This window comes from Brienomyrus brachyistius, chromosome 20, assembly GCF_023856365.1.
Source record: "Brienomyrus brachyistius isolate T26 chromosome 20, BBRACH_0.4, whole genome shotgun sequence".
Taxonomy (NCBI): domain Eukaryota; kingdom Metazoa; phylum Chordata; class Actinopteri; order Osteoglossiformes; family Mormyridae; genus Brienomyrus; species Brienomyrus brachyistius.
In genome coordinates, this window is record NC_064552.1 from 19656182 (window position 1) to 19935796 (window position 279615).

Genomic DNA, 279615 nt, shown 5'->3' on the forward strand with positions numbered 1-279615 from the left:
AAAGGAAATTAAAAACAAAAAAATCACAGCCGGAGTCCTCCGTATGCCAACTTTAACATGGCTTCCAGTGCGCAATACGCGTGCGCCGTAGTCGCATTTTTTCCAAAGGGAGAATGATAGGAATGGGATGATGACCCCGGCTGGGATGGGCGAGGGAAAGGGGGGGCAAGGACACTGGAATGCGGTCTGTTATCGCTGTCAGGATAGTGGGGGACATCAGAGCTGGACATCACGGCGGACTATCCGAGGCTCCTTCATGCAGCAGGGATATCTGATGAAGAAGGGTTAGGGCTAGGGTTATGGTTAGACAAACTAGTAGCCGACTTTGCAAAGGGCTTTTATCTTGCCTGTTTTGATCTTCCCTCTTCCTGCCACGCGGAAGACCGGCTTCGCACAAATGGTGTAATAAGACATTTTAAAGCAGAACTCACCAGAAATACTTATGATGCTACACTGTTTAGAGTAGGAGTTTTTTTTAAACAGACGAGTCCTTTGTGTGAGTCCGCAGTTAATGGTGTACTAATAAAAGATTATCTCCATGTTTACGCTTTCTCAGCCTCTCGTCCTGCCCTGCTGAGCACCTGGAAAAATGCTTTTCAAATTATGAAATCAACACTAAGCTCTATCACATGAACATCTATGGAGGGGAGAGTCTGTAATTATATCGAAGTAAACTGGGCTGCCCTTGTAGTTGAACCGGCACTTTTATACACGTGAACTTTATATGAATGGCTTTTTATAGGACTGAGAATAACAAGCTTGTCCCTCGAATCCCCATTCTGGGGCAGTTAAAATTTACAGCCAAATCTCTAATCTGCTGCCTTCCTAAACTAATAGTTAAATACTGAGAGCAAAGTCCAGTCTTTATGTAAACCAAACGCAATGGCTTCCAGACCTTTTCAGCAAACAGAGACATGTCTCCCTGCCAAATAAATGTGCGTTTCAGTGGGACGTATACGTTCTGCCTGATATTTAACAAAGGGCTGCATGTTTGAGTTCAATCTATAAAAACATACATGAATTCTTCAGCTTTCTTTGATTTGCCAAATTAAATTGTAAATGTGAAAGTATTTCAAAGTGTTTTTAAGCTTAAAGTGCCCTGCACAGTTTTTGAGTCGCGTAGCTGTGTTAATGAACAGATTCACTTCCTGTGCAGATACACATCTTATAAATCAAGTAACGATCTGGAAAATTCAAACTGACTTTTAATTGTCATGTACATATACAAAACATCTGTAACTGCTAAACGTTATAAATGCCTATCAGAAAAAAGTATAAGTGGGGCAACAGAAACAGAGAATGAATGAGTGATTTAAGTGTGTAGTACTGTTTTTAAGTTATTTATGTGTTACACTGGTAAATTTGACTAATAAAAATATAATAAAGAGGAAGTATTTTACATTTTTTGTTATGTAACTCTTTAAAAGTCAGTGTGGGAAGTGTGATTCATGCATGCACACCTGATGCTAGGAAGCCAGGGACTGATTCCCTTAGATAACCCAACAGACAGTGGCTGCTTGTTCCGAAATGTAAACACAGAGAAACTACATGGAACTGAATCTGGGGGGCAAGGTGTAGATTTGGGTGTGGATGGTAGAGACATCCACCCATCCATCCATTTTCCAAACCGCTTATCCTAATGGGTCGCGGGGGGTCTATCCCGGAAGCAATGGGCTCGAGGCAGGGAACAACCCAGGATGGGGGGCCAGCCCATCGCAGGGCACACTCACACACCATTCACTCTTACATGCACACCTACTGGCAATTTAGCAAGTCCAATTAGCCTCAGCATATTTTTGGACTGTGGGGGGAAACCAGAGTTGGTAGAGACATGTCCCTGCTCATATTGCAGGTGTACTGTGTGTGTTTAGGGGGTGGGGGGTTTGGGGCTGATTTGGTCCCTCCGCTGTCAGAAAAAAGGAGACCAATTTGTACCTTTGTCACTGGGGCGTCACCCTCAAGGGTCTGCCGATTGTTCCCATAGCTGGAGGTAATTGTGTCTTTTAAGGTACGGAATGGACTTTGAGGGACATCCCTAAGGTAGAAATAACATTAATATACCATCAGTGGTATAAAAACATTCCTCAGAGTCCATTTCTGTACAAGCAAAGGTACAAATTTGTCCCTATTTTCTGACAGTGTGCTGTGTGTGTTTAGGGGGGGTGAGGATTCGGGGCTGATTTGTTCCCTACGGATGTTGGAACCAAACACCCTTGCTGTTGAAGACTGGGATAAACGTGAATTGTATACTGTAGTGTCACACCAGCAGTTTAAGGCATTGTGGCGATGTAGAGGCCATTTCAGTGTTTCAAGTGTAAACAATACATAGAGTTTGCTGACATAGGGGCATTTAACCCATTATTGCGCATGTAGGCTTTGTTTGTTGCTTTGTCTGGGCAAGCTGGGAGCTCCCCCCCCCCCCCCCCCAACAACAAACGATTACATAGTACATTCCAATTACAAATATGTTTTATTTGTGTATTCTGTTTTTCACAAAAGTGAAAATGAAGGTCTTGTGTTTATTAAATTCTCTTTGTTGATATTGTTAATTCACACTTCACAGTGAAATAAAGGTAATAAAACCAGGGGAGGGGGGGTTTGAGGGCCCCCAGAGTCCCTAGAATTGCCGCTGGGTGTTATATTCCTTTTTTTTTCCATTTATTGCTATGGTGTTTTGTCTCATGTTCGTTTGTCATTATGATTCACCAAAAGCACACCAGCAAGAATCGAAATGTTCTGTCTGCATATCACCATGCAAAACCTTGAACATGTCTTGCGCTTTTACACTTTAATAGGCATTAATACAAAACTTGGCACAGGTATAGACTTACAATACCCAAATTAGTCTGAGAACAACATTCCTGCATCCTTTTTTTGCAGTAAATGCTAAATAATTGGTATGATTCCACCCTGCAGTATTGGAAACAAACTCATTTCATGTCTTGTTACCTGCAGATCATAAGCTCATAGTTTGGCCCCGGGAAATGGCGAGAATTTAGAGCTCTTTGTAAAAGCATGAACTGAAAAACAATATGTTTGCATAGGCACGTTGTGTAAACTACAGTGAATATTACTGTAGATGAATTCACAACACCCCCTTCTTAACCCAAACTACCCGTTAGCGTGTCATCCCGCAGCCCTTGTTGACAGTCTTCCAGATTGTCACACGCACGCTGCCGCTGGCAGGTCCCTGCGAGGGAGCTGTGGTTAGCAGCCAAATGCCTGCAGAGGACTCGCAATGGGCGGCGTTCCTCTTCGGGATGGGCGGGCCGGAGGCGCGCTGAGCAGACATAAACCATCACCAGACAGGTGAGGGCATCTATCTGTCAGCCTCACCAAACGGGCTTTGCCTCTTTCAGCGTTGATTTCATTGATGTTTTCACAGTGAGATTGTGGACCGCGGTTATACTATGGAACCATCTCATTCATAGACAACATTCCATTGCATGAGATTTGAAATACATTGGCCGCAATATTATGTTAAATACTTTCGAACATATTCAAACAATGAATAGGTCTAAACCGAAAGTTAAACATGGAAAAGAGATTCAAAATTTAAATGTTACATGTTAAAGTTGTACGTTTTTCTCCGATAAGAATCACAACCACATAAGACTTTGTTTCGTATAAAACTTTAGTTCCTTTTGCGGGTGTGTGGACGATTTTCCAAACCGATTATGAGCATTTAGTTAGGAAAATCATCGGTTACAATCCGCACGGGTTTTACTCCAGAAGCGAAACAAAATCGATTTTCTCTGGTGACATCTAGGGTGTGAAACCTCCGTGTAAAGCACATGTAAGGTAGAAAAACATATGGCCTTAGTTTTGTGTGAAAGACAGGTAGGCTATTACATTCTTTTATAGGTTATCTGCTTCAGCTGCCCATAAGCGCATGCAGACAATGCTTTGGTCGAACATCGAGGTGATGACTGATGTGAATTATTATACCGCCTTCAGTAGTTATTTGCAGGTGTCATTTCCCCCAGTAGGCTGTATTGTTGGGAATCACTCAGCACGAAGTTATTTTGCTTCAGTTTTCATAACAAAGAACAAAATGGACTTTGAAATATAAATTAGCCTGTTGGCCACCGATGCGATTTTCATATTTTATTTTTTTGACAAAAACAAACAAGAACAATACCATAATATAAATCTCATTCAAAATATCAACTCTACAACAATTCTCAATTTTCATTGCATGTATGGCTATTGTTTAGATAATTTGTATTTATGGTTAAAATATACAATCAGCATCTAGATGATAATTTAGTAAAGTTTATTTTACGACGTTATATTCCCATTGACGCTGACTACATTGTATTCTAATAATAAAGTACGTGGGAAAGACGAATGCAAGCGTGCTTTTTCATTGGGTTTAAGCATCGGGGCATAACAGTGATATCTCGTCTTTCTCTAGGCGACACACCCATTGCAAACGCTGGTGCCGAAAGAGCAGGACGGCACCGACATTCCCCTCAGTGTGACACCGTGCGGCGGTCATCGGCAGCCGGCTGGGGGGATGGACCGCCGTTTTCATAGAGGGCTGTATGCAAACACTGCCCAGGTAGGGTGTCACATGGAAAACGCAGCACACTTGCGTGAGTGATTCGCAGCCAAAATCCCAACACCTGCGTCGCTTAACAGCCTCCGGCACCACGTCGGCTCAGTCCTTGGCAGAGGACATAACTGTTTTAGCTGGATCGCAGTCACCGGGCAAGGATGCTCGATCAGCGGAGCGACGAGCGCTGAACGGGGCGACAATACAGCTCTGATGATTGAAATATGGAAAAGCAGACGCTGGTAACTGCGATCAGCTTGACAACGAGCATCTTGTCGTTGACTCTGCTGATCACCGCGATCTTCACTGACCACTGGTACGAGACGGACACCAGGAGGCACAAGGAAAACTGCGACCAACATGGGCCGGACTCTAATGACCAGAAAAACAGGGACATGCCAATTTATCACCTGCCTCTGGTGGACAGCAGCAGCTCACGGCGGAACCCGGCACTGCTGAAGCCAATACACGTCGGGAGCAGGGAGGAAGAGCTCCTGGAGAACTGGAGGTCGATCCTAGGGATGGGGATTTTGGAATCGGAATGTGGCCGCCCACTGTTCTCCACATATGCGGGACTCTGGAGGAAATGCTATTACCTTGGCATGGATAGGGATATTGATAAGCTAATAGTAAAAGGTAAGGCGACTTTATAACCCGTGAGACGCTACTTTATCAATTGACTTATGGCGATAGCGCTCCCTAGGAATTCCACCGAAGTGAGCCGAGATACCTCAGTTGATCATAAGCATCACACTTTGAGAAGACATATTACTAGCTTTGGTAGATAAATATCTTATGTAATGTAGGCCTACCTCGAGAAGTCAGTACAAAGCAAAGAAAAGTTTCTTATAATTTGCGGTCGTATTTGCTGCATGTAATGAAATGTATTTGTATATACATATATATGTATGTATGTATCTCAGATCATTTCCTGGAAACATGCACTATATTGATTGATTATCTCGTTTGTGAACCTACGCGATCTTACCTGGACGGATTCTGTAAGAAAATAATTCATAGCTGCCAAGCGATGACAGATTACAATAAACAAATGATATAATTATATAACTATCGCTCGATCGATATTCTCAAACATCTCCGCCAAGGTTACTTGCAACGCTTTGTTCTGCTCTACTCTGCAATTTATGAAATTGGTTATTTACACTAAATTAAGTAACCCTTAGAATTCGAATTATTCAATTGCAAATGCATATGCAGGCATTTCGATGTAGTTTGTTTTTACAGAGGGATTCACAAGACCGGTCAAAGTGCTAATGACAATTCAGAGGGAGTTGTAAACCTGACCCGCCAAGATACAAGGACGCATAAGAGATCAATAATACAGTACAGCGTTAAAGCCAATTAACTCACTTAACGCCCTGATGCATTGCAGCGCGACCCAAGAGCTGTTACAGCTCGTACGCTGCATTAACGTCTAATACTCCATGTCTTGGTTCTTGCACCACGCGCGGCTCTACTTTAATTATAAATTACAACTATACTGCTCAGATATAATAACGAATAGTTCGGACAACTTAACTTCATACACACAGCGTTTTCAGTTTGGTCTGCTTAGTTAATGCCGTGAGGATGCTTATATCACAACGTCAGGCAATGCTGCATTTACTAGGCTAGTTGTGCTGTATCTGAAATCCCGTAGTCAGCTTTAGCCCAGTAAAACCTGACCAGTAACTAGGTATAATGTTTACGCTGACTCGCTTGTGGACATGATATAGATGGCTTATATAATCCATTAGGCATGTTAATGGATTTATACAGTGCTCTTTCCAAATCGACGACTTAGGATCATACTTAGAGTGTCCCGCAAATCTAAAGGAAAGGGGGTGTATATATGTACGCACACGTTTTCTCAGACAGAATAAACATTGATTAATAATAAAGACAAAAACATGGAAGACAGATGAAAGCTGAACAGATTAAGCTTATCGTATTTAAGAGCGAGGAAGAGTTGCATAACACGGACCTTCTGCACTTTCCCTCTCACCTGAGTAAGACCCGAGTAGACATCAGTAAATGTTACCCATCTGTCTGGCGATCTGTCCATCCCTCTGCTGGAAACAAAGGAACCACCCCGCGTATAATTATGGCGGACAATCTCGGACATTGCGTTTTACATATTTATTCATATTCAATATCTGTTAGACTGGGATTATCTTAATTGAAACGCAATTCTGTCACAGAACCAAATCGCTGTAAAGGATAGCGAAATTTAACGAAGGACTCATTTATAACAAAACACACTTTTCAGCGGACGTTACGAGGACATTATTAATTGTTTTAGTACTCTAGTACCAAGTTTTTTCTTAACACAAAGTGTTATGCCGAGATCGTATTAACATGAAATATATGTAGTAATTATATTTATTACATATTATAAGCGTCGTTACTTTGCAAGCAGGTCCATTTTATTGCAGAAATATGCAATGCACCTTTTTGCCAAGAATATACATAGACTGCCACCTAGTGATGAAAGACTGTAGATCAATTCACAAGATGTCAATTCAGTCAGTTCAAATGTTTAGCCTCTCTTTTATACTAAACCGCACAGCATGTGACCTGTCTCTCTGTAGGTATTGCACAGCAATGCACGACTGTCAAGTACCATTTCTCCCAGCCCATCCGGCTCCGGAATATCCCGCTGAACTTGACCAAGACCATTCAGCAGGATGAATGGCATCTCCTTCGTAAGTAATTCGAAAACGAGCAGTAACAACATCAACAACAACAAAGACTTACTGCATCAGCCACAGCAAGACCACTTACATAGTATGTATTTAATTCCCGCAGCAGATTTCAGCTGCGGCAAAATGTGGTGCCGAAATAGGCAGAGGCGGCCCTATGCTTCACAGTTACAGGGCTGCAGGTTCAGGGCTATGCTGCTCGTGCCCCCTGTAAATCTGTGAGCAAAACGTGAGTAATGCCGAATGATAAAAACATGGAAGCAAAAAGAAAACAATAATAATAATAAAAACAACATGGCACAAATAAGGTGCGTGGTGCGTATGTAAGGCGCGAGTATTAGTATTATTATAACTGTCGCAGGACTGTTAAGTAATCTGATGGTTGGAGGTAGAAGGTCCCACTGAGCCGGTTTAGTTCCCTCGGAGCCACTGCAGAGAAGCCCTTATCAGACCAAAGCCTGGTAACCAGGAGCGACGCTAAAGATTTTGGGCCCCATGAAAGCATATCATATTGGCCCCCCCAGTCCAGTCCAATCCAGTTATTTTCCAATTTTTTTTAGCGCCCCCCCACCCCCACTATGGCGCCATTGCTGGTGATTCCCAATGATCTCCTTTCAGCTAAAACTGAGCATGATTAGACTGATACAACACTTTATGTTCCCTAATTTGTATTTCACAGCTGCGGATGTATAATGTGTGATTCATATTTCAGTGAGTGACGGCAGTGGTAGGTACGGTGCCCATCTGTTTCACTACAGTTACATTAGTGGGTCAGTTGTTGTGGAAACTCTACTATATGAGAGCTTGGAGGGTGGAACATTATTTATGAAATAAACTGATGAATTCATTTTCATACATTGGTTTTCTCCCAGCTGCCTTGTCCTCCGTGCTTTCTATAGGCTCTGGGTTTTTCTCATTCTTGAACTGGATGAGTACTTATGGAGAATTGATTATTTTTTCTGTTGTTTAGAATGTACATTTTAATTTATTTCTCTGAAGCTTTCATCCAAAATGTTGTACATGCATGGCGAAATGACTCTGGGATTTGAGCCGGTGAACGACTGATCGCAGACACAATCCTAACTGGATGTCTAACATCAATATGTCTGTATTTTTTACTTTAACTTTACATAAAAGCCCAGGAGCAGGAAGCTGAGCTTTGCTGATGTTAACATCTCTAGCAGGATATCGATCTGTATCCTTTTTTCTCCTGGCTGTCTTACCTGGTGTTGCAATGTCAATGGAAATAAACCCTCTTTACTGTTATAGGCTTATACGCTTGTTTGCTATGTGATGATAATCACCTATTTGCAAAGATTCCTTTATCCTAACAATTATTATTGCTGCTAATCTGGTTCTAGAATCTCAGCTTTCATCCAAAGCTGCTCACGTAGCTTCAGAAATGCGTGCAGCGGTGCAGCTGGACATTTCTGCTTAGGACACTGAGTTTGCTTACTGAGGGTACAAAAGCAGTCCTCCCAGAATTCCTCGGGGTCTAGCTTACTATCCCTCCATCTGGCGAGGCTAATTACAATTTGTGTCTCTGCCAGTTTTATGCTGGGCTGCTCATCCAGGTCTCAATGGGTATATAGCATTGGTCTGGTCCACAAGGTACTTAGTTTCAGTCTGGTCTCTAAAAGCTGTGCTGGCATTTAATGTTGATCTGGTCCTATTGGTCTAGTCCAGTGGATGTATGGAAGAATTTAGCGTTAATATGATCTTGCCGTGAATTTACTGGGATATTTTTGTTGATATGGTCCTGCTGGTCTAGTCCCTCAGATCTGCAGAGGTATTTGTTGTTTATCTAGTCCTGCTGATGTAATCCCATGGATCTATGCAGGCACCTGTCTCCCATCACCTGCCTGTCCTCCACATCTAAAACTCAGACGGTGTGAATTAGGTCTCTGCAATCTTGTTCATTTGCCTTCTATTGGCTCTTGGAGGATGCCTCCCCCTTGAGTCTGGTGCCTCTCAAGGTTTCTTCCTGAGGGAGTTTTCCTTGCCACTGTCACCTCTGGCTTGGTCTCTGGGGGCTTTGAGCAGGGATGCTGTAAAACGCGTTGAGACAGTGTAATGTTGTGAAAATGTGCTATACAAACGAAATCGAATTGAATTGAATTTAGTGTTGATCTGGTCCTGCTGGTCCAGTCTATCCAAGTGCTGGTTCAAGCCCTGGACCACAGAACTGTGTATTTCTGTAGCATAGGATTCTGTCCTTGTGATCACAAGCTTGCTAGTTCTAATCCCAGGGTTGGCAGAGAGATTTCACTGTTGGGCCCCTGAGCGAGGCTCTTGACCCCTGATTGCTCCAGGATAAAAGCATTTGCTAAAGAAATGACTGTAAACGTGTTTGTGGGTGTCCTCCTGCAGACCTGCGCAGGATCACTGCCGGCTTCCTGGGCATGGCGGCCGCTGTCCTGCTGTGTGGCTGCATTGTGGCCACCGTCAGCTTCTTCTGGGAGGAGAGCCTCACCCAGCACGTGTCCGGCCTGCTTTTCCTCATGGCAGGTGGGGGAGAAGGTCGCGCCGTCTCCTGCTTGCCCCACACGGGCATGGCATGCATTCCTCTGTGGTCTGAGACTGTGTCAGAGACCCAGAGACTCATGCAAAATGCTTCCAGTAATCAGTCAATAAATCATTCATTCATCTATCATTCATTCTACCATTCATTCATCATTTAGTAGTTCCTTGCCTCAGAATATTTAAGCCACCAAATACTCTGAATTGAGCAGTTATTTCTGTGCATCTCTAGCTGCAGTCATTGCATGTAACTCTAGTAGTGGCTTGTAATCGGATATGATATCTTGACCGGATTGAGTTATATCAAATCAATGCGGATCCAATGTTAAATATATATCCTCAGTCATGAAAATAAATCTGGCAACGTTGAATGAAAATGACCTGACAGACAGGTCTTTCTGTGCTCCAGGTATCTTCTGCACCATCTCCCTGTGCACCTATGCAGCCAGTGTCTCCTACGACCTGTCCCGGAACCCGGTCCTCATCTACGGGCTGCCCGCCGACGTGGACCACGGCTACAGCTGGTCTATCTTCTGCGCCTGGGTCAGCCTGGGCCTGACGGTGGCGTCGGGCTGCCTGTGCACCACCTACCCCTTCGTCAGCCGCTCCAAAGGCCTGCAGTCCAAGACAGCGCATGACTCTGCAGTGTGAGCGGCCCGCCACCCACCCCTCTGCCGTGCTCATCTTCCCATACTGGCCAGTGAATTACGTGCCGTTTGATGGTGAGACTGGGGACGAGCCGGCTCCTTGGTATCCCGTCCGTGTTGGGAACGTGCTGCTGTAATTTTGTACAAACCTCCTGCATTTAATGTACGTGTGCAGACACCGGGACACGTGGAATCTGTGTTAGGTGAAGTGAGTGTGTCCGTGCGCCTTTACCTGTTTGCGTTCAGCTCGGCTGCTGTGAATATTCACTATCTGGGGATTCGTTTTTGTTCTCTTATTTATTTTATATACATCAGCACTAGTATAACTGGAAATGCCTATGGAAATACCTGCGGTATAACGTAACTTTCGTTTGAAGGAAAAATGTGTCTTTCGAAACGTGTGAAACCGATGCTCCGTTGAGTTTTTGTCGGAGACGTGCGGGCTGCTGCTGTCGTGGATGTGCGATTTGCTGCTGAGTATTGACAGAGGTCTTAACAACTTGCAAAGAAGACAAGATGGCAGATGAAGTCATCCTGACGTCGGCTGGTGTGGGTGTAGCGAAGTGAGCCGGACACCGTGGAAGAAACGCCGGAAAGAGGGTTCTGGGAGTTAGGGACACCGTTCACTGGACAATTTGCGTGCGGTTCATTTATAAGCTTGAGGTGCAAAAAATAAAATAAAATGATGGGGGGCCTTTTCAAGTAGTCTGGTCCAATGGCCACAGGACTTTTATGATTAGTGCAAGCTCCTGCCAATCAGGACGCACCATTGCATGATTACCTGTGTAAGAACAAGGGTGAAATGATATGTTGGAAGGGCCGGTCGTCTCGCCACCAACGAACGCAGCAGCATTTCAGGAAAGCCTCACAGTGCTTTGTGCTCTCTTCCTACAACTGTACATAAATAAACCCATAAAACCGCAAACGGCCTCTTAATTACTCCAGTGTGGCACGTATATGTCATGCTCAGAACAAAGTGGGTTTTAAAGTCTTTTTACCAGGAAATCAGCATGAAGTGTAGGTTTTTCCTAACAGCCCATGAAATCCACCACGCTAAATCTATGATGGTCTGAAGGACGGATCTCGTTCCGGTTGAGCTTTCCGGCTAACTTGAATAACCTGTTTTCGTTCCGCTCCACAGGAAATCAATTTTGAAACTAAAAACGGCTTAACTTATCAATGCTTTCAAAAACCTGCAAAATCGTTATGTTTCTGCAGTGGGGGGAGACATCTTTACTTCCAGCAAATGTCAGAAGGATTTTGTTTGTTTTCACCATGCTTTTGCAAGATTCGTGCCGTATCTGTATTTTGCTTCCCATATGCTCTCCTTAGGCACAGTCACTACCTGTAAATCTCACCTAGTTTGTGTCCCTTCAGTGTAGGATTTTAACTTGTTCACTCCCAGACCGTTGCTGACGCCCACGGCTGTGTGGTGTTTTGCAGCGCCTTGCACTTGGCTGGTTTGCTTTCCTTGAGATACCGTTCAGCGTGGACACACACAAACAGCAAGCTGAGTGGCCAGCCTGTGCACTAGACTGCTCCACCACCCGTCGTTCCCGTCTGGATGCCTGTTGTGGGCTCTGATGAATGGAACCTGTTTGGAATAAATGAAGCCGCTATGCTGGCTCACTGAATAGCAAGGAAGCGTTATCTTACATCTCCAGGACTGGGGGGGGGGGGCGAGATCCGCCTCCACTCTGTGTGTGTGTGTGTGTGTGTGTGTGTGTGTGTGTGTGTGTGTGTGTGTGTATGTGTGTGCATAGCTTATGGGGACATTTTTCAGGTCCCTACATCAGAAACCTCAGTCTTATAAAATCTGTGACTGCAATCTGTCACTAAAAATGGCAGAAGTCTTGTATTTTGTTTGCATACCTATGGTTAAGGTTAGAGCTGGGTAGGGGTTAAGGGTATCATATTTAGGGTTAGAGTGTGATTGTGTGTGTGAAAGTGCGTGAGTGTGCGCATGTGTGTGTGCATGTGTGTGCGTGAATGTGTGTGTGTGTGTAACATTTCCCCCCATGTTCTGCTGGTTTCCTCACACAGTGTGATCATTTGCAGGTGACTTGTGATGGACTGGCACCCCATCCAGGGTGTCCCCCAGCCTTGTGCTCTTTACAGTCTGGGATAGGATCCAGACCCCCCTGCTCAGAACAAGCTGTTAGAGCAGGGTATTCAATTAGGCTTTTAAATTTGCATATACTTTATCCTGGGACAGTGAAACACAAAACAAGAAAATCAGGAAGAATACATTTATTGATTTAAACTCTTTTCATCTGAGTCATTGGCTGGTTGTGACTGAGGACCCTCGGTGGCAGACCAATCACCTTCATTGCTGCTCAGTGGGCAAGCTTAGGGTCAGCTTTTTGGAGATCCCGGGTGCCATGCACAGGAAGCGATGCACAATCTAGGAATATCCCAGCTGGGGTGTGGGGGGAGGTGGAGAACCCAGAACCAAAGCAACTGGGAAGAGACCAGAGCAACTGGGAAGAGGCCATATCCCGTTTTCTGCTATCGGAGTTGCTCTTCATGAATGTCCAGTCCTGGAAGATCGCTGCTCCATCCTCAGGAGATCGATGGTCCGGGTTTATTTGGAATTCTGTTTGAGTGATAACATCTTACCAGTGGTATTTGTTTGAAAATGATGTGTTTATTACAGGTAGGACCTGCTACAGGAAGGACTGAAAAAGCTAGCAGGCAAAATGGTTTCCAAAAATATCACTCACCCAGAGGAATGTGCTGTAGCAACCCAGAAGAGTTCCACACAGAGTAAACAGTGTCTGACCAATGAATGTTTTATGTTCCAAAAACATCCGGCTCATTCCAGCATTCTGGGTATGCTAATTAATGCCTTAAGGTGACAGCAGATTAAGATTAACTTTTTGATGCCAGGGGCAAATCCTGTGCATTCGGCAGTGAGTACATAGTGCACAGACCATCATGCATCTAGTGCAGAACAGACAAAGTGCAAAGACAGAAAGCTAAGCACAAATAAGTAAAAGTGGGGCAAACAAATGAAAAAGCACATGTTACAGCAGCAGTATATTCTCATCCTTTTCAGATTCCAAGATAATATAAATTAAATCCATAAATGAATTAAGTTCATACTCTTCCTGCTGGTTTTCAGATGAATCACCTTCATTGAAACGCTCTTTTGAAGGTCACTAGAAATGGTGCAGAAGTGATTTAAAGAACAGCTCAGGAGTCAAACCGAATACTTTAGGCAACACGGATAGTGCACCTAAATGATCACTAGTGTGTGATCAGTTGCCATTTAATAACTGGAATTCACCATCCATCGCACCAGTATTATAGTGAAGTCACCATCATCGTCATCTCTACAGGTGAGCCTTATTAACATAATGTTCAGCTGCATCATTATGAGGACAACTGATGCTCGTTTAGATATGAAATGGGGCATTTTAAAAATAAACATTCAGAATTTATTAACCTTTTGTCATGGCATGTGCAGGCCTCTTTGCTCAACTGAACAAGGTTCCCAGAAGGTGCCGCACATAGATGCAGCAACACACAACATTCATTAATAACCTGAACACACATCATCTATAACGGTTATAAATACATGCACTTTATGGACAAAAGTATTGGGACACCTGGTCGTTACTCCTACAGGAACTTTTATAACATCATTTTAAATCCAGGCATCAGTATGGAGTTGGTCTCCCCATTACAACTATAACAGCTGCCACTCTTCTGGGAAGACTTTGCACAAGATTTTGGAGTGAGTCTGTGTCAGGCACCGATGTTGGTCGTGAAGTCTAGTTCATCCCAAAGGTGTTTGATGGGATTGCGGTCAGGGCTCTGTGCGACCAGTCAAGTTCTTCCACACCAGACTCGCCAAACCATGTCTTTATGGACCTTGCTTTGTGCACTGGGGCACAGTCACGCTGGAACAGAAAAGGGCCTTCCTTCACCAAACTCTTCCTCTAAGTTGAAAGCATAGAATTGTCCAAAATGTCTTGGTATACTAAAGCATTAAGACGTCCTCTCATAGCCTAACCCTTGAGAAACGGCCCCATACCATTATCTCTCCCCCACCAGACTTTACAGCTGGCACAAGGCAGTCAGGCTAGTACCGTTCTCCTGACATCCGCAAACCCAGATTCGTCCATCAGACAGAGAAGCGTGATTTGTTACCCCACTGAACAAACATGTTCCCCACTGAGTGCACTGGCAGCATGCTATACACCACTCCACATCCAATGCTTGGCACTGCGCTTGGTGATGTGAGGCTTGCATGCAGCTGCTCGGCCAGGGAAACCCATTCCATGAAGCTCCTGACGTCGTTTGTGCTGGAGTTAATGCCAGAGGAAGTTTATAACTCTGCAGTTACTGAATTAACTGAGTGTTGGCGACTTTCACGCACTATGTGTCTCAACAATCGGTGACCCTGCTCTGTTAGTTTACATGGTCTGCCACTTTGTCCCTCAGTTTCTGTTGTTCCTAAACGCTTCCACTTAACAATTATACCACTTACAGTTGATTGTGGAATTTCTAGCAGGGAAGAAACTTCAGGACCTGACTTATTGCAAAGGTGGCATCCTATGACAGTATCACGCTTCAATTCCCTAAACTCTACATAAGTACCCATTCCGTCACAAATGTTTCTATACCTGACTGCTTGGCTAGGTACTTGATTTTATACAACTGTGGCAAAGGGGTCTGGATGAAACACCTGGATTCAGTGATTAGCATGTGTGTTCCTGATCATGAAAAGGATAAACAATTAGAGGATGGAGAGACAGAATGATGTATAGATGTAAGGATGGATGGATGTATTTCGACTTATTTTTCCCCTAATGCAGTATTCTATTTTGGGCAAGTAAATGATAAAGTAACGAATAACTTCATTTTGGCAACAGTTAACTGGTCTTCTAATACTCATCATTTAAAAGGAGAAAATGTTGTCTTGTCTGTGGTGCAGATATTGCTACAGTATCCAATTTTAGCTGTGGAATCTCTGGAAGCTGTGAATTACATGCTGCGTTTTTTCAACTGTGTGCAACTGGGAGCTCAGTTTGACTTCAGTGTCATTTTCAGAAAGGTCAGCGTTTTATTGAGTTCACAAAGTAACACACACATGGACACACGGACACACACACACCCACAGACCTGTAATCATGTCTTTGTGGGGACCGCTCCTTCGTATCTATGTCAAAAATACTAACTATGACCTTAACCCCCATCGAGCCTTAACCATATCCATAAGTAACCAAACAAAATACAAGACTTTCGGCATTTTTAGTTTCTGAATGCAGTCACACGTTATTATCAAATTCAATTTTCCCTTGGGGGGACCAAAAAATGGTCCCCACCATGTTAAAATAACAGGCTTTTATCATATTGTATGAACAATTGGTCCCCACAATATAATTTATGCATAACCCACACACACACACACACACACGCACACACACATGTGAGATAACTGTATATAAGAGGAACAGGTTCGCACTTTATGAAAGAGCACGTTCCTGAGCCCGGAGAGTAGCTGCCTCAGGTCTGCAGTAAAACTTGGCAAAATTATTAAAATTAAAATTATTACCCACATAATCAGCACATTTCTCTCCTCTGGTTTTTGGCTTTAATGTCTTTCTCAGCGTAGCCTAATTATTCAGAGTCTCATAGAGGCACCATCCCTGGAGCACAAAGTATTCAAGGGGGCTTCCCCCAGAAGTATTCAAGGGGGCTTCCCCCAGAGCTCAGTAATATTAAGGATAAGCCCCTGACTCTTAAGCCCTGCCTTGCTATCACTTAGGGCTCCCTGTATGAATGCTAACAGTATTACCTTCCTGTCACACAGCCTTTCTTTGTTTGTAATTGGAGATAAAATACAGAATGAGTTACTAATACTACTAAAGTAAATATTACATTGCTTTTTATTAGATTTGTTATCAAACTGTTTACCAGTTTTAATCAAATAGTATTCACTGTCCATCCATCCATCCATCCATCCATCCATCCATCCATCCATCCATCCATCCATCCATCCATCCATCCAGCAAGACAGCCAGCCAAATTCTAGTCATATTTTCAGAGGGCCTGGGAGGCGTCCTGGATGCCAGTCCGTCGGGGCAGTAGCAGAGGAAGTGGGGGGGGCAGATGTTCAGAACAGTATTCGGCCCTGGGCCCATTAAAGCTGGGTCCCACTGCAAAATCTGGCAGGAAAAATTTTGTAAGTGCCCCTTTGATCACAGATGGTCATGCAGAGTTTGGAAGAATTTAACTCCATCTTCCAGCTGTGAGGCCCTTCCTCCACTTACTGTATCAGGAGACGTCATTTAGCCTGCATGTTGCACACAGGATGTAACCCAGAGGAAGCACTCAAATCACATCCCAATCCCTGTAAACTTTCCTACCTTGAGCAAGGCCCTCGACCCTGACAAATGCTCCATAGGTGCTGGACGAATGGCTGACCTTGTGCTCTGACCCCAAAGGCGAACAAGATGGGATATGCAAGAAACTATTACATTCCGGTGTACCTGCTCATGTAAAAATGACAAACGAAGCTGTTTTCATTTGCATTGTGCTCTGGCACCACCTGTAGGTCTGTCGCGGGCATTGCGCGTGTTTGCTGGATGAAGCTCGCCATGACCGCAGGGCTGCCGGGACCGCCGGTGTCCGGCTGTGTTGCGATATGCTTCCAGAAATGACGCCACTCTCTGATGGAGATATTTTACCAGGACCATCAACATCATTTTGTAAAACAAACCCATATAACAAACACACACAGACACACATACTTTTGGCCCATTTTCAGTAGCAATGTATGGATTCTCCTGTATGCTTATTAAACCTGGAAAAATATTACCTCTTAATAACGTACCTTTGCTTTATTTCCTATTAATCTGGGGATAGTTTATCAAGTACATGAACATATTTCATTTTTAAGTAGGATTTCAAACAGGGATAACGGTTCACAATTAATTCTAAGCATCCTTGTCATTCAGCTACCTGTTTCAATTAGATTTAATTTCATCGCTGCCAACACCCCACGCAAAGGTAAATTATAGCTATACCGTAATCAATAGGAAAAGCATGTTACATCCACCCAGAGCAACTATACAAAGGCTTAGTGCATTCGGAAAACAAAATGCTTTTCCAGTATGTTTGCTCAGATTTACCAATAAATGTCACCGTTTTAGAGAGACAATATGAAAAACGTTGCAAATATGAGCAAATTAAGGTGTTTCATCTGGTTGTTCATTCTATTTTTGTACAGTGATGACTCACCTAACAATCCTTGCTTCTGAATATTATCTTCCCACCTGAGCAACACAGCTCGGTCATTATCAGCGTTTCATGCCGCTAGCTGCACATTTCTGTGCGTTGCCCACATGATTTATTGTACATATATAGCTAATGCATTTTTGGCGTTTTTTTTCCAGATAATAAACTGGTACCTTTTCTGACATCAGTGAGACAGACCCTACACAACGCTATCGCTTTATAAGTTATTATGCGGTATTGTAACCAATATGTATTTGTCCCTAAGAGAGATGCGAGCCCTGCTCCCATGCGTCCCTGAGAGACGCATATCACTGCAGATGGGAGCTGAATGTTGAGTGGGAGGGGCAATGTCGAGTGGGAGGGGCATTGTGGGAGGGGTTTATAACTGTTATCATCCGATACCCTAACCCTCGTTATAAACCCCTCCTACTCGGCATTGCCCCTCCCACTCGACACTCACCTCTCAGCTGCAGCGATATATATATGACCCCAGCCTTCAGAGGCGTCCTTTCAGATCGCAGCAAATTCCTTTCCCCATATTAAGCATGATCAGGTGGCACGTGCACCTTGCAGGTCTGTCCTGTGCTGCCATAAACTGGGAATTTCTTATACGTGGGTGATATTCATCCATGGACGTATGATCTCCTGTCTGTGTTCCCCTCTGTTCTCCCACACAGTGGGCCTCACAGCACCACCCCGCACTTCAGCAGGCTTTTTCATTTAATACACATTTCACATGGCTGATGTGTGCTGGGCCTGAATTTCAGTATGGATCAGAGGTATGTTCCATCATGGGAGTAAAAACAGAGAGAAAATGTTTTCCATCCATCTATCCATCCATCCATCCATCCATCCATCCATCCATTTTAATAACTGCTAATAAAATTATTTTCCAGCCACATGGTGATTAATATGCTGTGGGGGGGTTACATTTTGGATTAGATTGTCAGTCCATCATAGGGGGAGGAAAATATTCAAAAGAATGCTATATGTGTACATTACAGCTCAACAGGCCAGGGGGAGCGGGGGGGGGAGAGATTTGGGCCGGGACAGATGGTGCACGCAAGGACATTTGGAGCGATGCGGAAATGCAGGCTTTTCATTGGACAGCCTCTGATATTGCTGGGAGGGGGTGAGAGATTGCTGGTCACAAACAGACACTGAACCACCAAGACAGGGCAAGATGGTAGAGATAAGCCCCGCGAGTCACGTCCATTTTCCCACAGATGGGGTGGCACCAACTGCAGGCTGGCTGAGGGACTCAGTCACATTTCCCACAGCCACACGTGTTGAGAAGAATGTGGTCACGTTTAAGTTATGCTGTGCAGGTTTCTGGATGATAGGCCAATAAAGCAGTCCCCAATGCACACAATGTTTCCGCGAGAGCATTTATTACATACATCCCTCTATCAGTCATTGACCACACATTCATACTCACTGGGAACAACTCGTCCCTCTTTCCCATTAATGAAGGGCTTCTTCCTTGCTTCAAGGAACCTGAATAGTGCTGGATATCTGCTGAGAATACGTGAGTCTGCAACACTGAGAAGGCGGGGCAGAGTGCATGGGTTCCTTATCTAAAGGGACGCCTCTTCCCTGCTTCAAGGAGCCTGATATGAACTGTCCTGGCAGTGCACCTCACACCTGCACTTAATGTTTCCCATTCCTTTTGAAGGTCACTTGATGTCATCCGATTCATGAGAAACTGTCAGATAAGTTAACAGTCACCTCTGGCATTAGAATGTCGCTTTCTGGTGGTTCCCAGTGTCTCCTGCTTTACCTTATTCTTGGTTTTGGGCCTGGAAGGAACCTGCTGAGCAGTGAACAGTTTTGCCAACAGAACCACTATTAAACCAGGATTTTAAAATGCAGATTTGTTCAACAATATGGAGTTTTCTCTTAATTATTTCCATAGCTGTAGTTTCTGAATGGAATGCACGAATCATCATGATTGATTAATGATGAACATGCATGGGATCAGTACATAACTAGCACTTAGTTATTGGTTAATTAATGCATTAACCAGCGTACTACCTCATTTTTTTGTGTTCCCTCAAGTAAAATGTGAACAGCTTATTAATTTCATCTGGCTTTTGTCACTCTTTATCATACTTTATTTGAGGGGTCACAAATAGCATAGCTATTATACTATTACTTATGTATTAATTAACCACAAACTGAGTCTTAGTCACATTCTGATCTCATGTTAATTCATCATTAATGAATCACGATGTATGTTTCATCTCAAGCAGTTACTATATTTATTACCATATTTTTTAATTCTGTAAACCTTTGTCAACTACTGAAGCAACAAGTAATGAATAACTCAAGTGAAATGTAGTACTGTTCTCATGTTTGTTCATCATTAATGAATCATGACGCATATTTTATCTGAAGCAGCGACTATATTTCTTCATGATTTGTACTTCAGTGATAACTGTGAGTTATTACTAAGTATTTGTGCCCCATCAAGCAAAGTGTTACCAATATGTATAATAATATATTTGTGTACAGGCATTTATGTATGAATTGCTTTGCCCACAATGGGAGGGGGGGGGGGGGGGACAGCTCCGTCATCCCAAAAACCCCTAAATTAGGTCTCGTTCACACTTTACATAATCAAATTAGGGGGCAAATAGACTGATGCTCAGATAATATTTTCATCTCTTTAGTGTTGCTCCATTTTACATTGTTTTAGGTTGTTTTATGTTATTTTACGTTATTTTACGTTCCTTTTCCAGGATAATTTTCAGTGGGGCAGGGATTTGATTTTCTGTGGGAATGTAAAGCTATACACACCATAGGAAATATAATCTACCTGGAAACTGATTAACTGAATAACATTTTAGATGCCCGTTACAGAATCTTTTATTCACAATGTCTTGCATCGCTTTTTAAAACCTTTTGTACGCCAGCTTAGGTTAGCTACCTTAATCAAAAGGACAGATACATCTGGGAACCATTTGGTACTGATACCTTAACCATAATGCACCATGCTTCCTGCAAACATGCTGCTTATCTGTCCTTAAGCATATACTGTGTGCTTACAAATGAACACGTGCCTATCCCACTAAAATTCCACTAGGGGGAGATGCTGACATGCAAAAATCACATCAGTGCTTTGAGGGGGAAAAAAAGGCACGTGGTTACAGTGGAGGCTGTTAACAGCAAAATCCCCCTTGTTGTTATCTCCAGGAATCAACCTGGGTGGGGGGGCAGTGTCAGTCTCAGAGAGGTCAATAACCCCGCCCTGCCACCCACCCGTAACATTATATTTACCCAACATTCCAAGAGCAGACCTTTCTCAGTGATCTAGTTTCTCTTTAATACTGGTCTGACACCCCCACATAAAACTTAGTCCTCTGGGAGTTCCATAAGGGCGTAATTTCAGCTTTCTCCTGTTATTCTCTCCTTGTTGATAAGGAAAAGTGGCATTAATGCGTACATCACCGAAAAGTGGCATTAATGCGTATATCACCGAAAAGTGGCATTAATGCGTACATCACCGAAAAGCGGCATTAATGCGTACATCACCGAAAAGCGGCATTAATGCGTACATCACCGAAAAGCGGCATTAATGCGTACATCACCGAAAAGCGGCATTAAAGTAAATTACCAAAAAGTGTAGCAAACACTATAAGGAATGGCTTGGCAAAGAATGTAATGTTTCAGCTCGAGTTACTGCCCAGTGATGAATGTAACCCTCCCCGAGGGTGCTGGCAAGTATACTGTAAGTGTCATTATCAGTGCTGAGTCCTCCTGGCCTGACTTTGGCTGTACAGTGAATTCCTCACAACATGCCACTTTGGTATGATTCTACGACTGTCCTGCTAGCATGAATTCTACGTCTCACTCCATTACTGGTGCCCTATATATACGCTGCATACACAGCTGTGTTCGTTTCTGTCATGCCCACCACGGGAACGGCGGCAGATAATTAGCGGGAACGGTATTTAAGGTATTGTTTGCTATGCACATACGGAGCGCCTTACGTCTTTGTTCTCCCTACAGTTATGTTTGGTCTTCCTTGCCCTCCGTGAACCTCCAGCGCCTCCTGCCTGCCCTCCTGCCCATCCATCCCTCCCGTGAAGTTCCCTAGTGTTGTTCGTCTGTGTCCTCGGACGGATCTCTTGGCTTCTAGACCCCTGGCTCTTAGATTCTCAACCTGTCTCACGGAATACAGCAAGGCATTCGACGCACAGATTGGACGGCTCTCGACATCGACCCCTGCCCAGCTTTCGACTTCCGCTGTAGTCTCACGGAATAAACCTGGTTGCCCTGAATCCCCTGTCGCACAACAGTTTCAATTAAATTTCTCAATTTAAGAGTGTGCGTCTTTGAACAATATATATATTTTTTGCAGACTGCAGCCTGGTTCTTCTCCGTTTCTCTTTGATGAAGTGCTTCTTCCTTGCTTTATGGAGCCTGATACAAATTGTCGTAGCAGTGCAATTCACACTGCACTTAATGTTTCCCATTCCTTTTGAAGGTCACTTGATGTCATCCTATGATTCATGAGAAACTGTCAGATAAGTTAACAGTCACCTCTGGCATTAGATTGTCGCTTCCGCCCTTAACCAGACTGGTTTCTGGTCGTTCCCAGTGTCTCCTGCTTCACCTTATTCTTCTGTACTGCTGTCTTATAAATGTTGAACCTGGAAGCAACCTGCTGCTCAGCGTAGCCTTCTGCCAACAGAAACAAGATTAAAACAGGATTTAAAAATGCAGATTTGCTTAAAAAATAGAGTGATCTCTTAATTTTTTCCATGGCGGTATATAATATATACATTGATGAAACAAAACATTAGGGTCACCCCCATGTGATGCACATAATGTTATCTGGTAAAAACATTGCGTGTCAAGGTGTGAGATATATTTGACGGTAATCTAATATTCACTACTTGTAGGTGACACACTATATGCACAAAAGTATTGGGACACACCTCTTAATCATTCAATCCAGGTGTTTCATCCAGACCCCTTTGCCACAGGCTATTAAATCAAGCACCTAGGCATGCAGTCAGGTTTACAAACATCTGTGAAAGAATGGGTCATTCTGAAGAACTCAGTTAATTCAAGTGTGGTACTGTCATATGTGGTATTACTGCAAAGTGAAAGTGTTTAGGAAGAACAGAAAGTCATCCATGAAGTGGCAGATCACGTAACAGAGCGGGATCACCGAGTGCTGAGGCACATAGTGTGTAAAAGTCACCAGTGTTGTTGACTAAGTAACTGCAGAGTTCCAAAATTATTATATATTATATATTAACTCTAACACAAAAATCGTGCACTGGGAGCTTCATGGAATGGGCTTCCATGGCCAAGCAGCTGCATGCAAGCCTCACATCACCAAGTGCAGTGCCAAGTGTCAGATGTAGTGGTGTAAAGCCTGCTGACACTGCACTCTGGAGCAGTGGAAACGTGTTCTGTGGAGTGACGAATCACACTTCTCTGTCTGGCAGTCTGATGGATGAGTCTGGGTTTGGCAGATGCCAGGAGAACGGTACCAGCCTGACTGCATTGTGCCAAATGTAAAGTTTGGTGGGGGAGGGATAATGGTATGGGGCTGTTACAGTGAAGGGAACTTTATGTATCTTAATGCTTCATCATACCAAGACATCACTCTGCAACATGAACTGGCAACCTTCTGAGTACAGCAAAAGCATCTTAACCCACTGAACCACACACCACCCCAAATAGCACTTGATGTGTTAAGTTTTCTCCCCTTTTCCTGCTGGCTTTTGCCATTAGCTGGACAACTTTAGAAATCTGAAGATGAAGCTTGTTTCACGCAGCTATAAGGGCCACACAAGGACCCCCGATGTTGAGGGAATGGGGAATCTGCAGTTGTCACTCCAACAGACCGCTGGTCTGAAATGGCGTAAAAAGGCAACTCATATTTTATCAATTCTGACAAATTAGGCAAAGCTGGGCAGCCATCTGGCGTACTGGGCATCTTCCTGGGGGGCTGATGGGTATGCGGGGTGGCAAAATTTATCAGTGGGGCATCTCTGCGCCCTGGACTGATTTTTAATCCCAGTCCAGCCCTGTTTGTCAGACAAAGGGCTAAAATCAAGCTAAAAACCCTTATTTCTGATAATACACCTCAGACATCCATGCCGTCAATCTGCACTGGATCACACATACAGGCCTAGTTGCCAGATCCCAGCTGTTGTCTGTCCTGAGACCCAAACAGCCTGTTTGTCTGGCTGGGAGTTTCCGTTTGCTTTTTGTTTGTTTTCCTCCCTCTCCAGGGCGCCCTGCTAAAGTCCTCCTTTCATCTAGCCTTCCTTCTCTTCGCTTTCTTTGCAGTTCTTACAGCCTGGGTCAGTTTCTGTATCTGTGTTATTATCCTTGAATGTTCCATGTCCGTTTATTGTGGCATTTGCTTATCAGGCACCGACAGCTTCCCAAAATCCTCAGCTGCAGTTCTACCTCACTGCCTGTAGGATTCATGCTCTTTTTAGGAATCTCGACACAGACATATATAATAAGCCATTACTTATAGTACATGACTCCACTGAAAAGGAGGCTATTTGGCCAAACAACAAAGGGGAAGCAAGTGATACTTTCCATCATGGCTGTGTTTCCCCACAGTGCCCGTTTTGCATGTGGTAAACAGCACTGCTCTATTTCTGTTGGCAGATTGATGAACTGTGCCTTTAAGACGCATTGGTTACAGCCATGTGTGTGCAGCAGAGTCTTGGTGATATTGTTGCACTGCAGCAGTGATTGCTTAGGGAACTGCACTGCTGAGAGCTGCCACAGACATGCATGCATCAGCAAACATGAGGATTGTTGGGGTGTTGTGATTTTACAGTCTTCTAAGTAGCTTTTTTTGCCCTTGGCTTTTAAGGAACTAGTACATGAAAATATCCAATAAATGTCTTTGTGTGTGAATTCGATTTGCTAATCCCGCATCTTATAGCTTGTAACAAAATCCCAGCTTCCAGCTGCTGTAAAGGGCAATATGTCACTGTCAGAAATTTTAATCTATTTGTTAAGACGCAGGCAATGGTGATTATAAGAACAATTCTAGACACATGGAATAATGATTAGTCTGTCACAAAGAGCTGTGGATCGAGTTACAGAAGGAGGCAGTGAGGTATTTATTGCTGCTTGGTTGATAAGTATTAAGAGAGACATACAAGCAGACCCAGGTTCTGAACATACGATTTGCAGACAATTCGTATTTACAAACAGACTGCCATAGTTACAGGAAATGCTTCATAATAACGACGCACATACTACTTTGTGACGCTCGTGAAGACATTGTGTGGCTTCAGCGGTTCGTAGACTTGAGGTACAGTACAGTACCATATATAGTTACTTTTTATTACTATGTAATTATTATTTACTATGGTATCATGTTTAGGATGTTGTACTGTATTTGGAAGTGTTTTGTTAAGTGTTTTATATGCATATAAAGGTAAAATATATACTATGAAATATATAGACTATATATATGTAAGAGAAACATTTCACTCATCGATTCTATATCGTATGTACCTGTTCTAAATTATGTACAAACTCCACTTAAAGACAGACTTGAGGTACTTATCTCATTAGTGACCCTGGGTCTGCCTGTAATGCAAACATACGGCACCTATAATAACAAAGTGCATGAAAAGCTTAGGTATTATCCAGGCTACGATTCTGGGGAAAGAGTAATTTCTGAATCCAGGAGTCTTTATTCTCCAGTGCACACAGATAAAGGTGTCACTGGTTTGGGGAGCTGGGGAGCAAGGAGCTTCGTGGGAGACGAGCGTTTGGGCTGGACAGCGAGGTCTGACAAGGCACCTATTTGGGTGTGTGGAAGGCTGCGTTCATCTCCTTTGGAGAAGGTTGACAGAGGAGGAAAAATTACCAATAAACTTTCAACAGAGTCCAACGTTACCCAAATGTGACGCCCAGTCGCTGCGTATGTTTTCATTAAGAAATCATATATGATTCACGAGATGTTGATGTGCAGAACTTCACCTGACATATCGACACTGTGACTCTGTAAATCCTTAAACCCCTTGGGAGGGAAGTCAGGCCAGTTCCGGCGGAGTCACTGACAGACACAGTCTCTGCCAGGCGGTCGGCTTTCCTGCGAGGTGCTCAATAGGGCTCATAAGCTATTGTGACAGAGTACTTCATAGGGCAAATGCACGAGAAGCACAGCACACAGCCATAGACAATGTGTCAAAAGCACCATGGCAGAGCTATTTCAGAGACATCGAGATAACCATGATGTAAGAGCTGGGGCAGGCCTGCGAGGTTCTGTGAGACCTGGCCCCCACGAGTGCCCTTTGAATCCTGATCCCGTCTTCCCCAGAAGGTGTTTGGGTCTCTGCTTTATTAATCTATCACTTAATTATTTTTCCAACACTACTGCCAGCCCTCATGCTCTACGGGGAATCTAGAGGCTGGTAACAACAGGAAGTCATCACTGTACATTATTTATTTCCAAAGGTGCTTTCATGTGCTGATTTGAGCCTTTCAGCACTTTCAGCTGGTGTCTTGTTGGCGACAGAAGAGCGAGACTGAGTACAAAGGTGGCTTCCTGTGACTGACAGGAAGCTGCTCTCCTCTGATGCCGGTTCAGCCCATTAAGCCATGCCCCACTGCAGGCGAGCCCACAGCCAGCCCTTGAACTCAATTAACGTTCCCAAACACTCAAAAGACTGCTTTAAAGTCTCCCAGCTACTGGGTGGAGCCCGGCTCCCATCTGAGATCAAAGACACACAAAGGAAGGAAAGTTGAAATAAAGACATTCACTTTGGCATGGCACTTTGGAACCACAAAAGATTTATATATTTTTGATTGATTTCCTACAAAATCAACATTTTTTGAAACACTTTTAGATTTTTAAAATATGTTTTTCTCTCTGACATCAGTTTATAGACCTAGGGGGGGACTCATCCAAATGGAATCATTGAGAAACAGGCACATTCACTCACTCAGAGACATACTTTCAAAGTTCATGCCTTATGTAGCCTCCCGTTCTGTGTTCTGGTGCCACCGGCGATGGCATCATGGGGGCATTCGCGGGCCAAACACCCCCAAATAAGCCCTGTGCCCTCCCAAATTCCACCCAGCAAGGACTTTGCATTCACCCGAAAACAAATAAATGAAAACATCTAGAATGTTTAACATTACAGGTTCATTTGGTGTCAGATTTTTCAACAATATTACTTATGTCTTTTCACAACGAAGTGCAAAGCCTATCAAGCTACATAGACTATGATAAAAAATGTACATAAGACACTAAGCCAAAGGCATTTAGTCCCCACAATGGTGATGAAGTTAGTGACCATAACTTTAGTGCTTCTTTGGCTGAGCCTGGCGTCAATCCACAGTCCATGGCAGTCAGTCAGGGCAGATATACCAAACCTGTCCCCATTGACACCTGTCCCGATTGATACCTGGCTCCATTGATACCTGTCCAGATTGATACCTGGCCCCATTGACACCTGTCCCCATTGACACCTGTCCTGATTGACACCTGTCTCGATTGACACCTGTCCTGATTGACACCTGTCCAGATTGAGACCTGTCCCGATTGACACCTGTCCTGATTGACACCTGTCTCGATTGACACCTGTCCTGATTGACACCTGTCCAGATTGAGACCTGTCCCGATTGACACCTGTCTCTATTAACACTTGTCCCGATTGACACCTGTCCCGTGTAATATAGGACAGGCGAATTGTATTGTTGGTAACGCCCCCCCTCCCAATGCCCAACACTGGGTAGCGCTTGATGCTGCTGCTTCAGTTTTGTGTAGATCCTCATCCATTTGTTTTTCTAAGATCCATCAGAGATCAAATAGAGTAAACAGAGTAACAATATCAAACACCTTCTGTTCACAAGGTCACCTATCTTATCTAAGTCCCTCTCCTTCGCTGTCATTATAGGTAAGTGCTGTCGCTACAATTTTAGTACGATTTGTCTCAAATTTTGAAAAGGTCCAGGACTTCAGGCACAATGGTTCTGCAAAGTTTGGAAAAGATAGGTGAAAAACTATTATCATTATCATGCTGACAAGACCAAGTGTCTGAGCTGAACTTCTCCTTGCTATCACTTGCTATCAAAATTTGATCAAATTCAGATTTTCATCCTTCCAGTGTGTCTACAAACACTGAAAAAGATCTTTTGAGTTATTGCAGTAACATTGCGAAGTGTCTGAAACTGCCCTTCTTTTTGCTGTCACTATGTGGCACTGGCTACCCAGATACTTTTTCCAGTGATGAATTGAAAAACAATGGAAGACACTGGCCAGTTGCACTGCATATTCTATATCCTCATTGTGTGTTTATTTTAGTGCAGTACCTTCTGGATATCACCTCTGGGCCCCACTGCAATCTGCAGTGGGCTTTGCAACAGGTTTACGTCCAGCTGTTATGGCATTGGCTTTATTTTAGTGCTATATTTAACAGTCCAAGAATTTCAGCAGTAACTGTCTGTGCAAATAAGTGCAAGAACAGCTCATTTCATATATACATAATATTGCATATGGACATATTAATGCAAGCCTGAAAAAACTATTAAACATGCATATACAGTTATATATTTCTTTAAAAATGCTCTCCTGTGACCATGAACAAACTAGCTGTTGTTGCCAGTGAAATAATAATCACCATGTTTAGGTTCATTATTCCCAGTTAAAGGGCTTTTCCACCGACATTGAACCAGCTCCATTCTGGTTTGCAAACCAGTTCGGTTTGGAACCAGGTGCAAACCGGTTTTCCCTGGCAGTCAGCATCATCACGTCATCAGTGGTGTGTCTAGCTGAACACAGAACGCAACAAGATGGCAAACTGCATTGTTTACCTACAAGCATTCATAATTTTACTAAATAAAATGACTCCAAACGCAATTACAGAACTCTGCATGTGACATGCAGATGCAAGAAAATTATTATTATTTGATGCAGCATTCTCACCAGCCCTTGTTAACTCGTCATGAAGTGTACTTTTCTTAGTAGTGCTTTCTAACTTATTTTGGAATTCGCTTAATGGACTTTATGGAACCTACATTAACCTCTATGTTTATTTCACTCCTTTTGTCAGAATAGTACACGCCCACTTATGATGTCATTATGGTTCCCACTTATGATGTCATTATGGTTCCCATTCAGGGATCGACTATTTTTTTCTTTTGAATGTGAACCGATTGTCTTGATTTTGATGGAAATTTTGATGCAGACAGAGGAACCACATGGCAGCCCTTACAGCAACACGACCAGCTTTGTCCTGCTTCAAGGGACATGGTCCCATTGGTCCTGATACCTGTGCCGTCCTGTATCTCTGCCTGCCTGCCACCCTCAGAGTGAGGCAGTGAACACCCGTTGGGTAAATGGAGCAGGCCAGTTTTAAATATCTCCAGCCCGCTCTGCTTGTCACAGCCTGTGAAGGCGTAGCTTGTCGTCCTGCGATCTGCCGTCCCACGCCTGTAAATTTAATCACACTATGTAAATGCCACGGCCATGAGCAGAATGCTTAATCTGTACCTGATCTCATTAAATCTGTATCCCCACAGGGGAATTTAAAAATAACCAAAACCTATAAGCACCTATCTGCAGCTCCATAATAGTCACATGTCTCAGAAACCCAGTTTGATAAGGTTGGGGGAAGGGAGTCTTTATATAGCATCGGTGGTCCAGTGATCTCCTTGCAGATATTGAGAGTGGCCTGTCTGCTACAGTTGTTCTTCATCCAATGCCCCCCCCCCCAAAAAAAAACAACACATTCTGCCTCCAACCAGAACATACACCATTTCCGCTGCCAAAACCAACATGTGCTCTGGGCAAATACTTTGGCATTCTGATCACCTCAGTCCCTCTCCATGCTTGCTGCTTCCAATCCTCACAGATCCTGTCATTTCTCTCCCAGCTTAAGATTTGGGTCTTACCTTCCAGAACATTGCAATGTACCTGGCTTAGACACTGGACCATTCAGATGGGAGAGAGGATCTTCATGAAAGAATACATTCTGGGACTGCAAAAAGCAACTCCTTAAAAGATTTAAAAATTATTTAAAAGATTATCCACACCTTATCCTGGTCATGGATCTGATCCCAGAAAGCAATGTGGGGGAGGCAGGAGACAACTAGGACAGGACAGCAGCCAATCACGAGGTATGAGGCAGGGGACACCTAGGATGGGATGCCAGCCAATCACGGGATAGGAGGCAGGGGACACCCAGGACAGGATACCAGCCAATCACAGGGTAGGAGGCAGGAGACACCCAGGATGGAATACCAGCCAATCACAGGGTAGGAGGCAGGGGACACCCAGGATGGGATACCAACCAATCATGGGGTAGGAGGCAGGGGACACCCAGGATGGGATACCAACCAATCATGGGACTGGAGGGAGGGGACACCTAGGATGAGATACCAGCCCATCTCAAGGCACTTTAGTATTCACACAATACTGTTACTAATTCACTGAAACTACATGTTTTTGGACTGTGCATGGAAACCCACACAGACACATGGAAAAACAAGCAAGCTCCACACCCAGAGCCAGAGGTGAGACCCCAACCCTAGAGGTGTGAAGTCACAAGGCACCACTACAAAACCCCCTGACTCATTTATATCTGGATATAAGAAATTACAAACCTTTCCAGGACCATTTTAGGGTTTTTGAAACTAAATATGAAATATGATCATTACAAAGGGGTTTCACTGTATTTTTCTGGCCTGGAGTTTTTTTTATATTAATACATAGTTTTATACATTGATCAATTTTAATATTAAATATAATTTTAATATTAAAACTACCTGCTTAATATTTTGGGGCCTCAGTAGATCGGACTAGTTTATCCAGCACATCCCAATGACAGTATTCGGGAAGCTGCTTTTAAACGGTAGCTTTTCAAACTACAAGCTACTTATGATTAAAAGTAGCTAAGCTACAGCCAAGTTACTGTTATAATATAGTAGTCAGCTACACTACAAGCTACCGAGAAAAAGGAGTGAAACATAATGTTAAACATAATATTTTTTAACAATGTAATGTCAAATCACAGTAATGTTTCAACAAAGTTTCTTTGTTTGGTGTAAACCAAGAGTACTTCACAACTGCTGTGTGAAAATTAGAAAAAAAAAACATAGATTTAGATAATCTGTCCAAGAACCAAAGTGCTCCTATGTGCTTTAATGAAAGTAACCAAAATATTGTTTACTGTGAAGTATTTTTTAGCCCTTTAACATCCATCCCCAGAGTATTCAAGCAAAAAACACCAGTCAGAAACAATAACTATGCTGTGAAAATAAATAATGACTGGCAGCTGGGGCGGAAATTGTCATACCCTCACGCTGGGCAACACTCACATCACAGTCGCGGCCACATATCCGCGGTTTCGGAGCGGTCGTAAGGTCGATCAGTTGTAAGTCGCATAGTTCGTAAGTCTACCACGATCTGTAGTATCTTTTAATGATGTAATACTTTACCATGCTGAAACTGCTGAAAGGGGTCGTTGCCATCAAGGAATATCCTATGGCTCACTTAGATCAGTGTTTCCCAACCCAGTCCTAGGGGAACCCCAGACAGTCCATGTTTTGCTCCCTCCCAGCTCCCAGCCAATCAGGAACATGAAATACCTGGTACAGGTGTACTGTGAGCTGAGAGGAAGCAAAAACATAGACTGTCCGGGGTTCCCCCGAGAACTGGGTTGGGAAACACTGACTTAGAGTCATCAGTTAACCAAAATGCATCTTTTTTAAGAATCAGCCAGAATAGCTAGAGGAATCCTACATAAACACAGCAGAGGCACACACAGAAAAACTCATGTATAAATATGCACACATATATGCATACACACTCACACATACAGTCCATGAATTCATATATTCATGAGTACTCTCCATTTCTATGGGAATGACCTATAACAGCCATAATCCCCACCAGCCCTAACTGTAACCATAAGTAACCAAACAAAATTTTAGGAATTTTTGCTATTTTGATTGCAGTCACAGATTCTCCCCTTGTGAGAAAAATGGTCCCGATAATATCAAAGGAACAGATTTTTATCACACCGTGGGTAGGTTTGGTCCCCATGTAATATGTACATATCCCATACACACACATGCACACAAACCAAGCAATATAGGGAGACTCTTTAGCTTAACCACATGTCCTTGGATTGCAGTGATAAAGCAACAGGTAGAGGGTGCAAACTGCACACACAAGAGAAAAGGCGTGAAACCCCAGTGACACCAGTGCTCTGAGATGCAGTTACAGGGATATTTCCATGTCAGGAAGGGTGATTTCACAAGGCATGCTGCTCAGTGGGAAATGAATGGAGGGTCCCAACAAAGATATGAATACAAACATGTGTGCATGTGTGTGAGTGGATTATGTTTATATTACATTGTAAGGACCAAATGTTCCTCACAATGTAATAAAACCTATTAATTTGACATTTTTCAGGTCCCCACAAAGATTTGTGAATGCAATCAAAAAATAAAAAATGTCAAAAGTCTTGTATTTAGATTGGTTACTTATGGTTAAGGTTAGGGCTGGGTAGGGGTTAAGGTTGCCATGTTGGGATTTGAGTTTTCCCCCATATTAATTAATGGAGAGTCCCAACAAAGATACCTGTGTGTGTGTGTGTGTGTGTGTGTGTGTGCTCAGCGATGGACTGGAGTCCCACACTCTGACTGGGAAAGGCACTGAAAAGATGGATGAAGGAGAGTAGCGCTGGTAATGTTCCTTAAATTCTTCTGGTTTCCACAGGGCATAACAATTCAGGAACATGTTTCTGCCTTAGCAACAATAATGTGTTTTTGGGCTCAGTTATTGTTGGGTATTTTGTAATTTGCGTCATTAGTAGCATTCAGGCAAGTTGTGTTCCTGCTCTTTAAGACCATTCTGCCCAGGCTGTGATTCATTTAGTTTTTCAGTTAAAGTTTGATGAATAATAACTATAAAGGGAATTTTGCTCCTGACACTTTGCTGGACACATTACTGTGCTTTGTTTGAAATGCACGCCAGCACTATTCTGAGAGTCCTCTTCGGTCCGCGCCGTGTGACCCTGCGAAGGGACTGCGCTGCCTGGCAACCGCGGCCTTAGAATGCCCCCCCCCCCCTTCAGGGATGAATCACAGGAAGTTCTGAATAAGGATGCCAGCGTGTGGCAGCCAACTTCGAGTCGGAGGAAAGAGGAAAAACGCTGCACAGCTATTATGGTGCAGTGTGCTGGGCCCACTCCTCCAGCTCCCCACCTGCAGGACGGCCACCTGCGGAGGAACCTCCACACACCTGAATTATTCATGGCAGCTTATTCACTTCCTTGGGGTACGAAAGTCTCGCTGCAATCATCAACTTCAGGTTCACACCCAAACTTTCAGGCAACGATTTCCCCAAAAGCAAAATGAATAATTAATACCAGAGTATAATAAAAATAGATAGATACCCCGAAAGGATAGCGCCCTAAATATCTAGACCTTTTAACCTGAAATGAAACTTCAAGACACCCCCATCACAAGATATTCCCCAGCTGACATTTTACTGTTCATTAAAACCTGCGGAACATTCTTGAATTTGGGAAAGGCAATGAAAGCAGTTATTTCCGAAAGTTACTTAATAAAGACGGAACACGCCCAGTTATGAAGTGCATGAATAAGCATTTTACGATTTGAAAAACATTTCCTTTTTAATTTTAATCAAAACGCAAGATGTAAAATTGAATCGAAAGATGAACCGAATACGTATACAAGCCACCTATTAAAATGTAATGGCGATTGCAATTAAATCGCATTACAAAAGTGCAAAATAAAAAGACATTCTCCCAGACCTTGGCCTGCTCTTTCCGTTTTATTACACGGATGTTGTATAAGCAATTAGATTAATGGATGAGTGAAGAACCACGTCAGCCTCACCCTGCAGGTCCTCGCATCACGTCACTGCCCCCTTTTACATTTTCTTTTGCACTCCAGAGGATTAGAAGACTCCGCATTACATCAACACCCTCACCTCGTGAAAAAAGGGTAGCTATGGGTCGCAAGGACTTCTAATCATACTTAAACTGTACATACTGCAGTTTAGCCTTCACTCAGAGTCAACCACTTGTAAAGATACAAAAGTAGGATGAAAAGATTAGGGTTAAATGGATGCAATGGGCAATTTCAATTATTTTCCATTTCACACACCTCTGGGACCAGGGTTCGAGTCTCAGGCATGACTCCATGTGTGTGGTTGTGGGGTCTCTTCTGGGTACTTCAGTTTCCCCCCCGCAAAAACATGCTGAGGTTTATTGGAGTTGCCTGTAGGTGTGAATGGTATTGAGTGTCCCCTGTGATGAGTTGGTACCCCCTCCTTCCAAGTTCCATGCCTTGTACCCATAGGCTCTGGACCCCCCATGACCCTGAATAGAACAAGCGGTTAAAGAAAATCGATGGAAGTAATTTACGTGTCCAGAAAATCGAGATTTCGCAAGGTGATCGAACATCTACATGGTTACCTATTGATTATAGTATCTCATGTGATGCCAGGATGATACAAAAGGCTTCTACTTACACGCAGTTTCCTTCAAAGTGTCGAAGCCAACTGTGCAAATCTGAACATCAGGAGCCATGAAAGAACACCATCATCATCACTAGTCCAGAGAAGAAGGAGTTATAGATTCTACAAACAAGTTCCTTAGGAGATGATGAAAAAGCCAAGAATCGTTTAGGAATAGTGTGTTCTTTGATTTAGTAAAAAGCAGAGAGTAATATGATGCTATAATCTAACTAATGCTCCACGCACCAATCTTTAGATAAATTGCTCCATTAAGAACTCCCACCTTTCAGACCCACACGCTATCGCTTACTGCTCAAGGACACCACTAGGGGGCGTGTCCTCTCACTTTCTCTTCCCTCAAAATGCTCACATTTTTAGACCTCCACACAAATAGTGACATGATGATATACTGACCAGAGGTGACCCCGTGTGGCTTCTTGGCTTCTGACAATAACCCAGAGCTCAAGAATATCATAACAGTGGGGGGAGTAATCGATTCCAGACACACCCCCTGCACTCCCCCCTATGAATCAATGACACAGCCATCAAGACAGCCAAATCCTTACAATTCCTGCGGATCTTTGTCTCTGGTACACTCAAATGGGATGGGAATATCACCAAATGATTTCAAAAGATTGACCCACTGATAAAAGTGAGCATGTTCTGATACAATTTCATCATGATTTGTTCCATCTGTGTTTGGTTTGACACTCCCTGAAATGAAAAAACTGTTAATCACTCCTCCTATCCAACCATCTTCCATCCACCTACCCAGTACAGGGTCACGGGGAACTTATCCCAGGCAGCACAAGGCACATGGCAGGGCACCATGGATGGGGTCCATTGCAGGCCACACACACGCTCTATGGGCAATTTAGAGATACTAACTGTGTGTCTTTGGGCTGTAAGAGAAACCCTGCAAATCAGCCAGACTCCACAGGCGCAGAGCAAAAGCAGAGGCCAGCATGCTGCCAGATTTGATGTGTTTGGTCAGATTTGCAGGGAAGGTCACTGGCTGTAATTCCAAGCCCAAGTAATCGATAATCTGCACAACTTCAATCTAAAGAAATGTTTTTAATGATTATCCATCACCCCACCCTCACAGGACATCACCTCTTCCAAGAGACTCATTTCTGGAAAATACTACACATTTATTAAATTTAGAAGAGGGCTTCCCAAAGCTGACTTACTGTTCAATGTTTAAACCCCTTTGTGCTTCTCAAATCCCCCACCTAATCATAAGACATGTCTAGCTAAACTCTTTTTTAGTCATGCTATCCACACATCGCTTGGGGTCAGTATATTCCCCACTATACTGCAGCAGCTTGGAGTAATTCCACTGCTTATGAATCCCACAATTAACCAAGTCAGAAGCTGCAGACAATTCTCTCTCCTTTCAGTTCTGTCTAAAACTCTTGAGTGTGCTGCCCTCAGTTAAGCCTAATGCACAGAGTTCTCTTCTGCGTCATTATCAGCCCAGCTTCAAAGGCTACGTTCACATTACCAGGATGAAGTGATCTGAATTTTTGCCTTAACATGACACCGATCTGATTTTTTCAGGGCTGCGTGAAAACAGAAATATCATCTTTTCATATCAGATTTGAGTCACTTTCATATGTGGACCTAGATCAGATACGTCAGGGGAGCTGGACGGACAGAGATACCATAACAGATTCAGGGGGTCAAGCACTTTGTGGGGGGCCCAAAATCCCACCCCCTCCTCAAAATCAACTGAATAAATGAAAGATTCCAATCTGAGTGGGGGGGGGGGGCAAGGTGACGTTTTCTCGGGGGCCCTGGATAACTAGCTGCTCCCCTGCAGATACGTATCCAAGTTGCGGATGAAAATGGTCAGATTGGAATTCATGTGCATTTGCTGCCTGTACGCATGTGCTGCGTGCTGTCGGCATTCAGCCTGCACCGGCAGCACAGAAAATCAGCAATGGTGGTGAGCTAGAGCTGAGATCAAACACATAAATCAGCACATGTGCCATTTCAGAGGACAGATGTGTTCACATTACAGTTAGATACATAAACAACGTGTAATTATGACTGTGAACCATCAAGATCTTAGCGAAAAATAGGAATTGAACAGTTAGGTGTTACAATCGCTGCGATGCGAAAGCAGGCAGAATACTGGGCAAACTAGGGGTTTATTCCAAGGACGGAATAGAACAACTGGCACGGACATCTACTAACATCAATGACAGACCAGGAACTAAGGTAAGACACGTACTGAAATAGACCAGACAATTAGGTACAGCTGGGTACAATCAGGGAAGCACACGTGGATAATCAAGGGGGCGTGGCACACACGAGGATCATACGAGCCGGGCGTGACATAGGTTTGTAATGTGAACAAAGCCAAAAAGGACACTCCTTTTGGGACTCTTATCACCCACTCGTATCACCCTCCATCAGCAACTGAATCTCACTTGTTTTCATGTATAGTTCCCCAACGGTAGAATGAGTTGCCCAACTATATCTGGGGCTAAGTCAGATTTCTTGCTTAGCTGAATAACTTGTCAGATTTAAGATAGTCTGGGCTAAATGAAAGTGAACAAAGATAAAGTCTATTTAAACTGGGGTTCCTTAAATCCAACAAGTTAAATCTGACCCAGTAGGAAGCTGTGAGGGAGCAAAAATATGGACTATCTGGCAGGAAGCTGGGAGGGAGCAAAAATGGGGACTGTCTGTGTTTATTATTAATGTATATTAAAGTTGTTAAGGTATGTTAAGATGCTAAGGTATTTTATGCTTATATGCTGCTAATGCCTTTTTTAAGATTGCAATATGAATGAATTATGAAGGTGTACTGAATGTTCTTCAAAAGGATTATAAAGACATTATGAAGGTGCAGTTCATTTAAAGCACCACCGAATATTGTTTGTCATAATCCACAAAACTCAGCATAATGTTGCATCCTCGAAAACATGAACTCGATCAAGTGATTTGAATTGGCTGTCCCAGTCCTGTCCGGGTGAACCACGCGGCAGGTGCTGGAGGAGACCGTTCCCCATAAGCACTCTGGTTTCTGTTTCTCGCCCTGACAAATTAATTTAAAATGAAACTCTCTCTGACATGTCCATAATATATGACATCTAACGCTGCACAAACAGCACACCAGACAGTTTCAAACGAAGGGACTGTGCCAAAATAATCTTAATCTTAATAACTTTTGAAATTATGCCCAGTCAGGAGGTAAATGCATTTGTCCATAAAATGGAATTTGGGAGCACAATGTGGCCACTAGTTTTGCTCTAAGTCACACATTTAAACCATCAAAGAATAAAAACCAATTAAAACTAAATACTAAAACAGCAAACTCTTCTTCTGCGACCTTTCTATGGAATTTGTCTTAAATGTCTTAAGCTACTTTTACTCATAATTTATACCAGATGTGCCCAATATTCATGACATTTATCTAACTGAAGGAGAAACATATCTTGTGTCAAGTATGAAGTCTGACTTTGCTGATATATCACTGTTATTGTGTTGTACTGCCGGGATATCCCCATAGCTTGGACTTCAACGTGTCGTTTTTCCCTTCCAGGACCTCATCTGTAACTCATTACTAACTGTCCAGCATCAGTGAATAGTAAGCAGCTGGGGAACAGCTGTTACATAACTGGTGTGATTGGTTCAATCAGAGTAGCAGGCAACCAATGGCATCCTCAGAACCCACGCCTGGGACGTCTCAGGGCTTGGGTGTGACCCTCACATGCCCACCAGGGCGGCGCAAGTCATTTCGATAAAAGGCCACATAGTATATTTTACATTCAGTCACACTCAGTTACGTGTGGTTAAGCATTTTTAAGGAAAATTTTGTTGATCTGTAAAATTTGGGATGCAGGTTAAGGGCATCAATTTGTAAACTGAAGGCTATGCGCTCATTCTCAGGGGTAACTGTGGTTGCACATTTAAATGATATAACTCATTTAAAAACTAAATCAGTCTGGAAAAGTGTATACTAAGCTTTGGCATCATGAATAAAGATGTTTGCAAAGTAAATACAAGACTAATGTGCTGTGGAAATGTAGTTACGTAAGTGAATATGACTGTAATTTAGAGTCATTTAAAAACCATTTAGGTTAAAAATCTGTAGCCATGTCTTGTTAGTGCACAGGTGCTGTGGGTAATTCACTCTCTCCTAAAGCAGGGACCTCCACGGTTATTTCATCAGATGTTAGATTCCTGTTACTTCCAAAGCGATCAAGAGAGCAAACGTTTTCCCTCCAGTAGCAGAAGTTCACCTTAAATAAGTCCAGAGAATCACCTGATAATGAAAACAATTAAATTCCTGTTATTCCACTGCTGTGGGCAAGGGGTTGTGGAAAATGGATGGACTGATTATTCCAGAGCTTTTCTGGCAGACATTAGCCATCAGTTATCGAGTAGCCGGCGACACTGAACCGCACACAGTAAAGGGAAAAGAGAGATATGGGAGAAAAGAGATATCACCAGTGCTTTACGGACTGCTGACTCGAGACAGAGAGAGAGAGAGAGAGAGACACACACAGAATCTGTCCACTTAGGTGTTTCTCTGCCCCTGTAAATGGACCCGTGTAAAATGAGGGTTTTGCTGCAGTGCAGCTCCATTCCTCTGACACATTATGGGGTAAATACAGAGTGAACCAAACTACAGTTGTTTCTCAATACCGACGAATGCGACGATCATACATGTGGTATCGACAAGGGCGGTCTTGCTAATGTGCCTCCCAAGAACAAACTTGGGGCACAATGAATCATGGGATTGGTGTCGTGGTGAGGATGCAATCGACAGGTTCTTGATATTTTGGGCGAGGCAAGAACAACGTCCAGGGATTTTTATCATCCTCTGTATTTCCGTTCCTGAGTATTTCGAACTGGTCTTCAGCAAAGGAACATGATGTCAAACGGGTGCATGAGAACACAAGTATGGTCAGGTGCGCATATTGAGAAACACCCCCACCTCGTTTGGGAGAAAGGGAGGCTGGGAGACGCATAATGCTGCTCGCCACATGGGATTTCAATCAAATGCATACAAATGCCTTATATTGTTATTTTTATTCAGTGAGCACATACAACAATGAAAAATACATATTCGAATTGAATTGAAATGTTGAAACTGACTTGTTGTTTAATTTTATATTCTTTGTTGTTGTGAAAATCTAAAATGTCACTGAGCCAGGTACAACTCTGACAGGAAAGCACAGTGCTGTGACACACACACACACACACACACACACACACACACACACACACACACACACACACACACGTAGGGTATACCTATCCTTATGGGGCCCGCTCATTCACTTCTACGGGAAAAATGCTAATGCTAACTATGACAACCTTAACCCCCACCCTGCCCTAACCTTAACCATAAGTAACCAAGCAAAATACAAGAGTTTTTGCATTTTTAGTTTTTTCATAGCAGTCACTGATTTTTATAAAATAGAGTTTTCCCTTATGGGGACCAGGAAACCGGTCCCCATAAGGGAAAAAAAAAAACGGATATTTATCACGTTATGGGGACATTGTGTCCCCATAAGGATAGGTATACTTGCTCACGCACACACACACACACACACACACACACACACACACACACACACACACACACACACACACACACATACACATACAGACACACACACAAAGTAAGATTCTTGTCTTCACTAAGCTGCATGATGGTGGGAGCAGGAGTGAGTCAATGCGAATCTATATGAGTCTACGCGAGTCACAACCAAAAGCATGCATACACACACACACACACACACACACACACACAGCCAAAAGCATGCATACACACACACAAAGCCAAAAGCATGCATACACACACACACACACACACACAGCCGAAAGCATGCATACACACACACACAGCCAAAAGCATGCATAAACACACACACGCACACACACAGAGCCAAAAGCATGCATACACACACACACACAGCCAAAAGCATACATACACACACACACAGCCAAAAGCATGCATACACACACACACACACAGCCGAAAGCATGCATACACACACACACACACAGCCAAAAGCATGCATAAACACACACACACACACGCACACACACAGAGCAAAAAGCATGCATACATACACACACACACACACACACACACACACACAGCAAAAAGCATGCATACACACAAACACACACACACACGCACACACACAGAGCCAAAAGCATGCATACACACACACACACACACACACAGCCAAAAGCATGCTAACTATGACAACCCCAACTCTAACCCAGCCTTAACCATAAGTAACCAAGCAAAATACAAGAGTTTTTGCATTTTTAATGTTTTCATTGCAGTCACTGATTTTTATTAAATTGAGTTTTCTCTTATGGGGACCAGGAAACCGGTGCCTGTAAGGGAAAGAAACTGGTATTCATCACGTATAGGTATACCCGCTCACACACACAGACACACACACACACACACACACACTCCAGGCAGCCCCTGATAAGCACGGATCCTTCAAGGCTGAATAACTCGTGATAGCCTCTGGGGTCACGGGCAGCTTCAGAGCTCATTTCCGGGTCATCAGATACCATGAAAGACCCCCGAAGGACCTCAGGCTGCACTAGCATGCGACACGCTCAGCGACAAGCGGCCTGACCTACAGTGGGACCAGCACCACCTTCCTCATGTCAGGGGCGGCAGGAAGCTACCACTGAGACCAAAGGCAGCATCGCTGTAGGTGCCTGGCTGGGGGGCGCTGTTACGGCAAGTCATGGAAAGGATGCAGCATTGTACTGTATGTGTGGGAAACCCGAGCAAGAGGTCCTCATATCATCTCTACCATCCAGTATCTCCTAAGGATGGTCTGGACCTTTATCTTAGCAAGCAGAAAGAATTTGGTTCACAGAAACAAATTATCCATGAATCTCCCATTAACTTAGATTAGGGTTTATTAAACCTGCAGCACACAAAGGAGCCAATGTTTTTTTTTTCTCTAATTTATCTGCTCTGAATGACTGTGGGGCAGCCAGCCCAGCCGAGCAGCACAGTCAGTACTGAATGACTGTGGGACAGCCAGCCCCGCCGAGCAGCACAGTCAGTACTGAATGACTGTGGGACAGCCAGCCCCGCCGAGCAGCACAGCCAGTACTGAATGACTGTGGGGCAGCCAGCCCCGCCGAGCAGCACAGTCAGTACTGAATGACTGTGGGGCAGCCAGCCCAGCCGAGCAGCACAGCCAGTACTGAATGACTGTGGGGCACCCAGCCCTGCCGGGCAGCACAGCCAGTACTGAATGACTGTGGGGCAGCCAGCCCCGCCGAGCAGCACAGCCAGTACTGAATGACTGTGGGGCAGCCAGCCCCGCCGAGCAGCACAGTCAGAACTGAATGACTGTGAGGCAGCCAGCACCGCCGAGCAGCACAGTCAGTACTGAATGACTGTGGGGTAGCCAGCCCCGCCGAGCAGCACAGCCAGTACTGAATGACTGTGGGGCAGCCAGCCCAGCCGAGCAGCACAACCAGTACTGAATGACTGTGGGGCACCCAGCCCAGCCGAGCAGCACAGCCAGTACTGAATGACTGTGGGGCACCCAGCCCCGCCGAGCAGCACAGCCAGTACTGAATGACTGGGGCACCCAGCCCCGCCGAGCAGCACAGCCAGTACTGAATGACTGTGGGGCAGCCAGCCCAGCCGAGCAGCACAGCCAGTACTGAATGACTGGGGCACCCAGCCCCGCCGAGCAGCACAGCCAGTACTGAATGACTGTGGGGCACCCAGCCCCGCCGAGCAGCACAGCCAGTACTGAATGACTGGGGCACCCAGCCCCACCGAGCAGCACAGCCAGTACTGAATGACTGGGGCACCCAGCCCCGCCGAGCAGCACAGCCAGTACTGAATGACTGTGGGGCACCCAGCCCCGCCGAGCAGCACAGCCAGTACTGAATGACTGTGGGGCACCCAGCCCCGCCGAGCAGCACAGCCAGTACTGAATGACTGGGGCACCCAGCCCAGCCGAGCAGCACAGCCAGTACTGAATGACTGGGGCACCCAGCCCCGCCGAGCAGCACAGCCAGTACTGAATGACTGTGGGGCACCCAGCCCAGCCGAGCAGCACAGCCAGTACTGAATGACTGTGGGGCACCCAGCCCCGCCGAGCAGCACAGCCAGTACTGAATGACTGTGGGGCACCCAGCCCCGCCGAGCAGCACAGCCAGTACTGAATGACTGGGGCACCCAGCCCCGCTGAGCAGCACAGCCAGTACTGAATGACTGTGGGGCAGCCAGCCCAGCCGAGCAGCACAGCCAGTACTGAATGACTGGGGCACCCAGCCCCGCCGAGCAGCACAGCCAGTACTGAATGACTGTGGGGCACCCAGCCCCGCCGAGCAGCACAGCCAGTACTGAATGACTGGGGCACCCAGCCCCACCGAGCAGCACAGCCAGTACTGAATGACTGGGGCACCCAGCCCCGCCGAGCAGCACAGCCAGTACTGAATGACTGGGGCACCCAGCCCTGCCGAGCAGCACAGCCAGTACTGAATGACTGGGGCACCCAGCCCCGCCGAGCAGCACAGCCATTATGGAGACACTCCCTGCGTCCCTGTGGCTTCGCAACAACAGGACGACCAGGAGACTTTACACCAAAACTACATTTAAGATTTAATGCTAAATTTTCTTTCCTTGATGGCGTGTATGTCATGCTATTAGTGACCATTAGTCACCAGTCACCATTGTTCCCTTGAGCCAGGCTCTTAACCCCAAATGCCTCAGGGACTGGATGACCCAACTTTTTCAATTGTGTACTGCTTTGGATTAATAAATAAATCTGATAAATAAATTAATATAAATGGATATAAATAAATATTTATGGTGACTTTTGTCACGCCCAGGTCGTACGATCCTCGCGTGTGCCACGCCCCCCTGATTATCCACGTGTGCTTCCCTGATCGTGCCAAGCTGTGTCTAGTTATTTTGATTTGTCCTGTCTATTTGAGTCCAAATCTTGATTGTGTCCATTGTCCGTCATTGATGTTAGTCAGTGTCTGATGTTTCCTGCAGCCTGTTGGGAGAATAAATTCCCGTACCTTGCCTGCCTTGCCTGTTTCCTGCCCGCGCGATCAGCCCGTGTACATTACCCGCACAGCCGGATCGTAACAACTTTGTACAGCTTTACATCAACTTGTGTTCACATTTGGGACCCGGACCACCAGCCGCAAGTCCATTTGGTCACATCTCACTATTGTAGCTGCCCATCACATACTGTAAAAATTACTATAAATATACTGTATTACAAGTTAGATATGACAGTGGGAGCTAGCGGCTGGCAGTGCTGCCCATTCAACTGCACCTGTTACACTAAACGACACACCGGCTAACGTCTGACAGCGTTCACTTTCAGGCGTCTCTCCATCAGTGTCTATTTTTTCCTGTGGATTTTGGACGTAAATGCATGCAGGTCATGTAAACGAAGACACTGTCCATCCCTGCAGTCGCCAGAATGCAAACAGACGTAATGAACGGATGAACAGGCACCAGTAACACCAATAGGTGGCAGCACTTGAACATGAACGTAGTGACAGGGAGGCTGATTTATGCATCTGTGCATCAGAAGTCTTACCTCCAGAACGCGGCCAAATATCGCGGCTCCCTCCGTGACTCGCCGCGCTAAAATGCCGGCAGATGGATTATGAATTTGCCGGCTCCAAGGAGTTGTGGCGAGACCCTCCCCCACCCCCCCCCCCCCCACCCCAGATGCTGGTATTTCTGATGATTTTCGTGTAATTTCTGGAATGTTCTCCCTATTAAAACACAGGCAATGGTGGGACACGTAAATCCATCAACCCTTTGTGTAACTGCACAGGCAAAGAGCTGCTGGAATAAGGCATTCATGGAGCATGAGTGATGTCACCTCACCATATGGTACAGTTATGATCTGTCGGTAGCTTCTTTAATGATGTTGTGCAGAGATATTGACAGTAAGGACAAGGACAGGCAGCCTATGCAAATCAAGGCACTTAATACACTGTGGCTTTGCCTAGGAATTCAAAGGTCCCTTGTATGACACATGCCAATAAGATAAAATGGACACAGCGTGTAACACACATCCATCCATCCATCCATCCATCCATCCAGCCAGCCATTTTTTCACTTGCTCTTTTGTACCCCCTAATGAAATGGTGCCGAGGTCGCCTATAGAGTGAGTCGGCCATGGATTTAAAAGCTCTTTATCCTCTGCAGCCTATATAGGTTTTCACTCCTCACAGAGAGCCTCGCAGCCGCTGGAAATTGGTCTGGATTAAACAGCCCCTGGCGTTCGTGGGGGGAATCGGCTCAGGCCCGTTTCGGAGCGTGGCAGGAGGCAGACATGCTCACGTGTGTAAGGCCTTCAGCTCCTGCCCCCGATTGGAAGGATAAATGACCACATCGCGGTGACACCCCAGAGGGCGCCTGTGTGAGATCGCTCTGCGTTGCTGCCTGATCACGGCCTTGTTCAGGGAGCTGGCTGGGAGGTAAACACTAAATCATGTGCACTGTTTGTAAAAGCAAGTGGAAGTCTTTCTGAATCCACAGCTCAGTGTTTATAAAGGCTGTCCGTATATCATCTGCTGTCAAAATGCTCGCTCTGAGTCGAGTGGTTTGCTAAACACGTTGCCCACATTGTATCTGCATTACTTGGTGACCCTCCTTGCAAAAACTTGCAGCATTGATGTCCCCTCCCTACAGGGTGACAGGTCAGCAGGAGCAGGGGTAATGGCTGAATGGAGAGTCCCCCTGGCTGCAGGGGTCCAAGCCCACACCTGACCCTGTCCTGGGGGAAGGGGCCCTGGTGATGGAGGGTAGAATTGGCTCTGGTGGTTCGATAAGTTGCCACCCCTTAGAAAAAGCCCTGGCATTTCCCCAAGCAGAACAGCTCTGAACTGGGCTGGACAGTGTCCTGTGTGGACCAAGCCCTCATTTAGCATAGTGCTAACAAGCTAATGGTAAGTAACAGCCAGGACTGCTACGAAGGCAAGGTGTGCTTCACAAATTTAACACCCACACTGCGAAATGAATTGGACTACTGCATTTCCATGGGTTACCATTACATAATGATGATGGTCATTATTATGATTATTACAATTTATTTTTCCTTTCAGGGGTGGCATGGTGGTGCAGTGGTTGGCACTGTTGCCTCACACCTCTGGGGCCCGGGTTCGAGTCTCCGCCTGGGTCACATGTGTGTGGAGTTTGCATGTTCTCCCCATGTCGTCGTGGGGTTTCCTCCGGGTACTCCGGTTTCCCCCCACAGTCGAAAAACATGCTGAGGCTAACTGGAGTTGCTAAATTGCCCATAGGTGTGAATGGTGTGTGAGTGTGCCCTGCGATGGGCTGGTCCCCCATCCTGGGTTGTTCCCTGCCTTGTGCCCATTGCTTCTGGGATAGGCTCCAGATCCAGCAGGATAAGTGCTTTGGAAAATGGATGGATGGATTTTTCCTTTCAGCTACGCAATTTCCATAAGAAAATGCAAGCACTAGGTTAACATCAAAGACCATCTTCTCAGCACCAAATTTGTTTGTGAGGTCATAACCTCGTTAAATTAGCATGTTTATGCGGATCCTGTGCGTTGTACAGCTCGTCGCCAAGTTACGACCCCGATCGGTTCCAACTGACTGGTCGGCGATTCGGTCATCGGCCTTTTATTTTATATGCAAAAATTATCATATGTATAATATATACTACATAATAAAATTATATAATCTTTAAGCCATATTGCTTGGGGGTTTTAATCTTTTTATTACCCTTTTCTTAGTTCATTGCTACTGGCAGCTGGGGCGGACACTATCATACACTCACGCGGGGCAACACTCGCGCTGTCAGACACGCTGCAGCCGGTTCCCCAGATCTGCCGTCTCGGAACAGTCGTAAAGTCGATCAGTCGTAAAGTCGATCAGTCGTAAAGTCGATGGCCACCTGTATTGGCACCATACAGCTTTGCTCAATTGTTTTTTTTTCTTGAAAAAGCAAAAAATTATGCAAATAGACAAAAACATGTTGTTGTTTAAAATGTCACGACGGAGTGATTATGGCTCTTCACCCGTCTAATATGCTCCCCTTTGCTTATTTTATGTCCTTGATTGACCTTCGTTGACTGAGCACCAAAGGCGTGTTTATCTCCATCTGAACGTTTCAGCAGACTGACTTCTGGTAGCAGAATTGACTGCTGATTGCTGCTGGGAAAAAGCCGGCAAACACAAGGAGAAGAAATCCAGCTAACAAGGGGGAAATGGCCCCCTTTCAGACTAGATGGTTTTATAATTTTTAAAGAGATTTCAGCTGTGGTTGAGACAGGCTCATGTGCAAGATACACTGTGAATTGTTTTAAATAAAACGAAGCCAAAATGTGCATGTTGGAAATGTCACTGCAGTTTTATTTATCATTAAGAAACATCCAAATTGTAGTATGCTTTGTTTAAGATAAACACTCTTCTTTAAAATGGCAGCGTGAAAGAGGGCCTGCTTACCTTTCATTGTGTTATTATTATCTGTCACACTGCATGTGGTGCTTTTCCCATCTTGGCCTGTATTACGGAGCAATCAAAACATGCTGCATATTTCTGTTTCCGTTTCAGTTGGTTGTGCCATTAAACAATTAGGATGTTACACATTCATTTAATTTTGCGGCACGCGGCGCCCCTGGGTGGGTTTAGGGGGCACAAACGAAACAATCAAAATAAACAAAATAAACTGCGGTACGTAAAAACATCTTGCAGTTCTTGCAGTCCTATTCAAAGTAGAGGGGGTCCAGGAGCCTATCTCAGGGGCTACGGGCACAAGACAGGAAACAATGTAGAATGGGGAGCCAACCCATTGCAGGGCACACTCACACACCATTCACTCACACATGCACACCTACGGGCAATTAGGGAACTCCAGCTCACCTTAGCATGTTTTTGGAAGCTGGGGTGAAAGCACAATACCTTTAAGAAACCTCAAAATGACACGGGGAGAACATGCAAACTTCACATACAAGTAGCCATGACGGAGACTAGAACCCTGGTCCCAGAGGTGTGAGGCAACAGTGTTAACCCCAAGTATTATGTTCTGAAATAATGACAAAATATTTTAAAAAGTGGAGAAGGACGTCATTAATATACATGAATGTTGAGCAGTTATTTCACATTAACATATATACAGAGTTATATATAAAGGAATTGTTCCCGTATTGAAATCCAGAAAAATATTAATTTAATTCCCGACAGGTTTCACCATTGCAGCAAATTGAATTTCCTAGAGGAGACACTCAATTCTCCCCTGGAACATGCGACACAATAAAGGAAAAGCACATCAATTATACATGTTTCGAAGTACTGCAATAATCTGCACAACATTACAGAGTCAGCTATTAAATTTTTATAGGTTTACTTATATAGGTTTTAACTTTGCATTAAAGAAAAATACCAATTTTTCATATCTAGTAGGGACATGATCAGCAAAATGATTACTGTGCATACATGAGCTTCTAATTAAAGGGTTATTTATATTTCTAGCTATGGTTTATTCATAACTTGGCATTAAAAATTTGTTTTGCTAATTTATGTCAGCTATTAATCATGAATTAGCTGCATCTGGTAAACACGAGTACCATCATGTAATTACAACACAGAATTAAATAAAAGTCTAGTATTTATTTTTTTTAAATGTACTGATAAGGCTTTAAGGTACTGGATATGAACGAATAAAATAACTGTGACCAGCATTTAAAATTGGAATTTTTGGGACATTTCTACTCACTTCCATATAATCTCTTTTGTATTCACAGGTACAACTTATCTTTGGTTATATTCATCCACAGAAATGATCAAGGGATGGGGAATGTCTGACAGGGAGCTGGAACATGCACTGTCTGAGGGCTGGATTGAGAAACACTGATTTGGGTTAATGATTTAACCAGTGATATGACCAGGCTGCACTCCAGCCTCATGCCCTATCCTGACCTACTCTCCAGCTGTAACAGTGATAGCAACTATTTTTTTGGGAAACATAACCCAGGATAAGAGGTGAGAAGATGCACAGATGAAGATAAATTAGCTCCATGTTTTGGAAGACACAAGCACAGGAGAACATGCAAATACACACACACACACACACACACACACACACACACACACACACACACACACACACACACACACACACACACACACACACAGGGATTCAAACACCCATTCCTGGAGGTGTGAGATCTCAGTGTTACCCACTGAGCCAACCCTAACCCCCATAGCAAAGCCACTTTGAACTGTCAGCATAATTATTACCCAACTCGCTTCCAGCCGTTTGAACCATGCTAATGCCGGATTTAATTGCCTAGCTCATTAACAATTCAGAAATGTGCTTGGCTATCATTTGTTTGGCTTCAGACTTGCTTGCCAGATTGCTGCATATATTTCATTTACATTTTATGGTAATTATTAAAGTGTCAAATTGCTGATGAAATACTGCTGTCGATGTATAGAGCGTGTGCTGAACGTGTACCTGGTTACTATTGCATAAAAACCGCAACATATCAAGCAAGTGATAAGAAAACAGCTGCTTATATGTAATTCTCCATTTGTGCCAACAGGTGGAGCAGTGGTTACTATATTTGGCAGGGGGAGCAGCAAATTTACTGTTGTACTGCTATTGCAGGCAAAAGAGCATGCATTGTAGCTCATTAGAATAAAAGGTCAAAGCTAAATGAGCATTATGGGATAATTAGATGTGTACTAATGAAATAGAACTTTCAATTTACAGAGGGCTGTATTCACCAGGTGCTAAGGACAGGTTTCTCCAATTTCCTGGAAAATGATTTGAGCAATATTATCTCTTGTCTGATTTGCAGTTTGCTCAAATCTCTTCGGCCTGCTTCCCTGCTTATCGAAAGACCTCCCAAAGGCATTTGTTTGTACGTCTGTATATATATATTTTTTGCAATAGGGTATCCCAAACTTTATTTCAGTGTCAAGTGTACCATGTATAGCAATCACAGTTTGTGTGCAACACAATGACAAAAAATTAAAACAAAATAAAATAAAATAAACAACTTAAAAGAACAATGTAGGATAACACGGAGCACTCAGTCTGGAAACAGACCTTCCCATCCAACCCCAAAAAGTAGAAAAACCAAAACACCCTGAACAACTGGAGACCGTCTGAGCAGCGAGATGCAGTGTTATTCATAAATAAAGTTTCGCATGTCCCCAGTTCTCGTTCCGTCCGTCAGGATGCACGGTCACCCACACCAGGAATAGGTCATCTTTGTCAACAACGCAGTGTAGCACTGTGCGGGGTTCATCATTTAGGTGTGGTTGATATCAACGAAGGACAACAGCAAATAGCTTACGTTACAGTTACAGTAGTCATACAGCTTCAGTAGGGCTCTGTTGGGGCCATTGCTGCCTAACATGTGTCGATTAATATCGTGACATCAGTCTCGGGCCCCAACAGTAATAAAATAGTGTCGTGAACAATCACAACCCCATACCAGGAGCTGGGCACGCAGGCTGCCTGCTTCTGTTCTACTTAAACATCAGGTCATACTCTTACACGTACAGCTATCCTGTGCCTACAGTGGCAAGTCAGCAAGAGTGAAAAGACATATTACTATAAAATACACACGCAAAAGGAGAAAGCATCTCAGGCAGGACTTTTTGAAGAAAAAGGGCAATACTTGTTTATCTTGTATTGACAAGGGTTCTGAAATAAATATGCAGAAATCTACATTTATATAGTGGAGGATAATATCGCAATCTGACAGCACTGTACACTATATACAAGTTGTGTTTGCAAATGACGTCAGTACCAATCAATATATATGGCTCCCTCTGTCTCTGATAAAAAATTAAGTCTGCAAGCAAAGTATTATTTTATTCTAAACACCGGCCGAACTCTAACAATTCTGGTATGTTTCCTTCTAATACAAGACCACCAGATATTGCCTTTTTAAAACTTTAAATGCGCAAGTCGACATGAAAAGAGCACTTTCAGACATAACACTTCAGGGTATAAAAACACTCACATAGTCTATGGCACATCTACAGAGCTGAGTGTCATTGGACAGTGACAAGTGGCTACTGCTGTCTATATACAGGCGTGTTTTCATTCATGCACAGTGTTTACACAAACCACATTAACATTCCCAAAAATGGGCATAGCCTGGTCGACGAGGGGGAGGGGGCTGCGAAGCTCGGGAGCTACGGGGTGGGGGGGCTCCTTCACGGTGATGGACGTGGGCCGTAAGGCTGTCATTTCACACGCTTGTTGCCATTAGGTCCCTCCGCCCTGATTTCAAAGGGTCGAACCTCAGTCTTTAACAGAGCAATGGGGAAGACTGCAGCGTGCAGAGTCCTCCCTCGCTGCTCTCAGATCAGTCACCAGTGCAGTGTTTTCCTCTAGTTCGGGCCAGGAAAGCTGGCTCAGTTATCGACCTCAGCGAAGCATCTGTATGCGTTAGACACACTGAGACGAAGCAGAAAGAAACACGAAACAAAACAAAGCCAGCTGGATGGGCTACGGCGGCCATGCTTATTGACCTGCCCAGTGAAGGTACAGAAACCATAAACTCTCTTTCCAGTCAAAAGATTGAGAGAGTTGCACAAGAATCAAGGATTTTTAAATAAATGACAGCGAAACACTCGCTGCTTTTATTAATAAATTTCAATAGATTAAAAAAAACACAACTGGCTGCTTGGGTTCGGTGTCCTTTTCCACTATAAATACACACTTTGGCAAAAAATTTAGGCCACTTATTTTTACTCTATTCCATTGTCCTCTTGGCAGAAGTTTAGATGTAAAATTAAAGTTGCAATGAAAAAAAACCAAAAAACTTCAGTATACGTATTCTTAAGCCAGGTTGGCAAGAAATGTGAAGAATATATTTTACATATTTCTAAATGGAATTTTAATATAAAATGGAAATAAAATCAGTAAGAAATCTATACTAACAACTTCTCAGTAGTCAAAAAGAGTTTAACCATCAAGTAAATGTACAACAGCCATTAAATCACTCTGCTGTGTAGTATGTTCAAAGACTTGTTACAGCTTCAGGCTGTTGTCTTTGATATGACAGTGTTTTAATCAAACCAGAAACCAGCCGGAAATGTTACCTTGTCGTAAACTGCTGTTGTTTTTGTAGTAGACAGAGATTCTGCCATAAACAAATAGTCACGGCATACGATAAGTGTAGACAGCAAGGCAACATGAGATTGTATATTGTATATATAAATATATACACAATGCATGACTGGCCTTCATGCTACAAGATGAAAGAAGCAAGTTGAATATAGCAGCGTTTCCCAACCTGGTCCTAGGGGATACCCAGAGGATCCATATCGGTGTTCCCTTTCAGCTCTCAGTGGGAGCAAAAACGTGGTCGGCGGTTCCCTGAGGACCGGATTGGGAAACACTGGAATATAGTAATACCCTGCACTGAGTTGCTCAATGGATGTGCCAAAAGCAAACTTCCTGTTGTTGGCACTGCACTTCCCACACTGGCATGACCAAGCCGGATAGTTAGACAAACTCATGGTGCACGTTGCAGTGTCACTCCAGCGGGAAGAGAATGCACGGCAAATAACCTCGAGCCTTCAAGCAGGATGATCAAGTGGCTTCAATGGCTATGAGATGACCATAGAGAGAGGAAATGTGACCAGTTTCCACTGGGTAACTGCAAATTGTGCTTTCCCAGTTCTGCTAAATAGCGCAGCCGCATGGCAGCTATCATGCTACTGGAAAGCCAAAGTCCTAAGGTTGATAATATTGTAAAATACAGTTTTCCTATATACTGCAGTACTTAAATGCTAAACACTGATGGTGACAATGCGGGTGACATCTTTGCAGTTTTCTTTGTCCATTGGCACAAAATTAGTGTAAAAATTATTAGCAATAAACTTTAAAGCAGTATTATATTTTATGTCGTTTCGTGTTTTTTCTTGTTAAATATGTAGATTTTATTCTGATTTAGAACCCCAAAGGGAACATGTTAATTATACTGAGCAAGAGATTGTAAGATGTTGAGCAAAGAATATAATGAAAAGTGATTGTGCTGCTTTCAGCAGAGATATTGATCACATTTTCCAGTGACAGCGTCTTGTGTATTGAGTTTGGGGGCTGCCTGCCATCTGTTTTTTATGATTCAAAGCAAATGACATGTTTTGTTATTTTTTTGAAAACTTTTCTGGTATTTTGAAGCAACACAAACACACGCTAATAGTACCATTGTTATTAAGTAACGATTTCTCATCAACCATAGTTTACTATCAAAAAGTAAAGTATCACGCTTCCCCTCCCATACTAATACATAAAATAATCCCTAATCTGACGTGAAGCTGCAGGATAAGGAATTACATGTATTCCCAAACTTGCTAAAAGAAAAATTATGGCTGAAAATGCTCATCAGCTTAGATAAAGTGGATATTAAAGTTGCAAAGAGAAGGATAAAAGGATAGGAAGGCTGTTTCTTTTCCTTTTCTGCATGTACTGGTCTGAAGCTCGACCCCCCACTTTACCCCCTACCCCTCGTGCCCCTTTAAAGCCTAGGGAGGGGCTGCTTCAGAAGCCCTTGACGTGGCAGTAAGCCTCCAGGGAGGAGAAGAGGATGTAGATAAGCCACAGGCCGAAGAACAGGAGGGTGGTGAGCACCTTCGGAGTCCGCGGCCCCCCCAGCTCGCCGCCAATCTCTGGCCGGCGCCGGTACAGCAGCACAGCCACGCAGATGAAGGCGAAGATGGTGAAGAGGGTGACGGAGAAGGCCAGTGTGCCTGGGTCCACGCGGAAGGTCTGGCCCTTGCTATTGTGGTAGATGGCGGCAATGGACCAGGCCACGCCGATTCCCAGGAACACGTTTACCGCATTGCTGCCGGTGACGTTGCCGATGGAGGCGTCGGCATACTGGTCCTGGGTGGCGGCAACCTTACTGGCGAAAGTGTCTGGAGAGGAAGGAGGGGGAAATGGGTGGGGGGGGGCACCCAAGTCAACATCAGTTACATAATATGAGCACTTTGGCGATACGCTTTGTCGCCTGAAATTAGCTTATCAGTAATGAATAACTAAATCAACTCAAATGAAAAACTGGCTTGAAATTTTCTCCAAACAGGACCTATGGTGACTGGTCTAAAGGCGATAGAACACCCATTTGGCATCAGCTTCATGGTGGAAATTCGAGTTCTAATGAAAGAAAACCAATAACATTAAATGGAGCCGCACATTGCATTATTCAGCGTATTACAAAGATTCTACGCAGTAAGGCAGGACAATAAGGAAAAGCTGCAGAGGAAAACAGTTCCAAACCTGGCCATTTGTTACACAATATAAAATGCAATTTAATATTTCTCATTGAGCTCTGTGTACATCTTGGGTCAGTCCAACCCTGTACTCAACATATTGATTTTCAAGAGCTGTTTCAGGGTTGCCAACCATCATGCATCCGGCTTGACGCTGACGCTTTCAGATCACGCTCATGCAAGAAATCTTACGGCAAATCTATATTATTCCATTATCAACCTAAAATTAACTACATCAAAAGTGTTGGGATAGTTTGCAAACCCTACAGACTATATACAAGGTAAATAACTGTTACGTACATGTACATGTGTGTGTAGACTTGTCTCAAATTGAAAATCTCATGCCAGCCAGCTGACCAAAGTTGACGAACCTGATCTATAGTGCTGCTTGGCTGTTTATTTACAAAAATGACATAAGCATGCGTACACATACGCATTTTGGTGTCGGCTCAGATGACCACTGCATGTTACCTGCACATTAGCAGGCTTTGGTATCTGCACCCACACACCTTGTTGCAGGTGCGGATTATCAAAATCATGCACTTGGGTCTCCCCCCCAGCCACCTCATGCACTTGCTGTCACACTGGAAAAGCCAGTGTGTGCCTAACAGCCAATTAAAGGCCCGGAGTGGAATAATTCACCTACAGTGTTGCAGAGTGTGACGGCAAAGGCGGAAAAGGCGGCTCAATCCCAGGATCACCGGAGTCTGGCTTCTCCTGATTCGCAGTGTTTTGCCCTCAGTTGTACAAAACACATTATTTATGGCACATTTTTCCAACCATTATCAGAGTAGAGTTTGGAAGTCGGTACATGACTGGCTTGTAACATCTAGTTCACATTTTATTAATGGACTGAGCAATTTCTGTGGGGAATTTCAGGCATCCAATCGGAATCCTTGCCCTGAGGGGCCCAATCTAGTCTGGCCCCGATTCTTGCTGTTTTAATCCACTTGATCAATCTCCTGCCCTTTCCCAGGCCTCCTCATCGCCCGTACGGAGCCACAGTGATAACCATTCATGTGGGCTGAGTAACTGCTATAGCTGTTCGTGGCACAAATTGACAAATATTAGTCTGGGAAAAAAAAACAGACTTTTAACAGCAGAGCTGGTTCATCTTATCATGTGTCTTATTACCAATACGATTTTAATAACCAATGAACTGACCTCTTTCTAAAACTCCCTCGGACCCTGATGCCCAATCAGACAGCCTGTTCCTGGCGTGCATGTTTGTTTTGCCGTGTTTCCCTTGTGATGACACCCAAACGGCGTTTTGTTTTTCTTCCTTGCCACCATTTTGTTAAACCCATTTCTATTCCTGCTCCCAAGTAAGGATCTCATTCCACCCCCCACCCCTGTACCATGCCTTCTGCTTACTGTCCTGCCCCTGGTATTCTGCCATAGTCATGAATAACTCTTCTTGTTTAGATTGTTGGTAGAGTGAGAGGACAATCCAATGTCATACTTCCTGAAAGGTATTTATGTTTAGTGTGAATAATTTGGCATCACAAAACTATAAAATCCCTCCCTCCTTGAAATTAGTTCACCTCAAATGTTCTAATGAAAAGGTACATTACATCAAGTTTGCGTGACACATTTTTGTGGGACTCACAGACTAGCTAAACATAGACCTTTCTTACTCTATCACAGAAAATCTCTGCATACTTTGCAGTTACAGGAAACTGGACACTTCAGAATTATTTGAAGATCTAGACATAAGGTGCATTGTTGACATGCTCAGCATATTCCAGAAATGTTGTCTTTGAACCCAAGGACATATTCTCCAAGCTGGAAAAGAAACCTGGGCAGACTTGAAGTCATTAGTGATTCTAAAATAAGAGCCAAAAAGGACATTCTCATGGAACAATCAGGCTGGTCAGGCTGATCTCCACACCTTCTCCTTGGTCTGCAATCAGTGTTGATCCTCATGTATCCAAATCCTTGGAATCCTCGGACGGAAGATCAAATCATCTACTGTGTGAGCTCATCTGGGAAACGGGTGGATGGCATTTGATCCCCTTCACGATCAAAAGCACTGTGATTGGTCTAAAGCTTGGCCTTTCTTATGAACGAGTGCAACTGTTCTGGATTTGTGTGTCCTGGAGCTGAATCTGGCTGGTAACAGTGACAGTCTCAGGCCCCAGATGTTTACTGGACTGAAGCTTTCAGAAGATAGCTAAACTAATGGCCAGCAGAAGGAGAAAACACAGGAGTCCCACAGCAATTAAACGATGGCCACTTCTTCCAGAATGTTCTGCAAATTTACTTAGAAAAACACATGACTCACCCAGCTCCAATAAAAATCCTGTTGCTACGACCACCACTAGCACTGTCCTGCTAAGGAGGTCAAACTCACCATATTGCCATGTTCATTTTGTATTTTATTATTTTTAAAGTATTTATTATAGAACCCTAACCCCCCATGCAGATATGACATTAACCAAAATGCTGAAAATGTTTTTAGAAACAGGAAGGAACCAACCATCCCTAAACCACAAACCCTAACGACACTATCCTTTATGCATCTAGACAATCTCATGTGTTTATCTGTGAGTGAAAATCCATACCAATTTATGAAACCGACGGACCATTACAGAGACCATATTAGTTCTGAATTTCCATCATCTTCCAGACACTTATCCTGAGAGTCACGTGGAGCCTATTGCAGGCAGCACAGGACGGGCCTAAGTGGAGTACCACCCACCGCAGAATACACAAGCTATGAGCTATTCAGGATTTCACTGTGCATTTATGGATTATGGCAGTAAATGGGAAGAACCCAGCATGACACGGGGAAAACATGCCACACAACAAACAGAGATGGGATTCGAACCCACAACAACCGCAGCGTGAGGCAACAGCACCACCCACTGAGCAGCTGCACCACCTCATTTATATTTACTCCAAATTCCTATAATAAAGGACCATTATAGCCTCATTTTTGAACCTGAGCTATAAGTATTATTTTCCATTCACCAAATTAAGCCACAGGGATGCATGACACGAACTAATGCTTAAATGCAAATGTAAACAGTTAGCACTGTATGATGATTATTAAACACATGTGGACAGAAGCTGGTGAAAAACATGCAATATTTTTTATATATATATAAAACATGCAATTTCCTTATTTTATTTTACAAAATCAATTTGTGTTTGCTCCTTGTTTTGTTGTATAAATAAAGGCTTTTGTAATATTTATTTGTTGTATAAAATAGATGCGCGCATGGATGAATAAAGGGCCTTTGAAATAATTGTGATATTTACTCTTTGTATATATAAATGATCTTTGCCATAAAAATCTGTCAAGGATTTATGGCTCTTTGATTCAAACATTATAGTTTATCCGTAATGGTTGATGTTGCCTTAAATCTTGCCTGACCTGCATGGCTAACAGATGAGTATTCTTAGTAGTTAAGGTCAGGTCCGGTGCTGTTAGTTTTTGCTGCCTCGTCAGATTTTGCTACCATTGACAGAAAATGCTATTATCGACATGAAGCACTTTACTTTCATGTTGTACAATACTGAAAACAAAAATGGTATAAGCTTAATAATATAAGTATTTGTATTTCATGCAAGTACAACTCATTTATGCTGACGTTACATACAAAATGGGCATATGTATATTTTTGATATCTGAATGAACAGCTGTGAACAACTCAATGTTCATCTACAGTCCAACACAGAAATTCTTATTTGGTTGCATTATGTAGCATGATAAAGTTAGAGGTTGCCAGAGGCTAGCTAGCATACGTGATCCAAGAAGCTGAATATAGTTCAAACCTGTTTGAAGTGAAGTATGTTCATTATTAGTCTATAAAACTGACATTCATAGCAGCTGTCTGTGGACATAATGTTTCTGAAATTTTCTCTCAGATTAGGAAAAAACAAATGACTGGGCGCTTGCTATGGTGTCCTGTCATTTTTGGCTGCCAAAAAATGCTTGTGTGACACTGAAGCCCTCTTTCCTGGATAGTATTTGGTGAAGTTTTTAAAACAGAAGCAGATTTAATACAGCCATGCTCTGCATACCGACATTTCAGTCAATGACGGACCACATATACGATGGCGGTCCCAGAAGATTACAATGGAGCTGGAAAATTCCCATTCCCTAGCGACATTGTTATAATGTTATAGCGCAATGCATTACTTACGTTTTGTAGTGATGCTGGTGTGAACAATCGTGCTGCGCTGCCAGTGATATAAAATTGCAGTTCGCACAATTATTTATATAGCATAATGCTCTCACCTGGAGAGCACTGTGAGATTCATGTTCTTTGACTTCTCCAGTGCTTTCAACACAATACAGCCGTCACTGCTAAAGGAGAAGCTGAAGGGAGCTGGTGTGGATGCCATCTGGCTGCATGGATCACCGACTACCTCAATAACAGACCACAGTATGTGAAACTTCGCGACTGCGTGTCTGACGTGGAGGTCTGCAGCACGGGGACTCTGCAAGGTACAGTGCTCTCCCCTTTCCTTTTCACACCGTTCACATCGGACTACAGACACAACACGGCCAGCTGTGACCGGCAGAATTTCTTTGATGATACAGCCATTGTTGGATGTATATCAAAGGGTAATGATCTGGAATATAGGGGGTCATCGGCACCTTGTTGAATGGTGTGGAAGGAATCGCCTCCTGATAAACGCCAGTAAGACAAAGGAGATGGTAACTGACTTCCGCCACAAGGTGACTCCATCTGCACCAGTGAACATTCTGGGAGTGCAGGTAGAGGTTGTGTCTGTGTACAAATATCTGGGTGTTCATATACACACCAAACTGGACTGGTCACATAACACAGACAAGTACAAGGAGGGGCAAAGCCATCTTCACCTGCTGAGAAGGCTGAGGTCCTTTGATGTCTGCAGGACACTAATAAAACCTTTTACGACACTATGGTAGCATCTGCTATATTCTTCGCGATGGTCTGCTGGGGGTGCGGGAGCTCAGGAAGGGACAGGACGAGACTGGACAAACTGGTCAGGAGCGCTGGCTCAGTCCTGGGCTGCTCTTTGGACTCCACTGAGGAGGTGGCTGAGAGAAGGATGCTGGCCAATTTTACATCCATTATGGTCAGTCCCTCTCACCCCCTGCATGACACAGTGAGGACATCACGAAGCTCCTTCAGCAACAGACTACTACATCCAACATGGAAGAAGGAATGCTTCTGCAGGTCCTTCCTTCCATCTGCCATCAAACTTTATAACACCACATTCACCTAAAGTTTATAAATTAAGTCACTATTCTGTATATTGTGCAAAATCCACTGCAAAGGCATAAAACTATATTTACATCACTTGGTGCAATCTGTGTGTATCTTAATATGTATGTATGTATATTTTGGGTCTGTGCAATATGTGTAATTCTGTGCACTAATTTTATTATTTGTTGTATTTTTTACAGCATTTTTTTGGTCTGTTTCTTTTCTATTGCTTTTTATTTACTGGCTATTGCAACAAGTAAATTTCCCCAGTGTGGGATCAATAACGTCTTATCTATCTATTTATAATGATAATAAGCAACTATGTTACTGCATTATGTTTTTACTATACTGTATTACTTATCATTATTTAGGCTATACCATATAGCCTAGGTGTGTAGCAGGCTATACCATCTAGGCTCTATAACGTGCTCATAATGATGAACACTTAATGACTCATTTCTCAGAATGTACCCCTGTGATTAAGCAACGCATGACTGTATTGGTATATAATGTAAGTACAGCTGATTCTTTTATGCTGACATTATGTTTGAAAATAAGCCTACAGTAAGAATATATATTGAGTACCCTAAACATCACCTCATTTTTAAATGATAGCATGTTGTGATAATTCATACTGTAAAACCTCCTACTAATTACTTATTAGGCTGGTAGCATGTTCTTGTATTATAAAAGAATCCTGCTCATTATCTGTTGAACTGGTAGCACATTTTGATATGGCAGCATGAATCGATGACTATGACAGGACAGTTTGACAGGGTAGGACAAATCATTATATGGGCAAAAAGAGCAGTTCAATGTCACCTAAGGAGCACAAAGCCTGAGATGACTCCTTCATCACCAATATAAGACGACAACATAATATTGTGAAAATGTGTTATACAAATAAAATTGGATTGAATTGAACTGAATTGAATATAGGGCAGCACAAAATTATGGGTGCCTGTTTCAGATTTAGATCAATTACATAACAGCATAGGGCATTATAGGGTAGCATAAAATTGTGGGCGAGTATTTCAAATGTAGATCTATTACTTAGCTGACCGTTTTCCCTTGGTAGGATGTTCTGATGGATGACAGAGCCCCCGTTCCAATGTGTTGACCGTAAGTGTGAGCGAAGGCAGAGTATGAGCATCTACCCATCATGATAGACACCAGGCTGCTCCGAGCAGAGTGACTTCAGGCGAGGGGGGGGAAGGGGGCTTCTCACCAGGAACGGACGTCCCCAGGGCCACGAAGACCACGGCGGTGACGGAGTCCTTCAGGCCAATGGTGCAGCCGAAATGTGAGGCCAGGTCGCCGATGAAGGCTGTCAGCAGGCCGATCATGAGGATGGACACCACGAAGCAAGCCCAGCCATTCCAGTAGTCCGTGGGCGGCACAAAGGCGAACAGGACCTTCCAGAAGACGGTCAGGAAGTGCGCAACGTAGTCAAAGCAGGAGGGCAGCTTCTCCTCGCCGCATTCTTCGTCGTCGTCATCTTCCCCTGAAGACCAGAAGACAGAAGTAGCATGTCAGCTCGATTCAATGGCTGTACGATATATCCCACCGCCCAAACCCACCCCAACATAGCTACATTAAAGCATATAACACTGGATCTCCACTGCAGCACTGAGAGATATTACCTGAAAAAAAATAGTTAATGAAACAATGTAACAATTTCCAAAGCAATAAGCTATTAGACACTTACATCCGAAGCTACAAACAACTGAGAAAGCAGGATTACATGCCTCCCCCAAGAAAAATCAACTGGATGACATTTTGCTGTGTGTTTGGGTCCAGAAAATCCAGAAAATTGGGATGGAGTCTCCATTTGACTTGCTGAATAAAGGCCCCTCCAGGGTGGGATCGTCACTGAAACTACTGACTGGGCTCAACGTACCAAGATGTTTGTGCTTCTTATGGTCTGTAACCTCTATCACCCAGTTTCTACAGCAGGGCAGCCAACCTTGGTCTGCTGGCTGGTGTGAGGTTCCCAATTCAAGACTAATCAGCACTCTCATTTATATGTAACAGTTTAATTATCTTGTTAATAGTCTGTAGGGTTTGTAAACTGGCCCAATGCTTTTGATGTAGCCAATTTTAGGCTTATAATGGAGTAATATACAGTAGATTTGCCGTAAGATATCTAGAGTGAGCCTGAGAGTATGAGAGCCTGAGTGTCGTGTCAAGTGCCTGACAGTTGGCGGCTCCGCTACAGGATTATCTGAACATGACTTCTACTTCACAGTCACTGCAATCCTCTAATTGATACCTCCCTGAAAGTATAGCAAGCAATGAAATCTGACTGGGATTCATCCAAACTGAGATCTATCGTGGCAAAAATAAATCCAGTGTAATCAAGAATACAAAACAAACTCATAAAGTTTAATGCCGCAACTCAAATATTTCGATAACCTAAACTTCCCTGAAGAAATGTACGAACAGCTACAGATTATTAAAAACTATAAAGTAGAATCTCAGAATAGAAATTTTTATGAAAGCTGACAGATAATACATTTTCTTAATTGCGATTATTTGCATAAACTGAGTTCATAAACGGATATACTGATTGTTATTTAGACCATACCATATAGGCTAGGTGTGTAGTGGGCTATACCATCTAGCATTGCACAAATAGATCTTATATTCAATCACATTATATAACAATTATATAATGTATCTGACCAGCTTATTGCTGACTGCCCATGCAGACCCCTATCCACCATTGAAAGCACACAGAATGTTCCGGCAAGCGTCAGAAGTGGACCCTAAGCCTTAACTCTTGGAGCAAATGAAGAAAGTCACCGGGTCCAATGATACCACTTTTCTGTTGTATCATGGGGATCGCTGGTTATGTTTTGAGCATCTGTGAAACCCGTTCGACCAACAAGTCTGATTCATGGCTATGTAGCCCTATATATGTAGCCCGATATATGTAGCCCTATACTCAACAGGGCTCCATGCACTGTGCTTGGGGACACATTACTCCTGTGATGTTTTGGCTCATAAAACATCAGAACATGACCACCTGCCTAATATGCTGCTGGTCCTCTGTGTGCCGCCAGAACAGAAAACAGCTGTGACCCGCCAAGGCATGGATTTAACAAGACCTTTGAAGGTGTCCTGCGGTATTTGGCACCAAAGTGCAGTAGATCCTTTAAGTCCCCTAAGTTGTGAGGCGGAGCCCCTGTGAATCACACTGGCTGTTCCAACAGATCTGAAAGATGCTCAGTAGGATTCAGATCTGGGGAAGAGAGTGAACAGGGTGATTCTTCATCATGTTCTGCAAAGCGTTGCGGAATAGCTGGTGCAGTGTGGAAGGGAGTATTATGCTGCTTAAAGATGCCACTGCCATCGGGGAGTACCTCTGCCATGAAGGGGTGTACCTCTGCCATGAAGGGGAGTACCACTGCCATAAAGGGGTGTACCTCTGCCATGAAGGGGAGTACCACTGCCATGAAGGGGTGTACCACTGTCATGAAAGGGGGGTACCTATCCCATGAAGGGGAGTACCTCTGCCATGAAGGGGAGTACCACTGCCATGAAGGGGTGTACCTCTGCCATGAAGGGGAGTACCACTGCCATGAAGGGGTGTACCACTGCCATGAAGGGGTGTACCTCTGCCATGAAGGGGAGTACCACTGCCATGAAGGGGTGTACCTCTGCCATGAAGGGGTGTACCACTGCCATGAAGGGGTGTACCTCTGCCATGAAGGGGTGTACCACTGCCATGAAGGGGTGTACCTCTGCCATGAAGGGGAGTACCACTGCCATGAAGGGGTGTACCACTGCCATGAAGGGGTGTACCTCTGCCATGAAGGGGTGTACCACTGCCATGAAGGGGTGTACCTCTGCCATGAAGGGGTGTACCACTGCCATGAAGGGGTGTACCTCTGCCATGAAGGGGAGTACCACTGCCATGAAGGGGAGTACCACTGCCATGAAGGGGTGTACCTCTGCCATGAAGGGGAGTACCTCTGCCATGAAGGGGAGTACCACTGCCATGAAGGGGTGTACCTCTGCCATGAAGGGGAGTACCACTGCCATGAAGGGGTGTACCACTGCCATGAAGGGGTGTACCACTGCCATGAAGGGGTGTACCTCTGCCATGAAGGGGAGTACCACTGCCATGAAGGGGTGTACCTCTGCCATGAAGGGGAGTACCACTGCCATGAAGGGGTGTACCACTGCCATGAAGGGGTGTACCTCTGCCATGAAGGGGTGTACCACTGCCATGAAGGGGTGTACCTCTGCCATGAAGGGGAGTACCACTGCCATGAAGGGGAGTACCACTGCCATGAAGGGGTGTACCTCTGCCATGAAGGGGAGTACCACTGCCATGAAGGGGTGTACCTCTGCCATGAAGGGGTGTACCTCTGCCATGAAGGGGTGTACCTCTGCCATGAAGGGGTGTACATGGTGTGCAAGGATGTCACAGTTGGTGTAATGTGTCAAAGTTGCCTCACATGAAAGACTGGAGCCATGGTTTCCTAGCAGAACATTGCCCAGAGCGTTACTCCCTCCACCACCTTATCTTCTTTGCATAGTACATCCTAGTGCCGTCTATTCTCCAGCCACCCAGCGCATATGTAGCCGTCTGTCCACATGATGTAAGGGGAAGCAGGACAAACTGGATCAGGTGACCTTCTTCCACTGGTACAAGGTCCAGTGCCAATGATCATGTGCCCAAGGCAGGCACTTTTGCTGGTGGAGGGGGTCAGCATGGGCACTCTGACGAGTCTATTGCTATGCAGCAGCCTTAAGCAGCTGGGTTAAGTGACAAAGTCATTTCTAGAGCAGCATTAACATTTTCCACGAGTTGTGCCACAGGAGCCCTGCTTTCTCTCCGTTCCAGATGGGACCTTGAGAATCTGTTGCCGGTTTGTGGTTTTTCCCTCCTCAGAACTCTGTCAGTTCACTGCCGCTGGCCTGGAGCACCATACAAGCCTTGCCGTTTAACACCCAGTCATTTGGCCAAGACAATTTGTTCTTTGTCAGAGTCACTCAGATCTTATGCTTGTCCATTTCTCCTGCATCCAACTCGTTAAAGTGCTCTTAATGTTTTGGTTTTTCAGGGTGTGTGTGTGTGTGGTCCATCACATTGTGGGGACCAAATGGGCAGACGTTCCGGGGACCTCAGGTGTGCAGTGAAACGCTGGGCATGGCTATCTGCGTGTGCGCGGTCAAAGTACATGCCTGCATTTTGCCTCCAGTTTATGCGAAGCATAACTGTGGCCTTGGATTGCTGTGTTCCCAGTGCTTTAGCTGTCTGGCAAAAGCTCGCTTATATCATAATGCCATTTACGGAAAGTCCATTTAGGATCTGCCAAACCGGCCATTGAAATCTTCCTTTATGCTCCTGCATTATGACTTTGCTCCACCACACCGTTTGTACTTCACATCCATTTATATGCTATCAGCCCTGCTCATTTGCACCCCCATGAATGGCCCATCACAATGAGTGCAGCCGGGGCGGAGGTGGGGAGGGGGGGGAATGGGCGTCACACTCATAGGCTTTCTGTTGGCCATATAAATCACAGTTAGTTTGCTCTGGGTCTCTGCAGTGGCCTGAACTGGAGTCTCTCAGCAACATACTTAAAAAGACAATCACAGGGGTATGGGAAACCCAGGAGGGCGATTACTAAGATAGCCCAAGTGCATTTATCTCCAAGTGCAGATACAGCAGCTACTCAATATCAAACAGACATTTTAACATCACATCATTTTCCTATGCTTGGCTGCAGTGCACATGATTATGAAACTTTTTGGCCATTTGTACAAGCGAATTGGGATGCTTTATGGTTCACATATGCCATCTCACTCTCCACTGAGACACAGAAGAAAGTGAAGATTGGGGTCGGCTATTTATCTGATTACTCTGCAGCATTTTTCAGATGATAGGAGCCTTGCTCATGAGCCCAGAGGAGACGTTCGGAATTTGCTGAAAACGGGATTTGAACTAGCAACCTTCCGATCGCAGGAAAAGAGGCCTAATTTGCTGAGTTTCAAACTGGCCACAAAGATCATGACCTGTCAAAAGTGGGACTTGAAGCTACACCTCCAGGGAAGCCAGAGGGCATGAAGGCAGCACCTTAGATGCTCGGCCACCGCGACCCCAAGGAGACGCACTATCCGTTCTGAGAGAGGGCAGGTGGCATATTCACCGTGATTAACCTGGGCTCATCTCATTCACACTGACTTATATGCTCCATCCACTAACCTGTTAGTTTACTGCATATGATATAAATACTGAGACATACAGCAGATCATGTGAGGAGCTTGACATTCACGGTGAGATCAGCACTCACTACAGAGAAAGGCAGATGGCCTGCTCTGCTAGCTGGAGAAACCCCTGTGCACCTAGATTAAATCAGCAGGTCATTACAGAAACACATCAGGACATAAACTCATTTGCGGTGGAGCTGTAATAAGCTCTTTGGCCCGGGGCCCTCACAAAGGCAGAGCGTACAACTTAGCAGACTGTCCTGCCGGAAGTATTTATTACTGTGTGGTATTTTGAACTGAGAATTCAATGGACTCCATTTTTCTGAGGGAAAATCTAACTGGCATTTCGTTTATGATACATTTTGATATAAGTCTGTCACTGCTTCCTACAATACTGCAAATAGCATACGGACCAGATAATTACACACGGCTGTTATAAATAACTTGTTTGTTAACTGCTTACTTTTTTGCTAAACTTGGTGGTAAAATTTGCTGCGTCCGGGGGGGGGGAATCGGGGGGGGGGGAGGGAGGGGCGGGGGGTGCTGGACGTAAAACATGGCTGCCCAGTGGGTCAATTATAGGGCCGGATGTGATCAGAAAATGCGAATGTTAGAGGTCATAAAACATGCAGTTTATTTTTGGAAATGGACAATCTCCAGCCTATCAATCCTGCTGTAGAAAACATGCATACTAAGAATTTTAACCAATTCTACCTGACAAATGATTATTATTATTATTATTATTATTTATTACTAAGCTCCACGAGTGGCAGGGAAATTTCCCCACATGGCATTTAAGTCTGGCTGGATTCTGACGGAACATCAAGAGGTTCAGAAAAGATCAAGAAAAAAGTGATTCAGTGTCCTGCTGACCGTCTCTACAGAGCTAAACCGATGCATCACACTAAACATGAAACAAATCTGATTTACTGTGATCGCAAAACTCCTTCATTCGCCCGGCTCAACCTTGGCAACTCTGCTACTGTACTGAGGAATCGACGCCCTCCCATGAGAGGTAGCACTGGTCATTTCTCCACTCTCCCAGCTCTCCGTGTTGATGGTTATAACAGGAACTGTTGGACCTGCCCACCTCCTTGGCCTTCACATTTGTTGGCCGACCGATGAAAATCTAAATCAGAGAAAGGTGGCTCTCATCACATGACAGAGAGCGAGGTTTCAGCTAATCGGCACTGCTGTAATGCTCAGCGTTTGAAAAGAGCTAACAGATAAATCCATTGTCAGGCAGGAATGATTCATGGAGGCCATGGTCTGTCCCTTATAAAGGCGAGCGAGTGACAGATGTCTCCGGTTTGGGGTCGGGTTCTCAGGCTGGCGTGGACAGCAGGGAGGAAATCTCAAGTCTCGATCTGGTTTAGGTCAGCGTGGTGGGTGAGCCGGAAGCAGGAAGGTCGCCGGGAGAAAGTGCTGCGGCGGCAACTTCGGACAGTGCTGGCTGCCATGCGGAGGCCAAACTTTCCAGAAGACGCCCTGAGTTGCGGCTGCAGGGCTGCATTACATACATGACCTTTTCATGGATAATGAGGAGAGGGTGTTGGGCGCAAATAACGCTTTCAGCAATTCCCAGCGTGCTAATGAGGCCTACCACCCCGTGTCAAGCAGGTCGCCAAGCAGACCGTCTTTCAATCAACACGGCAGCGGCTGCCTTGCACCGGCTCCCCAGTAATCCCTGCATTTAATTATATTAGCTTTATGATTTGTTATTCCAGGTGCAGCACTGGGGGATTCTGGGATTGTTTTGTACTGCACACTGAAACATCAACCTGCAAATTGATTGGCTGCTAATGACTTTGTTTCTCGTCAAGCGTAAATATCTATTATCAGACATCAGCAATCGCTCTACCCATTTTAATTATAGCCGATCCTGTGCGTGCTTCCTTAATTTTTCATGAATATTTGATAAAAATGGCACTAGTTAAAGGACAATACTGTATATCACATAAACCAGGGTACACACTTGATGGATCAGAACTGCTGCCAAGTAAAGAGGTATAGCAAGGGATGAAAATGGAGAAGTATCACATCATAGTAAACTCAGAGCTCCATGTAGCTTTGCGGTATTACACATTGTAGTGGAATAGCACTCTATTTTGCAGGATGTGTCCCCCCTCCAACTTACATTTCATTTATTTAGCAGATGCTTTTATACAAAATGACACACATTTTTGGAGAAGACAGCTGGGAGTTAAGGGTCGTGCTCACTTTCCTGACCATGGGATTCACACCAGTGACCTTCTGCTCATGGACACAGCCTCCTAACCTACTTAGCCTCATGCTGCCCCCTGTCAGCCTCCTGAGGAATGACAGCAAGCTGCAAGTGCTTTGAATTATTGATGCCAGCCTTTTGGTTGTCTTGGGTGACATTTCACTGGCCAAAACGGTCTACAGAACTGGTGTGTCGATATCTTCTTCTGGCGAGTTTGTGACGCGTCGCTGGTCTCTGGCATTTCTTCATTAGATTGCAACTAGCGCCTTAGAACCATGCAGGAGGATAAATGGAGGAAGATGAAAGACAGAAGCATAAAGACTGCAAAATGACAACAGGAGGACCGCAGGATGGCAGAAGACTTGGACTGCAAATGATTATGTCTGCTAGCAGTGGTGGGAGGTACAGTGGTTCAGTGGGGAGCATCATCACTTCACACCACCAGGGGTTTGGTTCGAGTCTATAGGGGGTTTATGAAGTTTGCATGTTCCCCATGTGTTGCGCCAGTTTTCTCTGGGTTTCACAGTCCAAAGATATGCATTTAAGATAACTGGGTGTGTTGAAATTGCCGATAATGTGTGTGCGTCTTACAAGGGATCGGCATGCTATCCAGTGAAGTGCAACATTGTGCACTGTGCTGCCTGGGACAGGGGCGGAAAATCGGGTTAGTAGCACACTAACAGTTGCAGATTTTAAATGTGATCTGCAGTTTTCATAGTAAAGGGCATTGTGTGTTTGTTGGTTTGGCCTAAACTGTGTTCCTCTTTCAGATCATTGGGTTGTGTGAGCTGCTCTCAGTCACGATCGACGAAGTACGGCTGGGACTGCAGGTTCCTCTCATCATTCTCCCACAATCAGGCCCCCTGTTTTATCTTTATGACGCCTGTGGGCCGGTGGAGCTGATGTGCCGGGGGTGGGGGGGTTCCCAAACTCTGCTTAGTTCGCTTCAATTCATAGTTGAAAAAAATTTGTAATTGTAATGAAAAGAAGTTCAGGTGACATAAAAGACACCCAAGAAGTTGGAGGAAATAATTTAAATTATTATGCAACATTGTTTCTTTCTCAGTTAAATATGGAAAGGAAAACTGCTTAGTATTTCCAGCCTGTTGTATGCAGGTGAGTCTGGCCAATGAAAGAATGTGTCTCTGCCACGTTCACTCCCCACAGCAGGGCGCCGGCTTCACCCTGCAGACCTACGCAGCTTCCCAGCACCTCAGCTTCATTAATAAGCTTGGCTCTCTTGTTTTTCAGCGGCCTTTAAAGTCTGCCCATTTCCTCTTGCCTATAATCAACATCCTACGCATCACTGTGTCGACCTCACCTGTAATAATCAGGCTTTTCTGTATTTTAAGCCCTTAATAGAGCTTTTCCAAGTACAGAATCCTACTTCAGACTCTGGGTCCTATGGCAGTTATTATTATTATTTTTTTATATCACAGGAAAGTTGTATGAGTGACACACTAATCTCTTTAACACTTTGAATCACCTAATTGCAGTTTGAGAGAATGCCCTTTTAAAATCTCCCCTTTAATGTTACATGCAGCAGGATGTGCCTGTATGACTGACTAAGATGGATGGCTGAAAAGGTGAGATCCTTCAGCAACTTATAAAACATGAAGCACAGCACTGCTAATGTACATAACCAAGGACACAAATAACATGCGGCCCCATTCAGCACTGCCATCCTCTCGTACCCCGACCACACGGTCGCAGACCAGCACCTCCAGCACTGCCATCCTCTCGTACCCCGACCACATGGCCGCAGACCAGCACCTCCAGCACTGCCATCCTCTCGTACCCCGACCACACGGCCGCAGACCTGCACCTCCAGCACTGCCATCCTCTCGTACCCCGACCACACGGTCGCAGACCAGCACCTCCAGCACTGCCATCCTCTCGTACCCCGACCACACGGCCGCAGACAAGCACCTCCAGCACTGCCATCCTCTCGTACCCCGACCACACGGCCGCAGACCTGCACCTCCAGCACTGCCATCCTCTCGTACCCCGACCACACGGCCGCAGACCTGCACCTCTAGCACTGCCATCTTCTCGTACCCCGACCACATGGCCGTAGACCAGCACCTCCAGCACTGCCATCCTCTCGTACCCCGACCACACGGCCACAGACCTGCATCTACAGCACTGCCATCCCCTCGTACCCTGACCACACGGCCGCAGACCTGCACCTCCAGCACTGCCATCTTCTCGTACCCCGACCACACGGCCGCAGACCTGCACCTCTAGCACTGCCATCCCCTCGTACCCCGACCACACGGCCGCAGACAAGCACTTCCAGCACTGCCATCTTCTCGTACCCAGACCACACGGCCGCAGACCTGCACCTCCAGCACTGCCATCTTCTCGTACCCCGACCACACGGCCGCAGACCTGCACCTCTAGCACTGCCATCCCCTTGTACCCCGACCACACGGCCGCAGACCTGCACCTCCAGCACTGCCATCCTCTGGTACCCCGACCACACGGCCGCAGACCTGCACCTCCAGCACTGCCATCCTCTCGTACCCCGACCACACGGCCGCAGACCTGCACCTCCAGCACTGCCATCCTCTCGTACCCCGACCACACGGCCGCAGACCAGCACCTCCAGCACTGCCATCTTCTCGTACCCCGACCACACGGCCGCAGACCTGCACCTCCAGCACTGCCATCCTCTGGTACCCCGACCACACAGCCGCAGACCTGCACCTCCAGCACTGCCATCCTCTCGTACCCCGACCACACGGCTGCAGACCTGCACCTCCGGCACTGCCATCCCCTCGTACCCCGACCACACGGCTGCAGACCTGCACCTCCAGCACTGCCATCCTCTCGTACCCCGACCACACGGCCGCAGACCTGCACCTCCAGCACTGCCATCCTCTCGTACCCCGACCACACGGCTGCAGACCTGCACCTCCAGCACTGCCATCCTCTCGTACCCTGACCACACGGCCGCAGACCTGCACCTCCAGCACTGCCATCCTCTCGTACCCCCACCACACGGCTGCAGACCTGCACCTCCAGCACTGCCATCTTCTCGTACCCTGACCACACGGCCGCAGACCTGCACCTCCAGCACTGCCATCCTCTCGTACCCCGACCACACGGCCGCAGACCTGCACCTCCAGCACTGCCATCCTCTCGTACCCCGACCACACGTCCGCAGACCTGCACCTCCAGCACTGCCATCTGCTCATACCCCGACCACACGGCCGCAGACCTGCACCTCCAGCACTGCCATCCTCTCGTACCCCGACCACATGGCCGCAGACCAGCACCTCCAGCACTGCCATCCTCTCGTACCCCGACCACACGGCCGCAGACCTGCACCTCCAGCACTGCCATCCTCTCGTACCCCGACCACACGGCCGCAGACCTGCACCTCCAGCACTGCCATCCTCTCGTACCCCGACCACACGGCTGCAGACCTGCACCTCCAGCACTGCCATCTTCTTATACCCCGACCACACGGCCGCAGTCCTGCACCTCCAGCACTGCCATCCTCTCGTACCCCGACCACACGGCTACAGACCTGCACCTCCAGCACTGCCATCTTCTTATACCCCGACCACACGGCCGCAGTCCTGCACCTCCAGCACTGCCATCCTCTCGTACCCCGACCACACGGCCGCAGACCTGCACCGCCAGCACTGCCATCTTCTCTTTCCCTTTTTTAAATACTAATTTGGGTTTCTTTCAGTAGGGATACAAGAACTCCACCAGTACAGAACTAAACCCCCATGAGGACCAATCTCTATATCACCCATTGATCATCTATGAGTCCTGTAAGAAAACACAACATGTAGCCTGACTACATGTAACAGGAAGAATGCAGAAACGTGACCACAGTGTGAGAAAAGGAAAACTGAGGAAGAAGAGATATTGCCTTAACATTGTCTCCAAGACCAAGAGCAGTCCTGAATTACAGTACACTTTCAGATTACAGGCATACTGATGTCATTGCTCCAAACAAAACAGGCTATTTCATAAGCGATATAAAAGCTTTCAATCACATGCAGACACACCCGCCTTGACTCAGGACAACACTTTATTCTCTCAACCGACATCAACCTGCTATTTAATGTTACAAAATCAGCCTGAGATTGCAGATGAAAATAAAGTATATGAATTACCTTCTAAGTCACCACTAATATTAGCATTCTGAGTCCTGTGATGAAAATTTAAAGCGCTAAATAACAGTCTTTGCCATTAAATTAAGGCTGATGAGCTTGATTATACTTGATTATACATCATTTAAGGTCCCTCACTCCTAAATCCCCTATAGCCTCACACCAAGATCCAATTTATGTGTCTTGTAATCCTTAACTATTCAAGCTTTTTTTGGGCAATTTTTCTCAAACTGTGCCTCTGGTCCACATTTCTTCTTACCAGCACTGACAGTGATGGCTTCAACGAACTGATCCCTCCAGCTGTTAGTTCCCACCAGCAGGGCCAGGTTCGTCTTCTTGATCAGCTTGTCCACCGTATTCTGCGAAGAGAGTTGAAACAATGAAGATGCTTTCTCATGTAAATCATGACGAAAATGACTTCAGTCATTGATACAAGCATGGGTACAGACATCAGAAAACATCACACATGGCTGATATTCTGCACTTCAGTAAATCATCCACTCCACTGAGCTGGAAGGCCAGTCCCTGACAATAGTGCCAACACTGGAAACATTCAGGATCGATCTCCTTAAACACATAGTCAATTCAGAAAATGGCCATATAACACCCAATCGAAACAGCCTGAATGAAAGGGAGGAGGACACAAATTGTCATTGACAAAATTTCAATGTCTTAATTATTTCTTTGTGTCTGCTTCCTGATGGCATCACGAAACACCAATATTGGGCTGGAAAATAACAAATATCCATCAAATCCAATTCCAAAGTGCTTGAAGTCTTCATTGGAGATCTATTAGTTGCCTTGCAGCAGTTACTGCCTTCATAGAGTCATTGGGATCTATGGATTACGGTCATCGAGGTGCTATATGGACCAAGCAGAAGCTCATAGTCGTTTCTTGGTGGTAGGTAATTTGTCACGGTTCATTACGAGGGATTTGGATTCTGAGTGCTGGCTCTTCAGCCGAGGCCGACAGCTGTGAGCAGGACGCTGAAAACGCACAGTGACACAAAACGCAGGCGGTGCCTATCCTCTGCCAGGCCAGCCGGGCTCCTGGTGAAGACAGCTGGAGGAGATCAGGCCTGTCACCACGCCGCTCCGCTCTGGGCTTTCAGGTGCACCTGCTGCCCTTTTAATTTAACAGCTCAAGGGGTTTCCATGAGAGAGGAAGTTTCTGGAAAGAAATGTGGGAAGGCGAGACGGGGACGGAAACGATACCTTAAACTCGTAGGACTCCTCGATGATGACCTCCAGCTTGGGGTGCTCCCCTAGCACGGGCCGGCCCATCTCGGCCACCCGTCGTTCCTCCTCCTCCTTTCCGGTAGGACACTCGTCACTCTCCCCTTCCCCTGCAAAACAGGCTCTCCTGAGAGACGTCCGAGCCGTTTCCATGCCGACACCACCTTCCCGCACAAATTCGCAGAACTCACAACGCAGCCAGGGACCAGCGGGTGGCGTGATCCAGAACAGAGCAGAGCAGGCCAGTTTATCAGACCAGGACCTTTCACTGCAATTTCCAGTAGATACAGCGAGAGAACCAGGAGGCCTGTGTGGAATTCAGCTTTTATCTTCCCATAAGGTCTGTGGAGGATGTGAGATGTTTATGCAGTGTGGTGCTTCTCCACTGTTAAGCCAGGGATATTCCACCGGTGACTGTGAGGCTTAAAAGCCACGCGAGCCCCACATGTATGTATGAACTCCAAGGCTCTTTCAAAGATAGATATTCTAAGAGGAAAGGGCCTCATTGGAAGCACAACTTTGGACACCTTGAAATCCATCTGTCAAGCTCCACTCGGTTTTTTAATGCAACCAGACAGTAATAATAATAACTGGGATAGAGGCCTTATCTCCACGCATTTGGGAAGGAATAATATGAAATCTTTGACCTGGCTTTATCACCGGTTTTGTTTTTTTTTCACCAAGCTGTAAATTCGCTGAAATCCACTAAATAACTCCGGCCTTCCCCATACAGAGCATTGTGGGAAATTTCCAATTTACAGCAGCTGAGTAATTCTTTCTGGTTTCTATATGAACCAAAAGGGAAAATCTATTAGTTCTGTATACTCAGCTCGCTTGTGTGAGTGAATACTTTAAAGCCTTTGTTAGCAGGATTTTTCCAGCTAATCAGATAATTCATTTAATTATCCGACGATGTACTTGGGGATACGGTACAGCAGAAATATTTCCACACCATTCCAGGGCTTGTGGATCGTTTGCTTTTGAAGGAGAGGCTTTCAGAAAGAGTGGCACCTTGGCTGGACCTTCACCCTGTTTTCACCCTGCTGATTTCCAAGTGCCTGGTCTTGCCATTCATTCAGCTTCACATACTGTAGGGGTCTCAGTGTCAGTTTGTGGCTGAATAGAAGCAGTTTTTGAAAGTGTTTCCTCACATTTTTCCCAAATGAGGCAGCCAAAACGACTGTTTTTGTGATCAGTGGTAGGGTGCAGTTAGTTTGTTTTTAAATACAAGTCAGTTTATGCTAACAACAAAAATGCTCTGAGCTTTGTATTTGATATTTTCGGATGCCTTGATGTACTTTCTTGGAAAAAATTTTTGCTATAGAGGAATGCTATAAATCAAAGGTCGGTGTTTTTAACAATAACATAAATAAAATTATTTATAATTTAAATAAAAACACCTTCAAACGTGTTTATGTGACAGAGGCTCAGGCTAACAGCAGTTAGCAAACATTTACTTCGGGGATGACATGCCATAGAGCTCTGCCCCTTAACACACGTAAGCAAGGCCACTGCTGACACTGATCCGCCCTTTACCTGTTTTATCGGTGATGTCATGGAATATGGTTGTCCATCTGGGAAACAGGACTTCTTTCAAAGAGCTCAAAGAGACCTACACATTCTGGCTAAAGCGATACACTGGGATATTGGGGGGGGGGGGGCAGTGTGGGAGGGATGCACAGCAGTGCAGGTGATCTGGGGAAGGACAGAAGGAGATGAGAGGGACAAACCCCTCCTCAGGGCTGAGCCAGACCAGAGTCCGTGCAGGTGGACACCAGGTGAAATCGACGTGTGGAGAGTGTGATCCGCATGCCGTCACCTTGCGATTAGCAGTGAACAGGAAGTGAACACATAAGACCGTGTTTAAACAACACACCCACCGCCATTTCCAAAACACTCCATTCCACGCGAGTCGACTCACGGCGGCATGTTAATGACCATGCAGACAATCCGTGCGACAAGGAGAGAAAGCGATACCTGTGATGCAGACTACCGTGGATGGGATGGGATTGTCTCTACCCTGCACTTTCCTGTAGACGTCCCGGCCTAACAGAGCGATAACCATTAGAAGAAACTCATGGCATGGTTTGCAATTGGGTTAAGGTGGAAGGGAGAAGGACGGTCATTTATTTTTGGATGTTAGGGGTGGTGCACAGCCAAAGTCGACTTTGAAAACAGCTCAAGGATGCCTTCAAAAAATTCACAGAAAGCAGACGGGAGGTAGGAAACACCTCCTCTATCTGATCAGAGCTGTTAGTTACATCAGCAACCCGTGAACAACAACCAGCAACAGAGAGTTCAATGGAACGATAATTTAAATCCAGATGTAAGTCTTGATTAAAGCAAAAATGTCATGCATTTTTAAAGATTAAATCTGGTAGCAATGGCTCTTGGACAGGAGGTCCAAACAAGGATTTGCTATGAGGTGTTGTGTGTTAATGTGGCTTCCCTTGGGATGGGTGCTTTATCTGGGTAACTTATTACTTAATTAAGGGGGCAGGCAAAACATCCATTTTGGGAGCCATGGATATGAAAGGTGGAAGGACAAATATTTAATGAGAAGCATAACTAACAGCGGTACTCCCGATTCATGTACTGCTATTTGGCGCCATTGACGTTTTATGTGACTGTGATTATATCTTGCTTTTGCAAGCTGGCTGAAGTCCCCACCTTACATGGTGCTTTGGAAACGCTGAGACGATGTTCCAAATGAGATAGAAATCACTTTATACAAATTGTGCGAAACATTATAGTTTTAAATTAGCTTTGGCCTTGGCAGGGAAACATTTCCACAAGAAATAAATTACTGAAACAAACACAAATGGTAGGAGAGTGTTAATAATGTGAAAGCAATTTTGGCCTCCTTCAGAAAAGACCTGGTGACTCCACAGGAAAGCAGTTCCTTTGTGTTAGTGGAGATGGAGATGATCTTCTCTGCGGTGCAGGTCATTCAGTGAGGAAACAGCAACATCAGTAAAACATCTCCAAGAAATATTTGGGGCACTACTGTGCCTTGTAATAATGAGTCTCACTTTGGCGTTTATTGCTAATCTATCTACCTGTCTTGCATAATTTCACACATTGTTCAAAACGAAATACCTGTCCAGTAATGTTCTGTAGCCTAGGTTACCCAAATGAGGCGGCCAAAACGACTTATTGTGATTAGTGGTAGGGTGCAACATCTATTAGCTATACACTGTGCGGTTAGTTGGTTTTAGCTTACAAAGGTCAGTTTATGCTAACAACAAAAATGCTCTGAGCTTTGCGTTTGATGTGTCTTACCATAGAGACGTTGTCCTATTGAAATAATCATAGGTTAAAAAAAACTTAGAAGATACAAATATGCATTTTACATTAAATTCACGTTGATTTTTTTCAGGAAGAGGATTCCATACCTGTCTTTACGAATCCACCTACAATCATAAACAAATAAAAATGTCTTATAAAACTATTCTCTGGAAAATCCTGGGAATTACAGAAATATTCTTACAGTAGGCTTTATAATACGTTTAAAGTAAACTGTTCTGCCAGAAATAATATACTCGATGAAGCATTAAGCTGTATATTTCTATGGTATTTCATTTTGGCAATTAATTTGACATTTTATTAAATATTCAGAAAACATATTTATATTATATGACATGCTAGATATGAAGATGCATTACTGTCCATTTCAAGCAACAAGAATGGGAACACATCAATTCTATCTATCTATCTATCTATCTATCTATCTATCTATCTATCTATCTATCTATATTATATATATATATATATATATATATATATATATATATATATATATATATATATATATATATGCAAACATGTCTATACAGTACATGTCTGCAGTATTTCTATAATTCTGTGTCCTTGCTCAAAAGTCAATGCATCTGTAAACAAACCAGCAAAATCTGAAGCATACATGAGAGATGGCAGAAAGGACTTTGCACGGAAAATGCAACTCAGAAACTCAGAAAAAAGGACAGGGAGGCTTACCATGCTCATTCAGCAGTATGGCTGACAAAGAAAGAGAGAGACAAACAGAAAAGATGAAGAAACACAGAAAATAAAGAACAGACGAATGAGAAAGTGAACAAAAACAGACAAGACAGGGAGTCTGCCTGGAGCGCCGTGGCTTTCCGTCATTCGCTCTGTAATGTGTGGTCGCTCTGCACCGTAAACAAAGCAGAGCCAGGGACAGCGAGAAAGACCGGAGCTGCTTCAGAGTCTCTAATTAAGGGCTATTGACTCGCATATTGGGTGGTGAGCCAGCAGTCTGAGTTCCCCTCATATTTTAATCTTTACCGTCATCTTTAACGCTACAAAAATTTGGTACAGAAATTGCTCATGGATACATATTGATGCATCTTGATTCTTGCAGAGGTCTCTCAGAGATGCGTCTCTGTGATGGCATTGAGATGGCATTAACGGCATTTTGGGCAGGTCTTAATTGCTAGGAAATGATTAAGGTTTGGGGTTAACTGGCAGAAATCCGGATGGAAAAGGCAAATCGCAGAGATCAGCAGCTGCAGGCCGTTTGCCTTTCAGGTGTCAAACAAGCTGTTAGCTGTCTAAAGAGATCTCCGAGCTCTCTGAGACAGGTGCTCCTCTGATCGCTATGTTTGCTCTTCTCGGTCACCCGCTATGGACCCTTGGTGGCTGTCCCCTCCCTGGGCTCGCTATCATTTACTCGGTGTGCGTCGCTGCTGTGGGCTGGGGGCTCGGGCTGCTTCAATATGCTCCCCTCACCCAGTGAGAAGTCTGATTTAGGCTCGCTGCCTGATACATTAAGGATCGATCCTGGGCCGCCGGTCGTTCAGGAACCGGCTTGTAAAACACAAAGCTAAGGTGTAATAATGTGCGGGTGGTGACTGAGCCAAAGGCTACGCTCAGCACCCTCTCTTCTGCACTCTGCATTTACCTAGAGCTGTGTTCAAGTACCAGAACTACACAGGCAGTTACACAATGCCTCAGGAACACAGGAGCGAGTATTAAACAGGTGGGGAGATATTACAGGTTCAGAGAACATAAAACTGTGTTGATGGATAAGAACATAGTCAAGGATAAAGGGCTCAGATGGAGTTAGTATGTTTTATTAAAGAAAAATGACGGCTGGGTTTAAAGAAACAAATGTTATGGTTTCCTGATCTGTTTGTAAATGACAGAAGGGCTGTTTGATCCAGGGATTCATCTGGGACATTAAAGATTAACGGCACTAAGGCTGCAGATTTTAATCGCTGCAGTGACAATGGCAAGGGAAGAATCTGTTACGTATAACAAAAGTGATTGCTCTATTAATGCTCAGATTAATAATTAGGTTTACTATCTATAAGCATATTGATGACTTTTTTTGAGAAGTCAGATTATCACAAATTTGATTTTGAACTTGAAAATGTAAGGCGTTCGTATTCATGCTGTTACGCCCGGCTCGTCCGATCCTCCTGTGGCCACGCCCCCTCATTAACCTCACGTGAAACCCCGATTGTAACCAGCTGTTTCCTGCTTTGCTTGTTTCATCATGTGTATTTAAATCCACGTCTGAGTCTGTAACCCCAGATCCGTCATGAATGTTAGTTCGTCGCTGCCTGTGTTTCCTTTGGTTCCCTGTAATAAACCTTCCCCGGACGCGATCACAACACATGCAAATATCCTTTAAATCCTCCAAATGTATTTTTGATAGATAAAAGTATGCAGGTCCGTTATGATGAGAAAATGTAATTCGTAAACAGTGATTTTTGTATAGATATCATTAAATAAACACCTATAAATAGTCATGTAAAATAATATGTATCCTCAGTCATTGAAGATAAAAAACATAATTTGCTTTAAATTACCACACAGGGAACAACAGTGTAACGTAACCGTGGTAACCTTGGTTATCATGGTAACCCTGGTCCCAGTAGGCCAAAGGTTAAGCTGCCATTCTCTGACTCTTAACTCTCATCTCGTAACCCGATTATCTGGGTAATAATTAAAGTTGCATCGGGGCATGGATCTGGTTCTAAATAAAACATAATCCCTAAAGCACACGAGGATCAAGGCTGGCCAACAATCCTGTGAGCTACAAGAGGCTTGGCTATCGCGGTGCGGGGTTACACCATGACAGACAGTAGGGGTGTGGAGGCTGTTGGATGACGATACCAGAGGCGACAAAGAGTGGTGGACGATTTGCATGGGGCTCTAATCCCCGTGAGATACATTATAGTACATAGGCACCATGTTGAGTGCTGGTGTTACAGCCGGACCGGCCGCTTTGCTGGGTGTGAGGTTTGCTTTTGGCACCAATCAGAGGTTTGGGAGGCTGAGCAGAGACAGAGGCAGGAGGCAGTGTGAGAGTCAAGAGCGTGACAGAGACAGCGGGGAGGGCCGGGGAAAGGGGGGCCTGCTCCTGCACACTCTCACACCTGTCCATCCTCGCCTTTTCCACACTGGCTCCTGCAGCTCTACGTAGAAGGAGGATTGCTTATCATACTCTTCACGGTCAACAATATTAATGGTTATGGTCTTCCTGCAGGGACACAAGACAGATTCAGCAGGGGGCTGGAATCATGCATGTTAAAGGTATGCACATGCGTCCCCCCCAACACACTCACACACATACAATCCACCCCATTCGGTCCAGGGTGGATGGATGACACTTGATGCTTGTTTGGAGAGGGAGGGGAGGTTATCATGACCGCCACCTGAACCGCAGCAGGTCAACACCAGCCCCTCTGTGTGCACAAGAAGGGGGCTACAGGCTCTTTTCCAAATTACCAGTGTCCCCCGACATGCCGCAATATCTATATCCCCCGAAACTCAACTGTCCAATTTCAAATTTCATCCTTTCAAAGGCTCAACAATGATTGAATTTTAATCCCCACTAGGGTGCAGTACTGGGGCGCCCCTCCTTGTGGCTTCCCTTCGGGGGACCGGTGTGCCCAAAGCTGCTGCAGGTGTGTTGGGAGTGGAGCCAGGAGGCGGAGCCAGAGCCTCTGGAGCAGACACCCCACCTTTCCTCTCACTCATCTCCACCAGACGAGGTTCCCCGATCTCGAGGAAGAAGTTCTTGTTTTTTTCATACTCCTCATCATCAATTACTCTGATCTTTATAGTTTTGCTGAAACAGAAAGAGAAGAGAAAAGAGGTTGCAGAAGAGAGCATCAGAAAGCGACAAGCAGTGAGGGAGAGGGGAAGGGAGGGGTGATGAAGCGGCCAAGCTCAGACAGACAGTGCCATGAGAGAGACAGCAGCGGCGCGGCTCAACTCAATATGGGCTACAGGGAAATGTGGTGAACAGGATTCCCACTTATTACAACTCAACTAGAGAGCAGATCTCCGTAACTACGAGTTTCCTGTAAGAAACGGCTGGGAGCAGATTGACTAGAGTTCCTACATAAAGAGCAGGGCAAAAAATGCTTTAATTACCAATGTAGTTAAAAACATGAACAGCTGTGAAGAAACAAGAGGGCCATGTCATTCAGGCCAAGTATGCAGAACAGTTTCTCCAAATCTTAATCACATGCTTGGATCATGTTTACCTGTTTCCTGATAATTGTTTTATGTTCTCTGTATTGCTGATGGATTCCTTGGCTGCTTAGTTTCATGTCTTTTGCTGTTTACTTCATAATTAAATGACGACAATGTCACGCTTTTATGAGGACAATTAATGTGACGACAATTAATGCCTGAAGCAATGACTGACCAGGTGATAGTACTATGAGAAGCAGCAGAGACCGTTGGATTTCAAAGGACTGCTCGGTTTCACTGGCTTAAAATTCAGATATCCTGAGAGCTCCATGAAGCTTCTTTATTTCTTTTGAAATATCTGTCCAAGGAAGGAATAATGACATGGAGACCCAGGAAAAGTGTGGTAAGGCACTGCTGACGCCGGCAAGTCTCAGGCAAACTTTGTTATATTCAGCATTTATAATATGAAGGAGAGACGATGAAGAGGAGAGATGATGAAGAGAGGAGGCAATGAAGGTAGACCAACAAAGGAGCCCTTTGGTGTACGGAAGACCTTCACTGCTGACATGTTCCCATTAGGAGGGACATTAGCGGCACACCTGAGGTGACCTTCCCAGTAGTGCTGGAAGTAGGTGTGCTGAAGGCGCTTCTTCACGCCCTCTGGTCTGTTTCGTCCAAGAAAAACAGAGTCATGGTAACCATCTCGCCATGTCTGAGGTAACTGTATTATTTCTCCAAAAAAATTACTGCCATTAGCTATTCGTAGCTACCGGTAACACAAAACAAATTCAGTAAAGTCTACTGGTTGTTTTGACTTTCAGATCAACACGTCTTCCTGCACCAATGGCTCTTCCCCGGGTTTTCATCACCCCTCACTTCCTACAGGTCTCCCAAACTTCAACGTGGGATACGCTTGCTTGTTTTGAAGAACTGGACCTGGAGTGAGGCGATGAATTATTACCAAGTGATGTAGAGCAACAATGTAATGTGGCGCCCCGATTGTTTGAGCAACAATGTAATGTGGTGCCCGATTGTTTGAGCAACAATGTAATGTGGCGCCTCGATTGTTATAGCAACAATGTAATGTGGCGCCCCTGATTGTTTGAGCAACAATGTAATGTGGCGCCCCGATTGTTTGAGCAACAATGTAATGTGGCGCCCCTGATTGTTTGAGCAACAATGTACACGATGCTCCTGATCTTTAGAGCAACAATGTAACACGACACCCCTGATCGTTAAAGCAACAATGTAACACGACACCCCTGATCGTTAAAGCAACATTGTAACACAACACCCCTGATCATTAGAGCAACAATGTAACGCTGCACCCTTGACCGTTAGAGAACAATGTAGCGTGGCGTTAACACAGACCCTCTTCCTGTTATTATCCACTGAACAGCACCTCCTCCTTGGACTCCTCATGCTGCCAGATAAAGTCACTCCACTGTTCCTACAGCTCCTCCATCCCTCAGAGAGAGGCTTTCTCCCCGGTGCTCCAGAGGACTGATTACCGCCCACAAGTAGCATCAGTCAGTGCCCACATGCTCCATGTGTCTGCCTTGCCTGTGAGGGGCCCCTTCATTAGCTGATTATCTCAGTGGCAAGACACGGCCACTGGGAGTCTGTGACAAAAAGTGCTAACAAAAAAATAACCCCAAGACTGGAGAGCTACTGGACTTGGGTAAGGGCTCCACTCTCCTTTCCATCTGTAGATATTTATACCAAACGTGTTCTCTGTCACTAATTATGGTCTAAATGAGCCTCAGGAGAGGAGCATGCTCCTGGTCTATCGCACAAGCCCCGGAAAAGCATGTCACAGGCATGATGAAAAAGAGTCACAGGGCTGGTGTGTGGCTAAGTGTCCAGCAATACAATGTGATAGTTTCAGTGGTTAATTTTTAATAGGAAGTGCCATTTGTTTCATTAAAAATTGTACAAGCCCATGAAGAAAACACATTCAACTTTCATGGGTTATAATTTAATGAGAAATGTGCTTATTACCCTGAATATTGGGCATATATTTCTGATCTCAGTACCAACATTTTCCTCGTGTACTCTAGACTGTAAATATCATTGCGACAAGTAAGGCTGCATCGATACCATTTTTTTCAGAATGAGTAGCAATGCTTGCTTTGTGCTACTCATTGATACTGAATTAGAGCTGGGCGATGCAATATTTCAATATGCAATATTTTAACATACACAAAAGCACACACACACAAGCACACATGTACCCAGTAACAAGTGGATTACTTACATTTTTTAGGTGAAAAAAACCTTAAGGATGAAAAAATCTCACAAAACAACATTATTCTTGGTCATCAGGAACAATATACTGGGTATATTCTTTTATGTTCCCTGTAAAAGGGTCATCTTCTGACATCTCTCTCCCTGCTAGTATTTGCTACACACTTGATTACTGCCGGTGGCTGTTTTCGTCGTACCCTTTCCGATGTTTCGTTTTCGAATGTTTAATTACATCACTTCTGCTGTATGTACTTGTTTTCACAGCTGCTCTTGATATATTAGCAGTGGAGTTTTCAATTCGCTATGCTTTGGTTTTCATTATTCTCACTGAAGTACATCTACACCACATTTTGTGGTCCCGCTTAATTTGCTTGTTAATGATTGTGGTATCAGCTATATCGGCGCATTGTCAAAAGGACGAGTATATGAGTACTGTGTCAGACCCACTACCGATACTGGTATTTGTATCGATGCACCCCTAGCGATACATGCTAATGAATGACTGTCACTCCTCACTTCTGGATTCTCACACTGACTTTGTTAACCGAGTTAAGTGATGATAGAAAACTGCTAACAGGAAATGGTAACTGGTTGGGTTTCACAAACCATAAAGTATGAATAATAAAATATGTACTATTTAATGTAGATTCCTACCACAGAAAAAATATACAGCAAACAATGATCTAATTGTGATGTAAAACCTCATCCAAGGTACTTGGGGAAAAAAAAATCCTATGAACACAAATTAGGTAATTTAGCTCTGTATATTTATTAGCCATAGCTAAGATACATTGTTTCTCTCTGGCTTTCATATGCAAAATCATTGTTTTCCCTAATTTATTTTAATTTGAAAAGAACTGTTCAGAATAATTAAAACTTTCAGGAAGAAAAACCTTGACAGAAAATCTAAATACCAACAATTACTGTGAGTGGGTTGCACAGAAATATGTCCTCCAGATGAAATAATGGTGTCGCGTTTACAGAAAGCAAAAGCAGCATAATATTAACAAGTTGGCCTTTCTGCATCTAACCATATCATAGGACTGTCGGCACAGTCTCCCCGAAACATTTGTGTTTTACACAGTGTTTTAGATAAGAACAAGAGGATGTCACATCCCATCCTGTGGAGGCATGACCATGTTAGGGCGAGGTCACACTGGGGCATGGCCATGAGGGGACTTGGTCATGTGGGCATGGCCATGTGGGAGTGTGGTCACATGGGGGCTTGACTATGTTAGGGCGTGGTCACACTGGGGCGTGGCCATGAGGGGACTTGGTCATGTGGGCATGACCATGTGGGAGCGTGGTCACATGGGGGCTTGACCATGTTAGGGCGTGGTCACACTGGGGCGTGGCCATGAGGGGACTTGGTCATGTGGGCATGGCCATGTGGGAGTGTGGTCACATGGGGGCTTGACCATGTTAGGGCGTGGTCACACTGGGGCGTGGCCATGAGGGGACTTGGTCATGTGGGCATGACCATGTGGGAGTGTGGTCACATGGGGGCTTGACTATGTTAGGGCGTGGTCACAATGGGGCGTGGCCATGAGGGGACTTGGTCATGTGGGCATGACCATGTGGGAGTGTGGTCACATGGGGGCTTGACCATGTTAGGGCGTGGTCACACTGGGGCGTGGCCATGAGGGGACTTGGTCACGTGGGCATGGCCATGTGGGAGCGTGGTCACATGGGGGCTTGACTATGTTAGGGTGTGGTCACACTGGGGCGTGGCCATGAGGGGACTTGGTCATGTGGGCATGGCCATGTGGGAGCGTGGTCACATGGGAGCTTAACCATGTTAGGGCGTGGTCACACTGGGGCGTGGTCATGAGGGGACTTGGTCATGTGGGTGTGACCATATGGGAGCGTGGTCACATGGGGGCTTGACCATGTTAGGGCGTGGTCACACTTGGGCGTGGCCAGGTGGGGCATGTTCACGGTGAATGAGATACAACAAAAATAAAAATGAGAAACAAGTTTACTGATTTCACAACCTCTGTAGTGAAGGGGGGGCATTTGACTGATACAGGTCCATTTGGCAGGCACCTCGCTGCACTTCTATCTCCCAGGACAAAGTGCATATGTGGCAAGACCAAAGCAGCCAAGTTTGGGGACTGCAATGCTTCCTCCGTGTTAACATTCTTAAAATGCGGTCTGAACCACAAACATCAGTCTCTACCATCACGAGGGTTCATGAAAAACTACGTTATTAGGTATAGCTGCCACCACATCAGATAACTTGCAGTGCAACTTCTCTGTTATGAGTTTTCACCAGTCAAAGTTCTGAGGGAAAAAGTTTTCAGCATTGCTTACTTGGATATCTTAATCGAAGAAGGATTGTAAGACAAAGTGGGAAGTGTATCAAATATTGACGCTCGGCAGCTCTATGCATGTGTAGCTCTACGCAAAGAGTCTAGCAGCTCAATGCTTAAATCAATACAGTAAGAAGTTTCTTTTTAATTAAAGAGATTCAAGTATTTTCTCAGTAGTGTGACAGCAAGTTCCCTTGTGTCACTTAAATATATATAGACCTTAAGGTTACCTGGGTGACTGCCAGGGGAAGCTGTATTTTTACAAAGTGACAGCACAGCATGTGCAGATTTTAGCTGTAGCAAGGGATTCTGGAATGATATGCAGTGACCCCCCCGCGATGGTATCCACCTATCATTTGCAAGAAAAGGACAGTTCACGTCGTTCATGGGACCCAGTCCTGTCACCCAATCAGGTGACACTGCTGATAAAACAATCACACCCAGTCAGCCGGAGCTGGATGGTGTGACATCATCACTCTCGTTTGCGTCCATTTGTAGCAGGTGTCTCGCTTCTCTGTTAACTGCTTCAACATGGCCATGTGGGGGCGTGGATACTGGACACCAGGAACACGAGACAGGTTTTCTTTTACATCAACTTTCACGTGGTCAATATACAGTACTGCGACTATCAATTTGTTCATATTGTACTTACATAATGAAATGGAATGCACATGAACACACTTCTTCATTCTCTGATTAGTTATAATGTTTGAGCTGAGATTGTAGTGCTTTTTGATGTGATTCTTTCAAGTTGAATAAGCAGTATGAGCTGTATTTCAGTTTATTTTGCTCTTCCACATGACTCACATGAATTAGCTTTTTGACTCAAACATGCAGGTGTGTAAGTGTGCCCTGTCACGGGTTGGTGCACCATCCTGGGTTATTCCCTGTCTTGTGCCCATAACCTCTGGGATAGACTCCAGACCCCCAGCAACCCTGAACAGGACAAGCAGGTACAGAAAAAGGATGGATGGATGGACTCAAGCATGCATTGCATTTAATTACAGGATAAATTATATATTGATTTAAAGCCAGCACAACTGGTATGTTTTATTTGTCTGTTGGATCTTTTTCATTAGAGCTTCATATTGAAATATTTAAACACTCTGAATTTATAAACATTATGCATGTATCAGCTATGCTTAATAGTCACGCGATTTATATTTACAATGAGTGAAAACCTGAGAAAAATACATTATAAAATACAGAGAAAAGCCAGAAGATAATAACAGGGGACTGTGATGTGTAAATATACGCTATGCAGTGGTGATGTGCTGTCACAGTAAGCGATTAAAGGTGAGGCGTTTATGGTGAGCCCTGCATTTCTGCTACAACTTCGAAAAAAATGCAAATGCAGTTGAGATGACTAAGTTGAACTATTGAGGACCCCAAAGGTCTACATCAGTAATGACCCAGAGACGACACGCACAGCCTTACAGTCCAGAGCCCACATGTATGACTTAGCTTGCTGGCCAAAAACGCCAAGGCTCTTTGGGTGTCTTTGGATAAAATAAATAAAACTGGCACTGAATTTGGGCATAGTGCCTCCTACTGGAGCAAAGTTGCCATTCAGCTCATTTAATTTATAACTGAACTGCTGGTTCTACTTGGAAAGTTTCCCCCCTTGGTCTCCGGACAGGATTGAAAAGGGGCCTGTCAAAACTACCACTGCAAAGCAGAGGCCAGGGGAAAGCATACTGCCAGAATGCAACGCAAACCCCGAGGTGGGAGCGTGACACACAAGTGGACAGGAGATGGATGTATAGGAAAGAAATGGATGTATAGGAACGATGGGAGAGCAGCTGCAGAGTAGCTGAACGAAGTATGAGCTCACAGACCCTCTCCTTCAAAGGAGACAAGTTACTCTCTGACAGGAAGTTACAGGGACTGCTTTGCATAATTACACTGTGAGAATAACCTTCTCCAGCATTTAATGTTACTGAAGAGGGATATAGGTGCATTTTAATGCTGTATTTGCATGAAAAATTGTGAATTACATAAATATTACCCGCTTGGTTCTTTTCCTTAAGGTTTACATAACGATGCAACATCCTTCCAGGCACCATGGGACATGGTAGGACTTGGGACGGGATGCCAGGGCATCACAGGGCAAACACCGCCCACGCAGATCTGGTGTGGATATGAACCCCCAGCCACAGAGGTGTGAGGCAAGAGAGTCAACCAGCCACCCTACATGAGACGAACTTTCATTGTAATGATTTAAAAAATCTCTTTTGCTGAAATATGCAACAAAATATGTGTATTTCAGTAGATGTTGTGAGACCTCGGGTAGTGTACATTTAGGAGGCTTACTCCTCCCTTCCAGATGTGCCATAAATCATTTTACTCCTTCCCAGCTCCCTGCCAGACAGTCCACATTTTTGCTTCTGCACAGCTCCCTGCCAGACAGTCCACATTTTTGCTTCTGTGCAGCTCCCTGTCAGACAGTCCACATTTTTGCTTCTGTGCAGCTCCCTGTCAGACAGTCCACATTTTTGCTTCTGTGCAGCTCCCTGTCAGACAGTCCACATTTTTGCTTCTGTGCAGCTCCCTGTCAGACAGTCCACATTTTTGCTCCCTCCCACCTCCATATTAGACAGTTCACATTTTTGCTCCCGCCCAGCTCCCCAGACTGCTGGAAGGAAGCGAAAACATGGACCATCTAGGCCCTAAGGACTTGGTTGGGAAGCACTGCTGTAATAGTTTTTGATTCCTCCCTCGTTTATCCTGCTCAGGCACAGCCTGTCTTTCTTCCCCTCTTCCTGTTTCAGACGGTTGAGTGCTCCTTTCGGACTGCAGTGATTTCTTAAGTGTAGATTAGGTGCTGTGCTACAAATTGTATTTCACTGGCTTTGAAGGAAATATAGTCGGATAAAACCAGTAAGAGCAAAATGTGAAACGGGGAAATCGCTCTGCAGCGGTCCAAAAAATTCAGCACATGAATCAATCTTGGGTGTTCTGAAGGAGGAAGCCATCAGTGTAGCCATATTACAGGGCTGTGTATGGTCTGCTGTAACATTTTACTTAATGGTACAGAAAAAGGATTCGTCAGCCAGTTACAGACACAAGAGCTTTTTACATGCATTATGGTTGAATGTTGCATAATGAATTGGTGTCTATGCTTTCAATTGCTTGAACTAGCATGTAACACTGTTTACAATTAATGTTAGCTGAACTGAGTTTGGACATAACATCTAACAGAAACAATATGCCAACTTGATCAACAGGAATGTGCATAATTTTCCTTTTCATAAATTTCCTTTTTATAAATATCGTTGAACCAAAATAAATATGACTCAGTAAATTCTTGAAGTCAAGAGCTAGTTTGTAATTGCGATAAACAGTTAATATTACCTTCTGGGGGCCTGTTATTAACACAAGTATTTGTTAACTGCTCAAGGATAAATGAGCTTGCGAAAGCTTTGTGAAATGTCTTTTTTTCCAAACATCACAACTAGGGGATCTCTATTACTGTCTTTTAATATCAGGTGTCCAGAAAAAAAAAATCCCATGATTCCTTGGTTGTTGCTCATTCAACAGTGTTTTACAGACACTTAGAAACTGCTAAAATTAAAAGCATGTTAAGGGTTTGAGGAAACATTTTTGGTCAACTAAATCATATCATAAGTCAAAGGAATTGCTTCAGAAATAACCAACATTTTTTAGACTGGTGACTCAATTGGTGTAGAGCAGTTTTTCTTAATCTGGTCTGGCAAAAATGTGGGCTGCCTGGGGGTCCTCTAGGATGTAGAACATTCAAATCCCACTGTATATCTGTATAATAAATAGTCAAGAGAGTCAATGAATAGCTTTGCATGTTTTATCACCTAAAGACACATTAATGAGTTTTTAGAACTCCTTTGCTTTCTTGTACCTCAATAAGACATCTGACATTCTCAGAAGGCCATCTGTAAAATCAACAGCTTAATAAGGTGACCGTAAGGTCAGCATGAGCCTCTCATGAAAGTTTAAGGAGCCTCCATCTAATGGCAGGGCTGGGAGGCATGACTAACCATGAACAAACGGTGGATGTAGACCCCTGCATGAAGGAGCGAAGGTCTCACACACACCACCTCTTCTCTGTCAGTCCACTAAATTGATGCTCCCATTAGGGTGACAGGTTAACAGTAAATAAATACACCTTGTACAAGTTGCCTGCTCATTTGTAAATGCAGGTTTCTTTAGCAAGAGGTCAATGCATTTCCCGGAAGGTGTTTATAATGTATGGCACTGTCATGCTCTGCTGTGTAAGCAGGTGTATGGCTAACTGCCAATCTAAGCTAGCGTCCCAAGATGGAGATTCTGTTCTCTTTTCAATGGCATAGCCCGTGCTTAAATCGAATTAAGAAATCTTATTTCATTACTTACAACAATAAAAATTACTTTTTTTGTCAGAGTCTCTGTCTTGGCTTTGTGTGTGTGTGTGTGTGTGTGTGTGTGTGTGTGTGTGTGTGGAGTTTGCATGTTCTCCCCGTGTCGTCGTGGGTTTTCTTCTGGGTACTCCAGTTTCCCCCGCAGTCTACAAATATATTAAGGTGAACTGGAGTTGGCAAATTGCCTGTAGGTGTGAATGGTGTGTGAGTATGCCCTGTGAAGGGTTGGTGCTCCATCCTGGGCTATTTCATGCACAGTGCCTGGAGCTTTATTTTACATATATGTAATACCCATGAACATCTCTGTAAAGAGACCTTTGATTAGCGTAACATGCAACTAAAATGGAATTAAAATGGAAGCTTCCACTATCCCCAGATGCAATGCTGTGTGTTTTCCATACAGTACCAGTCTGAAACATATACCATTAATTATCCATACTTGCTTTCCACATTCCAGGAAAGTTACTGCGAGTTCAGCAAATCTTTCCAGCAAACAGATCAGGACAGTGTGAACCCAGTCTGACAAAACCAGTAAGAGGGGAAATGTGAACTGGAGAAATGGAGTGGTCTAAAAAATTTGGTGTCAAGAGAAGCACGCACTATATAACACAAGCAGAACACAAACTGGACATGGAGCTGACTGGTAGCTCATCCATAGAGACCTAACTGTATATTCATAGGAAAGCACTGTGAGGCAATTTGAGGGACAGACATCCCATCTAGGGTGTCGCTGCCTTGTGCCCTGTGATTGGTCAGCATCCCATCCAGGGTGTCCCCTGCCTCATGCTCTGTGCTTCCTGGGATAGGCTCCAGGCTCCCGTGACTCAGAATTGGATGAGCTGTATAAAAAAATAGATGAATAGATGGAAATAAAAATATAAATAACTACTGATATCTATAGTTCATTACTGCCAGGACATGGGCATCTTTTCCTTCACTTTGAAGAAAACTAAACATTTTCTCATTCAAAATAGGGGGAATATAAATAACGGATGCGTGAAAATTTATGAAACATACTGGTATAGTCTCCATGTTCCTTAAGTGCAAGGTACTGGTGAATATTGTTTGCATTTTGGGAAGTAAGTCCAGGATCCAGAGAAGGTCTGCCTGCCTGCCTTTGGGCATTGCTGTGACCGGGCCGTGAGGCGAACCAAGCAGTGCGGCCGGACGGGACACGACGCCCATTATCCTCAATCCCAGCTTCTGCTCCATGGTTGTTCTGTTACCATGGCGGCTTCACAATGTTGAAGCCTGTTTCCAGACAACATGAAGCTGCTCTGTCTTTGTGTCGTGACACCGGCTGCTCACGCGTCACATAAATCGATGGCACCCGTGTCGAGTCTGGTATCCCCATGTAATAAAGATAATTATTACTGCAATCAATTGTTATTTCAGCTGCATAACAATGCTTGCTTATTCATCTGTGTATACTTTTTCAAGAGAAGCCCATGTTCTTATACACATAAATGTCAGCAATATTGTCAATGTACATAGCATGACGTGATTCGTAAGATCTAGAAAAGCAGTGTTTCCCAACCTGTTCCCCGAGGACCCCTAGTTGCCCCTCTCAGCTGGGCAGGAGCAGAAATCTGGGGGTCCCTGAGGACCGGGGTGGGAAACACAGAGGTTCAGCAAACCCTCGATGTGCCCTCATGAGCTGCCTCCTGAAGTATAGCCCATCATTACCTCCTTCCAGAGCAGTTTCCCCGTGAGTTTCATGACCTGTTGTATAAGTCATGCCTTATACATTATGCAAATTCAGAACTGCAACTGCTGCAAGGAATTCAGGCTGGTTGAACAGTCCCACAGACACCTTAACTACACTCATGAGCTGCCAGAACCAATAGTCTAGTAAAGGAGTAAAAGTCAGATAAACTTGCTGCTCAAGTATAATGATGTAGATTTAATGCTAAAAACATATGAGTTCATGCGGGTGGATGTCTCCTTGTATTTAACCAATCTGTAATCTGCTTTTGGTTATGCTACCACTTGCCTTGAAATAGTTTCCACCATTGATGGCTGGTAGGTGTCTTACTTAAAATCCATCTTTCAGAAATAATCCGACCTTCACTTTCCCTTCACCATCATCACCGTCCCTGAAACTATTCTTCTGTCAGTGGCAGGTTTTTCCTTCTTTTTTTCTTTTTCCATCAACAAGTTAGAGAGGCAGGATGTCAGCCAACCAGCCTCTTAGCATTCAGACCATCTGTTTCAGCCCAAACTGCACCACAACACATGAAACTTTTCTGAAATCCAAGAATCTGACTCAGACTCAAAGAGGCAGTTGCTTAGGTCGAAAAATCTTAAGATTCTCCAGGCTGCTTGTCTACATTATACGTTCATTAACGTACATCATGTTATACCTACATTAACGTTCTGTTTGGTATATTTGGTATGTTGGCTTGGTCACCTTCTGCCGGCCATTTACAGTGATACTTGAATATTTATGACCCATCAGATACAGAATGTCCCCCCCTCAGGCAGGAACGTAAGCCTGATGGACTCTTACACACAACGTGGTTCTAAGCTGATCCACACCTCCCCAGAGAGCAGCCTAGCAACTCGCATCTACAGGCAAAATACAAAACTAAACTGGGTTAAACTGTAAATGGTTAGGAAACATGTGTCAGAAGCAATAAGGGATTACACATAGATGCCACAAGTTTTATTGAAATCTGGGATTAAATCTATCACTCAAATGCTACAACGATTGGAATAATTTATCGAGAATTCCATAGCTGTATTATGAGTGAAGACACCAATCTAAAATATATCAATATAAGATATTTGACTGGTATTTTTAACTACCCATCTATGAATTAAATCTGCAACTATTTGCAAATCAAATTAAAAAAAGTGTTACGAACGATCACAAAACATTATCATTCTGTGACAAATCAGACAGGGCTATTTTAACATCTACTTATTTATTGTCCAATGGGGGATGTCAAACCAAAGGCAGCATGATGGATGAAATGCCATAGATTCAAAATGTCACTTCAGCTAATGCAGAAATGGAACACGATCAACGTTGATCCTTGATCCCATAGGTTATCCATGTGATCCACCCAAGCTGGAGCCTAAAACTAGCCAGAAGTAAGATATTGTACCAGTAATCTCCACTTTTAAAGAAGAGCCTACCCCAGCGAGGTGTACCTGGGAGAGGCTGCAGGTACCCCTGTAACCATCAGAATAAGCCGCTGGAAGGCTGATGTACACTAACAGGTTATGTGTGCCAGACAATGCAGGGTCACAGGGGGCCTCTCCCAGGTAGCTCAGGACACACGACGAGATGGGATATCAGGCTGTCACAAGATGCGTGCTTCTGGGGTGCAGGAGGACACCTGCACAACATGGTTGGGGACATGGAGTGAGAATTCTGTAGGAACTGATGGCTCCAAACCTGGGAGTCTGAGGAATAGTGGCCCTCCATCAAGAAAGTCAGAAAATGAAAATATGAATGATCCTGAACATTCTCATCCCTTCATGATCATCCCTCTGTGAGGGCTACTCTGATGTTCACAGGACTTTACCCCTGAATGAATAGAAAAAACGTGACGGCAGCTGGCAGCTCTCTGAAATAAAGGTCTTTGCACTTACGTTTACTTAATTATTCAATTAGAGCTTCCCGTCACTGATTCCCAAAAGCACCTGGCACAGGAGGGTGATGATGTCAACCACTGTATTGGAATACATGTAAGAACAATATGTCCTCAAAACCAGGCAGAAACTAGATAGACTCTGCAAGCAGAAATTCCATCTTACGATACCCATCAACATGTTGTATTACATATTTCATAAATGTATCTTTCTTAACAAATGAACTCAGAACAGACAGCCATTTCCAGAGTGCACAGGGTCAGTTCCTTTTTGGACAGACTTCTTGGCTGCAGATTTTCTCTGACAGAACCTCCCACATTCAATACAGCCTGATTAAAAAAAAATGCAAGCATTTCATGAGCAGTGCATCTCCTCAACAAGCCACTGAACTAGGCAGCAGTCTATTGGTGACCTTTTTACAAACTTAGACTAACTGAGCACAAGTGCCTTATTAACGCTGCTGTCATGTATTAATTACAAAGCATAAGGTCATGTCAAATTTAAACTCCAAAAATTTACTGGCGTTTGAGATAAACGGGGAATTACAGAGGAATTCCCATCCTGTCCAAGTCCCACATGGAGATGTGAGGGATTTTCCTAAAGCCAGCCTGTGTTAGTGGGTCTTATGTTAAAGAGGCTAATGAGGGAAAGGCCACCTAATGAAGACAAACAGTACATTTCCATTTATAAACTACCATATGCTCAAATACTTCCACTCTTTAAGCAAACTAAACCTTTGGAGTGTCATACACAGCTAAAACTTGGTTTAGCAAGTTAGGACACTGCTAAGGATGACAGCAATCTCAGCGGTTCAAATCCCGTGGTTGGCAGAGTCACCATTGTTCCCTTGAGCCAGGCTCTTAACCCCAAATGCCTCAGGGACTGGATGACCCAACCTTCTCAAAATAAGTACAGATATCCTCCATGTTGCACCATGAAGCTTTTACGAAAGACACATATTAACACCTGTTTATGCATTTCTTAAAATGTATCCCTATTATTGACGCATGACTGTATTGATTCTGCTAGGTGTACACTGTACATACATTACTTTTGCTTTATAGAGGCTGCACTTATATCACATCATTCTTGCTTTTACTATATGTTAGTGTTATTTTAGGTTTTGTGTATTATTTGGTATAATTATATACCAAAATTAATAAATCAAAATCTTCCCTTACAAATTAACAGTAATTGTTTCTTCATTTTGCCTCACACCTCTGGGACCCGGGTTCGAGTCTCCGCCTGGATTACATGTGTGTGGAGTTTGCATGTTCTCCCCATGTTGTCGTGGGGTTTCCTCCGGGTACTCCGGTTTCCCCCCACAGTCCAAAAACATGCTGAGGCTAATTGGCGTCGCTGAATTGCCCATAGGTGTGCATGTGTGAGTGACTGGTGTGTGAGTGTGCCCTGCGATGGGCTGGCCCCCCATCCTGGGTTGTTCCCTGCCTCGTGCCCATTGCTTCCGGGATAGGCTCCGGACCCCCCGCGACCCAATAGGATAAGCGGTTTGGAAAATGGATGGATGGATGGATGTTTCTTCATTTTATGCCATATAAGCTTACGAAAGATTCTATATATAGGCTCTACTTTCGGACAGCAGGTGAAACCTGTAAATGTAATGAGAGTCAATAATGATATGAAAAAGCTATTGTTCATGCAGGAATGAGAATAAAAATTTTAAAAAGATAAAAATAACTGGAATGGTTCTCATAATCAGCAGAATGCAGGGAGCTAGTTCCTCACTTGAGGTCAAATACAGAGGAGTGTGTTTAGTCCCTAATCCAGCACAACAAGACTGTCTAAACCAAAAGTAAATATCTGTATCTGACCTGACCTCGAAGAAAGCAAAGCTGGTCTTCACTCACATGTTGTTCTGGTTTCTGCTGGATGGCTTTTCAGGCCACTGAGCAGGTGTTAGGGGTCCTTGCCTCACAGCCATCTCAGGCTGCACTGACCACATGAATCATTCATGTGGCGTTTTCACAAACACTCTACCTTCATTGGACGTGAGCGCCTTCCATGAATCCAGTGGTGCACCACCGAGTTCAGCCCCCCTTCCTGGGCTGGGTTCCTGGGCTCCCTGGTGCTAACACTATGACTTCCCAGAGATCAGGTCCTATTCAGCCCTGCTGCTCCGATCGTGACTCCCCAGTGCCAACACTGTGACCTCCTGGAGATCAGGTCCTGTTCAGCCCTGCTGCTCAGATCGTCACTCCCTAGTGCTAACACTGTGACCTCCTGGAGATCAGGTCCTGTTCAGCCCTCCAGCTCAGACTGTGACTCCCCGGTGCCAACACTGTGACCTCCTGGAGATCAGGTCCTGTTCAGCCCTGCTGCTCAGATCGTGACTCCCCGGTGCCAACACTGTGACCTCCTGGAGATCCAGTCCTGTTCAGCCCTCCTGCTTGGATCATGACTCCCCGGTGCCAACACTGTGACCTCCTGGAGATCAGGTCCTGTTCAGCCCTCCTGCTTGGATCATGACTCCCCGGTGCCAACACTGTGAGCTCCTGGAGATCAGGTCCTGTTCAGCCCTCCTGCTTGGATCGTGACTCCCCAGTGCCAACACTGTGACCTCCTGGAGATCAGGTCCTGTTCAGCCCTCCTGCTTGGGTCGTGACTCCCCGGTGCCAACACTGTGACCTCCTGGAGATCAGGTCCTGTTCAGCCCTCCTGCTTGGGTCGTGACTCCCCGGTGCTAACACTGCGGCCTCCTGGAGATGAGGTCCTGTTTAGGCCTCTTGAATAGGTCATGACTCCCCAGTGCTAACACAGTGACCTCATTATTAATAATGTTATATCACTATTGCTGTGTGCTATTTCTGTGACTGCATCACTATTACTACAGTATAATTATTTTTCCTTTGATTCCATCACTATTATTGTGATTACTATGCATCTGATTACAACACTATTACTGTATCATCTTTTGATTACTTCACTATTACTGTGATTATGACATCATTACTACTATTGCAGTGAATACAATTCTGATGATAAAATTATTACTGTGTAGCAGAAGCTTTAATCTAAAGATGGCAGTTTTCATTGTAATGATTAATGAGCCAGATTTACCTGACGGTACAATACAATATTTTCCTCTAGAACATGAAATGTCATCCTTTGTCTGTTTCCACTACCGATAATGGCTGAACCCTCTGGTGGAGTGGAGAAACAGTGACGCTGCACAAGTGAGGAACATCCATTCAAATTTGAGATTAAATTTTTATGTGCTAAAATCAAGCTTGATCTGCCTTTTTGCTTTTCTCCCATTCCAATTTATGTCTACTCTGTCCTTTTGGGATAATTTTATGTGAGTATTTCAGTTAAATTGATTCCCAGCAACTACTAAATCAGATAAATAAATATTTATCATTTTATTGTAGTTTAGTCTCAGAATCTTCCAATGTGACAGTCCAGCAGCTTCTTACAGGGACTAATGTATGTATTTGCAATGTCTAGCATGACTGACTCAGAGACATGGAGGGTATTTTGCAGTTGAATGTATTTTTCTGTGAATTTATTAATCTCCGTCAAAACTGTGTATGTATGTATGGGATCATGCTAATTTTAGGTGACCTTGTCCTACCTTCCAGAAACTCATGGGAGTGACGTTTAGAGTTGATAATCAATGCTGTTGTTTATCAAGTGAAGGAGGCATGAAATATAACACTATAATATTAGTTTAATCTGTTTTTTAACTTGAAGAGTAGTCCGCATTTGTTTGCATCTTGTTGGTGTGAAAGATTCGTTTTTCTGCAAGGACACGGAAACCAGATTTATTTTTTCCCTCCCAAGGGATGGTGAAGGAACATAGGGGAAAACAGCAAGGGGACATGAAAAAAGAAAAAAAAAAACACTTTTTAGGGCATGATCACAGATAAAACAGGGAATGATTGTTCTTTTTCCTAGAGTTTGTTCTTGGTTGTCCTCTGGAAGTTGCTCATATACACAGGACATGGAAGAAAGTTTCACATATACACAGGATGAAATAACTGAAAAATGCAACAATACATTAAAATCAAGAAGCTATTTACAAACAAGGGCACACATTATCTTCAGAACTGCTTCAGTCTTTCTTAGAATGCAGTCCTAAAAATCCTGAACTGTGTACAGCAGTACATTGAACAGTTTTCCAAGAAGAAAAGTCTTCAGGTTATTTAGGGAAGACAGGGGCGGATATGTACTTTACTCTCCATAAAGGTTTGATGATGTTTATACCTGGTGATAGAGGAAGCCATGAAGGACATAATTCCTGTGTTCATGAAATTACTCATGAATTTGTGGAGCAGTGTGTATAGTGGTATTATCACCTTAGCACCATGAAGGAATCATGTTTGTACATTAAGGTGGAGCTGGTCCTGTAAAACAGCCTGTCATTCCTTGGTGGTTTGACGACCATGCAGTTAATTCATCAGACCTTCAGACTCCCACAAGATGGCTGCCCATAACATCACAGATCATATTTAAAAGCTGGCAACAGACGGGCTGACGACATAAGGCACCCTTCGGCTTCCGTTAAACATTAATCGGTCCGAATGCAGGGGGAAAGATGACTCATCAGATCATGCTATTTTTTCAGTTATTCAGGGGTCTGTGTTTGTTGCTTCTTGAAACCAAATTAAATATTGGGGGTACACGTTCTTCCAGGTTCCCATACCCCTGTGCACGCACATGCGCGTGCGCGCACACACACATACACACAGGTTTGTAATTATATCTTTGTGGATATATCTTTGTGGACTCTCCACTTATTTATATGGGGGAATCTCTAATCCCAACAGGATGACCTTAACCCCTTCCCAGCTCTAACCATAACCATAAGTAACCAAACAAAAGACTTTTGGCATTTTCAGTTTTTTGATCATAGATCATTGTGGGGACCTATAAAATGGTCCTAATAACAGGTTTTTCTAACAGTATGGGAGACATTTGGTCCCCACAATGTAATATAAACACAATACACACACACACACACACACACACACACACTTATCATTATAGATTATTTATCATTTACTTATTAAAAATTCTGTTTCAAACAAAAGACTTGCATATGATGCATCTTCATTCATAATATAGGAAAAAAAAACACCAGCCCACAGAACCTGAATAAAGAAAACTCAAGTGTCCTCTCTCAAAAGCATGAATAGATTAGTGAAAACCAGCTGGGCCGTGCTTATTTCTACATATAGTTCTGCGAAATCTTCAAATGCATTAAATGAAAAAGCAACTATTTGTTTCTATCCATGGATGGAGTTTGGAGAGGGGGGCAGTGCTCCCCCAAGTCGCCTGAACCGAAATTGCAATGATTTGGCAAAACCAGCATTGTACATGTTCTATGCTGGCACTTTGTACCTTTGCGTAAGCAGTTTGTTGGCACCCTATAGATAGATAACCATTATTTTATGTCTGCATCAGATATGTGCATTAACACATAAGCTAAGTAGGTTGTGGATTTTTGCTCCCCTTGAGTGCAAACATCAGACTCAGTCTATGTTTCTATGCATTTCATAAAACACTTTGCTGTTTGTGGTGTCTGTACCTGGTACTGCTGCTCCATGCAGTGTGTACTGAGGATTGTTTTCTTGCGTATCAAATATGAAACTTATCAATGTACCGGTACATTCTTCCTGCCTAAAGCCAACTGTGACACAGGCACAACAGCAAAACAGTTTACAGACAGACTTCAAGGACAAAACTACCTGGTTATTCCTACCTAAAGATATTACTTCTGATTAGGACTGTTTCAAATTCATTGCGTCCTGAATTTTGTTCTCATTTTTATCATCTTATGAAAATGTCAGAACATTTCATCATAGTTTTTGGTATCATACATCAATTTATATTTTAGTATCTGAGTTTTGTCAATAAGAAATCTTCGCTGACAATTTTCGTTTTTAGTTCATGAACAAAATGAACACTGGTTCAGCTGTTGGAATGTGCACTGTACTGCATATCATTTTTCTTTTAGACTGGACCACAGAGGTTCTGTGGTCACTTTTCAGGCTGCACTTTTGTGGCAATTAGCACAAAAGTTTTCCGCATACCCTATCTTGCTCTCCTTCGGGATATACAGGTGAAAATGAAGCTTGGTGCCTGAGTGGAGGGTGGACCATTTATCTGGCATCCTGGTCTCATTTCTCAGGGTTTAAACAGCCTTACTCATTACTCAGGGGCTCAACCCAGAGAGAACTATTCCACAGACCAAGGGATTTACAGCCGCCACCTTCCGATTACAGGCACAGAGGCTTAACTCACTGAACTACACACAACAACCTCCCTCCACCCCCAAAGAAAGACCTGCTCTTTTTCCTAAAAAGTGCCATTCGGGGTTGGGGGTAAGACCTTGCAGACTCATAAAAGGCCCCCAGGTGGCAGGATGCTCTGTCACACAAAGTCCGTGCAGCGACTCCTTATGCATTATCAAATACCAAGATGAAACCACAACCAAACACGGCATTAATGTTAGATTACATTTCTATCACCTTAATTGAAAGAACAAGAATGTAATTGTATGGTAATAATGGGCATTAATTAATAATGCAGTAGAAATATGCAAATGAGTCCAAATAAATTCATTTTTAAAATACATTATTTTAGTTTAAATTTAATTTAATATTAGGTAGTGGTAGTTCTCTGTATACTAATGAAGTACATAGCATAAGACATAAGTACAATTTAGCAATAATTTGGTTGACTAATAAATCACAAAATAAATAGATTTAAAACCTTAATTTTAAAATGAAGTCTCACTGAGGCAGGTAATGTCCTTCATTTATGGCATATAAAGTACAGGTTTCCACCCAAGCTCCTACTTGTGAGAAAGTCTCTGCCTTTTTTTGAATGACTATAATATAATGAGGGCATGTGTCACAAAGTATAAAGGCAATGTGTCATATGACAGGCGTACACCCATATCCAATCCTTATGTTCTTATTCAACCGCGAGCAGAGGAGACTAAGGGGGGATATGATCCAGGTATACAAGATTCTTATATCCCACCTGCTCACTGGCATATACATGTAGCATTACACGGCAAAGTAGCTTGAATGATGCACAAAAAATGCAACCGGATGAATTATCCCCAGAACTCATGTTAAATTGCAATCCAATGAATGAGTCATTTACATGCAAAGCAGCTCTGTCCGCCATGCTTCTACACTGTAATGGCCTCTGGCCCTTGGTTTGGGGTCACAGGATTGACTATTCCGGCAGGTAGGGAGCTGAAAGGAAGCAAACATATGGACCCTCTGCGGGTTCCCCAAGGACCACTTTGAGTAACTTGACTTTAAATACCCAGCACCATGGAGCCAAATATCACAGCCGTACATTGACTCAAATGGCCAGGGTACTTCTTCAGCTGACCGTTAGAAGAATACAAGTGTCGTTGTACAATAAACAATAGCAATCAAAGTAATTCTGTTCATGCTGACCTGCTACATTTTAAATGTGAGAATATTATTACTCCTATTAGTAGTATGAGCAGTTTTACTTTTTTTTCTCCAATGTAATAACCATGCTGAAGCAGGTACTAAAGCACTCTCACATTTAACCCCCACGTACCACATTGCCACATACTATTTATCACATTTGCACTCCTGTGTATATTTACTGGCTATTTAGTACATATTATTTACATATTCAACGTCTTGTCTTGTGTTTTAGTTTGAACGGTTAATGGAGTTACTAACTCAATCTCATTCGGCTTACTGGTACAATGAAACAAATAAAGAATTGAACTGAATTGTATTAGCGGTAGCAGTACTACTGTTTTGCTTTTATTTTTGTTTGAGCCTCCTACAAACCTAAAAGCCCAAAATGTTTCCTAGTGACTCTTGGTTTTCGCAGCCGGCACTTTTGCTGGCTAATATGACTTCCTGCACTTTTCAGCCTGCGTATAAACTAAATCTGAGGTTCCTGAAAATATCTGACAGACCAGCTTTATCAATGGGGCCTCTGGCATAGAATATCCACCCGCATCTCATGTCATGTTGCAGGCAGTGTCTTCTGCATTTTAATGGCCAGTACAAGACTGCAATGCAGCCCTACGGGGTAAACAGTAACCTCTCCTGTCTGCTCAGTAAGTGATGGACTGTGAGTTTCTACCACTTCCCTGTTACTCTCCCACCACCAGTTGCATCTCTGCCACTATCACATCTTTAAATGCGTCAGGCTGCCCTCAGTGCTTGTCAAACACCATGTGGAGCTCTAGCCAAGCTCTGCCTCTGCTGCAGCGGGCATGGGTACCTCTAGGGGCACAAGGAGCAAGCAGCCCGCCATCCAAGACAAAGCGAAATCAACTTGCTCAGTTACCGTCGCCTAAGAAACTCCCCAAACTCTGCCATGCCACAGACGAGCTGCCGCCCTGCACACAACTGGGGTGTGGAAACTGTTTCTTGCACTGCGTCGTATGCCATCCCCAGGGTTGCGGCCACCTCAGTGAAACGCCAACGGAACGAGGCATGACGTTTTGCAAACCTAGCTAAACTGAAGTTTGGAGGAGCTGCCTTTGAGGCAATGGGGCTTATTCTGTTCCGTTTGTTAGAACAATGCGCTGCACATTATTCTGTAGCGGCACCCAGGGAGCTGGGGGTTAAGGGCCTTGCTTAAGGACCCACAGACGTGCTGAGGCTGAGTTTGACCCGGCGACCTTCTCTGGCAAGCTGGCCAATCAGGGAAGCTGACCAGTCAGAGTAAACTGGGCTCATGGGGGGTGGGGCTTAAAGCTCTAAAAGTAAATAAAGATGTGCACTCCGATGTTTTTGGAACATTGAAGCATGTAAATCTATTCCAGTAGCCAACAAAAAAAAATAATCACGAACAGTTTAAATGAGCATAATATGCCCGCTTTAAGAATAACCATGTCTGATGTACTGATACATATAGTCAAACTGGAAGGAGGTTGAATTTCAGACTGAAATTTTGGGAGCGTATTTGTAAAGCAAAATGGAAAGGACTGAATATTATGAAAATGACATTAAAAGACATCGAATGTTTTCAACTGAATTTATTGAAATTTATTTTAAATTTGTCTTGAAATTTATTTTGAGGCGATAGTAAATTAATTCAAGTGATCTAATTACATTAATGAACTTTATAAACTGTACTTTGGAACTGAATTGTGGAAGCCGAATATTTTTGCATTGATTTTTCTACCAATGCAATTACAAATGAAATATTTTCAATTGAAATATTCCATGTTTAAATGTACATTCACATTAAATTACAGCCCCCAAATATTCAAGTATTATTAAATGCAATGCACTTGTAATCAAGCATTAAATGCAATGCACTTTTATTCAATTAGTGTAATTCAATGTGCTTTTTTGCATCAACGACTTTTGTCATTTGCTTCCATACATGTACCATGGGTATGAGGGGAAGGAACAGGGGCTTTACGTTTGATGAAACGGTGGGAAGAAAGAAATACACTACCATGTCTGAAAATGAAAGAAATGCAAAATGGGCGCTGGTTCACAGAATTAACTACAGCAGGATGTGGGTTCAGGACCAAAACTAGACTTGCCCTTATAGGACTGGGAACAGGACACAGCTGAGATGAATGAATGGACATGTCACCTGACTTCACTCTGCCCAGTATCATCCACACTGCCCTTACAGACAGCATCTCCTATATCACTGAGCCTCGATTTTCCCAGCCTCCCAGCTATGAATAAGTGTCTTTTTACTATTTAACCTTGAAAAGGCATTACTAAGTGGGTTAAGCAGCCACACAAGACCAAAAGGCCAAGCAGACAGACTAAAATGCCTTTTTGTTGCAGACTTGGCGTATTCATACAGCGCTGTCATAATTGATTATGCACCGTCTTCACTGGAGATTAATCACTGCACTCCCACAAGCACAAAGGGCTTCAGGTGTTTTTAATGTCTTTGAAAATAAAAACATACAACGTTGTGTGTTTCCGTTGATCTGAAGTAACATTCAGTCAAGTAAGCGCCTGAATAAAAATGCAACGATCAGCTGAAACTCTAAATTAAATACTTAAACACAGAGAGGAGTGTATTTCCTGTATGTTCACCTTTTTGCTAGCAATAATGATTATTTCTCATATAAATTTCCCTCTCTTGGTGATATGGTAGGCAGGTTTCTAACATTTTCTAACCAAAGACCATGGACGGTCTTGATATAGCCACTAACGTTTTGTTGTTGAAATGGTGTTTTTTTTTTTTTAACTACTGTGACATGTGGTCAACACACCCTTAAACCCTGAAGTAATGACCCATTCATTCAATTATATGACATCAGTACCAAAATCCGAGCTTTATCTCAACTCATAAACACTTTCCCATGATGTCCAACTCATAAGGTGAATCTTTTGAAAGTAACATAACGTACCAGAGTCAGTCAACCCATTAGGCAACAAAAGCGGGGGTGGGGGGCCAATAACACTGTCTCGGTCTTGTTGGTTTTAACCAGTGGGAATGCAGGCCGATTCTCAGGTCATGCCATTCTGCACCATCTGAGAACCAGCTTCCTGTCAGCACTGGCACACTAGTAATGGGAAAGAGGTATTTGAGGCCCCAGTTGGGACAAGCGACAGGACAAGGTGGCACGGTGCATGAAGGACATGTTTATCTAGGGACAGACTGTCCTTCTCAGTGGAAATGGGACAGGGTGCAATGCTGCCATTTTGGCAGAGAAAGAAAGCAGACCGACTGCTGGTGTGAGAGTTTAGAACCAGGATCAGGTCGTGGCCAGTTACTGGGGAGAGATAAAAGCAGGGCACACTGATGTAAATAGTCCTCTGACTGCCTCTGCTTGTGCCCCCCCCCATTCAACACAGTTAAATATTTATTTCCAGTAACTTGGATTATGGAATGAAACTCCATAAAGTAAAGCTCTGCATGGCAGATACACACCACTGGGAAATCCCACATTTTTAGCTAGCTCGCTTACTTAATAAATCCTATAGTACAGTTCCAGTGAATCCAGTGATGGTTGTGTTCAGGCCAGTAGAACCTTTAGTAGATGAATGTTCACCTAAAATGCTGGAATTCCAGCAATAATCAAAAACACCGAAACTTCATATTAAGTAATATATTAAGCAGCCAGAAAACAATGGCTTTTACTATAAACAGTATGATCATAGTTTATGGTTGACGTTTATAACCTCAATGTCAATAAATCATGGTTCAGATAGAGCTGCGTTACTAAATAGGATTTAGCTAAAAAAAAACAAATACTACATTTTTAGATTATAAGGACAAATGTAACAGTCATTATATATTTTTTTTACAGCTACAGGTCTCTCCAGAAAGAGCTCTTAAAAATAATACCAGTCTTCTACTGAAGAATATGAATTGTGTCATTGTTATTAATTCAATCCACAGCTTGGTGGAGCCAAATTAATTATCTGAACTGGAACGAAACACAGTGTACCCTGCAAGGGCTAGACCTGCCAGCCCCTTGCATGAAGGATTAAACGCTGAAGAGAAAAGCAATGTTGTCTCAATAGATCTTTGGATCCCAGCTGCCTAGAGATTCACTGTAACTTGCAGCAATAATGTAGTGTCAGATCTGAGGTGTCTGGCTGTCCTTACTTCCACACTGGCTGCAGATTGGAGATACCACAGCACAGTTTAAACTGAACAGGCTTTATCTGAATATGGCCATTTGAAATGCTTTTGGATAATTATGTTGAAAAGGCGCAGGCCCCTCAGGATCACCCCAAAATTAATGTCTCACTTGCTGTTCCACTCTTGATATTTGGAACCATAGGGTTAGAATAGAGGATTATAGAAAACAGTTGAGTGGACCAGGCCCACTCTGGACTAAACTGCTCAATCATTAAAAGGATTTGATGTGAATGTAAATATCAACACGGGAGATATTTGTAGTGAAAGGAATTCTTCCTTTTGTGTTATTTTCAAGCCACTTCTGACAATGGTTTTTGTATTTGTTTTCTTGAACTATTTGAATAGCAGTGCTATATGTCTTTAGTCTGGGATGAACTGAAAAATGACATAATCCAGGCACACAATAAAATCAGAGCGGCTCACGTAAGGTCTATCCTGAGGGCACCTTTCACAGCAACACCACTTTAAGAACAAAAGGACAGCAGTGATTAAGGATGAAGACTCTTTCTAACCTCATAATTGCTGCAACAGGTGCATGGGTTGTTAAAATGTTAAAATGCCTGCTGTTATAATTTTTTTAAAACACAATTTCCCCAATAAAATAACCCGTTGTATGATGATGAAGCCGCAAGATGATCTGGAGCAACATATCAACTAAGCGCCTAAATAAAAATACAAAGTTATACAGACAAAGATCTGAATCAGAACGAAGACGACATCTGTGGGAATGTGCAGGGGTTTCGAATAAACCCCAGGACAGTGCAGGCATGGAAATCACAAGCATTCAAATCAGCACTAGACAAGTAACAAGATGTCCGGAAAAAGCAGAAGCAGCCAAATAATGTAACACAAAGGTAATACTGCCTGGGTCTTGGTGTTTGTTGTTCAAACAGCATGGCTTGTATTAAACTCTGTGCTGTTTATCATGCTGAAGCAAAGGCCCCATTAAGTATGGTGGTTAGTAAGCCATAAAACAGAAGAGGCTTTATGGGAGGCCTGATAAGCAGCTATTAAATACGAAGAAATGAAGACAAATCCTTAAGGAGAGCTTAGAGATCACTCCAGCAATTTAAGTCACAAGAATTGCTTAAACTAGAAAGAAAAAACCAAACAGGCCTAGATAAAACCAGCCCAGTTTCCTACTCTGCTGCTTCCATTATCCTGCTATCTTAGCATGTCCCCCATCCCCTTTAGGGCAGCTTATCTCACCATAAGTGCTGTAAAAACATCTTACACTTCTCATTTCCCCCATGAGCTCAGGGAACTTCCAACACACACACTCATAAATAGGATAAACCAATAAATGGCAAAATATTTACATCATCATCATCCATTCATCCTTCTTCTGACTGCTGTAGAGGACGGTAGAAGAATATTCCTACATGCCATAATACTGAATTGGTATTAAAAAAACTAGAATCAGATTTATTATTAGAGTCTTGCCACTGTAATATGTTGGGAGAGCAGGTGTGAAGACTGACAGCAGCAATGGGGAGTCACGCACTCTGACCTATGTGTTTCGAACTCTGGTTAATTCTGATCACAAATGAACACTAACAAAAGCTATTCAAGCTAAACTACAGCGAGCACAGCGGCAATTGCAGATTCTGCAGAGCCCTACTTAATTCAAGTATTCATGAAGCTGTTTAGACATCCTCCTAGGGGCCTCACAGTCATTGTGTAAATGTCACGCAGAGCAACACAACACACCCAAAGCATTTTAAGCAAATTCTGCTCTGTGCTTTGGATCCTGAAAGACAACACAAATCAGATGGTTTCTGATATTCATAAATTTGAGTAACTTCCCTCTAACCTTCGCATCGTTTATGCACTTAAGTCACAGCAAGAGCTGCATCAGTGATCAGGGTTGCCAACTTTGGTCTGCTGGCTGGAGCGCGATTTTCAATTCCAGACAAGTCTGCACATGCATTTACGTATTTAAGTTTTATTACCTTGTAAATAGTCTGTAGGGTTTGCAAACTAATCCATAGCTTTTAATGTAGTTAATTTTAGGTTTTATAATGGAATAATACAGATTTAATGCAAGATTTCTTGCGTGACCATGAGAATTATTAAGCGTGTTACACCTGATGCATGACAGTTGGCAACCCTGTCAGTGATCCGGATAAGGGAATTCAAATTTAAATAAATATATTTACCAAACACCTTTAAACATCACTTTTATTATTCTAAAGTGGTAGTAGTAAATTACTAGCGATATATTTTGTATATTTCACTCAGGTTCCTGCGCTTTTTTCCAGCTCTTGCCCTCCCAATAGCTGGAACATCCGCCTAAATACAAACGTTATTCTGCTGGCGTATGAAATAAAAAGCGAGCGAAATAAAGTAAAACAGTAAAAAGAATATAAACAGAAAATAAGACGGAGAGTGAAGGGCATCCGCACAATGTCCGAATTTGGCTATAAAATGAGCGTGTTTGCGGTAGGTCCCACAGATCCTGCGGAGAAGTCTGAGGAGGAAATGTTATTTGAAAAGAAGCAGACTTTCCAGCTGCACATCGGCTTTGATAGAGAGGAAGTAACCTAAACACACCGTCTGCAGTCAGACCTCATTGTGCCGAGCGCCGACTCCCACTCACCTGCCTCCTCACGAAATAGTGCAATTAGGCGCTAATGGAGCGACTGCTGCCGAAAAATTACCCGGGGGTCAGGAGTCGCTCTCTGATAAATCGGTGTCGAAGTGAGAAAAAATTAGAGGCCGCTCACCGGGGACATACAGAGCGTTAGCGTGAGAGTGGGAGCCGAGCACTTCTGCAAGGAACCGGTCTGTCAGCGCGCCGCCGGACCACCTGTGGGCACGCGACGCTCTCGCGGGGAGGCGGTGAACGTGCGACACCTTCCCTCGGAGCAGACACGGTGAGAGGCGGCGCGCGGCACGGCGCGGCTCGAGAGCGTCCTTCTAATGGGCTTCACAGATCAAACGCGGCATGCGTTGTGCACGCCTCGAGGATTGCGCATCCAGTCAAAACAACATCGGTGTCCGCTCAATGCGCAGCGCTCGCTGCGGGGCTTCAGCGGGGAAAATGGACGTGGTTTTCAAAACTCTCTTCTGTCATTTTATTGTTGCCCCGACCAGTAACGATATGTATTTCGCATGGTGAAAGATAAGATTGAGTTAAATACCTCTAAGAACTCCGACTGGAACAGTATAAGTTTCTTCTCCACTTCGATTTCTGTGACTGGTTCGGTGCTTTGTTTCTATTGATCGCGCGACAATGCGTCACAGCGCGCAGTGGTCAAAGTTAAACAAAATTCAACTTTGACTGCAGTGCTCGCACAAGCACCCCGAGCGGCGCGCGGTACCGCTCCGGCGCTGCGCTTGCGCTTTCCTCGCAGGCCATATGAAATGATGGGCCCTGCGCTCCGCGTTTGGTCTGTGAAGCTCTTTAAGGGGGTTTCAGAGCGAACGCGGCGGCGTTTGCGCCTCCTTTAAAAAAACTGTGGTTTGCGTTCAATGCGCTGCACTCACCGCAGGGTGCTGCGAAAAAGTAAGCGTGTTTTTCAAAACTCTTATCATTTAGTTCTTACCCTTGCTCTCGGTCAGTCCCGATGACGTTTATTTCGCATGATAAAAGATAATCTTGTGTCATATAGCTCTGGGAACTCTGACACGAACAAAAATAAATGTCTCCATTTCGATTTCTGTGTCTGGTTCTGAGCCTTGTATGTACTGGTCGCGCAACAATGCCGCACAGTTCAACGCAGTTCAACCTTGACCGCGGTGAGCGGCGCCGCCTGTGCGTTGCTGCAGAATCCATAGAAAATAATGGGTTTCAAAGCGAAGCGAGCGCCGCGTTCGGTCTGAAAAGCCCATTAGAGCGCGTCTCAGCCGCATCGTCCACCTTAGTTACGTGCAGCAGGACGGAGAAGACGAAGTTACACCGCTGCAGAAAATCAGAGCTATTAAGGAAACGCGAAACGAACAAGGCTTGACATTTAATTGATGGTACTGTACTTCCGCACACTACATATCAGACCTTCAAACCTGTAACTTGTCATGAGTGAGGCTGACATATCATCAGACTCAGAGTGCTTAAAGCTTTTGTGTTCCAGGTGGGAGAGGTTCTGCAACGTATGTCCCTATTTGGATATCTTGAGGACATCATATGAAACATTAAAATTGTGGCACATGTCAGAATAATCTTGTTAAAAGTCATAGTATACATTTCACACTGTATCACAGTGTAAAAAATTGATGCATATATACATATATGTTTTACATATAAGTTGAACTGAATGTTCGTAAAATATATTTAAAAATGAAGAATGTATTTATTTAATGCATTCTGCTTCACCAAACAATCTGTCTGATCCACAAAGTCATAAAAACGTGTTATTGTCAGCAATTTATCATAGGGTGGTAGATTGAACCATCAAAAAGAAGCTCTGTGTCTGCAGTGCTATTAAAACCCCATAGAAACAAACAGAGGCAATTCTAGGGACTCTGGGGACCTGAGGCAAAAAATTCCATGGGACCCTCAAACTCCCCATCCCCTGGCACGGTAACATTTATTACCTTTATTTCACTGTGTAGTGTAAATGAATAATATCAACAAAGAGAATTTAATAAACACAAGACCTTTTGTGAAAAACCACCATCACAGTCTCATCACGGCAGGGTAATTATGTAGAAATTATGCCACATGGACACTGCAAGCCCAGGACAGAAATCGCTGTGATCTATTCAGAACAAAAGACACCACAATATATAACTATAGCATACGGCAGACTGGACATTACCGACTGAGTTGCAATACACCGTGCCATATACAGTAGCAGCAAAACTCGCTGTATCTCTATTAGCAGGCTGATTAACACAGAGCAAACCTAGACAGTTTATGATAATTGAGGTGACAGACTGTAAAGTTCACTCATGAAGCAGTTTGCTGCCAGCATTTCGGATTTCAGATACATCAGCATGTTTGTAAAGGAGCATCTTCTTTATATTAATGGGTTTCAGGTCTATCGTCTGAGGCTACCTTTCCACAAGCTGGGAAAAAGACCCATCGAGGAAAATAAAGAGAGTCCAGAGCCCTCAGCATGTCGCCCTACACGGTCATGTCCACACAAAAGGGTGTCAATTTGCTGACCTTCTGCATGGTTTTTGCAACAACAAAGAACTACTCCAGTTCTATATTAGACTTCTGTAAGTAAAACAAGTGCAAATCAGTAACCAGTATCTGTTCATGTTTGTGTTTTAAATCTTTTGGTTTCAGCAATATGGATAATGACATGCCCTTCCTCAGAATAATTAACATTTTAGCATCAGCAATAGGTTCCATAATTACACAAGCCTAAGCAATAACAGCTAATGTCTTTTTAAACAGTATAAAATCTCTACAGCCTATCATTGAAATGATAATTATAACACTTATAAAAATATTATAATTATAATATCGATGTTAGTTTACCAAACCAAAATCACATCAGGGAATTCATCCATTCATCTTTCAATTCTTATCCTGATTGCTGTCACAGAGGGGGCCTAGAACTGATCCTAGGCAGCAAGGCTGGGGTACTCCCCCCCCCCCCCCCCCCGGATGGGGAGCCACAGTGTGTCAGTGCACATGCTGCTTAATTAAAAGACATCAACTGGCCTGACAGCATGCTCAAACAGAGCCGCCAGACAAAAACACAGAGCACAGGGAAGGCAGGAAGACTCACACAGCACCGGGAAAGCAGGAAGACTCACACAGCACAGGGAAAGCAGGAAGAGTCTCACACAGAACAGGGAAGGCAGGAAGACTCACACATACAGGGAAGGCAGGAAGACTCACACAGCACAGGGAAAGCAGGAAGAGTCTCACACAGCACAGGGAAAGCAGGAAGAATCACACAGCACAGGGAAAGCAGGAAGAGTCTCACACAGCACAGGGAAGGCAGGAAGACTCACACAGCACAGGGAAAGCAGGAAGACTCACACAGCACAGGGAAAGCAGGAAGAGTCTCACACACAGGGAAAGCAGGAAGACTCACACGGCACAGGGAAAGCAGGAAGAGTCACACACACACAGGGAAAGCAGGAAGAGTCTCACACACACAGGGAAGGCAGGAGGACTTACACTGCACAGGGAAAGCAGGAAGAGTCACACAGCACAGGGAAAGCAGGAAGACTCACAGCACAGGGAAAGCAGGAAGAGTCATACAGCACAAGGAAGGCAGGAAGACACACAGCACGGGGAAAGCAGGAAGAGTCTCTCACACACAGGGTAAGCAGGAAGAGTCTCACACACACAGGGAAGGCAGGAAGAGTCTCACACACAGGGAAAGCAGGAAGAGTCACACACACACAGGGTAAGCAGGAAGAGTCTCACACACACAGGGTAAGCAGGAAGAGTCTCACACACACAAGGAAGGCAGGAAGACTCACACAGCTCAAGGAAAGCAGGAAGAGTCTCACACACAGGGTAAGCAGGAAGAGTCTCTCACACACAGGGAAAGCAGGAAGAGTCACACACACACAGGGTAAGCAGGAAGAGTCTCACACACACAGGGTAAGCAGGAACAGTCTCACACACACAGGGAAGGCAGGAAGACTCACACAGCACAGGGAAAGCAGGAAGAGTCTCACACACAGGGAAGACAGGAAGACTCACACAGCACAGGGAAAGCAGGAAGAGTCTCACACACAGGGAAGACAGGAAGACTCACACAGCACAGGGAAAGCAGGAAGAGTCTCACACACACAGGGAAAGCAGGAAGAATCTCACACACACAGGGAAGGCAGGAAGACTCACACAGCACAGGGAAAGCAGGAAGAGTCTCACACATACAGGGAAAGCAGGAAGACTCACTCAGCACAGGGAAAGCAGGAAGACACATTCACACAGGGAAAGCAGGAAGACTCACTCACACGGAGAAGGCAGGAAGACTCACACAGCACAGGGAAAGCAGGAAGACACACTCACACAGAGAAAGCAGTAAGACTCATACAGCACAAGGAAAGCAGGAAGACTCATTCACACAGGGAAGGCAGGAAGACTCACACAGCACAAGGAAGGCAGGAATATCACAAAGCATAGGGAAAGCAGGAAGACACACCACAGCGAAGGAAGGAAGACATACTCACACAAGGAAAGCAGGAAGACTGACACAGCACAGGGAAGACATGAAGACTCACAGAGGGAAAGCAGGAAGACTGACACAATAGAAGGAAGGCAGGAATATCACACAGCAGAGGGAAAGCAGGAAGACTCACACAAACAGCAAAATCAGGAAGACTTATATGACATAGGGAAAGCAGGAACACTTACATATAGTGCAGGGGTATGATTCGAACCTCCAGCCCGGGGGCCCTGAAACAGCAGCGCTACCTGTTGAGCCATTAGGCCCACTTAAGAACGCAAAGTCTCTAAATGTAATTGTTTATTTGTTGAAAATGCCAGGTAGCAATACTTCCTAGAAATGAACAACCTCCAACAGCTGAGTGAATCTATGACCACAAGAATATCAGCATTGTGAAAGAATGTGCAGTTATGGAAAAAATCCCATGGCTCAGAAAGAAAATGTCACTGAAACAAAAAACTTATTAGTGACGGACTCAGGGCCAGAGGTGGGAGTCAGTCAGGCAACGATGATGGGGGTAATGATTCATTTATATGAATACACGTTCATCCCTTTCCTACAAATAACCTTCCAGCACTGTCTTCTCTCCAGCCACTGGTACAGTCTTCTGCTGACCATTCGAGATTTAAAGGTGCTGATAACCGATAGGCCCGCGAATCTGGGGCCTGAGGATTATTCTTCAGGAAAGTACTCAATGGTGGTAACTATGCCTCACGTTAGCGACTCTCACTCACGCTAGGATCAGCCGCTGCTCATCTTCAGCTGCTCGAAAGTTTTACATATTTAGAAATATTCCTTTGTGATGTATGTCAGCGTTTCCCAACCCAGTCCTCGGGGACTTGCAGCGGTCCACGTTTTTGCTCCCTCCCAGCTCTCTAATGTGGACTGTCTGGCAGGGAGCTGGGAGGGAGCAAAAATGTGGACTGTCTGGCAGGGAGCTGGGAGGGAGCAAAAATGTGGACTGTCTGGCAGGGAGCTGGGAGGGAGCAAAAATGTGGACTGGTTGTGGGTCCCTGCAGACTGGATTGGGAAACACTGATTTATGTGGTTAAGCCTCATAAGTACAGTACAGTTCTGAGGGGATCTGGCACCTATAACCACCTCCGGACACACGGTTATGTGACGGGGCTTTTTCTTGCTCTTCACTGTTACTTCCTGTACCTCACGTCCTGTATCATGTGTAAATGAACATGGTCTGTTTTGTTTTCTCCCAGTTAGCTGAGCCACGGCTCACATTGCAGTCACCGCTCTTATACTGGGTTGTTCATACCTCCACCCATATTACAACTCATATATTACACCCACATAACCCCCCCCCCCATTCCTGCCATATATGTAACAGCACATTTCCCACAGTTTATAGCCATTTCTATTTTAATATCATACACCTCCGGAGGGAATAATTTATTTTTTACTACCAAACTATGACATCCATCCATCCATCCATTTTCTGAACCGCTTATCCTACTGGGTCGCGGGGGGTCCGGGGCCTATCCCAGAAGCCGTGGGCACGAGACAGGGAACAACTCAGGATGGGGGGCAAGCCCATCGCAGGGCACATTCACACACCAGTCACTCACACATGCACTCCTAAGGGGAAATTTAGCAAAACCAATTAGCCTCAGCATGTCTTTGGACTGTGGGGGGAAACCGGAGTACCTGGAGGAAACCCCACGACGACATGGGGAGAACATGCAAACTCCACACACATGTAACCCAGGCAGAGACTTGAACCCGGGTCCCAGAGGTGTGAGGCAACAGTGCTAACCACTGCATCACCATGCTGCCCCCTCAAGCTATGACATACATGTTTAAATTCACTTAGTGTAATAAAGTACAGGACCCACACTGTAATACTGTATGCAAACCAAAGCTGTATAGATAAAATTAAAAAACTGAAAGCCATAAATAATGGTCACAAATAACATCTCTTCTGCAAAGGCAACAGAAAAATCCCATTAGCTACATTCTGAAAAAAACATTTTAACCAGGCTGTGGAATATGATATATACTGTAACAGCTCATATTTGACTGCAGCAATGCACTGACAGCATCATATTGAAACATACACTTCCTGAATTCAGCCAGAATCTTCCTCCAGCTCTCTAACGTCCCTGAGGATACCTTGTCTGTCATCTCCCTCCCATTCCATGTCCTGGTGAACCCCCCCCCCCCCATTACATTTAGCCATCCACCCACCCCCCCCCACCGAAGATCGGCGTGGTCTGCATTGCCTGGACATTACCCTCTCTCCTGTCGTAAGACTGCCTGCCAGTGTGGGAAGTCGGCTATTCTGCAGAATTTCACCAAGAAAAGACTCAAAATGCTCTCCAAACTGCACTTTAGCCTGAAAATACTAAATGCCTCTGGTTCTCGCCTCGTTATTTAAATGCTAGCAGTTATACAACACTTTGTAAATAATCTGTGTGTCTTTGTACGACTCTGAGTACTCTTAAGACGTTATATGCGTCTACAGAGCTGAGCCTAGGGACTCCGTTTCTATTGAGGCTCTACTCTGCTATGTTCTGGTATATATGCATGTTATTGTGCACAAAAGTAAGAAATGAATAAGTAAATACAAGTACATAGCGTCCTCTTATCAAGTACAGGGTGGAGGGGGTGGGTAGGGCTACAATCGATCCCAGGGTGCACAGGGTACAAGGCTGGGGGACACCCCGATGGAATATCAGTCCACCAGGAGGCGCACACGTGCGCAGACACACACACACACACACACACACATATACAAACACACAGACACATAGACATGCACACAACCAAACACGGTGGGTAATTCACGGATGCTAAATCACAGGGGTGATTCTAGGATGTTTTAAGGTCAGGGGCACAAGAGAGGCCATAGTGTACAAAGGGGCCAATCAATGATGTGTTTTGTATCAGTGAATGACATGAGAAGGAGCACCAATCAGCTTTCAGCTGGTGTCAGTGCCTCCGTGGCCCCACCCTGTATAGGTCATTGCTATTTCACCTGGCTGTATGTCTTTGGAATACGGGGAGGAAACTGGAGAATCTGGAGGAAACCTGAGTGACAGAGAGAGAACATGCAAACACGCACAGAGTGGGGGTAGAATTGAAAATCCCCACCTTCGGGGTGCTAGGAAATGGTATAATGAATATAAGCATAAGTGGTTGAATAATGAAGGTGAAAATCTGCTCTAGTACAATATCCTCCATCTAGATGACCTTACTCAATTTTAATTATAAAAATGTAGGTAATTACAATTAGTACACCGATTTTTGGAAAAAATATGTTCACAAATGTATTTAGCACTATAAAACAATCAGGCACAGCGCATGAGCATTATATATCCAAAATATGTATCTGTCAGAACCTCAGTAGGTACTTATGTTTGCTTGCAGGTCTCCTGCGAGAGTTAACAGGAAACGAACAAATCTCAAACAGGCTTCAGGTTTCCAGGACTTTTTGCATGTTCTGGAGGTATTTACCGTTTACGCCTGAGAATCAGCACTCTGCTGTACATTGTGACTTTCGCCAGACTATAACCAAAGTCAGCGCCTCAGGTTTGTTACTTTAAACAACCAAAAAATATTGAGTTTATGGCTACAGGCCTGTATTGCTGGAGATAATATTTACGTGGCTCATGTGTTAAGAAGAAAATGTTTAGTGAAAGAAAATATAAGACAGGAATTGTGAGATTTGTTTTTCTGTGGGAGTCTCCCAGGGCGTGATTTTTTTATCGACTGCCAGACGGAAGACGTGACAGGTACTTAGAAACGAAATTATCAGCAAATGTTCCGTCCGAGTTAAAAATTGCTAAAATCCCATTGAAGTCCTTCTCGCCTGGGATGCAGGAATCTAAAGGAAGAGCAAAAGGTGAAACTGGGCAGAGACAGAGCAGAAATAGCTAGTGGATAATTGACAGTCTAGATGAACGGAGCCGAATCCGGACACACGAGGCGGCGGCGTGTGCGAACACGGCCTGCGGGATTCACGTCCGCGTGTCAGCTGACAGCTCCAGTCAGCAGGCACTGATAACAGCTGCAGCACAAACAAGAGGACCAGACTGAAACACACAGCCCCTCGGTTTCTATTCATCTGACAATACGAGTTAGTTAAGCACTTTAATGCTGGCTCCATATTCTTCCACCTGCATATTTCCACACCTTTTCTAAGTGATGTTCATTTAATGTTTAGAATAAATGTTAATTGACATGGGAACCCCATGACTAATAAGATACTGGGGACTCCAATAAACTGCAGCGTTGATTTCCAGGTCTTACTGTATTCTTGCATGTTTTCTGCTTCCTTGGTGTAAAAATCACATTTCATGTGACGCGCCTGCATTTTCACAGCCCTGGGTGTAAAATAACTCAGTTTCAGCAATGCCCCCAACAGATAGGTGACCATTATCTCTGCTAAATCTGTAATATAAGAAACCACAGCAGCACTCATATCCTGTTCTGACTTACATATACTAAATATCTCCAGGAGTTTGACAGGCATTGTTCAGATCCGTGAGAGTGAGGACAGACCGAGGACGTGTTCTGTTTTAATGGCAACAGATTGGCATCAGTATCACTCATAAGAGCAAGCCCCCTACCCAACTGTTTTAAAGGTCAGAACTTGTAAAAAATGCAGAATGTCATTCATTAAAATGTGTCTGTTATAAATGAGCATAGCCTAGCCTGCTAAACCTAACCCAAACCCTAACCTGTTTGTATTTGAATAGCTTTTTGTGCCAAATAAAAGCTACAGCTTCTCCTTCATGTTACACGATTATGCTTGAAACCGCAGAACAAAGAAAGCAAATAAAAAAGATAAACGGGCAAATACCATGTCACACACAGTCGGTATTTATTTATGAAACCTGCCGCTGTTTGTGAGCCTGGAGCAGAGCGGCTGGGGGTGCCTCCTCTGCCAGACGCAGCCTGAGAAAGGCCGCTACTCGCCCGGGAGGTCGACCTGTTCCCACGGCCGCCCCTGCCCTGCCGCGGCGCCCCCACCTGGGGCGGATGACCATGTCCATGCACCCTGCGCGTCCAAGTTACACAGGCACACACCTGCAGGGAGGTTGTTTGTCTTTCTCTCCCCCCCCAACAGCCATACGTGGGATACGTGACTGAAAGAAGGATGGAGTTTTATTTTTTAAGACCAAAAATGTACTAATTAAGTAAATGCAAATGTAAAGTGACAAATTCAAGGTCACAGATGTTAAAGTAGCACACAATTATTTTATTCCCACATGCATGCTGATTTCCAAACATATTTATACATTTAAGAAAGCTTTTCATGAAAACGTTCCAGAGCGTTTATTTCTAGAAGCATCAGCAATACATTTAGGAGATCCTGCCCAGGCTCCACCAGCCCACGCCGGGAGGTATTTACCAGTGCGTAGGATAAGCCAGAGGTGATACAGTGGCTGACAACTAATCTCAGTTACTGTAATCAAAGCTCCGTCGGTCCCATCTGTAAACCGCCCCGGCCATCCTGTTTATGTACATTAGAGCGCAGCACTGACGCATGGAACTGAGGTTAGCGCACATGTTCTTGCCGATTTTAAGGCTGTATGTGATGAGAACTTGGCCAGCAGACTCCGGGGGGAACTGCGACAAGCTGCAGCTGAAAACATGTCAATACTTTAACTTTAGATACAGCACTATGCGATAGTCTTAGGCAGTCAAGGAACATTAAGTTTAAATGATTTTCGTATTGTTGTAAAACTATGATAGTATGCTTGTCAAAGTGTCAGTGAGCCATTTAAAAACGTCTGCTAAAATCACCCCAGTATTTGCAGCAGCCATCCAATACTGCAACTGAAGCAGTCTTCTTCTAGCCATCCAACAAGATATCAGTGACTTTTTGGAGAACAGAAAAATCTCTTACTAATTTTCATTGTGTTACTCTTAATTTGCATATTTTTTTAATGTTAAATTGTGTTTTTTTGTTCTGAGTGAATGTGTACTTACTACCCAGACAAATAGATTTAAACATTTCTTTCACATTTCAAGACTTTCACAGAGAACTGCACTTCTGCTCCTTCAGAAAAGTGCTTCATAGATGCTGTCCATGACTAATAGAGAAGCTCCCTGTTTCCAGAGCTGCCCAGCATTGCTATAGCGAGGCACTGAAGTGTTGGGTGTGCTTTTCTTGTTTCGCCAGCAGATGCTGTCCCTCCCGTCTGCTTCCTAACTGCGGTGTGTATATTATGTCTGCTGAACTGACAATGCTGAAAGCGACCACCATGGTTGTACTGGAGCTGATCACTGGGGAACCCTTTACCTTGGCAATCACAGAAGCCCATCCTTCTATCTATCCATCCTGTATAGCCACTTATCCAGTGTGGGATCTCTGAAAGCCCTTCCCAGAATGCACAGGGAAAACGGCAAGCCACATGCCAGCCTGGACGCCAGTCCATCACACACTCATCAGCCACACTCCAATGGGCAATTCAGAGTCACTGAAGCACATAAACTGCATGAATTGACGCTGTGGGCAGTAACTGGAGCACCTGGTGAAAAAACCAGCACCCGACATCCTGTCAGACCAAGGCACCGGCTCACAAGTAGGCTTCCCCATTATCAGCAGATGTATCTAAGCCTTTTTGGTAACAAGGACCTATAAGTCATAAACGACAGATAACAGGGTTCCCCTCAAGAGGCTGTGCAGTGTCAAGAATTCCAGTGTCACTTAAAAAGAGTTTAACATCCTAAACCCCCAGAATTAGCAAATGCCAGCTGTTTATGGGCTGATCTTTTAGTGAATCTGTCTTCCATGTGACACAGCTTATATACCACAGCGCCTTTTGGTCATATTAGAGATGAAAAAGCATCTCTCTTTCCCTCTCGCACTCACTATATATATATATAGTAATTATCATTCTATACATTTCCTGTTTCCCATTCAATCTTTCTCAGAATGTAAGCTACAGATGTTCAAAGGAGTAAATTCTGATGTGAGGTCTACAGAGTATAACAGAGAATAGGAATAAACAAGAAAATAAGCAAAAGGGACCATTTTGGCATCTTGTGTTCCCTGAAACTCCACATCCCCCACAGTGTATCTGTGTCACCTCCAGCATGAAAGACCCCAACACAGGTCAGTACTGAGTTCAATACCCAGGACAGCGACCTGTCCCACTTAGGTGGACACACCCAGGCCTGACTGTGTGCTGCAGGTCTCCTTGGTGATGGGAGGACTAACCCAACACAGGCTGAGAAGACATTACCCTTTCACTGCGAACCCCAATGCAGCAGTAGATTTTCACTGCAAACCCCAATGCAATAGTAAAGTTATACTGTGAGCCAATGCAGCAGTACCCTTTCACTGCAAGTCCCAATGCAGCAGTACGTTTTTACTATGTGGCCTCAATGCAGCAGTACACTATCACTGCGAGCTCCAATGCAGCAGTATGTTTTCACTGCAAGCCACAATGTGGCAGTATGTTTTCACTGCGAGCCGCAATACAACAATATGCTTTCTCTGAAAGCCCCAATGCAGCAGTGCCCTTTCACTGCAAGCCCCAGTGCAGCAGTACCATTTCACTGCAAGCCCCATGGCAGCAGTTCCCTTTCACTGTGAGCCCCAATGCTGAAGTTGGAACTATTTTCTCTTCCAACAACCCACTCCCTCTAATAAAAAATTTATCATTTAAGGGGTGAAAAAGAATTAAATTGAACTAAACCAAAGTTTAAGCTGTTTAAGCCATAACATATACAAAGTCAGTAATGCAGGGTTTGAAATAATTCTGGCGATTTACATTGGTAAATCAGAAGAATAAAAATAAGCTCAGAAAGCCCAAATGTGTTTGACCTGGGTAATTTTAGACTAGCTTTGTTGTCGCTAGATCATATCTCTCGTCTCATACAATCACACTAATTGCCAAAATCCACAAATATTTTACAGTAAAACTACAGTATTTGTTTGATCAATACTGAAATCATACTGTAATGTTCTAACTAATTATCTCAGATCTTGTGCAGATAGACTGTGAAGTAATGATCTGGAATAGCTCAGACAAAGCGCCATGTGTCAAAGGCCACTGTCCTGTATTTACTTGCAAGTCAGTCGCTGTGTTAATCACGATTAGCCAGGGCCACACATGATCTTTGTTTCCTCTCTGCGATAAACTGCAATCCATCTGCCCTCCAATGTTGCTTAGCACTCACCAAAACAAAAAAATGTATCTCTCTCTTCCCGTAATACTTGCTGATATGCACTCTAGTTCTAAGAAATGTAATTATAAACAGAAAGCCGCAAGAATTATAGATGCTCTGATTTAGTCATTTATTTTACTCACAGAAATATGACAGTTGTAATAAAACGGGAGATTTTTTTTTTTTTGCGGGAGTCACAGTGTGTGATGCATCTGAGTGCAGCACAGACTCTCCAAGGGGATTGGACTACAGGACAGCAGGAACTCGGGAGAGCAGCGGCAGACTTTATTATGGGGATGTAGGTCTCACTGTGGGCGGGGCGGCAAACAGACCCATATGACATGAGAGTGGTACATCCATAGTACCATGTCCTCGTGGGGGCTGATGTTTTCCTTGACTGCAATAACACTCTCCACAGCAAAAGTCATTTTTAGTAAATCATTTCTTCACCTTACAATAAACTGACTCTTCACCGGCTCTGCATCGATATCAATCAGCAATTACTGTGACCGTGCCTCCAAGTACTGCGATTTGTCGTGAAAGATGGAGAACATTTGAAGCCGCCTGGGCGGCCGATTTTTTACTGTTTTGTGCTAAGCAATTTCTATGCAGGAAACCCACACAGCAAACATAAATGGCAGCAGCAATTACATGTGTGAGCCCCGCGACAGTCGGCATGTCCGGCTGAGACACAAACACATTTCACATTTATTAAGCAGACACTGTTATGCAAAATGACATGCATCTGCGAAGGCAGGGGCAGCCGGCCACTGGAGCAGTTGGGTGGTAAGGTACTCGTTCAAGGCCCCGAAAGTGAAAGCACTCTACCAACAATGGGATTCCAGGTAGCAGCTTTTCGGTAACCAGCTGAGTCACACGGTCCTCAAACACATACGGTACCTGTTTTATGAAAACCACAGACTTTAGCGTGATAGTATCGCATATAAACTCCCTCAAACCCCATCAGGACATGCTATGTGTTACCTCTTCCGTAATCAGCTTACAGAATCAATTTAGAAATTGAACATTAATAATATAATTTATCCAACCCCCCAACTTTAGCTACATTATATGTAAAAACAGTGATGTCTGCAGTTTCTGGTCAGCAGCAAAGCTGTATTAAAATGTGTCATTACGTGCAGTAGGAAAGTGAACATAATTTACTAAGTTTACTATAAATTAACAACTGCTACGTGTTTTATCTGTGAACAAAGACAGAGTGCAGTTAACAGGGAGCTAATCAAGCAGCTGGTAAAACAAGCGCAGACACAGTGATGGCTGTGGCCTCCATATCAGTAGCTGTTTATTCCTAACTGTACTGTACCTGCCTTGGAATCACATGTCATACGCAGTTTGCATTTTCACTGTCGTATCACCCCACCATGATTAACTATGTTCAATCTAAGCTGTTTTATTCGAGGATCTTGTTTTTGGAAAAAATGTTGGAATTCCCAGTTTTCTCTCATGCCTGCCTCTGTGGCGGACGGGAATTCTGCCCCCCTCCATCCCCACAAATATCCACAACTTTGTGTCATTTCCCTGCATCATGTGGCAGAGATACGCACACCATTGTGACACCTTCCTCATCTCAGTTCCCGTTCTTCCTCAGTGTTCGGGGGGCTGGCAGCAGACGGCCCACGCAGGGCATGATGAGATGGGCCGCTCGTGTACCTGGTGCTCAGAGCACGCACGGCTCGTAGCCGGCGTGATCCACGAGGACGCGGATTCCTCTGGGCCCTGAAGCGTAACGCCTCCGGGCGTTTTGCCGACGTGCCGGGAGATGGGGCTCTGGCTCAGAGTCCCGTTTGGGAAACGGGGGCGGCAGCAAAGGAAAGCTGGATAGGCTGCGCGCACCATGTGAGGAATGCCAGCGGCTTCTGCTGGAGAGCGAGATTGGAGGCGACAGACCCCCAGCTGGAAATGTCTGTTTAGAGCTGGATCCAGAGGCTCTCTCTCTCTCCCTCTCTCTCTCCTTCTCCCTTTCATTCTCTATCCATCTCTCTGCTTCTCACCCTCTCTCTGTCTCTCTCTCTCTTCCTTTCTCTCCTTTCCCCTTCTCTTCCTCCCTCCCTCCCTCTCTCTCCTTTTCCTTCCTCCCCCGTCTCTCTCTCTTTCTCTCCCGCTCTCTCTCTACAGGCATCACATTGCTTGTCTTTCCATATTTTATCTTTTAGCTACAGCATTATTTCCCAATGCCGCATTTAAACACTAATGTTACACTAACGGAGGAGATCACATTCAAATGAGCTCATCCCTGTTTCTATTTAAGCCAAAGAAGTTGCGAATTGCTGGTTCAGGACGTAAATTGGGGCTTGAGTGTTAAAATGGTCCAGATGAAATGCGCCTGGAGTAAAGGTAACACCTACATTATAGGGATAATAATATAGCTTTATTAACAAGGTACAGAGCAAGGTGCAATGACACAAGAGAAAGTTCATGACCTGAGCTAAACACACCAATGTAGCAGGTCCTCAAGCTGCCAGCCCTCTGCTTTTCAGAGTCTCCAGGTACTCAGCAGTGACACGACCAGAGCCACTGGCTGCAAGGGGTGGGACAGTGATCAAAAAGCCAAAAGAAAAGCCATACAATAGCTAAACAGGACTGTGCAATAAGCAAAGAGAAGCCAGGGCGACAAGCAAATCCAGGAAACAGAGAACAATCTTAAAGTCAGAATCAGATCAAGTTCTAATCACAGAAACCAACTGAACCAGAGAAACAAAAGAAGAATCAGATTCCAAACCAGAAGGGTGACCCACACACCCAGTAACCGGAATGTGCAGCACACCAGCCAGCATGAATCTGAGATTAAAGAAACTGAGAGACAGCAGGTTTGGGTGATTACAATCTGGATGCATCAGGGAACATTACCATGAAGGTCGACCATGTTTGTTTCATTACCAAACACATGCACTTATCACTCATAACTCTGCAAGGCATCTGTCCACTACTTTAGCTATCTGACATGTGAAGCACTGACATCTAAAGTGGACTGGTTCAGTGGACAATGAGGTATGGAAAAAGAATTACATCTGCCACGAAAAAAACTGACCCCATTTAAGTGCTATGATAGAATGTCATTGTTCACACACCACAGCACACAGTGCACAACAATGAAATGTGTCCTCTGCATTTAACCCGCATGTAACATAGCAATGGGTAGCTATTTCTCAGACCCAGGCAGAAGGGCATGGGAGGAGGACCTTGCTGGTTGGGATTTGAACCAGCATCCTTCACCAGCACACTTCCCTAACCATTAGGCCACTGCAGAAATGTCCCCTATAAAGGGGTCTGACCAACAATTAACCTTATTTTAGACATTTGACAAGAAGCAAAAGTCTAACGAGAAAGACAACTCTGCAGAGAACTTGTCCTTAGTGAGTCTTCACACGCCTCTTAGGATTGACCTCTACGAGATCTCATTACCTTCCTGATCTGGGAGCAAAAAAAGGGGATTATATTTGTCTGCAAGACCAAATAATCATCTGGTGGACTCTGAGGAATCCAATTGAAATTCTAACCAATTGCAATTTGCCATTTCCCCTGCTGTCTGATAGATAAAACATGATGATAGGAAGCTTTGGATAGAGAACTAACCTGTGTGTTTTGCTCAGGTTGAGCACTAGAATGGCCACACTATTTGTTCCTTGTACCATACAACATTCATCCTAGAGTTTTGGTGGTGAGCCAGTAAAACTGCCACAGGTCAGACAGCAGTTTGGTTTAAAACCAGGTTATTTTCATAATCCCCGTTTGCTCAAGGACACCCAAATCTGAGTCTTGAGCAGCTTAGGGAATATTATTGTAATTTGAAAAGCAAAGAGAACGAGGCCTATCGTTTATTCGGTCTGGGTATATTTTAAGGAAGGTAAAGTCCTGGTTTTGAAGCAAAGAGGAATGGTGTGGCCAGGACGCAAACTCACAGCCATTAAGGGTAAGAGCACCAAATAAATGTGTCACATTAACACTGTATTTGCTCAGCCAAAACAAGCTGCTCCCTATATGTTAGCACTGCAGATATTTTGATCTATTTCAGGCTGCATTTTGAGGCCCTTTTCTGGGGCTTCAAACTGATACCCTACAAAACCATATTCTCACCAGTGTTTTGCCAGGACCATCTTCTGTTGGAGTATGACATCATGATATTTGAACACTGGCAATGATGAACTCATATGCAAAAAAACTGATCCAATATCAAACTCTGCATCCAGTACAGAGGGAGTGGACTGGCGGCGAAACCAGAATACCCGAAGGAAACCCCATGATGACACGGGGAGAATTTGCAAACTTCACACACATGGAGAGCCAGGACAGGAACTCGAACCCAGGTTCCGGAGGTATGAAGTGACAGTGCTGACCACAGTGTACACCCTGGGCACATGCCTGCTGTGGGCAATTTAGCGATACAATTTTGCCTAAGACTATGTTTTTGCACTGTAAATGGAAACCTGCACAACATGCAGAGATCAAGCTGAGAGCATGCAGAGAGCAAGCAGAGAACACACAGAGAAAACACACAGAGAACACACACAGAATATACAGAAAACATGCAGAGAGCAAGCGGAGAACACAGAGAAAACACACAGAATAGGCAGAAAACATGCAGAGAGCAAACGGAGAACACAGAGATAACACACAGAATAGGCAGAAAACATGCAGAGAACATCCACACACACACAATGGGGAAGGATTCAACCCCCCAGGTGTGAGGTAGCAATGCTGCCCACTGAACCACCATGCCTCCCAGGACAATCCCCCCCCCCCCCCACCCCTTAGCCTCATATAAAGTATGGACATTAACGATGCCATTTTAAATGCTCTTCTTCATTCACACCCCAAAGCTGAAGACCTAAAGCAGAGGTTTCCCGACACAGAGCCAGCTCCAGTCACAAAGCTTTCATACTTTCTAGAGGAGACTGAGAACATTTTTGCACCCCCCACCCTGCACGTCTGTGCAATACGTGTTAAATAAACCATCTTCCCACTTTTTCCTCCGCAATCTGTGCTCAGTCAGATCAGTCTGCTCCTATTATGTCTCTCCACCCTGCGAACGTTTCCACCTCTATTCTGGTATTAAGAAACAGTTATCCAAAACGCAAGCAAAACAAAAAAACTAAAAGAGGAAATGAAACAATGTCTTGTTTTCTTTGCGAGGATTATTATACATGCTTTTTTCTGTATCGTGTTTCAAGCAGTGCAGCCAGGCAGCTGTATGACAGCCTGGGGAGGGACTTCCTGTAATGAGGGAGGGAGTGAAGGGAAATGCTGAGGAGAGACTTCCTCTAACACAATGGTTCTCAAAGTCGGTCCTCGGGCCCCACTGCCCTGCTTGTTTTCCAGCTATTCCTGCCCCACACACTGCTGATTACCTGGATCAGGTGTGTTCAGTCAATCAGAAGCTGAAAGACAACTGGGACTTGTGTGTGGGGCAGGGATAGCATGAAAACAAGCAGGGCAGTGGGTCCTGAGGACCGACTTTGAGAACCCCTGTTCTAATGAGGGAGGAAGTGAAGGGGAAAGCTGGGGAGGGACTTCCTTTAATGAGGGAGGAAGTGAAGGGAAAAACTGGGACTTCCTCTAATGAGGGAGGGAGCGAGTACATAATGCACGTAAATATAGAAAACAGGCAAAACTGAATCTAGGTCTGGTTGGGGCTGCACCTATCACTCCCAGCTGATATAGACGACTCATTAAAGACCCCTTTCAAGTTAAAGGTGCTGAAGTTCTAGTTCTTGCAGGTTTCAAATGAAGCATTTCATAAATATCTCTCTGTTGAGTGTGTAAAATGGCGACTGGCTGCAAAGTGGATGCATTGATAAGTGTAATCTGAATATCTAAAGGCTCCATTTCATCCATTTGTTCATCTAAAATATGAGATAAAATTAAAATCAGCGAAAAAATGTAATTTGAAATGTTAACCATCTGGGTCTGAAATGCAATACACTATGATGTGGACACTACGAGTATCACCAAGCTTCTGCTAAAGCATAGATCTGACATGACCTCTTAGAGGCAGGCACTGAACATGTAAATATCCTGACTGACAGGCTGCTCAGCCAATCGGTGAAGCCGGATATTTGAGAGGCTGATGAAATTCTCTTTTCTGTAGCATTGTCTATAAATGGCTGCTATTGTTACCTTGGGGGAGAAAAAGGATGTACGGATATTAGAATGATGGATTTGGTGAGTTTCTGCCCGTATCATACCATTAATAAAGGAAGTTGCTGCCAGGGCGCTTGAAAATGGCTGGTGTGTACCTCAAGGAGAAAGAGGCAATGCCTCCTACAGCTCAGCGGTTAGCATTTGCTTCTGATTCGAAAGTGTCTTTCTCATACAAGTTTTATATTTTTTTTGTTCAACATAAATAGCTGCCAAACTGGCTGTTGTTAACTGAGGCCTCTGTATTCATTACTTCACCTGCCCTTAGACTCAGACTTATCTAATCAGCTGGACCTGGGCTTCGTAGCTAACAGGAGGTAGTTGCTCCACAACTACTTCTGATACTCCTGGACTGTTTTGTTCATGAGCTCATTTATGTAAACATATATACTGTACAAGTCAAAGGAAAAGTTTAAAGTTCTTTGTCTGGGTTGTAAGTGTATATTTGATGAGAACTAAAACACAGTTTAACATTAGAATATATACAAATTGACAGTAAGACAATAAGAATTAACAAGAATTTCTCCTGCCCCCCAAAAGGGTAGCTAGTATCTTGTTGGATGGTTAGAAGAACACGGCTTCAGTTTCCCCTCCTCAGGGACACCGCAGCCATTTGTTATATTTCACCACCAGCTAACTTCATTCATTCATTCATTTATTTTAAACAAGTCAGTGAAGTATTGATTAGATTGATTATATACAAGGTGTGCTAGTGGTCAACAAAGTAAAATAAAAAATACTGGGGTGATTTTACGAGCGGTTTTGAAATGACTAAGCTGACTCAATTTGACTAACATAATATCACGGTTTTACTCCAACGTGAAGATCATTTGCACATCTTTGGCTGCCTAAGACATCTGCACAGTGCTGTATGCTACAGATGTCGGCATAGTATCCATTCATCCATGCATGGTGAGAGTCGCAGTGTCAGCACACTGAGCAGTGAGATAAGCTTCTCTTTCCAGGGGGGCCAGCCCATCGCAGGGCACACTCACACACCATTCACTCACACATGCACACCTACGGACAATGTAGTAACTCCAATCAGCCTCAGCGTGTTTTTGGACTGTGGGGGGAAACCAGAGTACTCAGAGGAAACCTCACGACGGGGAGAACATGCAAACTCCGCACACATGTGACCCAGGCGGAGACTTGAACCCAGATCCCAGAGGTGTGAGGCAACAGTGCTAACCACTGCACCACCATGCCGCCCCATAGTATGATATGATATGATTTTATAGAATGGCCAGGCGATACCTGAATTTTGTTAAAACTGCCTGACTTTGGTCCCTGCTGACCCTGCCTGTTCCACACAGTCCATTAGATTCAGCAGGGAATACTGACTTCACAGAAAAACTAGGCGACAGATTGATACCAACCTACAATTCATCACCTTACAGCACAGCCCACAAAGGCAGCTCATTAGCTTTTTCACCAACGCTCCACGGCTGACAATCACTCTCGTAACGCATGATAAACACGTCGGCAGTTGAATATTCCATTTTTACCCGACACGTCTTGTTTTGATTTCTCTCATCTTTCAGCTTGACGGCAGGATTTTCTTTACTGTGTTACGCTGTCAGTAGCTTGTTCAAATCAATCAACAAGTATGATTACTTCCGTTTAATGGATGTAACAGCTATGTATAATGTGGGAGGGCAGGTTTCGACTTTCTGGGGCAGGGAGAAGTCACATGACAAAGCCCTTCATTCTCTTCCATTCAGCTGCCAATTCCTAAAGAAACAAGCCAATACTCTGCTCTCTCTCATCCTCCAAGAGACCAGAACACATATACTGTCATGGGTCCTGATCTCTCAAGCTCAGACCCACACTGTTGTCCTTGCCTCTTCACCCCCTCCCGCCTGATGCCAAAACGACCATCCTTTGTGTACGTTTATCTCATCTAGTCTGTCACACTCCCCAAAGCCTCATGAAGTCTCGTTTTATCCTCCCGACCCAAGTTAATCATGGACTAAGTCTCTCTGTTGAAATAGACTCTGATAGTTACTGGCAGCCCATTTACATTAGCTGACACATTTAAGTGGATCAGCCCAAAGCCATTTTAGTGCAGCGATTTAGATTAATCACCCTCCCCCAGGGCATCAGAGCACTTCAGCCCATGTCTTTAACCGCCAAATGTTACACCTACGTTGTTTTCTAGAAGCCAGCTACCGCATATGGTTCCTAATAGAGACTTACTGATGTCATGTGACCAGATGTCATTCCGTGTACCAGAGCCCAGCTCACTCCTGCTACTCGATCGTACATCCACCACTAGTACAAAAGTACACCATTCACTTCATGCCACGCTTTGACCCCCCCCCAGCCCCCCGCCTCTATGATCTGGGCAGGCCTGCAGGCAAGATAGTTAGCATGTTAGCATGGCGAGAGCTTTGCCATATCGCTCGGAAAAATCTGACTAATGCCGGGACGTTATTTTCTATTCTGCTTTTCTGAAAATGCCCCCCAAACCCAGGAATGTACGGAGCCTTTCTTAGACCTTGGCACTGCCATTTGAAGGAGAAACCGCAAGGAAACCTTCCCCCCATCATGCCTGCAGTTCAGGCGCAGTTCAGAAGCTAACAACGTTAGCGACGGCTCTGGCACACTCGTGAAGTGTGTCGAGTGTATTATTGGCTACGATTTAGTTCCTCGTCAGAGATTTGGCAGGGGAGCCCCTCTGTTTGTTCCAGAAGATGTTCCTTATTAAAAAAGACATGGCAGCCAGGTTTCTGGTATTAAGTGTGACCACAAATGTCCACTTGAGAGTACTGGTATTCCACCCTGCAACATTATAGCCGGTCGGGGCCGTCTCTGAGCAGACAGAGGTTGGGAGGAAAGCTAAAGAGTGTCATACTGGGGTGTAGAGTCACTAAACCATGTGCTTCTGTTCCACGTGTGTCCTGCAACTTCCCTGTTCATACTGCACAAACACTTTCAGCCAAGAGTCACCAATCAGGAGGCAAGTTCATTGTATCTTCTACCTTTGTTCCTTCTTGAAAATGGGTAGATGTGTGAACATACAAAAAAGTTATCAATGCTCATGTTTCTCTTTGGAATTTCAAAGCTCATCACTGCCTTGGTCTACAAAGAACAGGCTTTGTCCTACACAGGGCTCCATATGGCGACTAAAGTGGTAGCCGTAACCAGATTATTTATTTCCCCAACTAGTTTTTTCATTCCAGCTGCCAATGGTGACTGCCTCTCACAATCCAAGAAACAATAAAACTATAAAGGCAAGAAAAGTGGCCATGTGCACTCTTAACCCATGTCTGCCTTTCCTGCTGCATTATCACGCAATTAAAATGTGTATCGTTGCAGACCAGTGCTGACAGATTGGGTAGGCTTTGTCCTATCACTGCGTTGGGAACTCTTCACTCTTTCTGGCGGCCTGTTGCAGAGAGCATGGAGAGCTAGATGAGTCATGTTGAGGAAAAAAAATCGACGGTTGGAAAAAAAAAATGCTGGGATGGACTTTTGTGAGATCCCACAATACTTTTCCGTTACCATTAACAACTGCACTGTGTCCGTTTAAAGTAAAATAGGTGGCATTTATTTATGGATTGATAAGTACTAACCTACATAATACAGACGTCCTGAGAAGTTTGCTTTAAGCACTAATCTGTGGGGGACAATGCACACCATGTAACTTTAATATTATGTGTTTTATACGTATTTATTAATAATTGCGTCCATTTACCGTCAGACAGCTGGGCTGGGAACGTGATTTGCACACACAAAGATTGAAATATATTCCAAACATTGAAAGATATTACAGCCAGAAAACTGCATAGAAAACTAACTTAACTGGGGTGTTGGTGTTAAGGTTTAAACATTCTGGAATATTTCAGTATAGAGCTACATATCCATACATACATCATCAAGCAATAACACCAGGGAGGTATACCTGAAATATATTCAGTTTTCCGGCTGTAATATCTCTCAATAAAAGCAAGCAGCATCTCTTGGTTTTCCAATTTTCTTTATGGGCAAATTTTAATTAATATTTCAATGTTTGTGTGCACTTCAGGTTCAACAGCCCAGCTGTCTTGCTTACATATTGCATATTACATATTGCATATTTCTGCGTCATTTATTATTACGTTATTATGTATAAGAATGCAGAAGGCAATAGTAGGCAGATCAAATAGCTAAGATAGGAGGCAGTGAGAGGTAGACTGGAGACAAAATGTGCTATGTAAGTATTTTGTATTCATTTCACACTTGGCATGCGATGGAGATTATGGCACCTAAATTAAACGCATCTGTCTCCTAAATATATTGGGTTTAGGAGCCAATGGCTCCTAAGGTGTTTTTTCTGTTTGTCTGGAGCCCTGCTATAAAGATTTAGCATCTGGCTGTTTTATCAAGAGCATCAAAAGCCATGGAATATACATATGACTTTAAGCAGTGAGAGGCCCATGTAGATTAGATTGAGGCCCATAACCCAGACAGCATGTCATTGCTACTCTTAGGATGCGAGAGAAGTTGTGTAGCTTAATGTTATTAAGGTCGTTACCAGTGAATCCAACATAAATGATAAGATGATGTAAAATTACTCCATGTAATTTGAAGGCCGCAAACTGCCAGTGGGAAAACGACAAAATGACCTTAACGTGCAAAAGAAGTAGGTAAAGGCTGTTTTATTTGTGACCCTCGCAGACGACCTTGCCGGTGCTACCACTGAGCAGGCAGACTATGATGCTTCAAGACAGATATTTTAGAGTTTATTTGGCTCTTCAAAAATGATGTACGGTGCCAGAAAGTGAAAGAGGAATGGAAAATGATGGATACATTCAAGGGAAAAAAGAAAATGGGCAGGAGAAGTGAGCAACAGAGTAACTGAAAGAGAGAGATTTTTCTCTGTTTAAGGGCCAAATGTTTGTTAGAAAATGAACACTGAAAACACTTTGTTAAGGGATAAACACATGAGCTGGTTGGGCTTTAATTCAGCTAATTAATACTTGCAGACATTGTGGCATTACATAATCAGACACCTGGACTAATTGGAAAAGCTTCTCAGGGATTTATAATGGGGCTGTGCTGTAAATCACAAACTGCATGACGATGAAACACACTGTTAATACAAATGAATGTTACACAGTTCAGGTCGATATGCAAAAAATGATAATATGAAGTGTGGCGTGGAGAAAGTACTAATAAGAAAAAATAATCCATCCATCAAGCTTCCAGCGGCTAATACAACACATGGTGGCGCGTAAAATGATTAAATAAATGCATCCCAGATGCAAGTACTCAAACTGCCTGAGTGTTTCCCTGTAAATACAAGCTGAAGTACAGCGTAACCTCTATACTGGTATGTAAACCCCGATAAGCCAAAACCTCATGACCACGCCTATGTGAAGAATAATGTTGACTGTCTTGTAAAAATGGTGCATGTCAAGGTTGGGATGTACAGTATTAGACAGTGAGGTAACATTCGGTACTTGTGGTTGACATGTTGAATGCAGAAGAAATGGGCAAGGATACAAGGGTAAAGATCTGAGTGATTATGACATGAGCCAAATCATTACGGCCAGAGCATCTCCGAAAGGGCCAGGCTTGGGGGGCGCTCAGGGCCGCCTGCGGTGACTACCTACTGAGAGCGGTCTCAGGAGGGAAAAAAACCACGATCCCCTGACAGGGCGTTGGGCGGCCAGGACTCGTTAATGTGGGGATGTGTATGAAGACTCATGTGGTACATCCCAATAGAAGGACTACTGTGCCACAAATGGTAGATAAATTTGATGATGGTTACCGGAGTAATGTGTGAGTAATGTGGGGCTGACCCCGTGCTGACCCCGGTCTCCCTTAGAAAGTGCCAACAATGGCCAAGCCAGCATTGCAACTGGACCACAGATCAATGTAAGATGGCCGCCTGCTCTGATGAATCCCACTTCCTGTTGCACCTTGTGGGCGGCCGGGTACATGTTGAGCATCTGTGGGATGCAAAGGACTGACAATCCACAGCTATGTAGCCTCAAACACAGCGGAGCTTGATGCAGTGTGTCATAACATGCACTGACCAACAGGCACCATTTTTACTAGACAGTCAACGTTATTTGGCTCATAAGGCGGTGGTCATAACGTTTTGGCTCATCAGTGAATGTATCAGAGCCTACAGAAATAATGCATCCATGTATGAGCATTTCCTAAATTGTACTATACACACATCTATATTATTTCCATAGATCAAGATAGTTTCAGTACCGGTAAACAGTTTCACTTCCGCACACTGGTCTAAACTTCAAGACACCAGCTGAAGTCGCCCGGCTTTTTAGTTTATATTTCACTAAAAAAGGTAAAGTCCATCTGGCAGAGAAATCATGCCTTTCTTAACACAGTGACTCCCTGGGAAGCTATGCGAAGCTGTGGGAATGCCACCGCAGTGGCTGGGGAATGACGGATTACAGCGGGAAAAGCCACTGGCTAACGGCACTCCTGGGGCCCCTCTGTTAGCACGATTGGGCTCCCCCCAATTAGCACAATTGGGGCCCCTCCCTTAGCGTGACTGGGGCCCCTCCATTTGTATTTTTATAGTTTTAATAGTTTTATTATAAGTTTTCTTTTGGATCATTTATTAGGATTAAGTTCAATGCTGAACTACCAGAAAAAGCAAACGGAATAAATTATTAAAAGCATATAAACACGATTATATGTTTGGCAGACAATAACTAGATATGGGATTTTTATAGCTCCTTTTGGTTTAAATGGGTTTAGGCACAATGACACGTACCGTAAATTATTCCTTGTGAAGCAGATAAATGAATAAATTGGACCACACAGAATTACAGAAAGAAAAACAGCACATTTACAGTTTCTTCCAGAATTTAAGATTATCAGATTGCCTGTATTATACAGTTACGGGAGTTAATCTTAAGTAATATTTGCTCCCAAGAGAAGCCTGCAGAATACCAGTGTGCTGCAAGGAAAATGTAAATGTGCTTAGTAGTGCCAGATAAATGCAAATTAAGTTATGCACGAGGAAATATGTGTCGTAATATTCGTTCATTCTATCACCTTGCCTTAAATATAGAGCAGCAAAACTACAATCCAGAACCCAATTACATAGAGAAACATTACATTAATGAATGTCTTCATCCCTCCATACATTTTCCATACCCACCTGTCCTACGCAGGGTGGCGGGGGGTCCTGATCATGGAAGCTACAGGCGCAAAGCAGGGAATAACCCAGAATGGGGTACCAACCCATCACAGGGCACACTCACACCATTCACACACACATGTACACCTACGGCAATTTGGCAGTTCTGATTAACATTAACTGAAATATTAATATTCATAGAAAAAGCAGAATCAATAGATTCCAGTCCAGGAATTTGAAGTTCATTTTGAATAGGAAAAAAAAACACAAACATGAATAATCATCCCCTACTGCTCAGTCAGTCAGTGCCAGAATCTTAAAGTTCACTGAAAAATTAGCAGGGATTCATAGAAACAAGGTGTTAAAAAGCAGCCACCAATAATGTGAGAAACAGACATGGTGAACAGTGTGCAGTATCGAGAGATGGCCTCTGAATTTTGTCCTTCACTGGAGGGCTGGACAACCAGCGATAAAAACACACACACACACACACACACACACACACACACACACAAACGTCACCAAGAACCAAGCCTCTTCGGCGTGACTAAGGAATGCTGGGGTGAGATCCCAGCATCGGCCGGGCGATGCCTCATTACGTAGCGACGATATACACCGGCGCCCCCGGCTGGACCGAGCGGGCCATCAAACCTGACAGCAGGTGTTGTTTACTTTACCAAATCTTGCCAATCAGAAGGGTTGCCATAGTGACCACCAGCTTCACAAGCCGCTCTCAAAAATGTGCAGGAGAGATACGCTATGCGACACCTTCAGCGGATGTGAAAATGAGCGGCTGTGTTCATGTGTCTAGCCGAGGCTACCCATTCTCATTTGGTCACAGGTTGACTCGTACAGCCAGCCATGCTGATTAAATGCACTGTACATACATGTAGTATGTAGGTGGGGAAGAGAAGAGCGAGACGCTGGTGTTCATACATGTCGCGCCTGTCATGGGAAGCACGGATGTCGCTTGTGCCTTGCCTGGTAGCTATGGCGACATTACCCAGTACCCAGAGCATGCCGCCAACTGGTACGTCTGTATGATTCTACGTAAAACTACGGCCGAATGGACTAAGTATTTGAAAGTCAGTATTAGTCACTTTCTGAAAGGCAGGGCTGGTTATGATTGGCTACTGCCTGTTAATGTTAATTCCTCTAGGCTCCCTGAATATTAGCCACTGATATCGCAGGCGGTTTCTCGCAGGTCATATGTTGATATAAGGGCTGACGGTGACCACAATCTTCTCCGTCTGCTTCCGCTTGAATGTGGGTGTTCCTTTTTAACACGGTGTATCATTTAACTGCTGTTGAAGTGCTAAGCCACAGTGACGGTAACAAAAATACATCCAAATCAACACAGCGACGCAGAGGGGTGACAGGACAGGTCTGCGTATGGTCTCTGTTGGTGGGTGGCTTGTTGTATAAGCCATGTGCCTAATTATTAAGGCTGGCAATTGTGACTTTGAGATAAGCAAAATCGCCTTGAGATATGGGTGAAATGCAAAACTCCAAAAGACAACATTCGGCAATGAAAATGGTCAGCGAAAAGGTTTTTAAATTTGCTTAGATTTCTTAGCATTTCCTGCTGTGCAGATAGAATTACGTCCCGTAAATTCATAATGCAAAGTGATATTTCTAAGTAAGTATTCTTAAGTATTATAAAATAAGATTGAATAACCATATAATTGTAAATAAGTTAATGTGCCGGTGTCGCTCCTTCTGTTAGCTCATTGGTGGACGGCATCACCTATTCAGCCAATCCCTGCTTTGATAGTCTGTCGTCTATCAGACTCCCTGCTGTGCTGTAACCTTTCACAGCCAGAGCTGGGTATCCTCTGCAGCTGGCAGGGCTGATGTCGTCATGGCGCCCCTGCGGGGGACTCACACAAGTCGATGAACGCTGCAGTTTGAGACAGCAGGTGGCGTGACAGCTAAGGGTCTGCGTTTATGATTATGGAGGGAAGGGGCTTCAAATGAATTGTATCAGGAATTTCCAGCTGTGAAAATAATAATTGTTTTAAAGAGTACTCTATTTTAATTATCCTCTAATAATAATGATAATGATAACAACAACAACAATAATAATCACCATCATCATCATCATCATTATTAACTATCACATTATAAGAAATATAAAAATAAAACAATAGCAAATTATTATTATCCATCCATTTTCCAAATCGCTTATCCTACTGGGTCGCGGGGGTCCGGAGCCTATCCTGGGCAATGGGCACGAGGCAGGGAGCAACCCAGGATGGGGGGCCAGCCCATCGCAACAGTGCTAACCACTGCACCACCATGCCGCCCCTTATTATTGTTATTATTACTATATTCTGTAAAATATTGCACCGTGGTGAAACCATTACTAAATATGAAGAACTGAGGCCAGAGGCCTCCAGGGTTGTGGGTTCGAGTTTTGAAGAGTTAGCAAGGTGAGGCGAGTCCAAATGCAGCGGCCTTGTGCTCCTCTGCACACTTTTGTAGTACGTGTACAATGGCTATACGGTAAAGAAGTGTACAGCAAGGGCGAAGGTTTGGTTTCAACACTGGCAGGGACCAAACCAGCCCAGAACCCTACCCAAACACACAGCGTTCTCCTACAGTACTGGTAGGGACATGTCCCTAGTGTCCGTACCCAAATCTACTCCCTGGAGCAGGTGATAAGTAGGGTCCAGCTTAAAAAGGAAAGGAGGACCAGCGGACCTGACCCAGGAGTCCAATCCCCAGGAGCCCGCCCCCAAAATATGATTTTGGAACCACTATTATTTGCAGTAATAATAATAGTTTGCACTATTATTGTTCCTAATTTACATTAATGATATTGACACCAATACATACAGTAAACGGGTTAAACTGGCAAAGTGCCATTCATCCAAGAAATGATGCATAAATCTGTGGTGATTTATGGTTAATTGTTGTTTTCAATATTCAAACTTTCTGTTCTGTTTAAAATACGATTCATCTCCCAGGAATGATTTCCCCAGACAGAATGGTGAGCAGCACAGAGCTGCCTGGCAGGCATGCCTGCAGTCACTGGGGCAGAAATATCCTTCTGAATTATGGGAGGACTCTGCTCTGTCGCCAGACTGCTGCATTTTCAGAGTCATCTGCAGTACAATCATTAGACGATTAATGTCAGTACTGTCATAATCCAGGATTAACAAACCGAGGTATAAATAGACAAATTACCTCATGGTTATGTGGAAGAGAAAACAAAAAAAGCTAAATTATGTAGGAAATATCATCCATCCATCCATCCATCCATCACTGACTTCACCATTCAAGCCATTTCTCAGAGTGTATAAAAGGTTTTGTTTATGGCAAGTAAACATAAAGTATATGTGGAAGGTTTAAAGGATTTATTGAGGGGAAATTCACTCATTTCTCACATTCTGAACATTTGGCAGCTATAGAAAGGAATGAAAAAAGCATTGCATGAAATGTTTTTTAAATCAATCCACCCATCTATTGGTAGTACAAGATCCACATGTACAGAGGAGTCACAAGTACAGAGACACCCTGCACAGTCCCACACACACTATGGCTGGGAAATGCCTTGTAAAAGGTATCAGAATGTTATAACAGACTTACCATTCGAGGAAATCTGAATATTAATGACAGTGATACTACAGGGCCATCGCCAGGCAGCAGCCTAAGCCATCGAGGCGCCTAACTCTTCCTGGGCAGTATTTCACTTTATCATACCATCATTCAATCTGCACATTTTTCCGCAGTATGTAATGTTTTTATGTTATGCTGCGGCTGTGGGCTTTCTTGACTGTTCAGCTAGGGTGCTCTGAAATGTAGGATTTCCCACTTTAACTTGCATAACTGGAAAAAGTAATGGAAGCTATAATCCAAGTGAAAATGGCAGATTACTTGGATTCAAATAACATTCTGAGGGATAGCCAACATGGATTTAGGAGAGGTAGATCCTGTTTAACGAATTTACTTGAGTTCTCTGAGGAAGCTACAAGAGAAATTGATCACAAAAAGGCCTACGATGTGATCTACTTAGACTTCCAGAAGGCCTTTGATGTTTTCCCCCATAAATGGCTCTTGCTTAAGCTCAAGGCTGCAGGGATTTTAGGAACTATAGCAGCTTGGATCGAAAACTGGTTAACAGACAGGAAGCAGCGAGTAGTTATTAGAATCACAATGTCACAGTGGGCCTGTGTTCATAGTGGGGTACCGCAAGGTTCAATTTTAGGACCACTATTGTTCCTAATTTACATTAATGATATTGACACAATATGTCCAGTAAACTGGTTAAACTTGAAGACACCACCAAGGTAGGTGGTGTAGCAGATACTGATCTAGCAGCGGAGAGGCTACAACGGGATCTTGATTTAATTAGCGACTGGGCTGATATCTGGCAGATGAAATTTAACATAGATAAATGTAAGGTAATCCATGCAGGGAGCAGATATATAAAGTACAGATATTTTATGGGTTCCACTGAAATAAAGGTAGCTGATTATGAGAAAGACCTCGGTGTGTATGTTGAAGCTTCCATGTCCCACTCTCACCAGTGTGCGGAAGCAATAAAAAAGGCCAATAGGATGTTGGGTTACATCTCTAGGTGTGTGGAGTTTAAGACAAGGGAGGTGATGCTACGATTATATAATTCCTTGGTAAGACCCCACCTAGAATATTGTGTGCAGGTTTGGTCACCATACTGTACCTTAAGAAGGACATTGCTGCCTTGGAAAGGGTTCAACGTAGAGCTAAATGAATGATCCCTGGTCTTAGAGGAATGTCTTATGAGGAGAGGTTAGTTGAGCTGAATCTGTTCAGCCTCCAGCAAAGGAGACTAAGGGGGGACATGATCCAGGTATATAAGATTCTAACAGGTCTGGATACTGTTCTGCCAAATGGCTGCTTTAATATTAGTTTAAATCCTAGAACTTGTGGCCATAAGTGGAAATCAGTGGGAGAACATTTTAAAATGAATCTGAGGAAGCACTTCTTTACACAGCGTGTAGTTAGAGTATGGAATAGTCTTCCTGCTAGTGTAGTGCAAGCGAAAACCCTGGGTTCCTTTAAATCAGAGCTAGATAAGATTTTCACAACTCTGAGTTATTAGTTAAGTTCTCCCCAAATGAGCTTGATTGCCTGAATGGCCTCCTCTCGTTTGTAACTTTCTTATGTTCTTAATTTCTGTTCACATGTATAATAATAATCGGTTTGTTTTATTAATGTTTTTACTGTATATTTCAGAGTATAAATTAAAAAGGAAACATACATCGGGGAGCATACCACGCTAACTACAGTAGGTAAGCATGTGAAGAAAAGCAAATTCCACACACCGAGCAGAGACAGGATTCAGCCCTAATGCTGGAGGTTTAAGGCACCACACAGGAAATACCGACTCGTTCATCATATAACCAATTGAAAATCTGTTTACCCAAAGCAACTCAGACAAGGAGCTTTATAGGTATGTTTATCCACTTTTTTCCCACAGATGTTTCCTGCAATAGTGTGAACACAAGAGAGGGACCCCTCTTGCATCCGCTAGGATGCTAGGTAAAGCTACACACCCTGCTCCCCCCTGCTGTTTCAGGGACAAAATGAGAGACACCCTGGGGGTTGCGTTGCGCTGGGAGAGAGGTGCCATTTATGGCTGAGATACTGTACACGCCAAGGCTGGTAAACACTGAGCATGTGCAAAATGATTCCCCATCCCTGGGAAAGAGGACACCGTTGCCTCGATAACAAACAGAATGACAGCACACCTCTGATTATGGCATTACACAAGTCAGCCAAGCCCAGGGTCAGTAAAGTGACCCTTTTCTGGGAACTGGGCCTCCCTGAACCCGGGGAAACTGAAGTGAACCTCAAATTAGGGCAAAAAAAAAAAACTGTCCAAGGAAGGCTGACTTGTGCCGAAGCGCTCTCTGTGTGAAAAGAATGGGACCCGCTGGAGGACAGGCACAGCCTGAGGGGTCGAGAGGGAAGCAGATCGATAGCGAACAATGGTGACTCTATGGGGAAACCTACAGCGTTACGGCGTTTAATGCGGCATTATTATTCTGCAATAGCTGCGATGGAGCAGGTCCCACCCTGCGCTTCACCGCAGCCCTGCTTCAGATCGGCTTTTAAGGAAGAATGGGTGTGGTACTCCATAAACAGACATTGGACCCACTGCAAATATGACTTTCAATGCCGACCTGCTGATCAGATATGGATTCTACAAAGATACTAATGAAGATACCAAAGGGAGAGAGACGGGGTAATGGAGACTGGGAAAATGTTTACACTCCCAGTAAGGGCCGAGTCGGCCTGTGCCGATTCACACGGCGAGCGGCGGTTTGCTTGCAGCGGGCGCCTGATGCAGCCACCCTGTGTGTTTATACAGTTTGGTGTGACTCTCAGGCAAAGAGTGGCTGATTTCCCATCTACCCTGGAACGGCCTGAAATTCCTCCACGAAAACATCGCTGGCAGATTAAGCCACGTACACGACACACGGCTCTGTAATGACGGTATGCTGATGCCGCAGCTATGACGACACAGATCGAATCTGGGATTATATAATTGAACCTGAAAGATGTATAATCCAATCATTGGGGAGTAGCTGAGACAGAAAAGCTATTACCAAAGATTTACTTGAAACTTGGACTCAGTTCACGTACAATTACATGGCAAGAAACAGGAATAACAATAATGGAAGGCAGGGATGTGTAATGAAATGCATGCAATACCCTTAATGGACTAAATATTCACTACTACTACATACGCTGTTGCAATTAACCCTTGTTTCCTGCATGGTGTATCCTCTGTGATTTATTTATTTGTTATTTAGCAGATGTTTATCTAAACCGACTTCTCTGGCTTACTTTTTTCACTTTTGGCAGTCTGAGTGGAATTTTCCACTGAAGCACTGAACCAGCCTATTTTCTGATTAGCTGTAATGTTCACTTGAACCGATGTCCTTGTGGTCAGGGATGGAAACCCTGATCCAGGCTCTTCAGGTCTGTCTGGGGAGCCCCAGCAGCTTAATGTCCCTTTTGGCCTCGATAGGCCCTTAAACCCCTGACTGCCCCACTCTTATGGTGGTCAATTCACAGGGTGTGTCCAAAACCATAAACACAGTAAGTACTGAATTTTTTTGAAGGCTACTACTTGACTGATAATGTAGTACGTACTGTGCATGCATAAGAACAATACGAATGCACTTAGACATATTGTAGTTGCCATTTTGCACATTACCTGACTGACCTGGATATTTACCACTGACATAGCTTGACCTCTACGAAAGCTAGAAACTACTAAAAATTATCCTAAAAATTATCAACGAAAAATCAACATATTTGGCTCCCCTTATGTTACTAGGTATTCTTTTTTCCTGGAATTTGTATATAGTCGGGACTTTCTCCTGTCATCTTGGCACAGATTACAGATAACTACAGATACTTAGCATATAAAGATTAAAATGCATTATAGTTTGTTTTCATATCAGCGCAAATGCACATAAAATAAGTACGCATTTACACTTACCACAATCGATTGTCGCACGTATATTTTTTAAAGGTGAATGCGGACTCGTGTACAGTACCAGTTATGTCCATCCCTGTCAATATTAATGTTTCTCTCTTCAAGGGGCGAAACAAAAGTGTCAATAGTGATATATTAATTAAGTGAATGCAAACATATTTTAAATGGGGTCGGGCCAATAGCAATAAAATCTTAAGTAATATATACACAATATGGTGCAACATTATTTATCCGCATTAAGATTTATCTCTGTACTTAGCTAGCAGCTTGGGGTCTCCTCCATCCCCCAGGGAAAACGCAGAGGGGCCGCTCTCTGGCTCCACGGGGCCATGGAAATTTCATGTTAAACCGTCTGCCCGTGTTTGCAAGTGCGCTCTGTCTCCGGGGCCAAGATAAACACTCTCCCCATCGGGCGCTATTTATGGCTCTGTGTTGCTGTATTTTCTTTTTTACTTACAGAGCAGATATGAATTCCTTAATGCGTCTCCACAGAGCAAGGCCGGCTCCATTCATTTCGACAGGACGGTGAAAAACGTGTGACTGAAATGAACGTAAATGTCTGAGTGCTGCAGAAATGGCTTCCAATAGTCACTAATGTTTAGCTCTAAGCCATCTCCAGCCCATCTCCAAACAGCTCTGTCTTCATGGTTCCTGCTCTGAAGCAAGCTTCATCCATGCATCTGTAACAGGCGCTCAAGGTGGGGTCCGACCCCCCCCCACTGCTTGAGGACACTGAGCTCAGTATTATCCCACATGAACGTCATCCTTCAGAATTACAGTAGGATTATCGCGAATAGATTGCTAATGTTAAGCTTCGTTTTAGGGAAACACCCTCATCGGTTAGGCACCGCTAATGATTCTGTTGTTTGAAAGCAAGAAAAACAAACCGGCATTTTAAATAAGGAGGAAATTCATATTAGTGGGGCAGTTGGGTTACATGGCAGACGTCACAAGCTGTGGTTCAGCTACTGTGAAGCTGTTTGTCTCATTGTAAGAAGCCCCCACAGCACATGGAGCACTGCGTGAGCCTGGACCCCAGACCTGTCGCGCTGTAAGGACCCCAGACCTGTCGGGCTGTAAGGACCCCAGACCTGCCGTGCTGTAAGGACCCCAGACCTGCCGCGCTGTAAGGACCCCAGACCTGTCGGGCTGTAAGGACCCCAGACCTGTCGGGCGGTAAGGAACCCAGACCTGCCGTGCTGTAAGGACCCCAGACCTGCCGTGCTGTAAGGACCCCAGACCTGTCGGGCTGTAAGGACCCCAGACCTGCTGTGCTGTAAGGACCCCAGACCTGCCGGGTTTTTCCGTCATTCAGCAGTAACAACACTAGCTGGCAAGAAGTTTGACCATTGCTGTCTTGTCCCAGATTCTACCACCACTCTCTAGCCCTGTCAGCAACTTTCACCCGACCATCTCAGTCGGCAATATATATACGATATTGCCGTAATACCAGCCAAGCACTGGCCAGCACCCCCCACCCTCCCGGATGCCCCTCATTCCTAAGGTGGGATGTGTGTGAGACCTACAAGAGGCTCTCTGATCCGCACCAACGTGAGGTCTTCTCGACAGTTTTTGTTGGTCAGAAATTATTTGTGAGTAAAAAGCCGATTATGAGGGGATTATTTTGGGTCTGATTATGGCATTCTGTAAGAAGCTCTAATTAGGAAAAATGCACGTCAATAATGGTGGAGAATGTATGATTGGATAGAGATTCATACGAGGACCACGCAAAAGGTAGAGGATACGTGTGTCAATAAAATGGCTGAATGTGGCACAATCCCTCTAATCGGAAATTTACCTGCAAAGGCAGGTCTGTCCTTCACTGGCGATATACTACAGCTCCGTGTATCAGGTGAAAATCCCAGACACAGAAATAAACAAGTAATAGTCAAACTCCTCTGTATTCACACAGCTCATTTTTAGGCGTGCTTTTCCTGTCCCACTTCGGGGTCATCGCTGAGGAAAACAGCACAGTGTGATGCCTGTCATGTAAAGCTGTTACTGATTAAGCAGACTTAGGGCGGGGCACAGTGCACACAGCAGCTATTGGTTAAGAGTCTTCAACAAGATCATGTGACCCACCAGCTCCCTGCCAGTTCATTACATCCCCAATTTATCAGACTGCCAAAAGTGACAATTAATTGTTTATTTATTTATGGTTTTTTTTGGGGGGGGGATAAATTGTCTCCTACAACTGTTCAGAACTAATCTTGGAGATTGTCTTCACCAGACGGCAATAAAGACAGTTTCACGGGCATCAGGCATGGAAATACTCCATGGATGTCAGACACTTCATCACAATAGTAGATGAAAGTCCAAAGCCTACAGGTTGGATAACCGGCACCTTAGGGGGGAAGAGGCCCAAACTCTCTCCTATTAGAGCAGGGTCAGAGACAGTCACGCTGACATATTCTACAGAAAGCTCCCCCCCAGCTTTAAACACATGCCTGCAGCCTCCCTATATATGGCCCTGCAGCTCCAAGGCAGTGGAGATTCTGCACGCTTTGAGGCAGGGGGGCCACGTGGATCCCGCCACATTAATCACCTGAAGCGGGCATCGGTGTCACTGGCGTTATTCCAAGACCCGGGATGGAGAGCTGTTTACCGGTTGAAGAGCGAGCATGTTACTGTTACATCCCCATTCAGAGGGGCCAGAGCCCCTGTCAGCTCAGGCAGCCAGATACACATCCCAGAGCACATTTCTGGGAGGTCTCGTCTGGAGATGGAGGAAAACAGTGCCGGTCGCCAGGACGCCCTCACCGTCCACCGTTAAGTTACCCTAAGCAGGGCAGGGACAGTCAAGACGATGACTGGGACTCAGATGTTTTGGGATAACTGACGTACCCCCCAACACACAAAGACACACACACACACACACAGGTTTGTAATTATATCTTTGTGGGGACTCTCCATTCATTTCTAAGAGGAAACTCTAATCCCAACATGGCAACCTTAACCCAAAAATCACACACACACATGCACACGCACACACACACACACACACACACACACACACACATTCTCCAAACCAGATAGTCTTCACATCAACATGGAATTCTTCTTTGGCATGATCAACTTGGAAAAGATCACCTTCACTTTAGCTTCACCCACAAGATTACCAGTAATGTAACGAGCTGCATGGTTTGCTGTGCCTCTAATCAGAAGGTCACTGGCTCAAACCTGGCGGTCAGCAGAGTCATTTTACCATGGGGCCCCTCAGCAAGGTCCTTAACCCCAGTTTCTCAAAATAAAACGAATAAAAAAGTATGGCACTTAGGATAAAAGTGTCTGCTAAAAAAATAAAAAATACACCTTCAGAACAAGGGTTCAAGTATCCACCAAGACTCATTGCATGTGGGGTTTGCATGTTCTCTCCGTGTCGTCGTGGGGTTTCCCCCCCCTAAGTCCAGAAATATGCTCAGGTTAATTGGAGTTACCAAACTGCCCACAGGTATGCATATGAGTGAGTGGATGGATGGATGTAGTACGGATGACAAGCAGACCTCAGTGACACTGGGACAACGGGGCTGAGTGGGGTCTCTCTTTGGGTTTCTGGGGGCAACAAACCAATGCAGAGTGGAGCCAAAAGTACCCGGTCTGCCGGCAGACGAATGGGAAGTGGTGTGGGTGTGGGGATGAGGGGGGGGCTGCAAGCCTGAAACCCAGACAGAAGGGCTTCATGTCAGCAGGGGTCCTGTTCAGGTGGCCCATTGGGCTCGTCCACCTGCCACAGGATTGCCCTGCTCTCTGAGAAATATATGCACATCTGAAGGAGGCAATAAGGTAATACATTAACAAATAAATTACCCTGGTAATAACAGCAGGATCCAAATGCATCCGTAAGTTTCTCCAGTTGGGAAACTCCTTTGTTTCATCAGCCATATTTATAAGGATCAATAGGTCAGCCTCAGCATTTAAAATATTTATATTCGGGATTAATATCTGTATTCCATGCACATACGAATCACGTACACTAACATCCACTCTACAATAATAATATACAGTCTATATATTGCAGCACTCACTCTGCCAATATTGCCCTGTTCCCATGATAACAAAATAAAAAATCTGCAATAATTCATAGATGATCATTAATAACCAAGTCTGGCATAAAAACCTTAAGGTAGGCTGAGAGTAGCAGAGCAAAACCAGGAGGTCCTTGGAAAGCGTGAGGCCTTTAGGAAACCTTGTAGCCAAAATGTTCCCGGGTCAGCAAATGCATACGTTTGCCGTTCCTGGAGGGACTCTTTATGGCGTGACGCACCCATCATGACCCAGAGCTGCTACTGAATTTCATTCTTCATCACAAGCTGCCTGATGACATCCCACTTCCAGCATGCATCACTGAGCCGAGCTTTCACGATACATGAACGAGACGTTACAGTCACTCTTTGGTCGCCTTTGGTGCACCAAGATGGACACAAAATGTCAACCCGGTCACTGAATTTACCGAAAAATTCAACCGCCCGCCCCTGAAACAGCAATCGCTTACATCCTCTGTTGCCTTCGCTCCTCTCCCCTCCCAAAAAGCTGGAGACGGGAGTCATTATTTCTGAGACGTTCCCCGGGGTATTTCAGAGACGATCTGGCCTTTTTCAGCATCTCAAAGGAAACAGCAGCGTGTGAGTGTGCTCTCCCGTGCAACGGAGACACCGTCTCCAGCCCTCCATTGTCACACATGACTGGTGGCTCTATCGCACCATGGCCTCGTCCTTTGAGGCTCCCTGTTAAGACATCGACGTGGGTCACGAGGAGTCCGTCATGTATGCTTGCAATGTCTTGGTGTGTATTAACGCAAAATCACACTGGGGTTTCATCTACTTTCAGTGTTTCTGGCAGTTCTCTGTGTACCTACAGAGATCTTCGAAGGGGCAGCAACAACGTTTGAAGGGACATTTCTGCGATCGCCAACTCCTAGAGCACTACGACATCTTTTGGACGCATCCAGAAGATTTTAACAGGACCATCAACAACAGGGTTGCTCTATTCCGTTCCTGGAGGACCAGAATTCTACACAGTTTGCAGATCTCCCTTAATCAGCTAATTGCCAGGTTTAGCAGGTGTGTTTGAGCAGGGAAAGCTGCAAACTGTGTTAGAATCTGGCCCTCCCGGATCAGTACTGAGATAACTCTGTTGTACAGGTTCCTCCTTGCTAATTAATCCCCGGGGAGGCGCACTGACCTGTATGGCTGACCTTGTATAAGGAGTCGACCTGGACTGGAGGAGGTGAGGCAGGCTATGGCCCTGCGTGTTTCTTTGGGGTGCTTTTGTTAATATTAGTTTGCTGTGTGATTTTCTAACACGAGGCTCTTACACCACATTTTCCTGTGTTGCGTATAGAGGGACAGAGACCCCTGAAGTAAATAAAGCATTTTATACAACTTAGTGAAGCACAATTCTGTTGAAGCATATTTTTCTAGTGAACAAGGGCTCCGTATGAGTTCACTCTTAAGAGGCAGGATGGTGCAATTCCCCTTCCTAAAATGCCAGCTGCCCCTTCAATTTGAGATGTCATACTGTATGCAGTCTGTGTGGAAGCCTGATCTGAATACAATCGCATCAGCAGGAGTTGAGTCACTAAAGTCAAGAATTTAGCTACCAAAGAAATGCCTGTGAACCAGAATGTCTAGAGACATATCTCATATAACACAGTCATGTCCAACATCATTCACTTCAGCATTCAAGCCATTTCGCCAGAGTGTATGAAAGATTTTGTTTATGGCAAGTCAACTTACAGAATACTATATGTGGAAGGTTTAAAGGATTTATTCAGGAAAAATTCACTTTCTAATTTCTCACATTCTGAACATTTGGCAGTAATAAAAAGGAATGAAAAAAAGGATTATATAAAATAAAAATGCATGCATCCATCCATCCATCTTTTAATCCCCTAGTCCAGTGTTTCCCAATATAGTCCTCAGGGACACATAACAGGTCAACGTTTTTTCCTTCCGAGCTCCTTTTCGGACAACCCACATTTCTGCTCCCTCCCAACTTCTGCAGTTGTGAGGGAGCAAAATTGTGGACTGTCCGTGGGTCTGCAAGGACCGAATTAGGAAACACTGCTCTAGTCTGTGTCACGGGGGGCTGGAGCCTGTCCCAGGCAGCACAGGGCACGATGCCGGGGAACACCCTGGACAGGATGCCGGGGCTCAGGGCTCAGGCAAACACACACACCCGCAGTCACACACTACAGGCCATTCAGAGAAGCCATTCATCCTAACTGCTAGTCTTTGGATTGCAGGAGGAAGTCAGAGTAGCCGGCAGGATGCTGCATGACGTGGGAAGCGGGCAGGCTCCCATTCTTAGGGCCTTACTTTATCTATGAAGAAGTGATGGAATAGAGCAGCTTATACTGTGCTTGGAGGGATCTCCCATGGTTCCATCCACTCAATCACCCATTCATCTGTCCATCCACTCATTCCTCCATCCATCCTTCCATCTCACACAGTAAGTGTCTACCCTGGTCACGTGCAGGGTTACAGGAACAGGCTAAACACCAATAAGGACGCCACTCAAGATGGTCCGAAACGCAAGACATTTCAGGACAGTGTGACGTCTAATTTAATCTTCACTGTCATTGTCTGCATCGGCCTGCTGTCTTTTTATCGGCGCTGTGCTCAGATAAGTGTGAGGAGGCTCCTTGCTACTCAGTTTCGCACTTTGGCTGGTCACACGCAGGCGGCGCGGATGACAGATTTCTGACCAGGTTTCTGCTCTTCTTGGCTTTGTACTGCAGCTTAAAGCCTTTGTCATCAGAGTTCCTGGTTCCTGATTGAATTCCTGGTTCCTCTACTTCTCCGAGTCAGAGACTGTTTCTATAGGGAGTGTATCCCAGAGCCGGCCATTCTGTCCGCAGCCCCTGTTCCGGGCAGTTACCTATGTCCTTCAGTATGCTATCCAGTGGACTCAGGCGCTGTCAGATGGAAACTTTGGAATTGTATGGTTCAGGGCACTTTGACAGTTGTGAAAGTAAATATGTTTTTGTTGAGTGTTCCATCCATCCATCCATCCATCCATCTGGAAATGGCTTTTCCTGGTCAGGTTTGCACGGTGAGTTTTCTGTATTACACTTTACTCCTTTCTCAGACACACATCTTATACCCCCCCCCCCCCCCCAATCCCCTCTGAAACAATGTCAGTTGCACCATTCGATTCAATAAAACAGAAATATACTGTCAGGAATGCTTTGTAAATAATAGGGATTCGTTTTTGGAGACACCTTAAGTGATAAAATTAATGAATAACATGGTGATTAATTTTCCCATAACATTTTATCAATCAAGGCATAAGCACACAGTACAGTAATCCTCCAAAGGGCATGTTTAAGAGATATGGGCTCCTGGCCATCACCAGTATTTCAGGCTCCATTCTCCCTCCTGGAAGCCAAGGCACTTAAAATAAAACACAGAGAATGGTCTGCATGCTCGCATTCTGCAGGCACCAAATAGGGCTGAAAAATCTCCAACTGCAGTTCCCACATGCTGAGAAATACTCGAGGGATGCATGCCATGGGGGGGGGGGGGGCATCTTCCCCACGTTGTCACGGTGACCTCCGCCCCCACGCTGCCACAATCACGACTGCTTCACGCATTATCATCCGCCGCCGTAAATAGGGGAGGGGGGGGGCGCACAGGATAATTGTGGGTGAAGGAAATTATTCAGGGAAGTAGGTTAATTCCCCTGAAAAAAAGAAAAACGGAAAATCCTCCGTCTTTCCCCCTCTGAGATTATATTCCCACAGAAGTGCTGTCTGCTAGCACTTCTTATCTCCTACCCTTGGCCCTAAGAGAGCTGGTGCTGTCATTTCCGGAACCTTCCTCAAAGCTCCCAGACAAAGAAGGCACCTGGTAGACATTCTAAACGCCATAGCAGATCCTTGGCTTTCCTTAAAATGAAATGCTGCTTTATCTGTCATGTGCACAAAAATGACTACACATTGCAATTCTTCTTTTCACAAATCCTGTCTTTCTTGATCTCCTTTAAGACAAACATATGTACAAGTTAACCTTGGGGTGCAAGCCATTTATGCTACACCCCCAGCAGATTGCAGGAGTATAAGGACCTTGCCCATCAGCCATTTAGGTATTCCGCAGAATTCGGGACTGTAACCAGCAACCATCCAGTCACAGAGGCCTAACACACTGACAAATACACTGCACCCCATTGAAGAATGATTTTTTTTTCAATTTAGGTCTTTGTTTACTTGACCGCTATTGTCAGAAAACAGGACAGAGCGCATCATCATGTCAGAATGAGATCCAAACTAGACGTCACAGTGCCCGACATGAACTACAAAGCTCTAGAAGTGAAAACCCGTGACGATCGGCCTAAAGAGCGCTGATTGACGCAGCCGGATCCCCAGCTGCGCAAACAGGTGTGGAGTTTCCCCCGCGCTGGAACACAGCGGTAGCATCCCGCCGGCAGGATCCCACCGCCCGCTGTGATCGGACCTGGAGGCTAAATAAAGGCCTTTCACCCACCGGCTAGCGCCCTCATAGCCATGTCAGGAGAGAGTAAATAAGCTTTGCTGTGTATATAATCGATAATATCCGCAGAGCTGTTTATGTTAATATAATGGATAACATGTGCGATCCTCAAAGTATATGAAGGCTTCTTCTCTGCAGACGAGACAACCGGACCTATTCTCACGCCTGGAGTCTGAGGACGTTTCCTAGCATCAGAACACTGACTAGCAGATTCCAGAGCAATTTATCTCCCAAGCCGTCCGCAATAGCTAAATCTGGACCACCGCGACACTGATGGTACCTGCACTTTATGTGAATCGTGACGCCCGATACTTGTTTTCACTGCACCATATAATCATTTCCAACTAGCTGACTAGCTTGGGGAGTGGAGTGTATGCCGCATAGGTTAGGACAGTGTGACCAGAAAGATGCTAGTTTGCATCCTATAGTCAGCAGAGTGATTTGAGCAAGACCTTTAACTCTCAGTCACTTCAGGGAATGTATTGCTTTATGAAATGCATGCTGCTTTGGACATAAGGAGCTGGTAAATGAATATACTGCACATCTATCGTCTGCTTATGTGGGTAGTAGCCGTTTCCTGCTTGTGCAGCACCCTGTGTACTTGTTGCACAAGGTCAATATAACTTCTTGACTCTTAAATATACACATGATCCCGCCTATAGGCTCAAAAACGGCTTTCATCTGCTTACCCCCCGTCAGTGCTGTTTAAACCAGTAATAAAATTCCCATTTTATCTTCCATCCCCCATATCACGAGCGTCCAAGTGGAGGGAGTTTCACGCAGAGCTTAGGCGTCTGGGGAAGCTGCCTTCTCAGCCTTTGTCACTGACGTTCCTACGCTGTGGGGCGAGCCTGCCCGCAGACAGTGAGGAAGAGGAGCTCAGATTTCCCGACACATTCCTGGTAAAAATGAAGGCAGGCAGGCTGAGGGCTTTTACTCAGGAACTGTGCCACCGATCAGAAGTTCTCGCTGATGAAGAACACAGCATACCAGCGATGGATTCTGTGGAGGTGATAGGGGTCACGTGCAAGACAGATTTTCTAAAAACCAAAACAGAATTGATGTTATTTGCATAACTACACATATCAAATCTTATCCTTTACACTAATGTGGGCATAATAAGATATTAGCGTGGCAAGGCAATTGTTTCTGGGGCGGTACGGATGTGCTGTGGTCAGCATTGTTGCCTCACATCTCTGGGACCTGGGTTCTGTGTGTGTGGAAATTGTATGTTCTTCCTGTGTCGTCGTGGGGTTTTCTCCATGTACTCCGGTTTCTCCCCACAGCCCAAGAAAATGCTGAGTCTAATTGGAATTTCCAAATTGTGCATGGGTGTGAGTGTGCCCTGCAACGGGTTGGTGCCCCATCCTGGGTTGTTCATGGCCTTGTGCCCGTAGGCTCCACGATAGGCTCCGGACGCCACGCAACCCTGAATAGGGCAAGCAGTCACAGAAAATGTATGGATAGTAATCATTCCTGCTAGTTGCCACCCTGCAATGTCTTTTGCAATCATGGGTACAATCACCAGATGTAGATTTTTCTGAACAGAAGAAAAATATCCAGTGTGTTACTCTCCAAACTGCACATACATACTGAGAGACAGGAAGGAAACAGCGACCATGCTCAGGTCCTGGACAAATAGTCAGGTTTTAAATCTCTACAGTGAGAAGGACAGAGGAAGTCACAGGGTTGGAAAAATATGGTGGAAGACCTCCACAGAATACCAGGAAGACACCATGAAGACACCAAAGATCTCCAAAGAACACCATTAGGAAGGACAAAGATCTCCAAAGAACACCATCAGGAAGGACATCAAAGATCTCTACTAGGGATGGAACGACACACACAACTCACGATGCGATTTTCTCACAATTTTTTTTAACAGAATGAGCTGCAAATTTATTCAGAAATATTCCTGTATCTTTCTAAACGGCACAAAATGTGTGCTCTTTTTAAGTGAATGAATTACGAAGGTGCACTTAATATAAAGCGTTACCAAATAAACTATGGCTTGATATGCAGCTTTTTATGCGTGGTCGCTCTGGCGGTGATGAATTGAGCTCACTGTGGTGACGGTGGACATGCTGAAGCATGTTTGTTGTGCTATTTGCGTATGTTATTAGTCTTTTACAATGTTTGCACGCAGTTTTTGTCTTGTCTGCTTTTCTCGTCGTTTTTATTTGTGATCATCGGAAAGCTAAAATGCTGCCACACCGCCGATTTAAGATCGAGGGGTGTGTCCTCACTTCCAAAGTCGCTCACCATCTCGCGTTCGGTCTAAACCGAAAATTAAAGCACTAAACTACGACGTCGACGTGAATACGCAGTGACATCTGACGTCGAACTGACGTGGAGAAATCAAATGTAATATTACACCAGTTTTTCCTAAGTAAAGTACCGTGAAGTACTCCTAAAGTAGCGATTCATTTTCCACATCAACCGGTTTAAATCGTCATACATTTACATCGATTTTTAATCGATTCGCGATTCATCGTTACATGCCTAGTCTCTACAGAACATGGTCATGAAAGCAGAGTGGGCAGCTTTGGTCAGGTGGATGGCGTGAGTTTTTCAATTTGACACCATTCTGCCCACACCTGTGCACACATTTACATGTATGTAACAGTTTCATTACCTCGAAAATAGTCTATAGGGTTTGCAAACTACCCCAACGCCTTTGGTGTAGCTAACATTAGGCTTATAATGTAATAGTGTAGATTTCTTGTGCGAATGTGAGAGTTGGAAAGCGTGAGTGTCACAACAGATGTGTGATATTTGGCAACCTTGTTAAAGACACCAAATATCTAAAAAAATAAACACCATCATGAACGACACCAAGTTACATTATCCTCACCCGATAGACTCGTACAGAGAATTAAACAAAATATCTCTAACATTCTTATACTGTTTAATCTCATCAAATCTGGGACGGTAACGATAGTCATTTCAGACAGCTATGTTTTATTTCCATTCATGTATGGTGTTCACAAATTATTGAACGCTATTTTTGGATAAGATGCTAGTAACCACTGGATCTGTGGGTAAGTACAATCAAGTGAGATCAGGTGCTTCCCAGGAGAAGGAAGCAGATATATGAAATCTGATATTGTGTTGGAGAGGTCTCAATTTTTTTTTATGATACTTTTGGAGGTGAAGGGGTTTATTTAAACAATCATAATGGATATTTACATGCGAAGCTTATGCGTAAGCTTTTCACCAAGTGATAATGATGAAATAATAAAAAACACATTTATCTTTCTCGAGGCTGAATATGAGGTTCAGAATATTCTCAGCTATTAGAAAATATTTGTACATTTACAATATCTCTATACACTCAAAAACAGTAAAAATGTGAATTTTGCTTCTCACTGGGGCTGTACCTTTGTAATTGTACCTTTTAAGGTACAGAAATGGACTCTGAGGAAGATCCCAAAGGTACAAACACCATTTATGTACCATCAATGGTACAGAAATGTTCCTGTACCTTAAAAAGGTATAGTTACCTACAGCTAAGGGTACAATTGGCAGATCCTTGAGGGTACAGCCCCAGTGACAAGTATAGGTACAAATTTTTACCCTTTTTTTTCTGACAGTGTAGAAAACTACAGTGATTAACAATGCTAACTACAGTAAATGTACGATCTGGAGATAATAATCTGATATTTAATGCTGTGAATCTACAGTAATCCACCCATCCATCCATTTTCCAAACCGCTTATCCTACTGGGTTGCGGGGAGTCCAGAGCCTATCCTGGAAGCAATGGGCACGAGGCAGGGAACAACCCAGGATGGGGGGCCAGCCCATCGCAGGGCACACTCACACACCATTCACACACACACACACACACATGTACACCTACGGGCAATTTAGGAAGTCCAATTAGCCTCAGCATGTCTTTGGACTGTGGGGGGAAACCGGAGTACCCGGAGGAAACCCCACGACGACATGGGGAGAACATGCAAACTCCACACTCATGTGACCCAGGTGGAGATGCTAACCACTGCACCACCAGGCCTCCCCGCTACAGTAATCTTCTTTGTCTATTAAGAGGTATAAAAAGCAGTTACATAAATCTGGGAAGTTAAAATGCTAATGTCCTGCAATGTAAATTTAGAAGAGTGCTAGAATGTAATAAGTGCTACCCAGCCTCAGAGTCAGAAACTCCCAGAACTTTGAAGAGGGTGCCAAACAAACTCAGGGCATCAACATGCTGTACTCGTCGTGCATTGCTAATGGAACGCTCTGCATCCTTTTTTGGGAACATTGTCAGTATAATTGAACACTTGAGTGCTGCTGTAGCTGAAGATGGTGTGTGGCTCAGCGGATTAAGAGGCTGTGCTTGTGATCTGAAGGTCTGGGGTTCAAATCTCAGGACCAACAGGTTTCATCATTGGACTCGAGCAAAATCCAGAACTGCTCCAGAGATAGACTGACAGCACTTTCACAAAACTACATATCACTTTGGCTAAGAGTGCCTTTTAAAAACTGTAAACATTAAAACCAGAGTTTAACAAGTAAAATCACAGAGCTACAGTTTTCTTCTCACAACTATTTAGTAGCATGAAGTGAAGGAACAAAATAACATTACTGCTTCAGTGTAAAAAGTGCAGGGCATCCCCCTGCCCTGCGACGGACCGGCACCCCGTCCGGGGCGTCCCCCTGCCCTGCGACGGACCGGCACCCCGTCCGGGGCGTCCCCCTGCCCTGCGACGGACCGGCACCCCGTCCGGGGCGTCCCCCTGCCCTGCGACGGACCGGCACCCCGTCCGGGGCGTCCCCCTGCCCTGCGACGGACCGGCACCCCGTCCGGGGCGTCCCCCTGCCATGTGCCCTGTGATTCCTGGGATAGTCTCCAGAATCACCCTGATCCTGTGCTGGATGAAGGATTGTAAGATGAATGGAGGAATGTATGGATGGTTTTATATTACAATGTAGTAATAGATTGCGTGGCATAACAACAAGGAAGCAGTTCTAACAGTGTGTTCAGGCATAATCCCTGGTTTTTCAGCCTGCTGGTCTTCGGAAAAGGGCGTCGAGGGGGTTTCAACTGACAAAGATCAGCAATCTCTCAGCCTGTACTCTGCTGTAGATTTTTACCAATGGAAAAAAAGACACAAAATACACAGTGATGCAGCTTAAAAATAGTGCAAGAAAACCTATTTGCTCAGAAAAACCAAGAGACCCCGAAGTACATTTCTGCTCAGAAAAGTGTCACTAGATCTGCTGTCAGAGCCATCTGCCATCTCAAACGAAACGTCACAAGGTGTCACAGCAGTGTGGCCACTGGTAGTTCTGCTCATTCCCGCCTGGCCTGTGGCAGGCTGGCATGAGGAGACGGTACAGTTGGCATCTACACCCCCCAGCTTGCAAAATAGAATACAGGAGACGCCATTTGGATTTATGCTCAAGCCCAAAAGGTCAATTAAAAAGGTATCCAAAAAGGTTGGGATGAATAGACAGGAAGAAAGAAAAGCGGAACATACCTGTTGAAGGTGAGTCAGATTGCAATGCTTTGTGCAACAGCTTGCAGATGAATGCAGGACTTAAGAATGGCCATCAGAATTACGACATCGCTTAATCAACCCAAACCATTGGAACCGTTGGAAATAGCATTTTTAAAATGTCGCCAATTCTACAGTACATGCAGGAATCGGGAGGTTAACAGCAAGAGCCTTCGTCTCGCTGCCTCCACCACCCAGAGCCTCCGTCTCGCTGCCTCCACCACTCAGAGCCTCCGTCTCGCTGCCTCCACCACCCAGAGCCTTCGTCTCGCTGCCTCCACCACCCAGAGCCTCCGTCTCGCTGCCTCCACCACCCAGAGCCTCCGTCTCGCTGCCTCCACCACCCAGAGCCTCCGTCTCGCTGCCTCCGCCCCCCCAGAGCCTCCGTCTCGCTGCCTCCGCCCCCCCAGAGCCTCCGCCCCCCCAGAGCCTCCGTCTCGCTGCCTCTGCCCCCCCAGAGCCTCCGTCTCGCTGCCTCCGTCTCGCTGCCTCCGCCACCCAGAGCCTCCGCCCCCCCAGAGCCTCCGCCACCCCAGAGCCTCCGTCTCGCTGCCTCCGCCACCCAGAGCCTCCGCCCCCCCAGAGCCTCCGTCTCGCTGCCTTCGCCCCCCAGAGCCTCCGCCCCCCCAGAGCCTCCGTCTCGCTGCCTCCGCCCCCCCAGAGCCTCCGTCTCGCTGCCTCCGCCCCCCCAGAGCCTCCGTCTCGCTGCCTCCGCCCCCCCAGAGCCTCCGTCTCGCTGCCTCCGCCCCCCCAGAGCCTCCGTCTCGCTGCCTCCGCCCCCCCAGAGCCTCCGTCTCGCTGCCTCCGTCTCACTGCCTCCGCCACCCAGAGCCTCCGCCCCCCAGAGCCTCCGTCTCGCTGCCTCCGCCCCCCAGAGCCTCCGTCTCGCTGCCTCCGCCCCCCAGAGCCTCCATCTCGCTGCCTCCGCCCCCCAGAGCCTCTGTCTCTGCTTTCTCCACTCTTTGATCCTCTGTCCCTCTGTCTCCACTCTCCCTTCCTAGATATGCTGTTTTTTCTTGTGAAGACAGTCTACACCATGTCCAGTTTACTTTATTGATTCACTGCTCTGTTTCCATTATGTCTGCGTTATGTAAACAGATGTCGTTTCACTGTTAATTTAGCCAGCTCCTCCAAGTTGACCTGTGCTGTTCCTCTTCCACAAAGCCCAAAATCCTTTTTTTTTTTTTTTTTTTTAAAGGAATGTTACCTGTTTGTGACTCCAGAACCTTCAAGACACAAATTGCTACTTCTAACTAAAAGTATATAATTAATAACATGCACTATTTATGATGGACAGGAGCTCATCCACCATGGCTCATTTGCCATATCTAAGCATCAAGGTCAGTCCAAACAGAGCCTTAGATGCAGGTCATCGAGGAGCCATTTCCACAGCGACTGGTCAGGCAGATGGTGTCACAATAAGATCACAGAGAAGGCAGACAGACAAAATGTACTTTTTTATCCAAATTTCACCCCCAAAACAGTTAGCAGACATCCTAGATCAAAGGAGTAGCTAGATGTTCTGGGCCCCCGGATAAAATGTCAGTTGGGCCCCCTCGGTACAATTCACCAAGCAGGGGGGAGGGAACTGGTCCTTTGAGGTAAATTTCACGAGTGGGGGGGGGGCCCGACACAGGTATTCTGTTAGGCCTCCTGAAACCTGACAGAGTATACATGCCCATTCAATGGCCCTATCCCAGGTAAGCGGGCAGAGTCAAAAGGAGGCCAGCAGGGGCAAAGTGCACGTACAGCATACGGGAACGAGGTTGTCATGGCAGCAAGGCATGCAGAATCCAGCGTGTGGCGACAGGGACACGTGCATCTGCTCTACAGTCATGGGCGACGCAGCTGAGGCGACAGGGCTAAGTTAAATGTCAGCTGATGTAAATGCATTTCCGCTCACTAACAGGTAGATGAATTATAGAAGAAGCCCTCGCCTTCTGAGGCACGTGTGCGGTGACGTCACGCTGCCCTGACAATTCAGCCGTCTTCCCATCCTGGATGCCTTTGCACACATGTGGCACTTTCACCTTCATTCAGCCTTGCTCTCTGCAGTTCATCTTATTCAGTGGCACATTTTAGCATGAATAATACTCCAAAACTACAGCAGCTTTTACCAAAGAGGCAGGCTGTGATGAATTTCAGCATCCATTAACCACGGTTATTTGCCTTTGTAAAAGCATACCACCCTCAGCTTAAGAAAATTTTAAGTTATCCACAAACACACAGCGCCACCTAACCCATGTCAGAGACGACACTCGGAGTTTCTTTAGGTTTTACAAACTAACTTTACACTGGCTCCTCTGCTTAGCTGAATAGTTCAGTTCTTGTGCTTTGACAGGTTTGTTTCCTTGATAGAAAGACTCATCCAGCTGCTTCATATTAACACTAGTGACACATACATGATTACAGGAGACTGACCAATCAGCACACAGCAAGTGCACTAGTGAAATCCAGGTCCTTTTGATTGAAATGGTAGCTTACAAATCCTGTCCTAGCTCAAAGTTTCGTCCCTGACATGGATTATCAGGTCACCCTACTCAGAGCTAGGTTCTGAAACTGCTGGAGTCTCCCAGGTCCATTTTATAACATCACCAGAGCTAGGTAATTCAGGTCCAGAGAGTAAAGGTCCAGACCAAGATTTCGTTTCAACCAACCAGCTGAGTATAAAGAGTCACAATCACAGAGAACTCAGCTGGTTGGTGGAAACAAAATCTTTGTCTGGATTTTTACTTTCCGAACCTGAACTGTCCACCTCTGAGCATCTCAGGCATCACAGGCATTCAGGCATGCGATGCTGCCCATCTACTTGGGTGGACGGCTCTGGCCAGTCCCACAGGTGTGATAAAGTCACGTGACTTCACCCCCCCTACTTGTGGGAAGCCGGCCATTCAAAGCAGGAGTGAGAAAGCCAGGCCACCTCGAGGTCATTCCTCCACCATTCCACTGCTGCGGTGTTACCTGTGAGCCACGTGATAATCAAAACAGTCCCTGTGAAACGGCCCCTGTCAGGCATCAGGGCCAACCTCCTTCTAAACCAGAGTTCATTATAAAAATGTGGGATAAACGATTAATATTCTCCATTTCATTGTTTCACTCTGGTTCACACTATGCATGTCGCCCCTCTCACTGCACAGTCCGCCCTATGCAGGTTCCATGTCCATGGAGTTAACCAGCTGCGGGTCACAAATACTTGGGGGGAGATTAAAAATTCTAGAACGTTCTGAGAAGTGAATCTTGAGTTTGCTGCATGCCAAACATTATGCCGAATCCATGCGAATAAAGTGAGAATTTTTCCATTAATAAGTGTATTTTCTCTATGTACTATGATGGTTGTATCTGTACTGAACATGGGCAAACTTTTGTGTCATCGTTTCCTATACATAACAGTATTCACACAGCATTTACATTGTATTAGGTATTACAAGCATTCTTGAGATGATTTAAAGTGATGTGAGTATGCTATATGGAAATACTATGGCATTTTATATACGGGATTTGCACACTTGTGGGGGTCCTGGAACGAATCCCCTGTGGATACCGAGAACCAACTACTTTGCTTTTTTCCTTATAGTTTATATTTATTTCTAAAATATGGACGGGTGCCATGGGGAGGACGGGGTCAGCTGATAGGCCCATTCACAAACCTGGTCCTTATTCCCAATCACGATAGTTTCTCCCCCCACCCCCCCATTACCGCTACAGAGTTGCCACCCTTCTGCCATCTGATGCCATTTCGTCTTCCTACATAATTTTTTTCTCCTTGTGTTCTTGTGTTGAGGCTGAAGTACTGTGCCCCCCCCAATAAAACTTTCTTCCTTCTTCCCTTGGGTCACATGAAATATTCCTTGCTGTCCTGCATTCCTTAGACTCATAATAAGCATAATAAGCAATTATGCTTATCCATCTCTTAAAATGTATGTGCTCAAATGATTTACTGTATTAATGTATTTATATTTTCTTGGCATACTAAGAGTTAAATCTAAGTTGGGGGGGGGGGGGGGGGGTTCCATGGGAGTGTGCCAATGTCCAGATGCCTCCAGCCTGGACTCTCGAAGCCCTTTCTGGGGGTGAGTTCGGTCAGCACAGTCAACCTGAGCATTGCTCCTGCAGCACTGCATTGTGGGTAATGAAAAATGACTGTCTACTCCCACTCATCCACTCACTTCCGGACCTGATGGGACCAAGAGGATGCCAAGGGCCCTGGGGAACGAGCATGGCCGTCCTGCTAACTTAAAAACGAAGCTGCGAAAGAAGGTGCATTGTGGCTAAAAATGAGCAAATGTCGTAAAGGGAACCTTGGCAGAATTTATTTATAAAGCTCCTTCCAGCCAGTCAATGGCTGAGACCTATTAGCCGTAACATATGAAAGCAGGTGACATGGACTGTAGACAAAGAAAATCAAACAGTCCTCTGTGTCATACAGTCTAGTCAAAACTCCAGTGGATAAAAATAATCTAACAACGTAGCATTTGGTCTTCAGGTTCAGTTACTGTCAACGAATACGATGGTTCGCCTTCTCTAGAAACACAGACATCTAACATGGTCAAAGAACAGGTTCATGTGACATACACATGTATAGAATGCAGGCACAGACACACACACACACACAGGACTGTATTCATCTCTTTATGACGCTCAATTTATTTCTATAAGCAAAACCCTAATCCCAGCAATGACAACCTTAACCCCAAGCCAGCCCTAACCTTAACCATAAGTAGCCATACAAAATACAAGTCTTTTGGCATTTTTAGTTTTATGACTGCAGTCACAGATTTTTACAAAACAGAGTTTTCCCTTGTGGGGATCAAAAGAATGGCCCCTATGTGTGTAGAAGACAGCACTTATGGACTGACTTGTGCTTAAAGACGTCAGAGAACGCAGGTTCGCTTGTTGAAAGCAACTGTCTTTTCACATACATTAGCATATGAGTCTGCGAAAATGTAAGTGTATTTGTTACTATGACAGAGAGGATGAGCCAGCCTGCATACGCAAAGCATCCCCCTCCCAACATGTACAGAGCCCATTAAGGGATAGCGCTGGAAAGTATTAAACAATTAAACAGATTTGTGTTCCCTCGCGAATGTTTGTGAATGGCTGCAAAACGGTTCTAAAATATTTCCCAATGCTGTGCCTTTATGTGTTCCGTAGAGATGTCAGAGAGAGGGCAAATTAAAAAGCCAGTCCTGATTCACAGCCTTAATCCACCCTTTGCAGGGTGTGATTAACGTCTTTCCCACTGCAGCTAGGCATTACCTATGATTAAAACATGTCTACTGTCTACAGTTATAAAATCCTGCAGTATGTCACTTTCCAGTGGGACACGTAACAAGGGCCCCCCTGACTACTGTGAGCATGCGATGAGATCACTAGATAATTGCAAGGTAGCTATTAAGCCAGCTATTGAAGTATTAAAGTATTCATGTATTGCGTAATTAATCAAACCTGCTGTATGTCAACAAACTTTCAACATCACCCTGGTGTCTAATTAGAAATGACTGGAGAGAAAAATACATACAATGACCATTTTATCATAAAAATATACTGTTGGATTGTCAAAGAAAAATTCTCTAGCCGGTTATCAGATGCCACTAGCACATACGAGATACCAGAGGTGGAAATTTCAGGTCCAGAAGGTATAAATCCAGACCATGGTTTTGTTTCAACTAACCACCTGTGTACTTTGTGACTGTGACTCTTCATACTCAATTGATTGGTTGAAACAAAATCCTTGTCTGGATTTTTACTTTCTGGACCTGAAATTTCTACCTCTGCAAGTTACCACTTTACATTAGTGTGTCAGGTTCCACTCCACATTAGCATATACCAGCTATCCCTTTACGTTAGCATGAACCACATCCCACTCCACGTTAGCATATACCAGCTATCCCTTTACGTTAGCATGAACCACATCCCACTCTACATTAGCGTGTACCACATCCCACTACACATGAGCATACACCATCTACCTCTCCATTTGAATTTACTAGCCACCAATACTGGTGGTCCTACTCTCTCGCCACAAAGAACCACATCTGCAGAAATACCAACTAATTGCTCAGTCTAAGGGAATTTTTACAGCTGTGCTGCGCTGTGTTGCCTAACTGGGGAAGATGCAGAATGATCTAAGATTGGACTATGAGATTAAGTTCTTTCTCATGGCACAGTCATAGGTGACAAATCCACAGTTAAAAGCAAAGCCACGAGGAAAGACAGAAAGTAAGAAACAGAACAAAGAAAGGGACAGAGAGAAGGCAGAGGTTGACAAAGAAGCCCTGTTTGAAGCAAAGAGGTACCTGGGATCACTGTAAATGGAAATGCAATGTAAACAACAATGTAAACGATCAACAATCACGTTATTGAATGGGGCTGATGAGCACTTAAAGCACAGCAAGCAGCTTAATATAAACTAAATCCACAGAGTGGTGCAGATACATATCTTTGGAAGAAAAAAAAAAATTATATATATTAGTCACTTTTAATTGCAAACCTGCTTTCCTTAAAAATAAGCAGGGCCAAAGTGGGAAAAAAATGGTAAATATAAACTGGTACTTACAAAATTTCATCATTCTGGAACTCCAGGACTCCGTGGGTATCTTCGAAATCTTCTCCTCCTCCTTTTGCCGTGCCTTCGACGGTCTTGTAGGGAACCACCACCACACCGCGGGCCCCAGACGCACGATGAACCTTCACCTCCATGATGCCGACGCTTTCGCTGACATGCATCACGGGCTCCTCAAAAGTAAAAATGCCGGCGTGGTCATCGTCGAAGATCGTCACGGTTGCGGAGGAAGGCAGACCCAGGCACGCCAAGGTCTCCACGTGATTGGCCTCAGGGTTCCACTCCCCAGCTCCCACCGACAGCACCTTGACATTGCTGAGGTGAATCAGGAAGTTCTCATCTTCTTCAAAGATGTCATCGTCGATGATACCAATGCGGATCTCTTTCTGCGTCTCACTGGGTTTGAAGATCACGACGCCTTCCGTGAACTCGTAGTCGGAGCCGGCGTTGGCGGTACCGTCCTCAGTGTGGAATTCAACCGACACGGTGTTTGTGAGGTCACCGCCGCGTCGGACGATGTTGAGGACCACCGTGCCACAGTTCTCCAGACACTGGTATGAGCCGGGATCAAAGAAGATCTTTGACACTGGATCATTTTCAGCAACTTCACTGCGCACCTCGTGCATGCTCACTGCCTTCCGAGCTTGGTCGGCGGCATGCTTCTTCAAGATATTCCCTGCTCCGGTCATCAGCCTGGTTGCTTGACAGCGATAGAAAGCGCGGCTCTTCTGCTGCTGGCTCAGCACTTGATAGTTGGCCATTTCAATTATCTGCTCCATTTCTTTATCGGGATGCTTCTGCTTAAGTTCTTTTAAGATTTTAGCCATGTCTCTCCTGGCTTCCTCATCATCAAAGTCTTTATCCTCCATATCAAGGCTTCCATCCAGAAAGTCCACCGAGTTGGAGTTAAGCATCTTGCCGTCCATCTCAATGTCGACTTTTGAGGGCAGAGGCCGGTCTCCTTCTGTCTCAATGATCACCCCTCTCTGCTTTCCGGCTCGGTAGCGCTTATACACATACTTGTAGAACAGAAGCCTGCGATCAGCAATCCAGGCAAAGCCAACACAGAGGGGGAAAAAGAAGAGGGTCAGCAGCCCTTCCCATACCTCCACCACACCCGGAGAGATAATAGCCAGGATCAAGTAAAGCCACGTATACGCAAATATGCTCCAGGTGGCAGTGACGAAGAACACCCTCAGATGCTTCACCTTCCGGTGCTCTCCATCTGGGACAACATAGACACAGAGGCCAATGATGACGAACATATTGAACGCGGCACTGCCCACGATGGTGTTTGGGCCAAGGTCGCCCGCGTTGAAGTTGTGCCCGCAGACCTCCACAACGGACAGCAGGATTTCTGGAGCGGACGAGCCAAGGGCCATGAGAGTTAAGTTGGAAACAGTCTCGTTCCAAATCCGCACAGTGGTTGTGGTGGTTTCACCGTTGGGTTTCTTGATAGTTATTTCTTTCTCTTGTGATGTGATGACCTCGATGGATGCCATGAAGCGATCGGCAATGATAGAAACTCCAAGGAACATATAAACCAAGGCAACAAAGTAGACTGTTGCCCTTGCTATTTTGTCCCCGTATGATGCATTTACAGGCTGCCACACTGGCAGAATCACTCCTTCATTGCAATGGTAACTTCCAGTGCATGATTTGGTTTCATTATAAACTGGAGAATGGTCATCTTTTTTACTCTGTTCCGGACTCTCTGAAGTCACCAATTGAATTCTGAAGAGCAGCACTGCCAACACAATGCTGATTTTGAGGCTTAGGGAGAAGCAAGCCGAAATCCCAGATCTTTTCATACTGCCAACAGGACAGCTTCCAGCTGTTACCGAGCCTGTGTGGAAGATTTAAACATGCCGTTAAAAAAACCGCGCAGAAATAGTATTATTCTGCAAGTACAGAACTAGTATAGTGAAAAATTACACTGCTAATATCTAAGCCCGTGTGGTCTGTTCTCGTAGGAATATGAAACGCACGTTTAATGTCTGGTATACAAGCACTCAACATACCAAAAATATTATCATTAATAATAACAATAATAACCAGTGATGAGCTGTTACATTTCTTCTCTTTTATAGATAAGAAGATAAAGGAACAGACATACGTACACGCGTGTGGATCGCATCTTATATATATATATATATATATATATATATATATATATATAGAAAGACACACCTGAAGCCGCTAAGCACTTTCACCGGACAGACTCGGCACTGAATCACTGCAGCCGCGGATGCCACCTGTTCACGCAGCCCATCCATGTCCACCCATAGCTACTGTTCTCCGCTAAATACGAGCGCTAATCATCGGTGTCGAAGCGCACAGCGATATTACCGGCAACTTCCTTAAACTCTACGCTTAGCTGATCAGTACTGCGCTACTAATTAGCCGTTGATCGTGAATCAATGGAAGCCATCAAAAAGGCGATTCCAAAGAAACGTACAGCAGTTTAAAAACTGAAAATAAAACAATAATAGTGAAATACATCATCCATACAACTTGTGCGAATACAATAAGTCCGCGAGCCTTGCGCTCCCGCGAAAGGATTTCTCAGTTTATGTACAAGCAAGCCACTGGTTTATGGTTACGCGTAATAGACAAACAAACCACAACTTAAGTAGTACTTCCTACTGCATGCAGAAATCAGTCCATCACTCGAACCATATATAGTCATGTGCTGTAATGCCTTCCAAAAACAGCGCACACTGTGTAATTGCAAGCATAGAACTGCAAAGAAAGGCAGAGCCTAAATGTTTTATGCAGCCATGTATCCATACGCAAAGTTAAAGTATTACTTGAAAATATGCTTAAATGAGATTAAAATGGTACCGTACCTTTTGTTTAAAATCAACGGTTTTAGTAGTGATTCTTGTACTGGTCGCAGTAGTGGTGGTACTAAACGGTATTTGTAGCAGTAGTTGTGGAGACTGGAGTAGCGGTAGTGATGTCACTGCTTGAATGGTATCTTATTTTATGCGAGACCACAAAGGGCTCTCCCTTGCAAAGTAAAAATATACCACAAGTCCCTGAACATGCGCCTTTTTACGTCCACAATCGGCAGGATAAACTCAGGAGCAGCTCCGCTAGTGAAGACGCATGGTATGGCTCAGGAGCGCATCGCGGTCGCTTTCCCCCTCCTTCTCATGCTCTCCGATTTTCTCTTTGCTGCGGCTTTTCTGACCTGAATGTGCTGCGTTTCGCCTTTCCGCTGCGGGGACGCGTCCCGATGTCCGTGAGGCTCGCAGGCTCCCTGACAGCTGCGCTCCCTGGATGTCGCACCTCCTTATCGATGCCTAGAACCTCCCACCGACGGCACGTCTCCCTCTTACTTAACCGCCTATTTCATTTTAAAGTATTAATATTAATACGCTATAGACACATTTATCTCTATGTATTTATTACAATTTACCAGCGACTTACTTAGATTAGATTAACGGCACATATTGCATAGTATCGTAGTGCGGATAAATACACTTCTTATTTTCAAAACAGTATAGGAAAGCCGATTTTCTTCTGCGTCGTTCAATATTCAGATAAATTTTTTATTAGTAGTGTTTACTACTAAATTACCATCGTAAAAAGCGTGTGAGGAAACGTCGTGGGCTTGCGTGTTAGTCATTATACGGCTATATTAGTGTCACCGGCATCCATTCAATAAGCCTATATCAATCAATCAATCAATCAACGCATTAGGCCTAATTAAAAGTGTATACTTCGATCACGACGTAAATCTGAACAGCATACATATTAGCCTTAGCCTACTTTTTAAACTACGTATTTTGAGGATGAGTCAAACCTAGAGTTTGTAAACAGTTCTATAAACAATAAATAAGCAATTGTCAGCTATAAGTATAGGTACGAATAGGTAAACGGAAACCTAGAATATCTAGAATGGCCTAAAGGTTTTTGTTAGGCTCGTCACAAGGTGCAGAATGTTATGCATAAAGAAATCTGTTGATAAAAAAACAAACCGGCGAAGCTTTTCCGAAGGCATATGATGGACTTTTACAAATGACCTGTCTGGAGAAATAAACATTACGGTTCAAAAATTAATGACGACAATGAATCGGGTCAGGAACAAACAGCATTTCACAGAGAGTTCAACATGCCCGTTATTTTTCAGTCGCTGTATCTCTACACTCCAAGATGGGAAACGGGAGGAGGGTTGTTAAGGGCAAGATATAGGCTACGTGAACAATAATTAGTAATATAGTGAATGACTTTTGTGATATAAAATTCGAAACAGATAAAAAATCCCTCACAGGTCTGCCAACTGGTCAGCGTAGGTTTTCAATTCGAGACAAGTCTACAAACACAATTTACACATGTAACAGTTTTATTTACTTGTAAATAGTCTATATGGTTTTCAAACTACCCCAACGCTGATATCTAATTTTAGGCTTAAAACGGAATAATATAGCTTTGCCATACGATTTCTTGCGTGAGAATCTGACAGCGTGAGTGTCATGTCAGATGCGTGAGTTGGCGATCCTGCTCTCAGCGGTGAGCGCACAGCACGTAATTCCCCAACTTCACCAGTGGGGGAGTTGTGAGTCGGTGACGGCGCTGCGCACCAGGTAAGGGTCTCGCCTACCGCTGGACTCGTTAGGCTAACGAGTGTAATGAGAGCCGTTTTGCATGGGGACAAAGGGGAAAGGAGCGATATCACCAGCAAATGCTTCTTTTAGAGTAATTAGGAACACGGTGCACAGGCTAAAATAATAAGGAAAGCCAGCGTAATAAGTTATACAACACAAGCACAACACCAGGTTGCTTACTTTCAGAATATTTTGTTTATTTAAAAATGTAAATTAATATAATAACTCTTGTCCCCAGGTCCGGCTCCAGTAGGGTGGGCCAGGAAGATTTTTGGGGGGTCAATTACATATAAAAAAATTGATGTTTAAGACAGAAGTCCTATGACAGCAAAGCATTCTATGGGGCTCCTAATTTCCAAACATGTACACCCTAAAGCTATCTGACATCTTATCCAGTGTGTGAATGTATGCAGATGCGTATGAGTGTAGTTATGTGAGCATGTGTGTATGTTTGTATGCATGCATGGGTCTTTGTGTGTGTGTGTGTGTGTGTGTGTGTGTGCCTGCATGTGTGTGCGTGTCTGTGGATCATCCTCTATCATATATTCTTTAAGTAGTACACAACATTCCTACTAAAATAGGATGTTTCAGAGAGTAAATAAATCTTCTGCACAAAATACTGCCTAACTTGGCTGCTTTATTGGCTACTTTTAAGCTATATTATACACAGAATAGAACTGAACCTTCAATACTGCATGTCATGACATGCGGGACTACTAAATACCCATCAGGGAGAGCAAAAGCAAGCATCTTTTTTGAAGGAATATTCAAGCCAGGGTCTAGACTTACACCACGTAGCAGAGAAACATCTCTCTCTACCACCGATTTCTCACCGCGGATAACTTTTTAGAACCGGCTGGCCTGGAGATTGTCTGTCTGTTCAAATAACCGGCAACACCGATATCACTGCGAGACGGACCAGCAACATCATCACTGCAAGAAACATCAACCGAACTGGAGTGAGAGTCCGATCCACTAAGCTGGACATTAAAGGCTCTCACACTATCTGTGGTAGCTTTTTTCAGTACCAGAAACCTACACATTTCTACGTTTCTATCTCGTAAGTTTAGGCTAAACTCCTGTGACTAGCTAGTTAACTAGTGTGTGCAGCTAACCAATATAGTTAGCTATAGCAACCTATCAAAATGTCTAAATGTTTAGCAAAATAAAAGATCGAAAACTGGTACGAACAATTAAGATGACAAATGAGATGGAAAATAGTTGTTGATATTCTGTTCAGTTTATGTACAGACAGCAAAGTCTCTTTGTAGACACACTTACAGAAATGCACAGAGCAAACTGGGTGACCGCCGAAATGTGAAGGTTAGACTCCAACGTCAAATAAAAATATCAAGGTTAACTGATTGGATGATCGTCTCATGATTGTATGTACATAGTCTGAAAATATTTATATTTTTGTTACATTTGTGCGCAAATCAAAGATACATTTTTGCAAAAAATAAAACGGAAAAAGATATCCTCAGGTAAAGAACACATTTTTATATGTCTCTTCCCCCTCTTGGCTGGGTGGGCCAACCCCACCCTATCCCCCCGTAAAGCCGGGCCTGCTTGTCATTCAGTAATTTTCAGTTTTACTTGTATTTCTAACCCTCTCTCAGTCGGAGGTCTTTAAGATGATATCTATCTGTGCGTAAGTCATGGGGACTCGTCTGTGTTTTTGAGAATCGGTCCGATTGGTATATGCATTGCGTTACAGTTTAACCTGTAATAGCTGCATCTGGATTTGAGGGAAATCCATAGGAGACAGTTTCTCCGAACCCTTCGCCCAAACGACATGATCAAAGTGCCTGGAACATTCTGACACGTGTCACCTTGCTGCCGCATGCTCGCAGTCGCGTCTGATTCCATCACTTCCGCCCATGAATCCTACGCCTCACATTCATCCCGTGCCAGTCATCTCCTCCTCCATTTATTATATGCTAGAAAAGAATCTATAAGTAAATTCATTTTGTTGCTTCTATTTTTTCTCTCTATGGAATCTGTGTCTTTATTATATCAGACAAGAAGCTGGATGTTGGCAGTTCCTTCTACTAGGTATCTATGAAAAATATAGATTTGGCTTTTTTTCTTAGGTTTTCTACTGAAACGTCTACAACCTGTACAGTTCATTAAGTACATAAAATAGCCTTTTATTCAGCCAAGAAAATATGCGTTACACATGGTGCATGGCAAATGCAATAATCAAAAATTAATACAGTATGATCCATTACATGTTATTGTACGCATGAGGCACGAACTGCAAGACTCTGAGCAGAAACCTGAAAATTGAAATATTTTGTAAGCCTTAGAAAAGCTGCCTGGAGACTGATGGAAATCCAGGCCCTGAGTGACTGCAGGAAATGATGTGTTGCACTTGCACTATATTCCATGGCGCGTTGAGGCTCAGCATAATGGCCAGATGTAAATTTGACATAATTGTGACTGTGTGATATTGTGTAATTATGTGTCAGCATGTCACCAGAAAGATTTCTCTACCTCTGCAGAGCCCTTCTGGATGAATTATTATCCGGAGACATTTTATGCCATAAAGTAGTTTTTGGGCTCTCATAAGGAAATAAAAGGACATTTTTCAGCACATGTCAATCACCATGAATCTGTGTAGGATACGGAGATGCAAATGTCAATTACAGTTTGGCAGCTGGTGGCTGAAGCTCTGGAATGGACCAGTGGCTGCCAGGTAACCAGGGGAACCTGCTTCTGATTGGTTAAACCCAACAGATATGGAGCTCCGCCTTTTTTGTGTTTCTTAAGTGCAGAGAAGTTCACCTGAAACTTGCATATTTTGGAATTTTCATTCGTTTTGCCATTGATTTTCCTGTCCGTGAGAAAGGTACGATCCCAGGGAAGCAGGCTGGAAGCGGCAATATTACTGTAAATTGGCAGTTTTTTCTGCGTTTGTGCCGGTTCTTTAAAAAACGTCGCTGACTTAAGTTTAACTTGGATTAAAATTAAGTTTTAGCCCTGCAAACAGGAATGCTGGATTGCTATTGACAGTACGGCACCATAATGGATAAATATAATAATGACCAATGAGCATAAGGGTTCACTGCAATTTACAGATAATAATTTTGATCAATTATTATCAATGTTTAACCTACAGCATGTGCCTGAATAATTTTGCATTTTATTCAAGTTCAGTATTTTGTCAATAATTATAAGTAAGAATAGTCAGTACTACCTCTGCCTGTGTGACCTCGAAATTGCAGAAACAGTCACTAACCAAAACTATTAATGTTGTTATGATCCACTTCTGCACAGTGACAAGCACAAAAATCCTCTGTGTTTTGACCATTTTAAACACCTTGTATTGATTACTGTTTGAGACGAGCCTGAGTTTATTCCATAGAAATTTCACTGCAAGATGCAAAATCACAATCTTATTGGCAGGTGACTTTTTTAAATACACATTTTATATGGGTCACTCATTAACATTTATTGTCTGTTTACATTTGTTGATTCTGTCTCTGCAAACGAAGGGCAGCTTCACAATTTGATTAATCCATCCATTTTACCCTAAACTGCATAACTCATCATCATATCACCACCAATGGGTTAGAATATTTTTAGTTTTGAAATTACACTTTTACAGGAACTTGCAGTATTATACAAAACATAAATATTATACAAAACACTAATGTTAACAAGGCATTCTGAAAAACGTTTTAATCCTTTTTCATTATAAATGTATACATTTCTGTATTGTATATTCATATTATATGACATATAATGTCATATAATAGTGTATATATAGGTTTGTTCGGAACTTGATTGCGCAAACAGTACGTGTCACTGTTTTGTTGTGAAAATTGCAATGTCAGGTTAAGTGAAAATGTTTATTAAAGTATACAGTAAATATTTTCCTTAAAACACATTAACACTTTAAAGGAAAAAGAATTTTACTGATTTTGGTGGTATTGTTTAACTAAAATAAAAACAACCACTGTCCCTAATGCAAGACTGCTCTCCCAGTCATAGCAGCCCCCAGCCCAATTGCATATTAATTATTTGACCTTGTAAAATCTTTTTCCTGAAGGTCTGGCTAAGTTTGTGAAATAAACGTATGCAATAACGACACCATACTCACTTATGTATGTGTACTTCCTGCCGATCACGGAGAGACTGACTATAGCAGAAACTAGCGAATGATAACTTCTCTAAATTTAACAGGAGGATATGTTTTGGGAAGCTTGTCCTGCAAGAGCGTCTAAACATGGTTTGCATAACTGCTGCCTGCTTATCTTCCCTTTCTCCACTCCGTATCCATACATGGACCTCTTTCCACTGGGGCTGTGCTATCTGGCAGCTTCCTGTCACCCCCTACACATAAAAGATAAGGGGCTCTCTTGGCAGGTAGCTTTTGTCATTGTGTGGCCGGATTGTATCTGTAAAGGATCCACGATGAGTGTTGCTGGGATTTTCCACTGGCCGCTGCTGTCCAGCTGGCAGCATCTGTTTGCTGAGTCCTCTTGTGCTGTGGGAAGCGTTTAAGCCTTTAATCCCAAAATATATGGAGTGAAAAGACACTAATCGAAGACGATCTGGTATTATTTGGGTCTTCGTCTAAGGAGGGAGCTGCCAGATTTTGATGATATCTTACTAGCATTTTAGAAGTTAGGTTGACTCTCCTGGTGACGTGTTATTGGTAATTGATGTACGATCTTCCAGCATCTAGGAACTTTCCGTGTAGATGGATTACTTAAGTCAAATTTGGAAACTGTCAAACAGGAAGACAGTTTAGTGATATTTGTATTGGACAATCCTTATATTTGGCTTTAGTTATCTGGCTACTGAAAAAAAATCCTGCTTTGTGGAATCCCCCCCTCCCCCAATGGCCTTTTATTGAATAATCAACACTGAAACAACCAAGGTGGGAGGATGAGAGAGCTCTCCGTAATGTCAGAGCTGGTGTCCTGCCAAGAAACACAATCAGGTAAATGTCCAAGGTTCAACAGGAGCAGTGACAGGGTCACATTCAACTCACAAAACACACACAAAAAACAAGGGTGGCCTCTAAGACATCAGCATCTAGATGTATACCACTTCAACACTGAACGTACTTTTTGTGGATTTCAAGAAATTTAGGCCAAGAACAGTATTTTAAAAATGTCATGAATCCATGAAATATTAACCTACATTAACAATGTGCCCTTCCGACATTAGTGCCCTCTGGAAGGAGATTTTTGTTTTTTGGAGGATTTTGATTGGTTAAAAGGGTAACCACAGCACCCATCTCATGGCAGATCAAATGGAGCCTCCTCAAGGTCCCCCAAGTGCCCTCTTTCCATGAATGTCACTGCCACCACCAGCCCCAACAATTACCCATCAACCTGAGCAAACTGCACTGAACACTTCATTTCTTTCCTTTAAATTCTTCTTGTAGCTGTTGCTGATCTGTGACTCAAGGATCTGAAGTTGTTCTGGGAACTTTTAAGGTCGCGATGCTTGAAATGGTAACAGCAGGGTTAGATAAATATTTGGAAATTGTGATTTCCCGTGTTTGCTGATGTGAGCTCTGAAAATTCCAAACAGGTCCCTTGCTGCAATTCTGCCATTATATGTGTGTTGAACACTTAGGAGTAATCTCACGAGCAAGCGTTCGACGTTATTATTGTATTTGTTTAGTGTGTTCATGATCTGTAACCTAATATGTGGCATCATTGCACTTAACTGCAGTGCCGGCTGCCTGGGAGATTGCAGTGCAGGTTCCTTAAACAAACAGCTGTAATTGCCCTATCACTATTTATACCAGCTTCTCTTAGCCTAAGTCAGTAATTAAACAAGCACATGTAGCCATCACAGCGTCTCCTACGTGATCCAGGCGAAGCCCCCGTGAAGTACAGCACTAAGGGTGTCCTTCATTCGACCAGTAACATCGTCACCCCTTGCTGACACCCCCTCCCCCGACAGTGACAGCAATAACTGGAGGCTGCTTTGGCTCCGAGGTAGCCTGACGACACACTCGATAATGCGTAGTGTTGCCATGATAGGACTTATATAGCCCTTAGTCACAACTAGGCTATATTTAACTTCTCCTCCCCATCCCAATGTGGGAATTTTCTTCTTTAACACTTCCTGCATGAGAGGGGGTCAGTCGAAGTTCAAGCAAACTTATTGGTAAGACTGTACAGCAAACTGGTAACATCTGAAACTGACTGGCGAGGGGGTCGTGGTCACTGACATGACCAATCACTGAGCCTGATCTAAGATACTTTTCTTGGCCAATGACAGTGCCTGCTCTATGATTCTTTAGCAGGGCTACATTCAGCTCTGGTGAAGCATTCAAATGTAAATGGTGGTGTGTTGAACACCTTGCTGTGCAACTATGACTAGGATCCATTGTGGGTACCGTCTTTCTAATTCGGCAGGGTTTAAAGTATGCACACATTGCTGCTGACTGGGTAACACCTCTGATACAGCCACCAAACAAGAGAAAATATACCTCAAAGTATGTTGCACAATGGTTAACATTGTTTCAAGGAAACGTGCTTCAACCAGGAAACCGTAACAAAACTTCGCACACCATTTTCAGATTGAATGTTGCATAGATTTATGAGTTAATGTGATCTTTGGCCAATAACTGACCCTGCTAAATGATAATTAGCTAGACTCGTGACTGAAATTATTCTAGTCTGATCATTTGACTGACTAGTACTCTAAGCTGAGCAGTTTATTAGCCAATGAGTAAGCCTGCTTTATTCAATCAAAGCTGAACCATAAGACACTGCAACTGTAAAAATACAAGGAAAATGGGTAAATACTGAAATCGTCTAATTGCTATTGAAGTTTGGTTCATGTTAAATGTATTGATTCCATTCATCTTCCAACTACTTGTCCTGGTCATAATTGTGGGAAAGGTACTAAGGGCTACAGACCAGCACAGGCCAGGAGTTCAGAACAGCACAGGCCGTAGGGCAGGGGTACAGAGCAGCACAGGGTGTAGGGCAGGGATTCAGAGCAGCAGAGGGTGTAGGGCAGGGGTACAGAGCAGCACAGGGTGTAGGGCAGGGATTCAGAGCAGCACAGGGTGTAGGGCAGGGGTACAGAGCAGCACAGGGTGTAGGGTAGGGGTTCAGAGCAGCAAGGGTGTAGGGCAGGGGTACAGAGCAGCACAGGATGTAGGGCAGGGGTACAGAGCAGCACAGGGCGTAGGGTAGGGATTCAGAGCAGCACAGGGTGTAGGGCAGGGGTACAGAGCAGCACAGGGTGTAGGGCAGGGGTACAGAGCAGCACAGGGTGTAGGGTAGGGATTCAGAGCAGCAGAGGGCTTAGGGCAGGGGTACAGACTAGCACAGGGTGTAGGGCAGGGGTACAGAGCAGCACAGGGTGTTGGATAGAGCTGTATTAGAGACACTATAATATGCTTCAGCTCCCATCACCGCCTATTACACCGCACTTGTACGCCTCGCACTGCTTGCGAATCCCAGCCCTGCTCCACTTACCCTGATGATGATCCAGGTGTCAGATCAGCTCCTGATTAGCACAGAGATCGGTGGGAGCCTGTGATTCGCGCAGCCTTAGGCATCCAGGTGGACTAGAGGGGGATGAACTGTCAGCGGTCGACAGTGGGAGCCTGATTAGCTGCATTGTTTGAGGCCTGGGCTCTTCTGTGCAAAGGATTAAATGTTTGTTATCTTTGGAGAAACACATTTGGAGTAGCAGGGATGCTAAACTAGCATCATTTTACAGAATCAAACTATCACTCTTTTGTCTTCATTTTCATTATATTTAAGTCACAGGCTAACTAAAGCAATATATCAGCAAATCAGGTGAGAGGTAATTCCACATTTTGGGTGCCTTCTGATCTATCTTACGTTTCAAAGGAGTGAAACCAGGAGGTTCTCTTTCGGTGCAGTGTGACTTTGTGCAAATACAGCTGTATGACAATATTTATTTACAGGTACATTGGAAAGCTTTGCTTTTTCTACCTCATCTTGTTCTCCATAGCTTGGGGGCCACAGCACAGAGTCAGCCAACGTGGATCCCTGGAGCTGGGGTTTAAGGGTCTTGCTCAAGGGCCCACAGACATGTGACTGTTCTGCTGAGGCCCTGCGATTGTGACATTTCAGTGTGAGGCACTGCAGATATGGGGAATGGAATAGCACATTCAGAACATGGGGTAAAGCTGCCCAGGGGGGTGTTTTTCTAAGGAGCCCGTGAGGACGTGCAGTGAAGAGGCTGCACTCTGAAGATCAGGAGATCTGCTGTTAATGCTCACAGGCACAGGAGCATCTGGACCACAAAGGGATTGAGAAGTACTCATGTTCCGCGTAAGTATTCTCAACCTTGCTATTTTAATGTTTTTTTCTTTTGCTTAGCAGGTGCTGAAGGGTCCAACAGCGATACGATAACACTGTCATCCACGGGATTTGAACCTATGACCTTCTGAACACAGGCCCAGATTCCTGACACAACGGAGTGTTGGCCTTATTACTAACTGCGCAGGAAATTGGAATTGTTTTGACTCCCCATATTCCTCTGCATATCAGACGGGCATTCTGGGCATCTCTGGGTGGTGCAGCCCTCTCTGTGTATGTCTGCTGTTCAGGCCGCTTTGACAAACGGTAGGAGAAACACCGCCCCCGTTCCGAGCCGAGGACAGAGGACGCACTCCGTTCTATATCAGGAAAAACAGGCTCCGAAAATGGGCCACTTCGCCGTGCCACCTGAGCAGAGACTCGCCTGGCCCCATCGTGCAGATCCAGACACAGAAAAGCCTTAAAAACCTCTGATGTTAAATAAATAACATAAAATATGGTCTCATGATATAGATACAGGACTCCCAGCAGATCTGAAAAACATGGATAAGAGTCAAAACCCAGTATTTGTCTTTATATGCGGCCTTATTTGTAACACTGATATCTCTTAGATAAAATAGCGCTGAGAGCTGGTAGGTCACCGGCTGCTTAATGAAAGGTACCATTGTCTTACTGCAGATTAAAATAGTCATTATTTTCACTGCTGAAAATCATTTTAAGTGCCATGTAAAACAAGGGGACAGGATTATTTTATGTAAAGAGAAAAACACTCACATTTTGGCCCTGATGCTGAACAGCTTCAAATATGTATTGTGTTAATTTGGTACCGGTTTTGAATTGACACCTCCAGGATGCTTCTCTCTTACCTGCCTGTTCCCTGTTGTATTGGCAAAGGACCCAAAAACATTATTGTTGGTTGTAAACATTATCAAGCAATATGGAAGAAATTATGTAAGTGCATTTCAAAGCATTATGTACTTAGATACTGTACATCATGGCGTCACCAAAGACTTACAGTACAGTAATCTTTATCCTCAGTCTCCTGCACATTAAAATGTCTAATCCTCTTAGTCGAATTTGTCTCGAGAGACATGCAAGTGAGGATCAGAGACCAGGGTCAGACAGTATGTCTGGAGAAATTAGGGTTAATGGTCTAACTCAAAGGTCCGACATTGATATCACTCTTGCAGCCAGGGATTTAAACCAGCAACCTTCCGATTACAAGCAGCTCACAGAGCTACAAGCCAGTCCTTCATAGACTGATGAATACATGAGAAGCTTGCTCTTTGGGCGATTGGGTCCAGCAAAATGTGGGCTCAGATCACTGAGGATCTTACACTGTAGTGCATAGATGTACAGGGAGCTTACAGAAATGCATGTGGGCTGTGATGGTCACATGACTCTGAGATGGACAGCAGCTCTGTCCTGCCTCCTTTAGAGGTGTTTATAAACACATGGTCCAGAGGTGAGAGGTGCTGCAGTTAAAACTGGACAAGGGACACAGGGAATGGGAACATTGTGGGATTTGGGGAAGTGGAACAAACAAGAATGAGAGAGGTGTTTGGGGTTCTGCAAAATGGAAAAAGGGCTGGAAACAAGATGATTTAAGGCTTGGGGTGGGGGGTGGGGGGCACCAATGTCTGTGAGAAGCAACTAAGAGACAGAGCATACGTCTGGTTTACATTATTAGGGAAGGCAATTTATACGGCTGTGTCCTTCGCCATCTAACAGCCTATTTAACAAATGAATCATTTTATCGCCTGCGGGAAAATATGATGGCTTTTATGACGACCATTGGATGCAATTAACTTTGCAATATATAATACAGATCAAAAGTCTTCCACAGGTATAAAAACATTCCTTCTCACTGCATTTGCAGCATTAATATGGCTATAAATAAAAATAAGAGCAGAAGTAGAACTAATATGAGGATATGTTTCAATCCCCAGTAAGCCGTAGTTACGTAAGACTGAGTTGCCATTACAGTGCATGAGGACATGCGGCTATTATGCTGGACCTGAGTTATGCTTGACTCCGTTTGGGCAGACTAGTAATGGGTGAGCAAACTGTGCAACACAACAAGTGTTGTTGTTCTGTCACCGTGGGAACTGAAGATTGTGAAGTTCGGAAAGGTCAGCAGTTGCATAGCAAAACTGCCCGACCTTTCTGACATTCGAAAGGATCTGAAATTTGACAGACCCTTACCTTTCTTCGGTCTTTCTTGTCAGCAACTTGACCATGGCTGTACACCCAAAGTTACACCTGTAAACTGAAACTAAGCATTTTTCTCAATGTGACAAGGAAATTCTGTCAGACTACCGACAACATCAAACGACAATGATAATAAACTTACTAGTCCAGCATCTCGCCCCAATTGTTTAATTAGCAGCATAGTTTTTATGTTTTTGAAGATTTTTTAGTATGTGTTATAGCTTAGTATAGACATTTATAAACAGGCAGGTGAGAAGCTATGATGTGGATAATCAATGGATAATGTCCAGTGATTTAAACCAGTGATGCCCAATCCGGTCCTTGGGGAACCACAGCCAGTCCATGTTTTTGCTCCCTCTGAGCTCCTGGTAGGGAGCTAGGAGAGAATAAAAAAGGGGACTGCCTGGCAGGGACGTTGGAAAGAGCAAAAACGTGGACCGGCTGTGGGTCCCTGAGGACCTCAGTGAGAAACATTGACAAACGGTGAAATGTATTATTCTCTGTATCTGATGCAGTAGCCTTATATGTGTCCATTTTGTTTCCAGTCAAGTATGAATGTTCACAGTGCAGCTCTCCAAGGCACTCAGCGTAGACACATCTGAGATGCTGGTTGGTGGGTGAGGAGGTGGAATGTGCCCTGGGGTGGCAGCCAAGGGCATTCTTGAAATACTGCCGTCCCGAGACACTCTCTGCTGTCCTGGCCAGCGCTGAGTGTTTTACGTCTGATATAAACCAAGATCGGGAGCCACAGATGGGTCTGGTTCACACGCTTGTATCTCGGAAAGTTGAAAAACAGCCCGTGACTTGGATGGGGCAGAGTGCTCTGGACACACTAGTGGGAGAGCAAGGGGCCAAACAAGGGGGTGCTGTAAACACCCCATAATGGTGATTAACTCAGGGTCACGGTGTCACAAAAATGATCTAAGGGGAAAAGTATAACGCAATGCTTCACTTTGAAAGGGAATCAATAGAAGCTTCACTGAGAATAACATTATGCTGTTATACATTATATAATACAGTATATACATTATATTCAAGCTAAACGTATTTGTTGTATCTCATATGAACACAGAACATTCATATTTCTGTTCAGCTGTATGTTTATATTGACCCTGTCTAAGTAAATCAAGTCTAAAATGATGTGTCATTAGTGAGTTATTGAATATCCCCCAGACTACATAATGCATTTAATTCACCTCGTAAATGCATCAGAAAAGTGAAAGAGAAGTAAATAAATTTTTTAAAAATCATGAATATTTATATATATAATAGGTGGAAAATAGGCCATTAATGAATCGGAAAATGCAGCTGAACAAGATGAACCATGTCGTCTGCCTAGCAAAAAAAACACAGAGACCAGACTCTGATTAGCCTGATTTGGGTTAATTACTATGCATCTGACTGACAACCATCATTAAAAAAACAATTTAAATTTAATTAAAACAATTTAATCCTTAACAATCCTCAATAATACTGTTTCAGCAGATTTGTCAAAGTGGGATTTGTCAAATGTATTTGGGATATCTGGTCCGACTGAAGGCTCACTCTGTGACTAGAAGTGCGACAGAGTAGATGGATGTGAGATTTGATAGCTTTGCTGGTTGTGTGTTTTGGCGCAAATGAGGGATCAGAAAGTACTTCACTGTGTGCTGAAACGCTGCCGTGACGTAGGGGCACTTCTGCTTTATATTATACAGTCATACACTAGTGCCCAAAAGTGAAGAAACTTTTCTAATTTTTAGAGATCGCAAAACTACATATCAGTTACTCCAGTTACTTATTTAATCGTCCCGTGTATATTTTTGTACACATTCTTTGATTGTTTGTAAATATTACTACCAGTATTCCTGCAGTCATTTTTAAAGCGTACTGCCAAAAATGCTAGGTGTTTCCACAATTTTGGTCACTAGTGTACATGATCGGCCAGCATAAGAACTGGACTTACTGGCAAAGGAAACAGAATATAGTGTAGGAAGACAGAGTCTGATTTGGAAACATTCTCATTTGCTTGCCAAATTCCTCGAAATCATCATTCAGTAGAACCCAGAAAAACGAAACGACGCTAGAAGACCGTGGTTCATGAAGATGCATCTCAGTTGAAATTCTCCAACACAGTTAAAAGTGCTACACCAGGCTATCTGCTGTGTCTATATTCAGATGGAATCTGGTAAATGTCATTACTGTATCTTATCAGTGAAAAGGACCTATCTATTGGCCTACTGAATGCCATTTTCCATATTGGTTTCAGAGTTTGGTGGTCTGCAGAGTAGTTGCGTTTTAATGTAATGCCACTTGACAGCTCATTCCTCTGCTCCTTTGTGTCCTGTTGTAAGGATAAACTGATTTTTTTTAACCTTCCCAAGATGTATAGTTATAGACACAACACAACGCTGCATCAACAGGTAGAGCTTGTCCGAATGCATAATGCATGAGTCACGAGTGTCGTAGCATGGAAATAATTGGTGAATTTTTCACAGTACAAATGACCCACGGCAGAAGTGCAGTTCCTAACACAATTTGGCTTTGGTTTGTTTCCCTCGCAAAGTAATACAAACTCAAGTTGCCAGAAAAGCTCTTTTGTTCTTTACACACTTTTTAAACAATATGCAGAACTTTGAAAGAGGAATAACAATTATTCAAGTTGAAGATTTTATCTTGGATGATGCATCCCAGTGCAGAAATGTGGTACAAGTGGACATTATTTTACTCTCTATAGGTACGCAAGCTACAGATAAATGAGGATTATAGGAACAGTGCTGCCTGGGGTTTGAATTTAGTCATAGATGAATGTTTCCTGACCATATAGATAGCACTGGATGCTAGTGGCCAAAATTCTAGAAACACTTCCCATTTCTAGAGATCTCAGAACTTTATTCCAGTTGCTTCAGTTGCTTTGCATTGCATTGTCCAATGTATTATATCTGTAATGTTCTTCGTTTATAAACATTACCACCTATATATGCCTGCTGTACTTTTTAGAGGATAATGCCAAAAATGCTAAGTCTTTCCACAATTTTGGCCACTTTCTATAGAATAAAATACCTGTTTGTCCTGTCTGGAGCCTATTCCAGAAGCTATGGACACAAGGCAGCAAATGACCTAGGATGGGGCAGCGACTCATTGCAGGGTGTTCATGGCCAGCCATGGTGAGCAGCTAGTGAGAGAGGCCTAAGGAGAAACACCATGATCCTTCAACAGACTATCAGTGCAAGATGTGAATGAAGGCTATCCTGAGTGGTACAAATGGCAAGTAATGATAATGATGGTCATCACAGCAGTAATGTGTCAGAGGACAGCCACACCAAGCCTTGCTGCGTATGGGGCTGTGTACTCACAGGTCATTCAGGGTTCCCATGCTGCCCCGTGTCCACCATGTCCTACAATGGGCGTTCAAGTGTCTGAACCGTCTGAACCGTACCTTAGATTAACAGAAGAAGGTTAACTGATCTGAGGAGTCGCATTTTCTGTAATATCATGTAAATGGTCGTGCAAATGTGTGTGAATGTGCAAATCTGTGGGATGCGTTACGCCAGCAAGTCAAATACAGCTGGGCTTGATGCACTCTCAGAAGGTGCTCACCAGAGCTGACTGTGAGCAGCCCACAAGCTTGCCCGTTGAGGGGATGTTGTCATGCAGTCACCTGGCTATATTGATTTGGCCTTTTTCAAATCACACAGAACTCTATCACTACCCATTTCTTTTGCATTCCTCATGTCAACTATGAGTCCCAAACTACCCCCAAAATAACACTGTCCACCTTCCACATCCACTATGACACAAAATGCCACTTTCTAAACAATCCAGATCTTATATATCCAGATCTTATAATAGTTGCTGTTATTTAGGAAGAAAAAGGGCCATTTTTTCTTGTTTTAAAAATGTTATAAACATATTCTGGAAATCATTTTGCGACTCCTTGCGTATCAATCAGAGTATTGTAACCCCCACTATAGGAATCCCTGCTCCAAGTCCAGACTTTAACATGAGCTGTTTTTCATTATTCACTTTAAGTGGGGGTGGCCATACTGTTTTGGCTCGGTGTTTATTGATATAGACAAAGATACTGTAAGCATGTTTAGAATGTCCAGTCTTCTATTTGGGCCTTTTGGCTTCCCAGTGACATGTTTGCTTATGCTGGGCATCATTCTTTTACCGTCAGCTTTTTTAAGGATTATGGGTAACACTTTACTTGAAGGGGCACAAGTAACTTAGTAACTAAAGTTACTACTCAAGTAAAAATCATGAACAAATATACAGCCCAGTTTCCAAAAAAGTTGGGACACTGTGTAAAATGTATATAAAATGCATAACCCATATTTATTTGAAAATGGAGCAAAGACAACATATCAAATACGAGATCAACACTCTGTGAAAGACTGTGTGGGCAAATAGTGCAACAATTCAAAACTAATGTTCCTCAATGTAATATTGCAAAAAAAGTGGTAATTTCATCATCTACAGTGCATAATATCATCAAAAGATTCCGAGAATCCAGAGAAATCTGTGTATGCAAGGGAGAGGCCAGAACCCTTGTCCATTTTTGGATAGCTGTGATCTTTGAGTCCTCAGGCAGCTCTGCATTAAAAACAGACATGATTCTATAGCAGAAATCGCTGCGTGGGCTCAGGAACACTTCTGAAAACTACTGTCTGTGAACACAGTTTGTTGCTGCATCCACAAACGCAGAATGAAGCTCTACCATGCAAAGAAGAAACTATATCTAAACATGATCCACAAACGCCACCAGCTTCTCCGGGTCCAAACTCATTTAAGATGGACTGCGGCAAAATGGAAAACTGTCCGGTGGTCTGTTTAATGAAAATTTAAAATTCTTTTTTGTAAATCATGGACGCTGTGTCCTCCGGGCTACAGGGGAGAGGGACCATCCAGCTTGTTATCAGTGAACAGTTCAAAACCCAGCATCCATGATGGTATGGGGGGGCATCAATACCCATGCCATTTTCTCTACTCAGTTTCAGCATTTCATGTTACAATATTTTGTTCTATTTTCAATTAAAATTGGGTTTATATGATTTCCAAATCATTGCATTCTGTTTTTATGTATATTTTGCAAAGCATCCCAACTTTTTTGGAAACAGGATTGTAGTAACTGCATGAAATACATTTGATTAATGATGAAGGAATATGGGATCAGTATGTAACTAACACTTAGTTACTGGTTAATTAATGCATTAAGTAAGCATGCACTACTTCATTATTTGTGTCCCCTCAAGTAAAGTGTTACTGGACTATACTCTTTTACAATGAACTGGGTTTTCTTCTATTATGCCAAGAATTTGATCGCAAGATGTTTCAAGCTGATTTTCATTTTTGATTAAGCTGTTCATTCAGAAATCCTCCTGTTCTACTTCTTCATTGTCCACCTTCCACGTGTATAAGGAAAATCACAAATTCCATTTTCTGAGCAACGCAGACTTTATATATCCAAATCTTATAACAGTTCTTTGAGACACATCAGTACATTTAAAGATGTTGTCTGGTTCATTCGTCACAGATCTGACATCCGGCAGCAGCTTGGGACATGTTTCTTAACAGATGGATTTTTTGTTGTTGGTGTTTGGTGTAAGACAATAACCTTTATTTCTTCACCAACAACACAGAAGTTATCTACCACTCCCATGGTCATAGCCACTAATTTCATCTTTAGCTGCAGACGCATCCTTCGCTCTGTTCCTGATTTTTCATTAGTATTTTCCATAAGTATTTTAAAATCTTCTAACTTCCCACTATACTGTAAGTGTGGTGTCATCAGGATGTCGAAAGATGATGATGATGTATCTTCCATCACTCTTGAGTCCCCAGTTGTCTTCCCCCTTCTTTCATGTTCCGTATACAATTGCATGGGTGTGCAACCTGGTCTAACTCCTTCACTAATCGGGAACTACTCAGTGTCTCCACATTCTGTTCCGACTGTGGCTCCTTGTCTCAACTTAATGAGCATAGAGATTCTTCATTATGAGTATGAGATGCTGAACATTCCATCATTTATCATGGGCAAGAAAATCAAAGGCTTTCTTGAATTCAAAAATCTGCGTCCTTTGGGCATTTTATCCGACAATTCTCTTTCTAAGTTTTAACAAGTTATTTTTAAGTTATTTAATGTCGACTTTGTGTCTGTTTGAGCTTTAAATGTGCTGAGTAACTCTTCTTTTAACCTTTATCCTTTAAGCAGCTGTCGCTCTATAACTCTGCATAGCCCTACTGGTCACAACAATCTCAACACATACATGTACAAAATCCCAGGCTGATAAGCTGACTCATTTCCCCACTTTCTTTGGTGTGATGGGCTTTCAAGGTGGACTACATCTTCATATGGGATTTCCAGTTTCAGGGCTGAACGGAAGAGCCCAGGTAAAGCGAATCATGGAAGAGACATTACCAAATATGCAGGCATGAAATAGCTCTTTGGGGAGTTGTTAAAAAAATGTAGCCATCCATTATACTCTGCAGTGACAACAACAACTGGGCAAACTTTCTGATTTTAGTGCGAAAGGCGAGCTTCGAAAAATAAGAAAGGAGTGACCGCTGAGAATGAGGGTTGGGGGAGCAGATCGATAGGACTCGCCCGGTGCTGCCTCGAGAGATGGATGGTGGCCTTACCCTCCTCCCTAACTCAAAAGGTCTCCTTTACAGAGAAAGGACAGTACAGCCTTTGGGAAGCTTTTTCTCATTCTGCTCTGAGCCGCTAATGAGGCAGTTCATTGTACGGCTTTATTTCGGCCTGTTCTCTTGATAAAGCTGAATTCACTACCTTGCTGCTGGGCACAGTAGCTTTGTCATCCGATATAATGGCTGCTTAGGCATTCAGAATTTTCTCATCCTCAGTGCTACGCTTGTTAAATCAAGCTGAATGTAGGTTAGTTGTTTTATACAAGCAGTCCAGTCGACTGAGGCCGATGCAGGGACACTGTTGCTTGACGTTTTTGTCACAAAGCTTATCGTACGCCGCCTTGAGACTGACTCATCGTGCCGTCAAACCTGCAGACTAGTATGTACCTTAGGGTATCAGATTTAAACAGCATTGGAGAGCACGTCATTGTAACGGCTTCTGGCACCGATGACACTGCTGCCTCTGATGCCAGAAGGCAGTTGTTGGTTGATTCACGTTGTCATGACATCAAGTTCATATTGCAAAAGCAACATTGTTGTTTAAAGATCCTAATTATAGTAAATGTATCGCTGTCGACTGTACTTGAGGTTGGTGAAAACACAACTGTTAAATAATTGCAGTATAGATTAGGCACCAATATGTGCATCTAAATTGCTAAACTTTACATGTCAGGATATGTCCACGTCATGTCCTTATTTGGCCAACTAGTTGTAACTAGCCATCCCGGTTCCCTGATGCCCCTTGTACTTAGTGTTTGATTAATTGTTTACAGTTCGAATCCCCTGTCTTCTCCCCACCTTCCATTTTCTTTGCTTCCTATCATGTCTCACACATGTTCAGAGGCACATCTTACTTTTCAAATCGTCCCGATATGTCAGGGAATATCAGGTCCTCTCACTGGGGGCTTTCATGTGCCTGGCTTTATGGTGACCAACATAAACTCCAGTGACTGTGACAGTTTTGTTAGAACTAAGGCTTTTCTAAAAGCCCAATTGATACTTGACAGTGATGGACAATAGAAAATTCTAGATCTGTATGTTTTACCTAAAATACAAGCATATACCAAGTTCACACTGGGGCAGTGCAGCTTCACTCAGCGATGTACCAGGCACCCTTAATTTTTGGCATCTGTAGCTGACAGGGTAAAAAGGATCCATTGATGTAGATAATTTAAGTGACTATACAGGAAGTTTCCACCAAGCAAATTTTTCACTTAAATCCCACAGAACATCTCTACTCCCTTTTGGTTGTGTTTCCCACTTGCAGTTACAGCACTGGCTGTCTCTCCTAGCTGCAGTACCAAACTCTTTGTTTTCTTTTAGTATCAGGATTAGAAAAAAAGCAAAATACTCAGTCAGATTCCAAACTGGTTCATGATGCGCTACTTAACCCTTTATGCTAAGGGTTTTGAAATTAAAGTCCAAGCCCGCCCAGTACCTTGAGACCGAACCCGACCCGGCCCGAACTGCACTAGCAAATCTAAAATCCGAACCTGAAATTGCGGAGGTATTAGTCGTGCGCATATAGGCGACGTTAGAGAGCTTTGGACGTATTTCTTCCATTGCTAGTTGGATGCTTCCTAAGTAGCTGGTACACCGTGGAGGGTGGTGGTTAGGGTGGGATGGAAAACACAAACTAACAATGGACCCAACAAACACAAAAAATGATTTGTGCATAAAAAAGACCAACCCAATCCTGACCCAAAACCCGATACTTTGCCAGGGCCCATCAAGCTCATTTCAGGTTGCAAACCTCAAAACAACACAACATTTTCAGTTTTTTTTATTGTATACTAATTTATACTGGAGAGTAATGGATGTGTATGATAAAAGTACTACTTATTTATGAAGTGTACCTCTAAGCTCTGTGTGTATCATAAACTCTCATTTGGGAACCATCGTTTCAATGCAGCGCTTCACAGTTAATACAAACCCATAAGGACTCACTGTAGGCTTCTCTCACTCTTTACATAAGCAGCTTTTTTACGTAAGGTCCATTTTATCCAGGTACATTATGAATTCAAAAGTTTCACATTAGACCGGATATACTTAGAAACGCAGCTTTGGGAAAAAAAATATGTGTTAGTCAGACTGCAGTGTGCAGAGTCAACGAAGCTCGTTTTTCTGACTTCCCCGGGATTAGCAGCGGACGGAGAATCCTTCAGTGTCAGATTATTTACTTCTGTACACATGTCCCTTCTCGCCAGTAAAGCACATCTCCTTTAAATAATGAAGCAGATTAAGTCTCTGCTGTTTGCTGCGTTTAGCTACTGTCACGTAGATGCAGTACTGCTGCAATAACACTGATCGCTTGGATTCTCTGGCATTCAATTAGCATGAATCAGGAGCATCAACGCAACCCTGCAGCGGTCAGTATTTAATGCAGGCTGTGTGACTGCATTTCACCTAAGAGCAGCGCCTCTGGCAGGTTTCCCTGGACATTCGCCAAAGCATCTTACGACGTTTCTTATGCTTAAGGACCCTGAAATATCACCCTGTGATGAAATATTCATCTCAGATCTTTGTCGATACCATCAGTGGGGGCATTCACTTGAATTTTATTGATTTATTCTGTTTTTCAGGTATTATAAAGGATTGTTTCAAAAAAGACTTCTAAGAGTTTCAGAAGGATTAAGAAATGTGGATATACTGTAATGTCACAATTTTTCAAGCTTTTAAAAACTTTTTAAAAAATTTTCTGTAAGAAAAACTCTTGTGAAAGAAGTGTTTGTCATTATTTTCAGTCAGACATTCATAGTGTGAGAGCTGCTCAAACTCATAATAGCTACATTAAACAGGTAAACAGGTTAAGATGATGTTCACTCAATACAGTTCCTGAAAAAATGCTGCATGTCTCGGTTCAAACATATATCACATACATCCATCTATACATTTTCCAACCCGCTTATCCTACTGGGTCGCGGGGGGTCCGGAGCCTATCCCGGAAGCAATGGGCACAACGCAGGGAACAACCCAGGATGGGGGGCCAGCCCATCGCAGGGCACACTTACATACCATTCACTCTCAATATTCACTCTCAAATGCATTCCTACGGGCAATTTAGCAAGTCCAATTAGCCTCAGCATGTCTTTGGACTGTGGGGGGGAAACCGGAGTACCCAGAGGAAACCCCACGATGACATGGGGAGAACATGTAAACTCCACACACATGTAACACAGGCGGAGACTCGAACCCGGGTCCCAGAGGTGTGAGGCAACAGTGCTAACCACTGCACCACCATGCCACCCCTATCACATACATATTTTCAAAAATATTTTTCAGATGCAAAAGCAAATCGGTAATAAATAAAAGTAGGGGTACATACAAACCAAAGGAATAGCACATAACTTGCACAATAAATAACACAAATATCAATTCAGTGCAGTAAAAATATTCTTTTACATGGCTGGTAATGATATTTGATTTGACTTCTTTCTTCGGAAAACCATTAGTTAAAAGTTTCTTTAATATCAATACTGTTCCAGTTCAGGCCTCATCTCTCAGACAGACAGGCAGACAGAAACAGACAGAAAGGCAGACAGGCAGGTAGACAGAGAGAGAGACAGATAGGGAGGCAGATGGAGAGACAGACATGAATGCAGACAGTCAGGCAGACAGAGAGACAGACAGACTGTAGACAGAGAGACAGACAAATGGGCAGGTAGAGAGACATACAGTCAGGCAGAGAAACAGACAGGCAGACAGAGAGACAGACAGGCAGAGTGACAAACGGCCAGGCAGACAGAGAGACAGACAGGCAGAGGGACAAACGGCCAGGCAGACAGAGAGACAGACAGGCAGAGCGACAAATGGCCAGGCAGACTGAGAGACAGACAGGCAGAGGGACAAATGGCCAGGCAGACAGAGAGACAGACAGGCAGAGCGACAAACGGCCAGGCAGACAGAGAGACAGACAGGCAGAGTGACAAACGGCCAGGCAGACAGAGAAACAGACAGGCAGAGTGACAAATGGCCAGGCAGACAGAGAGACAGACAGGCAGAGCGACAAACGGCCAGGCAGACAGAGAGACAGACAGGCAGAGTGACAGACGGCCAAGCAGCGGGGTTACTGGCTTATTGGGGTAACTTGTCGGATTTAAGGTAGTCTGGGCAAAATGTAAATGAACGAATATGAAGTACATTTATACTGTGGTACTGTCACACATTAACTGGGGAAGCAAGAGCAGGGAGACGGAATATCGGGGAATACGGGGTTTAATGTCGGGGAAGGCAAATAACATACAGACTGACAATACAATGACCGGACTGGGGAAACAAACTGAAAAGCAGGGGCGTGGCACACGGGAGGAGCAGACGATTGGGGCAGGACAGGTACCTTAAATCCGACAATAAGCCAGTAACCCAGCCATTTAGTACAGGCCACCGATCTCAGGCAGATAATAACTCATCAGGTAGGATAGAAATCCTGCTGGATACCGGCACTCCAGCATCAGGGCTGCTTACCTCTGGTTTATACTGTCTATGGTAAATGCGAGGATCTCAAATTGTCATCAAAAGTTTGGAGTGAGATTACACCTGTTAGGGGTGCAGCGTGTGTCTCACGGTCAGTGCGTGAGACTTGAGAGCCCAGCCTACCGCATTCATCGGATCTTACTCTGCCACTTCCACCCTGTCTGCACTCCGTATGTGTGTGCATCCTAGTAATAACATGCTTGCAGCGGGATCACATGTAACATATTTTGGAATTTACCCAGAAACAACAAATTCTATTTTCTGATTGGCTGGTCGGTGGTTATTAACTCTGTATAACTCGGGACAGTTATAAACTCTGTGAGAAACTCCACTCCACTTGCCTGCACATCATCCAATAATTCTGTTTAACGGGACACTTTGGTGGCCATAGTCGCTTCTCAGCATGAGAAACACAAGGTGTGACATGTGAGCGTGTAAACTGGTTCAAATGTGTGTGTCTCACGGTCAAAGCGTGAGACTTGAGAGCCCTGTAAATGTATCTTGAGTGCGCGTTGTGCATGCAGTTGACACGCACTGGATTAGAGTGTAATGTTTTAAGGTTATCACTATGGAGACAGCACGTGTCTTACGGGAAGAGTTTGGGGATGTTTTATCAGTCACTGGATTTAGAAGAAGGCAAACAGCCAGATCAGTAGTCTCTGTAGGCAGTTTGTGTGGGGGGGGTTGTGACTTACGGTGATGCTGATTCTAAGACGCTTCAGCTACCTCTGTACCCTTAACTCCCTCCGCAGATACACCCCCCCCCCCCCCCCCGACCACATTCCTGATGAGAACTCCATATTCAGGGGCCACTTTATTCAGTTAGCATCTAATTATCACAGTTAATACATTCAAAATACCCCCCCCATACTGAATGATGAAGCTTTTCAGTCCTGTATTCTGATGATTAGACTGTAATTAAGCTGCAATCAGTGCCAGTCTGCCTGTAACTTCCCACGCCATGCCTGTCATCCCGAAGGTGTGAGTTTTCGCCAAGGTGGGAATGTGGGAGGTTTAATGGGAGCAGGTGATATCGGGGGCGGAGTGCGGCTGGGCGGGCGAGCACGCTGTGCGTGCGAATGAACGGGCGCCGCTTCAGATCCGGTGGTGATTTTATCGCCGTGCCCTTCAGCAACACCCTTAACCCCTAACCGATCCAGCAACTGGCCGGCCCTGCTCTCTCCATCGTATGTCACTTTGGATAAAGAAATCTGTAAATAATCGTAAAATGTGTAAAATAATCGTAAACAGTTTAGTTGGGAGTCTCGGTGACACAGCCAGCAAGGTCCTGTCAGCAGAGTGCGTGGTTTACGTCGCTGTCATTTGCTAACTCCATGGCAGCCCAGTAAGTTCTCTGCCCCATGTCATAGCTGTATGTATGCATTATCTCTCCAATGCACTGATCGCAGCACTACAGAGGGCTATATATAGGCGTCACTGGCGATCTCTCAGAGTGCCATTTGATTAGGGGGCGCAAAAGCGAGCACAAAACAATCAGAAGAAATACCTCTGCTTGCATTCGGTGACGTTACAGTTATTTCGTTACGTGAGAAACAGGTGCAAGCTAGCTAGTTAGCAGCCAGATACCCCGATGCTACTGAAATATTTTTAAATATAAATGAATTGACAACATTTGTTTACTGCTGCTCTGGGGGGTAATGGGAGGGGGCTCTGCAAGGTCTCTTATAGAGCGCCAGAACACCCAGAGCTGGCCCATTTGCCATTTAGGGACAGCTACATTACATTTAGCATTAGCCGATAACAGGATTCACTAATGAGAGGTCAGTCGTTACACGGCTGTTAAAGAGACCAGCGATCCCTAATCCAGTCAGTCACAGAAGCAAACCCTAAATTACTCCTCTTATACATTTTATCACCTTTTATATTATTCTTCCTCAGAACTGTTCTCTTTAATTATATAACCTGTTACACATTTCAGCAGAAAACATCACTTAAATTCAGTTCGCCTACAGTTTATTGTCATAACGTACCACTTAGAGTGTAATCTGACATACACCGGCATTGCTGCCTTCATCATTGGCACTGACAATATGGAACGCGGGATTATTTTGGGAGTAAATAATCGAGGCTTAATGAAATGGCGGACAGGCATGAATCGCATAAAGCGCTGCATGTACTGCATGTTTCTCTAGGTCATTTAATGTATCCAGTTTTAAATTAGGCTGAAGAGGCTGAGCGGGGACCATTAGATAGCAGCAGAGACTTTTCACAGGAAATAATCAAAGGCACAAAAGCAGAAAGGGTTTATATTCAAGCTCTGAGCCCTCAATGTATAAGCACCAGGCTAAAAGTGTTTCCATGGTAGTCCTGATGCATTAGTGCTGCGTGTGGCTTTTAATTCGATTGAATAGCAGCCAAAGTTAGCAGTTGCTCATGTTTTGGCAGCAGTGTTCTGTGTGCGAGCACACGGCGCTCACCAGACACCCTGCTAGCACCGCGCAGGCGTCGCCCGCTAATTGGTGAGTGTGCGGATTATCGCATGTTACATCCGCAGTGTTTATATTAGCTTTGGGCCTCCTTTGGGTTTATATCTCAGCTTTTAAATGGCAGCATTTGACCTAATGATTAAGGAGCTGGATGACATCTCCGGTTCCTGGTGGGGGGGGGGGGGGGGGGGGGGGGGGTGTTGGAGAACCAGAAAAAAAAATTAATAATCCATCTATACATCAAGCTGGAGCTCTGAGGCTAGGGATGTGTGCTAGCAATCAGGAGGTTGCTGGTGTGAATCCCATGAATGCCAGGAGTGATTCTGTTCCACTGGGCACTTGACCAAGGCCCTTAACCTGCAGATGCTTCATCCTGGGTATGATGTTTATCTAAATCCAGCTCTGTAAGCAGGTCCTCCAACTTACAGGGAAAATGTGGGGGTTGGTGGCAGGATTGGCACTCCAGCCGCCAGGAAAAAATTCAGACTGTTCCATTCCAATCAAACTAGTGTGGTGCTGAGGTATCACCCTCCGCGCCGTGACACTCGGGCTCTCATCCCGTCATGTAGTGGGTGCGGCAACGCGCCGTATCAGCATGAGCTCCTTACCTCTCTCTCATCCGTCTACTCTTTCATCCATCATCTTTCAACCACTTATCCAACAACAACAGTAATAACAATCCTTCCTTTGTCAGTACACAGTGAGGCAGGAGCTCATCCCAGACAGCCATCACATGTCCTGGCATCACACGACACAATAGACAGGACGCAAATCCATCATAGATTATACACACGTTACACACTGTGGGGAATGTAAGGACACCAGCTCAGCTCTTAAGAGCAAACTGGGAGGTAGGAGAAAACCAGCATACGGGAGCATTCAAACTGCCCATACACAGACCCCCAGCCCTCCTGGAGTATGGCCAGGGAGAAAGCAACTGAGCTGTCCAAGTAGTATTAGGAGTAGTATTATTATTAGTACTAGCGACAGTAGTAATATAGCAGTAATAAATTAGTAATAATGGTGATGATGATAAATAAGCTGTTCTGTCTTATTTGCATTCATGCTGCACGTTCAACTGATACATACATATAGAACTTTTCCATTCACAATGTCTGCCTCTATAAGATTGAAGGCGCACTATACTCATTTTAATGAGATGGATATAATGAAGGATAAGGACATGGTTTAGCCTTCATAATTAGATCAGAGTCTTAGTTCTTCAGTGGATTATATACAGTCTATCTGTAGCAGGTCAGAATTAAATCCACTCTCTACAGTCCCGCTCACGTCACCTTCTAATCATATCCTTTTTAATAGCAGAGCTCCGGAATGCTTATACCCATTACTTAGCTCTGAATAAATGCATTAAATCATGCTCAATAAGTAAGAAGACCTTATCTGAGGGAATCGACCGCCATAAAAGCAGAAATGAAATTGAGACACTTCTCCCTGGCTAGCGGGTGAAATGAAGTCAGTGGGGTTAGAGGAGCAGCCATAGAGCACAATAGGTCATAATAAATGAAAAATAAATGGAAATGAATTCAACAAAATTACATAAAATGAACATAGATAGATAGATAGATAGATAGATAGATAGATAGATAGATAGATAGATAGATAGATAGATAGATAGATAGATAATGCATTAAAATTGTAAATGATGGAATTTATATATTTGCAGTACTGCGCAAAAGTTTTAGGCGAGCAATGAAAAAGTTTAAGGCTGTTAATCTCTGTAGTAAATGTAAGCACAACAATAGAAAATATAAGTTAACACCATAAAAACTAATATGAATGTCTTCTGTTCTCCAAAAAGTCACTAATATGGTGTTGGATGGCGAGATGAACACGGCTTCAGTTCCCAAACCTCTCCTCAGGGGCACCCCAGCCATTCCATGTATTTGCTAAACTACAGCATCAGCTCAATTAAGTAATTAACTTAATTACTTACATAACTCAATGAGGCATTGATTAGCCAAGTATGTAATGGCTAAAAACACATGGGTTGCTGCAAATACTAGAGTGATTTTAGGAGAGGCTTTGAAATGGTTAAGCAGACACACTTCAAAGACGTACTGTAATATCATAGTTTCACACTGGCATGAAGATCATTTAAACATCATTTTCTCTGACTAGGAGAGAGACATGTCTCGAGCCCTAAGATGTGTGACGATTACCAGTCAAACGCATGACACATATTGTTAATTAAAGGACGGACGTGTTGCCTATTTCGTCTATTCTTTAATGTATCTTCTATTTAGTCAATTTCTCCTACCGTCAGCACTATAGCACCCCCTACAGGTTAATGGAGGGTTATCTATTCATAGCATTTATTTATTTTGAGAAATAGCAGCAGAATGCAAGTACTACCCAAAGACACACTAGCTAACTGAGGTGCACATGTCAATACGTTGTCTCTACATTTTTATCAATGTATCTTTCAGCTCATGTATTGCCTGGTTATAGACAGCTTGGCTCCCCCTCCCGCACCCTCCACACACCCCCCCACCGGCATGGCCAGCTGTAGTTCTGCAAAGTTGCGATCGGCTACAGAGATCCGAGGGATTGTGCAAAGGCGCTCTGATCTCACAGCTGCAAGAGAGGCGCAGTTACGTATCCTGGACCCAGGGGGCGCAGTCCAGCCTCTGTCACCCATCGTGTCCATATTATAATGACCAGTGTCTCCTGTCGTATGCAGTGACGGTTTCTGAAGCTCACAGGTGTGTGAAGCTCACTACTGTATACTGCGGCTGACATATCAGGAAATACCTTTTGCAAGGGTGAGAGGATCTAGGGCCAGAAAAAGCTGTGGAACATTACAGGCGAGCAATCAATTTACAGCAGATGGATGTTAAAGACTGTCTTCCTGGCTTCCGAGCCCACAGTGGCTGAGATCACTTTATACTGTCATTTAGCAACAAGTATATCCATCTTCTCAATGGTCTAACTCAGGAAATAACTGACAGGGCACGATGAAACTACTTCCAGCCATTTTAAGACAGACCTATAGAATGTGTTATAAGATGTATAGCTCTGTGACCCTGTGCTGGATGAATGGATGTAACATGCATGGAAATCCCTATTGATGCATGGAATTATATCATACACATATCAGATAGCAAAAACAGTCTGATGGATATCACAGGAAGTGTCAGTGCTGTGATTATATCGTATACATATTGCTAATTGCACAAATTGGTAAGATTGGAGAGGTCTGGACAGTCAACCAACATGACAGTCAACCAATAAGTTAAAATATCAATTACTGTGGCTGAGTGTGAATTTTGCTTGTGAAATCTTCCATTCCCACAGCATTCCGTTCTCCTGGGTGGCACACAAGTTACCCAACATCAGCATTTATTCATGTCAAAAACAAGTGCTAAAGGTCTCCCTGGAAAGCAAGGGGGACGCAGCTGAATCAACAGGGGATCTGAGATCAGGGAAGGAATCCACTTTGTTTTCTTTGCTTCATCTACTTGGTTGTTGTTTCTGTACTTTTTCGTTTATAGAATTACCAAGCTTATTTTGTTTTAGTTGTCTTATTAACAACTTTGTCTTCACAGAGCTTTTCTTATTTGTAGTACTACAATAAGGATTCCATACGAATCTCTTACTGTGTTTAGTACATAAAATGTTGTTACTATGTATTTTATCAATTTTTGTGTGTGTGGGGGGGGGCAAATAAAAATTGTGAAGTATTCCCTGGAAATGTATGGAAACTCGTTATGGATATTTGATAGCTTATGTTTAAGTCTGGAATGTGAAGGACAACATTAATGACAGTAAATTCTAAGATAAACAACTCTGGGACAAGGTATATTACAGTAAATACCCTTAATTACATCAGTACTTGTTGCCACTTTTACATGAATAAATATGGCAGTTACTACATCACTGAAGAAACATGTAAATCAATTCAACAAGTCGGTAACTACTGAACTGACAGGATGAATTAAGCACACTCTTTAAAACATACAGCCTGCATATGCTATACTGCAGTGGTAATGATCACGGGTGGACAGTAACAAAGTACATTTACTTGAGTATTGTACTTAAGTACATTTTTTGAGTATCTGTACAGAACTTGAGTATCAATTTTTTTTACACATATTACTTTTAATCCTCTACATTTCAATGGCAAATATTGTACTTTTCACTCCGCTACATTTCTGTAAAGGAACGTTTCGAGTTACTGACAAAAAATCAGGGGCTAAGTGAAGTTTAACTTGTGCTTAACATTTTTGTTTTTGAAGGAAAACTGGCATCTGAGCTAAAACACGCAGGGTTGAATGCATTCAGTAGGCTGTTAGAGTCATTAGATTCTGTAAATCCATTTTGACATTACAACAATGTACTGACATTAAAAAGAAAATGTACTTTTGAATACACCAATAATCAAGTAAAAATTTGACTGAACAACTTTCACTTATATTGGAGTAATATTTGACCAGGACTATCTATACTTTGACTCAAGTAATGGAGTTGTGAACTTTGTTCACCTCTGGAAAATTTATGAGTAAGGAGGTACAAAGATGTACACGCTCCAATAGAGGCTAGAAAGATTATATCACTTTGAAATATTTGGAGTCAGCAAAGTGCTGCCTGTTTAAAACCCAGTTCATTAAATAAAAAACATTTCAGATAGTTGAAACCATTGTACAAAATAAGATGACATACTAGGGATTGTTCATGAGTGCTGATGGACAAGCTCCATGTTTTATTGAAAAATGAATGCAATTTTGGGGGTGGTATGGTGGTGCAGTGGTTAGCACTGTTGCCTCACACCTCTGGGACCCGGGTTCGAGTCTCCGCCTGGGTCACATGTGTGTGGAGTTTGCATGTTCTCCCCATATCGTCGTGGGGTTTCCTCCGGGTACTCCGGTTTCCCCCCACAGTCCAAAAACATGCTGAGGCTAATTGGACTTGCTAAATTGCCCGTAGGTGTGCATGTGTGAGTGAATGGTGTGTGAGTGTGCCCTGCGATGGGCTGGCCCCCCATCCTGGTTGTTCCCTGCCTCGTGCCCATTGCTTCCAGGATAGGCCCCGGACCCCCTGCGACCCAGTAGGATAAGTGGTTTTGAAGATGGATGGATGAATACAATTGTATCACTGATAAACAATATGTGCAGTATTGTGCAGGTGACCCAAATGATGCCATTTCCAAAATCACAAATAAAGTGTAACAAAAAATATATAAAAATATATATATAAAGTGTCTCGCAGAAACAAACTAATTGCTTGTCATAGCCGTTCTGTCGATGTTTACATGGGAGAAGGGCATCTGAAGGGAAACTGCGGGTTCCCACTGCACAGCTTAATGCTTCCTCCATCACACGTACTGCATGCTATGGTCTCCTGTCCTCACTAACGCCAGACAAGTGCATTTCGTCACAATCTCCCTTCATTCACATTCATTTTCTGTAAACACTCTCCTACTGGGCTCTGAATTAAACTTTCATATGTCACTATTGGCCCTGTTTACACTTAGTTTTAAAATGCGTCTTGGGCGATTGGATCACAACTGAACAGACGAGACACATCGCTGTTTATCAAATGACTGCTATGCTTCTCCAAGGTGCCCAGCCTACCACTTATGTTCAGATTTCGTTACTGACCTGTACACAGTTATTGTGATGTCCTTGTTGGGGACGCATCAGTATGCATTAGCATTTACACCACAAAATATATGTGGTCAAATGCATCCCAGAACACTACGATAAGTGGTTTGAGTGATTGGATCACATTGCACGTTGGTGGGTATTTATACTTTTACTTACCACTGGCCACCTGTGATCTGATCCCCCAAGATGCATTTTAAAACCAAATGCAAACAGACCCTAAACCAGGGATCTGCAGCTCCAGTCCTGGAGATTTACTGTCCTGCAGGTCTTCCATCCTACCTGGCTTCTGATGAGCCACACTTGTTTTCAGGAAAATGCCAGGAACAGTAATGGCTCATCAGAAGCCAGGTAGATAGAAAACCTACTGGATAGTAGCTCTCCAGACCTGGAGATACAGACCCCTGGCCTAAATGGTACAAGACAAAGAGCCTCAGCCTGCCAGGCATCTCAGGTGAGGTTATAGATCAGTATTTCCCAACACAGTCCTCGGGGACCCCGGACAGTCCACATTTTTGCTCCCTCCCAGCCAATCAGGAACATTGAATACCTGGTACACGTGCGCTAGGAGCTGAGAGGAAGCAGAAACATGGACTGTCCGGGGTCCCCGAGGACCGGGTTGGGAAACATTGACTTAGAGGTTATAGGCCGAGTCACCCTGGGACAGCTGCTGTCGGAAAGCCCAACAGCTGATTGTGGCGGCTATATCTCATCAGAAGGGTCACTAAAGCATCCAATAGCTTCCGTGTTTCACAGCATCGGCCCATGTCAGCAGGGATATTCACCGTCTCCTTGGCACTGACATAAACCGTCGCTGCTCACTATCAGTCCCTACCCTTTTGCCGCCGGACTTGCGGTTAGGCAATTAGCAGACAGTTAGCTGGTTAGTGACAGATCGCGTGCACAGTTACCTCAGTCTTGCCAGACAAATCAGCTCCATTTATATGAGCAGAATATAGATTCAGATTTTATCACTCAGTCTCTCCATATGCAGCTGTTCTCTCCTTAAAGACATGCAAATCCACATAATTGATTCCATTTCATGTTACTAAGTGGTGTATTCTGGTTATTTTCCCACCCTGTATGTGTAGGCAAAAGCCACCACTAAACAGCATTTCCTGAATGTGAACTTTTGTTGATTATTCATGTCTGTGTACTCTGACTTTGACATAGTCAACAAGCACGTAGGCTAAAGAAATAAATATATGTAAAATGCCAGGATCTGCCTCAGCATACATGATTTTAGAGATTAATCACTAATATTGAACATGAACTTCAAAATATTGGTGTACATGTTATTTATTTAACTCTTAAGCCTATATTCTGGGGCTTGGTTATTTGATGGATGTGTCCATCGTCGTGCTACATGAAGCTCCTTCTGGCAGACGGTTCCTTCTGCAGATGTGGGGCGTCTCAAGCATGAGCATGTCAGCTGTTTCCATCTGTTCTCTGCAAATTAAAAAGGCTGCTTGCTTGCCCCCCCCCCCCCAGGATAAATTCGATCCTCATAGACAACCAGAATGTTCTCCTGGCCATAGGGATGTAATAAAAGCTGATCAAGAACCCCTGAGGTGCTACAGAGGAGAACATTACGCTGCACATTGAGTCAGTGACCAAAGACATTGTCTTTAAACACCCCTTTGCACCACTGCAAAACTGCTGCCACTTCGGAGGGCTACTACAATCAGACACAATTTAGGAAACAAGACCAATAAGTTCCTATTGTTCCACCCCCACTGCTCGTCCCCATTGACTGGAGTGATAAAATAATTCACTTTTAAGTAAGCTCTTTGCACCCCTCTTTGTCCAAACACGTGCTGTGTGCTACTTGATCCTGATTCTTAAGGGGCACAGTGCCGCCTGGCTGTCCAGAGGGTGCATCAGTACAGTGTGGCAGGAAGTCAGAGCAGATGGGCAAACCTGTATACATGCAGCCCCTGTACGGAAAGCAGGGTATAGATGTAGACCCACAGGCCTAGAGATGGGTCTTTGGTTTCTTGGTTTCCTCTCTTAAATGTGTTAAATGCCCAGTGACACCCGTGTACCTGAGCGGTTGTGAAGATGAGCTGGTGCTCATAGCAAATCCGTACCTCGTTTTGTTAGGGATTTAAAAAGAGCCAAGATGCAAATGACTCATTCTAGCACAAAAGGAAGGATTCAATAGTCTACAGGAAGATAAAAGCTATATATTCCATCCCTTTTAATGACCCTTATGCCTGTTCCCCGTTGGTATCACGGTGTTTTATCTATGCTTGTATTTTATGGTTGCGGTGCTGCATGAATCCCAAATGGCACCCAGCTGTATCTACAGTGTCTAATGAGCCACCTTTGCCTCCCAGCAGGGCCTCTGCTGTACCTCCCAGCCTGAAATGCATGCGGGGTGTCCAACTCCACAGCCTGAAATTCATACGCGGTGTCTGCCTCCAGGCCCTGAAATGCATGCGGGGTGTCCGGCTCCACGCCCTGAAATATATGTGGGGTGTCCGCCTCCACGCCCTGAAATGCATGCAGGGTGTCCGCCTCCAAGCCCTGAAATGCATGCGGGGTGTCCGCCTCCACACCCTGAAATGCATGCGGGGTGTCCGCCTCCACGCCCTGAAATACATGCGGGGTGTCCGCCTCCACGCCCTGAAATGCATGCAGGGTGTCCGCCTCCAAGCCCTGAAATGCATGCGGGGTGTCCGCCTCCACACCCTGAAATGCATGCGGAGTGTCCGCCTCCACACCCTGAAATGCATGCGGGGTGTCCGCCTCCAGGCCCTGAAATGCATGCGGGGTGTCCGTCTCCACACCCTGAAATGCATGCGGGGTGTCCGCCTCCACGCCCTGAAATACATGTGGGGTGTCCGTCTCCACACCCTGAAATGCATGCGGGGTGTCCGCCTCCACGGCCTGAAATGCATGCAGGGTGTCCGCCTCCACACCCTGAAATACATGCGGGGTGTCTGCCTCCACAGCCTGAAATGCATACGGGGTGTCTGCGTCCATGACCTGAAATGCATACGGGGTGTCTGCCTCCACGCCCTGAAATGCATACGGGGTGTCTGCGTCCATGACCTGAAATGCATACGGGGTGTCTGCCTCCACGCCCTGAAATGCATGCGGGGTGTCCACCTCCAGGCCCTGAAATGCATGCGGGGTGTCCGCCTCCACGCCCTGAAATGCATGCGGGGTGTCCGCCTCCACGCCCTGAAATACATGCGGGGTGTCCGCCTCCACGCCCTGAAATGCATGCGGGGTGTCCACCTCCAGGCTTGAAATGCATGCGAGGTGTCTGCCTCCACGCCCTGAAATGCATGCGGGGTGTCCACCTCCACGCCCTGAAATACATGCGGGGTGTCCACCTCCAGGCTTGAAATGCATGCGAGGTGTCTGCCTCCACGCCCTGAAATGCATGCGGGGTGTCCACCTCCAGGCTTGAAATGCATGCGAGGTGTCTGCCTCCACGCCCTGAAATGCATGCGGGGTGTCCGTCTCCACATCCTGAAATGCATGCGGGGTGTCCGCCTCCACGGCCTGAAATGCATGCAGGGTGTCCGCCTCCACACCCTGAAATGCATGCGGGGTGTCCGCCTCCAGGCCCTGAAATGCATGCGGGGTGTCTGCCTCCACGCCCTGAAATGCATGCGGGGTGTCCACCTCCAGGCTTGAAATGCATGCGAGGTGTCTGCCTCCACGCCCTGAAATGCATGCGGGGTGTCCGCCTCCACGCCCTGAAATACATGCGGGGTGTCCGCCTCCACGGCCTGAAATGCATGCGGGGTGTCCCATCATCTTCTGAGGGGGCAAACTGACTTAGCCAGCCAATTTCAGTATGTCTCGGATGAGGGGACGCACTTATCAGGAACTGGGTACAGTGTGAGGTCATTTCTCTGTGTTATACCTACAGTAAGAGAATAACAGCAGAAAAGGGATAATTAATTAGCAGAAAATCTGCTGCTGATTGTAAAGGATGGTTTGGCCACAGGACGTGATTTTTGGAATTTACTCTCCCAAAGAATGTAATTTAAAAGGAATATATTATAATGACATCAAGTTATATAATAATGATTGCAGTAATGTAAGACCTGTGTTATGCAGGGCATGAAACAGAAGGGTGGGAGGAAAGGACAGGAACTCGTTAGAGGACTAGAGATGAGCTTTACAGGAATGCTGGAGAGAAATGAAAGGACTGGTCATTTGGCATCATCTCACGGGAAACACAAATGAAAACAAAACAGGTGCTTTCTGCAAAGGCTGTACGGAGCTACATGCACAGACACCCAGGTCTAAGCCTGTGTATGTGTGCATTTACCACCACACTGTGGAATTTCTTCATTTGAAGGGTGTCAAATAATTTTGTACAACCTCACACATAGTGCCGGCCATTATTTTTATTTACCCAGCTCTTTACGGGGGCCCTTAAATGTGCGAAATAACAATTTAATGTTAAGTGGACCCAGTAGGTTTAGCTACTCCCCTGCCCCCAAAATTCAGCTTCTCTGAAAGTATATACTGCAGTTTGCCATGTTAGCATTATTCCACCCAAGCCTAAATAGTAGTTCTAGTAATAGATGCGTATTCATTCGTAAATATGAAAATAATGTGTTCAAGTACATACAGAAGTGGTCAAATTTGTTGGTACCCTTCCACAAAAAAACACAACTATCTCTGAAATAACTTGAAACTGACAAAACTTTAATGGCATCCCTTGTTTATAGTTTATTCTATATTTAACAGAAATCAGACTTTGCTTTTGATTATTGATTTAGTTGAATATTTTATATAGTTAAACAAATGAAAATGACACGGACAAAAAAGATGGCACCCTTAATTTAATTTTTTGTGGCAATATGTTTGGCTCCAGGATGCCTTGGTAGTCTTGAGACGTCATTGTGCTCTGCTGAGATTCGAGGTTCCCCTGCCAGATGCAGAAAAGCAGCCCCAAAACAAACCGACCCCCCTCCATGTTTCACAGTCGGTATGGTGTTCTTTCTTTTAAAGCTTCATTTACAAGGGAAACGATACCATTACCTGTGCAGGGGGGCCGGCACATGTTTTCCTGGACACAGGGGGTCCTTGGATAAAAAAACGATCTGAGAACCACCTGATTCCGGGCATGCAGTGGCCCTGCTGTAATGACGTACATCAGCAGATCTTTGGTTAAATGTATGAATCCAAGTGTGGTATTGACTTTGTTGGTATAGACTATAGAATACTGAACAAGTTAAAATGAATTTCAAATAGGGTATTTTTAATCTTTACTATTTGATGATTACTACTAATGAGAAAGTTTTAATGCACCTGATATAGATAATCAGGCCCTTCAGTAGCATCTCAGTAGAGCCAACTTACTGTAGCATCACGTACATGGACCAGAGCTGGACAACCCTGTCCTAGGTCATCAGACCCTAATATGCCTTCATAGTATGAAATAGGCCGGATTATTCCATTGTGAACTTAAAAGGTTTCCCATTGTCTCATTCAATGTGATTTCTGCTCATTTGCGGTCAAGGGCTATTGTAAAACCTTCTGTTGATGACTTAATTGCCTGTCTTTGTGAGGAAATTCCTATTTTCTTCTGAACACACAAAAACAATTGAATTTATCTTGGTTTTAAAATCTACAGTTACAATGACAGACTAAACTGGGACAGGTTTTTTGTAAAACTCATTTTAGTATTCTTGTCCTGTATGTACTTTTAGTTATATTTTTAAGAGATTAAATGCAATATGTGCTTTTGATGTCGTTTGAAGTCTTACAAATGTCTAAACTCTTAAATCAATAGCCTCTTTACATTGACATTTAATTTCAGTGCAATAAAAAAAAAATCAAATATATTATTTTTATCTTAGAAGTCTCTGTGAAGATTAAATGTTACACAATAACGAAGAGAAAATAAGGACATTCAAAGAGGACTCACTATATTATAGAGCATCTACCATGCGTCAATAAAAAGCCTTCAGAGAGTGAAGCTGCCTCTGCGATGGACTGGCGAGCCATGGAGAGCCCAAGTATTATTATGTTTATGACATGTGCTTAGCGGAGGTTAGCGGAGCACGCCTCATGCTGGGAAATCTGGTAAATCATGGCAGCGATTAGCATTGAAGTGGCGGTGAAGAAAGGGACAAAGAGGAGATATCATGGATAAACCAGGTAAAAAGACACTGGTGATGCGGCAGTACTAAGTGCAACACACTTATTCAACATAAGGATGCACCAATTTTATACAGATTACTAACTCCAGGGAACTGATCAGGAAGGCTAGCTCTGTGGTCGGCACGAAGCTGGACACTATGGCGACAGTGGCAGAGAAAAGGACACTAAAAAAATTGCTGGACATTATGGACAATGCTGGGCATCCTCTGCACACGGCCATAAACAACCAGAGGAGTCTGTTCAGTGACAGGTTGCTTCTCCCAAAGACAAGAACCAACAGACTTAAAAACTCCTTTGTCCCATACGCCGTCAAGCTGTTTAACTCCTCTCTGGAGGGGAGAGGGAGGGGAAACAGGAGGACAAAGGAGGGGGGGACAACTAAGCTGTAGTGCCTCTTCACTTCACTGTGCAATACTTTTGTGCAATACTTTTGGTTCAATACTGGAAATGTGCAATTCCCTGGTATTCTTATTCCTATTTATTCTATTTATCCCTTTTGTATACTTTATTTGTCTTTGTATCTATATATGTATATATATAACATTTGCTCACGTTGTGTAACTTCTGTCGGTGCTGTGCTCTTGGAAACCAAATTTCCCAGAGGAATCGACCCGAGGGATTAATAAAGTTTCTATCTATCTATCTATCTATCTATCTATCTATCTATCTATCTATCTATCTATCTATCTATCTATCTATCTATCTATCTATCTATCTATCTATCTATCTATCTATCTATCTAACTTTTGGGCAACACAATACGCATCTCCTTAATATTTTAGGCAAACTACTAATCTGCGTACCAAATTGTGGGCATAAGTATAGTACTGAAAGGCCAGCATCCAGACAAATGTCTACGCCCGTCATCTAAAGCCCTGGTGATTATTGTACATGCGTCATATAATAGTAATGTGATATTGTGCAGCCCTAGATAGTTGGACTGTTGATTATTTTTATTTCTTTTACAAAATGACCCTATTTGGCCATGAAAACAGCACAGCTATAATCCAATGGCAGGTCCCAAACGGCTTACACTCACATGGCCAGGTAGTCTGTCACTCCTTCCATCTTTACAGGACTGGGGCTGCCACCTGTAAGGCATGCAGTTGAGATGTAGTACAAATGGTTAAGCAGGAATGTAGACCAGAGTTTCAATGGATAACATAGAGGACTGTGTTGAAGAACTAAATAAAGTCAGGTGATAGTCAGGCTGTACGATTATCTACGAAGCTCGCCTGCATGTGGGCGTGGCCACGAAGAATGAGCACGTTAGCGGTAAGTAATCTGCGCACTGTGAAATATTTGTTAAAAGGCCCAGTTTTTGTTTAAAGGGCATTGTTAAATGGCTTCGCATCCGTCACAAAGCACAGAAAACTGCTTAATGGGAGCTGGCATGAAAACAGGCATCTGCAAATGTCACGGCTGTTGTGTAATTACATATAAAGAGCATCATTAAGTTAAAATCACAATGGGAGATGAACTCTTTTTTTGTTGTGTGATTTTGTGTAATCAGGATTATATAACTTTAGTCAAATTGTGTTTATTTTTTATGTTTGTGGGGGTACTAATCACGACTGACGTTTTATGGCGTGATTAATACACGTTCAGTTATATATTTAAATACTTATGGAAAGACCCAGGACTTATCATTGTAATTTTGGGGACAGAATCCCCGTGCCCCCATGTCCCTAGAATTATCAACCAAGATTTCGAACAGTCTCAATGAAACATGCCAGTACATAATAGATGGCATTTTAATATCACTCTTGGTCCAACTTGAAGGACGTATTCGGCAGGTCCAGCTCTTGTCCCTATTCATTTTCCTTTTTGAGAAGTTGCTTGTGTATTTCTACATTCTTTCGAGGTTATCAGATTTGGGAAAACAGGACTTGAGTAGCAGCTCTCCACATCCACACCAGTGCCTGTTAAGCACTTTGGTCAACTTTGGTTGTTTTAAATGTGCTATAGAAATAAGCTTTGACCTTGATCACTGGAGGTTTTCAGAGAGAAAACACAGTTCGGCCTGCAAGCTCTAATCTAGTGGCCTGATCGTTCACTGCTGCAGAAAGTGGGTCATTGTAAAAAAGTGCCTTTGTTTCTATGCTCTCCGAGAACTGCTCAATAAATCGTTAGTATATGAACAGCCAACATGACGAATGCAGATTCACAGCCTGAAATCTCTGAACACAATTCCCCCTGAAAAAACAGCAGGGTATATCTGGAGTTTCCAAATGCCTAAACCATCAAAACAAGACCTTCTTGAAGTCATGTGCAGAAACATCAGCCATGATTTGATCTCCACCCTGCAGCTTCAAGCGCCGACTGACGTCGGTGATAAAGGCTGTATCCCTGAGAAAGACACGATTCTGTTTAGTGAAATTCACTTTTTTGAGTTTTGCGAAACTCACTGGCATGTTGTAATGACATTTTCTGCTAACGAGAGAAGAATTTCCTCTCACAATGACAAAGAGTCTCTTCAGGCATTTCCCATGACTCAGCAATCAGTCTGGCCCTGTGCACCTACATCATGCAGAACCGCAGCCCCTTATCTTCGGGATAGACACGCATCGCCCCTTTGAATCTGATTGATCCCTTTTATAAGTATATTTAGGGCATTACTGAAGCTTAGTGATTTTCCACAGACAGATTTATAATATATGGAGCAGCACAATATCAGATGATCCTTTACAATCTGTCACAATTATAAAAACACAACTTTCTGTCAGTGCATTAATTCTGTAGGACTCCTAAGCAGGCCTGCTGCATGGTGGGGGCCAAGGTGAGCCAGTCCCACCCCCGGCTAGCGAATAGCCAACCAATCGCAAGCTTTTGTTATTATCATTGATTGGGTTTTACATAGAAATATCACCCCAGGACCCCCATGCAAATCTTGCGGCACACCCTCCCCCTGACTCAGGAACGACATCCATAATTGTAGCATATATGTCTGAACCATTTGTATAAAAACATCAGTTTCATTAAATGAAAATGATGGCAAGCTGCACTTAGACGTCTGCAGAGGTGGACAGTTCAGGTCCGGAAAGGAAAAATCCAGGCCAGGATTGTCTTTCAACCAATCAGTTGAATATTCCATGACTGTGACTCTTTACACTCAACTGGTTTGTTGAAGCAAAATCTTCGTCTGGATTTTTACTTTATAGACCAAAACTATGCATTTCTGATTGCCTGTAAAGATAATATGAGCCTGCTGGATAAAAAAGGATGTGAGCAGACGTGGAACGATGTTGTGCATTTGCTCAATAAGAACATGGGCAAAATATCTTTAATACCTCAGACACAGCCTGGTTTTACTCCTCTCCACAAAACCAGAGAAAGCTCATAGGTCTATAAATGAAAATTGAAGAGGCTGTGTGGTTTATAGAAGAATACTGCCCTATTCGAATATTTACATATGCTTTTTGAGAATACGCAGTGTATGCTGTGCTTAAATAGTGTACTATAAAATATTATATAAAACCTGCCGTGTGCCTCGTACTGGATGGGAGTTAATATTCTGTGAGTGATGGATATGATCATTCATGTGTATCATATCCATCCCTATAGGATCTTTTACACCAGTAATAAACTTTGCATATCTCTTCTGACATGGTTTAATAGTCAAAGCTATCACTGTTTTTTGTCACCAAACGCACTGTAAGCTTTCAAGAGATGCAAAATATCACTGTATGAAGGCTTTAAATGTGATAAATGTATCTTGTAGGTAGGAAGTATTAGTGGGTGTATGGTCAAGACGTATTGGTGAGGGCAGAATTAAATTTTCTGTAATCTTTCTGATACTTCTTATTTTCCATCCATCCATCCATCCATCCATCCATCCATCCATCTATCCAATATAACTCTATTCAATGCTGTATGATATAGAATAATTTCAGCTCATCCATCCATCCATCCATCCATCCATCCATCCATCCATCCATCCATCCATCGGTCCGGGTCCAGTCCAGGATGCATCCAAGATCGACGCCTGAACCGCCTTAACTGGCTCCTTTCGATGTGGAGGAGCAGTGGCTCTTTGAGCTTCTCCTGAATGTCCGAGCTCCTCATCCTACCACTAAGGCTGAGCCCAGACACCCTGCGAAGGATCGGTAGTTTCTATAAGTATAATACAATCTTGTTGTTCTGGTATGAAAATAATCCATAAATGTTCACCACCATAAATTCACTTTTATACTGCCAGGCTTTGCCTACTGTCATATTATGCAAAAGGTGTAGCTTTGATGGAGGCAAACTGTAAACGGGTGTAATTCATAATGGAGACCTTATGAGCGCGTAAACCTCTTAAAGCGACAGACATCTCTTTAAGCTCAAAGTTAGGTGCAATTAAATACATGCCTGTTAGGAGCCATTTAGCTCCTACATTACCGACCCATAATTGTTCTAAATGCTAAACTTGAGAACAATTATTACAATTACAAACTCACCAATGGTATCTAACAGGGATATACTAACACCACAAAGTCCATCCATCCATCCATCTTCCAAACCGCTTATCCTACTGGGTCGCGGGGGGTCTGGAGCCTATCCCGGAAGCAATGGGCTCGAGGCAGGGAACAACCCAGGATGGGGGGCCAGCCCATCGCAGGGCACACTCACACACCATTCACTCTCACATACACACCCATACATTTAGCAACTCCAATTAGCCTCAGCATGTTTTTGAACTGTGGGGGGAAACCGGAGTACCCGGAGGAAACCCCACGACGACATGGGGAGAACATGCAAAATCCACACACATGTAACCCAGGTGGAGACTCGAACCCGGGTCCCAGAGGTGTGAGGCAATAGTGCTAACCACTGCACCACCATGCTGCCCCCCACCACAAAGTCAAACTAATTCATTTCCAATATTTTAATTTCAGTCCAGTATTAGCTTGGTAGATTCCTCTTCTAAATCACATAAAATTAAATAGAGTGAGATATAAAGAGAGAAAGAAAAGAGCCAGAGGTTACCAGCACAAACTGTAGCTCATTGTTGGGGCTCAGTCTTTACCACCTGCCCTTTATGATCAGTAAACAAATCTTTATGATGGGTATATCCAATATCTTGGTCTTTGTTTTAATATGAACACTTTGAACAAGACCCTTCTTGTCTGCTATTGTCTCGATGACTTTCCCCATAACCCATGAATTTCTTGGTGCGCAGTCATCTACAACAAGTACTACATCTCCTTTTACAAAGTTTCTCGATGCTATAGCGCATTGTTGCCGCTCTTGAAGTACAGGTAAATACTCTCTAGTCCGTCTCTTCCAGAAGAAATCTGATATGTACTGTACCTGCCTCTATCTGCGTCTTGAGTATAGGTCCCCCTTGTCAAACAACCCAGGCGGTAACAATGGTTTCACTTTCAGTGTTAAAAGATGGTTAGGGGCCAATGTCTCCAAATCATTAAGATCGCTAGATGCCTTCGTAATTGGTCGGTTATTTATCATTGAATCCACTTCGAACAACACAGTATGCAAACTTTCCTCGTCAAGAACTTGTTCTCTTACAGTAGAATTAAGGACCTTTTTCACCGATCTTATCAACCTCTCCCAAACACCACCATGATGAGTGGCTGTAGGAGGATTAAATGTCCACTTAATTCCTAACTGGTGGAACAAATGCTGAAACTTGGAAGTATCCCAATTGGTGATGGATGCCTTCAATTCGCAACTGGCTCCAAGAATGTTGGTTCCATTATTGGAGCGAATCTCTTTCACCTGTCCTCTTCGCGCTACAAAGCGTCGAATAGTGTTTATACACGAATCTGTGTCCAGTGATGAAGCAAGCTGAATGTGAATGGCACGGATGGCTAAACACGTGAATATGACACCATACCTCTTTATATGGACTCGCATCAAAAGGTCCAAAATAATCCACACCAACTCTTGTGAAGGGTGGATCATCAGGTGTTACTTGATCTTGTGGAGGATCAGCCATTAGTTGTTTCCCAGCGACTCCGTGTAAATGATGGCAGGTTACACACTTTGATAGGACCTTTCGATTGGCTGTAATGGCACCAGGGATCCAAAATCTTTGTCTTAGTTCTGACAGTATGTGGTTATGAACTCCAGGTCCTGTTTTCTCATGGATCTGGCGAAGAACTAAATTGACAATGGAAAAGTCCTTACCCAAGATGACAGGTTGTTTAGATTTCTATGGCATAGCTGCCCAACTTAATCTTCCATCAACTCGCAAGAGACCATCTTGTAGTACGGGATTCGGTTTATACAAGTGGCTACTACGATTCACATTCTGTCCCTTATGTAGGTCTGTAATCTTCTCAGAGAAACTTTCCTTTCCACAGAATTTGATAATGTCACACTCTGCTCCATCAAGGTCTTCCACTGCTATACCTGTGTGTTTGTAGCTTCCTTTAAATTCTTCCATCCTCAGCCAAACAAGTGGATCTTTGTCTTGGCTGCTGCCCATGTGGGTCGTGCACAAGTCCTTACGTCTTTGCCTCAGTGCTAGAAGAAAGACTTTAAGCTTCAACAACCAAGCTACAATTCGCTTTAACTTCATCCATGACGAGAAATGACCAATCATTCTCTAGAATGGAGTTATGTTTTCTTCCACCTTTATGGAATTGACTCTGACTCAGGATCATCTACGGGGATATTGGAATTGTTCGCTTCGAGATTTGGCCATCATTCATTTGGATGGTAAAGGAAATCCGGACCAGATATCCAAATTCTGTATTTCAGGAAATCTTTTTCCCTCTTGAGGCACGCTGAGTCCGCTGGATTCTTATTAGTGCTGACGTGTCTCCACTGCTCCACATCAGACACTTTCAAAATAGCTGAGACCCTGTTCACCACAAATGTACGGAAACGTGTGTTCTCGTTCAGAAGATACCTCAGTACTGTCAGTCCAAAACACTGACTCTGCAAGATCTAATTGCATCTCTCTTCTCAACACATTTGCAGCTACTGTTGCAGCAGTTAGCTCCATATGAAGAATGGTAGGTTGCCTAAGAGGTGCCATTCTGGATTTTCCGATCATAAACGCACAATGTGTCTCACCAGTCAAGTTCTTCAGCAGAAGGTAACTGACTGCCCCATATGCATCTTCACTTACGTCAGCAAAGTGGTGCAATTGTGCAAAAGCATAATCCCTTAACCCTTTAGTTTTAAGACATCTTGCAACTGAAAGGTCCCCAAAAGCAGGAAGACTAGCTAGCCAGTCAGACCTCTGCTTCTTGACATTTCTGGCAGATTGTCATCCCATCCAATTTTCAATCTACATAAAATTTGCAGCATCTATTATGCAGGCAAAACCACAGGTGCTACAATTCCCATTGGGTCGTAAACTGAGCAAACAACTGAAACAAGTCCTCTTTGTCGTATAAATAGCATTCAAGCATGCAAGACCCAGGACAAGCTGGAGGGAAGGAGAACTGGGAACATCTGGGGATCCCCAGAATGAAATGGAGTCTGTGGTCATGGAAACAGAGGTCTGGTCTGGTCTGCACAGCATGCTGCCATCATGGACTGAAGGTGCATGGATGGGCAGATTATAGCAAAAACAACACTGTCAGTCCTGTTCTAAAAGAGTTTGTTTCTATGTTCTGTCATTAGTCATCATTAGAACTAGATCCATTTTCAAAAGGGTGTGACATGCATACACATGTTACAAAATACACTGAGAAGAGGGTGAGAATCATTAATCCTTAATAGATAAAAAAAAAACCATTCAATCAAAAGCATGAAAATGAAGCTGAACCAAAGAGGCCACAGTGATTCTGTCCAAGCTGAAAGAAACTGTACGCAAACTCCTGTCTTAACAGCAAAGTGAAAGGAGTACTAGCGGCCAGCAAAACCAGGAACACTTTACTAGAGGGGGCACAAATGATGTAGCATTATACTATTATTCATGCATTAATTAACCATAAACTAAGCCTTAGTTACATAGTGATCTCATGGTAATTCATCATTGATTATGACATTTATCTTAAATGGCAACTATATTTGTTCATGATTTGTATGTCAGTAGTAACTGAGTTAATACTAAGTATTTGTGTCCCGTTAAGTAAAGTGTTTCCCCAAGATGAAACCACGTTAGCAACACTCTCCCTGCCCCTTACTTCAGCCCCCCCCCCCCCCCCCCCAACTCAAGCACTCTAAGCGATTTCCTGCAGATTAGGACAGAGTCAGGTGGATCAGTGTTTCTAAGCTGTCTGTGTGTGACGGCCTGGTGTCTCGTCCAGGCTGGTCCCTGAGCCCCCTGCCCCAGGCTCACTATCTCCCTCTATGGAATCATACAGGATGTACGTACAGTACATGCTGTTTACATCTAGTATAACTATTTGACAGCCAGCCTGTTCCTGTTCAGCTCTGTGTTGCGCCCCAATCAGGTGCTACGCTAAACTCTTCTCCTGTGATTGGGTGGCGTCCCTCCCCCTATCTGGCAGCCCTGTTTCATCTACAGTCCCTCAGCACAGACCTGATGCTCCTGATCAATGCCCCCTCCCCCATGGTGGGACAGCCTACTTAACAGCCCACAATAAATATGGCTGCTCCTCCACCTTGTCATCAGTTCCTTACATTTCTTGAACTCTACTCGGTCTCTCTGAGCTATAAATATACCAGCAAGGCCCTTGAGGTTACAGAGTTTGTGCCTGACTGAGTTTAAAATGTTGTACCTACTCAAGGGTAAAGAGCATTGTGTGTATGTTATTATAGGGTACTATTGTTATATTGCAATAGATAATCTTTGATTTAGATGATTTTTCAAATTGTTCTTGTTGTTGGTTAGTATAATTCATTATTTATATTTACTTGCTTTGCTTGTGGGGTGGCATGGTGTTGCAGTGGGTGGGCCGGCATGGTGTTGCAGTGGGTGGGCTGGCATGGTGGTGCAGTGGGTGGGGCGGCATGGTGGTGCAGTGGGTGGGGTGGCATGGTGTTGCAGTGGGTGGGCCGGCATGGTGTTGCAGTGGGTGGGCTGGCATGGTGGTGCAGTGGGTGGGGCGGCATGGTGGTGCAGTGGGTGGGGTGGCATGGTGTTGCAGTAGGTGGGCCGGCATGGTGGTGCAGTTGGTGGGGTGGCATGGTGTTGCAGTGGGTGGGCTGGCATGGTGGTGCAGTGGGTGGGGTGGCATGGTGTTGCAGTGGGTGGGGCGGCATGGTGGTGCAGTGGTTAGCACTGTTGTGTCACCCCTCTGGGTCCCAGGTTTGAGTCTCCACCTGGGTCACATGTGTGTGGGGTTTGCATGTTCTCCCCATGTCATCGTGGGGTTTCCTGCAGTACTCCGGTTTCCCCCACAGCCCAAAAACATGCTGTGGTATTACCTGAAATTACCAAATAGTTCATAGATGTGAGTTTGCTTCAGGATAGGCTCTGGACCCTCTACAACCCTGAATAGGACAAGCGGATTCTGAAACTGGGTGGATGTTCCAACTGCCAGAACTAGAGTAACATTATTATTATTATTTTTTTTTTGGCAATCTCTGTGCATATAACACATTACTGGAAAATGTCCTATTATTCAATAACATTATTCATACTTTATGTTGCCGGTATGTGCATCTGCCTGGTTTAAAACACTTTCACTCATTTAACCTTTTGACTGTAAACCACACAGACTGGTAATGGATGAGTTATGAAGTGTGACCACAGTAAGAGGGGCCAGCTGAATGTTTGCCGATGGCCGATGATGTACTTATATAAATGTAAATATAAGATAGAAATAGAAATATCAATATAAACTGTTACCCAGTCTAGGATAAGAGGTTGGCAGATGTATAAATGAATGGATGAATAAATAAATTTAGCACATCCCCAAATTAGCATTCGTTGATTGCACAGTTTAGTTGCTCCATATCGCTTTCAGAGGATTAGCTGCTCCGTTTCTTATTTCAGTGCTTTTCAGCTGCTTTTGCAATTTAATCTCAGGTTGACTGATAACATCATCCCATCTAGGCTGTAACCCTACCTTGTGTCCTGTACTGCCTGGGATATGCTCCAGGCCCACTGTTCCATATAAGCTGTACCCTGCATGACATTTGATTTACAATGTGGGTCTCTGTCCAGCTCCTTACTCTACTCTCATCACCATTCACCAGTGTTCCTCAACCCAGTTGTGGAAGACCCACAGACAGTCCACATTTTTGCTCCCTCCTACCTCGCAGTGGATTGTCTGCAGGTCCCTGAGTTGTGCTAACTGATGTCCTGTCTGCCTTCCCACCTTGTAGATGCCACCCTACTGCCCTGCAGATGCCTGGCCTGCCACCGCACTGCCCCACAGACACCTGCCCACTGCCACTCTGTTGCCCTGCAGACACCTGCCTGCTGCCACTCCACCATCCTGCAGACACCTGCCCACTGCCACTCCGCCACCCTGCAGACACCTACCTGCTGCCACTCCACCATCCTGCAGACACCTGCCTGCTGCCACTCCACCATCCTGCAGACACCTGCCCACTGCCACTCTGTTGCCCTGCAGACACCTGCCTGCTGCCACGCCGCCACCCTGCAGACACCTGCCCACTGCCACTCCGCCACCCTGCAGACACCTGCCCACTGCCACTCTGTTGCCCTGCAGACACCTGCCCGCTGCCATTCCGCCACCCTGCAGACACCTGCCCACTGCCACTCTGTTGCCCTGCAGACACCTGCCTGCTGCCACTCCACCATCCTGCAGACACCTGCCCGCTGCCACTCTGTTGCCCTGCAGACACCTGCCTGCTGCCACTCCACCATCCTGCAGACACCTGCCTGCTGCCACTCCACCATCCTGCAGACACCTGCCTGCTGCCACTCCACCATCCTGCAGACACCTGCCTGCTGCCACTCCGCCACCCTGCAGACACCTGCCTGCTGCCACTCCACCATCCTGCAGACACCTGCCTGCTGCCACTCCACCATCCTGCAGACACCTGCCTGCTGCCACTCCACCATCCTGCAGACACCTGCCCGCTGCCACTCCGCCACCCTGCAGACACCTGCCCACTGCCACTCCGCCACCCTGCAGACACCTGCCTGCTGCCACTCCACCATCCTGCAGACACCTACCTGCTGCCACGCCGCCACCCTGCAGACACCTGCCTGCTGCCACTCCACCATCCTGCAGACACCTGCCCACTGCCACTCCGCCACCCTGCAGACACCTGCCCACTGCCACTCTGTTGCCCTGCAGACACCTGCCTGCTGCCACTCCACCATCCTGCAGACACCTGCCCGCTGCCACTCTGTTGCCCTGCAGACACCTGCCTGCTGCCACTCCACCATCCTGCAGACACCTACCCGCTGCCACTCCACCGCCCTGCAGATGCCCCCACGCTGCCCCCTGTAGTTGTGAACATACTCCACCCTGCAGACACCTGCCCACTGCCACTCCATCGCTCTGCAGCCACCCACATGCTGCCACCCTGTAGACACCAGCACACTGCCACCACTTTTCCCTGCAGACACCTGCCTGCTGCCACTCCAGCTGCCTGCAGATGCCTGCCCACTAGGACTCCGCCACCCTTCAGACATTTGCCCACTACCACTCCGCCGGCCTGCAAACACCTGCCCACTGCTACTCTGCCACCCTGCAGATACCTGCCGATTGACAGGCCGCCACCCTGCAGATGCCTGCCCACTGCCACTCTGTCGCCTTGCAGATGCCACCATGCTGCCCCACCACCCTATCGTCCATCCTCTCCCATGTCCCTCCCCATGCCTGCCCCCTCATTGCCCGCTCCTCCCCGTCAGACCCCTTGGCATCTTAGTGTCCCTGCTTCTCACCTTGCCCATTTCCATTTTCACATTGAGGGAGTGCTGACATCTGCATGTTCCATGGGGTGGGGGTGGGGGGCACTATCATTCAAATATGAATGCCACTTTTTACTATCAAACACATCCATCCTGAGAGAACCGGAGGGCCTGTAACATCACACAGCCAAAAACCAAACCAAGCATTTCTATATTTACATGGAACACTGCGAAACTGATAGAGATATTGATAGATTCGCCCTGTTCTCTTGGGTTAGGGTTTATACCGAATAGCAGTTTCGTTGGGGTTAGGGTTTAAACCAAATAGCAGTTTCGTTGGGGTTAGGGTTTATACCGAATAGCAGTTTCATTGGGCTTATGGTTTATACTGAATAGCAGTTTCATTGGGGTTATGGTTTATACCGAATAGCAGTTTCATTGGGGTTATGGTTTATACCGAATAGCAGTTTCATTGGGGTTATGGTTTATACCGATTAGCAGTTTCATCGAGGTTAGGGTTTATACCAAATAGCAGTTTCATTGAGGTTAGGGTTTATACCAAATACCAGTTTCATTGGGGTTAGGGTTTATACCGAATAGCAGTTTCATTGGGGTTAGAGTTTATACCGAATAGCAGTTTCATTGGGGTTAGAGTTTATACCGAATAGCAGTTTCATTGGGGTTAGAGTTTATACCAAATAGCAGTTTCATTGGGGTTAGAGTTTATACCAAATAGCAGTTTCATTGGGGTTAGGGTTTATACCGAATAGCAGTTTCATTGGGGTTAGGGTTTATACCGAATAGCAGTTTCATTGGGGTTAGAGTTTATACCAAATAGCAGTTTCATTGGGGTTATGGGTTTATACCAAATAGCAGTTTCATTGGGGTTAGGGTTCATACCGAATAGCAGTTTCATTGGGGTTAGGGTTCATACCCAACAGCAGTTTCATCGGCGTTAGGGTTTATACCGAATAGCAGTTTCACTGGGGTTATGGGTTATATCGAATAGCAGTTTCACTGGGGTTATGGTTTATACCAAATAACAGTTTCATTGGTTTAGGGTTTATACCGAATAGCAGTTTCATTGGGGTTATTGGTTTTACCAAATAGCAGTTTCATTGGGGTTATGGTTTATACCTAATAACAGTTTCATTGGGGTTAGGGTTTATACCGAATAACAGTTTCATTGGTTTAGGGTTTATACCAAATAATAGTTTCTTTGGGGTTATGGTTTATACCGAATAGCAGTTTCATTGGGGTTAGGGTTCATACCGAATAGCAGTTTCATTGGGGTTAGGGTTCATACCCAACAGCAGTTTCATCGGCATTAGGGTTTATACGGAATAGCAGTTTTATTGGGGTTATGGGTTTATACCGAATAGCAGTTTCACTGGGGTTATGGGTTATACCGAATAGCAGTTTCACTGGGGTTATGGTTTATACCAAATAGCAGTTTCATTGGGGTTATGGTTTATACCGAATAGCAGTTTCATTGGGGTTAGGGTTTATACCGAATAGCAGTTTCATTGGGGTTAGAGTTTATACCAAATAGCAGTTTCATTGGGGTTATGGGTTTATACCAAATAGCAGTTTCATTGGGGTTAGGGTTCATACCGAATAGCAGTTTCATTGGGGTTAGGGTTTATACCGAATAGCAGTTTCATTGGGGTTAGGGTTTATACCAAATAGCAGTTTCACTGTGGTTATGTTTTATACCAAATAACAGTTTCATTGGTTTAGGGTTTATACCGAATTGCAGTTTCATTGGGGTTAGGGTTCATACCCAACAGCAGTTTCATCGGCGTTAGGGTTTATACCGAATAGCAGTTTCACTGGGGTTATGGGTTATACCGAATAGCAGTTTCACTGGGGTTATGGTTTATACCAAATAACAGTTTCATTGGTTTAGGGTTTATACCGAATAGCAGTTTCATTGGGGTTATTGGTTTTACCAAATAGCAGTTTCATTGGGGTTATGGTTTATACCTAATAACAGTTTCATTGGGGTTAGGGTTTATACCGAATAACAGTTTCATTGGTTTAGGGTTTATACCAAATAATAGTTTCTTTGGGGTTATGGTTTATACCGAATAGCAGTTTCATTGGGGTTAGGGTTCATACCAAATAGCAGTTTCATTGGGGTTAGGGTTCATACCCAACAGCAGTTTCATCGGCGTTAGGGTTTATACCGAATAGCAGTTTTATTGGGGTTATGGGTTTATACCGAATAGCAGTTTCACTGGGGTTATGGTTTATACCAAATAACAGTTTCATTGGTTTAGGGTTTATACCGAATAGCAGTTTCATTGGGGTTATTGGTTTTACCAAATAGCAGTTTCATTGGGGTTATGGTTTATACCGAATAGCAGTTTCATTGGGGTTAGATTTTATACCAAATAGCAGTTTCATTGGGGTTAGGGTTTATACCGAATAGCAGTTTCATTGGGGTTAGAGTTTATACCAAATAGCAGTTTCATTGGGGTTAGGGTTTATACCGAATAGCAGTTTCATTGGGGTTAGGGTTTATACCGAATAGCAGTTTCATTGGGGTTAGAGTTTATACCAAATAGCAGTTTCATTGGGGTTATGGGTTTATACCAAATAGCAGTTTCATTGGGGTTAGGGTTCATACCGAATAGCAGTTTCATTGGGGTTAGGGTTCATACCCAACAGCAGTTTCATCGGCGTTAGGGTTTATACCGAATAGCAGTTTCACTGGGGTTATGGGTTATACCGAATAGCAGTTTCACTGGGGTTATGGTTTATACCAAATAACAGTTTCATTGGTTTAGGGTTTATACCGAATAGCAGTTTCATTGGGGTTATTGGTTTTACCAAATAGCAGTTTCATTGGGGTTATGGTTTATACCTAATAACAGTTTCATTGGGGTTAGGGTTTATACCGAATAACAGTTTCATTGGTTTAGGGTTTATACCAAATAATAGTTTCTTTGGGGTTATGGTTTATACCAAATAGCAGTTTCATTGGGGTTAGGGTTCATACCGAATAGCAGTTTCATTGGGGTTAGGGTTCATACCCAACAGCAGTTTCATCGGCGTTAGGGTTTATACCGAATAGCAGTTTTATTGGGGTTATGGGTTTATACCGAATAGCAGTTTCACTGGGGTTATGGTTTATACCAAATAACAGTTTCATTGGTTTAGGGTTTATACCGAATAGCAGTTTCATTGGGGTTATTGGTTTTACCAAATAGCAGTTTCATTGGGGTTATGGTTAATACCTAATAACAGTTTCATTGGGGTTAGGGTTTATACCAAATAATAGTTTCACTGGGGTTATGGGTTATACCGAATAGCAGTTTCACTGGGGTTATGGTTTATACCAAATAGCAGCTTCATTGGGGTTAGGTTTTATACCAAATAGCAGTTTCATTGGGGTTAGGGTTCATACCGAATAGCAGTTTCATTGGGGTTAGAGTTTATACCGAATAGCAGTTTCATTGGGGTTATGGTTAATACCTAATAATAGTTTCATTGGGGTTAGGGTTTATACCAAATAATAGTTTCACTGGGGTTATGGGTTATACCGAATAGCAGTTTCACTGGGATTATGGTTTATACCAAATTGCAGCTTCATTGGGGTTAGGGTTTATACCGAATAGCAGTTTCATTGGTTTAGGGTTTATACCGAATAGCAGTTTCATTGGTTTAGGGTTTATACCAAATAATAGTTTCACTGGGGTTATGGGTTATACCAAATAGCAGTTTCACTGGGGTTATGGTTTATACCAAATAGCAGCTTCATTGGGGTTAGGTTTTATACCAAATAGCAGTTTCATTGGGGTTAGGGTTCATACCGAATAGCAGTTTCATTGGGGTTAGAGTTTATACCGAATAGCAGTTTCATTGGGGTTAGGGTTTATACCAAATAATAGTTTCTTTGGGGTTAGGGTTCATACCCAACAGCAGTTTCTTTGGGGTTAGGGTTCATACCCAACAGCAGTTTTCATGTACCGGGTGGCACCGTGCCTCAGTGGGTGGGATGGCTGCTTCACACCTCCAGAGGTGAGGGATTGAATCCCATCTCTGCTCTGCATGTGAGCAGTTTGCATCTCTGTGTCTCAGGCCCAGTGACGTTTAGGGAATACTCAAATATAGACAGGCAGTCCCTCGGTTATGAATGAGAGCGGTTCCCTAAGTCTATGTATAAGTCACATTTGTAGGTATGTACTGTAGGAAGAAGTTTATACATTTCTTTAGCTAGTCAAATTGTTTGTCTAAGCATATTGTATGTAGTTTGCCTTTTAAATGCATATAAAAATATTTTAAATACACTTTCGAACAATAGTACTTTCAAATACACTAAAACATGAAAAACATAATAATATAATACATCATAATAATAATTTAGTAATAAAAAAGCAATTATGTACAATACTCCTGCAGTTGATGAGCCACTCTAGCTGCACAATGCGTCACAGAGTAGTGTGCGCATTCGTTATCATAAACCTTTGTCCATACTACAGTGTTGTATGCTTCAGGGCCATCTTTTTGTAGGTGCGAGTTGTCCGAAAGATTTTAAATCTGGGGACTGCCTGAATACAGGCAACAGGTGAGCAGAGAATTTACCAGGTAAGAGGCATGTTAACTGGGAATTCTGGGATGTATTCTAAGGACAACAGAGAAGCTGCCCATTAACAGTGCATGTACTAGAGTTTACCTACGGCAGGGTTACTCGATTAGCTCCACACAGCCAACCGCGCAGGGGGGCAGCCAATGATACAGTCTGCTGAGCAGCTCGGGGGGTGAATCTATCGCCCAGTGGGTGGGGAACCCTGACCTGTAGGCTGTAAGCTTTTCTATGAAAAGCAAGCTTAACATAATTCTGGAGAGAAACATGGTGGAGCTTAAAACATTTGGCCCAAATATCAGATTCTCTGACCAATTCATTTATGAAAATGCAGACATATCCTTCATACATCAAATGGGCCGTGGAATGATTTGTGATCCCTGGAATGCCAGTGTCGATATCAATGAACGTCTCTCAGTGGCTGAGATTCCCTGGCCTGCCTTTTATTGGCTGCTATAATGGGATAGTATCTGAAATGTGATGTCATGCTAAGTAACTAGCAGCAGAGAGTTATAAAAAGGCCCAAGGAGGGCCAGCGGTCGATGCGTCTCCCTGCCAGCACTGAGATGGGTTCGGGAATGACAGGACAGATGGACTAGACGGGCCTGTCCATCCTGAAGTGATACGGGGGACACATCTGCTAAGTGATGTCAGTAACCCCCACATCTGGCATTTTGGAAGATACCAGCTTTCATCCTTTCAGTCCAGCCACATGTGCTTTGTTGTTATCACTTCCCTGGGGGACGGGGCTTGTTTTTGTCTGGTTTTGTATGTGAGCGGTTGAGGATCTGCATTTCATCCCTAAAGATGCTTCCTCTCACAAGCATCAGCACTCCTGCTGTGAGCAAAGAATTTATTCCGCTATTCCTGGGCCCTAAGGGGCGGGTTGGGGGGGGGGGGGTGGACAGATCACTCATTCAGCTCATTTGCTCCTTGCAGATATAATATAACAGTATGATATTGACACCCCCCCCCCCTCCACAGAGCCTGATAACTGACCCTTTCCTGATCCCACATCTCTCGTCTCCCCACTAAATCATCTCTTCTGTTCTACTCCCCCCTCACTGCTTGTATCAGACACGCACCTCCATTCTGTTCTACTCCCCCTCCCCCATCCCCGTGTCACATGACCTCCGCTCACCCACCCCCGAACCGGGCAGGGGACAGACCGACGGAGCGGCTTGGAATTATAAACGTTGGGGGTGTCGCAGCATGGAGGCACAGTACGGGGGAGGGAGGCGGGGGGGGGCAACGGGAAATGAAAAATGGAGCGGCAGGGAAACATTCTGAGAGAACCCACTTTCCTAATTAGTTTGCTCGTTTTGCCGTGGGCCATGGCACCGGTGCCAATCCGAGCCGAGCTGAGCGCACAAAACACCATCCCTCAACAGAATTAGAAACGTACCGGGAGCCATAATGCGGCCAGGAGATTCATGATCCCCGACTAAGCGAATACAAATGCTGCGTAAATGACAAGCGGAGCACGCCGGGCCAGGAGAAGTGGAACGAGCACATGCCACTTATATGAATATTTTGAGCTGCTTGTATCAATCACATTTGGCAAGGAAGGGAGAGGCTACAAAGGGGGGTTAAGACCATTTTTATACCATTTCACCTCGAGCCTGTTAACCAAGAAATGGCATCCCAACGCTTTTTTACTTAATTTATTTACCATATACAACAAGCATAGGTTTTTGATTAAGAATACAGTAAAGGATCAGCCCGGATTTAGGATGGTATAAATAAGGATTTCATATTTCATAGGGTGTGACGGTATGAAAAGTGGAACCAAGCTGCACTCTTCTTTAATCACCAAGCTAATGGTTTTAAAATGAAAGGCGTTCTGAGTTTATAAGCCACTGTGTAAGATTACCGGACACGGCAGTACAGGCCGCTGTCTCTCCTGGGGCGTGTCTGACACCCCCCTACCCGACACGGCAGTACAGGCCGCTGTCCCTCCTGGGGCGTGTCTGACACCCCCCTACCCGACACGGCAGTACAGGCCGCTGTCTCTCCTGGGGCGTGTCTGACACCCCCCTACCCGACACGGCAGTACAGGCCGCTGTCCCTCCTATGGCGTGTCTGACACCCCCCCTACCCGACACGGCAGTACAGACCGCTGTCTCTCCTGGGGCGTGTCTGACACCCCCCTACCCGACACGGCAGTACAGGCCGCTGTCCCTCCTGGGGCGTGTCTGACACCCCCCTACCCGACACGGCAGTACAGGCCGTTGTCCCTCCTGGGGCGTGTCTGACACCCCCCTACCCGACACGGCAGTACAGGCCGCTGTCTCTCCTGGGGCATGTCTGACACCCCCCCTACCCGACACGGCAGTACAGGCCGCTGTCCCTCCTGGGGCGTGTCTGACACCCCCCTACCCGACACGGCAGTACAGGCCGCTGTCCCTCCTGGGGCGTGTCTGACACCCCCCTACCCGACACGGCAGTACAGGCCGCTGTCCCTCCTATGGCGTGTCTGACACCCCCCTACCCGACACGGCAGTACAGGCTGCTGTCTCTCCTGGGGCGTGTCTGACACCCCCCTACCCGACACGGCAATACAGGCCGCTGTCTCTCCTGGGGCGTGTCTGACACCCCCCTACCCGACACAGCAGTACAGGCCGCTGTCCCTCCTGGGGCGTGTCTGACACCCCCCTACCCGACACGGCAGTACAGGCCGCTGTCTCTCCTGGGCGTGTCTGACACCCCCCCTACCCGACACGGCAGTACAGGCCGCTGTCCCTCCTTGGGCGTGTCTGACACCCCCTACCCGACATGGCAGTACAGGCCGCTGTCCTTCAAACAGCTTCACCTGCATCCTGAAGGCCTGGCTGATTCATTAAGATCAAAAATGAAAGTGCTGAAATAATTCTAAATATTTGTCAAAATGCTCTTAAGCACACAGAAATGAATTTATCCTAAATCAACAGTCATTGATTAATGTCTACATGGTTAATATTAAATTAATCTGAATCTAACTATAAATCTAATTTAGATCAATCTCAAAAGCAGGGTGTATAGCCTGTGCTGGACTAATTTAAATGCATTCATCAAATTAAAGAGCGGTTTTTAAACTCTGCTCACACTTTAGCCTTTCATCCTGCTCAGTGCTCCACTGGGGGTGGGAGGGGCCAGAAATAGGCTGATAATAATGACCGAATGATAGGCTCTTCCCAGTTCTGCAGGCTCCTAAGCCAACCAGAAACATATAGGTTGTTTCTCATCATGACAGCCATTAATTGCTTCTCTCTCCTGGCTTCTGATTGGACGGTGACTGCCTGAGCCTTGGCCACGCCCATCTCCATTCTTCCTCCCCTACAGTAACATGCTTAACTGAAGCAGCATCTGCTTCATTTCCTGTGGACCAACATGAATCTGCTGCCCAAGGAAATGCTGCACTTCAGGTACCATGTACAGAAGTGTGCTCGTGAACCCAGTATTACTGTACACTAATAAGTAACTACAGATGCAAAATGCATTTGTGCAGACCTTAACAGTGCAAAATATGCAACGCACATTGCCTGTGTTGTGCAATTCATCCATCTATCCTCTGTATCCACTTGTCCTCTGCAGTGTGGGGGTTGGGAGTCTGTCATGGAAGCTACGGCCGCAAGTCAGGAAATAAGCCAGGGTGGGGCGCCAACTTATCGCAGGGCACACTCACACACCATTCACTCACACATGCAAACCTATGGACAATTTGGTGAGTCCAATTCCATCCATCCATCCATCCATCCATCCATTATCTTCCGTTTATCCGAAGTCGGGTCGCGGGGGCAGCAGTCTCAGCAGGGAAACCCAGACTTCCCTCTCCCCGGCCACTTCATCCAGCTTCTCTGGGGGAATCCCGAGGCGTTCCAAGGCCAGCTGAGAGACATAGTCCCTCCAGCGTGGCCTGGGTCTTCCCCGGGGCCTCCTCCCAGTGACATGCCCGGAACACCTCACCAGGGAGACGTCCAGGGGGCATCCTAATCAGATGCCCGGGCCACCTCATCTAGCTCCTCTCAATGCGGAGGAGCAGTGGCTCTACTCTGAGTCCCTCCCGAATCACCGAATTCCTCACCCTATCTCCAAGGGAGAGCCCAGCCACCCTGCGGAGGGAAATTTCAGCGGCTTGTACTCCTAATCTCGTTCTTTCAGTCACTACCCATAGCTCATGACCATAGGTGAGAGTAGGAATGTAGATCGACTGGTAAATCGAGAGCTTTGCCTTTTGGCTCAGCTCCTTCTTCACCATGACAGACCGATGCAGCGCCCACATGACTGCTGACGCCGCACCGATCCGCCTGTCGATCTCCCGCTCCATCCCTCCCTCACTCGTGAACAAGACCCCGAGATACTTAAACTCCTCCACTTGGGGAAGGACCTCCTCCTCGACCCAGCCGCTTCATACTCAGCTGCGAACTGTCCCAGTGAGAGCCGAAGGTCATGGTCCGATGAAGCCAACAGAACCACATCATCTGCAAAAAGCAGAGACCTAATCCTGAGGTCACCGAACCGGACACCCTCAATGCCCTGGCTGCGCCTAGAAATTCTGTCCATAAAAGCTATGAACAGAATCGGTGACAAAGGGCAGCCCTGGCGGAGTCCAACCCTCACCGGATACGAGTCCAACTTACTGCCGATAATGCAGACTAAGCTCTGACACCGGTTGTATAGGGATTGAACAGCCCTTATAAGGTAGCCCAGCACCTCATACTCCCGGAGCACTCCCCACAGGACTCCCCGAGGGATGCAGTCGAATGCCTTCTCCAAGTCCACAAAGCACATGTAGACTGGTTGGGCAAACTCCCATGCACCCTCCAGGACCCTGCTGAGAGTACAGAGCTGGTCCACTGTTATAATAATAATAATACATTTTATTTATAATGCCCTTTACATCACAAGATCTCAAAGGGCTACAAGTTAAAATAAAAGAGACAAAATAAACAGTTTAAAAGTAAACAATTTTCAAACCTCTAAGTAGAGGAACCAAAGGTTCTGTTCCACGGCCAGGGTGAAAACCACACTGTTCCTCCTGTAGCCGAGGTTCGACTATCCGAGGGACCCTCCTCTCCAGCAACCCCGAATAGACCTTACCAGGGAGGCTGAGGAGTGTGATCCCCCTATAGCCGGAACACACCCTCCGATCCCCCTTCTTGAAGAGGGAGCCACCACCCTGGTCTACCAAACCAGAGGCACCGCTCCCGATATCCACGCGATGCTGCAGATGCGTGTCAACCAGGACAGCCCCGCAACATCTAAAGCCTTGGGGAACTCCGGGCGGATCTCATCCTCCCCCAGGGTCCAGCCACCTCAGCGACCTCCGCCCCAGAGATAGGGGAGTCCACCCCCAAGTCCCCAGACTCTGCTTCCTCATTGGAAGGCGTATCGGTGGGATTGAGGAGGTCTTTGAAGTATTCCTTCCACCGACCCACAACGTCCCAAGCTGAGGTCAGCAGTGCACCATCCCCACCATAAACAGTGTTGATGCTGCACCGCTTTCCCACCCTGAGCCGCCGGATGGTGGACCAGAATCTTCTCGAAGCCGTCCGGAAGTCGTTTTCCATGGCCACGCCAAACTCCTCCCATACCCGAGTTTTAACCTCAGCGACCGCCGAAGCCATGTTCCACTTGGCTCGCCGGTACTCATCAGCTGCCTCTGGTGTCCCACAGGCCAAAAAGGCCCGATAGGACTCCTTCTTCAGCTTGACGGCATCCTTCACCTCATGTGTCCACCAGCGGGTTCAGGGATTGCCACCGCGACAGGCACCAACCACCTTACGGCCACAATTGCCTGCTGTGGGCCTTTCAATCATGGCCTCCTAAGCATCTCCTGAATCTAACTGGTGAATTCTCCAACTACTCTGTGGTGAGCATACTGTACTGGAACAGAATGGCTGGCGTCCCATCATCCAGCTGGGTGCTAGACAGTGGTGGTGACTGAAGTGGCTCCCTAACATGTTCTGCTGTTTATCATATGTCAAACTCCATGCCAAAAAGAGCAAGTAGAAACTTACATGGCTGGTCAACCTCATCCTGATTCTGAAAGTGTATCTGCCAATTGATGCTTATCACAGAGTTTAGTAGCTGTCACATTTTGTTAATTCAATAATTAGAAGTCTCTAGACTTTATTGAAATGTCTTTTGTTGAACGGTATGTTCCTTGGCTTTGAGGCCACAGAAGAATTGGGCCAAATGTTGCGTAGACTGATTCCTCCAAACAGTAAGGACAGCAGATCGATATTTGCTGGTATGGTGTTTATGCAGATGGGGGCGGTAACAGCCCACTGTGACATTGTGTTTGGGAAACTGATACCAGTGTGTGTGCTATAAGAGATGGGATTCAAATTAGTTCATTTTGGTTTCAGTTGTAGCAGATCCAGTCCCAAAAAGCAGGGACAAAAACAACAGAGTGGAAGTATTTCTGAATTATGTTCAGTCCTGATACCTCATAGGATGAAATGTGTGTTTGAAAATGAAATGGGATTTCGATAGGATGCACAGTTAAGTCATAAAATATTTTAAGTGTAAGAAGAGGATCTGGGACGGGATCTGAGTTAAGCAGCAGGGACTGTGGAATGGTGTTCTTGCTTGCTTTGCTTAATGAGAATGTAATAATCTTCTGATCTAGAGAAGTAGATGGAGCCAAATTGGGTAGAGTGTTATAAGAGTTGAAGTTAGATATTGTCCTGCCCCGATCGTCTGCTCCTTCCATGTGCCACGCCCCCTCGTTAACCCCGTGTGGATTCCCCATGTTTACCAGCTGTTTCTGGTCGTTGTCATTAGTCCAATGTATTTCGTTCGAGTTTCCGTTTGTTTCCCCAGTCCGATCATTGTAATGTCAATCTGCGTTACTGCTTGTTCCTTTGCGTCTGCTCCCATTAAACCCTGTATTTTCCCCCAATCGTACGTCTCCCGGCTTCTGCTTCCCCGGTCAGCGCCGTGACAGAGATGGATAGGAATGTAAAAAAGAAACATGATGTAAGACTTGCCTCAGTGGAGACAGAGAGCAGGACCATGTGACATGGGGGGGGAGGGGGGTGGAATGGAGGCTTTGGTTGCTATATGTTTAACAAAATCGTGGACAAAAATAGTAAAACAGCCATTTTGGTTTCAGTGCCAGGAAAATACCCAAGAAAACAAGAATCATCATATGGGTATATGGGCTGGACATTAGAGACAGAATAGGGATTGTTAATTATCAGCAAAATGGCTTAATTGACTGAATGGGTTCATCACCTGACCACACCCCCTGCCCCCAGCCTAAACATGGTTTATGGAGGAAGATATAGATGGGTTGGGAAAAACTGATTTACTTGTCCAGTAAGGATTACTTCAAGAGTATCTTATGGGGAAGTCATTGACCAGTAAGGTTTACTTCAGGAGTAGCTTATGAGGAAGTCATTAACCAGTAAGGTATATTTCAGGAGCAGATTATGGGGCAGCCATTTACCAGTAAGGTTTACTTCAGGTGTAGATCATGGGGTAGTCATTGACCAGCAAGGTTTACTTCAGGAGTAGCTTATGGGGAAGTCATTGACCAGTAAGGTTTACTTCAGGAGTAGCTTATGGGGAAGTCATTGACCAGTAAGGTATATTTCAGGAGTAGCTTATGGGGGAGTCATTGACCTGTAAGGCATATTTCAGGAGTAGCTTATGGGGGAGTCATTGACCAGTAAGGCATATTTCAGGAGTAGTTTATGGGGGAGTCATTGAGCAGTAAGGCATATTTCAGGAGTAGTTTATGGGGGAGTCATTGAGCAGTAAGGTTTACTTCAGGTGTAGATCATGGGGTAGTCATTGACCAGCAAGGTTTACTTCAGGAGTAGCTTATGGGGAAGTCATTGACCAGTAAGGTTTACTTCAGGAGTAGCTTATGGGGAAGTCATTGACCAGTAAGGTTTACTTCAGGAGTAGCTTATGGGGAAGTCATTGACCAGTAAGGTATATTTCAGGAGTAGCTTATGGGGGAGTCATTGACCAGTAAGGCATATTTCAGGAGTAGTTTATGGGGGAGTCATTGAGCAGTAAGGCATATTTCAGGAGTAGCTTATGGGGGAGTCATTGACCAGTAAGGCATATTTCAGGAGTAGTTTATGGGGGAGTCATTGAGCAGTAAGGCGTATTTCAGGAGTAGTTTATGGGGGAGTCATTGAGCAGTAAGGCATATTTCAGGAGTAGTTTATGGGGGAGTCATTGAGCAGTAAGGCATATTTCAGGAGTAGTTTATGGGGGAGTCATTGAGCAGTAAGGCATATTTCAGGAGTAGTTTATGGGGGAGTCATTGAGCAGTAAGGCATATTTCAGGAGTAGTTTATGGGGGAGTCATTGAGCAGTAAGGCATATTTCAGGAGTAGTTTATGGGGGAGTCATTGAGCAGTAAGGCATATTTCAGGAGTAGTTTATGGGGGAGTCATTGAGCAGTAAGGCATATTTCAGGAGTAGTTTATGGGGGAGTCATTGAGCAGTAAGGCATATTTCAGGAGTAGTTTATGGGGGAGTCATTGAGCAGTAAGGCATATTTCAGGAGTAGTTTATGGGGGAGTCATTGAGCAGTAAGGCATATTTCAGGAGTAGTTTATGGGGGAGTCATTGAGCAGTAAGGCATATTTCAGGAGTAGTTTATGGGGGAGTCATTGAGCAGTAAGGCATATTTCAGGAGTAGTTTATGGGGGAGTCATTGAGCAGTAAGGCATATTTCAGGAGTAGTTTATGGGGGAGTCATTGAGCAGTAAGGCATATTTCAGGAGTAGTTTATGGGGGAGTCATTGAGCAGTAAGGCATATTTCAGGAGTAGTTTATGGGGGAGTCATTGAGCAGTAAGGCATATTTCAGGAGTAGTTTATGGGGGAGTCATTGAGCAGTAAGGCATATTTCAGGAGTAGTTTATGGGGGAGTCATTGAGCAGTAAGGCATATTTCAGGAGTAGTTTATGGGGGAGTCATTGAGCAGTAAGGCATATTTCAGGAGTAGTTTATGGGGGAGTCATTGAGCAGTAAGGCATATTTCAGGAGTAGTTTATGGGGGAGTCATTGAGCAGTAAGGCATATTTCAGGAGTAGTTTATGGGGGAGTCATTGAGCAGTAAGGCATATTTCAGGAGTAGTTTATGGGGGAGTCATTGAGCAGTAAGGCATATTTCAGGAGTAGTTTATGGGGGAGTCATTGAGCAGTAAGGCATATTTCAGGAGTAGTTTATGGGGGAGTCATTGAGCAGTAAGGCATATTTCAGGAGTAGTTTATGGGGGAGTCATTGAGCAGTAAGGCATATTTCAGGAGTAGTTTATGGGGGAGTCATTGAGCAGTAAGGCGTATTTCAGGAGTAGTTTATGGGGGAGTCATTGAGCAGTAAGGCATATTTCAGGAGTAGTTTATGGGGGAGTCATTGAGCAGTAAGCCCTTACTGCTGGAGCCAGTATTCAAGTGACACATGCTCCCCCACACACCCTCCCATTATCCAGTGCATTACATGCCTGAAAGTGCTTTGCACTTTGGCAGTATATCCACTGGAATTATACAGCATTAAGCAAAATGAATTATGAACTCATTGTAAAATCCGTAAGGTGTCGCACTGTGGGTCTCCTACAAACCCACCAATAGATTATGGGGGAGTCATTTACCAGTAAGGTTTACTTCAGGTGTAGATCATGGGGTAGTCATTGACCAGCAAGGTTTACTTCAGGAGTAGCTCATGGGGGAGTCATTGACCAATAATGTTTATTTCAGGAGCAGATTATGGGGCAGTCATTTACAAGTAAGGTTTACTTCAGGTGTAGATCATGGGGTAGTCATTGACCAGCAAGGTTTACTTCAGGAGTAGCTTATGGGGAAGTCATTGACCAGTAAGGTTTACTTCAGGAGTAGATTATGGGGGAGTCATTGACCAGTAAGGATTACTTCAGGAGTAGTTTATGGGGGAGTCATTGACCAGTAAATTTTACTTCAGGAGTAGCTTATCGGGAAATCATTGACCAGTAAATTATATTTCAGGAGTAGCCTATGGGGAAGTCATTGACCAGTAAGGTTTACTTCAGGAGCAGATTATGGGGGAGTCATTGAGCAGTAAGGTTTACTTCAAGAGTAGCTTATGGGGAAGTCATTGACCAGTAAGGATTACTTCAGGAGCAGATTATGGGGGTGTCATTGACCAGTAAGTTTTACTTCAGGAGTAGATTATGGGGGAGTCATTGAATAGTAAGGATTACTTAAGGAGTAGCTTATGGGGAAGTCATTGACCAGTAAGGTTTACTTCAGGATTATCTTAAGGGGGAGTCATTGACCAGTAAAGTCTACTTCAGGATGGGCTGTCTGGACATGAAGTGCTACATTGGCATCATTAGCGACACATGACAGTGCTGGATTCCTGGGGGCAGGGTGTTCAACGTGAAGTTACTCGGCATTGCCATGTGATACCATGAGGTAGCTGGGTATGGAAGGCTGTGGTGCTGGAGAGGTAAAGGCTGCGGAGGAACGAAGGAGAGTGCAAGGGGTTTATAGGAAGGTGAGTATAAAGTAAGGAGGACTCTGAATGGATGCTGTGTCTATATATAGAAGCTAGGTTTAGAATTTTTTTTAACTAAAAATTTAATTTACCATTCGATAACCATGTATTCAGACACTGTGATACATTTTTACTAAGTTTATGATGCAGTATTAGCTGGAGCTGCTGTGCTTTGTGGTGAGAATGACGACTGTATTTTCGAGGCATATGAGTATGCAGCTGGGTGCTGTCTGAAAGTTCCAAAGGAATGAAGAGGCATCTCTAGAACATCATTGTTGCGTGGGGGAGAAAGTTTTGGAGGGCAAGAGGTAGAGATCTCTGAGGGCCTTTGGACTGAAAACAGACGGCCTCAATAATGACCTCCAGAGCCAAAGGAAGGTGCCGAGTCTGTAAATAGCTGCATGCCTTTGAGTTGAGATGGTCATCATTACAGAAACTCAGAGCCGCGCAGTGCTGAAGAAGCAGGTTCCGGAAAATTTCTCCAAGCGACGGGGTGGGTTCGGCAGAGGACAAAAGCGAGAGGGAATAGGTGCCAGACGATTGCCTTTGGAGGGGGATTTCATTTGAGAAATTAAGGTCACCAGAAAGGAAAGGGAAAGCAGCAAACTGTTCATCAGGGAAGAAAGAGACAGATTCACAAGACTGATACAATCTCATCAAGCATTTATTTTGGAAGACGGGCCAGGCTGTTCAATGGAATCGGTATAAACTATATGGGCAGCGACGGTCTTTGTGCTTTTCACATGACAGGTGGACGCCAAGGTGCATTTGTAGCTTGGGAACAGCAAACGGAACCAGGTGACATGGAGGTGGGAGGAAGGAGCAGGGAATTTCTCAGGGGACAATAGTGAAGGAGAAAATAACAAATGCAGGACGAAGAATGAGAGCCAAACGTCAGCCGCTTCAGCACCAGCACAGCAAAAAAATACGGAAAGTCAGAGAGGCAGCCTTGGGGAGGAGGGCCGAGCCTCACGGCCCGGGTGCGAGACCTTACGCGGTCTTTCAATGAGGTCATCACCTGACATGCCCCCCCCCACCCCGTACAACAGCTTTATATTGCTATCGTCAGGGATAGAAAAGTTGAAATTTGTGAATGTAAAGCAGATGGGATATACTCTGTAGGATCCTGCAAGGAGTCAGTGAGTTTTGGGAAGGAGATCAAATGCTGTCAGTGTGATTTTGGCTCCAAACGTTGCTTTAACACAAAAGTGAAACAACCCTGACACTTTCTTCCAAATGAATAGTGACATTGGAGACAATGACATTACATTAAAAGCAGTGGCCTCACTCTCTGTTAATGTGATTAATGCTGTAGCGTTGCCTGCGGTTGAGTTATTGAGTAAGTATAGTACTCTGTGGATATTAAATGACTGAAGTTTGTAATGGAGAAGCTGACAATGCAGGTATAGAGCATTTTTGGGGAAATCGTTTATGGCAAATCCTGATAGATTTATGAAAAAAACAAGCAAAGTGGGGAATACCTGGCGTGTGACATGGCGGGGGGGGGGCAGCGGGTCTGCGGCTGATGCCCGTGTAGTTCATGCCGGAGCAAACTGACAAGAGCCCTTGTGGTATTAGGTAATATTTAGGTGGCTGATTAGGGAAGGAGATGCACGCTTCATGCAGTGAGTTGTGGGTTATTAATGGAGACTGCAGCAGAAATAAAATGACAAAAAATTCACTTGATAAGGACAGATAAAGGAGAAAAATTGTCACATACTAACTTTTGATTATTAAAATATCACTTCCAATTTATGGGAATGAAGATACATCAGGCCCAACAGCCTGTTAAATATTTCATGGGACTGCACAGTCCCTTAGGCTGCTATATAACATACACGCTAATCATAATTCATATCCGGTCAGCTGCATCGCTCCACCAGCAGAGCCACAACATAGCAGGAATGCTGCCTTCAGGATGCACAGCACGCCACACACCGAGTGGAGAGAGAACTTTCACAGGAAACAGCGTCCCTTGACACTCCCTAGTCCTGCTATGTGATTTATAGAGCAGTCAGATCTCTGGGCGGAAAGCTTGATGGCTGAGAACAGACCGCCTTCCCTCTGAAGGGTAGAGCCAAAGGGCAATTTAAAGCACAGATAACACTGAGGAGATCTGACAGCAGAATAAACAGTGTTTTTCCAGAACTTTTCCCGTTTTCCCGATGCGATTCATCATGGATGTCTTGGTAGAGGGGTTGACACCTTAAATTTATTAAAGGATTGATTAATTACTCTGGTCTTGCTTTCTATTACGTCTCATGGGTAACATCTCTAATATTGCAGGAATGTGCTTGGATGCTTTTCCGGTGCTGCCATTTCATAGCGATAATAAGAGAACCAAATGAACCAAGCATGGTTCATTGCTGATGGATTACTACAATACAATGATGGAGATCCAACGTTTATCAAGGGCAGGTAGATTTGTGAAGTATCTTATGTCTTAGGTAGCCATAAGCTAAGACATAACCATTTCAATGTTAGGTACACACACACACACACACACACACACACACACACACACACACACACACACACACACACACACACACACAGAGACACACACACACACACAGAGACACACACACACACACACACACACACACAGACACACACACACACACACACAGACACACACGCACATGTCGAGTATACCTTTCCCGCTCATTGTCTTCTATGGGAAAAATGCTAATGCTAAGAATGACAAACCTAACCCCCACCTGGCCCTAACCTTAACCATAAGTAACCAAGCAAAATGCAAGACTTTTTGCACTTTTAGTTTTTTCATAGCAGTCACTGATTTTTATAAAATAGAGTTTTCCCTTATGGGGACCAGGAAACTGGCCCCCATAGGGGAAAAAAACTGATATTTATCACATTATGGGGACATTGTGTCCCCATAAGGATAAGTATACCCGCTCGCACGCATACACACACACACACAGATACAAACAGACATGCACTGAGGCTGACAGTAAAGCAAATCACCTCTTCATTTCATTCAACAGTACATGTCGGCTGTGAGGTAAATCAATGTTGTAATAAAGAGACTGCAGCCAAACATGAGCTCCACAGACACAGGTGGGACTTTACTGCCTACAGGTCCCAAAAAACAGTGCTTCCTGTGAAGCCATCAAAGTGCTCAGAACTTCTATGTATTTTTAGAATTTGTGCCTAAAACCAAACCTCTTTCCTGTTAATATAGGGTGACCTGATAATCCATGTCAGGGAGGACACTTTGAGCTAGGACAGGATTTGTAAAGTACCATTTAATTAAAAAGACCTGGATTTCACTTAAGCACTGAGATCTTGCTGTGTGCTGATTGGTCTCCTATAATCATACATGTGTCACTAGTGTTAATATGAAGCAGCTGGATGAGTCTTTCAATCAAGGAAACAAATCAGTAAAAGCACAAGAACTGAACTATGTTACCAAGCACAGGAACCTTTCAGTTTTAAAGTGATCTGTAAAACCGGAAGCAGCTCAAAGTTTCCCCCCTGACAGGGGGTGTCTGGTCACCAGGCAGAGGTGACCTTAGCAGGTTAAGCAGCAGCTTTAGTGGGAACATTGCCCATGGACTGGTATGGTTCCTGTGCACAGAAATGGCGGTTCAGATTCTCGCCTGACTGTTCACACATACTTACTATGAAAAGGGCAATTTATTTAAATAGCTTGCAATCGCAGAATAACAACATTTATCCAGTGGAATGACATCAGAATGTCACTCATGCCTCCAAAACTCTCCTGGGACTGCTAAGCGTCTGACTTTATTATAACGCCGAAATGTGTGTTTTACACTCAGCGCTGTAGCTCAGCATTTATCTCCGCTAAGTTGTATTATCTCGCCACTTTCCCCCCGTGCTGCTTGTCTTGTCGTATTAGCACAGAAATAAACGCACACCTTCGAGATTCGCTCTCAGCCGGCCTGCACTCCTATTGGCTGCCGGAGAGCGTCTCAGAGCCCGAGGGGGATTTTCGGGTGCGGATTTGGAAAGCCCCCGCGGGAGAATGTCAGGCGGCCGCTCGGCGATGCATATCCGCGTTGCAGGCGGGAGCTTCTACGGCTGCGGACGCCACAACCTTCTCTGTGCCCCGTAGACACATGCGTGATTCACAGCACATCCCACTCATTTCTCAAACAGTTGTAAAAAATTTGGATTGCATGACAAAAGACAGAACCTGCAGCAGGATCACTATTTCCACTGTCATGCCATGGTACTTAGAAACGTAGACCTACTGATGGCTGCAATCAATACGCATAAACATTGTCATGGTGAGAAGTCAACCAGCGAGCACTTAATTAATCTGGCCTGGAGTTGCAGGGATGCCTTAATTTAGGCATGAGGACAGCACTGCAGACCAGTCTATAGCAACACAAAATGACCAAAAGGCATCAGCTCTACTCCTATAATGTGTCTTGGATTTTAATAATTCATAAATCAAAGCGATTTCACCTATTTAAATATATACATATGAAGTTCTAATCTGATCTGGAGAATTTCCATTAAGGGCCTTCTGTGAATTGTGAGAATTCTCTGTGAGTCAGATTCTTTAAATATAATGCCTGTGCTTCTTCATTGTGGCACCACCTCATTCAACATTCCAGTTACATACCGCCAGACAGATGTGCTGGAAGCACTGGAAATCATGGGAAGACCTTGAAGAGCCTTCTGCAATCAGATAAGAAGAGAAGATGGTAGGTTATTGGCAGAAGCGGAAGAGTGGACAGACTCTCACCCAGCTAAGAGGTGAGGACAGTGTGTGGGTCTGCGTGTTTCAGCACTGTGCCTGTGAACAGAAGGCTGCTGGTTTTAATCCAGTGTCTGGTAGATAGAATCCTGTGCCTGGTAGATAGAATCCTGTGCCTGGTAGATAGAATCCTGTGCCTGGTAGATAGAATCCTGTGCCTGGTACATAGAATCCTGTGCCTGTTAGATAAAATAATACTGCCACTGGGTCCACAAGCAAGGCTCTTAAGTCCCAAATACTTCAGCACTGGGACCCCTAAGCATTTTCTCACCTGTAAATATCTCATTGAGGGCAAGCTGGGAAAAAGAGACTTTCCCCACAGGGATGGTCTTTATTCTGCTGTTTAACATATTAACTGCCTTGATGCACGAATGTGTCTTATATGTGGCAGTAATATTTGCATATAAAAGGCTGTAAAAATGAAGGTCAGTTCCAGATGGAAATCTTCACAGACACACACACAGACCTGTATTCATATCTTTGTGGGGTCCATTCATTTCTAAGGGCAAAACCCCTAATCCCAACAATGACCACCTAACCAGCCCTAACCTTGACCATTATTAACCAAAGAAGATACACATCTTTTGGTATTTTTAGTTTTATGGTTGCAGGCCCAGATTTTTATTAAATTGAATTTTACCTTGTAGGGGGTGAAAAAAATGGTCACCACAACGTCAAAATAACTGGTTTTTATGAAATTGCAGGGACATTTGGTATGTCACATACAGACACACACACACACACACACACACACACACACACACACACACATACACGCACGCACACACAATGATATACTAAATATATTTTGGTGTGATTGTACAATTCTGACTGGGTTGTGCCCACTGCAGATGAGCTGAATCTTTTAGCAGATAATTGGCCATACTCGATGACAGTGAATTTTTGAAGTTTCTAATTCTGCGATTAAAGTGCAAATGAGCGCAGGCTGGGCGTGTTCCACAGAAAATTTCTAACACAACAGGCAGCTCTGAGCACATCTCCAAGGCTGCCATGGTACCTTGCACATCACTGGCATCATCAGCTCTGCGAAATGTCCTGCAAACGAACGCTATACTATGTTTATACTGCAGAATCAGTAACCTACTTTGCAGCAGTCTTTACTTATACTGTCCAATACAAACTGTGTGCTGTCTCTTGATGACAGCGGTCAGTTTGGCAGAATAAACAATTCTGTTGATTCTCCTTACTTGTTGTGACAATAAAATGCTCCATCGTCGTACTAATCCACAATCTAGATTAATTAAAGAAGTCACTGCAGTTTGTGCACTTTGAATTTCCCTTAAATAATAGGCCAGATCCCTGACTCAGCAAATCCTTTAAAGCGATGACCACCCTCTCAGTGGTCAGGCCACTTAATCACACAGTGCCTCTGTCTCATTTTGCTCGGAGGAGTGTACTGCTCTATTTACTGTAGTGGGTTTTTTTCAGTCTATCAACGGGACCCAGCTGGCTCCGAATTAATGCCAGGCTCGCTCACGTCGGAAAGCCTGCCTACAAATGATCCCACGGAGGCACGAGAGAGGCTGTATATCTCAGCTCTGCATTATCCATTTCGAAATCTCAGCCTGCAAAGTTGATAAGCACAAAGAACAGGCTGGTGACCCCAAAATATCAGCTATCTCAATGCATGCAGCGGCTCACGGACACTGTGCAGAGCATGCGGCAGGATGCATACAATGGGGATGCAGGCGAAAAAGATCTTGGTAGAATTTCGGTAGTCCATCGTTAAAATGTATATTTAAAAATGCTGGATGTACAGGAAGAATAGTATCACGCTGTAACACAACTTTTACGAATGGTAAGTGGATTCTTAGCCGCCAGCGCATTTAATGACTCCCTATCGCCTCCCTGTGTTGAATATTGGAACATTGAAATTTAAAGATCGGGATGGATCAGAGTTTATCACTGCAAGTTGTTGTGGTGGTCAGAGGCCTCTGTAATGGAAAGGCGACAGGAGTAGATGAAATGTGACCATGAGATGCTGAAAGCATGCAGTGCTGCAGGGGTCACATGGTTGATGCATATCACACTGATGAGCATCAATACTGCATGGTGGGGGGGGGGGGGTAACATGCCTCTGGACTCAAAAAAGGGGCAGCATTCTCTAGTTATAAAAAGGGGGGCAGAGAGTGTGTTCCTGCTATGTCATGGTCACCTGGCTGACCATCTTGGGGGGAGAACTGGGGAAGTTGTCCCAGGCCAAAACCCAGGGGGGTCAGGACAGGGTGTCACAGGGCAGGAATTATGTCCGGCAGACCTGGGGATCACGCTTCTCATGCCAGAATACTGGAGAGTTGATTCTGCCCAGTTGAAGCCAGGACCTTTGCACGTTCTGGCCTGGCAATGGCACAGTAGACCAACATTTCTCTTCAACACAGTTGTATGGGAATTTGTAGGAATATGCTAACAGTCTACATGTGCTGTATGAGTGGAGATGGTACATGACTGCATTCTGCAATACATCCTGTAGGAGGCGCTGCAGGAATATGGGGTATTGGGGCTGTTACAGTGTGCTACACTGGCCCTGTATGAACACAGTTAGCTTGTGTTTGCAAGCATGGCACAAGATCCCAGCTACTTAGAGTGTAGGCTGGCCTCTCTCAGGGGTGAGTCTTGTCTCCATGCCTGTCTGTGGTTCTCCGTTGTGGTCTGCATACCTGTTCTCAGTTGCGGTCATCAGCTGTGGGTAATAACAGAAAGAACAAGGTCGCGAGTACAAGTGGCTGAAATGAGGTTTCCCTGCAGCGCTGCTGGACCCACTCTCCATGACAGGGTGAGGAGTTTGGAGCTCCAGAGGGACCTTGAAATAGTGCCGCTGTTTCCTTAGATTCAAAGGAGTCAGCTGAGGTGGTGGGGGTATCTTATAAGGATGCCACCTGGTCATCTATCAAGGGAGCTGCTCTGGGCACGTCCTACTGGGCATGTTGGAGGAATGAGATCACCCATCTGGCTTTTTGATATCTAAAGATCCCACAGAATGAGCAGCCTTGGAAGGAGAGGGCTAGTCGGTCCATCTCAGTGTGCGGCCGCAGAAACCCATACCCAGACAAGTGCTGGGAGGATGAGGTCAAAGAATCTGTGGTGGGTTATGCTCAATGAGGCAGGGGCAGTGTATATTAGAGGTTAAATCTAATTTAATTAATTTTCAAATACATGTAAGAGACACATCTCTATCGCTACAAAGCTGCATTGAATGCTGTGTACATGATTTCTGGCTTGTATTACATATAACACAATTACTGCAAGCCACTTAAAAATGACAACTGTACAGAAGTGGATTGTGAACCTTAGGTGCTGCCTTACAAAATGTATGCTGGTGAGTTTCTCAGCCTTAAAGTAGTTATAGAAAATAGCTAGAGTGTCACTGGCAACATAGAAATATGAAAAACCCTAGAGTGAATGTTTGAATGCTACCGAGGAGCAGTAGGAATGTTTGGAAGCTGCCTATCCATGAGTGACTCAAGAGGCTTTGAGTATGTTTCTGAACAACAATGGGGTTTGATTGCAAAGGGTTGCTGCCGGGACAGATTTACCCGAATCACTCCTCATTGCTTCCAAAGCAGTTCCTGCAAAATGTTTAGAGGCCTGAACGCTTTATATAATCAACAAATATTTTTTTTTACAGCAAAAACCAACTAAAAGGTCTAGTAAATGAATCAAAGAATTCTTCATATAGCTATGATAGACACACCAAAATGTCTACATGTTTAATCATTTCACAAAGATCAATTTGTCATCGATAACAAAAAAGTTTTCACTACCTAACATAACATTTTAATTTATACATAATTCCAAGTGGCCTCCTGCTCCCCGAAACTTTTTTGTTCAGAGTTTTCTGGAACTTTGGAGGTATGAGCTGCCAGAATCCTGAGAGGAGGGATCGCACGCCCACCTGCGTCTCGGTCTCGGGGTCCAAAGGCAGCCGCGTTTGCTTGGCGAGCCTCTGACTGTGACACGGCTGCCGACAGTGAAGAGCCAGACTAGGAGGCCCAGTGCAGCACCTGAAGGAACCTTGTGAACACTGCAAATTCCTGCTGATGAGAGGGGATGAACCAGCTGCACTGGCATGATTGTAGTGCACTGCATTACCATGCTGCATAGCAGCGATTCACTCTTAGCTTTCCTCTCTCATTTACAGATTTATCTTCTAGAGTTACATTGGCATTAATTTCCATCTGGAACCCGTCTGTTGGACAACTCAGCATGCCAGCCGTATAATGAAAAATCGAGAACACAATTTAATGCTCATCAAAGTTTTACAAATAAACGTGTGTTTGGCTTCAGAATCGTTCAGTGATGAATCCAGACAGTTTACTTTGCTTCTGAATTATAAAGTATCCTGCACATATGTTCCATATTTTATCATTTATAACAGCATATGTGGAGAATTGTGGTTTAGTCCCCAAATATTAATTACTTTGAAAGAAAGCCAGATTTTTATGCTCCAAACCAGTTGACATGCATTACCCAATCCGTCCATCCGTCCATCCATCCGTCCATCCGTCCATCCATCCGTCCATCCATCCATCCATCCATCCGTCCATCCATCCATCCAACCAACCACTTATCCTAGTCGGGGTCCCAGGCCAGCTTGGAGCCTGTCCCAGGCAGCATAGGACACAAAGCAGGGATAACAGTCAGGATGAGATGCTAGTTTCGTAAATTTAAAACCAGCAAATAAACACAAGTAACATACCGGAGCCCCACTGCAATCCTATAAAATGATTCCCAAAGATGATGCACTTTACAAGCAACCCTTCGCGTAACACTGGATACGAATTTTGAAGGTGGATGGATAGATACTGCTGTTTAATACCAATAATAAAACATTTTGAAATTATTCAAGAAGCTGAAGCTTTTATGAGGGTAACCAGGCATCTTTCCTTCAAAACACGTCAGATGCAATTATCTCCATGTTAACACAATATAATTTCTCGCTTGCTGTCTGGGGAGTGAAAGCCTTGTTGGATGAACACTTCTGGGCTCAGTGGTGTTGCCTGACAGGCCTGTTAGTCGCTTGTAAACTGCTTGCAAATTATTTTCATTGGGCAGATATATAACCAGGCATCCATTGCAGGACAGGGGAGAAGAGAAGCTGGGGAAATAATAGAAAAGTAAAGGGGTTTTACCTTTGATGTGTTGGAGCTTTGTGTTCCTAAGGGTTCCTGGTGTGCCAGCAGTATAGATGGCCACAGAAAGCAAAACCTACAGTATAGATTGCTCCAATGCATCTGGGTGCCACCGCAGTCCTATGCATCACTTCATTTGGAAATGCGTTGGTGCTTTCATCCATCTTCCATAACTGCTGCATGGTGATCCTGGAGCCTATCACAGGAATCTTACAGCGAGAGACAAACTATTGTAAGGCACAGGGCAAGGGATACCCGGGACAGGATGCTTGGCTATTGCAGGGCACAGGGCAGGGGATACCCGGGAAAGGATGCTAGGCTATTGCAGGGTACAGGGCCGGGGATACCCGGGACAGGATGTCGGTCTATTGCAGGGCACAGGGCAGGGGATACCCAGGACAGGATGTTAGGCTATTGCAGGGCAAAGGGCAGAGGATACCCGGGAAAGGATGTCGGTCTATTGCAGGGCACAGGGCATGGGATACCCGGGACAGGATGTCGGTCTATTGCAGGGCACAGGGCAGGGGATACCCAGGACAGGATGCTGGTCTATTGCAGGGCACAGGGCAGGGGATACCCGGGACAGGATGTCGGTCTATTGCAGGGCACAGGGCAGGGGATACCCAGGACAGGATGCTAGGCTATTGCAGGGTACAGGGCCAGGGATACCCAAGACAGGATGCTGGTCTATTGCAGGGCACAGGGCAGGGAATACCCGGGACAGGATGTCGGTCTATTGCAGGGCACAGGGCAGGGGATACCCAGGACAGGATCCTGGGCTATTGCAGGGCACAAGGCAGGGGATACCCGGGACAGGATGTCGGTCTATTGCAGGGCACAGGGCTATATTGTTTGCAATATCAGTTGATAACAATGCATTGTGCCATAGCAACATGTCCACAGTTAGTGGTTGGACAGGACTGTGCGTACAACCGATTTAATGCATCACAAATAAGCCACAGGTGCTAATATACAGTATACAACTACAGGTTTCACTTCTATTGATAAAAGGCATAGCCATCTTTAATTCATAAAAAGTTTGGTCAGCAGCCAGTGCTGGTAAGGATTTGGTCAGTCTTTTTTTTCCAGAACAAAGGCTCATGACCTGTATTGTAATCAGCAATCTGTTTGAGATGCATGTGATCCGTCAGAGATAGGAACAGGTGTGAGTGGAGCAGACTAGTCTCGCCGCTTTTTCTGCCTGCATCCCGCTATTCTAGGACGACCACACCGCCAGAAGCCTTTGTTTTGGCCAGTGGTCCTATCTGGTGCAGGGGAAAAGAAGATGCTTTCAGTGATGGCAGTGTTGAGAAATGAACCCCCTCGCCCAACCCCAACCCCACCCATCAATTTGCCAAGAGGCAGGTTTATGGTCGTCCGGCTCCTCGATAGGGTTTGTCTGCCGTTGCGCGCGCAGGAAAGTGGCTTTGCTGTGGACTCGCTCCCCATCATTACTCAGAGCCGTTTGCTGGCATTTTTCTTTTATGCGTAAAGAAATCGCAGAGAGTGTTTTGTGCAAAAGTGCACAATGGATTCTACAACGCGCAGCCATTTTCATGTTTATCGCTTGCTAAGTGTTAGATTTGAAAGGGAAAAAGTACATTGTTAAAATCCAGTCGTCGCCTCTTTCCAGCACATTAGAGTGAGTCAAGCTGATTGCCGGTTGTTTGGGTGACAGTATTCAGGGATGAAAGCAGTAGTCTATGAATTACTGTTGTTATGCTGCGCTGTTTCGAATGAAGCCACTGCGACAAGGCAATTTGACGGTAAGGGGTGTCACTGAGACGTCCGAGGGCCCGGGGCTGCGTGGCCCCCCCCATCCCCCATATCACTGTTATCTCTGAGGTGGTCCTCTCAGCTCCAGCATTCTGAAAGTACAGTATGCTTTGTTAGCTATAAGATTTCGTTTGGAGAAAAAAAACAATTTTGTTTCCTTCATTCACACAGACAGAAAAATCCCCCTTTCATTTGGACTCACATCGTGGTCAGAATGCATGCAGTCCCCGGGTTAAGAATGTCAGCCTTACAGAAATATCATACGTATGAACAGATGGCCATAAAGCCTTTCATAGTAACAATTTGGGTTAAATACAATGGTTCATAATAACGATTGCATGCGCTACTCTGTGACACCCGTGAAAACATTATATATGATGTTATAAACACATATATTATTACTGCATAAAAAGCCTATTACTATATGAATATTATTATGATTAAGTACTCTATTATTATTTTTTCAACTTACCTACAAATTTGAACGGATCTCATTCGTAACCTGAGGACTGCCTGTACGCAAAAACTAAACTAAATAAATGATAAATATATACTGTATGAGATATACTAGCAATATATATGTACAGAAATAAATGGTAACTGTGTATAAGATACTAAGCTATTATCCAGGGTAATTTTGGGGGCTGTCCCATGAGGCACGGGGAACTCCACGGGGCACCTTGGGTAGGATGCCAATAAAGTACAGGGCGCCTCTGGAAACCGTGATTGTCCCAAAGCATTGTGTTTGCACTGCAGCAGGAATACCTGAGTGCAATTTTATCACCAAGAACACTGATATACAGGCTGCACAGCAAAATCACGCAGCCAATGAATGCGGGAGGAGCCCACAGTTACGGGGCTGAGTGTTTCATCATGCACCCAGCCGAAGAAGCTCATGGGATCACTGGGGGTTCAGGCGATTATGCAGAATGGTGCCTCACGCAGGCAAGGAGGGAAAGCGTCAAGGGACAGACCATCATGTTGGACCCATCTGTGAGAGTGAGTGCCTTCAAAAGCAGCCCCAGAATAGGATTAAAGCATCCGATGTTTGACACAGTTCATTAAGGGTGACCAAATTCAGGCCTGTTCTTAATTAATGTTTCGTCAATTTACCCCACTATTGGTCTCCATTATCTAAAAAGCAAGAAGCACTTTTAATTAAAATAGTAATTAGTTTTTAATAAATAATTAGAGCAGTAAACAAAAGCTGAATATATTCAGATTAGCCAGGTCTTGGGTGGTAGGGCAGTTCTCTTGCCCAGAGAACTTCATAAATATAAAGGAGCAGTAGAGGCAGAAAAGCAGAAGTCCTTTTGGGTCCTACCCCAATCCATGAAGGCCTTTTGGGTCCTACCCCAATCCATGAAGGCCTGCAGGACGGACCACCTGTGCTTTAACCAACCGGGAGAGTGAAACAAGCATCCATTTTTGTTTTTACTGAGAAATCAACAGCCGCGGAAAGACGTCAGTCACAGCTTGAGGGCTAGACGCTGATGGAGCCTCATGTCTCTCTGATGCCCTTCATCAATTGCACTTTTTGACTCAGTTTTGAATGTTCATATAAAGTTCATCAAGAACAAGGAAGGTCATTTGTCTGGTATCGTATTTTCATAAGATACCTGAATGGCTTCTTAATTTAAGAAGGGTTACAGATGAGTATTTAACCTCTGCTTGTCAGCTTTATAAATCACCACAGTCTGAGGTGAGAATTAAAGCTGGGCTTTAAACACAGGCTAAGTAATTAAAGTAACAAGTCTTACTCAAATTAAGAATGTTGTTGTGCTATGACACGTCAGCTTTGACACTTTAGACAATGCAGATTCAAATGCATAAATCACTGATTGTTTTGACTAAAACAATTTGTCTAATTCCATGGATTTTAGGAAATCTCCAACAGACGTCACTCCTGTTTCTGACTTAAATTACTTTCTGCTTTCTTGTTGTCGCTGGGTGGGTGAAAAGATGAGTCATCGCAAGTAACACTAAATCATTTATACGAAATTACAGCGCTTTTAAAAGGCTGCTGTCTTACTATATGGATAAATATCTTCCTGTCAACCTTCCAATCACTTATGAAGTACAGTGTCCCTATTCCTGGATGGGATGTTTCCCTAATATGTGAGTAGCACCATGACACAGTGGTTACCACTGCTGCCTGGGAACTGGGTTCGAGTCTCCGCCATGGCTCCAAGTGTGTGGATGTTCTCCCCAGGTCGTCGGGGGGGTTAGGGTTAGGGTTAGGGTTAGGGTTAGGGTGGGGGGGGGGGGGGTCCTCCAAGTACTCTGATTTGCCTCCGCAGTCCAAAATCATGTTGAGGTTAATTGGAGCTGGTATGAATGGTGAGTGTGTCCTGCGATGGGTTGGTGCTCCATCCTGGGTCATTCCCTGGCTTACCCCTGCAAGCTTCCGGAGCAGGGTCCAGACCTCCCCTCCACCTGGCAGAGGACAAGCGGGCATGGATAATGCCTGTAAGGTATAATAATTAGTAATTAGTTTTTAATAAATAATTAGAGCAGTAAACAAAAGCTGAAAATATTCAGATTAGCCAAGTCTTGGGTGGCAGGGCAGGTCTCTTGCCCAGAGAACTTCATAAATATAAAGGAATAGAGGAGGCTGGCATCATGGTGGGTAAATAAACAAAGAAACAATATAATATATGGTCTAACCTGGGCAGAGAATTGCAGAGCAGGATGCTTCTGCTGTCATGCGGGCTCAGTATAAGTGTATAAGTGTATAAGTGTAAGGTACAGTATGTGTATGTGGATTGTAGAATAAGTTTTGTTTCTCCGTCTCTCTGTGAGTGTTCGTTTGGTGACAGCGTCTTTCCTTTTCGTTCTACCTGAACGGCTGCTGTGCCCTGGGGACCTCTGACCTTCACGTTGACCTCCTTCTTTTTGGAAAGGAGGTGCAGGTCACTGCTATTAATATCCATGTAGAACGTCTCCCCCAACATGTTTGAGGAACCAAATAAGACCTTGATGTGCCAGAGACGATTGAAGCAGAGATAATAAAATGACCTTTCATCACCCTTCTGCTAGGTCAGTGTGGGAGGATATTATTATCAACGGTTAAACTTGTACTTTTACAATACGGTGGGATTGTGTGGATGTGAGGCATCTGTTGTCACCTCAAACCTCATCTCTGTTATCACAAAGCACCCCCATCTTCTCGTGCTCCTCTTATCTGTGGAGCCATGCTAAGTGATCTGTTTTTTTAGTTACCCATCATATCTCAAAGACCCCAGACTGAGCTGGTGCATTGTGATCAGACATCTATGCAAAAATTAAAACGCCATTAGAAGACAACTCCTACTTTATTATAAGACGATAAACTGTGGCAAAATAAAGTGTCATATCAGTCAGCTGTTTTGATTGCACACCTGAAAACTTTGGCATAAAACACTTTCTTGATGTTTGACAGGTTCTAAACACCCAAAGCACCTCATTAATGTTCCTACAGACTAAAATGAGTTTCAACATTTCAAGGCATTTTTGCACCTTTCCATCAACATGAGTTTCACAAAAATTTATTCTGTGTGTTGTGACATTAAAAGCTTTGATCCTGTTACTCATTCTAAACCCATCCATCTTCCTCACTGTTTATCCAGTAACCATTACACTGTCGTGGTGAGCGTACGACTCAGGGGGGCAGGGATACTCTGGTTTAATGCCAGGCCATCGCAGGACACACACACACACACACACACACACACACACACATACACACACACACAAGTTTGTAATTATATCTTTGTGGGGACCGTCCATTCATTTATATGGGCAAAAACCTTAATCCCAACAAAGACGCCCTTAACCCACACCCAGCCCTAACCTTAACCATAAGTAACCAAACAAAATACAAGACTTTTGGCATTTTTGCTTTTCTTTTTTGACACAGACACAGTAACAGAATTTTATAAAATTGAATTTCCCCTTGTGGGGACCAATGTCAAAATAACAGGTTTTTATCACATCGTGAGGACATTTGGTCCCCGCAATGTAATGTATATCTGACCCACTTACACTTACATTAGTGGAAAGCAGAGTACCTGGAGTAAAACTGCACAATAGGGAGAGTACACAAAGTGGAATTAGTAATCTTGTATTGCTTATTTACCCTGAGTGTACTGCAGTTACAGATGTAGATGTAATGTTATTGCTACTGCAAACCGAGGACTCAATAGTCAGTTAACTTTAATTACAAACAGAAATTTACCTGAACCCCATGATCCTCACTAGAAGAAGGATGGATGGACGGATGGATGGATGGATGGATGGATGGATGGATGGATGGATGGGCTGAACTTATTCTATATCATACAGCATTGAATGGAGTTATACAAAGTGCAAATGCTCAGTGAGCCCTGACTGAGCCCCAGAACAAGATCACCCCCTGGTGGTAATTGTCTGTCCTGCCACTAATTCAAACACAACATTCAAGTGACTCATTCTTCCTTAAGTGATGAAAAAAACAGCTAGATGTAATCCAGTAAAAGCTCCCAACAGCAGAGGACGGTAAACCCTGTTTATCAGTGATAAAATCACATCCAGCGTCTGAATTCCCCTTAATTGGGAAATATCACAGGGCATTACTACAATGTTCTAACCTCAGGCTTGTAGACTTGCCACTCTTCCATCTTGATAACATCCTATCATAGATGGTCGGTGTGTAGCTTAGCCCTCTGACTGCCTAATAATCTCGACATGCGGGTCAAAGTCTTTACGTCAGAGACAGGAAGTCATCGGAGACAGAGAGTCATCAGCAACAGAGAGTCATCAGTGACAGGAAGTCATCTGAGACAGTCATCAGAGACAGAGTCATCAGTGACAGGAACTCATCGGAGACAGAGAGTCATCGGAGACAGATAGTCATTGGAGACAAAGAGTCATCAGAGACAGAGAGTCATCAGTGACAGGAAGTCATCGGAGACAGAGTGTCATCAGCGACAGAGTGTCATCAGCGACAGAGAGTCATCGGAGACAGAGAGTCATCAGAGACAAAGAGTCATCAGAGACAGAGAGTCATCAGTGGCAGGAAGTCATCGGAAACAGAGAGTTATCGGAGACAGAAAGTCATCAGCGACAGAGAGTCATCAAAGACAGAGAGTCATCAGAGACAAAGAGTCATCAGAGACAGAGAGCCATCAGTGACAGGAAATCATTGGAGACAGAGAGTCATTAGCAACACAGTCATCAGTGACAGAGAGTCATCAGAGACAGAGAGTCATCAGTGACAGGAAGTCACTGGAGACAAAGAGTCATTGAAGACAGAGAGTCATCAGAGAGGCACTCATCAGTGATAGAGAATCATAAAGGACAAACAGCCCTGGGCACAGGAGCACAGCACCATACAGTACATTAGCTATCTTCCTCAATCTCCCTCCTTTTCTCACACCATTGACAAAGTTGTCAATGAGAAAATGGTCACACTTGCTCAAAAAAAAACCCCAGAAAATTTCAAAGCAACCACCTTTTAATTTCAGATAAAGCAGCTGGAGTCTCACTGGAAGTATCTCTGCATCCCTTGTAGTTTCTGTACAGAGTAGGATGAATTAAAGGAGACGCCTCTATAGCCTTACTTGCAATTACAGCCTTGTGTTTCTCTGCCCTCCGGCAAACAAGCCCTGTATAAAACCGATACAATTTGTCAAAAAAGTTCGTCTGCGCATCTGGAGACAAATAAACCTGTCTGGCCTTAACAATCACCACTGCAGGTCTGATACTCTCAGCCTCACGGTCTTGCTCTTAAATGGTACAGTAGCTAATTTGGCTCTTTGTTTTCATGGCTTTTTACCATAATTCTACATACGATGTAGATTGAATGTGATATTAAATAATCAGCTTAGTCAGTCGAGGGTGGGACATATTTAGTACATGTAGGTGGCTTAGACCTGAATACTATGATAACTTCGCGTGGAACAAACTTCAGATCATTTCAATGAACAAACTGCCACAGGTTAGTGAGGCAGGTAAATCAATACACAAACCAATTACACACAGACAAAGGGATGTGGCAGGTTGTGATAGTCGATATATATCTCCATAACAAAAGATAATGGGGTGAAAACAAAATATGGAAATGAACATGAACGTTCCAGAGCTTTTCAATCTTTGAGACGAATCTCAATGCAGAATTATAACATCACCAAGATGACCTTCCTCACCAATGTATAGTAATGAAATTCCAACAGCTTTGTATCAAATAATAGATTGTTTTCCCCAACAAACTGCAGTAATATTAAAAACCAAGGTGAGCCAATCTGCTATAATTTCTTAAAAAAAAAAAAAAAAAATTATAATGCAGTTATAATGCAGTTTCCCAATCCGCTCCTCAGGGATCCACTTGGCACGTTGAGTCATCTGTCACCCACAGATAGTCCATGTTTTTGCTCCTTCTGAGTTCCCTACCAGACAGTCCACATTTTTGCTCCCTCCCATCTCCCAGCACCAAAACCATGGACTATCTGTTGGTCCTCAAGGGCCAGGTTGGGAAACACTGATATACAATTCTTCTTAATAACCAGTATACTAATGATTTTGATTGAACAGAACATTATGGAGGAGGACTAATAATATGAAATAAATATCAATGCTGAGCAGTAACGAGTCATGATAGCTTGCATAATGATAGGACTGGGACAGCATTGTATCTACAGTGATTGGTTAAAACGTATGTATATGGTGACCTGAATGTACCGTATGGATGGGGCCTTAAACTGTAGCTCAGATGTAGAATAGGGACTGCGACTGGCAGCTGCACCTCTGGCTGGATCAGGGACATCATCTATCCATCCATCCATCCATCTATCCACTTTCCATACTGCTTATAGGTAGAGGGACCCATACTGGGAAGCCCAGGTCACATAACAGTCTGGATGACAATCCAGTCCATCAGAGGGCTCACACTGACATGCTCCCATACAAACTGTAAGAAATTTATCGATGCTAATATGCCTAATGCTGTGGTTTTTTGACTACAATGGGGGGTATACAAACCACACACACAGAGCGGGGGCAGGAGATTTTTTTTATTTTATTTTTTTACATTTAGAACCAATTAACAGCAAACATCAACTCCCCAGGGGAGTATCCAAGTCATTTTCTCATAAAAATGATTAGATTAAGCTGTTATTTCTTGGGAAGCTTTATGATACACTACAAAAACTTGAATGAAAAATGGATTACAGCCAAACAGATGGATGAATATCGAGTCATCGCCAGGGCTTATGTCCATCTGATGGCTGCTGTGATCGACTTTGGCGGCTCTTAAACACAACACAAGAATCTTCAATCACATCACAGCAACAAACCATAAAACTTAACGGAATTAAGGCCTTGTGAAGCTCTGACCCTCATCTGGGTGGGAGGTTTTCCAATCAGATTGAGGGACGAGTTTATTCTCTGATGTTCATTTTCAGGGAGTAAATAGAATTTAAAATGAACAAATGAAGATTAGATCAAGTGCTGACTTGTGTTTTAGACGACAGACAGAAATCCCAAGGCATTCAGATTCCGGCGTCCAGAAAAGACTTTGATGGTGACGTCATGCTCTGATTCAATGTGGAACTGGAACTCATTCTATAAATGGAGCAGCCTACAGCATTCAGAACCCTGGTAGATGTTATAGAAGGTAGAAGAGACGTTATATTAAGGCACCCTAGAGACAGAGCCAACATGGATGCAGGTGGATGACTTGTGAAAGGACTGTACTGTCCATCGGCCATATTTAGAAATGCAACAGATCTTACATTATTTAGCCACATAAAAAATAAAAATAATAAAAAAATAACAGCAGAGTAATTTTCTCTGCATTTTTAACACCATTTTGCACAAATAACAGGTTTTGGCACATGTGTCATAAACTGCTTAAAATTATGAATTAAAACCACATCAGACTATAATGCCGCTTTATACGTACCACAGACCCCCCTCCCCCCGCCCTTCATTGGCTTTACACTCTGTGCTGGCCTTCAGGCGCCACATTCTGCTTTATTTAATGTTAATGCGAGGACCGCAGCAAACAGCAGCATGTGACCAGGGGGTGGGTGTTTTGGGGAAGAAAGGGTTATTCCTCTGGGGAGGACTGCATACAGAGGGGCCAGCAATCAGTACAGCTTTACTGGAGGAAACTGGATTATGCATCTTGAAAAGCTAGCAGACATGACAGAGGGATGAGTGTAGAACAGGGGTCTCCGACTCCGGTCCTGGAGGGCTGCCGTCCAGTAGGTTTTCTGTCCTACCTGCCTTCTGATGAGCCACACCTGTTCTCAGGTAAATATCAGGAACAGGTGTGGTTCATCAGAAGCCAGGTAGAAAACCTACTGGACAGTAGCCCTCCAGGTCCGGTCTAGAAGGGTAGGACATGTGGCACCTTTCACATGATCACCACCCACCTTCTACACACAAAGGCTGTGTCCAAAATCAGGGGCTGCATCCTTCCAAGGTTGCATTCAAAGAGCGAATGTGTCACAGCGGTGAGACAAGGCTTTCCCATATTGAAGGCTCCTTCAAATGCAGACCAGAAATGCATCCTTCTTTTGCTGAGCCCAACATATCCCAAGATTCATAGGGCAGAGGAAAAGTGGGTGTGTCCCACCTAGGCAATAGGAGCGATGCTGCTTGGTAAGGGCAGGAACAACTGGTGACGCAAATAGGAAACTATCCGTAGGCCAGACTGTCCCGTTTGACGCTTTCTGTTCGACCTTTGAAGTACGCAGCCCTACAAAGGCTCCACCATCATAGACCAGATCCTTAGAAGGATGTAACCCCTGAGTTCAGACACAGCCAAAATAATCATTAGCCATTAACATCATAGAGGACGTCTATACCTCAGTGAGAGGATAGGCTTCATTTAGCAGAACCTCATTAAAATGACTGAATTTATATAATGCATCCTTTTTCCAGCCACTTGTTAAGCACAGGGTCAGGGGGAGCCTGGTACCTATCCTATGTAGCAGGGGGCACCATCCTGGAGGTCCCTGTAAGGGGAGCCAGCCCAGCATGGTCCCTACACTGAGTCGAGCATGTGTTTCAGGCAGCATAGAAACAGCAGGCCACCCAAAGGCACCTCAAGTCCCAGAAGGTCCACATTTTTGCTCCTTACCATCTGGGGGTCCCCGAGGACCAGGTTGGGAAACACTGACCTAAAACCTCCTTACAGGGGTGGGACTCAAATCCACCATGCTACCCATTGAGCCTCCATTTACATCACCAGACAGATGATCTGTGCTGTGTATGCAGGTTTTCAATGCAACTCCTTAATTAGATTATTAATTAGAGGACTGATTGGCTGAAGAGTCCTCACACCTGGGTTTGAACCTAAAGGTTATCCCAAAAACCTACATACACGTTCTCCCTTTGCGGATACCCCTGTTTTAGGTTATGTATGCAAGTACAGTACATTACATTCGCAGGTGTTAGGGGTGGTTTGAGTCAACTGATATTAGAAAAGTAAATTTCAAAACTAGTCAATGTTTTCTAAATGCCCATGTTAAAATAAATGTTATAATAAATTGCCTTAACAGCGTCTTCGTAAAACTGAAGTACCTTTAAATTTTCAATGGGACAATTATGAGCAATGAACCTATGTCAGGGTAGGGGCATATTATCTAGATGGTTATATGGTGCAAACATGAAGATGTTAGTGCTTTCCTGTTTGTTGGAATACATGCGTGCTGCTGAACCAGCAAAGCCAACGAGTGTCAGTTAAGTATCTGGACTTGCATTGGCCGGTAAAGCGGTGCTCTGTATGCCGCGCTGAATCACACGTAATTGCACGCACACCACGGCTGACTCGCCCCTTGCCGAAAGGTAATTACCAGCACAGCCACCATCGGGGCTGATTGCTGAATGCTGACTGAATGACGGCATCCTGCAAGTTTGTACCATTCGCTAGGTTGCTAAGGAGTAATTACACTCAGACGGAGATTTGTAAAGGCATTTTAGAACCGTAGATGGTGCGGTCTCGGTGGAGCACAAATTTTCCGACGTTCACAGTGGCAGGGATTTTGTGCAACACATCTCAGAGATGCACTGTGTCTTACGGGGACTGCCTATAGTTACCATTATTGCATTAAACATTTTGAATGATGGAGAATTATACGTAAGCACTGAGAGATTGTCTGATTTATCTGGGTTTGAATCATATAATTATACCATAGTTATTTAGCATAATTAGTGACAGAGGGGAGAAATATTTGTGGGTCACACGGTATCTCAGTGGGTAGCACTGTTGCCTGACATGGTTAGGGGTTTGATTCCCACACCTGCTGTTTGCACTTTCTTTCCATGTTATACGGTTTTTAACTGCAGTTCCTAGACTTGCAGTTAGACTGACTGGTGTCTCAAAATTGCCCATACTGTTCCTAGTTGTGTGTGTGTGTGTGGTCCACGTATACCTAACGTTGTGGGGCCATTCCCACAATGTGATAAAAACCTGTTAATATAACGTTGGGGGGGGACCATTTTTTCTGTCCTCACAAGGGGAAATTCAATGTTATAAAAATCTGTGACTAAAATCAAAAACTAAAAATGCCAAAATGTTTGTATATGTTTGGTAAGGGCTGGGTTGGGGTTACGGTCGTCATTGCTGGATTTTGGTTTTTCCTAAAGAAATGAATAGACAGACCCCACAAAGATATGAGTACTGGTCTGTGTGTGTGTGTGTGCAAGCAGGTATACCTATCCTTATGGGGACACAATGTCCCCATAATGTGATAAATATCTGTTTTTTTTCCTTACAGGGACCGGTTTCCTGGTCCCCATAAGGGAAAACTCTATTTTATAAAAATCAGTGACTGCTATGAAAAAATTTAAAATGCAAAAACTCTTGTATTTTGCTTGGTTACTTGTGGTTATGGTTAGGGCAGGGTGGGGGTTAGGGTTGTCATAGTTAGCATTAGCATTTTTCCCTTAGAAGTGAATGAGCGGGCCCCATAAGGATGGTATACCCTACATGTGCGTACGTGCGTGCGTGCGTGCGTGCGTGCGTGCGTGTGTGTGTGTGTGTGTGTGTGTGTGTGTGCCCTGTTATGAACTGGCATCCTGTTCAGGGTGTAGCCTTGCCATGGCCACCCCAATATTGGATAAGCAGTTGAAAGATGGGTGGATGGATGGATGGATGGATGGATGGACAGACAAACACATGTACTGTATCTTAAATTGCCTTCCAACAGCAGAGTCTCATGCAGCAATGAATGAACTACTGAGATGTGTCAAAAACCTCCTGATGGGACCCTGGCCTGTCAGTATGAGAAAAGACCCCCAATTTCCACCTATTCTTGGTCTATAAGCCCCACCAATGCGGTCTGACATCAAAGACCGTTTCAGCTTCTCTTCTAATAAAAACTCTGCAGGCCTTAATGCATTAAGTGTACTGCATTCTTACATCTGGATTCATGCTTTTCACTCTCAATATGTGGCCGGTAACCCAATAAAAAATACAAACAAAGTACAAACGTTTTCGGCACCTGGCGATTCCCAGAAAGCAATCTGGGAGCCTGCAGAATTTAAGACCTTTATTGTAAACCATTTAAAGTGCTTTTTAAGAGCTTTTTATATTGGCCCTGTGGTAATTTTCTGCAGTATCAACTAGAGAAAGATTCCAGGGACACCTGTGAGCTTCCAGTATGGCCACCATCCATCACCATTCGGGCAATTCCTCCTTTCCATGTAAATGTAGTGTTGAACACTCTCTGTCATAGTTACTGCCCCTTATGAGACTTTGCAGAATGTGAAGCAGCACACACAGCATGAACTGCGTAAGAACCACTTAAAAAACATTATCATGACTTTGGCTTAAAACAGACTGAAGTGGTTTACAGTGAAAAACTGTCATGTTGTTATAATTGTTGGTTATTGCCCTGTTGAAAACTGTAGTTGAATTTGAACTGCTCAAAAAAGCAGTTTAATGAACTTTTTTCGGCTGCAATTTTATACATGGTGTGCGGGTAATTATTTGGAGAATTCTAGGAAGAGCACTGCTATTTTGGCGCAGTCTGAGCACAATGAAGAAACAATTAGCAGTTTTCTGAGGATTCTGGGATACCAGTTTCACATTGATTGCAGCTGCTGAAAATGACGGCTTCACACTGGCAGGCAGGCAAAAGCAGTGGCACCTCTGGAGTGACACGCAGCCTCCGTCAGCAGGGAGAGAGTGAACTTCCTGCTTCTCGCAGGTATCTGGTGTGACATAAACGCATAACAGGGATTGGTGGTCTTCATGGGATTTGGTCTTAGAGAGTTTAACTACACATGACTAGGGCAAAGCAGGGTGTAGGGAGAAGCCAGAGAGGCGGCCATAGCACAGTAATCAGTTGACCTGGGCCGTGCCACACTGGGGGTGGAATTTTGCCAGGTGCCAGTTGTCAGGATCCGCTGTCATGTTCCCATTTGGCCAGCAGAGGTCACTGTTAGCAATCCTGTTTCCTCCCGTGTGTCTCTAATGAGCCAGCTGTCTCTCATTTGGTATGCATCAGTCTCTGCATATTAGCACCTGCTTGTGTTGTCTTCTTAAGTTTCCTTATTTGACCCCTTGTGGTCCTTTGGTGGTCTGTCTTGTGTCTTATTGTCTGAATAAAACCCCTTTAATCCAGACCTGCATCTGCCATCGGGTTGTTCCACCACCTAAATGTGATTCCTGGCGTCTGTGGGGCCACAGCCTGTGTATGTCCAACTGTCAGTCACCTGGAGTGGCGAGTGTGTATGGTTCAATTTAATTTCATGCCTTTAACTAAAAAACAAGGTTTATACAGGTATATAGAATATATTCTATTTTATGTGAGTATTGTCCTTATGTGAGTAAAGTCTGTAATAACTGTTGGAAATTACAGTAAATGTCTACGTATTCAGCTTGTAATATTTTAATGATAAAACATTATCAAAATACTAACATTTGGTGGTGTCTCAAAACATAGAGGAAAATTTGTTCGAGTCTCCGCCTGGGTTACATGTCAGTGGAGTTTGCATGTTCTCCCCATGTCATCGTGGGGTTTCCTCCGGGTACTCCGGTTTCCTCCCCACAGTCCAAAGACATGCTGAGGCTAATAGGAGTTATTAAATTGCCCCTAGGAGTGCATGTATGAGTGAATGGTGTGTGAGTGTGCCCTGTGATGGGCTGACCCCCCATCCTGGGTTGTTCCCTGCTTTGTGCCCATAGCTTCCGGGATAGGCTCCGGACCCCCCGCGACCTGGAAGGATAAGCAGTTTGGAAAATGGAAGGATAGATGGATGATTGTAATTACCCACATCTGTCCCTAATTGTCTGTGGTCCACACCTGTTCCTCATTTTGCCTTATTAGTTGTACTTATAGTCGCCTGCTCCAACCTTTTATGGCTTACTTACCTGTGTTTCCCCTAGATGCATATATGTTAGTTTTTCCTTGTGTTAGTCCTTATTGGTACCCTGCTTTGATTTGATCCTTCGTGGTCAGAAGTAATCTCTTCAGCATATCCTGCTCTGGAGACTCCTAGATTGATGCCTGAACCACCTCAACTGGCTCCTTTCAATGTGGAGGAGCAGCAGCTCTACTTTCCTAATGTCTGAGCTCCTTATCTTATCTGTGGCTGAGTGCAGACGTCCTGCAAAGGCATCACGTTTCTGTCACTTGTGTTCACAATGTCATTCTTTGGGTAACGACCCAGAGCAGAGGAATGTAGGTCGACCGGTAAATCGTTAATTTCGCCTTCCAGCTCGGCTCCGTAGTTCTTGATCACTTTCATCACGGGGGTCATGGATGAGCAGCTATGGTAATCTAAAGATCCCCTGTGTGGAGAGAATACAGGTGAGAGGGCCCCCCGCCCCACCCCAGCCCCGTTCTCCAATATCATTTCATTAAATTGATTAATATCCGACAGTCTTTCTTAACACTGTTAATCACAAACCAAACCACAACCAAACTGTTAAAGTTATGGAAAGAAACACTGTTGGCTGCATTTCCAACCGTGGGGCAAAATGAAGACTTATATGAATCATTCATATAAGCAGTCTGATGCCAACAATACCCTGATGTACATCCAGCATAATTATACTGTAAATCACTGCAGCAAATAGCTGGGGAACTGGATGAACTGGACCAAATATAAAATTATTCCTCGAGACACAACCATATTGAAAGCTTTACGTGAGGATGTTCCTCTGGGGGGCATCAGCAATTTCTAAAATCCATAATTTAGCAATGTCAGAAGTTCATATCTTAAAAACCAGTCTTTGTGGGAAGCAATTCAAAAGTATCTCTACAGAGCACATATCCATCATCAAAATATCAACTCTTCCAAAAGCTAGATTTGTCCCCATATAAATGGTTGAAATTTCTAGCAAAACTGATTAACACATTTTACAGCATAGCAATCACACGGGAACAGACAGAAAACCACCCATCTGCTCTTAAATCTTCATGTCTCTGTCTTTACTGTATCTGTTACTGCCTCCCGTTCCCCATTAAGCAGTTAACAAGAGCTTAGCAGGGGCTGCCCCCACTTGGCTGACCGCTGGGTCATCCGGACCCCACCCACCATTCAAGGTTTGTGTTCCAGGCTAAAACAAATCAAAATAAAACGTGCTTCATGAATCCATGGGTCCAGGTTCTGATCTCCTGGTGGGAGGCTTATAAAATCACACTCCACAGTATCGCTTCACATACCCTTTCTGCCATCTGGCATCTTGCTAATTACACCCCTCCCTACCTAATCCACACTGACCAATCAGTGGCCACCACATAAGTGTATTTGTTAACATTCCTTCCTACCAACAGCTTAATCTGCCGTTTAATTAATCTACACTGAAATTTACAGCAATATAAAGGTAATATTAAAATAATTTCAGGAAAAACAATAAATTGTCCCGAAATGCATTATATTTGTGACTTAGATGTATAATTTATTCCTGGCACTGCTGTCCAGAGACCATGCTGTTTATATCAGTGCTGCATAATTTCACCGATTTGAACATTTGATGATTCTAAACTGGGCAGCTAAAGGCTTAAGATAATAAAAAAGAACTCCACATGTAATTTGTTGATTTCTCATTTTATTAGTAATAGATTGAAATGTAGCGAACAAAACAATGAAAAACAAGCTTCACGCAAAAGGAATTATCTCTGGTTCTATTTGTAAATGTCACACCTGAAGGTATGATTTAGTGTTAATCATTCTGCTTCATATTTACCCCTAAAACCAGTTTTCCACATGCAACCCGGTACGACCTGAAAGACGGATTTGCTTCAAAATAAACCTTAATGTCGAACCTGACTGTATTTGCACACACTTTCCAGTCCATTAGCCCATCCACAGATCTACAACCAGGCCACTGTGAATCCAAAGGCCATTCTTGGAAGCCCTGGTCCACACCGTCCCAGGAATGCAGACACACCGGCTCCCCTAACCACGTTTTTCTGAACGAGCGGGTGTAAATTCCAGCAAACGCAATGAGAATATACAGACTCCACAGCCGGGATTCAAACCCACAACCTGCTGGCTGCGAGTCCAGTGTGCCAGGCATCAGAATACTGTCTGGTTTTAATAAAATCATATTTACCAAGCATCTAGAAATTACAATAAGTGACCTGTAGAAGGAAGTAATGCTAGTCATCAGAACTGTTCAAATCCTGCATTTTTAGATTAGCTTGAGAGACAAAGTCTTGCTGAAAGTGAAGCTGAATGCTTTTGTGTCTCAGAGGACGAAAGCTGCCAAGGATAAGGATGAAGATAAGGATGAAGATAAGGATGAAGATAAGGATGAAGATAAGCCTCAAGCTTCACAAATGTGGGAATGGGGACAGGTTGCTCATACCTTCACCCACAACTTTCCCCCTGCCTTTAACGAACACAGTATAGGGAAGCTGGTTGTACAGGCCTAGAAGCAACCAAAAGGCAAGCCAATCCTGAGCTATTTAGTCTTTTGGCTCTGTGGATGTCCTGTGCACAAGATGGTGGAGTTGGGCAGTGTTAGCCAGCTCTCAGGGTGCAGTCCTCTGAAGCTCTGAGCACCAAGGGGCAGGTAGCAGGGAGCTCTCAGCTACTCCAATCAGACAGAACGTGGTGGACAAAGCTTGCTTTTTATTCCAAATGCATATCCCAGGAAATCATATTTCATGTAATATAAAGATAAACAAAAAATTATATAAAGATAAACAAAACGGACATTTTCACAGAAAAAAATCATTAGTTTCAATTAATTGTCCAATTTGTATGGGAAATAAATGAAAATAAGTGTTTATGGATTGAATTATATACTGTATATGGAAAATCTCCCCTGCTCTGTTCGTGGAGATTCTGACGTTTTTTCTAGATGCTCTTATTCAAAAACAGACAATTAAGTGAATCATTGTTTCTGAATTACCATCGCGGTTCCTGAGGAGAGTGTGTGCCCTGTGATGGACTGGCATCACGTTCAGGGTCTCCCTGGCCTTGAGAAGTACAATAGATATGGAATATGAATGATATTAACATCTGCGGTACATTCTTCTGGCTGCACCTCTTTTGCTACTTGCTTTAGTGGTCAGTTTCACATTGGTGTATTAGGATGTCTGCCAGGATCAAAATGAACCTAAATGACTAAGTGCGAGTGGTTTACGCTTCATGATATCAGATAGCAAAGCAAATTACCAGAAAAGCATATGAGCAATGGGGCGGTTAGATTATGTTGGCATTCAATGCTAGTATGACATCACAGTCTCATTCTATTTCTGGGATAATATATGGCCAATAAATCTATTATATAAATATATCTATCTAAAAGTCTTGAAATTTTCACCTTTTCATTCTTCAGGCAATTTCAGAGAATTAGAAATGGTAAGAATCACTGGTAAATATAGAATATTGAATTTAAGATTATTTTTATTATACAGTTTGGTTTCTACAGTTCTACCACAAATCTGAATGAGGACATTGCCTGCATAATTTCATGTCCTCTTTGGTTTTAAATGCTACTGTCTTCTTATACTGTACTTCTGTGTCCATCTGCTGAGCCTTGACCTTAAAACTGATTTCTGCAGAAAGTTCCAGCACATTGGGAAACATTCCCTTCAGGCTGTCAAAAGCGTTGTGAAAAACAGAACATTCCTTAAAGGTGTTCACAATGTTTTTAGAAGCAACTTACATCAGATGGCTCAAGTTGACCGTTCCTAGACTGTTCAGCTGTTGTGTAAAAATGTCTCTGTGGAGCATTTTCAAACCTTAGTGCAAAATTTTCTTTCTGGTTTCTACCTAATAATTTAACTTTCCCCTCAAGCACGTTGGCAATAAGGGATGTTTTCCACGTACTAAATTGAACACAAGTTTAACACACAGGAAATTGGACAGATTTTGTTGGAGGCCTATCCAAGAATATACCCATCTGAATTTCTGCTCCCATTCCAGGGCAGCCTGTTAGCATTCTACGAATCCTTCTCTGATTCTTTGTATATGGTCCAGAAGGAAGTCACTGATTGGTCTGTCCCTGCCTCAGGAGTAAGGCCCATTCCCTATAAATGAGTCAGGATCCCTTCTGTCTACCTGAGGTTTCCCAGTAACTTTATGGTATTTTACGCAGTACTTTGAGACATTAGACTATGAGGTTGTTTCAATGTGTCTTTATTGCCAAAGTATCCAAAAAATATGCCAGCTGAAGGGCAGTGGTATGTTGCCACACGGTAGCTTGCAAAGCGAAAGAAGCTGATCTCAGTAATATACTTTGCAGGCATACAACTGTCTTCATTTTTCAGACAAATGATTTTTCTGCCCAAATATACCAGCTTGGTACCTAATGCAGCCAATTAGCTTGACACAGTGGTGTGTAAGTAAATCAGTCTGGGGTCCAAACCATCTCTTCTTCATTGAACTTAAGATTACAGCTGCTCCCTTCACTGCTGATCCATGACTGCCATCTTCTGCCAGGAAGGACGAAATTATGGTTAAATTGTTTCTGTGAGCAATGAGGGGAATTATATTCAGCCATGACGGTTTAGCCATTAATCAGTAAGAGCAGGGAAATTATTTCACACAAAAGGTAATAATTGTTCAATAGATTGGAAAACAAGATAATGGAGGCAACTTGAGTATAACACAGGGGAACTATATGAAGCTCTAGAAGGGAATTTGTCAATTTTTATGTACTTTACTAAGCTTAGCGTACTATACTGGTAATAACAAATCCTAACCTTATTTAAACCTGAAAGGTAACCACTCAGGTATATAATTCACCACGATACTATATGGCATTCATACCAAAGCTGAACATATAGGTCAGAGGAATTATGGAAAAATGCAGATATGTGATATAATGCATTTATTATGTCTGCTGTTTAGCGGCCCAGCATAGACTATTGACCCTTTCAAACAATGAGGTACCCCGCAAGAGCCTAGCAGATAACTATCATGAGTCATTTTCCATTGGAACAATTAAGAAGGAATTGGCAGGGAGATGTTATACCCTAGGCTGTTTGTGTTCAAGTGATCAAGCGGTAAAATATTAGACAGGATCTAAGTCAATGCGATCTTTTGCTGCATTAGGTTCCCAAGACCCCCGGTCTTGTACTCCATTGTAGGCCCTTCTTTGACCCCTAATCCCATTCCCAATTGTAGCCCCACCTAAGACACCCAATCCTATACTCCATTGTAGTCCCCTTCTAAGACCCCTGATCCCATACTTCAATGTAGCCCTCCTTTATTATTAGCCAACCTTTAACTTTACTATTCCAGAAATTGTTATCTGCGGATGTGGTACCTTCTGATAGGAAGCGTGTTAATATAGCGCCCATATTCAAAAAAGGGGATAGAAGTAATCCAGCAAACTATAGGCCAATCACTTAAACTTGCATAACTGGAAAGTTAAAAGGAAGCTATAATCCAAGTGAAAATTGTAGACTACCTGGATTCAAATAACATTCTGAGGGATAGCCAGCATGGATTTAGGAGAGGTAGATCCTGTTTAACTAATTTACTTGAGTTCTTTGAGGAAGCTACAAGAGAAATTGATCACAAAAAGGCCTGCGATGTGATCTACTTAGATTTCCAGAAGGCCTTTGATGTCCTTTTTGTCCCCCACAAACAGCTCTTGCTTCAGCTCAAAGCTTCAGGGATTTTAGGACCTGTAGCAGTTTAGATCGAAAACTGGTTGACAGGAAGCAACGAGTAGTTATTAGAGGCACACTGTCACAGTGGGCCTGTGTTCATAGTGGGGTACCGCAGGGTTAAATTTTAGGACCACTATTGTTCCTAATTTACATTAATGATATTGGCACAGGTATGTACTGTACAGTAAATTGGTTAAATTTGCAGACAACATCAAGGTGGGTATTGTAGCAGATACTGATCTACCAGCGGAGAGGCTACAACGGGATCTGTATTTAATTAGCGACTAGGCTAATACCTGGCAGATGAAATTTAACATAGATAAATATAAAGTAATCCATGCAGGGAGCAGAAATATAAAGTACAGATATTTTATGGGTTCCACTGAAATAAAGGTAGTGGACTACAGGAAAGACCTGGGTGTGTATGTTGATGCTTCCAAGTCTCACTCTCACCAGCGTGGGGAAGCAATAAAAAAGGCCAATAGGATGTTGGGTTACATCTCTAGGTGTGTGGAGTTTAGGTCAAGGGAGGTGATGCTACGATTATATAATTCCTTGGGAACACTTAGACTATTAGACAATTGCACTATAATGTAACCATCAACTTTTTCTATGTTTCATGTCGTGTCTTTTCTGCTCGTCACTCTACAGCTGACTGTCAGTATTTTCTGTACAAATAAAACAGCTTGTTTTTTTCATGAGGATTAAAGTATTATAGGTTGCTGTATATATGTGACGAACAACCGCTATCACATTGTAGCCCGTGGGTAATTTGCTTGGCAGCTTGTCCTCTCACACGTGTAATGAAGCGTCTGGAAGGGTTAGGTTTCACATAAAGCACAAAAGACGATTTTATGAGCCATAACATATCGAAAAGGTAAAAGAGGAAGAGGCCAACCGCCTACAAGGTCGACTCGATTGCCACAACATACCTTTGGGTAGCTTGTAGGCCTGAAATGACGACAGGAAGTTCTGGAGAAACACCATATGTGGCCACCAGGTGGCAATGTAAACTTGATAGCACCTGAAACATGAATACTGGTTTAGATTTCATGCCAATTCTTTTAAGTCTCCAAGCAGCAGGTAATGGGTAACATGTAGTAATACTTTACTCAATGATGCTGAAACTTGGCTTGTACCTGAGAAAATGCCCCTGCAGACCATAGAAAGTATAACCTGGAAACCCAAGATAAAGAATGGAACTACAATTTAGAGAACTTTCAAAAGAGACATATGTCAGAAATTCTTTTAAAAAAAGGGACATGAGAAAACTGGCAGGAACTTCCATAAAATTAGACTAATAAAATTATTTCATTTTTTATGTTCATATGTAAGCCACAGAACCAGTACATTTCCCTTATCAGATGGGATCCATATGTATTTGAGGAAACGCTTTGGAATTCCTTTTCTGAATACTTTATAACAATCAAAGAACAATAAAACTTTTTAAAATCATAGCATAGCCACCTCCAGCGGAAACCTTTGAAGACCAAGCTTCTTGTACTCGCTGCCTGCCCTACAATTCCACACACCGCTGTCTACCTTGAATTACTGTCATCAAGGTTTTCTGTGAACATAGGGGGTGATAACAGGTGAGCAGCTATGCTTTGCTAGTCATTTTGCAGCTACCTCAGATCTGGCTATTTAGTTTGCATAACACCAGGAATTTCAGACCGTATCTATCAGAAAACTAGGCTCAACTTGTTACCTCATGACTTGATTACTGTAACTCTTTACCTGCTTCAGATGATTCAAGATGCCAATCAGCCGAAATACTCTCACGTTACACTGCTGTGTGTCACTTCATTAGGACTTTCATTCCATATTACCCTCTCTGGTCAGCGATTCAATTATGCCTTTTGATTCTTCCACAGCATGAAGAAAGTCTATCTGTTTTTTTCATACATGGTCCCTTGGTGGAAGAACTCAGCTACATTGGGTCTGTTGACTTTCTGGAAATGCCTTGAGGGCCATCATCTGACCTCATCAGACCTCACCTGACCTCACCCTGCAACTGATCCTCTCCAGGTCTGTTACCGTGGGCCGTTTCATTGAAATGGATTCACTTAGCACTAATGGAAGCTTGGCTGTATTTTGTAGGATGTTGGACATTTCAGGTCCAGTAGCTACAAGTCCAGGGCAAAATTTTCTTTCTACCAAGCAGTGGAGCATAAAGAGTCAGAGTCAGAAAGTACTCAACTGGTGGATAGAAATGGAATCTTGGTCTGGATTGTAGCTTCTTCACCTGAAATGCCCAGCACTGATTTTGCACTTAGTTCCTTCTACAGTAGATACTATGTAGCACTTGTTACTGGTTACTCATTGGAAGCTTAGTATAAAAGAACTTGCACCAAAGTCGGCTCCTTGGCCGTTCTATGCTTTCGATGTATTATCTGCCTCAGTTCTACCTTTTCTTTGGACAGAAGAATCTACCAAATAAATGAATGTCTAGGAAATTCAGGAATGTGATAATAAACATTTGGGGCGTCGTTAGAATTACACTGCTTCCAGCCTGTGCCGTCACCATTAGTATGTAATGCCTAACTCTGACACTAGATGGCTCCACTGACTAAGGCCTCACGAGTGAGATGGCTGCGTATCTTGTTGCGTGTCCTGCCGTAGGACTGTGGAAGGACACCGGAGTACCTTTGAGGAAGCCGCACAACACATGGAGGACATTCAAACTCCACACATGCAGATCCACCTTCCAACTTAACGTTTGTGGAAATAAATACTGTGCCTCTACTTAAACTACCCCATCTACTATAATTGCTACTAAGAATACTACTATTGTTACTACTGCCACTACTGCAATTACTGCAGCAACTACTAAGTGATAATAGATTGACAGCATAGCACTGCGTAGTAGCCTACATTATCTGTGTATGTTGCATCTGTTTACACATAAAGACACCCTTTTCTGTCATTTCCTCCAGGTTACTTCGGTAGTATATGTGTTTCACTGCTTTTCTATGATAATTTCTGCCTGGGTGGTGATCTGCCTCCGAGTGGGACTCAGCTATATGCTGCATTTAAGCACAGGTGTGGCTGAGAGTGTGACAGGCCCCTACTGGAGCGGCAGACAATGGGCCATTCAGTCAGTGACAGGACACTAAACTCACACGCTCTTTTCTTTTCATTGACATTTGTTTCTATTGTGTTAAGAAAAACACAACATACATGAGAAGTAAATACACAGGAACACCTGGGAGTGTGCATGCCAAAGGTGTGTACTATCTCACAATGACTCGGCACATTTGGAAATGCTTAGAACAGGAATAATATACACTTTTTATGTGTAAAATACTTTTAAATAGTTGTGTGTGTGTGTGGTTTACAAAAAAATCACATTTGGGGCCCAAAATGTCCCTAAAGTGTGGTGACACCTGAAACTTCCTTACTTTTGGGGACTTTTCAGGTCTCCATTTACAGTAGATAACCTCAGTTTTACAAAATGCCTGATTACAATCAAAAAAGTAAAAATGACAGACGTCTTGTACTTTTTTATGGTTAAGGTTAGGACTGGGTAGGGGTTAGGGTTGGGATTTGGGATTTGCCCAAAGAAATAAATGGAGAGTCCCCACAAAGATATGATTACAAACCTGTGAGTGAGTGAGTGAGTGAGTGAGTGAGTGAACTAACTAACTAACTCCTGGTGAGTTCCGGGATTGAAATTAATGGGCTTCAGCTTGTTTTGGTTATGTTTATATTCCATAAAATGCAGACCAAAACATGACCACTTTCAAGACATTATTCTAATTTATTATCTATGAAGGAAAAACACATAGGTGGGGTTTGATAGGTTCATATATATATAAAGGGAATGTCACGAATTGGAAGAACATAAAGCATCATTATACATAATAAACATTTTACTAGAGCAGACAACTCAACAATTAAAGGGGTGAGTATATGTGACATTGAAAAAAGGTTTAACATAGATGTGCGTTTTTCTTACAGCCATCCACATTTCACATGTTCACTTGGCCAATGCTAAATCAATTTTTTCCAAAATGCTCAAATGCTGAAATTATGTGTGTTCAATGAGATCAGCCAGCGAACAAGTACACTATGTGGTGTACACAATATTGGCATTGTTGTCAGAAAGGACAAGGGGCTGTTTCTTCTGTAAAATCTTTAGAAAGTCTTCCACCGGTTGGCAGAGAAGATTGCATGGATAAAGTAGAGCAATGTGCTGATGAAGGAAAAGACCTGAAAGATAGAGTCACACGGTTAGAACAGGTCATGTTGAAGTTTGGCTCACAGAAATAGCATGCAGACAACGTGGATGTGGACGGGAGACCTGGGGATACTCACTACAGCCGAAATGTCCATCCGATAGTACTTTAGATCAAGTAAGGGGCCGAACGTCAAGGTTATGTAGGCCAGGGAGACCGACGAGCTCAGGTAAAAGAAAGCAGCCAGTCCGTGGTATGCAAAGTCCTACGAGTGACATATATCAAGAACATGTTACATATGAACATGACAACGTATCAGAATGAAGAGGGTGAGCAGGTTTTTGTGCCTGTGAGTGATCACTGAACACGGTGAATGAGTATAATTACCTAATACATCTGAAGAGGTTAGAACTGACATGCTGATTGAACTACTGTATAAACTGGATAAATGTCCAAATTATTCTATCGCCATTTATCTATCTACACATTTCAGACAACATTACAGCTATTATATTATGTTTGCAAAGGTCCAGAATCTTCTCTAGGAAATAATCAGAACAGGGAAGCATCAAACATACTCAGAGTCACATACAAGAGACGATTAGTTTGCCTGCAAAGCATGAACTCAAAGGAGTCCAGGGCAAAAATGTTACTCATATAGAAATTCATTCACACTTGCTCATACACACACACTGACATGCACACACACATGCTTGAATAGAAATTCACTCATACACGCTCACACACACACACACACACACACACACACACGGTTATACAGAGATTCACTCATATACGCTCTCTCACACACACACACACAAAACCACACACATCCTCAAACAGAAATTCATTCACACACACACACTCACAGAAATATTCACTCACACACACACACATTCACACACTCACACACACTTGGCACCATGCTGGAACCTGCAGCCACCCCAGAGTCCTGACTAAGAACCCCGGACACAAGTGAGCTCTGCTACTCACTGCTGCTGCCCAGCCGGCGCTGTTCCTGTGGCCCCCGCAGAGGAAGATGAAGAACCAGATGAACGTGATCACGAAGCAGAAGACAGACACAAACATCACCCATCCCTGGGGGTTGGAGGGAGTGACGTACGTAGATGCCACCAGGCACCACACGAGGGCGTCGAAGATCTGCAAAAAAGAGAGACACGTTACTCCAGCTGCACAGTGTACGCTGATGAGTCACTGCAAGTCAATTCACACCCCCTAACAATGTTTACATACGTCCCAGAAAAGAGAGTTTACAGTTCAAACACAAACACTGGGATGTTAACATAATAATCTCCAAGGTTTTGTCACAATAGTTATAATTTCACATTTACCAAAAGCACAGTATGGAGTTCTAAAAATTTTAACAGTATATAATGTTTATTCAAAAATAAACATACAGTACACTCTTTTGAATTATTGCTAACGTATAAATAAAAATGATGATAGTTTACATGTTAGTAAATCACAACTCTCACTGTCCTCACCTATATTACTGTGTTTCATAATGTTGTTATGAAATAAAAACCACAGTAATAATAACTGAAATATTAATTAGGCAAGATTTAAGAATTAACAAAAACATCTTCAAAGACATTTCCTGGTATTTTCAGACAGTGAAAATAAACTATGTTTCACTGCAGTATGAATAACTGTCACAATTATTGCACAAATAAATTATGAAATTTCAATTCTTTTAATTACAAAACAGCTTCTCTTATTAATTCTGCCCTGAGCAGAAATGCAGCAACCAAGGATTGCGTCTAACTAGTAAATTCCACATGGATGATATATCATAGTTCTCACTAAACTGATAGGAGAGCGATTAAATGTTAGCTCTCCATTAGCAGAATAGCTTTCTTGGGCACATCTTGAGAAACAGATTTATTATTATTATTATTATTTTGTATAATCCATATGTGACCACTCCATACATTGAATAAGCTAGGAAATAAAACCATCTAGGAGAGACAGACAGGGGTAGATTGAGTGCTGGAAACATGATCTGCCACTGTCTCCTGTAAAGCTGAAGACTGTCTGCCTCCCAAGTGTGGTGTGTTTGAGAAGCATGCGAGCGCAGATGCGGGCTTACCAGCTCGGGGATGTAGAACATGTCAGGGACGGTGGTGCATACTCCAGTGCCGCTGGGTAAGTGGCCCATTGCTTGAGCAGTATTGGACATTACGAGGTACTTGCACTCTTACTGTTCCTCAACTGAAGTGAGAGACCAGTAGGTGCCCCTTTTGAAGATAACTGATACCTGAAAAACCAGCTTTGCTCAGCCAAAACCTCCTCCCAAAACACACCCAGGAAAATTAGGCCTGCTTTTGTGATAACGTGTTTTATGTCTTTTGCTGCCTGGAATGTCACACGCGTGTCTCTGTTTGCTGTGGGGTCTGCATCCCGGATTCTGCATGCAGCTCGTCATCACAGACGCTACACCTCGTCCTCCTCTGGATCTTCTGCCTTTCTTGAGAATCTCTCAGGTATCGTCATTTTTGTGGATCAGTTCTTCATGTTGCATGTACGGTTTTTATGTTATGAAACTGGGCTGAGATGGAGTTAAATTTCGTTTGTTATAAGGTCCCTCCATAAGCCCGATATATCTGCCAATGCAGCTTCGGTTAGTGATTCTGACATCAAGTAATTGATATTTTTATGAATCGGACCAGATCTGTTCAAAAACGCCATCAAAATGCCATTGAATTGCAACAGATATGTTGCTGTTGATTTTTTTATTTTTCCAATTAGATCATTAAGTGCCCTGTGATGGGCTGGCCCCCCATCCTGGGTTGTTCCCTGCCTCGTGCCCCGTGCCGGATAGGCTCTGGACCCCCCGCGACCCAGTAGGATAAGCGTTTTGGAAAATGGATGGATGGATGGATATCAATGTCCTTACAATGATTTTATTATAATTTAGTGCCTTTGTCACCATTCAGCCAAACATTTTCCATATCTACTTATAAGGAAATTCAAAATAAAGGTAAACATCCTGGAGAATGCCGTTTTTCTTGAATCATCTATTGACTCAGTAGCAGTCAAAAATCCGGACCCGCCTGCTTGGAATGCATGGGTCTCTGCTTTAGCTGTGTTATTCCCCTTTTAGGAAAAGGCCCCGAGGCAATGAAGCAATGCAACAACTAAGGGAAGTGTTCGACGTCTCCACATTTTGTCAGACTGGTGCTGCAGCAAGTCGTAAAGACAGCACAGAGGATCATGGGGAGATTCGGGGGGACATCGACACCAGGAGGTGCAGGGAAAAGCAAAGCCTCCTGCATCATCAGCCCCCCCCAAACTCACTCTGTGTGTCCCTTTACCATCCGACAGGAGGGTCATCCCAAACTCTATAAGGTTTAGGTTGGGGATTGTGGGGGCCAGGTCATCTGTCACAGTACTCCATCTCTTTCTTTGTTCACAAGAGAATGCAGCACTGTCATAACCTCAAGGTGTGCTTAGGATTATTTTCTGGTTGAAAAGCAAATAATTTTCAGTAGGTGTGCCCAGATTTTTGACTGATACCGGATGTGTGTCTGGCATGCAAACTACACAGGGTCCTGGTGCTCTGTGACCAGGGATCTTTAATGTTTTAGAACCAGCCTTCCAAAGATCTTCATGATGTGTGAAATGTCAGTGACTGGTCTGAAGGTCTTAAAGGTTCTTTGGCACTGGGGTGTCTTTTGGGGGGGAGGCATCCTCAGGATCAGAGAGGGGGAGGTCTGAAGATGTGGCTGAATGGGCTGGTGAGTGAACAGTTGGGGGGGGGGGGGGTTGGCGAGCAGTTTAGGGGCAGATTGTGACTTAAATTGCATAATGATTCATCCAGTTCAAATGGAATATTTTAATGTAGCCTCTTATGCAGCATACTTTTAAAAAGCACTTTAGCCGTGTGAATAGCCAGGTGTCCTGAGGCTAAAACCTGAAAGCTTCTATTCATAAGTCAAGGTTCAAGCATCGAGTGAGTCAAGTGAACTCAAATTTAGAGACCTTCTTACAACTTTAAATATATCCTCAGTCAAAGACAATCCTCAGACAAAGTTGTATAATGTATCTGACGGATCAAATGGAATAGAGAGAAAACAATGACAGAAGTTGCAGCTCAAAGATGTCCTATAATCAGTGTTGCTGCTTCTACATCCTCGAGCTGCTAACCAGTGTTATAGAGCAGATGCAACTGTGACATCTTTCAGGAGAAGCCACAGGGAACTTCAAGGCTGTCAAACTGGTTGGGCTGGAAGGCAAAGCCATCGGGTAGGAAATGTCATTGAAAGAAAAGTTCTTTTACTTATTTTAATTCAATTTGCTCAAGCTCAAAACAATAATACCTGAAAATCTGGTCCAAAAACCTGTGACACATACTGTGAAACACGAGGCACACAAAATGAATGAATATTGGTACATTGGAATGCTTCCCTTCACATATCCCACCTTGCTCTCCTTTGAGACAAGCACACACACATATATACAGCTGAGAGACAAGTTTGCAGTCTGAGCACAGGGTCAGGCCATTTTTCTGGCACCCCAGGAGCATTTTTTTTGTGGGAGGGGGGTTAAAGGGACTCAAGGGTCCATGTATGATGTCACTATTCTGTTGGATGATGTCACTTTTCTGTTGGATGATGTCACTATTCTGTTGAGCACAGGATTGAAATCGGTGACCTTCCAATCAGTGTTAATTTCGTTGATGAAAACTTTGATAAAGAGTATTTGTCAACAAAGATTTTTATTTGCTGAAAACAAGATGATAATAAAAATGAGTCTATAATGCCAAAAACCATGAAATGCACTGGCTATTTTGTCAACAAATACAAACAAAGACAATAATGTAATGGAAGAGATCCAATAAGAAGCAGCAGCTTTAGTTAGTGTTGATTGTTGTGGCACCTAATTACATTACTGTATATTTATCTAACCAACTTCAAACATGTAAACTAATACCTGAAGATGTAGCTCTGTCCCTAATGTCTGTCTGTAAACTCTTCTGCCATTATGTTCTGCTGGGCTTTGGGTGAATTTCATTGTGGGGAGCCCCTCCCAGCTTGGCAGATTTTATCAGGAAGATTTAAAAAAAGCAGAATGGTGTTGTTTTCGAAAATACTGAATACTGCTGTGAAATCTCTGGATGGTGTGACAGTATGACAGATTACATACCACCCAAGCCTAATCTGAGCCACAGTTAGCTTTATGTAAAAATGTAGCAAAGTAAGTAATTTAATATATTTCACATTTGATGCGAAATATAATAAGACTTAGTGCAAGTTGTGTGGAGCGGAAATAGCAGGGAACAACAACATACACTAGGACAGGAACAAATAGTTGCTTTTTCTTTTAATGTGTTTGAAAAGTTCACTGTCATGTAATGAACTATATGTATAAATAAGCACGACCCAGCTGGTTTTCACTAATCTGTTCATGCTTTTGAGAGAGGACACTTGAGTTTTCTTTATTCAGGTTCTGTGGGCTGGTGTTTTTTTTCCTATATTATGAATGAAGATGCATCATATGCAAGTCTTTTCTATTTATTTATTTGATTTTGATAAATAAAATGATTTATCAAGTTCATATGAAGCCATTTTTGAATCGGTATAATGTTTTACATTACAGTCTTTACAACAGTTAATTCTGTGTCCTAAAACAAGCCATACTCAATCCTAATGCCACGTCATAACTACAGATGCTTCCTTCAGGACCGTGAATAGAGCTGAAAGTAATATGAATAAGATGTATTAGACTATTACTAAACTAAATTTTGTTGACTAAATACCATGTAATTTTCGAAAGAAACTAAAAAAAAAATAATTAGATGACTAAGACAGAGGTCCAACCTGCCAATTACAGACGCGACATCAGTCCAAACTGATTGCCTGAAGCTAATTCCGATGAAAATTACTCATCAGAGAGGTTTACATTTTACTTTTGTCAGCTATTCAAATCATACCATAGGCAATTTTTATCAATCTCTCCACACTGTAAAAAAGAAAAAGTTGAGAAAACTTAAAATTTCAAGGCAACTTACTGAACTCTATTTTTGAGTTTTGAGGCCAACTCAGATACCTAAGTTTGTGCCAACTATTTATCATTTGTTGAGTTAATTTATCTTTTATATACCTAAAAACTTTAAATTGTGAGTTTTGTATACTGTAACATTGTGCCAAATTAATATCTACCATTGAGTAAACATATCTTTTATATGACTAAAAACTTCATAATTTGAGTTTAATATACTGAGAATTACAAATAGCATCAACACATTTTTTTGATTTTACAAATCATTTTAATTACCGTTTATTTTAAACATGACAATATCAAAACTGTAAAAACAGTGAACAGGAAAACATCTGTAAAAAGTGTAAGAGTGCTTTAGTGCAAGCATGTCATTCAGTTTATCTTCAATAAGCCTAGAACTGAATCCAAAGATGTATAATTCAGCACCAGCAAACACTTGACAGTCTATCAGGTTATGTTCCATAAAAAGGCCATAGAATGTAGCTTGAACAGGTTCAAATGCAAGAATATTTACCTGGATTTACTTGCACATCGGTTCACCAACTCTCATGTCCTTCCATCCACCAAAAACTAAAAATATACATTAAAACATTTAAATAAAATAAAAAATACAAAGGCTGGCCCATATGTTAAAATGTGAAAATAAAAGTGTTCCTCCTACTCATTTCCTAGAACTTAATTTGCTAAAAATGTACTTAAATGTCACTGAATACAGTGGTCAGCACAAGGCAGTTGAAAACCAAGCTCTTGAGTTACAAGCTCCTGATACGCTGATGGATAGTTCCATGAAGATGTGCTGAATAGATTCAAAGGTGTACTTGTGTTCTTTTGGGAACTCCATGTTCAAGGCATAGAGCAAACCAAACAGGTAGGCAAAGGGAATGGGGAGGTCGCAAAAACAATGGCTTCTTCTAACACAATGGCAATGTTGATGACAGTGGACAGTGCGGTAGATGCATGGTCGTGTTCAAGAACAGTGAGGACGCCCATCTTGACACCTACGATCTCCCTCTCAATTGGTCTTGTGTCCTGTTGAAACAAAAAGATTTACCAAATTCAGACCGATTTCCAGCAATCACTCAAAGAACATATGCTGTCCTACCATTAACTTTAAATGTCCTACCTTTTTACCAATAGTACATTTGCAGATCTAGTGTTTATCTTGAGGCTTTAAAGCAAATTTCCTATACAAGATCATGGGAATATAGAAGCTAAATGCTATGTACATAACGGTTGTTAATGTCACTGCATGACTGAGGTAAAGACCCATATTGTACTCACCAGGCATGTCAGGAAAAGCTTTGCTGAATTTTCACGGACAAATATGGGTAGGCCTTCGAGAGATGTTCTTTGATGCAGGACAATGTCAGATGTCTCAAAAAAGAAAAAAAACAACAGGCCTTGAGTTACCAATAATATCATTTCTGAAGTTGGCAGACTGTTTTTACCATGGTGTCCGCTGGCAAGTACAACAACAACGTATATTGTGCAGAGTGAGTTAGAATTAAAAAACTTGCTACGAAAAACCTGCAGGCTCCCTCCGAACTACAGGGCTTTTAAACTATGCATGCAGTAGGGCTAAAATGACAATAAATGCCCTGGATTATTATTTTATGTCACACTCTGTTCTCCCCACTTCCATCCACTGAAGTTACACATTCTTAGCTTAATATACATTCAACCACGAAAACAAAATAATAGATGAATATTTGGAACTTTAGAGACTGCCTGTATCACTAAATCAAATAAAATGAACATTTTGAATTAGGAAAAAAATGTTTGTTTAGGGTTTGGACAATGGGCTCCAGTACCGTTTGCCAGTGAAGGCTGACAGATGTGACAATGATTTAAGTCCATCCCCCCTGCCATCAGTCCAGTCAGCGGAGTGTACTCTGTTACACTATAATTTAAGTGTCTCTGCTATGCTTAATACATAAGTTTATCTGTTCATTAAGCTTCTGCAGAAGGTTTTCCATGTCTTGCGTAAAGGCTCGACAAGGTACAGTTTAAGCAGCTGAGGAGAGCGCATGTCTAACGCAGCTCTAAAGGTCCACAACAGGTCCTTAGCGGTGACACGGCGGAACTCTGCACAAATCTGTAGAACAAAAGTAGACAAAACAAAAATAAAATCATTTAATGATTTTTATATTTAATTATTTATTTAGAAATTCCGTTATTTTGTACCTGAAAAACCCCATTCACATCAACCTAGTGATGATAAACAATCTAGCATATGTTGGCAGTTATGAAGGAGAATCTTTGATGTAACAAAACTATTAACGATAACACTATAGATAAAAAAAAAAAATCCTTGCCTGTTCTTCAAGAAACAGAGCGGGCCATCTCTCCTGGACTTCCAAGACCATGGGCTCCAGCTCCACAATTTCCTTTCTGCTAAGGGAGAATGTGAGGTCCATCTTCTGTCTTATGAGTTCCATGTCTTTCCCTTTCATTTTCATTGCATCCACTAGGACACATCTTTGGTCTTCTAGTGTTTCATCATCATACTTTTCTGGATGTTCAGGGACATAGTTGACTTCACCTCTCTTAGGTTTCTTCAAGGTGAACCTACCCTCATTGCCATCTTCTTCCCTCCCTCTTCTCTTATTTACATTAACTTCATTAGAGCCAGCCTGACGCAGCTTTGATCTGTAGTTTCTGAGCTTGTACTTAATGCTTGTTGTTCAGCCGTCATATCCTGAGCCACTACCAGGCTCTCTAAGGCACGGGTGCTTGCTGACAAGTTCAGAGGCTATAGATTCAATTTCATATTTCTCGGGGTTATGCCTTCAAGACAAATATTTCTTGTGCCAGCTTGTCCAGAATTTCCATTTTCAAATCTCTTGTTACGCTTAAACCTGTCCCAGTTTTCTCATGCCCATCGATGCCCTTACGGGGCTTTAAGTCAACATCATAAGAGAAAGACGGAATTGTAAATGGATCAGGCCACTGTGAAATGTTGCAATTGTAGGTCTGAATAAATGAAGATGAACTATGTGAAGAGGCTTGAGAACTGATGCTGGCTGAATCAAGGGAGGGGATGGAGGAGGCATGTGATAGTGTTTGTGGTGGTGATGGCATTTTATCATTATTCCAAAGGATGTGCAAGACAGCCCTTTCTGCAGGCAACTCGGCAATGTCCATCAGGTTACAAAGTGCGTCACCAAAATCAGGGTCTTCATACTGTATAGGGAATTCACCTTCAAGTTCAAGCTTTTCCCGTAGTTCATCTTCCAGCTGCTCTACAGATTCAGGGGCCCTAGTCAACTGGACTTTGCGGATGAGTTTGGGGTTTATGTTAACTCGCAATAACAAAGCCTGTGAAGGAAAGCAAAAGACGACACCATTCACACTTTGTTTATCACTAGACTCAAGCTCCTCCACACAGGTGTCGTGCTGGTGTACAGTTCTTAATTGAAAATCTCTTGGTTCAACAGCTGCAATCTGGTCTCGATCAATACAACAAAACCTGCAAAACTTGTCTACATTAAAAGACTCAAAAAAGCCTGCAGGGCTGTGGGCTCAAAAGGTTATCAGCACAGACACAAAATTGCACTCCCAAAAGTTTATTGTTTTTGAAGTACTGACCGTCTCGAAAGGATCTGTATTGATCAGGTTTACCTTCTTGATTAAACACTAATTTATTTTTAAAAATCTGGCTCTCTCAATAAATTCTCTAACACCTGAATAACTGATACATACACAAACGTATTTTTATGGGTTCTTTTATATGTATACTCAATTGGCCCAATTACACGGAAGTTCTCCTTAAAATAGAGATTCCTCCTGTAATCAGTAGACAGTACACCTTTTGCTTCAGTAGCTACAATTAATGGATTTGTTTCCAATATTGCATCATTAATTTTGTGAACAATTCTGTCTTCTACTTCAATACCATGTTCAGTAAGCACCTCTGTCTACATAGCCAACCTTTCCATTTTCACCTGAATGTTGGCTTGAGCCACCTTGCAATGTCTCTACCTCAACAAATCCATCTAAAGGCTGATCAGTGGCATTAGTGTCTTTGGCAAGGATTTCATTATCAGAATGCACTCTTAAACTAGTTCTAATCTCCATTGAATTATTATGCTTTCTACTTCTGTGTGAACTAAAGGTTTTTCGATTGTTAGTTTTAAAATCACACCACTGGAAGGGACAACGTAGCCTCTTGATTTTTTAAATGATTTCCAATGAGACGAAAAGGTGCACTCTAAACAAATTTCTCTAAATTCACATAAATCACAAAAAAAGTTGATGTATCTTGCCTTTGTTGAGATATGGAGTGTGATCTGGGTGTTAAATATCTGTATATAAAATTAAATAAATCCATTGTGGCCACATTTATTGGCAGATGCATTGATGACTGAAATGGCACTAAATGATTGAGCTCATGATCACAACGTATCTTTTAAGTGGTTTTGCAAGTTACCCATTTTGTGGAAAATCAAATTATTATTTAGGCCCACATTCTATTATATTTTTATTTCTGGAAACACCTTTTCATTTTACATAACTACAGCAACAAGTATTTGATTATATTTTCTTCTTTGTAACTGTGCATTATTTGGCTATAGAGGATGAGTTTTAGAATTTACATTTGAAAGTACAGCAACACATATAGCTCCAGACATTTATACATTTTTTCTAGTATTCATTTAATTCTTCTGAAATAAATCGATGTAGACTGTAGATAATAATATAGTTTATGTACAGCCTCTAGTCTGAGCTCATCAGTTTTAGCAGGATACTTATTATTGTAATAAGACTTCTGATGAAACTACAGCAGAATAGAGCTGTGCTCCGTAATCCTGTATCTTCTGCAGTTATTACTGCTGCCTGCACAATTATCAGGACACATTTAACAGTTAATTCTAGCTTACAGCTTGATGAAAAATGTCGATAGCAAACATTGAATTGTTACATGTTTAAGTAATTGCAGTGTATTATCGTCATTAAAGACCAATTTTTGTATGAGACATACTGTAGTTGAAACTCAGTGTGTTCTGGTGGTTGCAGTAGGTCTCTGCTTTTTCTGAACTTGGTCACCTAGGTAGGGGTTACTAATGAAGCACTGTAATTAAGTGCTTATTGTAACCAGCTGTGCTCTTTCCATTGCCTGTGTAAATGTGGAGAATCTTTATTTTATTTGGGTAATTACAGGCTGAGGCAGCTTAAATTTGACTCATCCCTAACATATGCAACAACTAATTCTTCAAGTTACACCTGCAATTCAACTGGAATGGACTAGTCGGGTCAGGTATTTACGGGGGTGAGGTCAGGCGAGTCGAGGAGACTCCCTCCAGCTTGGAGAAGTGGCTTTATGAAGTGCATGTACCTGTAAGTCAGTTTCAGTTGACAAATTCATTCATAAGTTCAGTGACCTCCATCAAATCAAGCTAAATTAATTCATTCAAACCTCAAAACTCAGTTAGCTGGACAGAATTCCACAGTTTTTCAGAACTAGTCTTCAAAAGCTAAAAAAAAATGTGATCATCCATTTTGCTCTGTTATTAACTAAGCATTTTTCATTCATTCTCTTCAGAAAATTCCAGAAGCTCCTTTCTGTGTGCCAGCATTTATAAGGAAGCGCATAAAAGTGTTAGCTGTTTACATGATATGGTGAGGGAATACTGAAGAAGTGGGGTCAGTCTGACCCAGGAGATGCCATTGTAACGACAGGAAAGACATGTTATGCCCATAATGTAACAACAACATTCCATCCATCTTCCAGCTGTCCATGCTGGATGGGTGAGTGGCAACAACGGTCACGCTTTACTGAGCCCATGCTTGTTCATCAATAATGAATCATCGTGCTTCATGTATTCCATTCAGGCACTATATTAGTTAACTAATTACTTAATAATTAACTATTATAGTTCCTGTATGGAATACATGAACTGTCATAATTAATTAATGATTAAATAACACTTTAATTAATGCATTAAGTAAGAGTGTACTACTACATTTTTGTGTACCCTCAAGCAAAGTTTACCCCAACAGTAATAACACAGTACACACTATACATTAGAAATTTTGGTAACACTTTATAAGGGTAAAAATCATATACTTAAGTAATGCTTAACTAATTCAGGACACATGATGATTTCTTGGATGTATTAATACAAGATGTATCATGAATTCCTGTTGCTCACTGTGACCTAGTCCTGAAGTCACAATGACTTTGTGATTACTTCACACTTACTACATTATCAGTTAAGTAGTATCAATATACAGTTGCTTCATTCATTAATTGATATGCCACCATATTAACTATTCCAAGTAATGGTGGCCAGCAGGTATAGTGGTGGGCAGTGAGTAAACCTCGTTCCTTGACACCTTGAGAAACATGTTAGCGACAGATACTAGCACCCATGGGTTTTAGCCTCCTTGTCCGCTTCCCATGCCTGAGGTTGCAACTTTGAATGTGGTGTGACATTGTGCATGTCCACACAATGCATGTGTCACGGGAAGGTTCGGGTGGACAGGCGATCGTGCGGGCGGTGGTTCAGAAAACCAGGCTGACGAGCAGGATCGGGGTAATCGGGGTTTATTCGGGATAAGGAGACACGGGAGGCGAGGGACAACCAACACCATGTGCACAGATCACGTAATGACGGACAACGATCACAGGCAAGACTCAGACTTAAATACACAGGACTGATCACAGTAATCGGACATAGGTGGAAACAATCAGGGAAACACACGTCGGCAAGCAGGGGGGCGTGGCACACATGAGGAGCCGACGAGCAGGGCATGACAGAACCCCCCCCCAAAGGCGCGCTTCACCGGGCGCGCCAGGGAGGAGGCGACAGACGGAACACGGGAACCCGGACCTGGAACCAAACGGAACAATCACCGAAGCACAGGAAACAAAACTGAGACGCAGAACACGGCAAGGGACAAGACGTAAGACAGGACTTGACAAAGGGCAGGGAACGCAGAGAGACAGACTAGAAAGGCCGGAACAGAGGGAACAGGCGGAACAAAAGGAGCGGGAGTGACGGGAGGGAACGACGGGAAACCAGGAACCGAGCGGGGCAGAACAAAGGGACCAGGAACAGAGGACGGCGGGACAAAGGCAGGAGGCGGAACAAACACAGGCGGGTCAGGGACAGGAAAGAAGGGAGAGAAGGCGGGGGAACAAAGGGGAGCCCGAGGGAGCCCCAGCGGGCGACGGGAGGCAGCCGGAGGGGCCGCAGGCGGCCGGGAGGCCGGAGCCGGAGGGGACCTCGGAGGGGCCGAGGAGGCAGGGCGAGGGACCCGCGGAGGGGCCAGGGAGGAAGCAGGAGGGAGCACCGGGGAAGGGGACGAGGGAGCAGGAGGGGCCCACGGCGAAGGCCCGGAGGAGGGGGGAGCCGCAGCAGGCGGCGACGTCCGGCGGAGGGTTGGAGGTAGGGGCCCCGCAGGCAACCGAGGAGCCGCCGTCGGGGAGCCCGCAGGCGACCGACCAGGCTCTGGAGAGGGGAGCGAGGCGGGGCGACGAGGCATCGGAGAGGGACCCGCAGGCGACAGCCGACCCGGAGGGCCAGGACCCGCAGGCGCCAACCGAGCCCCAGCGCAGGCGAGGCAGGGCGAGCCAGGGGGCAGGGCGGGCGGGACCCCAGCCCTGCGTCTGTGTCCCCGCCCCTTACGGGACACGGACATCACGCCCCTCGGTCGGGGCCGAGGACGCCGAGGCAAGGGCAGAGGAGTCACAGGAGCGGGGCCAGGGACAGGAGCGGGGCCAGGGACAGGAGCGGGGCCAGGGACAGGGACCGGAACAGGGTCAGCAGGCGGAGGGGGCGCCTCGGGAGCTGCTGCAGCGCGGTCAGGAACAGGAGCGCGGTCAGGAACAGGAGCGCGGTCAGGAACAGGAGCGCGGTCAGGAACTAGAGGTGGCTGCAGTGGGGGCGCCGGCCCGGGAGCTGCAGCAGGCGGCTGCAGAGGGGGCGCCTGCCCGGGAGCTGCAGCAGGCGGCTGCAGAGGGGGCGCCTCTGCAGGAACTGGAGCGCGGTCAGGAACAGGAGGTGGCTGCAGTGGGGGCGCCGGCCCGGGAGCTGCAGCAGGCGGCTGCAGAGGGGGCGCCTGCCCGGGAGCTGCAGCAGGCGGCTGCAGAGGGGGCGCCTCTGCAGGAACTGAAGCGCGGTCAGGAACTAGAGCGCGGTCAGGAACTGGAGGTGGCTGCAGTGGGGGCGCCGGCCCGGGAGCTGCAGCAGGCGGCTGCAGAGGGGGCGCCTGCCCGGGAGCTGCAGCAGGCGGCTGCAGAGGGGGCGCCTCTGCAGGAACTGGAGCGCGGTCAGGAACAGGAGGTGGCTGCAGTGGGGGCGCCTGCCCGGGAGCTGCTGCAGGCGGCTGCAGTGGGGGCGCCTGCCCGGGAGCTGCTGCAGGCGGCTGCAGTGGGGGCGCCTGCCCGGGAGCTGCTGCAGGCGGCTGCAGTGGGGGCGCCTGCCCGGGAGCTGCAGCAGGCGGCTGCAGTGGGGGCGCCGGCCCGGGAGCTGCAGCAGGCGGCTGCAGTGGGGGCGCCTGCCCTGGAGCTGCAGCAGGCGAAGGGGGCAGCGAAGGCGGCTGCGCAGGCGGCGGCTGCACGGGAGCGGGGTCCGCCGGCAATGGCGGCGACTCGGAAGTCGCAGCCGAGGCTCTCCGGAGTTTGATTAGCCTCCGGAGGTCCTCAGCAATTCTCTCCAGATCTGAGTAAGGGGATTCTGGAGTGAAGGAGGCCAAGTCCTGCCCCAGCTGTGTGGCGAGTCTTTCCCCCTCCAGGGGGGCCTGTGGGGCCGGTTCTCCCATCACCCTCCAATAAAGCCCCTGGAGGGTGAAGTATCGGTCAGCGAGGACCGCGGGTGGAATGGACGTGGCCCCTTTAAGAAAGTTGGGGACTCGCGGGATGGCTTCCCGCACCGCTCTGGCCCCCCCATTGGCCAGCCGCTCTGACCGGAAGGAACCTCGCTCCGGGGTTGACGGTAGCTCTCTAACGGCCGGCTCCGGATCCTGGAGTTGGAGGGGTTCCTCTTCCTCGCACTCAGTCAGGAGTCCCAGCTTGGCGAGAGAGCAAGCCCCCAGGCGAATGGTTAGCTCCTCCGGCTGCGCTCTCCTCTTCCTTCGCTTCTTTTTGTGGTCCGTCATTCTGTCACGGGAAGGTTCGGGTGGACAGGCGATCGTGCGGGCGGTGGTTCAGAAAACCAGGCTGACGAGCAGGATCGGGGTAATCGGGGTTTATTCGGGATAAGGAGACACGGGAGGCGAGGGACAACCAACACCATGTGCACAGATCACGTAATGACGGACAACGATCACAGGCAAGACTCAGACTTAAATACACAGGACTGATCACAGTAATCGGACATAGGTGGAAACAATCAGGGAAACACACGTCGGCAAGCAGGGGGGCGTGGCACACATGAGGAGCCGACGAGCAGGGCATGACAGCATGTTACATCCATAAGCTTTCATTTCGGGTCCATGCATTTGATCAGCCTGCCTGTAAGGTGAATGTGAATACTTGTATTGATTAATAGAACAAGCCACCAGCTATGTGTTTCTAATAAAGCTTGTTTTATTTGTAATAAAGTACTGTTTTATTTCGATGACAATGGCTTCATTTTCTTTCAGGGGTCACAAATCAGTGAACAGATAATAAAGTAATAGTGACTTAATGATCAATTAACAATCACTAGCTGAAGAGTTGTGACTACTGTAAGGTATATATTTTTCATGAACTAATAATTTGGTAATGACTCATAGGGGCAACATGGTGGTGCAGTGGTTAGCACCCTTGCCTCACACCTCTGGGACCCGGGTTCGAGTCTCTGCCTGGGTCACATGTGTGTGGAGTTTGCATGTTCTCCCCATGTCGTCGTGGGGTTTCCTCCGGGTACTCCGGTTCCCCCCCACAGTCCAAAAACATGCTGAGGCTAATTGGAGTCGCTAAATTGCCCATAGGTGTGCATGTGTGAGTGAATGGTGTGTGAATGTGCCCTGTGATGGGCTGGCCCCCCATCCTGGGTTGTTCCCTGCCTTGTGCCCATTGCTTCCAGGATAGGCTCCGGACCCCCCACGACCCAGTAGGATAAGCGGTTTGGAAAATGAATGGATGGATGAACTCATAATTAGCTTATAGTGAGTTTTTATTAAGTGACTATAGGAATGAGTATCATGAAGTGACTACTTGTAGTCAGTTCAGTAAATGTATATTAATGGTTAAGTAATGATGTGCTTCATTAACACTGAGGTTACTGGGTAGGCCTGTGGTGGTTCTTCTGACCATTGCTTCATGCAACAACCTGTAGGTGTTTGTCTCTGATGACCAATATGATTTGAAAAAAGTTATTTTAGTAACACGGACCAAGAATAAACCAGTTTTAATTGACTTTTTTTTTTTACCTCCACACATCCCTTGTCCCATGTCATCCCATTCTACCAATGAATGTAGCCGTACATCCACCATATCGACCACATTCTATATAATATGGCAACACAAAATAATCCGTATACTACATTCTCCCCCTCATATGCATAAACATACTGCACCTGCAACAAATTTAGTAACCGCAGTCACAGGTCTACAGAATAATACAATAATCCAAACTGTGAACCACTGCAAATTAACAGCCGAGCCATCATCATCTTGGCTGGAGACAATCCTGTGGTCAACTGTGGGGTGATTCTGTAGCTGAATAGGAACCAGGACAATCTGCTTTCCAGCGTTTCACCACTTATTTTCCACATTCCCACTTTAAGGGTCTGAATTGCACGTTCAGCTAAGCCATTCTTGGTCCATGCCTCGCCACCAAGTGTACTGGGCTAACCCTTTTATCAATGAGATACCTGTTTGGGTCTGGTGTAGGAGCTTAAGTAATGTGTGCCGTCCTTGAGTAGGTATGACATCTCTAGCTCCCCAAAAAACACACCCATGACACACTCTGTTGCCTTCTTCGCTGATTGTAAGGTTGAAATTG

General features: G+C 44.2%; 4 protein-coding genes and 1 long non-coding RNA gene across 14 annotated transcripts in view; 2 read left to right on the forward strand and 3 right to left on the reverse strand.

The window, feature by feature from the left end:
- The window catches only part of map4k3a (mitogen-activated protein kinase kinase kinase kinase 3a), a 64586-nt gene extending 64106 nt beyond the window's left edge, over nucleotides 1-480 (reverse strand). For 2 of the 5 annotated variants that reach the window (XM_048987405.1, XM_048987404.1), the window contains exon 1: nucleotides 1-480. This exon is cut by the window's left edge and continues 221 nt beyond it. The gene's annotated coding sequence lies outside the window, so the exon portion shown is untranslated. The other 3 variants (XM_048987408.1, XM_048987407.1, XM_048987406.1) reach the window with 2 other exon arrangements.
- The window catches only part of tmem178a (transmembrane protein 178a), a 12132-nt gene extending 780 nt beyond the window's left edge, over nucleotides 1-11352 (forward strand). Inside the window, exons 2-6 of one of the 3 annotated variants that reach the window (XM_048987431.1) lie at nucleotides 3138-3309; nucleotides 4418-5194; nucleotides 7150-7263; nucleotides 9631-9768; nucleotides 10190-11352. In XM_048987431.1, coding sequence (XP_048843388.1) covers nucleotides 4783-5194; nucleotides 7150-7263; nucleotides 9631-9768; nucleotides 10190-10431 — 906 coding nt within the window. In that variant the 5' untranslated portion in view covers nucleotides 3138-3309; nucleotides 4418-4782 and the 3' untranslated portion in view covers nucleotides 10432-11352. The remainder of the gene's footprint in view (nucleotides 1-3137; nucleotides 3310-4417; nucleotides 5195-7149; nucleotides 7264-9630; nucleotides 9769-10189) is intronic. The other 2 variants (XM_048987433.1, XM_048987432.1) reach the window with 2 other exon arrangements.
- Nucleotides 11353-47349: 35997 nt separating this feature from the next.
- slc8a1a (solute carrier family 8 member 1a) lies at nucleotides 47350-169451 on the reverse strand. Of its 4 annotated transcripts, none has more exons than XM_048987399.1 (11): nucleotides 169293-169451; nucleotides 160569-162420; nucleotides 79452-79558; nucleotides 76456-76476; nucleotides 75855-75872; nucleotides 75742-75756; nucleotides 74437-74505; nucleotides 72439-72569; nucleotides 71483-71582; nucleotides 59870-60145; nucleotides 47350-53083 (listed from the first exon to the last, which is right to left on the reverse strand). In XM_048987399.1, exons 2-11 carry the CDS (start codon nucleotides 162383-162385, stop codon nucleotides 52707-52709), a joined length of 2931 nt encoding a protein of 976 aa, XP_048843356.1. In that variant the 5' UTR covers nucleotides 162386-162420; nucleotides 169293-169451; the 3' UTR covers nucleotides 47350-52706. The 4 variants fall into 4 exon arrangements, with proteins under 4 accessions (XP_048843356.1, XP_048843357.1, XP_048843358.1 ...); XM_048987400.1 differs by lacking the exon at nucleotides 169293-169451 and adding an exon at nucleotides 163771-164156; XM_048987401.1 differs by lacking the exon at nucleotides 169293-169451 and adding an exon at nucleotides 163424-163756.
- Nucleotides 169452-262222: 92771 nt separating this feature from the next.
- LOC125715642 (myelin and lymphocyte protein-like) lies at nucleotides 262223-264909 on the reverse strand. The gene is made up of 4 exons (XM_048987435.1): nucleotides 264771-264909; nucleotides 263654-263821; nucleotides 262800-262925; nucleotides 262223-262694 (listed from the first exon to the last, which is right to left on the reverse strand). Exons 1-4 carry the CDS (start codon nucleotides 264858-264860, stop codon nucleotides 262620-262622), a joined length of 459 nt encoding a protein of 152 aa, XP_048843392.1. The 5' UTR covers nucleotides 264861-264909; the 3' UTR covers nucleotides 262223-262619.
- A 110-nt stretch (nucleotides 264910-265019) lies between these two features.
- LOC125715644 (uncharacterized) lies at nucleotides 265020-266361 on the forward strand. The gene is made up of 3 exons (XR_007384136.1): nucleotides 265020-265164; nucleotides 265430-265661; nucleotides 265785-266361. It is a non-coding gene; the product is annotated as an uncharacterized LOC125715644 (long non-coding RNA).
- Nucleotides 266362-279615: the final 13254 nt, after the last annotated feature.

What these genes read in the sequence shown, in the direction of transcription:
- LOC125715642 (XM_048987435.1), bottom strand. Translation starts at nt 264,860, where the DNA reads ATGTCCAATACTGCTCAAGCAATGGGCCACTTACCCAGCGGCACTGGA. An exon ending in TGTTCTACATCCCCGAGCTG is followed by an intron (nt 263,822 to 264,770) that starts GTAAGCCCGCAT and finishes TCTTTTTTGCAG; the next exon opens with ATCTTCGACGCCCTCGTGTG. An exon ending in GCGCCGGCTGGGCAGCAGCA is followed by an intron (nt 262,926 to 263,653) that starts GTGAGTAGCAGA and finishes TGTCACTCGTAG; the next exon opens with GACTTTGCATACCACGGACT.
- slc8a1a (XM_048987399.1), bottom strand. Translation starts at nt 162,385, where the DNA reads ATGAAAAGATCTGGGATTTCGGCTTGCTTCTCCCTAAGCCTCAAAATC. An exon ending in CACGGTAGTCTGCATCACAG is followed by an intron (nt 72,570 to 74,436) that starts GTATCGCTTTCT and finishes CCTGTTTTGCAG; the next exon opens with GGGAAGGGGAGAGTGACGAG. An exon ending in CCTGGGGACGTCCGTTCCTG is followed by an intron (nt 53,084 to 59,869) that starts GTGAGAAGCCCC and finishes CTTCCTCTCCAG; the next exon opens with ACACTTTCGCCAGTAAGGTT.